We start from the raw sequence: 214,941 nt of genomic DNA, 5'->3' as shown, positions 1-214,941 counted from the left end.
AAACACCTGGCAGTTACTTTAAGGATGGACATTTTAGTTAATGAAATGGTGCATCTTCCACACCTTCTGTAGTCGTGATAAAACTGGCTAGCAGCCCTTGCAACGCCTTTCCCCACGGCAGCTTTGCGATATTTCCCAGGTTTCCCCGGAATGGGCGGATCGCGTTGACACTCCCCTCTGCATTCCAGTCGAATGCAAAACCAGTGCTTTGGTGGCAGGGGTCAGAGTGTGAAGCTGGAAGCCTACGTAGGTACGGAATGGCACGCGGGAGGCCTCAAAGGTTGTGTCACCGGTGTCTCCCGCAGGGACCCGAGAGGGGGCCCCTGGAACTGCTGTCGTCTACCGACGTGCTGAATATTTGAGAGCGTGACGGAAAGGCCGTTCTTGCTCTGCGTCGCTCTCTTTCTCTCGCTCCCTGACACGAGGACAACACACTTTCCTTACATCTGGTTTGCCGCGGGGCCCTCACCGATGTATTATTTATCGGCCTCCACACGCAGAGCTTTTCATTACTAATGTATTGTGCTTCCTTGCTTTGTGTGTGTGTGTGTGTGTAATGCGTATGAATTGTAGACAGCTGATATCACAGGCTGTCAGCCCGACCTGTTTAATCCTGATTCTGTTTTACCCCCTCGTCATAGCTGTTATAGTCTAGCTAGCCTCTCAGTTTAAAGCAACCCTCACTGTTCCTATATAAGACAGCGGTTGACATAACTAGCCTTTTTTAGGAAGCTGTCATGTATTAGAACATGTGGCCTTCTGGAACAGTGCCTGGTTTAGTACATTGTCAAAGGGGCATTGGACATGTAGAAATCGGTGTGTAGAAACGGTATCCTTCAACCAGTCAATTGTCTGCGCTTGCATATTGCCCTGTTAATACCCTGTTTTATTATGCGTCCTTTGTCGTGATCTTATCCTGATCTTTGCCATTTGGACCAACAAGATCTAATCCTAATCGCAACGCGTCTTTATCATCCACAACTTAACATCCACAAAAAAAAAAAATGAATTCAAACACAGGGCGCAGAATATAAAACGTGTGCCATGAAAACGTGTGCTCAGAATGTGCACAAGATCAGGACGCAGCCACCCTGGTGTTAACGGGACTCCAGGCCGTTGGTGGTTCGGTGAGAATCTACTGCTTAATGGGCTTCACACTCAGGGCTTGACTCAAACCACGGCGCTGCAGCTCAGTTGACATGTACAGGTCATTTCGGATTGGGCTGACATTTAACAGGAACCATCATTTACATATGCAGTACTCTGGAACATTGACCTTAATTTAAATTGCGCTATGGCGAAGAAAAGATTGAATCAAGCCGTAAAATCACTGTTGCAATTCATTAATCTACTGATTGTTTGTCGCAAGCGTCCCAAAAAAACTACAAGGATTATAGACATAAATAGTCGAGAATGCTTTGCAAGTGTATACTTTATTCGGATGAATAACGTTTAAAAGTAAACATTTGAATGGTAAATAGGATGACGCAAAGATGTTTAGCAACCATCACATGTCCAAAATTCAGAGAGACAAACACCGGCTTGGCCAAAGCATGACAGTCCCACGTGGTTGACAGTTGTATTCGCTACTAAAACACTTATCTACATTATGAATTAGTCCTTTCTAATCCCGTGAATAAATAACTGTCAAACTAACTACATATCAGAAGCGTCTCCTAGGACATGCTCTTGGACAGCAGGAGTGTGCACATTTAAAGCCAAAGCCCAGACCAGTTTTGTCGTTCTGCACACGTTGGCATGGCTTGAGCCCTAGTCATACGCTTCCCTAACATGGCTCTGAACTTTTGGGACCCGGGCTTGTTTTGGTCAGGGGACCTGTGTACCTGCTGCCAAAAATAGTAATAATTGTGTTGGGGGACCCGTGAAGCCTGGGATCCTAGGGAGCCTGGGCTTTGTGGTAATAAAGCCCCGACTTACACACACGTGTGTAGTGTGAGACGGGAAAGTGCCAATGCTATATGCATATTGATGGACAATTCTGATTGTCGTTAGGGTGAATTGGAAAGGCGCAGAGATTTTCCCTGAAAATGCTACTATTATACTGTTGTTGAATCCTTGCTTACCCACAGTGCTCTGCGAAAGCCCTTAATCTTTAGCGTTTATGCATTTGGACTCGTGGACGGCTTCAGAGGTGAAGTAGCAAAGTAGTTCAAGTGTTCCCGAACAGCTTTCCCGTGTGGGTGTAACGGCTGTTCTGCTTGCTGACAAAATGAAGATAACGGAGATTCCAAATACATGAATTGTGCTTTTACTTGACTTCCATTTTCCCCAAAAAAACAACTACTTTCCATAAAGCATGAAGGACATCAGTACATGAACCACCACACCAAAACCATCTCTAAAGTTTCTTAACCTATGATGCTTTTTTTTTTTCTTCTTTTTTTTATTGATCGAAAACAAACATTTCCTGGAGTTATTTTCAGTCTCACTTTATTTAACGATGATGTGAAAAGTAAAGGCTGTCCATAACATTCAGACAATTTAAAGAATGCTGTTCAAACCCCCCCTCCCCCCCCCCATAACAACCAATGATTCCAAAATGTTATTGTGTTCAGTGATACTTATTTTATACAAGTTCTCATATATATCTCAACTGTACATAACATAGTTACAGATACTGTAAATTAAAACAAAAATTCCAATGAGTTCCAGGTATCATCATGGGGGTCGTGGACGTCAAGGTTTCTATATGGAAGAAAATAAATGTTTTGATAGTTTAGATTGGTATACATCTGGTTCTCTCTACTTCTGGAATAAGAAAACAAGTTATTGCCCATTTCATAAATGTAATATTTAGCATTTAAAATATTCATTTTCTAATTTTATTGAACTTAAATTCTCCAATGTGTGCATGGAATACCACGAATGAAATTGACCAAAACAATAACAGAATGAAGTCCCGGTTTATATATCTATCATATTTTTGGACATAGATTTTCCAGAAACCCTGATGACAATACATACAAATATATGAATATATAAATATATGAATATATATGTGTTTTTTCACCTTTAAACTGAAAAGAACTGGAGAATGGAGGAGGCCTGGCTAATACAGAACACCATTAATCAGCATTAATAAGCAGTTTATTACCAGTTATGAGCCCTTTAACTACCAACATTGCATTTATAGAACTATTTTTGTAGATGTTTAAATAACTGTAGAATTAATAATAGGAAATTAGGGCACATTCAAAATCAAAGTAACAATACCTGAAAAACAGCATCTTGTACTGTAGAAAACAATGAAAAGTGACACTCGGGTTCCATGTGTTTCGGGAAAGGAACTTGTTTTAACAATGTGCTATTTACCTTCAACGGTTCGGTTCAGATACGACTAGCCAATGCAATTATGTGTACCGTTTTATTGCCCTCAGCATATCACAGCAGGTACCGCTGCCTGTATTTGGCATTTGGGGAGACATCTCACTGAGAACTTGGCTTTACCATTGACTGCTGGACGGTGTATAGAATGGGACTGGACCGCTGAATAACAGCTTCACAGAACTAAGCAAAAAAATTAAGGAAACATGTTAAAAAGTTGCCTTTGAGTGAGAAGAAACAACAGAGTGGATTTGTCACGACAGTCGCAAAAACAGAGGTAACTTCTATGTGAATTATACATTTTATTTCATGCCATCTTGAGAAAGCCAAATACCAAATATTCTATACATACATCGACACCATCAGGGTATCAGCAAAATGTACACAGTCACATATATATGTAATATATAAAATTTGTTTTTATTTTTTATATTTATTTTTTTCGAAGGAACAACCAACCCCCTGTTGTCTCACTCAGGAGTCACCCTGTGTTACTGTGGTTGGCAAATATGGAGGAGAAAGAAGCCTTTTTGCCTTAATGGAGGTCTGTGCTGCTGTGTTGCTGCTGGGAACATTGTCTTATCAGCCCCTCCATTGGCTTCAGGCTAGGGGAGGGGTTTAGACAGGAAGTCACACCTCAGGCTAGGGGAGGAGTTTTGACATAGTCACACCAGGCTAGGGGAGGGGTTTCGATAGGAAGTTTCGCCTCAGGCTAGGGGAGGGGTTAGGACAGGAAGTCACACCTCAGGCTAGGGGAGAGGTTTAGACCAGAAGTAACACCTCAGGCTAGGGGAGGAGTCTAGACTGGAAGTCATACCTTAGGCTGGGGGAGAGGTTTAGACAGGAAGCCACGCCTCAGTGTGTCCAATAGCAGTCCTGTCTCTGGCCTGCTCCTCCCCTGCCCGCTACCAGTCTTCCAATGGGCTTCCCTCTTGCGGAGGCTGATATCAGCCCACTCAGTGTGTAGTGGTCCCCACGTTACAGTGTCTATCACACACTGTCCCAGCTGAAGGGGCGTCGAGTGACACGGAACTCATCATCAGCTTGGACAATTTACAGATGCGTCACTGACGCTTGTTTCGTCCAGTTGGTCCAGACCACAACCGCCGCCACCTGTCTGTCTGTTGTACATTGTGGACCGGAGGGCTACAGTATAAAACAACAGGCACAGCGCTCGACGAAATGTCTTAAAAACTAAAAACCAAGACACGGATGGTGAGACAGATGCTTAAACAAATCCAGGTAGACTTCTGAAGACACGCTGCTTATTTGTGGATTTCGTACAGTTGTGTTATTTCCTATTCCTGTGATAAACCGTTGTAATAAGAGAACTGTGCAGAAATACAATTCAGTAGCCAACTATGAGGTATTTTCCACTGTTGCTAAATGCCAGGTGGTGCTTCTTCTTACCCAGCATATGTGGTAGACCGCTGTCGTGGACCTGTGTTGTAGGCCATGGTCTACAGATTCTTCTCACCCCCCCACTGATTCCACGGTTGTTGTGACGGACCAGTGCGGTGGTCTCCATCGGAGCCAGCTCACGACACGCCCAGATAGGGTCTACATACGGTCTCTGGTATCTTACACCTGTCCCTTTGGTCATTGAGACTCAACTGACCCCCCCAAAAGAAGGGCAAACCCGCATCCCTCTTCGCTGTTTTTAAAACGTCTTGGTTGACAAAGGGAGCTCGGCTTCGTCTCGTCGACGCCGTCGGACCAGGCACCCGTTTCATTACGAAACCTGGCGGTGGTCAGAACAGCCAGGGAACGGAGCAGGAGGCCCCGCGGGCTGTGGGCGGAGGTCTGCACTGGGTGTGACTTCATCATCATCATCATCTTCAGTGGCAGGGCAAAGAAGACTGGCTAGATGCCTGCTGGTCTTCAGACTGATTGTCCAGACGTCACTAGGACTTGGTGTGAACATCTGTTTTGTTTAGATGCGCATCGTTATTTGATGAGTGTTGATTTCTCTGTACTGTACATAGTCATGTTACCATTATCATAGGTTCTCAGGTATCCTCCCTGGATTGGTTCTGTTGCCTTCCAAATCCGGGAAGACCTTACACTGTTTGGAGTATTCCGTGCTTGTCTGGAGACAAACTAAGGACGTTGAATCACATAAAAGGTGTATGCGAAGTCAGATGTATAATCTTTAAGGAAATCTAATGGTGCAAAGTGGACAATGAGTAGTGTGCATATTTATCCCAAGTTAAAATAATTGGCTCCGGGTGGCTTTTGACATTTTGCAGGTAACAGAAATATTGCCATGAGCCAATCAATTTAACGTAACCAACACTACAATGATGCTGTAATATTCCACAAACCAATTTCCCCTACATTTTGCTTTGTAAGATGTCACTTTTTAAACATTTTCATTTTTTTCAGGGCCTCTTACCTCAATACAGACCATCACCCCCACACCAGTTCATTCACAGCATACTCAAAGCATACGGTACAGCAAAGTCATAAAGTAGGATATTTACATGTTTGTCCACATCTGTGCGATGAATTCTTCGTCAGTCCAGTCTGGATCTCCTGTAGTTATGTCACCCAGGCATTAAAGTAGCAAAATACTCAAGTTTTGACAAGCTTAAACATAGTCAAGTGTATGAGAGAAGAAAAAAAAAAACACACAAAACCCCTCCGAAGCAGATATGCTACAGGTCAGGACCGGCCCTTTGCTGCTGCGGGTCTGAAACAGGGATTAGACCGAAGGGAGGTTGCTGCTGTGGATTATGGGTCGTTTGTAAAGTCAATCCTGTGCCCTCCCCCTCCCCTTACCCAACTCATGGTTCTAGAGAGGTGGTCTACAGATGGAGGGGTCAGGAGTGGGAAAACGACCCCCACACCCCCACACCCCCACCCCCCCCGGTCCGACAAACATGTCGTTCCACTATCGCTGATTGCCTCAGTCACACACTGCTTGTCTTTTTTTTTTCTTTTTTTTTTTTTTTTCTCCTCTTCTTCAAACACGCGTGTCCTTTCTCGGAGGTGCTCGGGGAGACCGCTTCTCACAGGCCCGAGACCATCACCCGGTAGGACGGGGGCATGTGTCTATGCCGCGGGCTGGAGCCGGGGCTGGCGTTGGGGCTGGTGCAGCTGGCGTCCACCCCCCCTATGGAGGGCAGGTAGGCGTGGTGCAGGATGGGTAGCTGCAGTGACAGCCTTCGTTGTATGCTGTGGACAGACAGGGGAGAGGACGGTGAGAGATCGGCGGCGAAGTCGAGGGAACCGCGGGGCAACGCTGGGCACCAGTAAAACGGCAACATTTTAGGCTGGCTGGATAAAATGGAACGTGGAAGCAGTAAGAGTCCCTTGTGAGTCCCTTGAAGAAACAAAATCTGAATCTCTACCGCGCTACATTCTCTAAATGTCATCTTCTTTGTGTGCTGTGTAGTAACTGATAATAATTCTGACAAGGCGTTTGATTACTGAAGCAATGACTTGTTGTTTCAATAGTAACATGATCACAATGCAATCAGGTACCTCCCTCTTCTCACTGGCAGAGCCGCGGCCGGCCCTTGACACGCCCCCAAAGGTCGGCCCTTGACACGCCCCTAAGGCCTCATGGCCGACCATGACACGCCCCTAAGAACTACACAGACGGCCCTGACACGCCCCCAACATTCACAGTTGGCCCTGACGCCCCCAAGAGCTACCAGCCTTAAGTATCACATTAGTACTCCTCTCCTAACTCCACTCCTCTGCTTTCTCCTCCTGATTATCTAATTCATAAACCTCCCTGTCTTCTCCTCTCTCCACTCCTCTGCTTTCTCCTCCTGATTATCTGATTCATAAACCTCCGTATCCTCTCCTCTCTAACCCATAATCCACAGCACTCCATGCTTTGGGGATTTTCTGACAAAAGAACATTTCATGCTTCCGCCTGGTGTGACAGCTCACACTCCACCTCGCTGCAAGAGACATCCTTTTTTCAAGCCAATTACATAACCAAATGTCAGTTATGTAAAGATAAAAACATGTCCCCCTCATTCACTAGCTAGACCCTCTAAGAACGATTACAATCGAGACAACTTTCAAATGTAACCGTTAAATTGTCTCACAGGTTGCTTAGAAAGTAAAGGTAAGCACAGATCCTTTCCCTCTCAAATCTTAATCCAAACCACTGAAGTAAAACTGACCCCAAATTGTCTAGGGACAACTTCACAGCAGCGTTGTTGTAATGTGTGCCCCCATTTTGTGGTTCTCCTAACATTGTGGTATAAGTTGATGGTATCAGGGCACATTTCCTGGAGATTGGAAAAGCAAGGTGAAATGGTGCGTGCGAAGGTCTTGTCAGGAGAGGTCTGTACACCTGTATGTAATGAGAAGGGGATTTCGGTGACCATTTACCAAGGTCCTCTTTCCGTCTTTCTCATTCTCTCGTTCTCCCCATGGTTTCTGTTTCTCAATCTTGCTGTCCCCCAACCATCTCTCCCCCCCCCCACTCTCCCCTTCACTCTGGGGACTACCTCATGGCCTTTCTCTCCCTATTTCTCCCCATCGCTCCTCCCCGTCTCTCTATCCATGTGGTGTGGGTGTAGTGCCATGCTCTTCTGTCTTGTCTATTTACAGGTCCTGCTGCCACCGCCGCTTCCCACCATCACCGTAAATCACTGGTTACATAAGCTCTTTGACTCTCGCTCTCTCTCTCGCTCTCTCCCCATTGCTCTCTCTCTCGCTCTTGCCCCCTCTCTCTCACTCTCTCTCCTTTTCCTCTCTTCTTTCTCTATCACATGGCTTTCTCTTTCTTTTCAGATCCTCACTTCTGCCCTCTACTTATCATGCTCTTTACATCTCCCAGGTTCTCTATATCAGTTTTCCACATTCTCCCCATTCTGTCTTCCCGGTCTTGGTTCCCCTTTTCTGTTCCCTCTAACATGAATGTAGGAGGAGAAAGAGGGCCGGGCAAGAGGAGAAAGAGGGCCGGGCAAGAGGAGAAAGAGGGCCGGGCAAGAGGAGAAAGAGGGCCGGGCAAGAGGAGAAAGAGGGCCGGGCAAGAGGAGAAAGAGGGCCGGGCAAGAGGAGAAAGAGGGCCGGGCAAGAGGAGAAGGAGGGTTGTGCAGAAGAGAGGAGGGTTGTGCAGAAGAGAGGAGGGTTGTGCAGAAGAGAGGAGGGTTGTGCAGAAGAGAGGAGGGTTGTGCAGAAGAGAGGAGGGTTGTGCAGAAGAGAGGAGGGTTGTGCAGAAGAGAGGAGGGTTGTGCAGAAGAGAGGAGGGTTGTGCAGAAGAGAGAAGGGTTGTGCAGAAGAGAGGAGGGTTGCGCGAGGGAAGAGGCCTGGGGAACAGAGAGCTCTCAATGATGCATGCAGCTCTTTTTTTTTTCTTTTCTCAGATGAAGTTGACATTCCCTGGACGTCTTATGAATAATAAGTGAAGGAAGCTCTTTATTTGTCATCGGAGTGTGTTATGAGTGTTCTGGACCGCCACATGTGGAGAGTCGCGACAACTCACAGTCAGCTGTGCTTTGCCGTGTGTGTGTATGTGTGCGTGCGTGCGTGCAAAAACAGGACTGGGACCTTATACTGGTCAGAGTCCCTGCCAACCTGCTGCTGCCGGTGGTGATGACAATACATCGGTGGGGGGGTGGGGGGGGGCACTCACTGTTCAGGTGAGTTGATGTCTTCCAGGGGGCCTCGGTTTATTCTGGAAGGATCCATGGAGCCCCACTGCGCCTGAGGCTTCTGCTCCAAGTGATTCTTCAGTATGGATTTGTCGCCGTCTGCACGCGTGCGGAGAGAGATGGCGCAGTAAACATGATCAGTTACCATGTGGGTTGACACCAAATGGCACCCTTCAGAGCGCACTACTCTGGGAGGATTCGACATGATAATGGCATCGGGCAATAATGGCGTTGATAATGTTCGGTCACTGGAAAAGAGTAAAGTATAAACAACCCCGTTTCCAAAAACATTGGGACGCAAAGAAAAAATGTAAAGAAAAAAAGAATGCAATGATGTGCAAATCATTTAAACCCTGAAGTCAATAGAAAATAGTACAAAGACAACATAACTAATGTTGCAACTGAGAAATGTTATTCCTTCTTGGAAAACATTTGCCCACTTTGAATGCGTTGCCAGCAACACATTTGAAAAAAGCTGGGACGGGGCAACAAGAGACTGGAAAAGTTGTATAATGCAAAAAAACTACTTATTATTAACTTATCTTACAACTAATTAGGTTAATTGGTCAGTAACATGATTGGGTATAAAAAGAGCATCCCAGTGAGGATGAGTCTTTCAGAAGTGAAGATGGAGAGGGGTTCACCACTCTGAAAGACTGGGCAGGCATAGTGCATCAGTAAAATTGCAAAGAGTTTGGGTATTTCATCATCTACGATACATAATGTCATTAAAAGATTCAGAGAATATGGAGAAATCTGTATGCAAGGGACAAGGCCGCAAACCAGTATTGGATGACCATAATCTTTGGGCCCTCAGGTGGCACTGCATTACAAACAGACACGATTCTGTAATGGACATTATAGCATGGGTTCAGGAACACTTCCAAAAACCATTGTCTGTGAACACAGTATGTTGCTGCATCCACAAATGCAATTTAAAACTACCATGCAAAGAAGGAACCGTATATAAATAAGATGCAGAACCGCTGCCGCCTTCTCTGGGCCGAGCTCATTTAAGATGGTCTGAGGCAAAGTGGAAAACTATCCTGTGGTCGGACAAATCAAAATGTGAATTTTTTGGGGGAATCATGTACTCCTCGTCGTTTGGACTTAAGAAGAGAGGGACCATCCAGCTTCTTATCAGCGCACAGTTCAGCAGCCAACATCCGTGATGGTATGGGGGTGCATTAGTGCACATGGAATGGGTGACTTGCACTTCTGTGAAGGCACCATTAATGCTGTACAATATATACAGGTTTTGGAGCGACATATGCTGCCATTCAGACAATGTCTTTTTCAGGGAAGGCCTTGTTTAGTTCAGCAAGACAATGCCAAACCACATTCTGCACGTATTACAACAGCATGGCTCTGTAGTAAAAGAGGCCGGGTGCTAAACTGGCCAGCCTGCAGTCCAGACCTGTCTCCCACTGAAAACATTTGGCGCATTACGAATCGAAAATACGACAAAGGAGACCCTGAACTGTTGAGTAGCTGCAGTCCTATGACAAGCAAGAATGGGAATACATTTCACTTTCAAAAGTGCTGCAATTGGTCTCCTCAGTTCCCAAACCCTTACTGAGTGTTGTTAAAAGAAGAAGTGATGCAACACAGTGGTAAACATGCCCGTCCATACTTTTTTGAAACATGTTGCTGGCATCAAATTCAAAATGGGCATGTATTTTTCCAAAAACCTTTTACTAAGATTTCTCTGTTTCAGCATTTGATATGTTGTCTTTGTACTACTTTCAATTAGATATAGGGATAAGTAATTTGCACATCATTGCATTCTGTTTTTACTTGCATTTTATGCAGCATCCCAACTTTTTGGGAAACAGTGTTGTAATAGAAAATTGTAAGAGCAAGGACTCTTAAAGCAAAGCTATGAAGTTACAATATAAAATAAATGTCAATTTTCTTTGAAAAACATTACGACAACGACACAAACAGACAAATGAAACGCTTGTGTTTTGTGAGTTGAAGACAACATCCAAAATGGAGAGACAGACCAAGAGGCTTTATGCATGGAGAGACCGGTTAAGCAAGACACACAGGAAGAGAGACGGTGATGGAGAAACATGGAAGGAGGCAGGAGAGAGATTTACAGAGATGGAAAGAGGGTGCTTGATGGAGAAAGGAGCGTGAGAGAGGGAGAATGCTGTGCTTCCTGATGTTTTTGGATAACCTGTATTTCAGGTTATCCAAAATGTTGGGGGGGGGGGGCTGACATTCTGGCGTCATCTAATGCCCATATCAGTTTTGTAAACTGCATCGGAAGGGACCCAATATGAACCCCTTTTGTGTTGATTTCATCCTGTCAAGGTGTCCCATATTTTCACCACTTAGCGTAAAATTGACCTGATTTGAAGATCACATTGTGTCCTCAATGCACACCTGGAGGGGGTGGAGAATGTTTTTCGATGAAAATATATTATGCCCCGCTTCTTTGTATTTTTTCTTGGAGTGTTGATGCTAATGCTATAGGAGCCGATGTGTAAACGTAGCATAATGGATTCACAACAGATTTGGTCGGGACAAGGAAATTATTAACTCCTCAAAAAAGCAATTCACAGTATAATCCTGTTTGGAGATTAAAAGTACATAAACCCACCGTTAACCCAAAGTGTGGATGTGAAGTACAATTTATTGTGAAAAGTATGCATATCTTTTGTCTGTTTTGGTGGTTGAACTGAGACGCTGCTACTCCCAACTTCCCAAATGCAGCCTTTTACCCAATTTGAAAATGTCAGATCAACTTAAAGAGACGTTTTATATTTATAAATTTACTTTGAATGATTTTGCCAACTAGTGTTATCTCAATGCTAGCTGTTCTAGTAATAGTCTGGTCAATGTAAGATTACATCCCTAATAGTAGGAGAGTAGGTAACATCTTCATTGCCACAATCCTGAACTATCACTTTTAGGACTAGGCATATACCAGGAATATACCAGACAATATACTGGTCAATGTAAGTGAAGATGTAACGCTCAGCTTTCAGATAACTGGCCTGACAAATAAAGGGGTTACGAACACGAATGCTGGGACAATTGTGTTATTCAACGCCGCTGAATGTTGTGTTCTACAACGTGGCAGAATTCTTATGACCAACTTAAGGTGCCATTAGCTTTTCTCTTTGTTTAACCTGCATGTGAACTGAATTGTCTCTTTGTTTAACCTGCATGTGAACTGAAGCTCACTGCTGTGAAGTGGACATACTGAGGGTTAGGATACTGTCGTGCTGAACAGAGGAACTAGTTTCACTGTCCTGACGACAGCAGTATTGTATCATAATCAGCAGACAAAAACTGAAGGGACAATTAAAAGCTTGCAGGCTCCCTAGAGGTGAGCACAGCTGTTGTTACCTTGGACAGCTGCGTTAAACTCTTCAGAGAGAAGCTTGTGCAGACAGCAGTATATATGAACAGAGGTGAGTCCGTTTTAAATACTAGATGGGGTTGCAAAACGTCGGCAACTTTACGAAAAGTCCCTGCTTGTCCAGAAATCATAGTTCAACGACTCTGGATTCACCGATTAAAACGTTCCCGATTATGGTAATCTTGGGACGTCAGTGACCCCTAGTGCAGGAGATGATCACGTTTAAGCCAGGAACAACAAAACAGAAGTGGCAAGCAGATGCCGGGTCACCTTTGGCGTCCGTGAAGTTGCGTATGCTGAGGATGTTGTTGACCTCCCCGTAGTGGTTCTGCTTTATGTATGGCGTCTTCTCCGGAGTGTCCTGGAGTTGCATCGTCACCTCCTCAAGCTCCTTATCCAACTGCACACACAAGTACATTTTGCGGGGTTAAAGTTCAATCACAGAGCGCGCACACACACACACACACACACACTTTTGCAGATGTCTGTCGCCTCTGAAACCCTACGGTCACCACCCGGACAACGCAGTCGGATACGAGGCGCGAGGCGACATAACACATTTGAATGGAGTTACATTGTTCACATGAACTCATTGTTCACATGAACCTAAATACTGGAAGGAAAAAAACGGTAGGTGCAGATCAGTTGCCCTTACTGGTCAAAGGAGGACTGAAGGGATAAAATGAGAGGCATGTGAGTTTCCCCGGCACTGGTTTGTTTCCCCAAATGTAATTGTTAGGGATAAAAAAAGGCACGTGATTACATGGGCCCATACAAGGTGTTTATTGCAACGGAGCGTCAATTGCCTCACAAGGCACTCTCCCCGCCCAGCAAAGTTCATCGTAACTTATTTTATCCCGAGCCTAATAAACGGCAATTGACTTGTAATGTGGGAGGACCACTAAATCATTGTGTGACTCTTTTTCACTGCCATTTCTCGCCTGATTAATTTTATAGACACAAAAATATCCCACCGTGTTCGAATGAACAAATTGTCTCTGAATGTTTATAAAATTGTCCCAACACGCTGTATCCTGTTTCCATCAGCACGCTCGTTATTTCTTTCATACGACGGGTGATTAATCCACATGAAAGGGTCGGATGGAACCGTGGTTACCGAGGCCTTTCTGGAAATCCTGGCATGGCAGTTCTTCTTATGTCATTCACTTTCAAAGACATAAAAAAAATTATAGTTCATAAACGTAAGGGAGCTTCCCCGTGAACTGACAAGACAAGACGGCGTTAATGACAGACTATTAGAGATAATACTGGCCCTCATCTGAAGTCGGTGTCACCCGTGGAACGTTGTGTCTCTCACCAGTGGAAAAACAGCATACTTTAAAGCCTCTGTAAATTCACGACCCTATGTTAGACCATACTTTGGAATTCCGATTAATGCATAAAAACGGGTGTCATACGGACACAATGATCTACATTAATATGGCCATAAGGTTGACCAGGAGATCATGCGAGGGCAAGTCATGGTTAACTGGACTGGTGCGAGGACATCTGACACCCCCCTCACAACACACGAGTAAGTACGACAACGAAGCTGTGACATCACCTCTGTTATCTTCATTCGAAGGCGGTGGTTGTCTGTCTGCAGGCCGTCCAGTCTGGACGTGTTGGCCTGGTTTACACTGGTCACAGACGTGGACGTCTTGGAGTCCTCCTTCTTCTGGTTGGTGTTGAACTTTAACCTCCGGTTCTGGGTAGCCGCATCCGGGTTCGTCCTCATTGTGATGAACTGCAAGTCGTCACGACAAAGACAAGTGGCCCGGTTAAGGTGTCTCAAAGTAACGCTCTGAAGTAACGTCTCGGACCAAGAGAAAGCGTTTTGGTGACACTTTTTTCTATGAGAGTCCCTCGGAGATCGTCGCGCGCCCCCTTGCTGCCTTCCTCCTTACCTTCGGCACGAAGACCAGACAGAGGGTGATGGTGCTGCAGAAGATGATGACCAGGGCCACGATGCAGAACTGCACGTTGGGCTGGTCCCTGGTTAGGAAGGACACGGCCGCGCCGATGATGCACATGATACCCACGTTGTACACGCTCATCCCGATGTACTTGCTGTCGTTCAGTGCCGGGATGCTCACGTTCCTCGTCTCCCAGGCGAGGAAACAACCGAACAGCTGGAAGGGAGAATGAAGGGGGGGGGGGGGCAGGAAGAAGCGGACGTACAGGCCTGTTGTTGAGACATAACTCACATGTGTGTTCAATTGTGGCATTACAAAGACGTCTATATGCACTCAATGTGTACTGTGACCCCCCCCCCCCCCACACACACACACACACACTTTTATTCCCCATTCTACCATCTAATGCTACATGTGGCAGCCTTGACAGTAAACTTGGACAGACGTTTGAGTTTGTGGGTCATAAATGGTTTATTTTTCACAGTGCGTTCCGTGTTCTTCACGGAATACTTTGTAGAGTATACCGGAGTAGATTCCCAGTGTGCCTTAACATTCTAATGAATAATGGAAAGGTTCTGTCCCATAGAGTCGGATAGTTGTCTTGAAGTGTTAATGAGTCTATACTAAAGTGTGTGTGTGTGTGTGTGCATCTTTGTGTGTGTATGATTGTGTGTGTGCCATAAGAGAGGATGAGTCAGACCTCAGAAGCTTCTCCTCCTGTCGACATGTCCCAGTTTGGTTTGAGACACAAAAATCCTAGTCTTTCACTTCCTGTTTATCCCTGGGTTCTCCCTGTGGCTCTTCTCTCTTTATTCTTTACTCTATCTCTAACTCCATGTTTCTGTCTTCCTCTCTTTACTTTTCACTTCAACACTTTCTCTTCTCTTCTTTACGCCACACCCCGCCCTCTCACTTTCTTCATGATCCCACCCTTTTCCTTCAACTCTTTTCTCACTCCCTTTAACTCTCTATCCTCTCTTTCTCCAGCTCTTCTCTCTCCCTCCCTTTGTCTGCTTTTGTTTACTTGGATCCCTATTAGCTGATGCCATGGCAACAGTTAATTTGGGCTCTGACAAAAAACATTACAGAAATTTAATTTAACAGAAACGCTAAGATGTAGGCATTAAAGAAGTCATATAAACAGATTAAAAGTAACAGAAATGAATTACAAATAAAAACAATACAACGAAAGAGAAGTACTTTTGTGTGTGTGTGTCTTGCAGTGTAGTCTTGTAGTGCTATTTCTCTCCCTCTCTTTCTCCCTGCCTCTTTTTCTCTCCACCTGCTCTGTTCTTCAGCTCTTTCTCTTTCTTCTCTCATGTCTATAAGTGGACCGAAATGCTGAATTATTTACAGTCCGGGCTAGTTAAGGTATTTAAACACCAGCGGAGAGGAAGAGGAACGCTTTCAAATATGTCATATTTCATTTAGAAACCTCAGGCGTCTGGGGGGGCTCTGTGAACTACGTCACCCGAAGCTCTGCTTGGAGGCATGGTCTAACACACACCTCAAAATGAACACAGCAAAATGGGAGAATGGTCCATTGCTGTGGTGAGGACGGCCAGTAAGCTAACAGAGAACGGTTTTCAGAGGTTTCTTTAGTGCAGCACGGTTCTCCGGTGCTCCGGTTCTCCACGCCCTCCAGTTTTCAGCCTGGGTACTGAACACTCATCCGAACGCACAGTGGGAAGACACGTCTGATTGCCGCGCATCTGTTTGCGTGCCAGGGAACGTCCCTCCCCCAAGACCTCCACCCTCAATCCTACTTTGTGGAGGTAGGCCATTTGCCTACGGGGGGGGGGTTGCATGGACACTCCCATCGTGGCTACCCCACTCCTCCTTCTCACCATGAGCAGGCCCTTGTAGGCGTAGACGATGCCCAACCAAATGGTCATGTGGGTGTTCTCGCAGTGTTCCAGGAACGGCCGAATGGCGATGTCCCGCCCCTGGGGGTCCGCCTGGGGGAACACACAGAGAGAAGGAGGCTATAACGACAACAAAAACAACAACAACATCTTTATTTCTTCCCCCTAAACAAGAAAAGCGAGTTATGCTTAGCATTAGCCTCAAACACCACAATAAATAATTCAGCTACATAGAAAAATGTGACCTATGCCGACAAAAGGATTTTGGTCAAAATCATATCAGTATCCGCTTTTATAAATTTTTTTTACAAATCTAGAGTCTCTAAGGAATATAGGAGATGCACAACGTCGTGAATGGGGGTGTCTTTCACACGCCCATTCATTTCCACACCGTCCTGCGTCGCCCAAAACTGTCACCCTCTTCCCTAAACAGGGGTGTCACTTTTGACTACGGCCCATGGGGGTTTTTGGTGGAACGTAGCGCACTGCATGCCGGGGGAAGAGTTTGACATTGGGGACGCGATCCCGCAGCGTGCCTCGAGGGAACAGACGGCAAACAGTTTGCCCTGGTCGTCGGTTGCCAACAGACACAATGGATGTATGTTGGCAGTGATCAAACACCGAGGTGACTAATCCCACTGAGGAGCCCTGGGGCTCACTTGAACTCCACTACCTTTTGCATTAATCCCAGCCTCCACCGGTAACGGCCTTACGTAGCCTGTCTCTGTTAATAGGGTTGATTTACAGGCCGCCCCCATTCACACTCCACTCAGTATTCTCTCTCTCAACGACCGTGCATTTTACCACACACTCTCCCTCCATATTTCTTCTCCTCCGTCCCCCTGCCTCCCAGCCCTGTGTGTCGCCGGTGACGTACAGGCCAAATTAGCGCTGTTGGTGGCTAATAGCGTTGTGGTGATTTTGCAGGACGAATATTGTTTTTTTTTGTTGAAAATAACAAAGGAAATAAAAACACAATTATGGTTTTGCCTGATCTGGTAATACATCAGATGTCTTCAATGGGCCGTGTGCGTGTGTTTGGGTGTTTTTGCTTACAGTTATCATCTTGTGGTTGAGATATTTATGTGATAGCTAATGATGACATAATGATGATAAAGCCCGGTGATTAAGGCCGTGTTTCTAATATTTCGTCCGAATGGGAGTCAATGGGCTTGTGTTTCATTTCATCAGAGCCGTGCCAGTGACAGAAAGGGAGGGAGGGAAAGATTGGTGGCTGGATGGTTGGGAGAAAGCGACTCAGGGAGGAGGAATGGAAGGGAGATTGAATGATGAAAGGTGAAGGAGTGTTGGGAGTATAGAGGAGAGTTGAGTAAAGGAGTTTTGGGAGGAGGAAGGTGGGAAAAGAGTGTAGCTGGGTTGTATCCTTTAGAAGTCTGTGGTAAACGTGGGATCCAGTTTTAGCTGCCCCACTTAGCAACACCTCCAGTATGCTCGCTGTCATTTTGAAAACACAAAACACACATACACACACTCGGTATGAAGCCAGCTTCATGTAAATTGCAACCATCTATCAGCACACCCCATCTGGCCTGGTTCCTTTTACAGATTGCCTTCCATTCTCCAGTGCCAGGGATCACTTGACATGGGACATTTATGAGCCATTCATCCTTCAATTACCGTTCAACGGAGAGGTCACCACCACTTGTCAATGGAGCCGGCCCAAACCGACCCCTTCCCCTTCATAGAGCTCTAGTCAAAGCGAGTGCCCTAGATAGGGCGCCGTGTTCCACTCGGCAAGTTGCCTACCCTTGGAGGATCACAGGGTGTGGTTCATTCCACTGCCTCCATCATGCAAACTGAATGTCCCCTCCAGACAGCTTGTTCTTTCTTGGATTAGCAACTTGAAATACGATTATGGAGACTCCTTGTCTGTGCTCGTTCTGCGCCACATTCAAAACCCAGAGTCCACGGAGGACTCAAGCAGGTCTGGTGTTAAGGAACAGCGAGGGGGCAAACATGGGACGTGTCAATAAAAGGCACCGTTTCCCTTTGTACTGTGCTACATCTACAAGAGCTCATGTGAGGTGAGGTCTTGGGTGGTTTAGGGGCCGAAGTCCCAGGCTCCAGATCCAATACCTGACTGATTTGTTGACCCACTGCCTCTCAGCACCGTCTTTCCCGTGTCCTTCATCTTCACCTGTCTCTCATAAACTGAAAAAACATGTGCGAAGCGGGACAACCCCAGTTCCCCAGGATAGTGCCCTGCTGTACATGTTCCAGGACTAATGGGTCATTTGGATGTTATCAGAGGAACCGCATCTACTGAGGAACTTTGACCTTCTGATGGCATAAAAGTATGTAATGACTAGCTAAAAAAAAAAGCGTGTCTGACTGGGATATATGACAGCCTAAACACCAAACATCTGTCACATTAAGACTGAACACCACATTCCCTTCTGCCATATTCAGACTGAACACCCAATTCCCATCTGTCGAATTAACAATGAACACCACATTTCCATCTGTCACATTGACTGAACACCATATTTCTGTCTGTCACATTGACTGAACACCACATTTCCATCTGTCACATTGACTGAACACCACATCCCAGTCTCTCACATTAAGACTGGACACCACATCCCAGTCCCTCACATTAAGACTGAACACCACATCCCAGTCTCTCACATTAAGACTGAACACCACATCCCAGTCTCTCACATTAAGACTGAACACCACATCCCAGTCTCTCACATTAAGACTGAACATCAAATCCCTGTCAGTCACATTAAGACTGAACACCACATCCCAGTCTCTCACATTAAGACTGAACATCAAATCCTTGTCAGTCACATTAAGACTGAACATCAAATCCCTGTCAGTCACTTTAAGACTGAACATCAAATCCTCATCTGTCACATTAAGACTGAACACCACATCCCTGTCAGTCACATTAAGACTGAATATCAAATCCTCACCTGTCACATTAAGACTGAACACCACATCCCTGTCTGTCACAAAAAAAAACTTTTCCCAACGCAACACCCTCCTTTTCGACCGGTGCCCTATGAGCTTCTGTCTTAGAGTATTTTGGGATGGCCTAGTGTCCATTAGATATGGTTGGTTGATGTTCAGGGATGGGGATCAGGGGTCAGGTTTTATTTCCCCGACTAAAGCTGACAGGGAAAAAAGTTAAAGTAGCGAGTAGTGAAAAGAGTAAGTAGGGCAGCTGACGAAGGGGTGGGGGGGGGGGCTATTTTTACTGAGATGTTCTCCTGCGTGTACACACAGGGGAAAAGAGTGGAAAATGGGGAGGGAAAAGAGGAAAATGGAGAGAACAGGAGGGTGAGACGGGGAGGAAAATGGAGGGGAATATGGAAAGGAAGATAGAGATGGGAGGAAAGGAGAGGTGAGGACAGACTATAGCTAGGACAGGAAGAAAGGGAGAGCAGGATGGAGAAAGAGGCAATAGAACTCCGATATGATTAATCCTAGATTCAAACTGTGGGCCAAACTGCTGTTTTCAGAACAGATTACAGCATGAACCAGATAAGTACAAACAACTAATGTCCATGCTCTACATTGCCTTTAGAAACGGAGATTCTGCAGTTAAATACCTATTTCACTTCCAACTTAAATTCAGGATTGTGACTTCAATACTCACCACATCAGGTCAAACCACACCACCAAACTGTATGACAGTTATGTTTACATCCCCACTAATAACGCAGTGGTGCACAGATTTTGCTAGCTATGCAACAGACATCCAGACACTTTGCTCAATTTTAATTGGAATAAGGTTCAAAACAAAGCGTTCACGCACTGATTAAAACATCCAGGGCCTGTTTCACAGACACGGATAAAGCCTAGTCTAGGAGTAAAAAATCTAGTTCAATAGAAAACTCCATCAAGCTTGTATTTTTAGTTCTGGACTGGGCTCAGTCCGTTTCGGTGAAACAGGTCCCAGGTTTTCTGACCTATCCTTCCATTGATTAGGACACCTATCCAGGGTTCCAGGTCCAGTCTAGTCTGTGACTGGTGTTCGGACTCTCTCACTCTTGTAGTTGCCCTGACACTGCTGCTCCCATGGTAAATTACATAAACCTCATATTCATAAAAAGCTTGTTAAGGATGGGTTTTTACATTTAGGTAATGTAGCATCTCTTATCCGAAACAACAAAGCAAAAGAAAGTCGACTATTGATTCCTCCCTTCTTATCCCAAAAGGCTTTTCCCCTCATAATTCTTCTTCCCCATATTCCTGTGTTTTTCAGAAAATATCTCTGACCAAGTGATATAAATCTCTGCCACAAACTGCAGACCTCCTTTCCTCTCTGCAGTGGAACCGTGTTGTAATTGCCACTGCAAGTGATGGAGAGTCAATGTCATTCAGCTGATAGCTCACACACACACACTCCTTCACACACACTTCCTCACACACACACACTTCCTCACACACACACACACACACTTCCCCACACACACACTTCCCTACACACACACCCACACCCCCACACACACTTCCCCACACACACTCCCCCACACACACACTTCCCCACACACACCCCCCAACACACACTTCCCCACACACACACTCCCCCACACACACACTCCCCCACGAACACACATACACGCACACATACACACACACACACACATACACACACACACACACACACCTACACACACATACACACACACACCTACACACACATACACACACATACACACACACACACCAGCTGAGGATGACAATGACTGAACTCACCTTTTTCTTACTGAGGAGCGTTCTGCTTCAGGCTCCTCTCTCCTTAAGACTTCTCCCTCCATCCCTCCTTCAGACAGAAAGAACCAAGGCGCTCCTTCCATCCCCTGCTCCTCCTTCCCCTCCCTCCAGTTTCCATCCTTCCCTCTCTCCCTCCATTGCTCCTCGCTCCCCTCCTTTCTTTGCTTTCTTCCTCCCTCCCACCCTTCTCCACTTCTCCTTCCCTGATCCCCCCTCCCCTTTCCTTCTTTTCCTTCCTTCCTTATTTCCTCCCTCCTTCCCTTACTCTCTGTCAGCTCTTTCCAGCCCTCAATGAACAATTACATTAGAAGGTTAATGTGCTGAGAAATGACAGAAGACCCCGCAGCCACCAACACCACCGCCACTACCACCACCATCACTGTCACCACCATCATCACATAACCATTACCGTGACCACGACTACCACCGCCACTACCACCACCACCACTGTCACCACCATCATCACATAACCATTACCGTGACCATGACTACCATCGCCACTACCACCACCACCATCACGTCACCACCACCATTGCCACCACCACCACCGTCACTATGCTACCACCACTACCACCGTTGCTCCCACCACCACCACATCATTACCACTACCACCATCATCACGTTACCACCACCATTGCCACCACCACCACCGTCACTATGCTACCACCACTACCACCGTTGCTCCCACCACCACCACATCATTACCACTACCACCATCATCACGTTACCACCACCATGACCACGACTACCACAGTCACTAACACGACCACCACCGTCGCCACCACCACGTCACTACCAGTACCACCAACACGTCACCATCACGTGACCACCACTACCACCGTCACCAGCACCACCATCGTCATTGTCACCAAAACCATCACTGCTTTGGGCATCTTGGCTCTGCCCCACAACATGCTGTTGCTTGGCAACCCAGAAACTGTTCCCCAGGTAGACAGGGTTCCTGATGTTCCTGCCTGTTCTGATCTATGACTGGATGGATCTCTGAGTCTAGTTGTCCAGGTGTGACAGTGAACTTTGTGTCATGGGTGTGACCCGCAAGACAACGCACAATATTCCAGGCATCCCAAATTGCACACTTCTACCTTTGACCAGGGCCCCCAGGCTGAACAAGGTGCCATTTGGGACACGGGTTACCACAGGTTAACATTGTAACTGGTGCCTCCACTCTCATGCCCATACTGTCACTATCCTCAGTGTGAACTAATGCCAACGTCAAGGGATGTCCCGGCCAGTTGGATTGCAGCCCGAGACCACATTTCAGAACAACAGCCAGAGTCCTGTCAGACGCAGCGATTAGTGAGCATGGTTACATTCACAAAATCACTCTAATGGGACTATGTCGATCCGGGCCCTCGTGTGAATGCCATATGAAGTAGGGCGCCGTTCAGGTATACCGTTGCGGATATGTGAATACGGACCAACACCTGGAGAGAGAGACGTCTAGGTGACCCTTGGCCTTGGAGGTCAAAGGACAGGGAGTGTGTCCTTCATGCAATGAATCCAATGCGTGTGAGATACGGAGGGATGAAGAGGTGAGACGGCCATGGTGGACGATATGAAGGATGAAGACCAACAGCTGGATTGGCAGAACGAAAGAATGAGAGAGAGAGAAGAGAGACGGCGGGCAAACAGGAGCAGGATGGAGGAGGGCTCGTCAGGCTGACCTACATGCACTGTTCCAGGCTGAGGGGAAGCCTCCCCCTGGCCTTTCCTTGGGCCTGCGTGGCTGTGAGAGAGGAGCGCTCCATTCTCGTCCTCCACCGTGATTGGCCCCCGGGTACATTCCACTCCACCGGCTTGTCCTCGTCCTCACAGCCACACACAATGTCCCCACCTCAAGCGACCGGGTCGGGACACGGCACCACCGCAGGCCCATTGGTGTCAGTCCGTACGCACAGTCACATCGCTGAGTGACTCCGAGGAAGGATTCTGCGGTGGTGCCGACCTGGGATCGGCCTTCCATTTCCCCAAATCGGAATCTGCATCGTTTCCCCGGGAAAATGGAAGCCTGACTCTTGACCAGGGGAATATTTTCCCTCTTCAGTCTTCCTTCTACACCGGTTTTCAAAACTCAACCCTTCTGCGACCAAACTGCGACCCCACTGCGACTCTGCTGCGACCAAACTGCGACCCCGCTGCGACCCCGCTGCAACCAAACTGCGACTCCGCTGCGACCAAACTGCGACCCCGCTGCGACCAAACTGCGACTCCGCTGCGACCAAACTGCGACCCCACTGCGACCCCACTGCGACTCCGCTGCGACCAAACTGCGACCCCACTGCGACCAAACTGCGACCCCGCTGCGACCCCGCTGCGACCCCGCTGCGACTCCGCTGCGACCAAACTGCGACCCCGCTGCGACCCCGCTGCGACCCCGCTGCGCCACAGTATTGATTGTTGAAACTGTGCACATGTTGCGTTGTGACTCAGTACCGTTGCTGTTAACCTGGTTTTGGCGAGAGCTTCCATTGATGTATAGAAACAATGATTGACTAAGACACATCAAGACAAGCCATAAGACCTGAGAAAATAATAATCCATGTACGTTGAGCTTTAAGTTACAAATATAATGTTTCAGATTTACATTACAGTTCTGGGGCGTGTCATTGGTCTTCCAAAGCTGATAGTGTTGAGAGACAAGTTACACACCTCATGACATGTTTTAACCTTTTATTATATGTTTTAACCATTTATTATGTTTAAACCTTTTATTACATGTTTTAACTGCTTATGTTTTAATCTATTATTGTCCATAGAATAATAACTATGTTATTACGTTGTTAATACATTCGCAATAGAAGTGTTACTAAAAACTCCTAAATGAAGGATTCCATTTGCAACTCTCCCTGAAGTCAGCAAATTAATCCTAGGCCAGCAATTTAGTGGTTAAAGTAGGAATAAGTTGCTAGCCAAAGAATAAATAGCTAGGAATAAGTAATTGGCCTAGGAATAAGTCATTGGCCTAGGAATAAGACATTGGCATAGGAACAAATCATTGGCCTAGGAATAAGACATTGGCCTAGGAATAAGTCACTGGCCTAGGAATAAGTTGCAGATGGAATCCTTCATCAATGGTCTGACAGGACCACAGTTGCACTTTAGGACCCACTGTATCCCCATTCTCCTGTTAATCCCATTAGTACATAATGGCACTTTGGCCTGACCACTGTCACCCCCCCCCCCCCCCACACACACACACAGACACAGTGAGAAACACACATTAAATTATTGGTAACAGATGGAGGAAACTATAAATAGACTCTTTGTGTACTTCCCTGAGTCCAATGAGTCTGTGACTGATTTAAAAGCAATGAAGTCTTAGAAAAAGGACTGATTTAATCGAAGCCCTGTAGATTCCCCAGGGTAAACCTTAACACAAGTATTAGAAGCTAACTGTATCATTAGACACCGAACATTGTCCACACTTACATACGCAAATTACACAATAGCGCCATGCAACCTCAGATTGCACCATTTGTTATTGAAGCTCAAATTATTTTATTTCAGCCATTCTATAATCAAATGCTCCGTCGTAAACCAGTTTTAATCACAGCCCCCCATCTGTCACATGGACTGGTTAGCTTGCACAAGACACACATATACACACACTCTCACATTCAAACACACATTCTTAAGTACAAGCACATACCCTCCTATAAAAACACACACACACACGTCAGAACAGCTACAATTGGCAGCATACATCTCCGTCACCCTCCTCTCAAACAGCTGGCTTGTCGTCAGGATTTGTGGCTCGCAGACCCATCACGCATCCTGATTGAGCCAAGGACACACACGTCACCAGCAAAACCCAAGACCAAAGACACAACCAATCAGAGGAGTTGCCTCACCTCAGCCTTCTCCCAGGACGAGAGATACAACCAATCAGAGGAGTAGCCTCACCTCAGCCTCTTCTCAGCATTTACATACACACCCCCATATACACATACAGGTTCAGATGGTTCGTGTGTGTGTGTGTGTGTGTGTGTGTGTGTGTGTGTAGTGGTTGAATTATGTATGTGTGGTGAATGTTAAGGTGATTTCCATGAATGACCTTGTTTTAGCTTCCACCTACTCAACCCATTTCCTTAGGTTGTTTTCATATTTACAGTATATCAACACTAAGTCCCTGCTACAGCCTAATGCTAGAAACTAGAGACAGTCTAAAAATAGAGTTCAATAACAAGGACTGTTTCCAGGACACAGAGTAGGCTTAGTCCTGGACTAAATCAAATATTTCAAAGGGGAAATACCCAGTTTAAATAGTGTTTTAGTCTTGGACTAGGCTTGATCTATTTCTAAGACGCTGGCCTAAGATTACAGTCGAAAAACAATAATCTAATCAGTAGTGGCCTGAAGCTGACCTTAGTAGTAGTAGTAGTATCCCAACATTACAAAAAAATCCCCCTCACTGGCAGGTCATATCACTGTATCCTCAACATCATGTATAGCATCCGTCTCACTGGCAGATCATGTCACTGTATCCTCAACATCATGTATAGCATCCGTCTCACTGGCAGATCATGTCACTGTATCCTCAACATTGTGTATAGCATCCGTCTCACTGTCAGATAATATCACTGTAACCTCAACATCGTGTATAGCATCCCTTTCACTGGCAGGTCATGCCACTGTATCCTCCACATCATGTATGCATCCCTCTCACTGGCAGGACATACTACTGTATCCTCAACATCATGTATAGCATCCCTCTCACTGGCAGGTCATGTCACTGTATCCTCAACATCATGTATAGCATCCGTCTCACTGGCAGATCATGTCACTGTATCCTCAACATCATGTATAGCATCCGTCTCACTGGCAGATTATATCACTGTATCCTCAACATCATGTAAAGCATCCCTCTCACTGGCAGGTCATATCACTGTATCCTCAACATCATGTATAGCATCCGTCTCACTGGCAGGTCATGTCACTGTATCCTCAACATCATGTAAAGCATCCGTCTCACTGGCAGATGATATCACTGTATCCTCAACATCATGTATAGCATCCGTCTCACTGGCAGGTCATGTCACTGTATCCTCAACATCATGTAAAGCATCCGTCTCACTGGCAGGTCATGTCACTGTATTGTGCGTGTTTGTGTGTGGTTACCTAAGCTATATTGATTCAACACCAGCTAGGTTTTATAATGTCCCGGATATTATCCTGCTTGTTAACATTAATTGAACAGGAGCCGCTATTTAGCAAAGCCAGTGAAGAGGGTCCAACATGGTGTGTGTCTTTGTGCATTTGCATGTGTGTATATGTGTCTATCCGTTTGTGTGTGCGTATCAATGTACCATTGTGTGTGTGTATTTGTGTGTGTGTGTGTGTGTGTGCCTGACAGTGTTAATTTGCTTGGAGAGATATTGCCATGCTCCAGGACCTAATAACATCAAATGCAACGATGATTCAACAGAATATGAACACAAATGATAATGACCCGTTTAATTTGCCCCACAGAACAGAAGGCAATCTTTTTTTCTTTTCCTCATGGCCTTGCTTGTGTGTGTGTGTGTGTGTGTGTGTGTGTGCTTTTGTGTTTTACTTTTACAAAACTATATAACCTTGAACGGCAATACAGGGCTGAAGACATTCTGGTCATCTACATTCATATTATGGATGAGCTGCCAACCTTGTTTCTGAGGGATGTGTGCCCTTACCAAACACAATCTCTGAACCTAACCATTCAGAATCAATACCTAAACAACATATTCATTTTTTTTACTTTTGCGGGGCAAAAAACAACACATGCCAACATATGGCAGATTTAAAACATCGAGCCCTGGTGAAATGACAGTTATGCATTGACAAAGGCGTCATTAAAATATATCAAGCCATGCTATGATTCTGTGGCTGGACATTTGGCAAGGGGAGTCACTTCATCTGCCTATTGGATTGTGCATTATTAATGATTCAGTGAGGGGAACACCTCCCCACCTCCCTCTGTCCTCCCTATGCCTCTCTGACCCCGTTCCTCTCCTCCCCCTCTTTACTCCTCTCCTCACCTTCCAACCGAGGGAGAACAACCCCCCCCCCCCCCCTCCAGCTGACAGTGTCATAATTAAGTCCTTTGAGGGTGAGTTGCCGTGAGTCCTGCACTGTGCTGTGTTTAATTGGCTGTGTTAAGACACAGCTCTGCTCTCCACACAGTCTCTGGCTCTAAGCCCTCAGCATGTAGACGCCAGGTACCCTTCATCTGGGTTAGAGTCCAGAACCATCCTGTTCCCCATCTTCATCGTCAGATCATTGTTTTCCGTCGTAATTTGCCCATCACTATTCTACCCCTCTCTTTCTCATCTTCCTTTTTTTGCAGGTGTATGTGGCTTCTCATCGGGAAAGGTAATGTGTAGAGGTAATGTGTAGAGGTAATGTGGAGAGGTAATGTGTAGAGGTAATGTGGAGAGGTAATGTGTAGAGGTAATGTGCCCCTGAGCCAGATCACATGATAAGCACCAGCACTCTCCTTCCCTTACCCTCCCACTCTCTCTCACCACGCAGCTAACCTAAGGGTCCCACCTCCCTCTCAGATCTCCGTGAGGAGTCTAATGATGCAGAAATAGAGCCTTGTTCTCCAGGAGGCTTTCTGATGTACTGCTCAGACCCACAGAGACACATGCCACAGTGAAAGCCCTGACACTGACAGAAACGGTGGCTCCACGCTGGGAGGTGGGTATCATGCAGCACTGCACACCAACCACGGAGAGGACGTAAACGTCGATATGATGGAGCCTGGGGGAGCTGACACACAGACTAGAATACAGAGAGCGCCTCACAGTGGCCAGAGACATAGTAGCAGATAAACAACACCCACTCCCTGCACGTGCACGTGCATGAGCAAGACATTTCCAGAGGAGAGCAAGCTGAGAGTGAGTCAGAGCACCCAGATGGACCCTCCGCTCTGCTTCCAGTTGGCCGTGACAAACAAAACACCTTATGGCTGCTTTCTGTTGCCCAGAGATGATCCAGCAAACACAAGAAGAGTGTGCGTGTCTGTGAGCTTGTTTATGTGTGTTGTGCATGCGTGCGTACTTGTGTGTGTGTGATGAGGCTCACGGCTAAAGGACAGCAGCCAACCAGCCGACCAGCCTGGGACTTATTTAGACTCTGGACACCAGGTGGGTGCAATTAATGATGAGGTGGAAGAGAACCAGCAGCCTCCAGACCTCGTTGGGTTAGAGTACCCTTGACCGTGAACATCTGGTTGCCCATTAAAAAGAGATAGCTACCAATTATGGCTGTCTCAGGGAAGACCCGGTAGCTATCGCTAACATCTACCTGATTCTCTTGTAGGGCCTATTGGTCAATGTTAATTTCATATCTCAACATCACACGCCACTACGATGAATCCCTTGATGAAAATGCACATCAACTCAATTGGCTTGACGATGGGCTTGGGTATTCTTACATTTTAGCAAATAGAGAAACATGTAATCAGAACCTCCGAGTGATTATTTTCAACAATATTATCATCAATACATACTGTGTATGTACCGTTTTCAGCAACACACTGCTATACTACACCTGGAGCACCAAGCCATTACAGGGAATAGCTGCACTCCCCACTACAACATTGGTGCAGGGGGACATGTGTTTGTCCAAAAGCATTTGGCTTCCTCCCTGATCCCCTCCTAAAGAGACACTTTCTTGGCATCCTTTAGCCCCTCTAAAGTGGACCGATGGGAGTGAACAAAGACATTATCCATGAAGGGAGGATTGCGTGTGTGCGGGAGGAAGAGGTCAGTCAACCTCAGCGAGTAAAGGTGGAAGCATCTTTGGCAGGTCAACAGAGGAGGAATAATTCAACCTCTTTCCTTCTGTCTGTCAGGTGGGTCAGTGGATTATTTTTGGGGGGGCTCAGCTGCCAGAACCGGAGATGCGTGCCAGGCAGATGGGTATGGTCGGGCAGCAGTGCCAGTCCCGGGCAGATGCCCACCAGAGGGGGGCACAAGAGGGTGGGCACTGCCGGGGGGGGGGGACATCAGTGGTTGGGGGCCAGGTGGTGGCAGAGCTAACTATTGGTACAGTGTCTCAGCGCCGGTCAAATGCAGCGCACTACAGGGAGGTCCTTCAAGAGGCGTAGGGATGGGGGACCGTGACGGAGAAACTCCAGCCAAAATGGACGATACTGTATGCAGAATATACAGTGGCAGCATGTGATTGGACAGAGCAGTCGATGGCTGGCTTCAGCCAGTGACCACGTGTCTGAGTGTGACCACGGTGTAGACAGACAAAAGGGAGGGTATCATGATGACTGAATGAGATTCATTAAAACTGAACCATCTTAATTATATCCAGCCATCTCACACTGATGATATCTCTAGACCCTCCCCACCCCCGCCCATCTCTCTCTCTCTCTCTGCCTTTCCCTCCCCCTTTTTCCCCTCGGTCTAACCTTCTCATCCATTCTGTCCTTCATCCTCTCCACCCTTCTCTCACCCCCCCACCCCCATTTCTCCTCCCTCCCACCTTCCTGTTTTACTGGAAGGGTTCAGTAAGGGCTGATCTCTTGCTCTTCTTAACATGTAGCCAGATTACTAATCTCACCGTGTGAGACACTAGCACGCACACACACACACACACACACACACACACACACCCATATGGAGTGCGTACGGTTGTAACAGAGAGCTGCAGACAGCCAGGGAGCAGTCAGAGACATCAGACCCTGGAGGAACCTTCCATCGCCAGCCCCATCGATCCACCATACATTCAATCAGCCTCGGCCGGCACTCAGCCAGCCGCCCAAACGCCAGCCCATTCCCAGGGCCCAACGTGAGACCCACAGCCAACAGGAGGGCACCACATCGGGGATATTAAGGCGTTTGGGACGCAAGCCCTCGCTAGCCGGATACGTGAACATCATCCCGACTTGGCTTGGCAGCACATTTCATTGGAGACAGAAATCAATAGGACTGTGTTTGAGAAGGGTGCCATAATTCATGCATATGTGTACATACTTCACAGTGTAATGGACACGGCCGAAATGTGAGCTAACAAGTTGAGCATGTATGTGGGACACTCCGGGGTTGCTCACAGTGTGTTTAGAGTGTCTGGGGTGTGTGTATGTGTGCGCACGTGCACCCATGTGTGTGCGTGCACTTCCTGACTCTAGCTTGGAGTAGCTAGACACTGCATTTACATTTTATTCCTAGATGCTCACATCCAGAGAGCCTTAATGTCAATGTAATGTCAGTGCCTTCATCTTAAGATAGCTTGGTGAGGTAATTTCCCAGTCTTAGTAAGTACATTTGTTTAAAACAAAAAAAAAAATGTATGTCAGTACTCTGCCAACTGAATCCGCTCTTATTAAACCTATTGTACCGACGGCGTGCAAACACACACAAAAGCCAGCTGAGCACAATCTGTTGGGGGAGAATGTGCACTTCCACGGAGGATCTACCCTGATATGACGCAGAACAATCCAATCAACTCATAACTCACACAATTATCCGGTTTACCATCAGAAGTAGCTGTATCATCTGGTTCTCTCAGAACTAACTGTATCATCTGCTTCTCTCAGAACTAACTGTATCATCTGCTTCTCTCAGAACTAACTGTATCATCTGCTTCTCTCAGAACTAACTGTATCATCTGGTTCTCTCAGAACTAACTGTATCATCTGGTTCTCTCAGAACTAACTGTATCATCTGGTTCTCTCAGAACTAACTGTATCATCTGGTTCTCTCAGAACTAACTGTATCATCCAGTCCTCTCTCAGAACTAACTGTATCATCTGGTTCTCTCAGAACTAGCTGTATAATCTGGTTCTCTCAGAACTAACTGTATAATCCAGTTCTCTCTCAGAACAAACTGTATAATCCAGTTATCTCTCAGATCTAGTTGTATCATCCGGTTCTCTCTCAGATCTAACTGTATCATCCGGCCAGTCTTTGATACCAGAGGAGCAGAACTGTGGTCCAAGATGTGCCATTTTCTGTGGCAGGGGAAAATCTATGTGTTGGGAAATATTGAAACACTGAAGACTGTCCAGGAGTTCCGTTGTGGTTTTACAGTCTGTAGGGTTGACATGGGTGTTGAAATGGCCCAGTAGCAGAACAGATGGTGAAATGGCACAGAGCTGAGTTAGAAATCCAGATCGTTCAGAAAGAGATTCAGGGTTTGGCTTGGGGGGGGGGGGGGGGGGGGGGGGGGGGGGGGGGGGCGCGATAGATAACAGCAGTGACCAGAGGTTTATGGCCAGCCTAGTTAAATGCAAGGTGCTCAAATGAGGAGTGGATGGGAATGGATATTGTGCTAGTTTTGACGGTTTGACGATGCAAGGTCGCTGTTCAACCACCATGCCCGCCCAGGTGTGGTTTTTCCATGTTGGCGTATCCGACGGGCGCAGTCTTGTTGAGAGAGAAGTATTCCAAGGGATTTTGACAGGTTTTGGTCCGACAGAGAAAGTCAAGTTTATCGTCCGCGATAGATTTACTCAGGACGAGGCCCTCATCATTTAGGGATCGGGCGTTGAAAAGTGGAAATTTGAGATGTGCCTGTTTCTGGTGTGTTTTTTGCTGTGATGACATGGCGCCAGCGGAGCAGTGACCACATGGACAGGTCGAGTGCTCCAACCCAGAGTAAACAAACTTTCGCCTGGAGCCTCTATGGATGTAGTTGGATCTACATAACAGCCCAAGGGGTTTTGATGGCTGATATGCACGGAGGTGGACTGGTTGCTGAGTTTGAGACATTGTGAGGTGGAGTATTTCAGCGTCACGTTAGCCGGCAAGGGCAGCGGACAATTAGCGCGATGGCAACTGCCTTGCTGCTGGCTAACTGAGACAGCGGTCCCAGCCAAGGGCCAATTGCACCAGGGACAACCGGGGAGGCTGTCCGGGATAGAACTGAGCAGGTGCGGAGACATCAGGATCTAGACGTCCCGGTATATGAGGCTGGGGAGTGTGAGCTGAGGAGGATGGCTTTTGTCAGGCGTGGCGGCAGAGTCCAAACACTTGGAGAGGAAGCTGGTGTAGCTGCGACATTAGCTGGTGTCGCACGATTGTGCATGGAGGTTTGTAACTACAAACGTCCGTCAAAGTAGCGATCAGGTAGAGAATGTGTCCAGGCAAAGCACGTCAAAAGCTAAAATACGGTTGAGCCAAAAGCAAGATAAAATTAGCTAGAACGCAGGAACTAGCCCAATGAAATCTCAGGTGGAGAAGCGGCGAACAAACAATGCCAGCGTCCTCTCGCCATAGACTGTAAGCCATTCGAGAGAGACGATTAAATGGATTAAACATGCAGAGGGAAGTGATGTCACTGCCTCTCCACTAGAGCTTGATGTTGCATGAGCACAATCCCAGCACGACGTTTCGGCCCCGCCTTCCCGATCTGAAGAGGACACTCAGTGGAACAAGTTATGTCTCCATTTCCGATTGTGTGAGAAAAGCAAGCATTGCTAGACGTTGTCATGTTACCCAAGATCTGGCATCCCAAGGCTATCTTCTGAGTCACTATTAGAATGAACTTGAGAATCTGGCAACCCAAGGCTATCTCCTGAGTCACTATTAGAATGAACTCGAGAATCTGGCAACCCAAGACTATCATCTCAGTCACTATTAGAACGAACTCGAGAATCTGGGTCTATTTATCTCTACTATCTACCTCTAATATTGTGTTTTTTGCTGTTCCCTTTTTTCTACTCTGCATTTTCTCTTTACTATCCTCCACTACATATCCCCCTTCCTTCTACTACAGACAGCCACCCGGTCATGAGCTTTATCCCAATGACTAATAAATGACCACGAAGGAGGCTGGGAGAATCACAGAGAGACAGGGAAAGGGTGGGAGAGATTACACCAAACATCAAGTAATAGTGTACAAGCACAATCACACACAAACACAGGCGCTCCTTAGAGGATGGACAGGCAGAGAGTTGGCACACACGCACACAGATACACACTCCCTATCTCCCCCATACATTAATACAGACACAACCTCCCTCCCTCTGTGTCCTTCTCCTCTCTAACTCCTTCCTCTGTGCCCACCTCCTCTCTAACTTCTCCCTCTGTGCCCACCTCCTCTCTAACTTCTCCCTCTGTGTCCACCTCCTCTCTAACTCCTTCCTCTGTGTCCCTCTCCTCTCTAACTTCTCCCTCGGTGTCCACCTCCTCTCTAACTCCTCCCTCTATGTGTCTGCTATTTCTCTCTCTCTCTCTGCGTTCACCTGTCCAGAATCTGAGGTGGGAGTGTCTAAGTCCTGCTACGGCGGACGTCTAACCATGAGACGTGCCATGGAGGTTAATTACTGTACAGATGGCTGTCCGGGGTGGGGAGGAGGGGGAGGAGGTGCTTTGGGCGCGGCGGGGAGATAACAGCACCACTCTCGGGGTTTGAGTCCTCCTCGCTCTTTCGCCCTCACACGTTGGTCCGCCCCTCTTCTTTTCCTTCTTCTTCCTTTTCGCACGTTGTCTCCTCATCCGTTCCTCCTTGCGCATCTTTCCGTTTCGTTCCCTCACTCACTCGCCCGCCTGCTGAATCTCATTAGCAGGACTTGCTAGTCTATTTTTAGCACCTACCCTAACCCCCCCCCCCCCCGTGCTCTCTAAACCCAAAACTGTGTCACTTTGTCACATTCCATCCCCTCACACACTGAGCCAGCTTGCAGTGTGCCAGCTGGTCATATGAGATCCGCCACACAGTGAAGATCACTTGATCTAACGGCCAAATGAAAACAAGGTTGACACGTGACGGCTGACACTGACTCATCGGCGCACAGTGAAAGGCACACCGTGTGGTATTTACAGATGTTTCTCAGGGTTTAAAATCGCCGATGTACCCACCGGTTCTTTAATTTTGTCTCTCCGGAACGCATCTAAAAAAAAAAAAAAAAAAAGAAAAAAAAAAGAAAAAGAGGGGTGGGGCTGCCGTTTGGTTGTCTGGGGGTTGGGGGGGGGGGGGGCGTTTAACGCTTCTTTAAGCAGTCGTTACATGTGTGTCTTAATGCCCAAAGGTTTCGCAAGTCTCTTCCCTAGTGAACACGGTCAGGCCCATAATGTGATATGTGAACACAGGGCACTTTAAGGCTGAGACCATGGGTTTAACAGCTGGTTTAGGGTCTGTCTGAAGATACGACCTAAGTGGAAGGGTGAATGATATACATGGCCAGGTGCTGTTTGGGGGCAGCCCAAACATAGAACCACAGAACCACGGAACCACGGAACCCAGTGAAAGGTTTCAGCAGTTGCATACAAATTACACATGTTCCCAAATCTCTCGGCTAGTATTGACCCAGAACATTCATCATTCTTGCCCCTGTGTTTCCAGGTGACAGCGGTGGCTCAGGGGATGGATGTGTGTGTGTATGTATACATGTGTGTGCGTGTGTGTGTGTGTGTGTGTGTGTGTATATGTGTGTGTGTATACATGTGTGTATGTGTGTGTGTGTATATGTGTTGTGTGTGAGTGTTTGTGTGTGTGTGTGTGAACTGGGGGAGGCACATACACAGAGAGACAAAATGTCCACAACTGTCTTTGTTAACTAGCACATGATAAAGGATGGTCAAATGTGTGTGAATATTGATCAACACCTGAAGAAACTGAACGACAGTGAGTTTAATACCGTAACATTGGTATTCTGCCCAAACACATTAGGAGTAAGGCGTAGCCGCGACGGTTTGTAGATTGTATTTCTTACTGATCACAGTAAACATGGGCTCTTTTCCCGAAGAACACAACCCAGAATACTACAGGGCTTTCCATGTCGGTTTGGTGCTCATCTAACCTTCTGGGGCGTGAGTCCTGGCCATGCTTGGGAGGATCCCAATCCTACTTACACCATCTCAGCCTACGGTATGTGCTTCTCAGAAACTGTTGGTTGAGAAAATCACAGTTCCTGCCCCTCTGACTTTCTCCTCCAGTTGGTTTAAAAAGGGACGAGGAGAGAGGACACCAGGAGTGTACGTTTGAGATGTGCCCTATTAGTATTAAGGTATTAAATAAAATGAAGTTAAATAATGAGAAGGGTCAGATAGATAGGCAGGTAGAGAGGCAGGTACAGGGGCAGATAGAAGGGTAGGTACAGGGGTAGGTACAGGGGCAGGTCCAGGAACAGGTACAGTACAGTACAGAGGCAGGTCCAGGGGCAGGTACAGTACATGGGTAGGTCCAGGAACAGGTACAGTACAGGGGCAGGTCCAGGGGCAGGTACAGCACAGGGGTAGGTACAGGGGCAGGTCCAGTACAGGGGTAGGTCCAGGGGCAGGTCCAGGGGCAGGTACAGTACAGGGGTAGGTCCAGGGGCAGGTCCAGGGGCAGGTACAGTACAGGGGTAGGTCCAGGGGCAGGTTCAGGGGCAGGTACAGTACAGGGGCGGGTCCTGTAGACAGGTAGTGTGCCAGACACCCTGGCTGTGGGTTTAATTATCAGACCTTCCCCATTGCCCAGACTGGAGTGTGAAGGTGTCTGGAGCCTCGGCCAACAGCAGACCATCATCAATGTCACCAACGGTGGAGTGATGTTAACCAGCCATGACACCTCCAGCCCCCATCCGTCTCAGCGGGCAGCCGGCCCAGGCCGGGACAGACCTCTCTCCCATTTCTGATCCACAAGCCCATCTATCAAACCCTCCCTCTCCCCTCCCCTCCCCTGCATTCCTCCCAGCCTCCCTCCCATTCTGTCTCCGTCCCTGCCCCTCTCCCAGCCTCCCTCCACCTCCGTCCCTTCCCCTCTCCCAGCCTCCCTCCACCTCCGTCCGTGCCCCTCTCCCAGCCTCCCTCCACCTCCGTCCCAACCTTCCTACTGTCTGTATTGTTGCCTGGGCTTGCTGATGCAGCACTGAAGGTTGAGAAGTAGTAGCAAAGTGTGGGATCCCCACCATCACAGGCTGACCTTGCCCTCCCTGATACCTGATCTCTGATGTGTGTGTGTGTGTGTGTGTGTGTGCATGCGCATTGCCTGCTTAAGGGGGTGGGAAGTCAGTAACGACCTCGTTATAACTGACCTCGGTACCGACCATACGCTGTTAATAACAGTTATTGACACCACATCTCCCTGACCTTGAAAAGCCCACATTCCTTCACACACTGGACTGGTATGTGTGTGTGTGTGTGTGTGAGAGAGAGAGGGAGAGAGTGAGAGAGAGAGAGTGTGTGTGTGTGTGTGTGTGTGTGTGTGTGTGAGATCCAGGTCTAACAATACCTGTGAGTACCAGAAGTAAAAAAATTCAATAAAACCAAAAAAAAAAATATCCTAGCTGTTTTTTTAGCTGGTCCCCACAAGGGCAGAAGTTGTGTCCGGATTCAGTTTAGGATAAATTACACTTTGGGTCAGTGTTAGAATGGGGACACTTCTAGATGAAGTGTACGTTAAGGAATTAGGGATTCGGTTTAAGGTGTGATGGCTAGATTACAGAGGTTAAAGGTCAAGGATAGGTTAAGGTCAGGGTTAGGTTAAGGTAAGGATTAGGTTAAGGTCAGAACTAGTTTCTTTGGGAGATGATAACAATGTAAAAACGCTTTGCTGTGTGTTTCTGTGTGTATGAGTGCGTGCACATGCGCCTGTGTGTGAAAGGTATGTCAGTTCATGGTGACCCAATCCTTCACCAGTTGTCTACGAGAAAACCCAAGGACCTCTTCGCAGCTACATCTCCGAGTCCCCTCATCAACATGACAGCCCAGTCGGGATGACAGCAGCGTTTGGGACACAACCGGTTCTTCTAGACGTGGCGTTCCGCACTTCGCCCTCGACTCGGCGGCTGGCGACACGGAAGGTACAACACGCCGGGTCTGCAGTCGTCGGCTCTCGAAGCGAGAGTGGCGACTTGGGCTTTCGTCATAATGAATGTGATTGCACGGGCGAAACGGGACTGATCTCAGAGGGCCGCTCTTACACCGAGGCACGCTTTCCTGAAACGGTCCGGAAAAGCCAAAAATGGTAACGCGTGGCAACGTGACACGGTGGGCGTGGAAATGCGGAGCAGCGCAGGCGCCAGAGCATGTGACTGAGGCCGGGGCGCGTGTGTCAGAGATGTCCACAGGGCTCCTGCTGTTGACTGACTGTCGGCTGCTGATACAGGGACGCTCATATATCGGCTGAGTATTTGTTCCTGGTTCAGCTTGTTGAGGTCCTCAGTTGGGATGGGACCAGGGACAATATTTACTTTTCGTGCTTCCCCTCTGCTTCCTCCCCACTCTCGTTCTCTTCCTCCCTTTTCCTCCGTCTTGCTTCTGCCTTCCTGCTGTCCTCTTCCTCAATCTACCGACACCCTCCCCGCCACTCTAACTCCCCAAACCTGTTCCTCATCCTCCTCTACTTTCTCTCTGGTCCACAGTTGCTAGGCAACTGCTGATTGAGTATGAGAGGGATGCAATTTACCAATTAGAAGCTTTCCAGATGACAGTGGTGTCAAGAGTCCCACTAGTTACCAGAGACCTGTCCAGCTTAAACACAACTGTGAAAGACACAGACAGTATTGTTCCTCTCAAGTATGGAAAATCGAGGACACACACACAGGCCTGTTGAAATAAAAGTAGTGTCGCTGAAATTTTTTCGTGTTGATGGAATGTAAAACTAAAAATGAGTTGGGAATGACAGGATAGTATTGTCAGTTGAAATATAATGAAATACGAGTCAGGAATATTCTTTCCGGCAGGTGAAGGGATATATCTTTTCCCAGGCTTTCAGGAGGACAGGGAGATGGGAAATGTCAGGCGAGATGGGGTTTATTTGATCTGTTTGGGTGTGGTCAGGTGGGGTTTATTTGATCTGTTTGGGCGTGGCCAGATGGGGTTTATTTGATCTGTTTGGGCGTGGCCAGATGGGGTTTATTTGATCTGTTTGGGCGTGGCCAGATGGGGTTTATTTGATCTGTTTGGGCGTGGCCAGATGGGGTTTATTTGATCTGTTTGGGCGTGGCCAGATGGGGTTTATTTGATCTGTTTGGGTGTGGTCAGGTGGGGTTTATTTGATCTGTTTGGGCGTGGCCAGATGGGGTTTATTTGATCTGTTTGGGTGTGGCCAGATGGGGTTTATTTGATCTGTTTGGGCGTGGCCAGATGGGGTTTATTTGATCTGTTTGGGCGTGGCCAGATGGGGTTTATTTGATCTGTTTGGGCGTGGCCAGATGGGGTTTATTTGATCTGTTTGGGCGTGGCCAGATGGGGTTTATTTGATCTGTTTGGGCGTGGCCAGATGGGGTTTATTTGATCTGTTTGGGCGTAGAGAGATAGGGGAAGTTACTCCCCCCACTCTATATATAGTCATACAATAAACTGTGACACCCCCCCCCCCCCACCCAACCCCGCCACCCCCCCTTTTGTCTGTATTCAATACATCAGCTTTCACCTGCTGAGACAATCTATCTGTTCAATGCAATATATTACTAAGAGGTCTCTGTTTTCAGGTATCTGACTTCAGGTCTCACTCCCTAATCTATTGTTCCTTACTGCTTTTTCTTCTCCTTCTATTCTTCTCCTCATTCCGTCAATACAATGGACCATACACACACACACACACACAGTAATCCTTTAACGACCCGGTCGTCTTTGACTGGCCAACGATTATCGATTCCACAGATAGAGAGCCCAACTCAGCTCCCGCAGAAGGATAGCTTAAAGGGATAGTTCAGGACATTGGCAAAAAGGTCCATTATTTATTTCCCCAGAGTCAGATAAACTTGTGGATGCCATTCTCATGCCTGCTGGTGCAGCAGATTATTGATTCAGGTTTTTGGCCCTGTTGGAATACATGTTTTGAGGTAAGAAGAGATCTATAAGTGATTGGATAGGTGTAAGCAAGCTTTCCAGCCTATGACTTTCACCAATCCAAATGATTCAGACCTGTGATTCCTTCAGGTGACGTAGAAATTATGCCATTCTGCTGTACTTTTGTCATGGAATGGACAGTGTTTGATATATTTTAGCTACTAGCAAACAATTAGCCATTTGAATTGTTCATCATATTCAGACTAATATTGTAATACAGTGTTGCCACTGTATTTGACCACAGCCACGTCAGCCATGTAGACAACATGGGAACTCACGAAGCAGCCGGGCTCATCTGTACATCCCATCTCCTACTCCAAACAGAGGCAGTGAAATACTGAGATGCCCTTCAGATGGCATCCACCGCTATCATCAAAGGTGGATGAGACTGCAGCACTCAACCTGCGAGAGACCAGGGGAGGGACTGGGGAGGGACTGGGGAGGGACTGGGGAGGGACTGGGGAGGGACTGGGGAGGGTGGAGCGAGGTGATCTCCACTGCAGATGTGCGGGCGCTGTGTCCGTGTGTGTGTATTTAACGGGTGTGTGTCTTCGCTTGTGTGTGTGTGTGTGTGTGTGTGTGTATTTAAAGGGTGTGTGTCTTCGATTGTGTGTGTGTGTTAGTGGACAGCATTCACGGTAGTCACGGTATTCACGTGTATTCGCTGCGTGGGTCTGTAGGAAGGCTATTGCACCCACTCTCTCATGTAGCTCTGTGTCCACGCAGACCTTTCCCTGTCTGTCCCGACAGACAGACAGAGGGAGAGAGAGAGATGTTTTATTCGTCAGACAGGGCTCCTGTAGACGGGTTCCAACCAACCCCCCTGCCCGTCAATGACCCCCATCTGACCTCGGAGTCATGCAGTACGTCCACACCTTTCTCCGAAGCGGTCACACATAACTCACCTTTCTGTGGAGGGATGGACGTATGGAGAAGTAGTACATTCTGACATTGTGTATAACTTAATCTGGTGAAAACTGTTCCCAGGATGGAGATGATCGTCTCAGGGGTCTTGGGATGTAGGGACTGAATGTAGGTCAACCTGAATGGGAGCGCCTGCTGTAATGGCCCGTACAATTTCCTGACCCCTGGGGGTCACAGGTGGTGACTTCCAGGTTATTTCAGCAGCTGTTCCAACCCGGGTCTGTCTCATGGGTGAGGATGAAGAAGGATGAATGGGAGAACAGGGGAGGGTGAGGATGAGAGGAGGGACATGATGAGTGAAGGAGGGGATGAGAGGAGGGACATGATGAGTGAAGGAGGGGATGAGAGGAGGGACATGATGAGTGAAGGAGGGGATGAGAGGAGGGACATGATGAGGGAAGGAGGGGATGAGAGGAGGGACATGATGAGTGAAGGAGGGGATGAGAGGAGGGACATGATGAGTGAAGGAGGGGATGAGAGGAGGGACATGATGAGTGAAGGAGGGGATGAGAGGAGGGACAACGGGGAACTGAAACTGGATGTGAGCGTCATATGGAAGTAGTGAAGGATGAAGTTGAAAGGTCACACGCACGCGGAAGGGAACGGACTCCTAAAACGGCAGAAGCATCAGTAGATCTGATCAGTCCGGGAACGTTGTGCTTCCTGTTTGAACCCAGCATTCTGAGGAGGTGCAAACAGTGTTATACCGCAGATAGGAATTTGAGGTTGTCTCCATGGTCGCCTCGCAGTGCTGACCTTTGGGTATACCATCACCCCCACATCTTCTTTCACCGGCCGATAATGAGGCCTTCTGTGCTCAGACCAGTAACTCAAAGTGTTAACGGACCAAATCCGGAATATGCATTTGCACATCAAAGAAGCCAGTGAGTCATGTCTGTGCAATGCTGTGCTGTGCTGTGTGTGTGTGTGTGTGTTTTGCGCGTGCGCGGCAAAACAGGGATATTGCTGAGAGAAGAAAGTGAATGCCGGCACACTGTCAGAGAAGCATGTTTAACACACTCGGTCCTCCTTCCCCAGTGTGGGCGTCAGAAAGAGAACGCAGAGTAGGAGGGAGAGGAAGAACTCCTGTGTAAAGCGTACGTGTGTGTGTGTGCACGTTTGTGAGCGCTTGTGCCAGTGTCTACGTGTGTTTCTGCACATGTATGTCCGAATGTGTGCTCACACGCATTCCAAAGCGTGCAGAAGCATGTTTAAATGTGTTCAAGCGTGTTCAAGCGCCTTCCAGCTTGTTTAAATGTGTCCGAGCGCGCTCAAGCGCGTTTTAAATGTGTTCATGCGTGTGTTTAAGCATGTTCAAATGTGCTCAAGTGTGTGCTTAAGTGTGTTCAAAATGTGTTCAAGCTCGTGTTTAAGTGCGCGTTCATGAATGGTGAATAGCTTGTGTCTGTCTGTCTTTGCCCATTGTGCATGTGTCACCATGTTGAAGTGGCAGCCCAAATTTTCTCTCTCCTCTGTTTCTGTCTGACGGATCAACAGTGCGGTTCTCTCCCTCTATGGGTGTCAGAAACCATGGCCGTTACCATGGTGATGCCACACTGCAATATTCCTGCTTTGCAGCTTGGCTGGGGGGGACGCGGGGGTTGCGGGGGGAACGGGGGGGTTTGGAGGAGGAGGAGAGAGAGAGAGAGAGAGAGAGAGAGAGAGAGGAAAAAAAGAGGGAGGGAGAGAGGGACGGGGGAGAGAGGGAGGGGGAAAGAGAGGGAGGGAGGGAGAGCGGGAGGGAGGAAGGAAGGGAGGAAAGAAGAGTAGGGAGGGATAGGGGGAGGAAGAGAGGGAGGGATAGGGGGAGGAAGAGAGGGAGGGATTGAAGGGGTCTGATGCAAACCCCACCAGAATGCTAATCAGGCCTTCGACAGTTTGTCCTTCATTACACCAGAGACAATATCCAGGCCAGAGGAGAAGGGCTTTTGCAGGTGGGACACACACACACACACACACACGCACACACACAAACTTACAACACACATACACAAAACTCACATGAACAGAGATACACAAGAGAACACACACACACACAGCTTCAGCTGTAACACAGGTGTATTGATACGCCCACACGTGTCGGTCTGTTCCGTGCACAGGGCTTAATCTGTCCGGTTTCTGCTGGAACATCCTCGCCATTAACAAACACTCAATTATTCACGAGACGCAAAACAGACCTAATTGCCTTCCGCAGCAGAACGTCTCCGGCATTTTCCGGCAGGGTTTCCCTACCTTCCTGCAGATACAGTCAGCATGGCCCATGTTAAAGAGGCTTGGGACTGTGTGAAAACACACTGATGCGTGTGTGTCTGTGTTTGTGTGGTTACATGATGATCTAAGAGTGTACACATGTACAAATGTATGCATGTGTGTGTCTGTTTGTATGTCTGTTTGTATGTATATTAAGTGCGTATATATACACGTCTGTATGTATATTAAGTGCGTATATATACACGTCTGTATGTATATTAAGTGCGTATATATACACGTCTGTATGTATATTAAGTGCGTGTATATACACGGCTGTATGTATATTAAGTGTGTATGTATGTCTGTATGTATATTAAGTGTGTATGTATGTCTGTATGTATATTAAGTGTGTATGTATGTCTGTATGTATATTAAGTGTGTATGTATGTCTGTATGTATATTAAGTGTGTATGTATGTCTGTATGTATATTAAGTGTGTATGTATGTATATTAAGTGTGTATGTATGTCTGTATGTATATTAAGTGTGTATGTATGTATATTAAGTGTGTATATATGTCTGTATGTATATTAAGTGTGTATGTATGTATATTAAGTGTGTATGTATGTCTGTATGTATATTAAGTGTGTATGTATGTCTGTATGTATATTAAGTGTGTATGTATGTATATTAAGTGTGTATGTATGTCTGTATGTATATTAAGTGTGTATGTATGTATATTAAGTGTGTATGTATGTCTGTATGTATATTAAGTGTGTATGTATGTATATTAAGTGTGTATGTATGTCTGTATGTATATTAAGTGTGTATGTATGTATATTAAGTGTGTATGTATGTCTGTATGTATATTAAGTGTGTATGTATGTCTGTATGTATATTAAGTGTGTATGTATGTATATTAAGTGTGTATGTATGTCTGTATGTATATTAAGTGTGTATGTATGTATATTAAGTGTGTATGTATGTATATTAAGTGTGTATGTATGTCTGTATGTATATTAAGTGTGTATGTATGTCTGTATGTATATTAAGTGTGTATGTATAGTCTATGTACTGTATGAATGTTTCTGGTCAAAGACAGATCACTACAGAGAACAAGGTGCATTTGGGAATTGGTAGTGCTCTACAGGGGACACACAGGGTCGCAAATACTATCTGGGGCCCTAGTTCGAAGAGTGAATTTTAAAGGCACCTCAATCTGAGGGGTCAAATAGGGCTGGGTGGGTGAAGTTTAGAGGCCTCCCCAAAGCCGTGTTTCGCATATACATGTAATTAAAATGAGGTGTAATTAAAATGAGCTCTGGCTTCAAAGGAGCGACTTCAGCGTTAAGCCCAGCAGACGGCGGGAGCGGCGTGGGGGTTGGGGGAACAGCTTGTGGAGACGCCCGTGCCGCGGAGACGGCCACACTAGCCAGGTAAACAGTCAGACTGTGTTGTTATACAGCCACTCTCTGTCATGTCGGGGACCGAGACCCAGGGAAGTCAAACACGTGCGTGGCAACTGGCCCCCTACGGCGTCCAGTTTCCGTGTGTCTACGCAGTAACGCCGAGTACACATTCAACACCCCAAGCACTCTCTTTCTCTCCACCTCCGATCCCTGTTGTGCCTTCATTCCCCTCAGCCAGTGAACCACATCAACATGCTTTACGAGGCCCCATGAATAAACACCACCGTCTTTCGCTCCGTCATCTTCTTCGCTATGAGACCGGGAATGCCCAACCCTGTTCCAGGATACCCACCGTGCTGCAGGTCGCCTATCCAGACCCGGCGGAGACTAACCTGTTTCGGCTTTCATCCGGCAAATTATTTCAACTGTATTAGACTAGATTAGGCTTGGAAAGAGAGCCTGAGGGATGGTGGATCTCCAGGAACAGGGTTGGACAGCCCCAGAAGCCACAGTAAAGATGTCCCAGTTTCACCGACCGTATGTTGTTTTGTTCCCTGAATTCAGATCCCCCGTTGGACCCATGGAGGGAGGGGAGAGAGACTCCTGACGTGCTCGCTGGGTGCACGCTAACCTAGCAGGGTGAGTAGCACCAGGATCGGAATCCGGGAAATCGTCGACCTCGGGTCTCAAATCAATTCATTCACAGGGGATTTTACCAGACATCGCACTTCACAGAAAACATGATTCATTGAGACCGTTGCTAACGCACACAAACACAATGACTGAATGAATAAATCACACGAGAAGCATGTGACACACATAAACAAAATCACGTGCCAGTATACAGTAGGTCGTCCAACACCATTTTCTAGTAGTAGTGACAACCACCTCTGGCCCAGAATACACACCTGAACCGGCCGGTTCGCCACGTCTCTGTGTTTGTCCTTCGGCGGGGCTTGTGGACACGGACGCCAGCTCGGTGTCATCCTGGTGATCCAACACACCCCTGACCACAGAGCACTGTGCACCGTGAAGGGACTAGGGTGCCACTTATGACGCCCGCTCGGCGTGAATGGTACTCCTCCTTGAACCAATCGATCACGGCTAATCTCCTTGCCGGCGTTCTCCAGAGTGGCCTGCTATCAGCCGTGATCCTGTCTCTCCCTCGCCTCTGCCGCCGCGCAGCACACGGACCGGTCTGCCGGGAGGCACTGACGTCCCACAGTTCTGTCATCCTCCGTAGTCATCCCCTCCTCCCCTCTCTGTAGTCATCCCCTTCTCCCCTCTCTGTAGTCATCCCTTTCTCCCCTCTCTGTAGTCATCCCCTTCTCCCCTCTCTGTAGTCATCCCCTCCTCCCTTCTCTGTAGTCATCCCCTCCTCCCCTCTCTGTAATCATCCCCTCCTCCCCCCTTTTGTAGTATAGTCCAGCATCTCGTCGGCTGCCCACGGGGGACCTGCTAATAAATCACTCAACGGGTGGAATACATTTTTTCTCGAACTGGGGGTCTGCTCGCAGCTCAGAAATATTATTTTGCAGGTCAGAAACGCTTCATATATAAACACAAAACTTGGTTTCTGTGAGAGGAGGGAATCAGCTAAGAAAGAGGAGTAGGATCAATGAGGAAGAGTAGGATCGTTCCCAGGAACTGCCCTCTCCCCCTCTCCCCCTGAGAATAGCATACGTTGCGCGAGAGCCTACCTAGTCACGCTTTCTAGCCTACTTTTTAGCTCATGCAGAAATGTCTAGCGATTCTAATTAGAATGGGAGAAATAAAATGAAGGATTATCATGAGTGAATTCCTGCTTTGGAGTGATTTGGGGTTTCTTGTACTAGAACAGTATGGACCTTTTATACAAAGCCAACAAAAGTGAAGGAGGTCAGAGTGTGGGTGAGATCCGTTTACTAGTAGAGGACCAGGAACACTGCATCAGGACACTCTAGAGCAGAGGTCTCAAACCGGTTCCACGGAGGAACCGGTCTGCAGGTTTTCTCTCTCACCTTGTACTTAATTGACTAATTAGGTCACTAATTGGTTTCGTTTCTACCCCCACCTGGTTGTTTAGGTCTGAACTGGGAACCAATTTAAAGGAAAATCCCAAAACCTGCAGACACATGACCCTCCGTGGAACCGGTTTGAGACCTCTGCTCTAGAGTCTCCTCGCGTTTTCGGTTTAAAGAAGCGGGCCCCCAAAACGACTTAACACAAGACACTGAAGTTTTAGAATATGATTAATTATGTCTGGAGGCATGAATAAATTGGATTTTAAGTTTTTCTGCAGGCAACGGTTCTCTGAGCTATATCATGAGGCTGGGTCGTTTGCAGAGACTAAGTCTGTGGGTTGGGTTTTCGGGTGGCTCTCGGAACAGGTAATGTCCGGGTGAGGCTCTGATCAGCTGACCCATGCGGAACTCTGTAGTCATCCCCTCCTCCCCTCTCTGTAGTCATCCCCTCCTCCATTCTCTCCCCCAATCCCCCATTTCCCTTTTTGTTGTATTCTCTCCATTTCTTCACTCTCTATCCTTTGTCTTCTCTGTCTTTACACTCTCTCCCCCTTTGTATCTGGTACGCTCCCATCGATGTTGCCAGTCCTTGATGCACACGGGACCAATGGAACCGGGCTCTAGCACAAAGCTCCAGACAGAATGACCTCCAGTGGAGCTACGCCCCGGGAAGGGGGGCGATGGCGGGGGTGGGGGGGGATGGGGGGGGGGAGAACTCGACGGGAAGGCCCTGACTGTGGGACAGCTCAGCTCCAGCCCAGGCATGCAGAGAGAGAGCCAGGCCCAGGGGGGTAAGCTCATACTCGATGAGGCTAATACATTCACTCCACTCCACAGGCTTAGGTCTGTGAGAACACTCCCAGGACCCACAGAGTAAACTGACAACATTCTGGAATGAATATGTTAGCAAGGCTATAGTGGGCCCGCCAGGCAGGCTTAAAATGTGAGCGTTATCTTTAAGCAAATGTGCGTTGTCTAAAGCAACAACACAACGAGTACAGTGAAAGACATTTTACATTTGGAGCTTGCCAAGAGGATATGTTTTACGCCGAATTGTGCTTTGGTCTGTAGCAGATTCCTTGGTGACTTGAAAAATAAGTGCTGTTTCTTTTTCTTTGTAAGAAGCATAAATAAATTCTTAAGACTCGGAATGCGTGGTGAATGTCGCTTCAGGGGAGTGTGTAGTCGGCCTAGCACTGCTTCATCGTTTGAGGATCATCTCGTTTAATTGAAGTCACAGAAAAGTCATTGACTCTGAGGTAGAATGTCATCCTACCCAACTCTTCTTCTACCCCTGCACAATCAAACAAATAAAAACAACCAAAAGCTTCACTTGTGTTCAACAGCATCAAAGAACCTTCCCGAAACCCCCTCAAGCCAGCAGGAACACACCAGCGATGGCCTTCAGAACTGAATGTTTTCGTGAGTCCGATTTACATATACTTGTTCCTAATTGTATTTCTATGCTAGTTTCCGTTTTTTAGACAGCTCCCATCTTACTTGTGCAGCAAACAAATAAAAACGATGGCCTGCGGCTACCTGACAGTCTTGTGTTGACTGGCCCATACAGGACTTGCAGTATTTTCAGTTCTTTGCCTTTTCTGCTTGGTCAGATGCCTTGAACCAAGGTCAAATCACCTTGCCCCCCTCGAAAGATACTGCAATGACAGGAGCTTTCCCCTTTAAATTATTTTAAAGATGCACTACACACCGTGACACAAAATGATACTGATGGCATGGAACACTTTGACCCACGGTTGCTTTGGGTTTCATATTGCTTGGTGTGCTGTGGTTTTGGCCAGGTCTCCCTTGTGAATGCGATTGTTAATTTCCACCTGATAAAAGTCAAATAAAATACAGATCACTGTATTCTGTTAAGAAGTTAAACATTAAAGTCAGCACCTTCAACTACCAAACACTCGTGGCAGGTTCTAGTTCAAATATGGTCTTTTCACACACCAAACCAATATCCGCAAAGATACATATAGCCCCAAGTCAATTCCCCACCAATCCTGGCAATCCTGAGTTCCTCCTTCAATCAATCCTGGCAAAACCGAGTACAAAACATTGACCCCTAACCCAGCAGCAGGGAGAGGAGGGCTGCCAAGTGTCCCTTTCCGTCAGGCCTTGCCAAAACCCCACATCGGAGCAGGCTTGGCGAGGAGACAGTCTGGCTAGCGGAGCGACAGTACAGGAGGCGGTAGAGTGGCTAATACCGTCCTGAACCAAAAATAACAACCAGAAACGAAACAGATTCCGGTCTCCATCTGGTCTCACTGGCGGACGTGGTTAGCGCTATAGACATGGAACCATTATCACTTCTAGAGGAGCTGCACGCGTCACCAAGGTGTTAAGAGTGTGTTGAGTAATGGGGGGGGGCTGTACTGAGCGCCCCTTTCACCAACGGCTGCCCGACGTACCTCCAAGCTGTACTCTTCCACAGTCCTCTTCAGCGGGTCCACAATCTGCCAGCAGATTAGGATACACAGGTCAATCAGCAACATCCCACCCACAATGATCAACAGCTTCTGGTCCTTGATAATCTGGACAGGAGAGGAGAGAGGGAGTGACACGGGGGGAGAAAGAGAGTGAGAGACTGGAGAGAGAGTGGAGAGGGAGGTGGTGGCAGGAATTACACTGAACCATAGAAAGGTCTCTATCTACAGTGGCGGAGCAAGAGCCCTTGAATGCGAAATGTTATTGAAGGTAGGTAGGTAGTGTATATATATATATACACACATACATATGTATATGTGTATGTATGTGTGTGCATGGCTGATGTATACATAGCTCCGGAAAAAATTAAGAGACCACTGAGGAACAGAAGCGTTCAATTTGCAGTGGTCTCGTCATTTTTTCCAGTGATGTTTATATTTTATATATATTTTTTTATGTATATATACACGAAGAAGCAACCTTTTCTCAATGAAATGCTCCAGGCACCTTGCTGATCAGATGTCTTTCCCCTGGTTAAGTAGAGAACCATGACTCTCTTCCCACAGACCAGTGAACACCCACTTTCCTTACATGACAGGGAGGGGCTACTAAAAACAAGCGACACTATTAAACACGTTGTCTACCATCTGCACCCTCCTTTAAAAACAAGGACAACAGAAATCACAGGTGAGTAAAAAGTTCACTCACTAAACAGTCTACTACAGTAGGTTGGTTCTGGAGGGACGGAGGTAGGGTTACGGGTGAGGTTCTGAGACAGCAACCAGAGAAGCAGTCGCGGCAATCAACAAAGTCCCTCTTTTGTGATGGTGAACCTTAGAGGATGAAAGCCACCCCCCCACCTACTCCTGGGCCTCTGATCTTTATTTTGAACAGCGTTTGACCCCACAGCCGTCCGCATCAAAGCAAAGGTCAGGAAAACACACACTTTGAGCGACATCAGTGTGTATAAATGACATTTCCATCAACCATCAGTGTGTATAAATGATATTTCTATCAATCTTTCCATTCCAGCTCACATGATGGGGCTCAGAAGGGACTGATGGAAGTTTTCTTTGGCTCTGGGTTTGGATGAATAGCAGCAGGAAGCTGCTATTATGTTGCTGGGATTATTACAGTGTAGGGCACGAGAAGATGACAAGTGGCCAAGTATAAAGGGGGTCAAAGGTCTCCTGTGTTTTACCTTTGATCACGGCCCGTTTCTACCAACAAACGTGTTGGCCTTTAATTGGTCTCTAAGCCCTCCAAAAAATTTAAGGACAAAGGGCTAAAATAGATTCTCTTTTCTGAAAGGCAATTAACATTGACGGATCAACTAATCTTCCCACAGTTCCCGATGACAGGTGAATCGGATCAGAAAGTTGATAGTGGTGTCATGACTGTCCCTTGGGCTGCGACATATTTACCTTTGCATGGCTAGATGAATGGACCCTATTAATCTATTGGTTGCATTGTTAAAGACAAGCCCAAGCTTTTGAGATGGCTTCAAGGTTCAGTTTCGCCTGGCCAAATGCAAAAACCTGGGGCAACCACAAGTCCATTACAACCAACGAAGAATAAAATCTTCGTGGTCGTCCTCGACGCATTGTGAAAGCACAAGGCTTTTAGCTGACGCAACTCGGAACTCAGAGCGAAGTTGTGGCGTGTTGGTCAACTCTTTGGGGTAAAAACAAGCACAGGCAGTTTGAACATCTCTTGAGGGAGTCCTATTTAAAAAATTTTGGAAAGATAGCCCTTCAATGTGTGTACGACAGGGCTCATGTTTACATTTGCATACACTGACTGTCCTAGTTACTGGGGCTGGCACCACCAATTAAGTTGGCAAGCCACAATTCGCTGGACAGCAGCCACAGGCTATTATTGTCCTCCTGACCTCCAACAATGGATTGGTGTTCATATTGTTTCATGCCAGGCTTTTCCAATTAGTGTGGAAGATTCAGTGGAGGATGAAACTCCAGACATATACCATTAAAATCTATACATTACCCGCATTATCACTGAAGGATCAGTCCCACTTACAGAAAACACTTTAAATTAAGAAAAAAACAAGAAACCAGGCAAGCCTAGCTCAGCCGGCCCACGATTAGAAATTAGAAAGAGATTACTGTAGATGGCTAGCTAATAGCTATACAGCACCTACAATGAAAACAATGACTCTGAAATGGTCCTTGTTGGTTCAGTGTGTCCATCTCAGTAAAACCGTAAGCAGTTTTACTTTAGGATTACTATAATGCAGCTACAAAAGTTTTAGCCCATCCTGAGCAAATCCTAACACCTACTTTGTTTGGTCCATGGCGAGGATTGGACCCCAATCAACTGCATGGCACTCCACATCTCTAATCACTACACTATTTAGCAATGGGTTCAGCCAGCCAGCCAGCCAGCCACACAGTCAGTCAGAAAGAGACATTCACTCTTCTTGGCTGGCTCCACCTAAGCGGCCTGGCAAAAATTATTCCTATGGTAGCCCTTCCTGTCTAACCCCCACCTGGTTATGTTGCTGATTTCTATATGATGACAGCTGCTCTCACTGCTGCATAGCACACCTGGTTGTTCCTGTCCTTTTCCACCTGGTCATGTTGCGGATTCAGTGTCTGCCATGTATTTATTCACATAGTGGCCATCCACTTTGGGGTTTTAGTCTATTGTCACAACTGCTAAAGTAAAAAGGGCTTGATTAAATCCATTTGGCTTACCTATACTGCAGATTGCTTTGAGAATACAAAAGGAAACAGAAAGGTGTGTGCCACTAAAATCAGGTGATTGGCACACAACCCCACAAGATAAATTTGAAAGACATTTATACATATATTAACTGAAACAGTCACGAAAAATCACTTTTATTAAACTGAAAATGAACCAACCTCAGAAATCGCAAATCACTACGCAACACTGTTTAATGAAACTCTCCGGTTAGAGACTGCAAACCAGCGTTCAAGCTGAGACACAATTTTGGGAATTACAAATGACACTTCCTCATCCTTAACTAAAAAACTCATCTTAAATGCCAGTGTCTACCGTAAATTGCATGACACTTCATGACACTTTTTGAATTTAAATGTCAATGCAGTCTACATTAGGAAGCCTAGCTTAAGTTATCAGTGTGTGACGCTGAGGTGACGAACAGCCACGTCATCTCCCGCTTTCCCCGGTTGACTTTTCATACACGAACACATCCCGGTCTTGTCTCTGATTATCACCCACACCTGGTCCCAATCCGGTCGTTAGTACGTGTTTAAATGCTGCTCCTCTGCTCCCCTCATTTGTCGGTCATTGTTGCTCGTCTATGTTTGTTTCATGTATGTGGTGAGTGGTCCGTTTTTGGGTTATCCCCTTTTGTTGGCATGGTTTTTGGCACTCAGTGTTATTTTTCATTAAAGAAGACACCTCATCGACTGCCACTCTGCCTGCGTCTGGTTGCTTCCTCTCCACCCCTACGTCCTTCGCGACACAGTGAATCCTTTAACTGGCTGGATATGTTCAAATATCTTCACATCATAATGGACAATTTGTACTTCCTCTCAGGGACTCTCCTTGTACTACTGGACTCATATTTGCATGACTCTCCTTGTACTACCGGACTCATATTTGCATGACTCTCCTTGTACTACTGGACTCTGAAATTGCTTTACAACGTCTGATAAGGATGTTTTTCCGTTGCTACATGTATATATCTACCTCTGGAACATCATTGCTGCTATCCCGGCATTTCAGTTGCACATGCTACCTTCAATTTGCCTTCATTGCACATTTTGAACTGCCATTGGTACTTGCATTTGCCTTCATTGCACATCTATTCCACTAATAGTATTGGAAAAGGATTGGACAGATTAGCATTACGTACAATTAATTAGTCATGTAGAATATCGTTTGCATGCAATGATTGTCTGAAGTCTGTGATCCTTACGGTAGACATCACCAGATACAAGGTATCGTCTCTGGCGTTGCTTTGCTACTCTTTAATGAAGGCTCTCAAACGGTACATCCACTAGGGGCAGACTTTCTGACAGTTCTCATAAATGATGTTGCATTTTTATGCTGTTAAAAAACCGCCCAAAATGTAATACTAGCTCATGGTGGGCTAATCTAGGGTGACGGATGCACTCATGGATCCGAAGCCAGGCCTCATGTTGTTGAGTGCCAGGCTGGTGGCAGTGAGAAAATTATGTGGTGAAAGGCGAGAGGGACCAAATGACGGAGACACAATCTGAGTGGGCACTGAACACCACCTGGCAGGGATTTAATGGCAAATTGATCTGTCCAGTGATCCTCTTGATGATGAAGCCCTCGGTTACGTGAGGTTTTCTTGGACTATTGTGATGCAAACAAAAGCCTGCAAGAAAACTTGCGAACGCAAAGGAAGTCTTGACCTGGACAAATCAGTTGTAGTCGAGGACTTAGATACATTGCCACAGTCTCCAGTATTGCTTCATTCAGGTCCATCAAATACTGAATAGTGACCTATTTAGAGGCCCCAGCAAATAAAGACTTTCCAACAGGGGACTTTGATCCAACAAACCTTTTTCAAGAGGAAGCAGCTTATTCCACTCAGCACTAGCATACTGTGTCAACTATAAATACAGTCTTCCGGTAAGTAAGTAGCAGCTTAGAAAACAGGGTCAGAGTTTTTTTGTAGTATCATTGTTCTTTGCAGATTTGCTCCTCGTTGTTCAGGTTGGTGGGACAACGCTTTGGGACCTCAATTTTGAATTAGTTCCCGCAGATTCTCAGTGTGAAATCAAGACATTAACTGGGCTACTGTAGGACATCTTGGTTCTTGAGCCCTCCAATGACAGTTTGGCCTTGTGCTTGGGATCCCTTTCCTGCTGGGTAAATTTCCTCCCAAACTTATACTCGCAGTATTTCTTTGTAGTTTGCTCTGTCCATTCTTCCTTCAGTTTTGAAACAATGCCCAGTCCCTGCTTGTTTAAGAGTTTTGTTTTGAGGGACGGCCTTTTCTTGGCAGAGCCTGGGTGGTGGGGTGTAGCTTTCACTTCCTGATCATTGATCCAACTGTGCTCACCGTGATATTCAAAAACTTGGATATTATTTTGCACAATTCCTTATCTGAGCAATTCTATTTCATCTACCAACTTCTGTTGGATGCACTTTGGTCTTCATTTTCCATTAAATTCAGAGCCTGAGTAGTGATCCTTCAACATTTGGGTTTTTGTCCAGAAAAAGTGACAGCAACTTTGATGGTTCACAGGTGGAGGCCAACTTTAAGGTAACTCGATAGCTTTCATAGCACAGGAGTTGAATTCTTATGCAATTATTTCCCAACATACTGTACTTATAACATTAAAATAATGTTACCTTACAATAATTAATTTTGAGTGTCAGTGTTTTAAAATAAAATATCAAACGGAACAAAATCTGTAATTCAGTGAAAAAACAAAACCTGAAAAGTTATCAAAGACACTATGTATACTTAATAAATATATACATACAGTGGGGAGAACAAGTATTTGATACACTGCCAATTTTGCAGGTTTTCCTACTTACAAAGCATGTAGAGGCCTGTAATTTTATCATAGGTACACTTCGCCAACAGTTGTTGCCTTCTCACCAAGCTGCTTGCCTATTGTCCTGTAGCCCATCCCAGCCTTGTGCAGGTCCTCAATTTTATCCCTGATCTCCTTACACAGCTCTCTGGTTTTGGCCATTGTAGAGAGGTTGGAGTGTTTGATTGAGTGTGTGGACAGGTGTCTTTTATACAGGTAATGAGTGGAGAACAGGAGGGCAATAAAATGCTAATTCATTATTTAAAAATCATACAATGTGATTTTCTGGATTTATTTGATTCCGTCACTCACAGTTGAAGTGTACCTATGATAAAAATTACAGACTTCTACATGCTTTGTAAGTAGGAAAACCTGCAAAATTGGCAGTGTATCAAATACTTGTTCTCCCCACTGTATGTACGAACCCCTCACTTTAACCAATTTTAGTTAATTCCTCCACTGTCATTACTTTTGTGTTTCGACAGACAGACAAGCAGGCAGGGGAGTGGAGCATGAACATCAACCCTGGGTTTGTTTGACCGTTTCTCTGCTTAAACACCACTGAGCCTGGCCTCTTTAAAGAATGAAGGATGCTGGGAGCAAAACCCTTTTCGAGCACACCCTGACAGTCCTCTGGAGGACGGGACAGAGAGACAGAGCGGAGAAGGCGGGGGGGTGTGATGTGAGGGAGTGAGGGAAGGACAGAGAGAAGCAGAGAGGGCGCGAGGGAGGCCGGGACAGAGACATGAAGAGGGAGGGGTGTGTGTGAGGGAGGGAGGGACAGGGATTAAGGTGGAGTTAGCCCGGCGCCCAACGACGGCAGTACTCAGCCTCTCTACTTGATGAAGAGATAGGCAGACAGCGTTCTGGCTCCATGGCAGGCTCCCAGCTCTACTGTGATAACTGACAACACCTCTTATTCCACACAGCCTAAATACCTGCACTCAGTAAATGTGTTGGGGAAGGAGGTAGGGAGGTAGGGAGAGGCTGGGGAGGGTTAACTGCTGACAGACAGGCCGGTCCATGGCCCTGTTAAATCAACAAGGAATAAGTCATAAGATGACCCGACCTGAGCATTATTCCTCAAGTCTGGTTCCTCCTGGGGAGCATTAGATCCTACCTGCTTGGGCAGTGGCGGTGGAGTAGGAGAAAGAGGAAGAATAGGAGGAACAAGATGACTAGGAGAAGGAGGAATAACTTGTGCAATTGGGCTGTACACTGCTGGCAATACTCTGTCCTCATTCAGGGTGGTTGCGGTTGGTTGGTCTCCCTTTGGTTGATGCTTGGCAATGTGGGACCTCCCCCAGATAGGGCCGCAGTGTCACTGGACACCCCATCTCAGCCCCAAGGTCTTACGCTGCTATATTATTGTGCTGGGGGAGTAGGGTCAGTTCTCCTTCTCCACTATAAATCCTTGTTGATATGAGGAATGCATTTTCAGAATTTTCCCAGTCTCCTCCCATTTTGAACTTAGGAGGGCATGAGGTCCCATACCTGAGGAGCACCTGGCTTGAAAGACCCGTTGCTGTCCCTGTCCAAAGTCCTCCTGGTTGTGTTGCAGATCAAGACGATACCTGACGATTTCAGCTGCCACTGTGCTGACACCTCCCCCTCCCCTGTGTTGTCCCTGTCCTTGTCCATCTGGTCATGCTTCTGACCTGGACTGAAGTTTAAATAGACTCTGGACTCAGCCCACATGCATTTATTAATTATTACAATTGTACTCTTAATATGTTCACCCGGCACAGCCAGAAGAGGACTGGTCACCCCTATGAGCCTGGGTCCTCTCTAGGTTTCTTCCTAAATTTCGGCCTTCTCAAGGAGTTTTTCCTAGCCACTACTGTTGTTTTCTCCTTGGGGTTTAAGGCCGGGTGTGTTGTAAAAGCACTTTGTGACAACTGCTCATGTAAAAAGGGCTTTATAAATAAATTTGATTGATTGATTGATTGATTGAACTGAGTCTGCATGTCTCTGTGGGAGCAGCACAGTCCACGGATCGGCATTGATGTTGTGTGGTTGTTTTATTACTTGAAAATAACCTTTTTATGAACACATCTCAGTTGAAATAAACAGAAAAGGTCATCCCTTTCCAAGCACCTTTAAAGATGTTTGAAATGACTCCAGGTCAGATGTCACACTGTCCCTGTCTCTTTCGATCTTTAAATACTGCTGTCTTTTTTTTTTTTTTTTTTCTCTTCTTTTCTCTTCTTGCCTCCCACGCGCTCTCTCTCTCTCTCCCACTCTCCTTGACAGCTCTCCCACACTCCCTCCTGCAGTCGTCATCATTCCACCCATCTATCCAGGATGAGAGAGGGACTATAAATATCAAAAGGCTGACCGAGGCACTGCCACATAGGCCTGGGAAGTCTTCACACAATCAAACCGGCTCCCAGAGCGTAAGGCGTCGGATAGTGATTGTCGGGGTTCATTTTGTATTTCTATTGAAGAGAAGAATGGAAACACGCGAGAGAGGAACACGTCCATAGGTAGGGTCACCTAACATAACACATACAACACAAGCAAGAAGGCGTGCACACACAAACATGCATACACACGGTACATACAGACAGAAGGACACGCTAACGCAGTTACTGAGTCCTGGGAAGAACATTTAAAAAAAAAAAACGGCAAAGCAGCAGGCTTGAAAAAAATCCACGATGTAAATCCACTCTCTCTGATGAGGCATATCTGCAGTAACTGAAATCCTGCACAGATTTATCACCAGGTTTATGAGTGCGCGCGCGCGCATGTGTTTATGTATTTCCTCCCCAAAAAGTCCACATCAGAATGGAATTAGAAACGTGTTCACACATGCACACTATGCACGTGTGCGTGTGGCAAACTCTGTCACGGTCGAGCCAATCTCTTGCTTGGTTATTTTCACCAGGAGAGGCAGATTCGGTCACCGTACATCCAGGGGATATATACATATATTCTGCAGTCCACCACTTGTACACTGTGTATCACAGACCCATTCATGAACATACGTGCGTAAGAGGAAGCTGGTTTGATTTCGAATGATGATGTGTCCTCTGGCAACAGAACATACGCCAGATATCGCTCGTTGTGGTCGGGGCTGTGGGAGGTTCTATTTTTGGACGTGGGCCTGCTCATTTGACCGCCGCAAGAAGCAGTCCTTTGCTGACAAAGAGTGAAATACCAGCCACCCACGACCCGCCCGGACGCCGCGGTTATCAGTGCAGGCCAGCAGCGCTGCTGTTCAGGAACGTAGGCGACGTCTACAGGCTGCAATCCGAAGGCCTGCGTACGACAGCGGGGCTAATGAGAGAGATCCATGCCACGTGGAGAGGTAGGTGCCGTTTGCCCCTACGAGTGCAGATGTATATTTGTTTATCTGGATTCCCAGGGATTGACCTTTTTAGTTGAACTTCTGCGGTGTGTGAATCCGGTTTGACTGTGTATTGTATTCGGTGTAACACTTTGAGGTGTGCGCGTTCCCCCGGTGCATAGTGTTTCTGTGGCCAGATCGATGCCTCTCCCGCGGGGCTTGGTGGGACTGAGTCGGGCCAACTATCTGCCTCGCCGCTGGGTCTCTCGCTGGGAGAGAAACACCTCCTCTAAGGCCTCCTGCGCCAGCTACTGTACTCACTTACACACATGTTGTTCGGGGGAAATGACGTTTTAGTGTTTGAAAATCCTAGCCTTATTTTTCTTTTATCCTACATACATTGCTGTCGCAGCTAAAAAGAGAATAACTTGACTACTTTGACAACGGAGTGTGTATCTGGACACACTTGTTGGACTCAAGGTCGCTGGTCTGATGGTCGTTACATACTTTAACATGCTCACTGCATCCACAGGTTTTATGTCTGTGAAGATCTACAACCATAGCATAACTGGCTAGTCAGCAAACATGCAAATGCTGTAAACTACACCATACATTGAAACCAGATTTTGATGGATCTGCATTCTCACTTTAAGAGGTAAGTTGTATGTTAATCAAGTACAGAAAAACTGAAAATGTGTTTGGCTACAATAACCTCTTCCTTCATCTTCTCCTTTCACCCCGTCCACCTTTTTCTTTATCTTGCATAATGTGTATTTCGTAAATCAGTGAAGGAATCAGTGAAGGATCTAGTGAAAGAATCAGTGAGGTCAATAGGAGCTGGCTGGTAATGAGACAGGATTTCTCTGACAGTAAATTCTGGTCAGTGATGGTTTCAGGCCCCTTCTGCTCTGCTTAATTCAGCTGAGTAAACGGACTATCGTACTCCATTAATTATAAAAGCAGGTTTCAGACCTGTGGATGTCATCTCTCACTTGTGGTAATAACTTGGCTTTGTCCCAAACAGGACCCTATTTCCTACAACTTCAACAAAGGGGATGAATGTACGTTTGCTGAAAGTAATGGACGCTTGTACACGTTTAAATACAAGCATTCAATCTGGGTTGTTGGCTTAAGGGTTACGGTTTGGAAAATATCACTCTGTCTTTTAGTAGGTATTTTTTTACTGTGTCCCAAATGGCATACTAGTCCCTATTTAGTTACTGCATTTGACGAGGCAATAGGGACACAGATTGGCATCTCTCACCTTTTTCTTCATTTTAACGTTTTTGAAGATGGCATGGACTCTCCAGGTCTTGGCGAACATGGCGCCAAATGCCGTTGTATAACCCACGATGAGGATCCACGTTCGGACCTGCAAAATCAGGATGGAAACAATTGACGAGAAGCTTGACTATAAAAAAGATCTAGACGGACAAGCTATTTGCACTTTTATTTGCTTGGTTGAGAAATCTTCCAAAAGCTGTGAAAATGTGGAGTCCTGCTACAATTTAACGAGTAGGTGAACTTCAGCCACAGTTCTGGAAAGAATTACTGGCAACATATTGAATGTGTGTTGAATAAATGAGACTCAGCAACATCACCAAACACTCCAGAACACACAGCCCCTGTAGGCTATGTGAGTATTTAGAACAAGTTGTAACTAGATAACAACAACAAAGCCACCTTTGAAACACTGGCATAAAAGCCCCCACACTGAATGTTCTTTCGGGAAACATTCCTATGAATACAAAGTATTGTCAAACATGTAGCCTAAAACCATTACGTTCATATGTATATTTGAATGGCTATATGTATATATATATATATTCCACCCCATGACATAATACAACATGAAAGCACCTTTAGTAATTACAGCGGTTAGGGTGTTTGCAAGTTGCATTCCTAAATTGGACAATATTTTTAATGATTATTCTTTGCGAAACCGTTCAGGATTTCCAGTTCTTTGGGGAGTGTCAATGGACAGCAATCATCTTCATGCTACCAATTTTAATTTTATTCCCATGCCACTCGACTGTAGTTACGGCTGTGCTTTGGGTCTTTATCATGTTGAAATGTGAACTTCGCAATTCTGCTTTCTTACAGAGGGCTGCAGGTTTTCCTCAAGGGCTAGCTCTCTGGTGCTACTCAACTGAGGAAACTCGCCGAAACTTCTCAGTGCATCCACAGGTCATGGGAATATCAATTTAGGATGAGGCCAATTAACTTTTCTGGTAACAAGTAATTGTAACGGTAATTGGTCACACCGCCGTGACACCTGGAGTCTTGTCCAACTATGACACTTCAGTTTGCCATTTCCATGATATAGTTTCGTTTCAGAATAATAACAATAATTTAAAACATCCCTTTAAAAGTGTGCAGTATGGTGTGTAGTTGAGTGAAAAATAATTAAAATGTAAAGAATATCCACAGGCAGGGTAGAAGCGAGGCTTCAAACACCGAATAACTGAATAAACTGACTTTAGCGGGTCAATCACCCCACCACGGTTTTGTAAAACCCCTGAGGAGTGGAGCTTGTGAAATGGTACCATTCAAATTCAGACACCAGAAGTGGAAGCCATTTGGGGTTATTGAGATGCACCCCAGGAATACTTAGTAACTGATTCAGAAAACGTGTAATGTACCGTAAGAAATGTATGGTACATACATGTACAACCGGCCACTGTCTTAATTCTCTAAATAATTGTAAAAACATGCCCACATTTCACTATTCAACCTTTTCAAATAATTGTAATGACAAACAACGTTTTAAAATAAAACAATAATTGAGATATTTGATAATGAATGTCAACCCAGATCTGCAACGTGACCAGAAAGAAACATTATGTGCAACAGACCACAGCAGAAGTCCTACTGAAGAAAATAGGAGCATTGTTGAAATCTGAAAAGCCCTGATGGGAAACAGGTGACCAGCAGCCCTGATAAGAAGCTGTGGTACTAGAGGCCCTCCAAGAGGCCCCCAGACAAATGAATAGGTCAGGTCAGTGCGATGACTGTCGCCAGCTCTCCTGTGGGCAACTACCACTCTCTTTCTTCCTCGACCCGAGGAGCACTGATGAAGCAGACTTTTATTGTGAAAATAGGAAGATACTTTGTCAACAGAAAACACAGGCCTATCTGGTGTTTCTGTGTGTAGGAGTGTGTATGTAGGCCAATGGGGGGGCACAGCAAGAGAGGGGATAAAGAAAGAGGTATAGAAAAAACAATTACAGCTGCCATACAAAGAAAACACAGAACATATTGATTGGTTTGATTACAGGCTTTGCCTCAGCACGCCCTCTCTGATTTGACAGCATCCACTTTGGATAGTGCGGTCCGGAGCCGGTCACCCAGGCAGACAAGTAGCCATAGGAAGATCAACATGCTGCCCCTCCCGTCAAGCTGACATTATTTAGGAGATCTCTCTGAGGAAACCCTTGTATCACAAAATGGCATCCTACCGCTCAAGTTGGGCCCCAACTCCCCCAAAAGGCTCTAGTCAAAAGTGCACTATTACTGTAATCACAAATCTTTAATTAAACCAGACGCTCACAAAGACCTGTTCAAGCAGTCACTGGGGGATAAGAGCTTCATGCGCTCCATGTTGGAAGAGACCCAGGGACGGATCCAACCACGTGTTAGCCTAGGGCCTTACGCCTTTCGAAAGCAGGATAAGAAGGGCACTAGCATGCTAGTCCAACATCACCATGGTCCTCACGACTTAGGCAAGGAGGAGCGTAACGCTGGGTAACCTTTTAAAGGAGAAAAAACGGGAGATAATGCCAAAGAGCTTTACAGTGTAAGCCCCAGATCTTGCACGCGATTAGCGTAGCAGATGTGTGTTTCTAGCTACCACGCTTCTGCACTCACCGTGCACAGGGCCTCAAACTCTTTTTCGGACACCAAGGCGCCGTCCAGGCCAAAGAGGAAGATGGATGAGTAGGACAGCATACCCCCCAGGATGATGAGGTTATTCATGTAGGGACTGGACATCTTGATCAGCCTGAGGGTAGAGGAGAGCAGAAAGCGATGCACGTTACAAAACAGGAACAGTTAGATGTCAGAGGAACACAGAGGAGTGATACGTTTCAAGTTTAATATAATAACTTTCAATGACCATATTGACAACGCATGTCACAGTGAAGTCACAGAAGCGGAACCTAAAGAACCAGAGTTTCAGAAGTGAAGATCTTAAGAAGTCTACAGGTAGTTTGAACGGTTCGGACCCTGCAGAACCAGGTATTGTGTCTACAGGTTGTTTTAATGTCCTGACCCTGCAGAACCAGGTATTGTGTCTACAGGTTGTTTGGACGGTCCTGACCCTGCAGAACCAGGTATTGTGTCTACAGGTTGTTTGGACGGTCCTGACCCTGCAGAACCCGATATTGTGTCTACAGGTTGTTTGAACGGTCCTGACCCTGCAGAACCAGGTATTGTGTCTACAGGTTGTTTGAACGGTCCTGACCCTGCAGAACCCGATATTGTGTCTACAGGTCCTCTAATCTTGTGTACTAACCACGTTTGCCCCCCACCAATGCCATTGACCATTCTTGACCACCATCCCGTTGATAGGATCAAGAAACATTTTGCAGGGTTTGGCGGCGCGCTCTTACATAAAGCCTGTGTTTAGGTTTCATAAAGGGTGGTCGCCACACAGGCCATGGATGAGACGAGCCCTGCCTCACATTCCTGATCACTAACACACCTGTCACTCTGATTGGTCAGCCCTGATCAATAACACACCCGTCACTCTGATTGGTCAGCCCTGATCAATAACACACCCGTCACTCTGATTGGTCAGCCCTGATCAATAACACACCCGTCACTCTGATTGGTCAGTCCTGATCACAAACACACCCGTCACTTTGATTGGTCAGCCCTGATCACTAATACACCTGTCACTCTGATTGGTCAGCCTTGATCACTAATACACCCGTCACTCTGATTGGTCAGCCCTGATCACTAATACACCCGCCACTCTGATTAGCCAACCCACTGACCTGTGGTTGCGGTTCTTGATGTTGAAGAACAGGAAGGCCCCGGCCATGAGCATCCCCAGGATGGTGATGACCGACAGGATGCTGTAGAGGGGCACGTTGATGTTGCGTCGCTGCAGGTGTACAATGGTGCGGTCCTTGGGAGGCTCCACCCCTGGAATGGAGGGAAGCCCCACATAAGACCTCACCGGAACCCCAGTTCACAACTTTAAAAACTCCCAAAACACGGGGGAAAGTAAAAAAAATAACAATAACTTCGATATCATAGATGGAAACTGACTGGAAACATTTCTTTCATAATGTTTTCAATCCTCTATTTTTTATTTCAAGGGCCAATCTGGAGTTTATGCATCCATTTTTGGAGCCATTAATTAATTATACTTATCCATTAATTCTTGAAAAATATAACTTATAAATATAAATGCCTGACAAGCATAGTTTTAATCCATCTATGAATTTCAGAGTGGTCGAATATCTCCAGCCCCATCTGTCAGGTTTTTACTGAAACATGGGCAGAAAAAATTCTTTTTTCTCAGTAAAAAAAAAACAAACTTTTTTTATTTCATCTAAATATTTGGTTAAATATTTGCTGGAAAATGAATAAAAAACATTTTAACAACCAACCACATACTGTGAGACCTCCAAATCCATGCTGTCCACTTTCCTTATGAGGCTGTTTGTAACAAGAGGACACGTTACATTTGGCAGCTAATAACTTTATATTGGAATAAGCAAAGGACAAATTGTCCTCATTCTAAACCAACACTCTGGGGAATGTCATTTTAAGAGGAGTCTTGTAATATATACTGGCGTTGCGAAATAAACTAAATAATAAAAAAAAACACTAAATAGTAAAATAAATATATAAATATAATATATATATATATATATATCAGTCTCCCCTGCTTCCTTGTCAGTTGTGTACATTTTGCTCCATACAGAGTCGTTGTGGTCAGAGACTGAGGTGTTTATGCATGCCTTTACCTTTTATCCTACACCTCCGTGCCTTTAACACGGAGCCAAAGGATTTCAAGGGCTCATCTTACTGAGCTCCAGTTGACGGTGGGTCAAGCTATAAGCTATAAGTGTTTTAGAGAAAACTGTCCAAGATTCTGTTTATATGGGTCACCCGGGGGGAGGGGGGGAGGATTTCTTAGTAAACGTCACGGATCTAACTAATTACAAAGAATGTCAGCACATGCAAGCTTGGCATAATAACAAGGAAAACGATTCAACATAGAATTACAACATATAATTACAACATAGATATACAACACAGAATTACAACATAGAATTACAACACAGAAGCTGCACTGGGTGTGTTTGTTTATCATCCATGTCTATATGTACGTATCGACCCGATGTTGCTACAAAATAGTCAAACAATAGTAAAATCAGTCCCCATATTGTTGTTTTTGGCTGGTCCCCACTGATTAAAAGGCCTCTTCTGACTCACTGTGCAGGTATAGGGCAAAACTTATAATTGGGCATAATGTTGGAATTGGGCTTTCAGAATTGGTTCAGGCGATGTCAGTGAGGTTAGGCTACGGAGTTTTATACCAGGGTTAGCACAGAGCTAGGATTAGATTTTTTTGGGGGGGATTAAACCTTTATTTTCAACAAGGAACACAGCCTGAAACCAAGGACTCTTTTACAGCTGGGTCCTGTGTATACGTGTTTACACATACAGTTTATGTACAACGATTAAAAACAAACAGAAAAAACACCAGACACAAAGAACAGACAAAACAAGACGCTCACAGATAACACCAGACACAAAGAACAGACAAAACAAGACGCTCACAGATAACACCAGACAAAGTACATTGCTTTTACGCCCGGGGGGTTAGGGAATGTGAATCTCTGGTTTGAATAGTCCCCATAAGCATGGAAAAATGAATTCATGTGTGTGTGTGTGTGAACACAGGGACACACATTCCAATCCACCTACCTTGAAACCTGAGGGTGTTGTTTATGAGATCCAGGACATCAGCAATGGCGTTGTATTCTCCCACCTTCACCTCCTTGCCCTCTGTCAGGAACACAGACAGAGAGGGACACACTTCAGACGACAAGCCAACCGCAAGTCTGACACACAGCCGGCGTCAAGCACAACTCCAGAGAGAGATCTGACCCAACCAGAATATTTTTAAAAGACAGCAATCCAAAACTAGGAGTGCTGCAGTGTACAAAATCAGTAATGCTCCGTGGGCCAGTCCCTGAGCATTTTTTTATTTTTCTGAAATTCTCAACTGAATGGAAAAGGGACAAGGACAGAAAACCGGTCCCCTGTGTTTTAGTGAACCTGGGAAAACAGAGAATGGATGGAATTTACAGACCAAAGGAGGCAGAGGATAAAAAGCAATGCTGCAGCTTTCGCAAAAAATACTAACCACTTTGAATACTGTGCATGGTGGTTTCTCAAACTGTGGGCCAGGAGGGTGTGCGTTGCGAGGTATAAGAATACAATCTACAATCACTTACTGTATGTCATCTGAATACGGGTCAGTCAAGGTCAATTTGGGGCACGCGCGGTTGGCAAATATCCCTTTGGGGTCTAGAGAGTAACCGGTTTAAAAACCCTGTACACAACCGAACTACCAGAATCCATGAGAAATAGAAACAATTGTACGCCAGCATTTGTAACCCAATATACACTGACATTTCCAGAGCTACAGTAAAATGAGTTTAAATTGCGATACATCCCAAGCCATAATCCATGCATCTCTCTCCCGAGTGCTACTTAAACTAGCAATTTCCTACAGGAGGCTTCTTAAAAGCAGCTATTGGTCCCACATGTGATAGGCTAAAGGCTCTGCAATGACCCCGTTTGTCACACGAAAACACATGATCCCTCACCCTCCTCATAAAAATGGGGAATAGTTACACAGAGAGCGACTTGCACATACAGAGCCCTATTGGCCCCCTGTTAAAAACTAAGAAAAAAAGCCATGGAAAAATTATATTTGTCTTCTAGCCGCTCATTTGTACAATCCAGAGTGGCTCAGTGGGGAAAGAAACACATAGTGACACGCATCATGTCAAACCCCTTTCTGATTGATCAACATGGAGGTCAGAGAACGCACAAGGTCTTGGCAGAAAAACATCAACACCTGGAGTTTGCTGAACATCATTAGAACTTTGAACTGGAACTTGGTTTTTAGATTGTGAAAACTGGGTCGTTGTTGGATCTTCGAACAGGACGATAATCCAAAGCATTCCCACACATGCACTCCCGCATTGCTATAACCACAATATCAAACTTTTGCAGTGGCCATCCCAGTCCTCTGATCCAAACCAAATTAAAAATGTGTGGGGTGAGCTGAAGAGGAGAGTGCACAAGTGAGGACCAAGGACTCTGCAGAACCTGGAGTATTCTGAATGAATGGTCTCCAATCCCTTTCTATGGAAAATATTTTCCTTAATTAAGGAAAAAAAAAATCTTAATTTTTTTTACCCAAGTCAATAGAATTCTCTCAAATGTTGATTGAAAAATTAAGCTGACGAACGACAATAAAAGAATCATAGATGAGTGAAGACATTTTCTCTCTCTTTGTCACTCTATATCTTTCTCAGATTTTCTCTCTTTTTCTCAATTCAACTTTAAGTCCTTTGTTGGCATGGGAGACAGTTGTTTACAGTGCCAAACAAGTAAGATATAATGAAAATAAAAAATAACATAAGTAAAACCATACAAACAAATATTAAAACAAAATTATTATATATTATACTTTTTTTTGTTATGTACAAGGTTTAACAACATGCTAACAGATTTGTTTGAAGGGAAAATAAATAAGGATACATTGTATAAATACACTAAGTTATTTGTGCTTCATCTGTTGCACATTATTCATTGCAACAGGCCTCACATCTTGCGGCAGTGTTTTGATTATTGCTGATATTTTTCAATGTTTGGTTTATTTTAAAATTATTTGTGGGTCTGTATATTCTGAGGGAATGTGTCTCTAATGTAGTAACACATTTGTCATGAAAAGTCCAGCTCCATTTCCACCTTGAACTTTGGGCACGGTACCCACAGCTGGTCTACTTTTGGGATACTAGGTCTGACTATGACTGACTGTCTCCCTCTTCCTGACATTCCATGTCTCTCCATTAAGGGCAACCCCTTCACCCAAATTCTGAAATGACATTTCATGCCTGTTTGTTCAATTACCATCCTTCATTACTGTAAATTTGATTCAGATTTTGAACAGCAAGTAGCCTGATCCATGATCTGCTAAGCATGACAACCAATAGGAGTTGGCCAGACACTAACAGATCCAGGATCAGGCTAATGGTTCACTGTTTCTGCAATCCATGTAAGTTCCATCCATTCCACATTACTGATGTGGTTTGCGAACTTACTACATGTAATATCCCTCCATGCAAAAAAAGACAATAGCCATTAACTGCTTAGCCATCTACTGCATTCGCCTGTATGCGTCACAAAGGACACCCTATTTCTTAGTGTAGTACACTGTGTAGGTAACAGGTCACAATTTAGGACAAGTCCAACCACAGCAAGCTTCTCCCACACTGAACGAAGACCAATTACAGGGTTGAAGAGAGGATCAGACCCTGGTTAAATATTCAGCCTGAGCAATCCCTCCTGTCTCTCCCTCTCTCCATCTCATGTGTCAGCCAGTCATCATACGCTCTCTGAAGAGACAGGGAGGAAGGAGAGACAGGGAGGAAGGAGAGACAGGGAGTGAGGAGAGACAAGGAGGGAGGAGAGACCGGGAGGGAGAAGAATGGAAGACATAATAAGACCATGATCTGGATGGAAGGAGAAAACTGAAAGTGGAAACGTATGATATTGAGGGAGTTGGAGTAGGGAGAAAAAAAAGAGGATGCTAAAGGGGGGCAGGTGTGTGTCATGGGGGGAAAGGGACAGTGTCAGAGTTTTGCCTACGGCTAAGGTACTCATGATGACAGCCAGAGAGCCAGCCCTCTCCAGTTCAACGGAGATAACATTCCTTTGCTTATCCATGACATGACTACCTCCCCACTGAAAAAAAGGTTTCATCACTCCCGCAGCCAAAAAGGTCTTCCAGCCCTGAATGTTTCCTCACCCGTGCACACACTAACACACACGCTTGCACACACCCACACACACACAAACAAAGATGTCACAATTTAAACAGCAGCACCTCTACAGTGGGGTAGAGAGGAAGCAGCAGAGTGGATTAATACAGATCTCCTGGTGGATAGGGAGTGTGGGGTTAGGAGCTGGGGGAATCCCTCTAGCAGAGATCTTATTGGATACCACCAGAGTACTATAACATCATCGTCAGGCAGACAACAACAGCAGGAACCTGCCAGACCCGTTCCACAGAAGATCAAAACGATGCTACGCTCTTGGACCACCTGCTTACCTTGGAACTGGGTGAATTTGATGGTGCCCATTCTCTCTCCGTTCCTGAACATCACTTGACCCTGGAATGAAAAAGAGTACAAATAGGGCTGTCACCAATCGAGTAACTCGAGTAATTTGAATACAACAAAAAAAAATCCTCGATGAGATCACTCCTTCAAGGCTTCTGTTAAAGAAGGATGATGCATGTTGAGGACGGTAATTGCATGGTTCTAGCAAAGACAAGCCAATGTCAAAAGTATGCCAGCATTTCAGTCTAAAAAGTAAAGATAACCTGGTTGTGTGTCGCTACACCACGACTGAACTTGCATTTCACAACAGCACTTCGTCTACACTGCAACATTTGAAGAGGAAGCATCCATTCATTATGAAACCAGAATTTAATATGTGGACGACAGGTTTCCATTTAGCTATGTCAGCAATGTATTTAACTAGATAGCTAGCTGCAGCCTACATCAAGTGCACAGCCTTGGCTATGCATTCTCGAGCAATGAACAGGAGTGCCAGATTTTCCTGACAGCATGCCACGCAATCACAGCAGAAATCCAGAGGATTTAACAAAGGTGAGTGCTTGGCCAAAAACGTGCACCCCTTTGGGTCCCCAGGACCAGGTTTGGGAAACAGTGTAATGTTGAGACACAATTTTATGACAAGCATGTCGCAATCAGTTCCATACTTCACCATCACCTGTGAAGTAAATAAATGCAGTACGTGATTTGAGATTAATACATAGTCTTTTTATGTACGAGTAACTCAATTAACTGACAGAATCATTGATCACCAAATTGTCAATTGTCCTTTGCCATTATCCACCGAACTGAAACAAAACATATTTTATCCCAAGTTTATGTGAATCCCAAACTAAACTCCAACCGTTAAACCATCTAAACTGGTTACCATCTTCAGAGCACAAGTCCCTTAAAGGAATAGTGGCTACAAGCAGGTTAAGAGGGAGTACTAGAGGCAGGTGTGAAAAGATGCTTGACGTTATAGGAATTTCAATGCGCTGTTATCTTGGCATGCCTCTGAGTCTTGGCACATTAAAAGATTTGAGTGGACAAAGAGACAGCCTGGCACAGAGCTTCTTAATGGATTAGAAGTCTGCAAACATTGATCTGTTTGTACGAGGTAAAGTAAATTATTAGTCAGCAGATTTATTTACTAATATCCTTGCAATCACAGTTGGGTATGTGAAGCAGTGACTGATTTTGTAATGTGCCACTTTTAACAAATCTTCAGAGGGGCTTTTAAAAAGCAATTTATTGAGTTGAAATCTCACCTTTGGCAACTGAACAGACATCAATACTAACATTAAAAGGTTGACATGTCTTTGACATCAACCCTAAGTAAAAGGGATGGAACGCTAACGGCACTTCTTTCCAAAAACAACAATCATGCCCAAAAATAATAATAAATGACTGTACAGTCAGATATTTTTAGCAAAACTTCTGTGAACCAACAGTTTTTCCCCCACTTTATCAATTCTCAGCCATCCATCACGTTCAACTAATTCGTCCAGCCATCTGCCCACAGAACTCCCTAATCAAACATTTAGCCGGATCTGGGATTACTGACGGCTAAGAAAAAACAGGTAAACGAGAAAGATGGAAAGAGAGACAGAGAGAATTAACATGGAGCTGATTAAAGCAACACTGACTGGAAGATGGGAAGGGGAGGGGAGGGGGGGGGGGCGACAGAGGAAAGAGCCAATTTCGGCTCAACAAGACGCTGTGGCTTTGAAGTCTGGCTGGCTTTCCACCCCGTTTGATTCCCTGTCTATGTATGGCATCTGTGATGTGACTGAGACTCTCTCCTCTGTCTTTATGAGCTGAGAAGTGAGCTATCTAAAGCTACAGACTTCACAGGTTCCTGCTAATAAAGTAGTACTTGGCTAGAGTTTCCTGTCGTTGGATAACATTACTAAGTCACTTAGTGACCGTGCGAGCGTTAGAGAGCGTTAGCCGAAGCTTTTGTCATTCATTGTCTATGTGATTTGGGAGAGAAAACTTGCTACACGCAAGCTTTTCCCCCCCCACAGAACTCTCTGAGAATTGGGTTACAAATGGGCCACAATGGGGAACTCTCGGTATAACTATTTTGAGTTAACCCATTGTGTGAAGGTTTCCACAAGGAAACTGTCCGATTACATTCTTAATTAGAACCTTCTATCTGAGTTCCATTCGGCCCATGGCCCTTCGTGGCTGGGCTGTGACTGTGAGAGGCCGTGTTGAGAAAGCGTATGTCCCCAAATTCCTAATCTTTTCCCATCTGCAAAGCTCAGGCTACGTGACCGGTGCCAGCAGGAACATGGCGTTTCACTCACTTACGTCACATTCAGTGATGGCTGAAATTCCTAACGCTGAGGCCCATGGTTACGTTAGTGTATGTGGAGTTGGGGCTGTTAAAAATAACTGTAGATGAGCGTGTTCAATTTGAGAGAGCTAGCCGCGGTTCGGCACTTATGCATCTAGCAGTTTAATAACTGATTCAAATACTTGATCTGTTACTTTCACCTGCTTGTACACACAACTTCCTCCTGGTATAAACAATTAAAGGAATAGCCTTAGGCCGCAACCAACGGGCACATAGCCTAGATGTCATCCAGGTCCATGATGTCCACTGCATTCAAAACAGTCACCATTGATCATAACTCTGACATGGTCATGACTATTGATCATAACACTGACATGGTCATGACTATTGACCACAACAATGACATGGTCATGACTATTGTTCATATCACCGACATGGTCATGACTAATGATCACAACACACTGACATGGTCATGACTATTGACCATAACACTGACATGGTCATGTCAATTGACCATAACACTGACACGGTCATGGCTATTGACCATAACACTGACATGGTCATGACTATTGACCATAACACTGACATAGTCATGAATACTGAACATACCAAACAGTCACTAGCCAGTGGGCCCATGTCAAAATTAACGCACAACATGATGGATACGGTTCTATTGAGGACACATGCTATGTATGAATAGATAAGAGTCCCTGTCCCCTGTGACTCCCCTTACCTCCAGGCATACAAAACTGACTTCCACTGTACGTCCGCATCTGTGCCAAGACCCGGAGGCCTCCCTGCGATAATGTTTGACTTCCTCTATTGCTGTGCCACTAGATCAATATCAGGCGGAGCCCAGAGTGGCTGGAGAACAAATCAGGCCGCCATGTGGACGTCCGCAGTCTGCACGCATAAACACAGCTTGGAAGGACCTCTGTGGCGCCAAAATCTGTTTGCGTTACCTATCACTTAACCTTGAAACTACATTTAACATCCATATCCTAATCCTGGATCTAAACCTAACCAGTAGCCCCCAATTCCAACTATGAACCTAACCTTTGCGCGCAGCGTATCTGTGGAGGAAATTACTCTTAACCTTAACATAACCCTAATCTTAAACCCAAATGCTGTGCTTTTTCGAGGACCATAAAGAATTTCTGCCAGATAAACAGTGGGTCACTATACTGGGACTTTTGAACTACATAGTCATACATGTATCGTACACAAACACAGACACACACTCATATACTCAGTTTGTAAACACGCAACACATAAGAGCAAACAAATGGCTGCTGACACAGAGCAGTACCTCTCCAGCATATAATGAACAAATATCACTTGCTTTGCCCTTCTGCCTATTTCAGACAAGCCTGCAATCTGAAGGGCTCCCAGACAACAACAACAACTTCCAGCTAAATTGGTCTACTGGAAAACAAACTATCAATAGCATTCTGAAACACGGACTGGGAGACAGAGTAATCAGCACAGTCCAGAGCAGCGAGTTTCCCAGGCAGCCTGAGGCCAGTCCAGTGATGTCGCTGCTGCATCGGGCTGATATTACGGAGGGAGTTCTTTAATATTGGATGAGACATTCCATCATTAGTGACGGAAGCCTCCAGAACCATACATCGAGTTTCCCCCCGGCAGCCTGAGGCCAGTCCAGTGCGATGGAAGCCTCCAGAACCATACAGACGTCCGCCACGTCACAGGGATCTTCAGGCTGCTGCACAGGTGACTGTGATCTGGACGTATGCAGACACACGCACCAAAGACATACATGGACAATATGGTCTCTGCAATCAGTGGTGACTCAAGGAACCCTAGATATCCTCAAAGAAAACCTGGAATCTGTCATGTTTTAATGGATTAAAGGGTTCTTGGAAGAATTCTGGGTTACAGGCGTGGCTTTCAGATACTTCTTTTGGTCACGTGTTAGTATAAGTGATATTTACTCCTCAGGGATGGCTATATTGGCCCTCTGATCATCTGAACATTTTGAACATTCTGATCAACGACATAGCCACAATCTCATAGTCTCGACCTGGATGACCAGGAAAGGACGGGCCAACCAGTTATGGGTATTTTGACACTTTTTTCAGACAGTATGAAATGAATGATTGGATACAGGTGGAAGGGTTCGAGCTAGGCTGTGTAACCCCGGTCTCCGGACGAAAGAAGAGTTATATGTATCTAAGCCAGGGAGCGTTATTGCCAGGCCAAAGGCTCTGCACCCCTAACCCTCAGTTGGTTAGGTTCCTGTGCCAAAATGAAAAACATTTGATTGTTTGATTGACTTCTATTGTGTAGAACATTGCTATTAAAAAGGTTGAACATTTTCGGCGAATGGCTGATACGTATGTTTTTGACTGAGTTACTACAATGGCAAATGAGGCATTGTGTTGGTGTGGATTTAGAAGAACAAAGACGTAACAACACCAAAAGAAGACAAGAAAAAGACCAACATTACAGAAGAAATGGGACCCAAACAATGGCCGACAAGTTACACCAGGGAGGGAGGAAACCAGCTGAGGGCAACAACAACAAACAGGTGTCCGTGATTCAAACGAGGGAGGGAGGGCGTTGGATCTGCAATGCCAGGGCGTGACACTGTGTGCGCACTACCCATGATCCTCGTGTAGTACAAAAACACAGCCACCATCTCGTGCTACGAAAGCACACATTAACAGACCAATGAGTGTGTTCCAATCTGATACAGCACTTACAAATAATACACAACGGACTGCATCTGCGGGCCAAATGGCATCCTTTTAACTGTGTAGTACACATCTCTAGTCCAAAACGAGTACACGAAACAGGTAGTTAACTGTTATTTGGAACACACCCAATGTCTCTGTTATTACCACAACACACGGCTGATACTATACAGACTGTAAAGAATGTATAAACTAAATGAATGCAATTTGATATTTCATCTATATGGAAGGAGATTTGATATTAATCTGTATGGATGGAGGTATATTTAATATAGTGGTGGAAAAATAAGCAATAAACAGAGTATTCTCCCCCCAGAAAAACGTTATCCAAGAAGAATATCAACGTAGCCTTGAAATTGAACATATGTTATGAAAGAAATCGAATACAATTTCTAGGTTTTATTTTTTCTCAAATTAATATAACTGTAAATCATATTTGCCGTGCAATGCGGTATACTTCCTGTGCTGCTTTCTCAACAGATGGCAATAGTGGTGAGGTTACTGCCCTGGAGAAAAACACACTCTCATACACACAAATACACACACGCACAAACAGACACGCACATGCAGTACATGCAGACCAACATACAAGCACAGACACAAACAAACAAAAGCACGCAGACACCAGTGGCCGAGGTAACCAACCCAGCAGAAGGACTCCAGGGAGAGTCCTTCCCACTATCTGTGCTATCCATGCCTCCATGTCCTCAAGCAGCCCTCTGGGACTGGCCCACTGACAGCCCATTTCACCCCAGAACGGCAGAGGGGACAAATGGATGTCCCAGTTGGGGGTAAATAGGAGGAATATGGTGTTCTGTAATGACCCATGTAAGATCAGATTTTCTCTCCTTTTTAAAACTCTCCCTCCATCCTGGTTACAACACTCCCTCCATCCTGGTTACAATACTCCCTCCATCCTGGTTACAGCACTCCCTCCATCCTGGTTACAACACTCCCTCCATCCTGGTTACAACACTCCCTCCATCCTGGTTACAACATTCCCTCCATCCTGGTTACAACACTCCCTCCATCCTGGTTACAATACCATTTTTCTGTTCTCTCCTTTGCTTTTCTCTCTCTCTCTCATATTCATTCTCTTTCCTTTTTCTTTCTTTCCCATCGCTGTTTCTCCTCACTCCATTCCTCTATCATCCCCATTTCTCTATGCCATTCATTCCTTCCATCCTTCCTTTCCTCTTTTCTCTCCACTTATATCTCATTACATCCTTAATCAGCAGCCATATCCTAAAAATGCACACACACACACACACAGATCGACACATAAACACACACTCACAAACATACAAACAGGCATGAACATATGCACAAACTAGCGCAAACATAGACACACACACGCGCGCAGATGCCTGAGGGCGGAACAATTCCTGCATCCACAATAAGGCTGAAACCCAAAGCAGCTCTTCCTGAGCTCCTAAAGACCTCTGCACTGTGCTTTTCTATTAGCACACTGGCTTTTGTTTACAATCAAATGCAGGCACACACACATACACACACACACACACACACACACATACACACACATACATACGCACACACAAACACACACATACATTCTCTTCTCTCTAATGGTTGTAACAGGCCAGACTGCGGTTTGATCTGTTGGATCTATATTATTTCTTCATGATTTAAAGCTTTAAACTTTGATAGAAAGCTACATTCTTTATAGCTCCTATTGGTTAAAAGGTCAATAATGGTGGTTTCGTAACAATTCACTACTACCCTTTCTTATTTCAAAGAAGCCACAATGGAGATGAGGTTGGGTTGTAAGTGTATGATAAAGCAGCCCTGGACAGGACAGGCTTGCCTTTGTCATCATATGCCCGTTGGCTTTATGTCTGCCTCGTTTTTAATGCCCTGAAAGGTGTCCTCCAAATAAAACGTGGTTTGAATATTATCCAAATTATTACTGACTCACCGTGACGCCATAGAAGTTGGTCTCGTTCATGACATCCAACACCAGCTTCCCCACTTCCCGGTCGTCCACGGTGAAGTTGTGGTACATGTCCTGACTCTCCTTTTGCTTCAATAAATCCATGACGCGTGTCAGTGTCTTGGCGATCACCCAGATCCCGTCGTAGGCAAAGCCATGATACTTGGAGGGCTCCACACCTTTCTGCTGCAGCACTTCGCTGTACTCCATCTCATACTCCCTTGGGGTCTGGGTAAAAAGGACCGACAGGACAAGGGAAATGTTGAATGACCTCCTAATGGCATCCTAGTCCTCATATATTCAACGACCAGGTGCTACAGGCCTCAGGTAAAAAACAAATGAATACTTATATATACACACACATCTCTCTCTCTCAGAGAAAGTATATATATATATATATATATAGAGATAGAGAGATAGATATATTCAATTCAGCTTTATTAGCATGACAGTTATTACAACCGTATTGCCAAATACGTATATATATATATATATATATATATATATATATATATATATATATATATATATATATATATATATATATATATATATGTATGTAAAGAGAGAGAGAGAGAGGTATGAGGATACCAACAGGACGCCATTGTGGTGTTAGCCGCTACAGATTTGAACCTTTGAGGATACAGAGTGGAAATCAGGAGACGCTCACCCTTCCAGAGATGCCTTTGACCTGTTTGGCACTGAGCGGTTCGAAGTCCACGGCGATGTATCCCTCCATGGCGGTCAGCAGCTTCTTGGCGGTGCAGTTGGTGGAGTTGGCCTGCTCCCACCAGCTCCCCTGGTACCAGCCCGGGATGATCCACTGGTACTTACTGCCGAACATGTTGAGGTTGTACGCCTGAGGGGGGTTCGGGGGGGGGGCACGACCAGTTAATATAAAACACATACAGACGCGGAGCGAAGACGCAAGCAAACGTCACATCAGATACGCACGTATTGCGTGTAGATGCAGCGTTCGCATGCATGTGTGTTTGTGTGTGTGCGCGCGCGCACGAACGCAGATAGTACTCACACAGCAGAAGACTTTGGAGGCCAGGTTCTCGTCAAACTGTCCGATGATGATCCTGACATCATTGTCCTAAAGAGAGGACACAGCAGGTAGGAGAGTTAAGAGGTAGGAGAGTTACATCTCCGGCTAGCAGCAGCAGCTAATCATTAGCGGTAATTACGCTGCGGCAGGGCACTTTTGCAACGGCTGTATTCCAGGTGCTGTCTGCGGATTTACTACCGCACTGCCTCTGCTGTGCTATGCAAATACCACAGTATTTTACACAAGTATTCCTCAATACATAGCTGGTTTTATAGCAGAAATGTCAACATGTTGGTGCCGCCTAGCTCGGTACGGCACACTGCTAGCAACGCCGTGACAGCAGGTTTGTGTTCCCAAAAATAAAGTTTGTCAAATGCATCCACTAATGACTGAGTTACTTTGGAGATAAGTGCCTGCTAAACACGCTCCATTTTCCGGGTTTCTCACGATATAATAAACGGGTGATATCGGCACATTAGCTGTTGATATCCGAATCTGCTGTGGGCCTGGATGTTTATTAGCTGGCTACAGGGTGGAGGGGAAAGGGAAAAGTAACATTAAGCCACAAAGTGACAATCCATTAAACCCCAACCATTAGTGTCAGACACTGGAATGGTCATCTGTCCACAGGGCCAGACAGGAGGGCTCTGCACTGGAACTGAGGCCGAGAGCAAACGCCAGCGCTTAGGGACGGAAACAGCGCCAACGAGGCATTTAATACACGTCTACAGGCAATTCAATATGGGTGTCACAACACGTCCCAGCTCACGCTATGCAACATTCAGCTCATGCCACGCAACAGCTCGTAGTGAAGAAATAACAGACGCATCAACGGCAAAACCACTGGAAATAAATGCTTCTGATGGGTCACATTTCGGAGGAGAAACAGCCAGGCTAAGGAAGGCGCAGAGGCTACCCACGTTTCAACCACCCGCACCTATTCCTCCCAAACGCTCAGGGTCAGGCCACTATGAGGACAGAGTAGTCACCCCAGGAGTGCAGTTCATCTTTTGGTCTGGATTTTCCCCCTCCTCCATTCCCTGTGTCCCACCCCCGTCACTGTATTTATTACATGGGTGATTTGAATCCTGAATGCTGGTGGCCGTGGTTTAGGTAAGCAATAAGGCACGGGTCAGTGTGTTATGTGGCCAATGGCACTCTTCTCTATAGGACCAACAGTAACGGCCTGTGTAAGGATTATATGCTGTCCAATTCAAAAGCATTCGTAAAAATGCCAAATTATCAAACACAACAAAAAAGCCAATTCGGGACTCTTCAGAGTACATGGTCTTTGCCAATAGGTAGTGTAGCCTTAACATTAATTTAGTGAAAGGGCATAGATTATCCAGTAACCACCGTCAATATCAGCCCTGTAATTCAATGAACAGTTATAGATTTTCACAGAACTACAGAACATTGATAAATGATCCATAGGCCTGTTCTCGTGCCGACGAGCTGTTCTGGGTATTTTATTACATTAATATAGATCGCTTTCCTATAAAGGTCAAAGTTTCCAGTGCAGCTTGCTACTTGTGTGAAATGTAGCTGCCTGGATTCTAGATAATATTCTAGAGATTTATCTATTCCACCAAAAGCCTTTTACTTTCTGATGCACCTCGATTACAATTTCTACCGGAAAGTCCATAATACCACAAAACCTTTTTGTTTATTTGAGCATTTTGACATCGCTAAAGTCAATTTACAGTTTTTTTTTGACGCTTTGGTACAATTCCTAATAGTACGTTGTGGTCTTTCTACAAAACTCCAAACTTGATCACACTTGTGAACCATTCAATCTTAACTGATAGTATTGCCTCATTTGGTTTGACTGTTTCTATTTTCATGTCTAAGTTTCAGTTTTGTTAAATCATTAATAAAAGTCCTCTGTCTTTAATAAAATCTTTAATAAAAGTCCTGTGTTCTCCCAGCGACTGTGTCCTGCCTCCTACCTGCAACATTGCAACGGCACATTCACCACATGGGTGACTGATGATAAAATAGCGTTGATAAACATAGTGAGAGCAAAATATATTTTAACAAGTTATGCATGTACTTAGTATGAACCTAATGTATTTCAATGTGAAACATGTCTTTATAGATGTTTGTTCTTATTTGTTGTCCTCAGTCAATGTCAGATGTGCTTACAGCATTAAAAAAGCGCCAAAAATATGCAATTGCAATAATAGATTTTTTAAAATACTCTTGAAACACAGATTAATTTGTCATCATTAACAATGGCATTGTCTTGGCTTGTCTGTCCTCTTTATCATAATAATCAGATGTTAACCATTCACAGTGCCAACCCAGCAGCTGGGTCTCCCAGACCCTAGAGTTTTATCCTTCCTACTGAACAGTGAGTATAGTTCAATGAATGTTTCCCCAGCCAAGATGAGACACACACAGAAACACACTCACACACAGAAATACACACAGTGACCCGGACGCAAACAGACGCACATTTACACATACACATGCATACTGATCACGTAATGATTGACGCTCAATGCACCATTACCCAATACAATGTTACACAAGGTATCCCAGCCCACACGTTACACATATATTGAAGGTATGGGATCACTAACACCACACAAGGCAACACGCTAAGAACACTGCTCCAACCAAACACAAAGGACCATGGCCAACCACATGGCATCCGGAATCCCAAGGCTGGGCGGATTCGGAAAGCTAGGCAGGGTCAGGACACACTTTTCTCTCCGGTATGAGAATGTAATCCCAATGCCCTGGGGCACTGAACGGGACACTGCCCTTCGTAAGTTGCCATCTGTCAGATGGGACATTGAACAGTTGGCCCGACTCTCAGAGGTCACTATTGCGTTCTGGCTAAATCTTATCACAGGCACCTCGGTTATTCTCCCCCCCATCTTACAAACAATATATGAAAACAGCATTTAAGTATCCAAATGGTTGCAATGGCTACTGTAAGTCGCTCTAGATAAGAGCATTGTGGGAAATTAAATGTAAACACATAGATGCGATGACAAACCACTGGAGAAAATCTGTCCATTTCTTGGTCGCATAAAAGTAAAGCAGGTGTGTCCAATGCCCTCCTAACCAACAGCACTTCCTTATGTAATTAACATACAAACCCTTTTATACATTTCTTCAACTGGTCCACAGTTGCGATAAGCTTTTATCCAATCGTCACAGAAACCCCAATCAAAAGGCCATTCTGCCCCACATTTTCCACAAACACCACACTGGGCAATGCTCATCAGAGCCAGAGTGCATGCTGGGAGCAAACAGAGTAGCTGTGGCTTTTGTGTGTATCACCCTGCTTTGCAGCCACTTTTCCTTTTCAGATGCCTTTGGCTCAGCTTGAAACTGGCTCTCGCCGGGCTCTCGTCCTTCTGGGCTGAATGGTGGCCCTTTTCCCTGGAGGAAGGCACTTAACCTAAATGACTCCAGCTGCTGAGGAACTGGAGATGGACAATACCGCCCCAGAAAGACCTGGCACCACCCGAAATCCTCTGCCCTGCACCTAGGGAGGAATTCTATGAGGTTTGAAAAATTTCCCTGGACAAGAAGTCTCAGAGTTTTATAGGCTAAAGTGGTTGCCTATCTATTTAATTTGGTATGCATGAGATACAACGTTAATCCAGGTAAATTAAAGGATTCCGATATAAACCTTACAGAGACATGTCACAACATAAACTGTACCAAGTCCACTAGGAGTTGCTGCGATGAAGCAGCGCTTCAATCGAAATCGGTATATATTAAGAAATCAGTGAGAAAAACAGCAGCACCATTCTGGCTACAGGAATCCCAAACCCTTCTACAGATGTTACCAGTCTATATCTGTGGCTGAACACACCTCATCAGGCAACGGCAACACCTGACGTCCCAGAATGACTGACAGAAAAAAAAACGGGAACCTCACACAAACACACGTCGACGTTTCTTATCTCCGTACATGGGTGCAGGGGAACAGCCAATCAGGTGTCAGAGCATTCACAGCCCGCCACGTCCTAGAAAGAGAGCTTTAAAGGACTTGCGAGCTGAGGGATAATTTGCATTTCTAACCCTGATCAAGGAACCCGGGTGTCGGCTTAAAATGTGAGCTTCATATGAACACGCAAAGGAAGGCTTGTCGCTCTCGTTATCTCTCCGTGTCTGTGAGTGGTTACATACATGGCTGCGGGTGTGTGGTGTGTGTGACATTAGTTGGTCTATCTGTCAGAGTAAATAATACATCGGTATGAAGACACGCCACAGTGTGGATCAGCACTGACCACATGGAATACTCATCTCTGTAAAATACAACATAAGGATGTATATGCCATCAGTATATGCCCCTCGGGCACAGGGTAGACGTGCCGTCTACGCCACCAACCGTGAAACAACTCCAGTGAACACAAGAAGATAAACTACAACGGATTCTGGAGATCAGGCACTTCTTGTATACTGTGTCTCCATAAATCCGCAGCTCCTGGGCGTTCTGGACTGGTTCAGTCAGTCAGCACGGTATGTACAGATGCAATCCCATAAATTGCAGACGTCGCACATTACAATGGGGAGCAACAGAGCAGAATGGTCGCGTTTTTTCTTTTAAAAAGCCACATGTAAGTGGGTCTTTCCTGTGCTGTTCAGTAACGATTACAGTCCCTACCTCAGTATTGTAACTAGCAGTACAGCCGTCTGGGTTGTTACCTTGAGCTTCTTGACATTCACACATGGGTCGTTGGAGAAGCTCTCTGTGTCAGCGATCTGGATATCCGCCTTCTCCAGCTCATTGGTCAGGTCATTCCTCACCTGAGAAAGAGGGAACGGGTACAGGGCGAGGGGTGGGCGAGGGAGAGAGAGAGACAGAAGGAAATAAGTCAAGTTTTTTTCATACAAAATCCTCCCAAAAAAATAGACCTTTCTAACAAAGTGCTCTCTGACAGGAAACCATTCACAATTGTAAGCAACCTGGAAAGGATTGAGACCGATGATGCCCACCCATGTATAGAGTCAGGTTAGTTCAGGCCTAAATAAGTTGTGTCCTGGGGTGGACACACTCCCACTGGACCCTGTCACCCATCTTCACTGAACCCTGTCACCCATCTTCACTGGACCCTGTCACCCATCTTCACTGAACCCTGTCACCCATCTTCACTGGACCCTGTCACCCATCTTCACTGAACCCTGTCACCCATCTTCACTGAACCCTGTCACCCATTTTCACTGGACCCTGTCACTCAGCTCCACTGGACCCTGTCACTCAGCTCCACTGGACCCTGTCACTTAGCTCCACTGGACCCTGTCACTCAGCTCCACTTGGACCCTGTCATCCATCTTCACTAGACCCTGTTATTCATGTCCACTGGACACTGTCACTCATCTCCACTGGTAATTCTCATTTACTGTGGCTATTTTGTAGATTAATAACATAATTTAACCATTTCAAATGTACCAATAAATTCGGTGGTTACTAAAAAACAGTATTTAACAACAGCCCAACAGTAATCAACAGTTTCAAAAACTGCCTTCAAACTATCCTGATTAATCCAAGTAATCAATTCGGAAAAACCAGGAACTGCCGTATCTGTGCAACAGAGAGATTACTTAGGAGGCAATGCACTGAAAAGTGTGTCTCATGCTGTGTGGAGCCCAGGGGGAGGGACCTATAAATGTGAAAACCGAAAGCAGAAAGGCTGTAGGCCTTCTGGGTCGCAGGGAGGAAGGGCTGTGGCAGAAGGCGGGCCGGCTGTAGCGGTGCAAGGGGAACTCCAGAGGATTAGCGTGTCAGTAACCACACTGCCTCCAACCCTGGAGGCAGGATGACCACGCTACTGAGTGATGTGATGGAATACATAATGCACTTATCTCTGCAGTGACCTGTCACATGAACCCCCGAATGGACACACAAACAGGAAGCAATGTCAGTGAAATTCAGGAAGTGCTGCAGCATAGTCAGACATTGCTGAATTGAAAATAAGATAATAAGTGTTCTCAGTCATACTTGCTAAAATAACAAAAAATCCTTTCCTTGTACCGTTTGTTGTTACATAGAGGTGATTTGGAATGAAAAAATATTTATTTTCAGAAGTCCCTGATAGATAGCTAGTAGCTAAAGACAGGTGAAATTTGTTAAGGCTGAAAACTTATTCAAGGATTACATTTTCTCTGGAATGGAAGACTACTTTCATGTTCAGAAACCATTGAACATGAAATGCAGTCTGTTTTAAACCTTTATGTGTGCCTAAACCTTTACCTGGTCCACTGTTACATTTAGGTATTAAATCCAACTGATTAAGAGTTAATGTACTATAAAAATAGCTCATAAAAATACTAAAACCAGGCTACAGACATGAGGAATTGTCTGACTTGGATTAAAAGTTGCTAACACGCCCATTTGCACTCACAAAGCCCTGGAAAACTGCGAGCCTACTTCAACACAGTTACTGTCACCGTTGCCCCTCGAGTCCGTTCCCAAGGCAAACATCACTGTGTTGGGCCCCTGATGCTTCTGTGTGTTCACGCGTGTGTGTTCATGACAGTGTGCGTGTGCACGAGAGACATATAAGCCCCGGACAACATTTACTGGCAGGTTAAATGTATTCGATGCACTGATTCGCCACAGTTGCAGAGGAAGTGGGAGGACAGGGTCCTGGTGACCATTGGCGGGGGCTCCCCACTGTGAGACTCCTGTTGTTCATTCCGCACCTCCCAAACAGCTACTCCTCATGTCACACCGCTACATCTCACCAGAGCACACCCCCCCCCCCCACCCCACCCCCCCAACCATCACGGTCTTCCATTCCTAGTGTTTATCGCAGGGTCGACAAACTAGTGTAACTACGGCAAGTCAAGAAACACACACACGTTCATCGGGGCCGCGGCTGAACTCGTCCACTAGAAGGAACAAGAAAATCTAACAAACAGAAAAGCCCATCAGAGAGAAGTCTGTTCAGTGTTCTAAGAAAGCGTGTATCACTGTGTTTTATTGTCTCCTCATACATGATTGTTTATATCCTGAGTGTCAGCAGCGCAGGACGTCCTCCTTGATCCCGTCTCGCTTGTCTTCACTTAATGTTCCTCAAGAGAAAAACCAGGTTGTATTGATCCAGTAACGCTGTCCCGCTGTTTTCTAGACAAAGTTACCAAAAAATGCCAGACAACACACACACACGTACGTTCAGAGAGTGTGTGTGTGTTTGTGTGTGTGTGCGTTTTGGCAGAATGGCTTTGTAAAAAAAAAATCATTGCTTTTTAATGTGCGTTGTCAGAGGAAAAACAGCTACTTTATATTCACAAAATCACATTCAAACAACGCAAACACATCTTCCGTCACGAAGAGACCAATTCAAATTCGTTTTCTCTTCAACCGATGAAAACAAAACTCCACCTCAGTCATCGAACAGAGACAAAGTGTTCTCGCATATAATGCTGAGTCATTACCCAACACCAGTCTTTAGGATTGAGCTGTGAAGAGCACAATGTATGTGTGTGTGTGTGTGTGTGGGTCTGTGTGTGTGAGAGAAAGAGAGAGGGAGAGAGTGTGTGTGTGTGTGTGTGTGAGAGAGAGGGAGAGGGAGAGAGTGTGTGTGTGTGTGTGTGTGTGTGTGAGAGAGAGAGAGAGAGAGAGAGAGGGAGAGAGAGTGTGTGTGTGCGTGTTTCCCTGCATGCCTGTCCAAGTGCCTGCTTGTCTGCCCGACAGCCTGACTGACCGTCGTTCAGATGAACGCACACACGGTGCATTCGGCAGGGCCGCAGTAATCCAGGTGGCATCTGACAGCGACCCAAATGGCAAACAGCGGCATTAGGCAGGTGTCTGTTTCCTGTCACGGTCGATCTCTAACGCCAGGCCGGCAGGACACACCTCCTGGGATGCTGCCCAAATGCCACACCGGGCACTTCTCCTGACCAGGGCTTCGTGCTGCAGAGCACCAACGGAATAGTGTCCCGTTTGGGGCCTCAGGTTGTGATGTCACTACCTGCCACCTCGCCACCTCACAACCCCGTGTCTAGACAGCACAGGGCCAGAGGGGATTAGGGAATTACACACAGGAACGATGGACGCTAAAGGGCATAGGAGACAGGAAAGATGTGGTGATGGAGGAAGGAGGTGTGTGTGTGTGTGTGTGTGGAAAGAGAGAGAGAGGGGGGAGGGAAGGACAAGCTATGGGACGTTCTTTCCTGGGATTCCCCAACTTCCCACAGCACTCAATATCATCAAGAGAGGAATCTAATCCACACTCACACACAGAACGGAGGAGGGTGGTTGCAGGCTGGCAGAAATGACAGTGTCAGTGTATTGAGTTAAAGAGTGTTTAATGCACCAGTGTTGGAGGAGGACATTAGCACAATGTGATTCTATTCATAGGGCGGCCGTTACCAAGCCCCGGCACACACATAACAGACAGTCATATCGGAACACACACGCGCGCGTGCACGTGCACAAATGTACACATACATGCACGCTCAAACACCCACAACCATTTACATGTGCACGAGTGCACTGACATGGTGTGTTCCAAGACCTACACATTATACCCATGGAACGGTACACACACACACACACACTGTGTGAACTCTCATGGAAACATTCACAGACCCGAACACCAGATGAGCATGATGACGTATCAGAGGGAATGTGATTTGGTTCATTCTGGTCTACGTTGGTCTGTGTGTCTGTTTGTTTGTGTGTCTGTTTGTGTGTGTGTGTTTCTGTGTGTCTGTTTGTGTGGGTGTGTGTGTCTGTGTGTTTGTGTGTCTGTTTGTGTATGTGTGTGTGTCTGTGTGTGTTTGTGTGTCTGTTTGTGTGTGTGTCTGTGTGTGTGTGTGTGTGTGTGTCTGTGTCTGTGTGTGTTTGCTGAACATCTGTTTGCCAGCTTGTGCGTCATATTGTGGGGCTAATCCTTTAGTTCAGCCTCTAAGGCCAGTCATAGTCTCATAGTCTCATGCTAACTAAAACCACGACAAACGTTTGAGCTGCCAGGACTGGTGTTTTGCCATGGCTGCAGATGACAAACGATTAGGCGGTCTTACCCATCCAGAATCCTAAACAGGCCGCAGTACAAAGGCAATAGATGGTCCTAACAAATAAAATCAATCTGCATGGTAAGTCACATTCACATTTACAGAAAACAAATGAATAACTTTTAATAAATAAATGTGTATTTCTCCTTAGGCGCTACCCTGGTAGAGAAAGCACACACAGACATGCGCGCGCACGCACACACACAATCCACCACCAAAGGAGTTGGGGCCTTGACAAATCGTTTTAATTCATCATCATCCGTAGTCATGTAATCTTTAAAAGGAAATTCTGGCTTAATTTGCAAGAGTGCATGGTGGTGTGATTCAAAACAGGCCTAAATCCACATTATTAATAGACCACAGTGTGCTGAGGAAAAAACGTCATGGGCTCCTGTGTCGCATGTCAACAGTGAGGACAGGACAGGCAGGGGGAGATGCTGTGGAGCCCAATCTAAAGAGATGAAATCCATACATCTTGTGTCAGCCAGACGATGACAGGCTTATTGATGGGCCTTGAGGGAAGAACTGATCTATAATACTGTCAGCTCCTGGATATGTGGCAGATACTAGCTTGACGGTGACAGAGAAACCACATGAAATCCCTTTCACATCTGGATAAATCCTTTCAAAACAGCCATCGTTTGTTCCAAAGATGTATCCAAAGATGTTGTGGGGATACAGCCATGTAGTGTAAACAGCTGTTCTGCACCCCCCAATATCTATTATGAAAGGACAATTGGACCACTTAGCCACCGTCAAGATGCAGAACATGTAAATCTGCCCCCGTTCTGTATACAAAATGATTCACTTCCGTCGTTCCTAATTTCCCCGCCAAATCAGCTAGACTGACCACAATGCGACAATCTCGGCGGAGAACAGAAGAAAGCGGGAGAAAACCCTGCTTCCTCCCTTGCATATATTTGTAAATCGGGATTAAGGACAAGTGTGTAGCAGGTTGATTGAATCGGGCCGCCTCTGCGTCTTTCTTCTCGCTCTGAGCCTCAGGGCAGCATAGGGAAGGGGCCGATAAAGGGATTTGGCTCTTCCACAGATTCGCAGCGAGTCTTCCTGTCCCTTAGCACCACCGCCGCACAGATTGTATTCAGCCAGCCCGGCAACACCACACTCTCCAGTCACAAGTGATAGAATGCAAAATTCACACTTTGATATCTCCCGATACCACTTTGATATACTAGTGCAAACAGCGTATGGAACAGCGCTCCGCAGTGTTACTGCTGATAGGGGGTGTTGTGCTGTTTTCACAGGTTTAAATTCCTATCTGGATCAGAGGCGCAGTGGTACTGTAAAAGAATACAGCATTTGCTTTTTGCATTTATCCCTCACTAAACCACTGGGCCAGATGGTAAATCACCTGGGTCCAATTGGCCCCTCGCGGACACCGTGGCGGTATGAAAGAGTGGAAAGGCTGGCCTTGATTTCTGCTAGCTAGTGCTAGGTATCAACAGCCAATTCTGTAGGGGCTGGAAGCTAATGTGACATTTGATTGGTATCCAGCAACACAATGATGCCCCCTATTTGCATAAAGTTAACTTTCCTGTCTGAGTGCTCAATCTCACGTGCCGTCTTTGCGTCGCCCAACGGTCTCCACACACACCTGACTCTGTTGAAATGAATGGTGCTCTATTGTTTCATGTCCCTCAACTGGAGATGTTAAGGGGCCCGTCAGACAAAAAAAGCATTAAAAAAATACAGTAGTTATTTACACCACTGCCTCGAAACCACTACATTTGTTAAGGGAACCACCTGATGGTTAATAACTGCTGTTTTTGCTGAGAATCTGTATAGGCGGAAACAGAACAATCTGGTTCTGTAACAGTAATCTGGTTCTGTTCCAGGCTTGAGTTCCTCACTGGTGTTCCACAGGAGTCCTGTGAGGTGTGGGTTCTAATAGCCGGCATTCAGTGACGATGCATTCTCCAGATGGGATAATGTACCTCATCTTGCTCAGAAGGACTCCACTAAAACTAGCCCGGCGAGTCATTTGTGTGGAGTGATGAAGCTAAATTGGAAAAAAGGTGTGTGTCTTTTTAAAAGGAAATTAAAGGTGTGCCTGTTGAGGCGGCAATCCCCGAACCCGGTGGTGGACACCGGAAGTAAGGGATGCTGTCAAGCTGAAGAAGGAGTCCTATCAGGCCTGGTTGGCTTGTGGGACTCCTGAGGCAGCTGACGGGTACCGGCAGGCCAAGTGGACTGCAGCCCGGGTGGTTGTGGAGGCAAAAACTCGGGCCATGGAGAAGGACTATCGGCTGTCCTCGAAGAGATTCTGGCAAACCATCCGGCGCCTCAGGAGAGGGAAACAGTGCCCTACCAACGCTGTTTACAGTGGAGGTGGGCAGCTGTTGACCTCAACTGGGGATGTCGTCGGGCGGTGGAAGGAGTACTTCGAGGATCTCCTCAATCCCGCCATCACATCTTCCATTGAGGAAGCAGAGGATGAGGGCTCAGAGGTGGACTTGTCCATCACCCGGGCTGAAGTCATTGAGGTAGTCAAGAAACTCCTCTGTGGCAAGGCACCGGGGTGGATGAGATCCGCCCTGAGTACCTCAAGTCTCTGGATGTTGTGGGGCTGTCTTGGTTGACACGCCTCTGCAGCATCGCGTGGTGGTTGGGGGCAGTGCCTCTGGGATGGCAGACCGGGGTGGTGGTCCCTCTTTTTAAGAAGTGGTACCGGAGGGTGTGTTCCAACTACAGGGGGATCACACTTCTCAGCCTCCCCGGGAAAGTCTATGCCAGGGTACTGGAGAGGAGAATACGGCTGATAGTAGAACCTCTGATTCAGGAGGAACAGTGTGGTTTTCGTCCGGGGCGTGGAACACTGGACCAGCTCTATACCCTCTACAGGTTTGGGAACCACACGACTTCGTCTCTGCTCTTTGCAAATTTTCTGAATTTTTTGCAAATTCAGAAAGACTTGCTAGCTAGTGAACTCCCGAGAATCTGCAAGAACTGGAACTGCCGCCATTTTGAAAAGCCGTCTTTACAACGCCAGAGAAAAAAGAGTCAACCTGGACAACCTGCTGTGCTGTGGCCGACTGGAACGTTGTTGAAGGAACAAGGACAACCATGTTTACCCACCACCGGAGTGATCGAGCGGTTTGCAATAATCGTTTAATAGTCCAAATATTTTGAAAACATTAACTTGGATTGGCCATTTTACATTTTATGATCACATTTGCTTTGTAGTCCTAACAGGACGGATGTTGCTCTCCGATTTTGTGACAAAATAAATGTTTGGTTGAAGTTAATCTGCCACTCCGTGACTGTTGCTTTCTTGTAGTTTTGACCATATTTTATGACGCCGTACTGTAACATTTCAGAACAAATTGCACTATCTTCAAAACGCATACTTTAGGCGTAGGTTGTAATATGGCTTTTTTCCTAGTTTGGCTTCCCTTGTACTTTAAACCCCCGCAGCACAACTGGATAAAAATAGAGATGTCCTCAGAAAGTCATGAAACAACTGAAACATTTAACAGAACCTGTCTGCCAATTTCAGTCTACTTACGGTGTTAAAATTGCATTAGGACCTCTTTTACCACCATAACATAATATCTCTATATTATATGTAATAATATCCAAAATAAATCACCAATAAATGTCACAATATCACATTATTTCCTTGATTCTTCATGATACCACAAATAAATTCCTAACAAATCCTCCTCACCTCCGAGAACCTCTGGACGTCCTGCGTGAGGGTTCCCACGCGGCTCCACTTGTAGGAGTTGAGGAACTTGACCACGGCTGGGTTCACCGCGTTGTCCGACGGAACTGTCCGGAAAAAGTTGGGGTACTTCTTTTTATCTGCCAGGACCGGGGTTGTGGCCGCAAAGGAAAGCTGGAGTGAAAAAACAACCAAAAACAGACATAGCACGGTAAATGCCTGACGCATAACTATTTGCTGATTTCGACTGATTCTAATGTGCTGATAATAGGAGATCTGAGCTTCGGATAGGACACAGTGTGTCAGTCACAAACAGACAGTCACACACAGTACATATATTGTTGAATGTATCCTAGTCCAGTGTGTGTGTGTGTGTGTATGTGTGTGAGATAGAGAGATGGATAGATCTCTCTCTATCTATCTCTCTATTTTATTTTTTTAAACAGGGAATTTACTGAAAGTTCCTGGAGTTTTGCAATACAGACTATGGGAGTCCAGTTTCTAGGTGTGAACAAATCAACACCCTCACACCCTCTGTGGAAACGTTAGGGAAGCTTACACTTTCAGAAAGCGCCCACAGTGACAGGAGCTGGACATGTCTGGTGGGTGTGACAGCTGGCGTAGACAACCTTAACTGACTGACTGACAGTGGGTATGTGTGTGTGTGTGTGTGTGTGTGTGCGTGCACTTGTGTCAAAGAGTCAGAAAAACACTGAGACCAAGGTTAAAAGCATTGCTCACTAAATGGTTCACATGGACTCCAGTTCCTTTGACTCATTTTGTTTACCCAGACAATGTGCTAAAATTTTGCTGAAACTCAAGCATTACTTAAAATAACTGATGTCCTTTTTCTAAATAAAACCTTGCATATCCATGTCATATATTGCACCATTGGCGAGTTTAAATAAATCTATGTTCAAGAATTTCAACAGCAGGTTTTACATTTTATTTAGCATGCAAACACATTAGGCAGAACTTTCATCTTTCTAAACTTTTTACTCAGGTTTCCATTGAGAACCAAATGATTAGAATAATTCATTGACTGCTAGAATGTAAGCAATCAAAAGTCCCAGAGAAAAAAAGAAGGAACATACAGAGCAGAATAAAGGCTTTAAAATACATATGGGCCAAGCTGTGACATCAGGGTCAAAATGGTTTCATACACATTTAAATATGATTTTTTCTACTTTCTGAAATCAGAGGTGGAGACAATGTTCTAGGAGACCAGATATGAAGGAAACAAGGGTAAAATCTCAATTCCATTTTCTTTATTCTTCACATCCTCGCTCTGATATTTCGCAAAAGCAATTGGATAAGAAGGTGACAGGGGCAGGACCTCTGACATTCTCTTCCAATCGGTTTTGAGGAGACGATGAGAGATGATTCAACAGAGCAAGGAAATTCATTTGAGATTCTCCCAAGGAGAGAGGAACCAAGCATTTGACAGCTATTACATTTTTGCCTGACTTTGTAAGTCGAAACCGGCTAAGAAGAGCAAATGTCTCTTACTGAGTGAGTGAGTGAGTGCCTGGCTGACTGACTGACAGCCCATTGTTAAATAGCATAGTGGTTAGAGATGCGGTCTGTCACATAGGCGACTGGTGTCCAATCCTTGCCAAAGACCAAACAAATTAGGAATTAATATTTGTTCATGATAGACTAAAACTTCACTGGCTACAAGCTTTCGTAGCTACATTACAGTAAACCTAAAGTAAAACTGTTGACGATTATGTACGAACAGCACAAACAACGAACATATTGCTCTCGATTTACATCGAGTTGTTCACATAGCGTAGTGGTTGGCAATTCAACTGTCATTGTTTTCTAAAGGAATGAACCAGCCATGGAGTGACTGGAGTCATTGTTTTCATTATAGGTACTGTATTAGCTAGCCATCAGTAATCCATTTCAACATGCGTTGACTGTAGTGTAGCAATCCTGTTATGCCTGTTGTTGGTTTGGATGTTAGCTAATGTAAGGAACTAGTTATAAAAAACATGGATTTTTGAGTAATTGGTTTAGCAATGCAGAAGTAAATAGATCACACCACATCGCTACACATGTATCAAGTGAAACAAAACCTGCTGTTTAAATAGCCTAATTGGTTAAAGGCACAGTTTGTCACACAGGAAACCACGGATGGACAAATAAACGATTTTTTGAAATGTATTTGTATACATAGAAAAAAGGGCACATTTTTAACCAATATTATGTGTACTTCCTGTATCCTATATATTTACTATTTCTTGGATTCTAATGATACAAGATGTAAAACCCAGACAAACGCAGAAGGATCAACAATGTTTACATTGAAAAGATTTAGAAGGTTGAATTCCTACTTTGAAAGGATAGACAGTTGGCTGTGCACTTTAATTTAATAAATATCTGTAAAAAATAATATTAATTTTCAAAAAGTACATGGACCATAAACTTGACTCAGAAATCTGGACAATGATATCCTGACTGCAGCACTGCACTCTGATGGAATCTTACCACCACACTGTAACTGACTGCAGCACTGCACACTGATGGAATCTTATCACCACACTGTAACTGACTGCAGCACTGCACACTGATGGAATCGTATCACCACACTGTAACTGACTGCAGCACTGCACACTGATGGAATCTCATCACCACACTGTAACCGACTGAAGCACTGCACACTGATGGAATTTCATCACCACACTGACCCTGACTGAAGCACTGCACACTGATGGAATCTTATCACCACACTGACCCTGACTGAAGCACTGCACACTGATGGAATCTCATCACCACACTGACCCTGACTGAAGCACTGCACACTGATGGAATCTTATTACCACACTGTAACTGACTGCAGCACTGCACACTGATGGAATTTCATCACCACACTGACCCTGACTGAAGCACTGCACACTGATGGAATTTCATCACCACACTGACCCTGACTGAAGCACTGCACACTGATGGAATCTCATCACCACACTGACCCTGACTGAAGCACTGCACACTGATGGAATCTTATTACCACACTGTAACTGACTGCAGCACTGCACACTGATGGAATCTCATCACCACACTGTAACCGACTGAAGCACTGCACACTGATGGAATTTCATCACCACACTGACCCTGACTGAAGCACTGCACACTGATGGAATTTCATCACCACACTGACCCTGACTGAAGCACTGCACACTGATGGAATCTTATTACCACACTGTAACTGACTGCAGCACTGCACACTGATGGAATTTCATCACCACACTGACCCTGACTGAAGCACTGCACACTGATGGAATCTTATCACCACACTGACCCTGACTGAAGCACTGCACACTGATGGAATTTCATCACCACACTGACCCTGACTGAAGCACTGCACACTGATGGAATCTTATTACCACACTGTAACTGACTGCAGCACTGCACACTGATGGAATCTTATCACCACACTGTAACAGACTGCAGCACTGCACACTGATGGAATCTTACCACCACACTGTAACAGACTGCAGCACTGCACACTGATGGAATCTTATCACCACACTGTAACTGACTGCAGCACTGCACAATGATGGAATCTTATTACCACAATCTGACTGACTGCAGTAGGCATATGAAAGATTAGATTTTTCATTTAAAGCTACAAAGAGAAAGACAACCAAACACAGAGAGAGAGACAGACAGACAGAATGAGACAGATAGACAGAGACAGACAGACAGAATGAGAAAGACAAACAGAGACAGAAAGAGACAGACAGACAGAATGAGACAGACAGACAAACAGAGACAGAATAAGACAGAGAGACAGACAGATGGACAGAATAAAACAGACAGACAGAATGAGACAGACACGATGTCCCCACTCCCCTTTGATACCCTCCAAGCGTTGAGCAGTCCCAGAAACACACACATTTAATTTCTCTATCAACTCTCCCTCTCTCCGTTGATCTCCCCCTCTCACTCTCCCTCTCTCTTTCTCCCTCTCTCTAGCACATCAACCACAATAGACAGTCATGATCTCCTTTGGGAAATCTCTGTAATTAAGTTCTGCTTTCAGATCGTGACTTGCAGGTGTGTACATAGACTGACAGGCAGTGAATACCAGAATAGAATGACAAGGGTATTGCTGCATTGTCTCATGCATATGAAAAGGTGGTGAGATCTTGACAAAGACATAGTGGCAAAGTTACAACCAGAACTCAGATAAGATTTAGTGGCTGTTATAGAGGCATTGTGAAGCCATAACGTATATGAAGGGGGCAATGGTGAATTATCAGTAGTCATACCACAGGAGGATGATGTTGAAATTGGAGTCAATGTTGGCTTTGCCGATATTCAGCCTAGTTCAGTCAGATCCAAAATGGCTGCTCCTTCTTCACTGGCATGTTTAGCATAAATGAGAGAAGATAACTTGTTGCACTTCAATTTCAATATGTCCCATCTCTCGTTAAATTAATGACTGATGTGAATCAATGCAGGGTTAATTACTGAGCAGAGAGAGATTAAGGAGACCCACTGATTCATGATAGCAATCGAAAGGAGGATATTATAGATCAGATTGAAGCTGTGTGTGTGGGGGCGTGTGTGTGTGTGTGTGTATATGTGTTCTATCCTTGGAAATGCGTTTAAGATTAGATAAGCCAACCATAGCACCTCCACTCCAGGGCAAAGTGGGATTTAAAAAAGCTAGTCAAGATCAGTCAAGAAGAATGTTTATTCTGAAACACAGGCAGTTTTTCCTATCTCCAAAATCCAAATGACTTCATACATTATGCTGATTATATGTTTTTGTGGAAAATGTGCTTCATACATTTGATTATCATAGCTACTGTATCAAGTACATTACTTCCTTAATGCTTAGAATACAGTATACCATGTATTGATTATAATAAACCCTTTTTAAAAGATCCACCTAATAGGGTAGAATCATTCAATATAGATCTGGTCATTTTGATTGATCTGTTTATGTGTTAATCTTCTTGGAGAGTTATGCTAAAACATTAAGTTTAACCAATGAGAAAGGGAAGTATTCCGGAGGAAGATTTCTGGGAGGGTTTTCTGTCATCCTCTTTTTTTTTTGCCGTATAGGATTAGATGCTGTCTGTCTCTTTTTGAGACGTTTTCACTCTAGAAAATAACAGGATCATTTTGATTCAGGCTGACCTGCCAGAATTTCAAGTATTATCTGTGCTTTAAACAGGCCTGCAGAGAACAGGTTCTATTAATACTTGTAGTACTACTTCTATAGGTTATAGTAATACTTATAGTAATACCTATAGTAATACTTCTACGGGTTCTAGTAAAACCAGTAAAGTAGATTGATTAAGGCACATGAACAGTATCAGTACAGTGGCTGTCAGAAAATGTCCCCCTTGGACATTTCCACATTTTATTGTAATAAAATGGATTTAATGGGCTTTTGGCCACTGATCAACACAAAGAAGTCCATAATGTCAAAGTGAAAAATAAAATGTGCAAATGTTTTGATATGACCTGAATGAGCTGTGGTGCAACCAGTTGTCTATAGAAGTCACACACCTAGTTTAATTGAGACTAACTGTGAGCAATGATGGTTTTTCACATTATTTCAGGTATAATACAACTGTTTCTGGTAGGTCCCACAGTTGGTTAGCAAAAAAAATTAAAATTAAAATTGAATAATGAACGAACAAACATTCAAAAGATATCCAGAATAAAGTTCTTCAAAAACACCATTATATACTGTAAATCAATTGATTTCATGTTTGTCAATATAAAAACACATACCTATATTACAGTTAATTTTAAGATATTTAAGTTTTGTTTTTTTAGATAGAAACTACTTGTTGATTAATTTTACCTTTTCAAATCCACTATGAATCCATTTTCTAGATCCAGATTGTTGGACTCAAAACTATACTCAATCAGGGTTGTTCGGATCAAAACCATCAATCCCTGTGCAAACCAACCTACAATCCCTAATCCTGACATGCCTTCAAATGACAAAGTTGTTATCTGATCAAACAGGGACTTCCCCAATTCTTACCCCTATCCAGAGAATCAGAATCCAATTTTTCAGTTTTGAAACATCTAAATTGAATTTTTAATCCTATCCCACTGGGATAATCCAATCTGATAACTTTAGAGAAAACAGCCCCATACCACAGTATTCCCACTCTCTGGAACCCATTAAATCCTGGTGCCCTATTGTTTCCCGGACTTTGGAACAACTAATGGATTACAACAGTCAATTAAAGAGAGAAAAAAACCCTGTGTATCTCTACCGCTGCTAAATCCGAAATCACCCACCAGTCTTAAAAGGGCTTTACAGGGTCTTTCCACTGTAGTTTTAATCTCCATTTAGTAACGGCTGTTTGCTACACCCACACTGGGAGAAGCTCCCATGGATCTCCAATGAGAGAAAGTGATTCTTTTTGGGCCCAAACACATTGATTCGGTTGGAGGACTCCTGTGACAGCCCGGGGAAAGCGTTGGGGAGGAAGAGGGTCAGAAGAGCTGGTTTGGTAATAATAATGTGCATTAAATGACATACGTAAAACTAAAAGCCCTTGATTTGTACCTGCGTTGTGCTGTCAGGGAAGTTGACCACAGGGGGGAAAAAAGGCAGTTCTGCAGTAACTGCAGTCAGCTGTGATATTTAACACAGTGTTATTGGAAAACAATTGCAGTTAATAAAACTGCGTTGTATTGGACACATCATTTCAATTTTGTTTATTGGCTTGACCTTAAACTCAAAACATGTCACAATTATTGGCACCCTTTGAATTCCTTTTTATTTAATTTTCACTTTCTTTAATACATAAAAGTCAGTCTGAGACCTAGGGATCCATTACAGCTAAGCCCTGTGTTCCAACAAATAAACGGAGAGAAATATGACCAACACAATTATGACCGTCACAGTGAACAATAAATAGGTGATTCGTCAAGCAAGTGAACAGCTTTATAGTTGGGATATTCTACTCTCACACTACAAGCTCCGAACCCCTGCTGTTTTTCTGTTCTCTCTCATCATTTTTGCTCTCACCTGGTGTCCCAGGTCTAAATAAGTCCCTAATTGAAGACTTGTGATGAAAAACTGGAAATGAAGTGGAACTGGCTTCAAGATTCAGATCTGAAAAGCCCTGCCCTATAGACACCAAAACATCCAGCTTGAAGTTCATCAGCACAATAAAACATTCCATCAGTAAGGCACATGGTAGACCAAAGCATTGGTAAGACAGTCAGGACATTTTTGCAGTAAATCTTGATACACATCAACCAGTGACTGGTCCACCAAAGCTAGAGACTCTCAGCCAACTGTTGAAAATAAAAGAAAATGATGAGTGCATGAGTTTGTACTAGTAATTTGTACTATTGGTTAGGCATGCGTACATAGCACATCACCATATTCCAAGGCAGAAAGTGGCTTGTACAATTATGCGCTGAGATTTTAAATTTTTTTTATTTCAACCAATTCTAATCCTTAGCTTCTTCACCCACTCTGTAATTTTGTCACGCCCTGATTGGCTTCACCTGTCTCGCTATTGTCTCCACCCCCCCCCCCCCCACCTGGTGTCTCCTGTGTCCCCGTTACCTCTTGTCTATCCATGCCTGTGTTTTCTGTTCACCCGCTGCCAGATCCTATTGTCTTTTCATGCGTTTCCAGCGTTTATTCCCGAGTTACCTGTTTCCCGTTACCCGTTCTCTGTTCTCTGTTCAGCCTTCCCAGTTACCGGACCCCTTCTGTTCCTGAGCCTGCCTGCCCCATGTGCTCCTGCCTTGTGGACCACCTCGTTACGACCTTTGCCTGCCCCCGACCTCGAACCAGCCAATTCCTCTGTTCCTCCAGGATTCTGATTCATCGTCTGACCTCTGCCTGCCTGCCGACCGCGAGACTGCCTACTCCTACTCTAAACATCTGTGCACGACACCTCCTCTCTGCCTCTGTGTCCACACCCCGGCCGTGTCACATTTATGAAAGAAATGTTCATCTAAACAAATCCCACGGCATGTGTAGGAGAGAATATGTTCTATAACAGAACTGTCTAGGGCAATAATGTTAATCATTTAAATATTGATTTTGGGACTCTGAGAATAGTATACATTTTGTTTTCATTACATTTAGCACCAGCCTAGGATCAAGGGAATTTTGAATTTGTTAGAAATCAAACTGAACTATACACATTCCTGAGGAAGATTCAGGGTGGCAGAGTATAGTATTGTCCTAAAAAAGAATGAAAATGAGTTACAGAGAATTAACATACAGAGTGAACCACCAAGGACCTAAAATCAGACCCCGGGGAACTCCTCTGTGAAATTCTATTAGAAAATTAGATTCAACCCCATCTGTCACAATAGCCTGTTCTCTATCACTAAGATAATTCTGAAACCATAAGCAGGTGTCCTCAGCAAAGCCAAAACGAGTTCGGTCTTAATTAAAATAGAATGATTTACCATATCAAAAGCCTTTGACCTCCAAGACCAAAGGTTGTTGACCCGAATAAATTAGGCAAACGAAAAGAAAGTAAAATGGCTGAAAATATTTCCACTATTATGACAATTATTAAGAGGTTTAAAGGATTGAGATAAAGTAGTCACCACAGATCGCTTTTAATGATTTGAAAAAAAGTTGCCTGAATCTTACGGTCACAGCTTTTCCAAAACTAAAATAAGACGTGTTATGGAATTTTTCTGAACTGATGTACTGATGTATAAAATGTATATTTCTAGTTAGGTATTGATCTGATTGGAAAATACTGACAAGAGGAATGTCAGATGTGCTGATGGTGTTGTAAATGTGGGAGAGGAAGAACATGAGGGGTAGATGTTGTTGTGAACCATTTGTCAGTGTGGGGGCTAAGACTGATCGATGTGTTTAATTGCAGGATGGGGGAAAGAAACATAACAGGGGGTAGGAATGGATAGGACTTAAGTAAAAATGCTTTGTTGATACCAAGACAGTTGTGCAGTGTCTAACCACACCCTGACTCCTATAAGTACTGACAAGTTTCTGACCCACGTCAGAGATTTGTCACTGTTACCTTGTTACTTTGATTCCTCTCTCCTTGCAAGTTTAATAAAACTTTTGCCTTTGTACCTACTTCTATGGGTCCTATTTGGTGGAATTTCCATCAGTCTCACATCTCACATCTCAATGCCTATCTGAGCATCTTGCCAGAAAACTTCTATTCTCATCAACTCATGCAGTAAACATCTGTACATTGACTTGCCAAACATCATTAGAACTTGATTGGAACCAAACAATATGATATATCAAGTGAGACAAAAATACAGCTTTTTGGCTATAAAAACACCAGAGGAGGGTTTGCAATAAAAACAAGGATGATTATGCAGAAAACCTACTCCCTACCCTGGAGGATGACAGTGGATATCAGAGGTCGTTGCTGCTGTTTGCCTTCCAACAGCCCTGGCAACCATGTTAGAACAATGGCATTATTGGCTAGGAGATTTTCGACTAAAACCTGTATGCCCCTGCCAGGAGGCTAAAACTGGGTCGTCGTTGTATCGTCAAAAGAACAGTGATCCAAAGCATTCCCCCAGGGCCACACAAAAATGTCTCACGGACAACAGAATCAAGCTTTTGCAATGGCCACCAGTGCCCTGACGTAAACCCAATTTGAAACCCTGTGGGGTGAGCAGAAGAGGAGAATCCACAAGAAAGGACCGAGTACTGAAAGACCTGGAAAGAATCTTCATCAAACATTATAGAAGTCGACTCCGTATGAATATCTCAGGAGGGGCAGGGTGCAAAAATCAATGTGCAACCCCATCGATCTTTGTATTTAAACGGAATATAAAGGTGGTTTATGGACCCCTATTTTAATCCTTTTTCAATTTGACTTCACACTCTGACAGACAGATTAATGCAGACAGATAGACCCATGTAGTCAGACAGTTCATTCTCAGGACTCTCACTGAGTGAGATCTGCTGTATCAGATTCTTTGTCACTTGAATGAGCTGACTGAGCAGGTATACAAATCAATACGAAGATAGTTTCTCTCTCATTAAAGTCTCTAAGCCAATTCCACTGACTGACACTTGGCAGGGTGAGGTGTTCACAATCTTGTCTTCGTAGACCTGGAGCAAAGCAGAGTTTTCTGTTCGTTCCTCCAATTGGAATACTTTTGAAGTGCACTTTGGTGGAAGACCTTTTGAATTAACATTATTTTAGCATTCTGTCATTATGAGCATACATTGAACTATATTAAAAATAACAATATAAAATGTCTCCACCCCCAAGATTGAAGAGCCGAGGATGAAATGTTAGGTGGAATAAAATAAAATGAAAATGACATCTTTAATGGCAGTGAAATTAGATGAGAAATGAGGTGAAAATCCAAACATTTGGATTAACTGTGATAACATTTCCTAAAAGTAACACGGGGGGGCAGAGGAAGATACCAATTCAACATGCTGAATTGTGGGACATCTGCAAGCCTCTATTCACACTAAAAACTGAATTCAGTGGATTATCCATGTGGTCGAAATTTAAGAATACTTAATTTTACAAAAAAGGCTTTTGAAATTTTACTAAAACTATTGACGCACGAGGCCCACTTCACAGAGTGCCCAGTTCTACTAACAACAAGCTGTCTTTGTGACACGTGCAATAGCTTTACAGAATGGGCGGAGATAAAGGCAACCTTTTCATAGATGGCATTAATGCTAAGACAGGTGTAATGTCGATAGAAACAAACAGACAAGGCCAGTATTAATTACTGGTCCCTGCAAGGTCACTCCCTTGTGCAGGACTGTATGTACATTTGCTAGCAGCTGATGACCTCTGAGAAGTACCTGGCTGAATGTGGATGATATCAGGTTTGGGAATCGATCCTGCGTAAATTAAGAGGTGATGGACTATGCAACCTTTGCTAACAATGTAAAAGGAGTGCACAGACACAGGAGTCCGGAGCTAGCATGGATCAATGCTAAAAGGCATGATGTGCTAGTCACTGCTAATGCGCTGTGTGTGTGTTTGAGCAAATGCACTCACAACCTTTAATATTTAGAAATAGTGTTCAGCAAACAAAGATTAATGTAATTTCAGGGACATTTACTATTTCTTCGATAGTTGGTATTATTCAGGAGGAAATATGTATAGAATACATGGTCAATACTACAGACGATTTAATATTTTTAAACAAAGTTAAAGCGAAAGATGTCAGAAATACCATACATAATGTGATTTTAAAAAGTGTTTCACACCCTGAATGGTGATTGACTGAAAGCTATGGTATATAAGACTGTAAATCATGGGTAGGACAAAGTTACTTATTATTTTCTAATTGTCTAAGTAAAATTTGTATTATAATAATTGTTGTTTATTCAGAAAATATAGCATAGTACTTCCCTAGATGTTCACCCTTCATTCCATCTATCTCTGTCTTCTTGTTCTTTTCAAATGTCTTTGTGTTGGTCTTAAACAGCATATTTATATTAGACCAAAACTCCAGCTCTTCTACCTTTCCCCTGCACAGTCTGGACGTCTTCCAACCATATATGTGTATTCTATATCCTAACCTTGTATGGTCTGGTACTGTGTCCCCTCTTGTGTTCTTGGCTCCACAAACAAACGTATCAGGTTGTATGGGGCCCCATCAATAATCAATACCAGTTGTTTGTTATACGGTACCTCACATAGCTCATAGTAGAAAAGCACCATTCCTCTGTGTTGTGTTCATTAACTTTCTCACATATGTTTATAACAGCAGTATGGCAACACTGAACAGGCCTTGGACATGTTATGACAACCACATATCACCCATGTGCCTAACTGCTTAAATAACCACAAGTAACAATTCCTTATTCGATCATTGGATCTCATTGAACATGATTGGATCTCAGTGAGTCTGATCCTATTGGCCGGCCACCAGGGAGGCGGGAAGCACCTATAGTTGATGGGATATCGATAGGACATGATTAGCGGGTCAGCCTGTGGTCAGGTTTATTGATGAACAAGCCATGAGAATTCCCAAAACACTCCTCCCCAGTCCACCCGAGCCCTAACATTAGGCCAGCATAAAAGCAAACCGGTAACTGTGGGGTTTTATTAGGAATGTAAGTAAGTGAGGCCGTGATTGGACACATATCTGGGCCAGTACGCACGGCCGTCACTGGTGGGGTGTCTATCCGTGCACAATGCAGTTTATATGCAATTGGGTCTATTCAATATTCAGCGGGGGCATTTCATAGCCAGCAGGAGGACACAGCTTGAATCTGGTGAAGAACGGAGGGATGTGAACACATTCGGTACACAGATACGGGCTTGATGAAAATAACACGGGTTCATCCTGCTGTAAAGGGCCCCTGTCGGCCTTAGACCGAGGACGACAGAGGCCTAGCCATAGACAGACCGTCATACCACTAGAGGACATGTGGGATGCCTAGGAGATGATGGGAGGGAGAGAGAGAGAGGAGGTGATGGGAGGGAGGTTTGGGGTGAGAGAGGAGAGACTAGCGGGGAGAGAGGGGCTGGGGAGAAAGAGGAGGGGGAGATATAGGAGATGGGGAAAGTTAGAGGGGAGAGGACAGGAAAAAAAGAGGTGGGGGAGAAGTTGGTGGAGTGATACATATGGCATGTCTGGCTGTGATTGGTCAATAATTATACTCAGATATTTGACTTTGGCAACAATACATAATTAAATTGCTAGAGCTTTAAAACAACTATAGTAAACAGGTAATTAAATTCATTCATGTATAAATGATATCAATATAACGTCTCTCTTCTGTCCCCTATTTAGTAGTACTTCAGAATGTCGTGATCCGAAACAAGGGATGTGTGTGAACGTGTTTGTGTGTGTTGCAAGAGCGATGCATCCATGCATCCAAGCAATTTGGCAAAATACTCTCCAATTACATCTCCAGAAAACAAACTGTTAGTCATCTCATTTTAAACATTAATAACTCTAAAATTATGAAATCTGTTTGTCTCCGATGTAATTCATCTCTGTGATGTGAAAGTAATAGAGTGCAATTATTGCTGCCTGAACTGTTGGGAAAAGGGGAATCAGGTGCTAGAACAACAGATCCTACAACACACTGAATGATCAGGGAATCTCCATTCACACACACTGACACACACACACACACACACACACACACACACACACCCAGACACATGCGGGTGGATACACGCATGCACACACGAACCTACTCACCAGCACGTGTGCACACACACACACACACACACACACAGGGCCGCTAGGGGGCCCCCGACTATTAGGGAGCCCCTGACCGATGGGGGAGACGGGGCCCAAAATCAAATTTCCTTTGGGCCCCCCGAGTAAGGCTTGAGCCGGGCACTGCACACACATCTATTAGGAGTCTCTGTGGAGAAGATACACCCACATGCAGGTATGGCGATCGATTTGACGAGGTGTCTGCCTCCCATTTCTCCACATCGCCGTGAGAGGCACGGATGAGAGGCACGGATGAGAGGCACGGATGAGAGGCACGGATGAGGACGTGTGGGGAGGTGAGTGTCTACCGCTTCGCTGGCAGGAAGGAGGGAACGGGACTTGGAGAAAGGAGAGTGAAATGTGAAAGAGGGACGGGGGCCGGAAACAGAAGGGTGGGGCCGGGTCCCAGAGACACGGGAAACCAACTGGGGTTATTTAAATCCAGTTACAGATACCTGCCTGGCAGCTTATTTGAAGGAGGTCCTTTGAAATACGACCAAAAAGATTTTTCTGTATGCCCACTAATAGATCAGTGGCAAACAATGGACTTTCAGCCAGGGCTCCCTGACTCTGGGGACCAGGAGTACGGCTGGTTTTCTATTCCACCTGGTATTTATTACATTCACCTGGTGTCCCTGACCAGAGGGCTAGAATGGGTACCCTGGATTCCAAGGCTCAGAGAACCACTTCTTGAAGGCGACCAGTGCGCAGATTCATGACAATACAACAAAAACATTTTAAATCTGTATTTGAGGTGAACCTAGATCAGGAACCTTAACGTGGCTGTGCCTCCATTTCAGTTGCACATTTACATTTTACACGCTAAGAATTGCCATTGTACTTGCATTTGTACGGTTGTTGTTACACACACGTCTACCTCGAGGACCTTAGTGTTGCAATGTCTGCATCCCGGTTGCTCATGCTACCCAACTACATTAGTCCTTCATTTGCCTCGTTTGCACATCTAGAACGCCATTTAGACATTGCCATTTGTACCCAAACAACTATTATCCCACTTGTAACATTCACTATGTCTAAAACTTGTGAACTTTCTGCCCTCCTCTATTTGCTTTAATTGCACATTGAGTATTGCCATTTGTATTGTATTTGCCTGCATTGCACATCTACACATTCCACTTGTAATGTACATATACTTAATACTTTTCTATTTTCTGCCCTCTATTTGCACTTCTGGTTAGACGTTAACTCATTTCGTTGTACTGTACTTGTCCTGTTCAATGACAATAAAAGTTGAATCTAATCTAATATTTGCTTGAAATAAGTGACACAATCTGCTAATGGAACAAGACAAATTATTTGATATTCAAGGCATATTTTTTAAAACCAAGCGGTATTATCTGATACAACCGAGGACGGTTCGAATTTTAACCTAAAAACAAGATAAATATATTTGATAAGATGTACATTTGTTGCTGTGCACCACACAACCCTGCACAGTGCACCTTGGCGCGTTTCCACTGGAGGTCCATGAGATGAACTTACCAGCACCGGGGCTGATGTGCAGTGTGTGACTGGCAACGCGTGGGTCAGTGATGTGGTCGGGACCGTTCTTAATAATGCCTGCCCGGTGCGACTTGTCGATCATAATTCACATCAGTGCGCTCTGAGTAGGTCCGAGATTGATGGGCTGTTTATAAAAGGTGCCCTTGCCATACACCCACCACATCACTCTTCACCGGTCACAATAACTCTGCTTTATCCAGCAGTCACGGGCCCGTCTTCGTACCGCCCTTCTTTCACACTGTCGCCCATCATCTCTCTCCAGCTCCATGTTTCTCCATCCTCCTTCACTTTGCATCCATCCCTTTCCATCTCTCTGTTCTTACTATATGAACACGCACGAGTACACACAGACACACACACACACACACACACACACACACAGATGATTATGTTGCCTTATACTCACTCTATAACACATAGCCTAACATTACCACCCCACCTAATTCCGTTATGGTGAAAACCGGTCTTGATTTTGACAACACCGCAATATGGAAATGTGTCTAAGAATGTCATAAAAATTATTCATTACTTGCTCACAGCCATTTTTCTACATCGTGCTAGTAATCTCTCGCAAGAAGTCAAGCTAACAGTCTCTTCTGTGGGGGATGAAAATACAGACAAATGTGAAAGTGTGAGAACTGCCCCTTTAAGACAATAAACAGAAAAACTGTGTGGGGACATTAACGACATGTTGGAATCGGAGGGGCTTGGGATCAGAGGGGTTTGGGATCGGAGGGGTTTGGAATCGGAGGGGCTTGGGATCGGAGGGGTTTGGGATTGGAGGGGCTTGGGATTGGAGGGGCTTGGGATCGGGTTTGGGTAACAGTGAGTCTCTCTGTACTGAGTCACCGCAGCCAGGCCTTTACTGTCCTTGCTCGCAGGCATTACTTTACATACACAGGGAACCACGGACCACTCACTCTATGGTCTTTATGCACTCAGGTGTAGATAAACTGTAAGACTCATCCCAGTGGCACCCTATGACATACACATATGGGGTGCCGAATGTAAAAGTTTGGTTACATTTTTTTTGCTGATACATTTTCAACATTTAGCTCACTTTCCTCACATTTAGTGCATTTTCCTCACATTTGAGACAAAAATTATATATATATATATATATATATATATATATATATATATATATATTATAGATATATTATATCTAAATGTTAAAGCTAAATCTAAATGTTAAATATATCTCTAAATGTTAAATGTTAAATCTAAATGTTATATCGAAATGTTAAATCTAAATCTAAATGTTAAATGTTAAATCTAAATTTTATATCTAAATGTTAAATCTAAATCTAAATGTTAAATGTTAAATCTAAATGTTATATCTAAATCTAAATGTTAAATTTATATCTAAATGTTAAATGTTAAATCTAAATATTATATCAAAATCTTAAATATATATCGAAATATTATATCGAAATCGAAATCTTAAATATATATCGAAATGTTAAATCTAAATGTTATATCTAAATGTGTCGCCAAGTGTAAAGCTAAATATTTAGAAAATATTCAAATCCTCAAGGAAACCACGCCACTGCAGTGGCTTTAACATTTAACATTTATATTTATATTTAAGATTTAGATATAATATTTCGATAAATATTTAAGATTTAGATATAAAATGTTGATTTAACATTTAACATTTAGATGTAACATTTAGATATAACATTTAGATTTAGATATAACATTTAGATTTAACATTTAACATTTAGATGTAACATTTAGATATATATTTAACATTTAGATTTAACATTTAGATTTAGATATAACATTTCGAATTAAAACTTAACATTTAGATATAATTAAAAAATTGTAATCAAACATTTACATTCGGCACCCCATATACACAACCTATTTGCCCTGGTCCAAAGTAGCATGTAGGGAATTTGATGCTGTTTTGCTACCGAGGTCCTGATTAATGTATAACAGCATAATGTCCGTGTGGACACTGAAAGCTATTAACCACGCCGAATCTAGAAACGCCATTGTGTTTCGACTCTACGTTAACATATCGGGGGGGGGGGGGGCAGAGAAATAAACAGCTATACAGTATATATGATGGTCTTTTCAAGTGATCAAGTGTGTGTGTATGTGTGTGTGTGTCTATATTCTATGCACCTGGAATGGCCAATAAGAAAGGAATGGATCATTAATCAACAGATGGTGTCTCAGGATGACAGGAAGGATGAGAGGATAAAGGAGGAGAGCACTACAACATTGCCTGGTGAACCACTGAAGAACCCTGCCTATGATCATGAGCTGATGCTTGTCCTTGAAGCAGGCGGTGGCAGAGGTGGCGGTCTCTGGGCGGGGATAGCTGGGAAGAATGTTTCTTTTCATTAAGATATTGGCTTGTGTCCCCGTAGTGGCGCTAGACACCAGGCATGACGAGTTGTGGAGTCCCTCCCTCCTATACCCCCCAGTCTATGCCACAGCACAACTCACACTCTACGCCACAGCACAACTCACACTCTACGCCACAGCACAACTCACACTCTTCGCCACAGCACAACCCCCAGTCTATAAAACAGCACAACCCCCATGTCTCAGTCCCAAGGTCTTACGCTGCTATATTATTGTGCTGGGGGAGTAGAGTCAGTTCTCCTTCTCCACTATAAATCCTTGTTGATATGAGGAATGGATTTTCAGAATTTTCCCAGTCTCCTCCCGTTTTGAACTTTGTCCCTGTCCAAAGTCCTCCTGGTTGTGTTGCAGATCAAGACGATACCTGACGATTTCAGCTGCCACGGTGCTGGCACCTCCCCCTCCCCCGTGTTGTCCCTTTCCTTGTCCATCTGGTCATGCTTCCGACCTGGACTAAGTTAAAATACACTCTGGACTCACTTGCATTTATTCATTATTACAATTTTACTCTTAATATGTTCACCCAGGACAGCCAGAAGAGGACTGGTCACCCCTCTGAGCCTGGGTCCTCTCTAGTCACTGATATTCAACACTACTGTTGTTTGCTCCTTGGGGTTTAAGGCCGGGTGTTTTGTAAAAGCACTTCATGACAACTGCTGATGTAAAAAGGAATAAATATGATTGATTGACAACCCCCAGTCTATACAACAGCACTACCCCCAGTCTATACCACAGCACATCTCAGCCTATACCACAGCATAACTCACAGTCTATAGCACAGCACATCTCAGTCTATACCACAGCATAACTCACAGTCTATAGCACAGCACATCCCAGTCTACACCACAGCATAATTCACAGCACAACAGTTTGCATGTGATTGGCATTTTTGGTGTTCAGGCTAATCCAGTGGACTGGAAGGTTTGACAGATGAGCTTGAGGGTTGGCAATAGGAGATATATCATGGTAGTTTAATAAAATACAAAAACAACCTGGGACAGTAGCCCACTTGATACTGTGAAGCAGAGGTCTCAAACCGGTTCCACGGAGGGCCATGTGTCTGCAGGTTTTTGGGTTTTCCTTTAAATTAGTTCCCAGTTCAGACCTAAACAACCAGGTGGGGGTAGAAACTAACCAATAAGTGACCTAATTAGTCAATTAAGTACAAGGTGAGAGCGAAAACCTGCAGACACTCGGTCCTCCGTGGAACCGGTTTGAGACCTCTGATGTAAAGCTAGCCTCCTCGACGCTGTACAGCTAGCCTCCTCGACGCTGTACAGCTAGCCTCCTCGACGCTGTACAGCTAGCCTTCTTGATAATGTACAGTTAGCTTTCTCAATGCAGTGTATAATAGGTAGCCTATTCAATGCTGTACAGCTAGCTTTCTCGATGCTGTATAGCTAGCCTTCTCGATTCTGTATAGGTAGCCTACTAGATTGAGTACAGGAAGCCTTCATGATGCTGTTCAGCTAGCCTTCATGATGCTGTTCAGCTAGCATTCTTGATGCTGTTCAGCTAGCCTTCATGATGCTGTACAGCTAGCCTTCATGATGCTGTTCAGCTAGCCTTCATGATGCTGTACAGCTAGCCTTCATGATGCTGTTCAGCTAGCCTTCATGATGCTGTTCAGCTAGCCTTCATGATGCTGTTCAGCTAGCCTTCATGATGCTGTACAGCTAGCCTTCATGATGCTGTTCAGCTAGCCTTCATGATGCTGTTCAGCTAGCCTTCATGATGCTGTTCAGCTAGCCTTCATGATGCTGTTCAGCTAGCCTTCATGATGCTGTACAGCTAGCCTTCTCTACGCTGTACATCTAGGCTGTCCAACCTGAAATTCTAGTCAGATGCTGATAGAATAAATACTAGATACTAGAAAAGATCTACAACTGATTGTCATTGTGTGAATTATTTTCTCCTGTCCTTGTCATCTCTCATCTGACATATTCATATGTCAGCGTCTTTCCCCCAGTGGTTGACGAAGAATGAAAGAGGGAGAATGAGTAAGAAGGAGGAAGGCAGATGGAGAAAGAGGAGATAGAGAATAACCCTGAAATGCAATTCGATCTTATGCAGGTCCAACCCCGCATTGTGCGAGTTACTTTTTTCTATCCAAATCAAATTAGATAGCATCTCTGCATACTGCACAGACACACACTCACAATCACCCTTTGACAAATGTAAAGATTGATGTCTGGCTGATGCTCAAAAGGAAATTAATGATTGTGTTTCACTCAATTCAACCCATAACCCAACCCCCCCCAACCCCCACCACCCTCTCTCTCTCTCTGACAGTGTTCCAAATGGCACCATTGTCCCGGTGTAGTGTCCTTCTTGGACCAGGGTTCTGGGTGAGAGCAGGGCACTAAATATGTTATGGGGTGCCATTTGGGATGAATGCCCTCTATTTATAAAGTGATCTGCGATAGCGTAACCTGAAATCTCTGCTCTCCTGCTGCTGGCAATGTGCCCTGGATAAATGATTAATGAGCAGATGCTGAACTGTCACCATTATTGTTCTCTATATATCTTTATCTTTCTCTCTCTCTCCATCCCTCTCTCTCTCTTTCCCCCTAACTCTCTATCAGTTCCTTTATCTCTATCTATCCCTCTGTCTATCTCTCTCTCTATCTATCCCTCTATTGACTACATCCATCGTGTTTTCTTTCTATCAAAATATTTTCTTTTGGAAAGAGAGTGAGAGAGTGATAACATTGTATGAGCTGTTATTTCTCCTTGCTTACTTAGTCATTGCCTCATGGACACCCTGACACAAACATGCATGAATACACCCTGACACACCAGCATGAACACACCCTGACACACCCGCATGAACACACCCTGACACACCCACATGAACACACCCTGACACAAACATGCATGAACACTGATGCATACACTGATGCATACACGCAGGGACACACACGCCGGTAAAGCACACAGGAAAAATGTGGTTGTCTACATGATTCTATACAGAGACGGAGATAGTCCATGTCTACAGTCCATCATTCTATAGAGACAGAGATAGTCAAGGTCTACATGATTCTATGCAGGGACTAGGATAGTCCGTGTCTAAAAGGTCCTTAAAAACAGATTAAGATAGTCCATGTCTACATGATTCTACACAGGGACTAAGATAGCTCATAGTTGTGTTTACATGTTCTCTCTATAGACAACCAGATCCCGACAGAGAGGTCAGCCTTGAGTGTTCTCGACACTGACAGCTTCTACTGAAAAGCCTCCCACTGTTTGTGGGAGTCTTCATTGCTTTTTTTTTTCCTTCATCCATTTGCTGGGAAAACCATTTGCAGCCCATACTTAAGAGACCTCTCCCTTTCAGCCATGACATTCAATGTGCCTAGTTGCAAGCTTTCCCACTCCTTTTCAATTAAATTGTTGATGAGGGGCAAATAAATAAGAAATGAGTACATACCAAAGGCACACAACTAGTGGAGGACTACTATCATGGCTTCGCTGCTAGAGGAAGCAGACTATATTGGGAACACATGGAATACATGGACACACTGTACATACTGAATGCACACAGACACACACACAGACACACACACACACACATTTTATTTGATCTTTGCAAGGACTCATAGAAACCATGCCCATTCAAAATCGTAATGTCTCTACGCATAACTATAAATTTCACCTTAACCAAACTCCAAACTCTCTCTCAAAATTCGACTTCATGGACATGACGTGACAATATACATATTGCCGAAGCATATCCTCAACATTGTAGGGATTTATTAATTGACAACAGAAGATTTCTAAAGCAATACAACAAGCCAGATAGGACATAGAAGTGGATTAGACAGAAGGGATGCTTCCAACTGAGCTGCAGAGATCTCATTGAAGCTGAAATAAAAATAATCTAGAGCATCAGCCCTTTGAACAGAGAACAGACAGACATTTCTATTTCACTGTAGGTTTTTTTCCTGCATTTTTATTTTAGTTTTGCAAGCAGGATGCGTTGGCCACTGAGGCAAGGCATTCTATTACCGGGCAGCAAGGCTATGCAGCATTAAGCCACGGTGCTGTTGGAGAAGTTACAGTGACTCGCTCAAAGTCTTGAGGCTGGTCGGCCCATAATTGGTTATACATCCGTGAAAGTGCTCCCTTGAAATCAATATTACTGGCAGGCCCATTTCCGTTCTCCCTCACACTTCCCCTCTCACACACACACACACACACACACACACTCACTTTCTTTCGCCCTCTCTCGCACCCCTCCCACTTTCTAATCCTCTCATTCACAAAACAATAAACAATAAACCAACCCCTCCATATTCATTTACAGTGTCCTGGAGACCGGGACAGCTCTCTCCACACATTAGACCACCACGTCCCCACCCTCCCCTCTGTCCCAGTAGGACTAATTCAATTTGCACCCCGCCAGTGGTTCTGTCCGCTCACACAGAGTGCTGCTCAGATAGCCCGATCAGATCACCAGCGCCGCATGTCCCTTCGCATGTGCGTGCCTACGTGGCTTGGTGTGTACATACATGCTGTGGTGGTGTGCCAAACGGCTCCCTGTACCCCGTCTAGGCACCTATGCGCCAAGGAGGGCGCAGTTTGGGATGCACACTGTGAAGGGTGTTGCTAAGGGAGGCAGGATGTATCTGACACGTTTTTTCCATCAGGGGTGTTCAACTCTGCTGGTTTTCTGTTCTACCACACCCTTAATTGCACCATCTGGGGTCCCAGGTCTAAATAACCTGATTAGAGGGACCTATTAAGACACCAGAATATAGAACAGTGTTGAATATTCCTGGTCTATATTGCGGGAATTCTACATCAGTCATGTTCTTCAAATTTCATTTCAGTTGATTAAATGTTGTTGATGCTTCAGTAGCCGACTGTGACTGTAGGTACTTTGTGTGGATCCTAGGCCAGCGAATGTGTCTCGGTCGCAGTCTGAGATTGACTATGCTATGGAGAACTTGTGTACAGTAAGTAGGGTGCTTGAATTGAAGCCCTGTGTGTCCTAGGAGAGAGTAGCGTTTGAGTGAGAATGAAACAAAAACAAGAATGAAAACTCATGAAAGGATTTTGAGTCACAGCAGAAGACACATATACAGGCTCTTTGAAGTGCTAAAACAAAAAGGAGACGCTTGTGACTTCAGACCAACCAATAACAGCTTCTTGAAAATAATTCAGTCAGCATCTGAAACAATTTTTGTCAGCTTTAGGAACTATTTCAGTCAGTCAGCTTCTAGAACTATTTCAGTCAGCTTCCAGAACTATTTCAGTCAGCTTCCAGAACTATTTCAGTCAGCTACCAGAACTATTTCAGTCAGCTCCCAGAGCTATTTCAGTCAGCTTCCAGAACTATTTCAGTCAGCTTCCAGAACTATTTCAGTCAGCTTCGAGAGCTATTTCAGTCAGCTTCGAAAACTATTTCAGTCAGCTTCCAGAACTATTTCAGCCAGCTTCTAGAACTATATCAGTCAGCTTGTAGAATTATTTCAGTCCGCTTCTAGAACTATTTCAAACAGACAACAGAATTCTTTCAGACAACTTCTTACCCACTCTGATGAAGTTTGGGGCGTGTGTAGCTGTTGCTTGAAAGAAACAGGATCTCAGTCATCAGTTGAATGAAATGGTGACAGTTTTATGTTTTCAGTAAGTACTATCAAATAGATTTTTCAGTTATGTAAAATCTTATAGTAACTATGTTATAATTTGGTTGTAAGTATATTTATCCATCTTCTCGAATTATCAGTCAAGTACTGTTTCTAGTACTGTTACAGTTTTTGAACAATCTCATATTCTAAAACCTTTTCACTTTTGCTTTTCAGGGTATGGGTCTATTGAACTTTCTGATACATAGGACAGCAAAGCTTGGCACTGAACAAAAAAAAAGAAGAATAATGTATACATTCAGGGGTGTTTTTATATGTAAAAAATTGGTGGGGCACAAATTATTTAAAAATATAGGATTCATACCAGTAAAGCTACAAAACTCCCTCTTGCTACTGAAGTGTTTATTTAACACATCAACAAACAGCGTGGCTCCACAAAACACTTTTAATGACAGAGCGGTTTGCTTCTACCAGGTGTTCTAGTACACATACTGGAGAGAGATAGAGACCTTCTTGTGTAATTGACCTCCTTCTCACTCACATACATGTAAAATTACCACTGTCACATTTACAAACCTAAATTAGAAATACAACCAAGCTCAGAACCAATGTGCCTACAGGGCCATACGCAAACAGATCCATTCTATGACAACAACCTTAAAAGATAAGCATGGACACACTGACACTCGTCACCATCTATATCAATCGATCCAGCACAAAAACATGACCAATGCACGGACCAGCACCACAAAGGCAGGATGATAAAATATGCTTTCACTCACCAAGGCTGAGGGCCCACTTGAAGAGGAAGGTGGCACAGCGGTTTTTCCTCTGGGCAAACTTTTCGATGACTTTGGGAATGAAGTCATGTAGCTGCTGAATCAGCTGGCTTTCGATGGACAACATGGCCAATGCGTTGAGTCGCGGCTGTCCCATGGTATTGCTAGTGAAGGTTTTTACCCTCTTCAATGTGGAAAAGTTCCTCTCTGCCTCGGATGTTGTCATAGGTGTTGTTGTGATAATTTTCAGCAGAGTGACAGTCTCAGCAAAAGCCTCCTCTAGGTTGTTCTCATGGATGGATCTTAACAGAGACAGGGCCGTCTTACCAGTGTGAAGCTCAGCTCAGACTTTTCCTCGTTTCCTAGAGGTCATAGTTTCACTGCACGGTCAAGCTCAGATGTAGGGAATGACAGGACAAATTGTGGGAAGAGCGAGCTGTCAACCAGCTTGGCAGCGATCAGGTGGTCACTTTGTGAAAATCTCTGCTCCACCTGGGAGATGACTGTGTCGCATGCCTCCTTCATCACCGGCACAGTGTTGGTTACCCGTCGGCCTGGCTCGTCTGCTCCATCGTGAACGGTGGCACCCCATTCATTTAGTTTGCCTCCGCATATTCTGGACATTCTCCTTGCAGTGAGCACACTGCTAATCCCAGATGCATAGATGCTCCGTTTTTGCAGAGTGTTGTACAAAACATAAACTTCTGGCAAAGGGAAGAAGAAAAATTTCAGCAGCTGCAGAAAAACAGAGTTTTTTTTGACAGGCCGTATGCCTCACTTATAGTGGCCTCATCCCATTCTGGTTGTGTGCGTATGTCCTCCATACACAGGAGCAGCGCAGCGCGGTTTTCCCAAACTGTATTGACAGTTCTACTTTTAAAGTTCCACCGTACAGCGGGTGGCCTTGGAATGTGTCTCTGTGTTGCCTCATCAAGTGCCACAACACGTTTTGGAGCACCAGAGAAAAAGGTGGCAAGAGCAGTTAAATCTGCAAAAAACACCTTCAGGATGCTCATCCTTGCGGAACAAATCTGTTGCAAGTTCAGGTTCAGCTGGTGAGCATAGCAGTGAACAAACTGGGTATGTAGGTATGTCTCTTTAATTAGCGTCTGTACCCCTCTGACATTTCCACTCATTACAGCCACACCATCGTAAGTCTGAGCGATCAGCTTTTCTCCCAGCTTCAGTGGTTCCAGCACACCCATGATGCTATTAGAGAGGCCGGGTTTTCTTTGACTTCCACAAACTCCAAAAACCTCTCTGTCACTGTATTGTCAGGCAACATGTATCGCAACACAACCACCATTTGTGATTTACGGGAGACATCAGTTGTCTCATCTGCCTGTATGGCAACAAATTATGTCTTGTCCACTTACTTGGCTATCTCCTCCCTGTACACTTCATACATACATAAAAGTTTGTTTTATACAGTGCTACATGTCCCTTTGAAGATGGGCTGAGCGTCATAGTGCCTCTGAAGTCTCCAATCACCCTCACAAATGCATCTGAATATTCCAGGATTCAGGGAGTCCACCGACTCGTTGTGCCCCCACAGTGCGGTTTCACATTTTCCACACAGTTTAATACATGTTATGATCCGACTGAGAACGTACCTGTTTTCCTCCACCTGTTTGTTATGCTGCTCAATGGAGCGCCTGTATGCACTGTCAACTTGGGCTGTGACATTTACCCTTCCAAGTAAGCCCAATTTCACAGCATTGTCCAGATGACTCCCACTGCTTTCATGTTTTACAATCCTCTCAGAAAGATGTTTCAAATCTTTGTAACCCGTCCTCGACCAAGTACCATCTCCACCAAATAGCAGACATGGAAAACAGAAGAGTGCCTTCTTTTGTATGTTAGCTACTTTTTCCACGTTAAACCAGCGATTACTTTTACCAGCAGTTTGAGTGATGACAATATCCCGTGGCTGATGGGCACCAAGTCGCTTTACTTCAAGATTCTCCTCCAAATTAAGGGTTTAGAACTGGTGCTCGAGTATGAAATCCACTTTATTCATTTTCTCAAGTTATCTGGCGCTTGTGAAGCTAACAAGCTAGCTAAGACAATCTACCCTCCTCGCTCTACTTGCCGACTAATGTTGGCGCCACCCAATCAGGTCTGAAATATCAAATTAGTGTGATCTACATTGATCACACTATCATTCTGAGCATGCATATTCATATTTCCACACGTAAAATGTACATTACATTGTGAGAGAGGGGCCAGCCCCACATTCACGCTTAGCCTATGGCCTACTACTGCGAACTCGATTCGGCAGAACGCAGTCTGAAGCAGCAAGGCAGGGACCAATGAACATGAAATAAAATCCTAACACAAATGATATGCAATTTAGGAAGACGCTATATTCATAGATAATAAATTATAGGAAGTAATCTTCGAGAAATAGAAATAACAATTTTGTTGTAGTTCTTTCTGTTGACAACAGGTGGGGCTGTGCCCCAGCTGCCCCTAATGACCAGTCGCCCCTGTATACATTTAATATCCAACTCTGTCACTTAGTCAGCCTTAAATTCCAAACATGTGACCAGCCTTGAACACAGAGGATTACAATCACCAGATTATTTCAACCAGAGGGGCTTTGCTCTTTGCCTCTCTGATCCCAACACAGAGCACTGCCTCTGCTGTAAGATGTGTTTGGAAAGTGGGCATTACTTAGTATGTCCGTAGACGTTAACGGCTACACAGTCACATCACAGACTTGAACTCACACTACATTTCTTTCTTAGTGGTCATCGGTAAGACATACACTCCAGGAGGTAAAATGGAAACAACAACTAGCTTGCCTTTAGCCTCAAAATCGGAATAACTTCACTTGCAGTTGTAACGCGACCAAGCAAACTGGCAAATGCTAGCAGGGAGCTAGCCGCACTCTCACAAGCGTGTCACGGCGGAGGTTGAGGAAGCAAGGAGGAACCGGAGAAGGCGTGGCGGATGAAGGTTTTTATATAGAACTGGAACAAAATATACAGCACGAGCGTCTTACATAGACGCATACATAAACACAGTGGCAGAGCACAATCACACACAAAGACAGGGGGAGCAGAGGGAACATATATACCGGGGGAAACAGTGATGATGAACAGGTGCACTAAACGAGACACAGGTGAAATGCATGATGAGACGGTGGTGTCAGAAAGCCGGTGACGTCGACCGCCGGGGCCCGCCCGCTGCAGGGGGAGGTGAACCAGCAGAGGTCGTAGTCGTCACAGTACCCCCCCCCTGACGCGCGGCCCCAGCCGCGCGACGGCACCGGCCTCGGGGCCGACCCGGGGGGCGCGGAGCAGGGCGATCCGGCCGACGCTGGTGGAATTCGCGGACAAGGACGGGAGCCAGGACGTCCTTCACCGGAACCCAGCTCCGCTCCTCCGGGCCGTACCCCTCCCACTCCACGAGGTATTGGAGGCCCCCCGCCCGGCGCCTCGAGTCGATGATGGAGCGGACCGAGTACGCCGGGGCCCCCTCGATGTCCAGAGGGGGAGGGGGAACCTCCCGCACCTCACACCCCTGGAGGGGACCATCCACCACCGGCCTGAGGAGAGACACATGAAACGAGGGGTTAATACGGTAGTCGGGGGGAAGGCGTAACCGATATGTTACCTCGTTGACTCTCCTCAGGACTTTAAAAGGCCCCACAAACCGCGGGGCCAGCTTCCGGCAGGGCAGGCGGAGGGGCAGGTCCCTGGACGAGAGCCAGACCCGGTCGCCCGGCCGATACACCGGGGCCTCCCCGCGGTGGCGGTCTGCATTGGTCTTTTGACGGCGGACAGCGAGCCGGAGGCGGGATTGTACTGCCTCCCATGTGCCCGCTGCCCGCCGGAACCAGTCGTCCACCGCAGGGGTACCGGTCTGGCTCGGCGTCCACGGCGCCAGGACCGGCTGGTAGCCCAGGACGCACTGGAAAGGTGTCACGCCCGTGGAGGAGTGGTGCAGAGAATTCAGTGCGTATTCTGCCCACGGCAGAAACTCTGCCCACTCCCCCGGCCGGTCCTGGCAGTAGGACCGGAGGAACCTACCCACTTCTTGGTTTACCCGTTCCACCTGCCCGTTGGACTGGGGATGGTAGCCCGAGGTCAGGCTGACCGAGATCCCCAGGTGCTGCATAAAGGCTTTCCACACCCTAGACGTGAATTGGGGACCCCGGTCAGACACGATGTCCTCGGGCACCCCATAGTGCCGGAAGACGTGTGTAAACAGGGCCTCCGCGGTCTGTAGGGCAGTAGGAAGGCCGGGCAGAGGCAAGAGGCGGCAGGACTTCGAGAACCGATCCACAACGACCAGGATGGTGGTATGGCCCTGGGAAGGGGGGAGATCAGTCAAAAAATCAACAGAAAGGTGGGACCATGGTCGTTGTGGAATGGGCAAGGGGTGCAACTTGCCCACAGGTAGGTGCCGGGGTGCCTTACTCTGGGCGCACACCGAGCAGGAAGAGACGTATACCCTCACGTCCTTGGCTAAAGTGGGCCACCAGTACTTACCGGCCAGGGCGCGCACTGTTGGCCCGATGCCAGGATGACCGGAGGAGGGAGATGTATGCGCCCAGTAGATGAGGCGGTCGCGGACAGACGCCGGCACATACGTACGGCCCTCAGGGCATGTGGGCGGAGAGGGCTCGTCACGCTGCGCTCGGGCGATGTCCGCGTCCAGTTCCCATACCACCGGTGCCACGATGCATGACTCCGGGAGCACGGGAGCATCATCCACCGGCCTCTCCTCCGTGTCATGCTGGCGGGACAGCGCGTCAGCCCCGACGTTCTTACTCCCCGGCCTGTAGGTGAGAGTAAACACAAACCGGGTGAAGAACATAGCCCACCTTGCCTGGCGAGGGGTCAGCCTCCTCGCTGCCCGCATGTACTCCAGGTTCCGGTGGTCAGTCCAGACGAGGAAAGGGTGTTTAGCCCCCTCTAACCAGTGCCTCCACGCCGACAGAGCTCGAACCACGGCCAGCAGCTCACGATCACCTATGTCGTAGTTCCGCTCCGCCGCACTGAGCCTCTGGGAGAAGAAGGCACAGGGACGGAGCGTGTTACGACACCCCGTCCGTTGGGAGAGGATGGCACCGAGCCCACAATCGGACGCGTCCACCTCCACAATGAACTGGAGCGACGGGTCGGGATGGGCCAGGACCGGAGCGGTGGTGAAACGGTGTTTCAGTTCCACAAACGCCCGCTCCGCGTCCACGGTCCACCGCAACCGGGTCGCCCCCCCCTTCAGAAGGGAGGTGATCGGAGCCGCGACCTGGCTAAAGCCCCGGATAAACCTCCTGTAATAGTTAGAGAAGCCTAAGAAACGTTGCACGTCCTTAACCGTGGTCGGGGTCGGCCAATTACGCACGGCATCAATGTGAGGCTCCTCCATAGCCACACCTGCGCTGGAAAAGTGATATCCCAGGAAGGACACAGACGACTGGAAAAACAGACACTTCTCGGCTTTCACGTACAGGTCATGCTCCAGCAGTCGAGCCAGCACTCTGCGCACTAACGAGACATGTTTCGCGCGGGTGGCAGTGAATATCAGGATGTCATCAATATACACTACCACTCCCTCGCACAACAAGTCCCGGAATACGTCGTTTACGAAGGACTGGAAGACGGAAGGAGCATTCATCAACCCGTACGGCATCACTAAATACTCGTAATGGCCAGACGTGGTACTAAAAGCAGTTTTCCACTCGTCTCCTTCCCGGATACGCACCAGGTTATAGGCACTCCTGAGGTCTAATTTGGTGAAAAGGCGGGCCCCGTGCATCCTCTCCACCTCCGCAGAGATCAAAGGGAGAGGGTAGCGGAACGGAATGGTGATCTTGTTCAGCGCCCGGTAATCGATGCACGGGCGCAAACCACCGTCCTTCTTTTTCACAAAAAAGAAACTCGAGGAGACCTGTGACTTGGAGGGCCTAATGTATCCCTGTTCCAACGCTTCCGCAACGTAGGCGTTCATAGTCTCCGTTTCGGTGCGGGACAGTGGATACACGTGACCCTTCGGGAGTGCGGCTCCATCAATGAGGTCTATCGCACAATCCCCCAGCCGGTGTGGTGGCAACACAGCAGCCTTGGCCTTGGAGAAAACCGTAGCCAAGTCCCTGTATTCGGGGGGAATGGGCACGGCAGGCGCACTGTCTGGACTCTCCACCGAGGTCGAGCCAACGGAAACACCCAAACACCTACCCTGACACTTCCGCGACCACCCCGACAGACGTCGACTAGACCAAGAGATGACAGGGTCATGTAGGGACAACCAGGGGAAACCTAAAACGACGGGGAACGTGGGTGAGTCGATCACGTGAAATGAAATGGTTTCACTGTGTCGGTTGTCGGTGACCAGGAGGAGGGGAACAGTGCAACTAGTGACCAGCCCTGACCCTAGCGGCCGGCTGTCTAGAGCTCTCACGGGCAGGGGGGTGTCGAGGGCCTGGAGGGGTATGTGTGACCGTAGGGCAAAGGACCTATCCATGAAATTCCCGGCTGCGCCTGAGTCTACCAGCGCCTTACACCGGGCAAGCAGCGAAAATCCGGGGAACCTAACAGGGACAGTGCACATAGAGAGGGAAGAGGTTAGTGGCGAATGTGCATGTGCTACCTGGGGTGATGCGGAAGTGCCCTGCCTGTCGCCTCTTGATTCAGGGAGGGAGGTGCGGTGTGGTGCAGTAAGACGGCCTCGTTGCCTCCTGGAGGCACTCCGCACCTGTCCTCCCCGACGTCTGCCCGGCAGTGCAGCCGCTCCCAATTCCATGGGGACGGCGGTGTCGGGTTGGTATGGTTGGTAGGGTGGAACGGACGGGCCTCTTCCGGGACGTCCTCGGGCAGCCAGCAGGTTGTCGAGACGGATGGACATGTCAACCAGCTGATCGAGGGAGAGGGACACGTCTCGACAAGCCAGCTCCCTCCGGACGTCCTCGCGAAGGCTACAGCGGTAGTGGTCGATCAGAGCCCGTTCGTTCCACCCCGATCCCGCTGCCAGGGTCCGGAACTCCAGTGCGAACTCCTGCGCCGACCTCGTCCCCTGCCGAAGGTGGAACAGCCGTTCACCCGCCTCTCTTCCTTCGTGCGGGTGGTCAAACACGGCTCGGAAGCGGCGGGTGAACTCGGCGTAGCTGCCCTGGGTGGGCTGCTCGGTGTTCCAGACGGCGGTGGCCCACTCCAGGGCTTTTCCGGAAAGGCAGGAGACGAGCGAGGTGATCTTCTGTGCCTCGGTCGGCGCAGGGTGCATCGCCTGGAGCGCGATGTCCAGTTGCAATAGGAATCCCTGGCAGCGGTCCGCCGCCCCGTTGTAATCCCTAGGCAAAGGGAGATGCAACGGCCCCATGGCTGGTGGCGAGGCTGGGGCCGGCGGAGAGACGGCCGGTGTTGCGGGGTGCTGCTGGCTCAGCTCTAGGCGCTGCACCGCTTTCAGAACATTGTCCATCGCGGCGCCTAGGCTGGCCAGCATTGTTGAATGCACCTTGACCGCCTCCGCAACACCGACCTCGCCTGTAGCTCCTTCGGGCTCCATATCCTTGCTGCTTTTCTTGATAGGTGTGTGATTCTGTCACGGCGGAGGTTGAGGAAGCAAGGAGGAACCGGAGAAGGCGTGGCGGATGAAGGTTTTTATATAGAACTGGAACAAAATATACAGCACGAGCGTCTTACATAGACGCATACATAAACACAGTGGCAGAGCACAATCACACACAAAGACAGGGGGAGCAGAGGGAACATATATACCGGGGGAAACAGTGATGATGAACAGGTGCACTAAACGAGACACAGGTGAAATGCATGATGAGACGGTGGTGTCAGAAAGCCGGTGACGTCGACCGCCGGGGCCCGCCCGCTGCAGGGGGAGGTGAACCAGCAGAGGTCGTAGTCGTCACAAAGCGTCTCACAAGCCTTACATAAGACTGTATTGGGTGATAAGTATGCTGTGCTGCAGAGCTCACCAAGACGGCCACTGACATCAACTAGAATGGACATTATAGACTGGGTGATTCAAAGCCTTATTGTTGATTGGCTGATAGCTTTGGCATATGAGATCATACGCAAAGGGTATTACATCACAGCACTTTCTTCTTGCTGTAATTACTTTGGTAACCGGTTTATATTACCAGGGCGGCACAACCCAGGGGGTTGTGATATATTGCCAATATTCCACGGCTTATGGCTGCGTCCAAGCATTTTTTGCAATGTGACGTGCACAAGAGATGATCTTAGCCATGGTACACTGGCCACATACACCCCTCGTGCTTTATTGTTAAATGATATGAGGAAGAAGAAAAGGGACCGCGTCACTGAAAACTCAATTGGGTGGTGTTCCCTGGACAGGGTCAAAGAGAGTGGGTGGTGTCCCTGTCCTGGTTCTAATCAAGACCATGGGGATGGGCTGGTACAGTTATGTGGATCAGGGTCACTGTGGGTGAGTCAGAGGGATTAATCTCAATAGTGTATAGTACCTTTCTTTCCACCATGGTGGCATCAATTCCTCACATGGCATCAGCCATAATACTGCTTTTTTTGTGCTGCACCTCAGTCTGACACTCTTTCCCTTGCAGTCATTTAGGTGATGTTGAAATGAGGGGCTTTATACGAAAACAATGTAATTTGCAAATGGATAATCTTTAACCAATAAGAGATTCAAAAGCCCAATGACCAGCTTCTAGAATCAACCAAATGGATCCCTTCTGTTTCTAGAAAGCAATCAGATTGTTCAGTAATTTTGTTGACCACCAGTACAGACCCAGTGACTAAAAGGATAGAACTGGTGACTATTGGCATAGAACAGGTGACTATTAGGATATAACCAGTGACTATTAGGACAGAGCTGATGACTATTAGGATATAACTGGTGACTACAATTATATAACTGGTGACTTTTAGGATGGAACCGGTGACTATAAGGATAGAGCCGGCGACTATTAGGATATAACCAGTGACTATTTGGTTACAGTGGGTGACTTTTAGGATAGAACCGGTGACTATTAGGCTAGAACAGCTGACTATTATAACAGAATGGGTAACCATTAGGATAGACTCGCAGAGTATTTCAATGGAAACAGTGACACACTCCACAGGGGTCCAGGGAAGGAGACAAGAGCTACACAAGGAGACAAGTAAGGAGACAAGGAGACAAGACAAAAACCCAATGAGATTACTAAGGAGATAAGAAAGAATGAAAGGCGATGAAGACAAAGCCAGCCAATCTAGACTATTGGGACTGACCCTGGTGGTGAGTCAGAGAGACAGCCGGCGAACCAGAACAGATCAGTGGGGCACGGAGAAGCCATGCTAGCTGTCAGTCAGTATAAACAACCGGCAGAGTGACTGGTGAAGAAAACGACCGTCCGCAGGGCAAGTTGCTATATGTAAAAACCTGCTGAGATTAACATGGTTTCTCCCTTGCACTCAGCTCGGCCAACACATGGAACGACACGGCGAAATATTTAGGGAATGGAGAGAAGGAAGAGGGAGGGAGGTGAGATGACTGATAGGGAGAGAGAGAGAGACGAGGAAATTAGAGAAAAGAGAACGAGTGCAACAGAGATCGGTAGCATTATAGCGCATGAGCACCTCTGACAGCCTGAGTTCAGTCAGGGAGAAAGAAAAGAAAAAGAATCACAGGTGTGAAGCATGCTCCCCGCATAAACCATTTGATTTGGAGCGGGCCACCTCGACTGGCCTCGATGCAGCATTGACCGCACCGATCTGAATCTGCAGACACATTGTGATTGCGCTTTGCAGAGGTATTGACTTTGTGTTAAATCCCAGGCCATCACATATACTCCCGACCTACCACCCCCTCCCACCCTACCTCCTTCCAACCAACCTGTCCCCTCAGCTCTTACATAGATATTAACTTGCTATTGCATTGAAGTACAATTGCACTATTTTCCAAACTTCATGCTAGATGGATGTCGTCTAGAGGGAAAAAGAGAAACTGTATCCCAGGGCTGAGTTTTCCTTGAAACTTTAACGTAGCTAACTTTCGCTATTGCTAGCCACAACTCAGTGGAGGCAAAGGGGGCTTGTGAGAATGCTTGATTATATTTCTGTGGCCAAATGTGTGTGTATGCGCACGTGTGTGTGTGTGTGTGTGTGTATCCATCTTGACAGTTAAACAATGGACTGCCTGGTCTTGGCAACCCCACTCCACACAGGCTGCTGTCAGAGAGACCTCTTTGCCATGCAAATGGCTTCTTGTTTTTGATGTGTTTTCTTTCCAAGCGTCGCCCCAGAGTGCAGCAAGGAATGAGAAGAGGACTGGGGGGGAACAGCTGAGCCCAAAGGACTCATGGCTGAGAAGTCGGAGCGCAACTCCATCCAATTGGATAATGCAACTGATCACAATTAAGTTGACCGTTAGGTCCCAAGCAATGGGAATACCAACATAATGTCAGAATAATGCATCTGGACACCATAAGCAGCCTGCTTTCAACCTGCTTCGGCAAGTACATACAGCTCTGGAACAAATTAAAAGACCACTGCACCTTTTTTTTTCCTTTCCAAAACATTTTTTCGAGGAGCTTTATAACGCCACTGGTGCAATGACGCAAAATTATTCCACAAGAGATTCCATAGTTCAGTGTTTTCCCTACACAGGGGCAAAAAATACTATATCAGGCACCCCTCCAGAGCTTCCAAAATGTGTTCAATCGAGTTGAAATCAAGTAGCTAAGAAGGCCACGGGCATGTTGTGAAACAACGGCAAGTTAATTTCCAGCCAAACATGCTGCAACAAACATCCATCTTTCTATGTACCAGAGATATATTCATGTTGGGCCTGACCAGCATTTCCAGTGTGACGCATGTTTATTTTAAACCTGAGAGAAATCACTGGCTATCAGTATTTTGCATCGCTCATTTAGGTGTTTCCGTTATTCAGATACCTGAATATCACCAGTTCCCTGTAATGGCACACATTTCCCTTTTACTGTGTTTTTAGGCGTGTAAATGTGTTCAACCTGTGTGAATGTGTTCAATCTGTGTGAATGTGTTCAATCTGTGTGAAAGAGTTCAACCTGTGTGAATGTGTTCAAACGGTGTGAATGTGTTCAATCTGTGTGGATGTGTTCAATCTGTGTGAATGAGTTCGAACTGTGTGGATGTGTGAACGTGTCTATGTGTTGTGTGTGTTCTGTGGAAGTCGTAGCAGTGGTCCCTTGTGGTCCCTCATCCCTTGTAAACACACTAGCGGCTATGCTAGGTCCCCAGGTGACTGATGAGTTGCCCCAATTTTTTTTTTAACTTTTTGAGACTTTTTATCGTCTCCAGAAAACTGGACACGATATAGTTGCCATCTGCAGCTCGAACCGAAGACATTCAAATGTGTCCTTAAAAGGCAAGTCGTTTTGAATCACAATGCTGAATAGCATTTAGCCCATGATTAGTAAGTGAGGTCAGGAGCTCATTTCTGTTTACTTGAAGCATCACGTTCAGTTAACATGACATCTTCAGTTCACTAATTGCGGACATTTAATTTAATTCAAAACGCCAATGGATCAGTGTTTGCAAAGTACACTTCTCACATGCTTTGATGTGCTCTAAGTTCATCTTGCCGGGAGGTTTGTCAGCACTGAAACCTAGTAGAGGAATATATGACAGTACTGCATGGTGGTAGATAGAACACGGTAACACTGATTCAGCGGCGACGTTTATCAGGAAATATTCACCCGTCTTGGTAGCCTCGTCTTCTAGCTCACCAATAATCACATCCTACCTCTTTCTTGCCATGTTGTCTTTGTAATGGCATTTTACTGCATTGCTGTTTCCACTGCTCTCTCTGCCCATATCTCTCTCTCTCTTCTGTTAACTTTCCCATCTTTTTCCCATGACTCTCTCTCTCTCTCTTCAGCGCTCCTCCTTCTCACTCCGTTCCTGGATGATTGATGGAGCTTTCAACTGCCGAGCGGCAGGTGGATACAGGACTCACCGCCCTGGAGCATGACTCCCGGCCAGGCAGCAGCCTCCACTCTGCTCCCCTTCACACTCCAGATGAACCAGGAGCCAAACAATGGCTCCACTAACCAACCAGATGAAGCAAACACACAGACGTCCCCTCAGCCAAGCCAGGGGGCAGACAAAGGTGAGCTCTGCCGTGAAAAGGAGTTTTTATCCATGAATAGACTTGTTATTGTTGCCACAGACAAAGAAATAGAGATATGAGAAAAGGGAATAGGCAGAAAGACCGTCTCACTCCATAAACGAGTAATAATAATAATAAATTCTATTTGTATTGCACTTTACATTTTATCAATCTCAAAGTGCTACAGAGCATATAAAAATACAAAAGAAATCAAGGGCCATACATTTAATAAAAGGCTTTTTTTTAACATAAGTTTCTTTTAAAAACATCTGTAGTCTGAGGGGCCCTCAGGTGGTCAGGGAGGGGGTTCCACAGCCTCAGAGCGGCAGATGAAAAAGCCCTATCACCCATGCTGCAGAGCTTGGTTCTGGGGGTTTGGAGGGTGTTTGTGGTTGCAGATGGGAGGGTACGTAAGGAAGTCTGGGGGGTGAGGAGTTCCTGTAGGTAAAGGGGGGCATGTCTGTGAAGGCACTGGTGGGTGAGGAGGGAGACCTTATATTCAATTCTGAGTGGGACAGGGAGCCAGTGAAGAGATTTCAAGATGGGGGTGATGTGGTCATGCTTGCGCATCCTCATCAAGATCCTGGCAGCGCTGTTCTGGATTTATTGTAGTTTCTGGATGCTCTCGCCAGAGATCCCGATGAGGAGTGCATTACAGTAGTCCAGCCTGGACGAGACAAAGGCGTGGACAAGCTTCTCTGCATCTACCAGGGTGAGTGTTGGATGGAGTTTTGGCGATGTTCTTGAGGTGATAGAATGAGGTCTTACATAGGTGATAGAATGAGGTCTTACAGAGCTGTGGTCTCGCTGTCATTCGCTCCGTAAGTAACCTCTTGTCCTCACAATGATGAAAACTGAAGTAGTTGGAGTTTTACTGGATTCTAATAAACAAGTCCAGGGTTGTTACTACAGAGATCGGAAAAGTACTGAGGGCAAGATAAAAGAATAGAGCGAGGTGTGCAAAAAGTCCTTATTTAAATGACAGTTTGAGGGAGACATGACGGAGAGAGGTAGAGGAAGAGATGAAGGATGAGTAGAGGGAGAGATAAAGGGAGAGGTAGATTTAGAGATGGAGGGAGAGGTAGAGTTGGAGATGGAGGGAGAGGTAGAGTTGGAGATGGAGGGAGAGGTAGAGTTGGAGATGGAGGGAGAGGTAGAGTTGGAGATGGAGGGAGAGGTAGAGTTGGAGATGGAGGGAGAGGTAGAGTTGGAGATGGAGGGAGAGGTAGAGTTGGAGATGGAGGGAGAGAGGGATGAAGGAGTGAGGTAGAGAGATGGGTGAAGGAGAAGTAGATGGAGGCATGAAAGGAGAGAGAGAGGAAGACATGAATGAGAGAGGAAAAGGGAGATATGAAGGCGAGAGGAGGTGAAGGGAGGTATTTACCAGCCAACCTCCCTCCAAGCCTTCATGGGGCTGCTGACCCACTTGCAAAGTCATCCTCTATCCTCCCCACTTCCCTTCTGGGAACTGAGGGGTTCTGCCTGCCGAGTCGCTGAGACACAGCGGGCCCACGTGATAAGGGGCACGCCGCCAGACACATCTCCTCCCCACGAGGGACACGGCCGCTCCGCCTGTCAACCAGTGTTCCTCTCCCGCTCCACTTCCCAGCGTTCACCAAGCCCATGCAGCCAGCCAGCCTCTTTCCAAATCCAAAAGAGTGTTTTCAAATGAGGTAAAAAAAAAAACAACGGGGCTCTTTTCTTCGCCATCAAAGCACCGACCCGTGGCCACCTCAAGTTCACTATAAGAAAAGAGCTTTGACGAATCACTACGGTCAGCCGGGGGCCTGATTATGTGAAATGTTCAAATTACACTGTGACAATGTTTTTAACAATAAATATGAATTAACCTTTCAGTGTGGCATGAACGCTATCAGCCATCATCCGATTGTAAAACAAATGTCTTAATATAGTAGGCTGCCCGTCCAAATTTGTCCCCTACAAATTAATAACAGCACCTAAAAAGAAACATTATGCAAGGACAGAACATAAACCTTGTTCCAAAAACTCTGATTCAAAACTTCAAAAAGCATTACTATTTGAAATTTTAGTTGTTTGTTTAATCAGCTGGGTCTGTCGGGTGCCTGCAGGAAAAAAAATATGTATTCAATTCAATTTATCTGTCTGTCTCTTTGTTTGTCTGTTGGTATGTTGGTCTGTCTGTCAGTCTACAGTATATGTCTGTCTGTCAGTATCTGTCTGTCTGTCAGTCTACAGTATCTGTCTGTCTGTCAGTATCTGTCTGTCTGTCAGTCAACAGTATCTGTCTGTCTGTCAGTATCTGTCTGTCTGTCAGTTGTCAGTATCTGTCTGTCTATCAGTATCTGTCTGTCTGTTTACAGTATCTGTCTGTCTGTCAGTCTACAGTATTTGTTTTCTCCGTATGTCTATGCCTGTCCATCTGTTTGTCTGGCTGCTGGAATATCTGTCAGTCTACAGAATTTTCTGGTCTACAGTAAATTGTCTTCTCCATCTGTCTGCCTTTTCTGCCTGTTTGTCTCTCTGTTGGTCTGTTAATCTACAGTATATGTCTGTGTGTCTGTCTGGCTACAATATCTGTCTGTCTGTTGGTCTGTCAGTCAAAAGTATCTATCTTCCTGTCTGTCTGTCGGTCTTTCTGTCAGTCTACAGTCTACAGTCAGTCTATAGTATCTACAGTATTTATCTGTCTGTTGGTCTGTTTGTCAGTCTACAGTATCTGTCTGTCTGTCTGTCTGTTGGTCTTTCTGTCAGTCTACGGTATCCGTCTGTCAGTCTGTCTGCCTATCTGCCTGTCCGTCTGACTGTCTGTCTGTCTGTCAGCCTTCCCTGCCTGTCTCTCTGAAGCTGAGCAGCAGACACCTGCTGTATTTCCTTTATGGGCCTCTGCGTCTGGCTGTGGTTACAGTGTGTTACAGTGTGTTAGACGGCCCCAGACGTGACCAGAGAGGCAACAGCCCCAAGGCATTCTGGGTATCAGCGGCTCATCTGGGAGACACAAGGCTCCCAAGGTCTTTCAATGTGGGACATGTCATTACCCTCCATTTATAGTATGCCTTTCAATCATCAGCCTCCGCCCAGCCCACCTGGAGTCTACACGCTGTCTCTGGAGAGGAAGCAGTCTGCAATGGCCGTTTCATTGGGGTTCGTTGGGCCCCAAGTCACTCGATTCTGTAAAAAACACTACCCATCTATGAGACCGACCTGCTAATCTCCCCGTTGCCGTTTCTTCATTGCCACTGATGGATGCAAGGACCGGATGGGTTTACCGAACATTCAACCGGTTGCAACCCATTAGAACATAGCCTATGTGAAGGAACCACTACAAGGATAGATCTGGGGTCAGAGTTGAGTCAACAGAACTGAAGAACACGTATTAACCTAAAAGCTAGTCAAAAGTACAGTAGGGGATGGGATTTCAATTGTTCTTCAAACGGTTGCCATGAAACCGCCACAACTGTAGAATATATGGTGCTGACTGCCAGGTCATCTGTCTGTCTGTCTGTTTTTATATGGTGCTGACTGCCAGGTCATCTGTCTGTCTGTCTGTTTTTATATGGTGCTGACTGCCAGGTCATCTGTCTGTCTGTCTGTTTTTATATGGTGCTGACTGCCAGGTCATCTATCTGTCTGTTTGTTTTTATATGGTGCTAACTGCCAGGTCATCTGTCTGTCTGTCTGTCTGTTTTTATATGGTGCTGACTGCCAGGTAATCTGTCTGTCTGTCTGTTTTTATATGGGGTTGACTGCCAGGTAATCTGTCTGTCTGTTTTTATATGGGGTTGACTGCCAGGTAATCTGTCTGTCTGTCTGTTTTTATATGGGGTTGACTGCCAGGTAATCTGTCTGTTAAGAGAGGCCTGTAATTTTCATCATAGGTACACTTCAACTATGAAGTGAAGATGCCAGGTCATCTGTCTGTCTGCCAGGTCATGAATCCATGGTGAACTGCAGCGGTTGGGGACTGACACTCTGTCCTTTTCATTGTCTGTTATCTTTCAACAGTGGTTTGTTTCAGGAAGCCTCTTTACTCTGGCCAAGGCTGTCACCCATCGAGAGCAGAGATAACTGACAGTCCTGTTTGACAAATTTATGACAAACATTTGTGTGTTCGGTGTAGGATAAGGATGAGTCTGGGATAAGGATGAGTCTAGGATAAGGATTAGTCTGGGATAAGGATGAGTTTAGGATAAGGATGAGTCTTGGATAAGGATGAGTCTGGGATAAGGATGAGTCTAGGATAAGGATTAGTCTGGGATAAGGATGAGTTTAGGATAAGGATGAGTCTTGGATAAGGATGAGTCTGGAATAAGGATGAGTTTAGGATAAGGATGAGTCTTGGATAAGGATGAGTCTGGGATAAGGATGAGTCTGGGATAAGGATGAGTCTGGTACAAGGATGAGCCTGGGATAAGGATGAGTCTAGGAGAAGGATGATCCTGGGATAAGGATGAGCCTGGGATAAGGATGAGCCTGGGATTAGGATGAGCCTGGGATAAGGATGAGTCTAGGATAAGGATGAGTCTGGGATAGGGAAGAGTCAAACATATTTGCTCTCTTTGTCTCTCTTTGCCTCCAAAACTGTGAGTTTACTGGATAGTTCTGAGCAGAGGAGATGGCAGTGTATTTGGAGGAGGACGTCTCACTCAGGAGTGAGGTGGCCCGGCATCTCCTTACACCGCGGTCTGAGGTGTGCCCCCCCGAGGCCCGTCAATAGAGGATGTCTAGCAGTGAATGAGCAGGTGGGTCATGGCAGGATTGTTTCAGCAACTCGGACGAACAAAGCTGTTGTGTTGCTGGATGAGGAAGGTTTCAGGAGGTTTGTTCCAATAGCACCGCTTTCTTCTTTTTTTTACCCACAGTCAAAATGACCACGTTGATTGTTCACCCATTTGCTGAACTGGATTTTCTGAACACGTTCAAGTCCAAGTCACGCTCTTTGCAGTTAGCGGTTCATGTGGCACAAACAGGACCCGACACTCCACACGTTCACCCGAAGGATTGCATCCACAGTGGGACGACTCCGGACCAGGAGGGATCTGGGATTACTAGAACTTTTGTTCCACAGTATGATACAGAGTTTTTCTCTGTATGTGGCAAGGAGCTGCGAAATGGAAAAGGAGTGCAATTCACCAGACTGATGGGGGAACAAAGAGTAGAGGAACAGGCCCGGAGAAGAGGGCCATGGTACCAGCTGGGTCATATAGCCAGTGTTATGTGTTGGGGTGTTATGGGTGTGTATTTGGTGTGGATAGAAGTGGGGGAAAGGTGCTGCATGTTTAACAATGCAATTAATGTATTTATTGTTGGTTACGTATTTGTCTGTTGCAACATGGTTTTCATTGTTTTTGTAGTACTAGCATAAACAAGGTGCACGACTGTGCCAATAAAGACATTTCAAAAGAAATCTAATTATCGCTCTCACGCTGCCTGTTTCTCTCCGTCTCTCTCAATTTCCAGAGACCTGCGAGGGCCACAGGCTTGCTCAAAGGGCCTTAAATGTTTAAAATGACATCACCATGGCTGGGAGGGAGACACGGCCGAGGTCCAGGGTGTCGGGGGAGTGAGACATCAGGCAACATGAAAAGAGTGGGACTAAATTAAGGCGTGACGCACTGGACCTCTCAACTGAGTATGTATAGGAAATATTTAAAAGGGGAAAAAAAGCCCCCTGTGATACATAATTATATATTTTTAATGCAATTCAATGGTAATGAAATGTCCAGTACCTTGTACCTCGCTTGAAATTCATATAAAACGGCCCGTGTCTGGGGGTCAAGAAAGACTACAGTAGATTAGCTGAGTGCCTCCCCCCTGGCGGCCCTCAGTAGCGTAAAACATCCCTCATTACTAAATGACCCCTGGCGTTCCGCTGAAGGCCAAGTGTTTGATGAAGGGGACTCGGTGCCTGTTGAACCTGTGCCCAATGGGGCCATTGTTTCCCAGTCTGCTCTCCAGCACAGCAGAATGAGGTGTTGGCAAATGAGGCACTTTGTTGCATGTATTAACACGACAACAGCCGGCCTGTGTCCCGAATGGCACCCCAGGTCCCAATGCGGTGGTACACTACCTCTGACAAGAGCCCTGTTTAAGAGATAGGGCACCATTTGTGACGCCCCATAAGGGGGTCAAGAGGGTTTAACGGCCGCGTCTCTCTTGTGTGAAGTAGGAAGCAACGCCGTCCGGTGGGCCCTTTTCTCCTCTCACGGTGCCAGGTTCATCCAGTTCAGTTCACGTCCCAAACTGACTGAAATCAAATGGAACCGACTCTGAGCCGGAGGGTGCGAGGACGGCACAGGAGGATTTCGAGGAGGAAAAGAGTGAGGCTTGGAATGAAAACACTATCCTTATACGTAAAACAAAGATACCACACAGCCAAGTAGCCCAGTGGGGACACAGAGAAAGGAGCCAGAGAAAGGACAAACAGACAAATTAAAGTTGCCTGGATCGGGAACTAATAATGTCCAGAGAAGTTCTCTGCCTTTACATACGAGCCTGAAGAACAGAGGAACCTATTGGATCGTTCAGTATTCAGTATATGTCCAATATGTTCCACCAGCCGTCCTAAGGGGGGAAAAAAACGCAAATCCAGAAATCAATGTTTGTGTTCAGCAGATAAATGGGTTAGTAAAAATATTTTGCTCCTCGCCACCCGTGATTTCAGTGTTCTCCCTCAGCCTCCCAGAAGGAGAATGGAAGGAGGGGGGCGTGAAGGAGTGAGGGCAGGTACAGAAGGTCGAGGCCGGAGGTTTGGTTTCATCAAAATAAAAATGTCAAAGCAGCCGTCTGTCTGTTAGTTTGATATAATTCTCCAGTAACACCTCATAACATTCGTCTTCTACTATTTGTCTTCTCCCATAAAAACACACCGACATGGGTCCGCTGATTGACCTCAACATCAGTAAGAATGGCTCTAGTGATAGCCAATATAACTGCATGCAGAAAATACAGCTTAGGGATCTTAATTTGATTTACTTGTTGTTGCATGAAAGGCTCTGCACACCAGAAAATACAAACATGTAGTGTGTACAAATCTTTTAAAATGTGCAATGCTGGCAATTTCCATTGAAAATGTGAGATTCCCTGACAGAAAAGAAAACATTTATTCAAATGTCCCGATGCTCCAGGATTATATTCCTGTTATGAGAACAGGTCAAATTAAGATCCCACATCTGTACCGCATTCACACACCTTTAGTTAACATTTCACCAGTGAAGTCTGACAACGTCCATGATATTTGCAATCTGTCATTTATCAGGGGTAGAAAGCTAAATGTCAACACTATTATAGCCCGGGTAAGTCATCTGTTTGTTTGGCTACGGGTTCTGATCTTCCAAAGGGGAGAGTGTTGGTTACTTTCAATTATATTCCTATTCATATTTAATTGTGTTTATTGCTTGCTAAAGGTCAACTGTGGTGTTTGTGTGCACTTTCCGACACCATGGCGTCGGTGTCTTGCTGGTAAGTCAGCATGGCCGTTTAAAAATGCACTGAGTCCACGCCAGGAAGCCGTGACCTGGGAAAGCTAACCTATCGAACAATAAATATCAGGCAACACAACCAATCAAATCTCACCACGGACCCCCGATCGCCTCCCTCTACAATCCTTGACTGGACGTAACTAAAGCTCGCATCGGTTTCATCAAAACATTCCAGAATACAGATATAAATAGTGACAAGGTTGTAATTGTACATCAAATCGTCTGGGGTCTGTGAACCCTGGGAAATGGTTTACTATCAATCTACAGGGGAGGTTGTTGTTAAGAGGCTGTATGTCGCCTGCGAGACAGATGTCATCCCGTTCTGTTATATATCGCTGTGTGTGTGTTTATGGAGGAGACATTATGTCTTTTACTGCATCCGTCATGCTCTTCTGAATACACTAATCTAAAGTAATTGGATTTTATTGGGTTTGTCGAATGCACTGTTTGATAAGAGTAAAGGAATCCAGGAAAGACATAAGTCATGAAAACCTCTGTTCGACACCAAACATTTGAGCTAGAGGAGAGTAAGTTACATCAACAGAAAGTATATATTCTAGGTTTTCAGATGTAACTTTTACAGCTAACGTTTCACAGCAATTAATAATGAGTTGCCAACGTCTTTTTTGCCTTAAACTACATACAGTTGTTGCAAAATCAGCTAATCATTTAAATGGAAAACACTTTGAAATCATATGAAACTCAAACATCACTCTTAACTGTCCCAGAAGCATCAATACATTTCAAATATTTTGGAGATCAATTCAGAAGTGGGGGTTTAAAAAAGCTAAACGCAGATTTGCCAAACTTATTGGTATCTAATGTGAACCAGCTTTGGTCTGTATGCCCGGTAGTTCATGTCTTTGTAGGTCAACAGAGAAGGTATGATGGTAGTTTACAGTATGTCTCTGTAGGTCAACAGAGAAGGTATGATGGTAGTTTACAGTATGTCTCTGTAGGTCAACAGAGAAGGTATGATGGTAGTTTACAGTATGTCTCCGTAGGTCAACAGAGAAGGTGTGATGGTAGTTTACAGTATGTCTCTGTAGGTCAACAGAGAAGGTATGATGGTAGTTTACAGTATGTCTCTGTAGGTCAACAGAGAAGGTGTGATGGTAGTTTACAGTTTGTCTTTTTGTAGGTAAATAGAGAAGGTATGATGGTAGTTTACAGTATGTCTTTGTAGGTCAACAGAGAAGGTATGATGGTAGTTTACAGTATGTCAATGTAGGTCAACAGAGAAGGTATGGTATAGGTAGAAAAGGTTAACAGCTCTGGTTGGGCCATTCCAAAATGTTCATCTTATTCTGGTGAAGCCATGCTTTTGTGGATTTGGAGGTGTGCTTAGTGTCGCTGTTGTGCTGAAAGGTGAACTTCTTCTTCATCTTCAGCTTTCTAACGGACGGTTGAAGGTTTTGTGCCAAAATTGCCTGGTATTTGGAACTGTTCATAAATCCCTCCACCCTGACTAAGGCCCTGGTTCCAGCTGAAGAAAAAAAGCCCCAAAGCATGATGCTGCCAACACTATGGTGTTCGTTGGGTGATGTGCAATGTTGTTTTTGCGCTAAACATACCTTTTGGAATGATGGCCAAAAAGTTTTCCCACATGCCTTTGGAGGACTTCATGTTTGTTTTTGCCAACTTTAGCCGGGCTTGGATGTTTTTCTTTGTAAGAAAAGGCTTCCGTCTTGCCACCCTACCCCATAGCCCATTCATATAAAGAATACGGTAGATTGTTGTCACATGTAGCACACAGCCAGTACTTGCCAGAAATTCCTGCCTTTCCTTTAATGTTGCTGTAGGCCTCTTGGAAGCCTCCCTGACCAGTTTTTTTCGTTTTTTCATCAATATTGGAGGGATTTCCAGTTCTTGGTAATGTCTCTGTTGTGCCATATTTTCACCACTTGATGCTGACTGTCTTCCCTGTGTTCCATGGTATATCTAAATGCTTTGGAAATTCTTTTGTACCCTTCTCCTGACTGATATCTTTCAACAATGAGATCCCTCTGATGCTTTGGAAGCTCTCTGCGGACCATAGCTTTTGCTCTGAGAGAACAGCTGAACTTTATTTGTGATTAATCAGAGTCACTTTAAATGATGGCAGGTGTGTAATTACTTCTATTTAACAAGAGTTTGTATGTGATTGGTTAATTCTGAAAACAGCCACATCCCCAGTTATAAGAGGGTGTGCAGACTTATGCAACCAATTTATTGTAAGGTTTTTTATTTTATTTTCCTTGTCACAAATGTCACAGTAGAGTCACAGTCAATTTAACGTGGTTATATTACATGTACTAAGTCTTTATCCCCCAAAAAGATTCATTCATTGTGTTGCGGAAATTACTGTGGCAAAACCACTTTGTACAGCAGAAAACACTGCCTCCGGGACCTCAGGTTATTCAATTACTTTCAATTAATGGCTCAATCAATGTTGGTTTTTAAGCCAAACTTACACAATGTATTGAGTGGTACAGTATAGCTGACTTTGCTCAAAATAGGCTATGAGATTCATAGCCAGATTACAGAAACTGAGTTTGTTTCACTATGCTTTACATAGTAAGCAGTGCTTAATCTGCTCAGTTTTTTAGCACCTGTATTCCACAGATCCGGCATCTGTTGCACGTTATTTGTCTTTTTCCATCAGTGTGCACATTGTATTGTAAACATTCTACTAAAAGCGATCAGAGTTCATAAAGTTGTCTAATTCTGTAGCCCCTTGTTAAAGCCACAGCACCCCCTGACAGGATTGTGAAAGTATTATTATTTTTTGCTTTTTGTTGTTCGCTTGTTCGATGTGATTCACTCACATTGATTTGCTCCCTTTGCTATGTCAAGCTGCCGAAGCCAGTAGGTGAAAAGACATGCTCAACCAACCCCCCCATGCTCAACCCCCTCTGGTACCTCTATGCCCACTGGATCCAAACCTCTGGCGCACCCCAATCAGCTCTCTAAACTTCACGAATTACAAAATAAGCAGTGATAGTCAGTATTATTTCTTTGCTGCCTTGCCACAGTTCATCTCTTAAAAGTGGCAGTCTGGAGACACTCCAGAAATACCCAACACAACATATTCACATATATAACTAGCAGACGCTCTTTTCCAGGGTGACCTACAGGTTGCACTTCAACATCCTGTGAAAATATACAGGCATTGTTCCTCTCATCATTTTAACCATCGGGTCGGATGTCAGGCGGTTTCGGATGCACACTCGGAAAACAAACCGCTGCTACTTTCTCTCAGTCAGAGCAGCTACACAGATTTCAAAGGCAATTATATAAACAGATGCCTCTACTTAGTGGCTGGTGCATTTGTGACAATGTTTCATGTTGGGTGGCTATGAGCTGCAGTCCTTGTGCTGGGGTTTGTGTGCGCACTTGAGCACAGTCATGTAAAAAAGTTTGTACAACCCCTGCAAACTTATGGGGATTTTTTAAAATATTTTGATTTGTGATCATCACTATTGACAGATAATAGTGATGTCATTTTCTCCATTTGTAGATCCGCATGACAGTGAAATGGTGTACTTCAAAGATTTGAAACACTAATGGGCATCAGTTGTCTTGGTGTGATGTGTAACCACACCCCCATATGGTGAAAACCAAACCAGAACAAGTTTCTAATCTTCATGAAGGGCTGGACCCTCCCAAGATCCAAAGATCATCTGCATTTGTTACATATGGCTGCACCTAATTTTAGCCATTTTGTGTGAGGGTAACGGTAGGGGTGTACTAACATTTTGCAGAAAGAGATTGCCAATGGTTTCAAAGAAAAAAAAGTTTTGGGGTGTGTTTTATTATACTGGGTTACCAATGAATGTGGTTGGAATGTAGTTCAAATATAATGTGTCCAAAAAAACTTCCAGGGGGTGTACTACCTTTCTCACATGAATGTCAGTGTGTAAGTGTGCAAGGTTTTCGTGTGTGGGGGCGTGTGTGCGTGGCTGAATCCGATGTGCGTGAGGTTCAACCTTAGAAACAACGTTCCCCAAATGAGCCTGTCCAGTCCGTCTTTATGTCCCAGGCCTTTTATACCACCACACGCACCTCCTGCTCACAGCCACTAAAAGGTTTTCATTAAAATTTTAAACAGAGCTGCGCCATGCTCCGACTTAGGACGTTTCTATTTAAACCCAGTTTGTAGCTGGCTTGGGTTTAATTGATTCCAGGGCTATTTAGCTTTAAATGCATTTGATAGTTGGCTTGGGTTTAATTGATTCCAAGTCTAGTTAGCTTTAAACCCAGTTGATAGTTGGCTTGGGTTTAATTTATTCCAGATCTAGTCAGCTGTAATAACTCCTGGCTGAGTTTGAAGTTTGAATCATCTCCCATGGGACGGATTGTCATTTGTAGTAGACGAAGCGCACAGCCCAGAGAGCACACAAGAACCTAAAGCAAGGATGCTTGATGACGGCATACACGAAAGATTGAGAATAATATTTTGTATCATGGAATTTATCAACACACAGACAAGTCCCCCTGGGGGCCTGCACTCGAGGGTAGAGGGGAAACTGTAATGTACAAGGAACTTAAATCCACTCAAATCCACTGAGACAAACTCTGGTGCCTATTAGAGCAGCCATTTTACTGGCTGTCAAGCCATTGTATTTCTGTGGGAGAGAGAGACTGCTCCTTTTTCCATAACGCCTGGACTGTGAAAACATGGACTCCCTTGGCGCTGATGACAGCCAAAGCAACACATACAGCACTGCATCTGTATGTATGGCCGTATTGTACATTTGTAACAAACTATTGTTCTCGGATGAGCATAAACAGTACAGTATGTTGGCCTGGCGGTCAATACAAATAAAATGGTTATATCCACCTCATGGAAATGCAGCTGGATTCTATTCTACAAACAGTGTGTGCATACAGTGCAGTAGAAATGTATTGCATATTGATTATATATCGATTGTATTAGTACATTGCCTCTCCCAGCTTCGAGTCGCAAAATACTAACACTCATATCTGCCCAACCTTTATTAGAAACTGGGAGTTTATTCCTTGAGAAGCTGTGCAATTCTCTGCCAATCATCTGACTTCTTGTTTGATTCCCCGGAGGGGGTTTTAAAATCAAGTAGCGAGGGCGGCAGAGGAGAATAACACGTGGATGTCTTAGTCTATTCCAGCGTTTTTCAAACGTTTCGATGTCAACGACCCCCAAATACTACGCGACCCTAGAAGAAAACCCCATTATAATAAAATATATATTAAATCGCAAGCCCCCAATTACATTCCCTGGAAGTCGCATGCAGCGTGCAAAGCTCCACAACCATTGCGAGTACTAATCCTACACCTGAGAGAACATTTAGCCATTTTAAAGCACATTTCCTGCTATTCTCCCCCTTTTGAAATAGCTTTTAACATGTTCCTATCTGAGCAGTCCCAGCTTTCCCACCTGCTGCGGGAAATAATCATAATAACAGGGTTTGGGGCGTACCGGAGGTACGTCTATTTTTTTTCATCTAAATTGTCTATGGACCTTCCTGGCACCCAGAGCTGTGGGACACTGTTTGAAAAACGCCTGGTCCATTCAACCATGTGTCTGTTTGTCCGTCTGAGTCTTCGCATCAAGCACAGCTGTGCAAAGAGGACACCGACTGTCAGAGAGCTATTTGATTGGCTAGGAGGAGGCGCGCTGTTTGCCAATCATCCTCTATCTTCCTGCAAAGGAAAATAACGGCTGTTTGGAAATCAAGTCACATGCAGTAGCTCTTTAAACGGAACCACTGGCAACGGCTCAAGAAGTAGCACAGAGTGACGGAGAAACACTGAGAGTAAGAGAGAGGGAACGAGGAAAGTGAAATATTAAAGAGTTGCACCTCCATTTTGTTCCTGTACTGTAAGACAAACTAGTAGTATTTAAACAAAAAGGGGAAATAAAATGAATGTAAACCAAATAATAAAAACAGGTGCACGGGTTTCGAGCAGTTTAGGGACATCACTGCGCTCACTCACACACCCACACACAGGCATACATGCCCACACACACACACACATGCACTCGGACAAACACACACATCACAGTTGTCTCATAAAATATTGTTTATTATCATCACACACTGTGGTATTGTCAGCCTCCTCCTATTTGTACATTGTGACACACTATATAATACATTAGCTCTGATTGTGTCATCGTTAATCAACAAACAGAAAAACCAAAAGACATAGAAAACAGGAGACTATGAACAGCAGAACAGCATATTCTGCCTCAAGCTGGTTCTACCTCAAAGCTTCCGCTTTTTGATTTCCAATAAGGGGAAACAGGGCAGAGTTCAGAGTGGAAAGAAAACAAAAACACACACGAGGAAGGAAACCGGAGAAAATGAAGGATAAAATGTCCTACCGGCTCTGTATCCTGATCAGTTACATACAGCAAGTAGACCTGTTGTTTGAGTGGTGTTGCATCGCCCTAGTAAATTCTGACAGTGTGACAATGACCGACCCCTGACCAGACAGTTCCTCCACACATGCATGCACTCTGCTGGTTACATGGACCATGGAAATCCTGTCAGAAAATCACAGTGTGTACAGTAAGATGGAGGCTGAAGGGAAGGCAGGGAGAAACAGAGGGTGGGTGGATATGGAAGGACACAGACGCACTGCTCATTTCTGATACAACCGAGCTCCATCCCTTTTTCCTCTGCTGTTTCTTAGCTGAATAGGGCTTTATGGTACAGATATTAGTGAGCTGTGTCAAGACACTTTGACTGGCTTTCATCGATCCCTGGCTTCAATGGCCAAAAGCAGTTTATTTTAATAGGCCATAATGGACCCTCTGTTCCGTGTCTGACCACTCTCAAAACACACCCTGATATATTTCTTCTTAATAGTAACAAAGTATTTATGTCTTCCAGCAAGGCTGCATCCAGTGACAGCCACGTTAATGTTTTTTAGCTTTTATCTTGAAAGGGGATTTTTTACAGGCCGAGATGGGATGAAATTAAGCTGTACAGTGCTTTTCATAGAGCGTAGTTGCTTGCATTCAAATCAAAATAACGTGTATGTAGTTTTTACATAATGTATCTAACAAAAATGCTCCCATAAACTGATAGTCAATCAATCAACAACATGGATTACAAAACTGGTGGTGATATGCTTCCTAATGCCATGGAAACCTGAGGAATCCAATGGAGATTTATACACATTTTGTGGTTTTAAGGGGTTTTCTTAGATACCTTTTAAAAGTGTTTGTGAGGTAAAACATCTGGTTGTCTTGACCCACAGTGTCTCAGTGTTTGTGTCAGAGATGGGAACTCGAGTCTGAGACTCGGACTCCAGTCACACTTACGTCGCACAAACAGCTGACTTCAAATTGACTTGCGACTCGACCCACGAGACTTAAGACTCGAGCTTCGAGACTTGTCAACAACCTGTTTTCATGCAATTATTGCTTTTTAAATCTGAATTCATTCATGTATTTCTATCTTCTTCTATTGGTGCTTATATATGTTGGGGAAGCGTATGATGAGCTGCATGTCCCCTGTCCTTTGCCATACTGTGCAACGTAACGCATGCGCTATGCCTATGTGCGCGCGCCCCACATACCAAAATATGCATTGACGATGGCGACACCTGGTCCTCCCGGAGTTGTGCCTTTTCTTCATTAGTTTTGGTTTCAATAACTTCATAAACAGTGGCGGTAAGCGAACAGCTACAAGCAAGGTGTGTGGCACCAAGATAAATGATGCCGGATCAACAACGTCGATCTTCATCAGGCACCTCAAAACGCACCCAGATAGGTCAGTCACTCGCTAATGTGAAAAAGACGTTACATTTAGCATATATCGTCACAGGTAACAAGCTAACCATCGCAAAGTGTTGTGCTAATGCTGGGAACAGGCAAATTGTATCTTTATATTTGTATCCATATGATCTGATTGCAGATTGCATTGCAGTAGACCCCATAGTTATCCTACAACTGATTTTGGTACTGTATGGATGGTAGCTACAGGACATGCTTTTATTCATAAGATTTAACAATACAGTGTTAGGGACAGATCAGATGGCAATAGAGACTTGAGACTTGACTTGAACTTGCCCCTTAAAGACTTGAGACTCAACTTCCAAAAAATGACTTAGGAACATCTCTGGTTTGTGTCCAGAATGTGGATTGCGATGTGAGGTCTCTGTCCAGAATGTGGATTGCGGTGTGAAGTCTCTGTCCAGAATGTGGAATGCGGTGTGAGGTCTCTGTCCAGAACGTGGACTGCGGTGTGAGGTCTCTGTCCAGAAAGTGGATTGCGGTGTGAGGTCTCTGTCCAGAATGTGGATTGCGGTGTGAGGTCTGTGTTCAGAATGTGGACTGCGGTATGAGGTCTCTGTGTCCAGAATATGGACTGCTGTGTGAAGTCTCTTTGTCCAGAATATGGACTGCTGTGTCCAGGGATTCAGGGGTTTGACAGAATACAGCTCGTGTCACATGTTGACTGTACCACTGATGGTGGAGGTCTTTCAGGTGACGAAACTACTGAGGTCTACTGAGGTCTTTCAGTTGATGAAACTGCTGATGGTGGAGGTCTTTCAGGTGATGAAACTGCTGATGGTGGAGGTCTTTCAGGCGATGAACACAGCGTTCAGACGTTAAAGCAGCAGACAGGTGGGTGAGACAATTCCACTGGTTCATGATCCGGACAACTTAGAGGACAAAGATGGTGAAGGAGCCTCTAAAGAGTTCTGGGCCTGTCAATCGGACTGATGCTTCTCCCTCCCGGTGCCGTGGACCCCCCCCCTTCGTTTCTACTGCCTTCCTGAAAAGCTTGGACACCCTGTCAGCAGTGGGAGACATCGCAACGCAGGCAAGGCCTGCCACAGGCAGATCCCCGCATTTTATTTTGTTTTCAGAGCGTCTTTGTGATACACTTGGTAATGGAAAGTACTGTTTAAAATAGATACATTATTATCTATTTTTATCTAACCACAAGTTCTGAACATACATTACCTGTTCTCAAAAGTTAGAGAGAATCCAAAACGGGGTCGTGACCCTGCCTTGTAGTGTTTGCAGAACAGAGCGGAGCCCCCGCTTTGCTCAAGCAGTGTGGAATTAATCATTACCCTGAAATCGTCCAATTTGTGCTCCTTGGTAATGTAGCACACACACACACACACACACCCTACACACATATACAGAAACACTGCTAATGTGTTGTGGAAACAGTGGTAATTCTCAGGCTCACTCAGGGTGTTTTATCTACACTGCCTGGGTTGGGAAAACAAATCTCCCCCTCCTCTCTGTCTCAGCCTCTCTCTCCTCTCTGTCTCTGGCTGTCTCTCTCCTCTCTGTCTCAGTCTGTCTCTCTCCTCTCTGTCTCAGTCTGTCTCTCTCTCCTCTTTGTCTCTGGCTGTCTCTCTCCTCTCTGTCTCAGTCTGTCTCTCTCCTCTCTGTCTCTGGCTGTCTCTCTCCTCTATGTCTCAGTCTGTCTCTCTCTCCTCTCTGTCTCAGTCTGTCTCTCTCTCCTCTCTTTCTCTGGCTGTCTCTCTCCTCTCTGTCTCTGGCTGTCTCTCTCCTCTCTGTCTCTGGGTGTCTCTCTCCTCTCTGTCTCTGGCTGTCTCTCTCCTTTCTGTCTCAGTCTGTCTCTCTCTCCTCTCTGTCTCAGTCTGTCTCTCTCTCCTCTCTGTCTCTGGCTGTCTCTCTCCTCTCTGTCTCTGGCTGTCTCTCTCCTCTCGGTCTCAGTCTGTCTCTTTCTCCTCTCTGTCTCAGTCTGTCTCTCTCTCTTCTCTGTCTCAGTCTGTCTCTCTCTCCTCTCTGTCTCAGTCTGTCTCTCTCTCCTCTCTGTCTCAGTCTGTCTCTCTCTCCTCTCTGTCTCTGGCTGTCTCTCTCCTCTCTGTCTCAGTCTGTCTCTCTCTCCTCTCTGTCTCAGTCTGTCTCTCTCTCCTCTCTGTCTCAGTCTGTTTCTCTCTCCTCTCTGTCTCAGTCTGTCTCTCTCTCCTCTCTGTCTCTGGCTGTCTCTCTCCTCTCTGTCTCTGGCTGTCTCTCTCCTCTCGGTCTCAGTCTGTCTCTTTCTCCTCTCGGTCTCAGTCTGTCTCTCTCTCCTCTCTGTCTCAGTCTGTCTCTCTCTCCTCTCTGTCTCTGGCTGTCTCTCTCTCCTCTCTGTCTCTGGCTGTCTCTCTCCTCTCTGTCTCTGGCTGTCTCTCTCCTCTCTGTCTCAGTCTTTCGGTCTCTCCCCTTCCTCTCTGACTCTATCCCCCTCTTTCCCTGTCCCTCTCTGGCTGTGTGTCACAGTGTCATGGTGTATCATGGCAGAAGAAGACAATTAGCTGTGACTACTCCACGTCTTCCCTTGCTACTGGCGTGTTGCATCATCGAAAAGCTCAGTAGGATATTTTAAACGTTTCACATTCTGGTGGGCCCTTTGAGCCTTTGTCAAAGGAGTGCAATGCATAGAGTGGAGGGTCTTTTGGGATCACCTACGGTGACCGGATCACCTATTGTGGAGAACGAATACATTTGCAGATCACCATTTAGTGACTATGACCCAGCCTCATTGCTACAATTCAAGCACACTGTCAAGATACTGCATGTGTCCTCTGAAGCACATCGGATGTTGTTCTGGGTCTTAACACGGTGCTCGTTCAACTGGTCAGTAACCCTGACGCGCAGGAGGGAACACACTTTCCAGCTCTTCTAACTTGATTGAGCTCACAGCAGCCCAAGCTGTAACAAGGAGTTGCTGGAGCATGACACATGTCAACCCTATTGGATTACAAACCCTTACACCCGGACAGTACGGGCCAATTGCGCCATCCTCCTCTGGGCTGATCCGGAAAGACGGTGTTAGATCAACAAAGGCAATCTCAGGGTTACACTCTTAGCACAAGACCACAGAGCATTAGTGAAAAAAAATTGCTGACTCAGACATATGTAAAATAAATCATGATCTAGGCCTACTCAGTTATGAAAAATTCAAATAAATGTTTCCTGATTCGACTACTGTCTTTGAGGCACTGCAGTAGAAATATTCTTGCCATGATTGAGAAGACAACTCCTGATGGGATCTGAATGCATCAGAGATTGATTCATTAAAGGAAATACATTTTGGATGGGAATTAATTAAACATTCTATTTATCATCGGATTTCCTTGTTTCAAAGCAAAAAAAAATCCCAGTAGTAAATGATTCATACTCAGGCTAGGTCTTCAAAGTGGTGAGGAGTCAGAGTGTGACCTAAATAAGGATTTTCAAAGGGATAACCCTATAAGAGACAGTGAAAATTAGAATTTAGGAGGGAAAAGTCCTACAGACTTTACAAGTTGTACTTCTAAAGCACTCATCGAAAAACATCAATACAAGTACAACGATTAGAATTCTTTGTAATATTAAACTTGATGCATTGCTATTAATGTACGGCATTCAGTTTTTCTGGGCGAGGGGGGGGCCAATATCTTTGTGATGAATTCTCACTGTTAATTCATCTTCTTTTCTGTTTGAATCCAGCTTTCAGAGCAGAGAATGTCAAGGGGGAATGTCGACGAAACACAGGAGGCATTCCTTTTTGTTGTTATCAAGAGAGAAAAATGCCTAGAAAATTCCCTTTTTTATTTATACGGAGGGTGTAGCTACAACGCTAGCGTTGGCGGTGTCCTATTTAGCAGCATTTTTGCAAAACGTTGCTAATGAGCTCATTATGGCATTTCCTGTAAATTCGGAACTTCTTGCCGGGAGAGCGAGATGGATACACAACAGACACACAGTGGGTCTGTAGACGATGCCAAATTCACAGGGAACAGAAGTTCGCCTTTAAGAAACTGTAACCAGAGTTAACATTCTTACTATGCCACTTTCAGCCTAAGAGAAGTGGCATGTGTGTGTGTGTGACAGTATAGGGCACAGCCAAATACACCCGTTGCTTTTCTTTTCTCCCCTTGGTTGTCCAGTTCTGACTCATGGACACTATCCCCGGCCCACTATCTGGCCTCTCCCTGGACCCCACCCTGCCACAGCCCCACAGCCAATCACGGCTCCCGGTCCACCTTCTCTCTTTTTGGCTAACTAACGGATGTGGAGGGAAAGAACGGCGTCCGCCGTGCTCGTAAGCTGGTGAGATAGACGGCCAACAGTAAAATCCACAGCTCACAGACTCGTGGGCTTGTTCTGATGACAGCCACTCTGTGAAGGAAGTACTTAAGTTCACCTCCTGCAGCCAAAATTGAATCTAACCCTGCTGCCCGCTCGGCTCCCCGCCACAGCAGCCAGGCATTTACACCTAAACTTTGGAATCGTGAAATTCGGGGATATGGAACCACAAAGGATTGGACGTAAAACCACCAGAATATTTCAGAACACAGCAGCGGTGCATGTTTTATTATAGCAGTTAGTATAGCAGAGACACACACACTCAAAGATGATCTGTAAAGTGTGGATTCCTTCCAAAAAGAGAAGAGTAGCAGTAACCAATTCTATTGTGTGTTTCCATTCTCATCATCTGTTGCTGTCATTACTCAGTCTATAGTATCCTGGTTAGGATAAAAGTACAGTGGCACCCAATTCCATACCCATTTCACCCTATACATGTCACCCTATTCCATACCCATTTCACCCTATACATTCCACCCAATTCCATACCCATTTCACCCTATACATGTCACCCTATTCCATACCCATTTCACCCTATACATTCCACCCAATTCCATACCCATTTCACCCTATACATTCCACCCAATTCGATACCCATTTCACCCTATACATTTCACCCTATTCCATATCCATTTCACCCTACACACCCTACACTACGCAGGAACAACACTAGTAAAGGAATACCTTCATATATACATATCACTTCCTTGACACACTCGCCGGTTACCCAGAATGCCTTGTGGCTGATTCTGCTGTGGGTTTCTCCATTCGGTTGCTGTCACTATTCAGCACTGCCACATCAAAGCCGGGACACAAGTACAAATAGCAATCTATCCCATACATGATGGCTATTTCTGACCAGAGCCTTGTTCCCTATATAGTGGTGCGCTACACAGGGAACAGCGTACCATTGGGTATTGATCCTACAGGCATAACAGTGTAAGTCGGTTAGCAGACACTCTTATTCAGAGCCACTTAGAGCATTTTAATACTTTTACATGGTGGCCCTCAGTAGATTTACCGTACAGTTCCAGTCGTGTATAATGACGACCCTTTACAGTAATAAACAATGTATAATTAAAAAACAGTGTTCCCATCCACCTTTCCCCCGTCCAAATTACAAGGAGAAAATGAACGGGGAATGTAATTTCTCTCTGCACACCCGAAGCGGCTGAAGATGAACAGCACCTCCTCCACAGATATATCTAATTGCTGACTGAGAGGGCGCCAGATTCTGCAAGGGCATTTCCTGGCACTTAATGAGCCATTTACAGCAGAATAGAAGGCACACTTGGAGACAATGAACTACCATTCTCAGCCGTTCGGTGGAGGAGAAACAATTAATCAGTGGATCAGGCAGAAGGAAAAGCCTGTTCTTGGAGTCTTGGAGGCTGCCCACGGCTAAGATTATTTGTGCCATATGTGTTTTAAGGGCAAGCAAATGTTGTTCTGAAATTGAATGCAGGGTATTGACAGGAGCTGTCCGGCTTAATGCTTCCCAAGACAGTTGCCAAGAAACGATTACAAAGCATGGCGATCAGTTAATTGTGAGAGCGGGCCAATAAAGACAGCTTCATCTCTCTCTCTCCAATGCCTGCCCCCTCTCTCTATCTGGCCCTCTCTGTCCCCCTTCCAGTGCTCTCTGTCCAGCCCTAGATTCCTCATACACCATCTGTACATTCATCCTCGTAGAATTCTTATTCAATTTGCTTATGCAGTTTTTCTCATTTCGGGCACCTACACCGCTGTGGCCATTACACAACGCGGCTACAGAGAGTACTGTGAGCTTAACGGAGACTGAGCAGGGAAATGATGAGCCTGGATCTCCAGCAACACCCGGGGAAGTGAGTCACAATCAGCATGTGAGCCAGAGAGCTGCTTGTGGATCAGTCGTTATGTAAATCCAAAGGCAGATGGAGCCTGCAAACTGATCATAGTGCCGCAATGTGCATGTGTGTGTGTGTGTGTGTGTGTGTGTGGCTGTTGGTTTCGAGGGGACTGATCTGATTAGAACACCTCAAAGCATGTACTGCTGTTCATTTAGAAACATTTGCCTAATTAAAAATCAATTTTTTAAATATTTTTTTTACAAATATGTAAATGAATATACTGTATAAAGAAACAGATCCCAGGAACCACTGTGTGGTGTAGCCAGTGAAGTTGCTAGGATACACGTTTAAATAATGCCTAAATGCCTATGTTTCCGTATATGAAATGCATTGAATTGCATGTATTTTGTGATCCAGAACCGCACATTGAAACCGCAGAATATCCTGCATATCCCCTCACAAAACAGCTCACTTAAAAAAATCTGAACAAGCACAAGGACAAAAGTTATTCTCTCAATCTTGAATCCCCCCAGCCCCCCCCCCCCTCACGTTCAGTGATTCCCCGTAACCATGGTAACAGCGATCAACACATTTCCATCCCCTCGCTACTATATCATGAAGCTAGAACCTCCCACACACTTTATTCCCCCTGACCTGTCCTCTCACAGAAGGCAACACACCTCCAAATGGCTGCTGACCTCAGGGCCCTACGTCTGCATCCCGGATCCCCGCAGCCTGCAGCCCGCAGAGGGAGATGGAGCGAAGCAGCTTACCTGCGTTTAAATAATTTAACTCTTTAAAGACACCCGACGCTGAACGCAGTTTACGAAGCTCAGGGTTTGTTGAAAATCGGGGACAAAACCCTATTTTTCTTAGTTTTAACAGAGATGGATACTCTGCCTGACCATTGAGATGAGAACAAAACATGTAGGGGCAATATCATATTTATTTATTTTAAAATGCATCTAACAGGGTTTAATGTATTTATGTATTTATGGTGACAGTTTTTTCAATTACAGGTGCATCTACAAAAAATTGAATAACGTGGAAAAGTTAATTTTTTACTATAATTCAAATCAAAAAGTGCCACCTTCACATATTCTAGATTCATTACACACAAAGTGAAACTTGTAAAGTCTTTTTTGTTTCAATCTTGATGATAACAACTCATGGAAATCAAAAATCCAGTAACTGAAAATATTATAAAAAACGTGTAATACAGAAATGTCAACCTGAAAGTCTAAGAGTACTATTGTAAAAAACAAGAAAATGAACCGGGCAAGCCTAGTTCAGCTAGCCCACCATTAGAAGGGAGGAATGTCTGTGCCCCCCCTTGCTGGATTCAAACCGTTGTCTCCTATGTGAGAGGCTGTGTCTTTGACCACTACGCCACATGTTAGCGAAGTGTTCTGCATTGTTAAAAAAATGTGTCCTCAAAACTAGCTCTCTACATTAGCTAACATCCAAAACAGCAACAGGTTTAACAGGGTTGATGCACAACATTCAACGCGTAAAATTAGAAAGAGATTACTGTAGGGACCGATTGGGACATACAACCTCAACATAAAGTCTCGACATTGGATTTTTTTGTCATGCATTAACATCACGCCAAGTTTGAATATTTAGCGAGAAACAATTAAGCATTGTGTTAAACGGACTAAATCCTGAACACACCCCAATGCATAATTAGTTTTGTCCGTGTGGAAGATCAGACACCAGTCACCCACATGACAGCATCTCTAACCACTACGGTATTTAACAACAGGCAGCCCCGCAGTCATTCAGTCAGTAGGAGACATTCGTTCTTCTTGGCCGGCTCCGCTTATGCAGTCTGGCAAAAAAATCTATTTCAGTGATTATAATTTTTTATATTCCGGGCAAAAAAATCTATTTCCAGAAATAGAACCAACATTGAATAAACTCAGGGTTTATTATTATTCTCCTTGTCCAGCAATGTAGCTGTAGCTATTCAAGCATTATTCAAGAAAACAATATTTAAAGGGGAATAGCAAATGAGCAAAGTAGTTTTGGGTTTCCAGGGTGCAGATTTTACAGATTTAAGATAAGCACCTTCAACATTCTTTTGGGGATTTTTTTTTTTTAACTGACCGCCAGAACGGGTGTTAGCAGCAACTTCAGCCTGCTCCGTTCAACGTATCGTCTCCCGGCGGCAATCGACAATCGAAAACATGGCCGCCTCACACGGGAACGTCTCTGCAGTCCCAAGTGTGTACCAACAATTTTAAAGGGAGACGCGTTAGCATGTGCATTACGCGGACAACGCAGAGGAAATCTGTTTTCCTGCGGTGTCGTTAATAGTTAATTTGCTCTCAGCCGGTAATTAGAGAAAATGCTCCTCCGCTCAGTCTGTGAAAACACAGCCACATCTGGTCGCCTGTGGCAACAGAGCACGCTGCCCACGAGGGCCTGGTGTGTCCCTCAGGGTCTGAGGTGGTGCCCAAAGAAGGGAACAGGGCGAATTAGGCGAGATGTCCCCGGGTTACTGGCACCATGAATGTGACGGTAAACGCAAACAAATGGTGTTCCTCAGCCTTTCTCAAAAAACACTTAAACACTTAAAACGATATAACTTGTGTGACTTGGACGTTCAGTCGTAGCGTTCGTAGCTTTTTTTGAGATGCTGTGTTTACACTGCCCCATCCCTTTAGCTTTTTTTTTGGTTTATCGAAAATGAAGCGTCAACGCCTCTTTTGTTATTGTCAAAACTGCGAATTGCCCCTTTTAAGCGCTCCTCTTAGGGTGCCATCGCTGCGATTTGGCAGCCCGTTCTCTCTCCTCCCTCATTCCTCCTCTGTCACAGTCTATGGTATCATGCAATCTGGGGCCTCTTGAATGGGGTTTTCCGATGTGAAGTCACGCTGTGGGGTCAGGGAGTGGGTCCGTTGCCCCACAGCCACGCTGCTCCAGGCACGGAGACGCTGGCCCAAATGGCACCCTATTTTCTACAGAGTGCACTACATTCGGGGTCATATTTCACTCTGAAATGTATAGCAGCCTCATGAATAATAAATGACAATGTGTTTGGATCCAAAAAACTGGATGAGGGGCCGGATAAGAAGCCTTCAGGGGCTGAATGCAGTGCAAGGAAATAATCATACAGCAACAAGAAAGGTGAATTGTTGCTATCAAAGTGGAAATGACAACCTTCAGAAACCCTAAATGCTATAGGTGTCTAAATGTATATAAATGCAAAGTTGTCCACATCTGTGCGGTGAGCTGAATAAACATATGGCACTTGATCCAGACAGGTGAGCTACAGACCGACTAGGGTCCCATTTGGGATCTGTCCATACTTAACACCTGAGGCATCTGTTCTGGAGGAGGATATCGCCCGCCACTCCAACACACATCTAATGCTAACCTAACAACTGATGAACAAAATACACCGGGGAGAAAAACAGCAGGAGGGAGAGGGGGGGGTGAGCATATTACTACACATCAAAAACAGAAAAAATCCTCAATTTCAAATGTGCTGATTTTTCACCCGGTTAGTGGAAGTACACAGAATTTTCCCCAAAAAAAGAGCTGAAACGCAAGCAAAATTCAGTTAAAATATATGATATGTCCCATTTCGGTTTCTGCCAGTGCAGCCTTCCTTACCTAACACCTCATAGGATCCAATATAGTAATAACTCTACCGGTTAGGTTTAGGGTAACTGACTCTAACCCTAACCAGTCTCATGAGATGTAAAATGCAATCGCTTCAGTTGTGGAACCTGTGCCGCATAGCCCAAGTACTGCTAGCTTCTGTGGAATATTACGGGCATCAAATGGAAATTTCCATTACAGCACTACACAGTGGCCATGCCGTACCTCGAGGAAAGAAAGAGGGCGTACGCAACAATGTCCGAGGCTTACAGCATGTGCACGAGGCAACCTCTTGCTCATGTTTGTGTCAGAGCCTGTCGCAACTTTTCACATTCACACTTCAGTAATATAGCCGACGCTGTCATCCAGCGACCAACATACATCATTAATTGACTGATTTAGCGCCCATAGTCCCTTGCACGTCCTGTTGCACGTCCTGTTGCAAGGACGGGGGCAGGGGATGGTTCACGCGGCCGTGATGACATGGGAGTGATTACACGGCCGTGATGACATGAGGGCCAACTGGAACTGTGACCAAGGCGCGGTGTCATGTGATCTTTAGCAACCTTACAGGGTGTGAGTACCATCCAAAACCACCCCCTTGTGCATTTCAATGTCCCCGTTTTTGCCCTGGGGCATCAGGGATTTTATATTTTTGACCAGCGGGAGGAGGGCCCCCAACTGCCCCCCCCGCCCTACATCACATCCATCTGGTCTCCAATCCAAGGTTTGACCACTACGACCGTGCTCAGATACAGTGGCCAACCAGCAGCCAGCAACAACTCTTGTCTTAAATAACCATTGTTCTGTCATTGTATGTCCTATCATTGAATGGCATTCTATATTAAGATGACCTCAAACCGGAGACAAAGGGGCCTTCTCCTGTTTCAACGTACATCTCCGAATAACACAGTTGGAGTTTCAATGAAATCCAATGGCCATGACGTATCAAAGAGTGTTTTCCCCTCTCTTTAATCGACAGTGCATCACACATTCAACTGATGCATATAGCCAACTGATACTGGGGAATGAAGAGAAGAAGACAGTCCTTTGATACATTCAAGCTAAACCCATCTCGCTATTTCAGTGAGCTGTTACACGTCCCAAACTGCCCTCTATTGCAAATGTAGTGTGCTTCTTCACCCAGACTCCATAGGTCAAACGCAGTGTGCTTAGGCCGCCCGGGGGTTCCATTTGGGATGCAGGCTAATGTTTCCTCCATTTTCCTCCCATATATGTAAAAGGATTCACCCGGATTAAAGCCATGTAAAATACACATTTACCCTTGTGAGGTTAATGAAGGATTACACTGTTAGGACGTTTCTGATTCCCCCCCCCCCCCCCACCCCAACATTTACAACACAGCAAGGGCTCAGCCAATCACCAATGGAGAAATTAATCAATTAGCAAATGTGATTGTCCTATCATCACTGTCCTGCACATGGGCACATGCACAGACATTTGCAGGGCGTCGTGCAGAAAGCACACACACACACACACAAACACACACCAGCACGCACAGCACACACACTCACGCATCAGGTCCCACCTCACAATCATGTCAACACAGCGACGACGTATCTTGACCCCATAATGAGGTGAAATGTAACAGGAACAGAGCGAGCCTCCTCCGGGTAGCAGCCAGGCTATAGCTCCTACCTGCACCAGGTTCCATCCCTCCAGGGACTCTGCGATTATGGACGTCACAGACGGACACACCCCTCCGAAGATCATCAGATGTTTGGGTCCGAAGCAGATGGCATCAAAGAAGGATCTCAGTCCCTTAGCGTTATCACACTGTAGAGGGATAGACGGGATGGTTGATGGGGGGGGGTGAGAGGTAGATGAAGAAGGTAGGATGTAGAAAGTGGGAGAGAGAGAGGGAGAGGGAGAGAGAGAGAACAAAGTTTAAAAGCTGAGTTACATTTTGCTGGGCTATTTTGGGCATGGTTAGAAGTGGCTGGCATGCAACAATGAAAGCACAGATTTAATTGTGCTCAGTACTGCAGACTTCTTGCTGAAGCGCCATGTCCCAAATGTCACCCTACTCCTTTTGTAGCGGCCTGTGTTTCACCAGGTCTAACATGGCTCTGCTTGAAAGTGGAGCACTGTAAAGGGAACAGGGTGTCATTTGGGCCCTACCCTGAGAGTTCAGAGAAAGCTTTCTCTTGTGACAGGACAGAATCCTGTGAGGGACACACAGACAGACTACTGTACATTATCATTTAAGATAATGTACTGAACACACACACAACACAAACCAGCGCCGTGTTCTTTCGTTACACAATATGTGACGACGACCTGTCAATGCAAAGGTAAGATCCATACATGACGTCATGCCATGATCTCCTGGAATGTTGCGCGGGAGCGCGAGAAAAAACTACGCGTGAGGGACAAAAGAGAGAGAGGAGAGAGTGAAAGGGAAAAGAGAGAGGAGGGAGAAAGACAGAAACGACCACCCAACTGCTGGTACCGCAGAATGCAGCCATCTCACATCACTATAGCAACGCTCTTGGCTCTGTAGAACTGCAGGAGGGAGAGCGAGAAACAAAGATGGAGTTGGTCTATTGATTGCTATATGAGCTCCCTAAACTGGTTTCTCTGTGATTCTCAGAGTTGGTAATGACATTCCTGCGGTAAACAGTTCTCTGCCCTTTTATTGCCACTCAATTCAGGATGTTCTCCTGTGTGTAGAGTGAGAGGCTATGTCCACCTCGACGCAGTGAAGCTCCGCTTGTGAGGTGGCTTGATCTTGTTAAGAGCATCTATGTCTGAATTAGATTTACTTTCAAGATGGCATTCCGCGACTTCGTGGCAGTGATGAAAAATCAAAAGAGGACCTCAGTGGAAATAGGCTCTTGGATTGCCTTGTGTCTATTTTTCGATAATGTCTAATGTTGTCTTTGGCAGAAGCAAATCACTTCTTCAATGAAATATATTGAATCAGTCAATCGGTCCCTTAACAACATGGATATAGAGGGTTTAACCTCCCAGTGTGCCAGTGTCCACTGTATTACCCACACTCCTGTAGTTGCAGTGAAGTCTTTTATTTTCAAAAAAAGCGTTCTTACATGCTTACTGTTACGCTGCACATCGACTGTTGTTAATTGATTAGCGCCAGGGCTGCATAAGACCTGTGTGTGTTCATACACGGGCACAACTTCTACATTCTGTAAGCTGGAACCAAAATAGCAGTGCATGGGACCATAGACGGCCTAGTGTGAAATGAGAGAGTTGGTGATTATGAGCAACGTGGGGTACCATATCTTGTCCACATAGTTGAAAAAAACAGCGGGGCTTTTGAAAAGATATCTCATTTGCATATTCTCTCTCTCTCTCTTTTTCAATCTCTTTCTTTCTCGGTTACCACCAGCAGCCAAAGGAAAACTAGAGTGGAACTACAGCTCCCCGTTTTTCATTGAACAACAGGGAATTGTGGGTTCTTTGCGGTGCACACCCTGTTTCTGTTAATCTGTGGCATAACAGATAAATGTTCTGACGCTGATAAATTCCATTAGGCATCCATGACAAACATCCAGGGTAAGGCAAACTACAGTGTACTGAGTTTCCTTCAATCCTTGTGCAAATATCTGTATACATCATTGACATTATCTAAATGTGACTGTTTGATTTGCCCAATCATCATGGATCCACACGTCGTGAGGGAAGGCATGAGAATCAGTTGTCACATACTAGAGAAAAGAAAACAGATAGATCCATACAGAATATCTAGTTTTACTGGTTCTATCTACCCATTAAAGCGCAGCTTACAGTTGATATTCCAATAACAACCTTTCTCTTTATAACTGTGAGTGTGTGTGTGTGCGTGTGAATCATTTAGAAACCAGACAGATTAAGGTGCCGATTCATTTTGTTTCCCTTCAAAGGCTACAGGGCCGGTGAAGCAGATTAAAAATATATACGTGAATCACATTCCAAGGGACCGTGATGAAAATTGTTTTGTGGCTCCGGGAAAAGGCACACGTCCTCACCCCACACTCCAGCCATTATCACTCAGCGCCGGCACAATCACGGCCAAAAGCCTTCCATTCAATGGTTACACAAGTGGCACCTAACCAGTCTCAAGCCAGGCCACGAGAGAAAGAAGGAAAGAGAAAGATAGTTTTGGGGGGCCTTGAGCAGTGTCCAACACATTTGTGCCAGTCCGCTTTGCCTCCCGCGCTCTCTCCCCCTCTTCTCTTACTCCTAGTTCTGTCAAACACACGGCCACGCAATCTGTCTCACTGGTGGTTCTTTGAAAGCCGCCGTGTTGCCACGGCAACCCACGCAGCAACGTATCTGGGCGGTAAATGAAGGAGAAGGCCGGGCCCGAGAGCTTGGCGCTTGACAGCTATATTTAGTGTGTGATTGGGTGGCACAATCACAAAGGCATTAATCAGAAACTATTCAGACAGCTGAGTCGATTAGGTGTTAATGGTGGACGGACTGATGGAGAGATGGAGAGAAGACTAGAACAGATGACAGAATGGAAGAAAAGTAAGAGGCGTTGCGAGAACGAGCACTCACGAAGCCAACCAACTGTTTCACTGCAACCTTAAAACCAGGAAATCAAGTATTATTGAAGAAGGTCCATGTCATATTATTAAGAAGGTCTGTGTCTTATGTGTTTCTTATGAGTGGTCATCACATGCTTTAAGACTGAGTAAGTTCCATGAAACAAAGGAACTGCACTGGCCCCGTTACGGGTCCAATCTGTAGTTTTTGGCTCTCATTTGTCTTAAAGAAGTAATGTAACATCCCTCATCTCATCTACAGCTTCCATTCCTGCAAAGGCTACAGGCTCTGTTTTTAAATGGTGCCCTAAAAGGTAACCTAATCAATAAGACCGCTGGAATGGGAATACTTTCCCTAGTGGTTGAAGACAACTGGCAGTGGCACGGGGTACAGCTCAGATTTACTACAGAACCTTGGCTCCAACGCATACACATCTTTTAAGGGCCTTGTGGGTTCACTGCTATATCCGTACTATATCCGTACTATATCCGTACCATATCCGTACCATATCCGTACTCCTGAAACAGAAACAAGAACCCTGAGATGGAACAGCGTCCCTAGACTCAGTACTGGTATGAAGAAGCTTTATTTTGGAATCTAATTCCCTAGCATTCCCGAGAACATTCAAAATAGATCGATTGGCTGGGAGTCTGTGTTGATCCGTTTGACCGGGCGAAGAAGAGAAAAGGAGAGAAGAGAAAGAAGAGATGAGAAAATAAGGCAGTAGACTCTCCCCCCATCTGGGGGGCGAACCCAGATGTATTCCCCCCGACCGCACCCAGAGGTTGACACTGACCCCAGTGCCGAGGTCCATAGCAAATCGGCTAACCGCTTCCAATTAGCGGCCTCGGCCAACCCCAGGGCACGTGGCGGCTCGTGCGGGGCAGAGGAGAATGAGGAGAGGACGTGGGCGTCGTCCATACACACGTCGGAATCACCTTTGATCGTTATGTACACGTTCTCAGAGTTCCAACGGGCGCAAAGCCACGGACAGTGGAGTATCCTAGTGGAGTATCCTAGTGGAGTATCCGAGTGGAGTATCCTAGTGGAGTATCTGAGTGGAGTATAGTGGAGACATTTAGCTGAGACTTCGGAGGCAGCTTGACGCGGTGGGCACAGTCTTATCAGTCCATGGGGCAGACGTTCTCACCGCGCACGGAAACACAGAGGAAAGCCGGCGAGTTAAAGGACTGGGGCTACATCTGAAACAAGCCACAGCGTATTAGTCAAAATACGTGCACTACGGGGTCCCTCATTAGGTTTGGCCTTGGGCAAAACGGGTCTCAGGCTAATAGTCGTTGGGCCAGAAGATAATTAACATAACAGTAGAGCAACTCGTAGGTCATATGTGGAAAAAAAATTGTTTAACGACAGCAACATAATAATTGAAATCTGATCACACATTTATTATTCTCTCTTTTTTCCATAAAATCACACTTTTTTGATTGGTCTCTGCATTGATTGGGGAGGAAAAACCAGTGTAACTCAGCCATTGAAGTAATTTTATTTTTGCTGAAAGAGGCCCTTCACCCTGCAGGGGCAATACATGGTATGTATCATGTTTGAGAGATTTCACATAACTGGCCAAACAACACACACCAATATGTCACAGTGTGTATTGCAGGATCAACAAAATTTTACCATTTTTTGTCATGTTTTGTTTAATTTGGCAAAGCCTCCAAGTCATTTGTCCTTGGGTTAAAGAGCTATCGGATTTTCCCATCAGCAGCAAACATTTGATTGGGCAGTACTTCCTGTGCTGACATAGTCCCTCCCCCTCCACTAGACTAGCTAGCTAACTAACTACAGTATACTGAGCCATACATGTTAGAACCGGAGCAGTCAACTGTACCAAGGAGTTGAAAAACAGCGGTTGCTGAATATTTCGGAATCTATTAACTCCTTCCAGGTTAAACATTTTCAAATAGAGATTGAAAGATATATTTCCTTCCTTATTTTGGTTAGGTTAAGAATCTAACTATTGGGATCTGTGTAATTTATAAATAAACACAAATTAAGATACTTTGCTGTTATTCAAGCTGGGCATTAGAACAAGCAATGGCTTCCTTCAAACGGTAAATATAAACACAGTCATTCATTCAAACATGATTCAGCTAACAGAGCACTAGGTAGTATGCTTTACTTGACAAAGGTAGGCTACGCTAATGATTTGCCTGGGTGCTTGTTGGAGCACAAGATCACGTCCTACTTATATTTACATATGTCTGTCATTTACTTGCAATTAATTTAGCAGACATTCTTATCCAGATCAACTTACAGTAGTGAGTCCATACCTTTTTGTTCTTTCATAGGTATAGAATGGCTTACAGTATACTATGTGTTTGAAGAGCCAATGTCACTACAAGAACCATGTAAGACATACAAAGCAATGATGACGGTAACAGAACATATGAAATGGTGATGTTAACACAATATATTAAATAGAGATAGGAACACTATATTTCTTCATGACATCTCTCAGTGACAACACAATTTCCACACAGAATTATTAAACACAACGGCACACAAAGAACGATAAAACGAAACCAACCCAAATCTCAGAGCTCGAGCCGTAAAAGTGTTGGGCATGTGTGCGTCAGTGTGTGTGTCTGTGTTTGTGTGTGTGTGTGACACTGTAATGTCGCGATAGCAACGAGATACGATCGCCAGGTGCTAACTGTGATGAAATCCCTCGTTAGCCCAGGAAACCACAGCCGTTTCACCTGTCGACAGTTAATAGCAAATTACCACACTCCAGTAGGCAACCTGAGGCCCCCCATCGGCGCACAACACAGCTTGTGTGTCGAGACCTGACGGAGCGCACCGTGTCACAGACAATCTGCTCTCGACACACAGTCAGTCAGCTAATGACGTGCACAGCTTCACAGCCCTCACAGGGCTGCAGCGCAGGACATGTCGACAGGAGGCAGCGATCGGCTCGTACAGGCGTGGACATGGACTGAAACGTCAGAAAAAGAGAGACTTAAGAGACGAGGACAGAGGTGGAGAGAGAGAGAGAGAGAGAGAGAGACGGGTAGAGCAAGAGAGGAAGAGATTTCATAAGGCCTGGCTTGAATGGAGATTTGCCAAGGTTCACACTGGAAAAGGCAGAGAAATATAATGACTTGAAAGAATTGAATGACGAAATGGCGTGTAACTCGGGGACTGTAGGGCCTGCAACAGAACAACTCCAAATCATGGACATTTCAAATAAATGTTGAAGCAATGTTTAAGGAAGAAACTGTGTCAAAATGGAAAAATATAGAGAAATATGAAATAGAATGCAATGTTGTTTTTTTCTAGGCAAAACCACTACAGGAGACTTCTAATGCTGCTTACTAAAAGCCAATTGGTCAATAGAATCCATACTTTTCCTTTTTGTCCTACAGATTAACAGCAAACCTCTCCGTACTGACAAGAAGGAAGGAAAACTCACTGCCCTCCATAAATCTGAGTACAGTCAACTGAGACAAAAAGGCAAGCTTAACTTGGTGTAGCATAAGATTAATCAGCTCAATGTCCATACCGGAACATGGATTATAAAAAATAAAAAATGTTTAATCAATTTTAAATAGAACATGGACTACTGTTCTAAACAGAAAACTCCCATACAGAAACAGGTTAACCCTGGAATAAGTTTCTTTTAAGACATTGGACTGTAGGTTGTAAATGTTGAGTTTCATGAAGATGAAAATTTGTACAATCGGAGAAGCATTTGAAGCATTTGACTGCATCATCATGGACTTGTTATGTCTTAAAATGTGTACCAAGAACTACAATACAATTAAAGATGTTGGGTTGGTATGTATTTATGCACCAGACTGTGCCAGTGTAAATGTTTATTTGACATTTCTTTTGTGAATACGCATTGATTTGGTGAATACATTTAAAGATTTATTGGTATACATGAAGATTTGCTGCAGTGATGCAGGGCCTTTAGAAAACAAGAAACCAGGCAAGCCTACAGTAGTTCAGCCAGCCCGCAATAAAATGTGTCAAACGGGGCTGCCCACGTGAAAGGCATTGTCCTTAACGCACACCTGCTGGGCATTAGTATAGCCTCTTCAGATTATATTATTTTCACTCAATAACATCAAGCCAAGTTTGAATATTTTGTTAGACACCATTAACTAGCATTACACTGAGTAACATTTCTTATTAAGTTTACGTCCACCACAAATAATATCTATGAACTTTATGGCTTTTGCCACTGGCCGTTTTAAAAGCTTATTAGCAAGTAATATGTCACTAGACGCCATTATATTGTGTTAAACTGTGTAACGTTTCTTATTAAGTTTACCTCCACTACAAATAGCATGAACTTTATGGCTTTTGACACTGGCCGTTTTAACAGCTTGTTAGCCATTCGTGAATGACATTGATACAATACTGTATCAATATAGGTGACGATAACGGACTTTTTCGTCAAGTGAAAAGGCGAGAGAATCGTATAGCCAGTGAAGTGTTTGTCTATCCAGAACAAATCTGGAGACATTGTTTGAATATCCACCAGAAATAGTTACAACACAGTAAACAGTTTCATTTTAGGTTTCCCATAACGTATCTACTCAAGGTTGTAGCCAGGAAGGTTTTTGTCTATCCTGAACAAATCTTCTTTTGCCACTGGCGGTTTTAACAGCTAATTAGCCATTTGTGAATGACATAGATACAGTATATATCAATATAGGTGACCATAAGTACTGATGGTCATTCAAGGCTTCATTAGTGCTATTTTAGCAGCAGGATAGTATGCTGGCAGCACTCAGATTTTTTTTATCACAATAAAAGCCATAATTGAAATGTATAAGGCAATATAGTTAACAATCTAGTCTGTGAAAAAGAACATACAAGAATAACATTGGAATGGACATTAAACATATAATGTAAAGACAAGATAGTTAACTATATTAACTTATATAGTTCAATGATTACTTTTATTTTGAAAAATAAAATCTGAATTAGCACTGCTAGCATAATATCCTGCTGCTAGAAGAACGGTAATTAAGCCTCGAATGGCCATCACTAACGATAACTTGTCAAGTGAAAAGACGAGAGAATCGTGAAGCCAGCGAATTGTTTGTCTTTCCTGAAGAAATCCTTAATATCCTCCAGAAGCATTTTATTTTAGGCTTCCTATTACATAGCTATGTAAAGTTGTAGCCAGCGAAGTTTTTTCTGTCCTGAACCTCAGGACTGTTACGGTAGGCAAATGCGGGACCTGTTGTTCCGGATCCCGCGTCTCTAACCACTACGCTATTTAACAATGGGTAGTCAGTCAGTCACTCACTCAATAACTCACTCACTCCGTCAGTAAGAGACATTTGCTCTTCTTAACCGGCTCCGCTTACGCGGTTCGGCAAAAAAACATGCAGGGGACCATGAAAAAACATACTGGGGATGTCCTAACGACTTTGCCTACACTGCATTTGGATATATAACTGCACAGGGTTTCCCAGAGGGGCTTGGAGGGGTTTCAAGCTTCGATTAAGGTCAAGCGGTCCCAAGAGTTATGTATCGACAAACCGACAACAGACAGTGATCCCTCTACTACACAGAAATTCACATCTAGATCTATGGGTACTACAAGTAATGATACAGGACTGAACAATGAGAATGGATGATGTGAGTGTGTGTGTGTGTGTGTGTTTGTGCGTGTGAGCATTTCGACTTTGTGTTTGTTCCCCCTCACTGAGCCCTATGGGACAATTGACTGGTCCACTCAGGTGTAGAATATTACCTCCTTTTTTTATTACCTCAAAGACATTCAGCACTGGAAATTCAGAGAGCTGGGAATGATACTAGAAGTGTGGAGCAGATTTCCTTCAAGAGCTTAGGAAATGAAAGGATACAGAGTGGGATGAGGGGAGGTGAGGAGAGATGGGCAAAGGGAGGTGAGGAGAGAAGAGATGGAGAGAGGGGAGTGTGGAGGTTGGGTTGAGTGTAAGCACTGATCATCCCAGATTCCCTTGAGGTAACATTTCTACAACAAACCCTAGAGTAGGAAGTAATAGTCCAACATGAACTGACTATAAGTGAAAAGAATGGGTGGATGTATGGGTGGATGGATGGGTGGATGGATGGATGGGTGGGTGGGTGGATGGGTGGGTGGATGGGTGGATGAATGGGTGGGTGGATGAATGGGTGGATGTATGGGTGGATGTATGGGTGGGTGGGTGGATGGGTGGGTGGATGGGTGGGTGGATGGGTGGGTGGATGAATGGGTGGGTGGATGTATGGGTGGGTGGATGTATGGGTGGATGGATGGATGGGTGGATGGATGGGTGGATGGGTGGATGGATGGGTGGGTGGATGAATGGGTGGATGGATGGATGTATGGGTGGGTGGATGGGTGGGTGGATGAATGGGTGGATGTATGGGTGGATGGATGGGTGGGTGGGTGGATGAATGGGTGGATGTATGGGTGGATGGATGGGTGGGTGGATGGGTGGGTGGATGGGTGGATGAATGGGTGGGTGGATGTATGGGTGGGTGGATGAATGGGTGGATGTATGGGTGGATGGATGTATGGGTGGTTGGATGGGTGGGTGGGGAGGGAGGTAAAGCCTCACACAATCTGTTCCTTGAACATCACTTTCCTTCTTTCCACCAAAAAGGCAATTTAATAAAAACACTTCTCCAGTTAAGTGCAAAGTAGAAATGGAGGACTCAGTTTGCCTCTACAAACAGACTGAAGCCTCTACCCGAACAGACTGAAGCCTCTACCCGAACAGACTGAAACATCTACCCTAACAGACTGAAGCCTCTACCCTAACAGACTGAAACCTCTACCCTAACAGACTGAAACCTCTACCCAACAGACTGAAGCCTCTACCATAACAGACTAAAACCTCTACCATAACAGACTGAAACCTCTACGCTAACAGACTAAAACCTCTACCATAACAGACTGAAACCTCTACCCTAACAGACTGAAGCCTCTACCCTAACAGACTGAAACCTCTACCCAACAGACTGAAGCCTCTACCCGAACAGACTAAAACCTCTACCATAACAGACTGAAGCCTCTACCCTAACAGACTAAAACCTCTACCCTAACAGACTGAAACCTCTACCATAACAGACTGAAACCTTTACCCTAACAGACTGAAACCTCTACCCTAACAGACTGAAGCCTCTACCCTAACAGACTGAAACCTCTACCCAACAGACTGAAGCCTCTACCCGAACAGACTAAAACCTCTACCATAACAGACTGAAGCCTCTACCCTAACAGACTAAAACCTCTACCCTAACAGACTGAAACCTCTACCATAACAGACTGAAACCTTTACCCTAACAGACTGAAACCTCTACCCTAACAGACTGAAACCTCTACCCTAACAGACTGAAACCTCTACCCGAACAGACTGAAGCCTCTACCCTAACAGACTGAAACCTCTACCCAACAGACTGAAACCTCTACCCGAACAGACTGAAGCCTCTACCCTAACAGACTGAAACCTCTACCCAACAGACTGAAACCTCTACCCGAACAGACTGAAGCCTCTACCCTAACAGACTGAAACCTCTACTCTAACAGACTGAAACCTCTACCCGAACAGACTGAAGCCTCTACCCTAACAGACTGAAACCTCTACCCGAACAGACTGAAGCCTCTACCCTAACAGACTGAAACCTCTACCCTAACAGACTGAAACCTCTACCCGAACAGACTGAAGCTTCTACTTTAACAGACAAAGCCTGAAAGCCTCTCATCACATCTGGTCCTTGAGAAGTAATTTTAGAAGCTTTAGAGGCTCTTTTTTTATATTATTGAAATTGTTGTAATATCATCATACACACTGAATTGACTGACTGATTGAAATTGGGCTCAGTCAAGTTGAACGGTAATTTATGGAGAGTTAAACAACAGAGTTACTCATGTTCTGACAACAACGCCATTTTCATTCTGCTATTCTTTAAGTATGTCACATGAAAATACTGCCCAATCGATAATAAACCCAACAGTCTTTCTTTCAAAAAAAGCTATTAGAAAGAAACTGGTTCCCTCCAATCAGCCTACACAGTATATCTGCCTAATTGGTAGAAGAGGAGAAATCAGACAGAACGAGAGGAATAGGCTATGGAAGAAAGGCCATTATCAAGTTAATTATTTCTTGGCCCGAGGTCTTCCACTCTTCCCAGGATGCCGTGGTGGAACTCAAGGCGGGGGGTGGGGGTGTGGGGGGGGGTGGTAATTACTAATTGTGGTAACTCAGAGTGCAGTGGAGCATCAGGACGGAGCTAAAGCCTGATCCAGTATATCAAGTCAAAGGGCCGGCAGTGCAAAAAAGGGGTTAGGAAGAGTGTAGCGTTGGCATGTGTGTGTAAACATGTGTGTGTAAACATGTGTGCGTGTGTGCGTGTGTGTGCGTGTGTGCCCTGCCAGCAGTTTAACAACTACTGTGAGTGCAGTGTGAGTGTCTGGCCCCCTCGCTCTCGCTCGCTCTTCGTTTATGCGTTTGGTCTGCATTTCTCTCTGTCTACATGTTTACATATACACACAAACACACACACACTCACACTCACAAACACACAGTTGATTGTAGGAATCCCTCCTCACACCACGTTCACGTGTACGCAGGAACACTCCTGCTGCTTATTCATACGAGCTGGCGAAACCCCCCCGGAAACAACCTCTTTACTGTCCCACTGCAAAACCAAAACACGCTTTGGTTTGTAGACCCACCACTGACAGTTATCTTGTCCTTGATACGTGGCTTTAGTTAGGACGGGTTATTTCAGGGTTCTACTCAGGAATCCCATTTTCAAACCTAGGAGAGCGTCTTAAATGGCGCCCCACTTTTTGAGCATGAGCCCTGGTTAAACCGAGTGCGCTATGAGGGAATAGGTTGTGGTTTAGGGCGCTGATCTATCCTCTGTCTGCTTTTTAAGATGCCTGTGCCTCTCCTGCTAGCTCATTATACTGTCTGCTAGGACTGGGCCTGTTAAGTGTCCAAGGTCACGGGCGTACGTTGGAATACATAAAACAGACGTGATCCCGTTCGACGCCACACAGACTCTGCCGTGCATCTCAGCCAAGCGTTCATCCTCCTAAATGCACTGTTGCCAGGGACAACACACACTATACATTCCACCGTATGCTTTCACAGCCAGTGTGGGCACCTCCTCTGAAACCCGGCGCTGTCCCCCTCAGTTCCCCGAGCTGCCATGGAGAATGTCTGGAGGAACGGCTGTCATTCGTCACCTCTGCTTCTCTCAGACAAAGAGGGCCCAGCGAGGGCCGTTCGCGGGGCAGTGAGGGCCGGGAGGGCGGGCAGCTCAGTGGCGTGAGCACATTTAACAGCCACACACACTTCCTGAACGCAGCCCAGGGACATTCAACGACACACCCCCGTGGAACTCAGGTCTCATCACTAATGCATTATGTCAACACAACCTGAGGGGGAAAACTCAGCTTGGCTCCTGATTAGCGCGGGTCAGTCACAGACACACAAACAACCAAAGTCAGACCACAGAGAGGAGACAGGACATAAAAAATAAAAAAAGATGTCTCCTTAGCATCAGGTAAATGGTTGATGGACTATTCATTGTCTCCACCGGAGCCTTAATGGAGATGGTTTCTTCACACAAAATAAGTGCGAAACGTGATATTTGGGGTGCAGTTATTTATTTGTTTTCAAACGATGAGTGGTCATCGTCAATGAACCCAAAGCCTGCCTAGAAAAGCAACCCGTGACTGTCCCGCTTGCGCTTGAGTCCTGATGCCGGTGCCATCGTTGTCCATTTCAGCTTTTGACCGGCATACCAGTTGGGACGGAGAGAGACAGAGCCGTGAGACCGAGACAGAGACTTGAGACCGAGACAGAGCCGTGAGACTGAGACAGAGCCGTGAGACCGAGCCAGAGACAGACTGGGGTTCTGGGGATGTGGTGTCAGACACTCCCGACAGGCTCTGGCCGGCACAGGGAGGCTATGAGCCCACAAAGAGAGAAAGAACAGAAAAAGGAGAGGAGAGAGGGAGAGGAACGATGAGAGGGAGAGGAGAGGGAGAGTGTTTACTGTCCATTCACATCAATCCATATTGACGACAACAGCCTCCCAGGATTACCGCTGCCCGGATCTCTGGTCCGTTGTAGCTCCCCTGCAAGTATCTCTTCATCTCACCCTACTGTCATCTCTCCTCTCCCTGACATGACCCCTTTCCTGTCCTCTCCTCATTTATTTATTTCACTCCGGGCCTATGGGCCCTGGTCAGAAAGGAGTGTTCTACAGAGGCAATAGGGTGTCATTGCGGACATCTATATGGTTTGATGTTCTGTAGGCAACCAAATGAGGTGTTGTGTGAAGCCATAAAACCACCCAGCAGCCAACAGCGGGCGATGTGTTGGTGGCGGTACGTTCCTCCCTCCCCAGTGATTGATGATTGTGGGCTAGTCATTGCTAGCTTCCCCGCTCTGGTTTAAATATGCAGCAAGCTGGTTTGATTAATCTGTGTCCCGGTCGGTGCCTTCGCGCCCGCTCGCTTTCAATGTGGAGCAGCCACACGCCAAAAACCCTCCATGTGACCAGGCCCTCCAAGGGGGGAGAACCACAAGGCCCCCCCCCCCCCAAAAAAAACTCAAAAATAACCTCCACTTCACTACTTCGGCTGTCTCCTGTGGTGTTGTGGCTGGCCAGTCAGGCAACATTTAAATTTTTTGGGGATTCTCAACCCGGGTGTCTAGCACGACGTCACAGTCGAACGACTCGCTCACGGACTGAATTGCCTAAGATGGCCTGGAAAACTCGTGACACCCAAAGGCCTGCGTTACTTTTTCTCTTTCTCAGCCTGCGCATTACCCCTGCAATGCACGAAGGGATGAGATTGGAGGCGGCTGGAGCACAAGGCTGTTGGACAACACCGTCTCGTTGGAGGACCTGACGTCTGACTCCATGTTGCCATAGCTACCAGAAAGAGAGAGGGAGAGGGGGAGTTAGAGACGGAGACGAGACGGAGAAAGAAGAGAGCTACTAGACTGCAAAGGTAATTTATTTGTGTACAGGACCGAGCAAGCTGGCAAAGAAAAAACTAATTTTTCCTTAAAAGAGAAGAGGAGAGACTTAGAGAGAAAGAGTGCGAGAAAGAGAGAGAGAGGGAGAGAGAGAGAAAGAGAGAGAGAGGGAGGGAGAGAGAGAGAAGTGGCTCCCAGGGTGTCTAAGAGTTTATTTGAAGACTGTCTGGCTGATGGAATCTTGTCGAGAAGCGTTGGTGTAATTGTGAAGCAGGATGTCATAAGGCACTTCATCAGAAAAGCTTTTAAATAAAACAGACCAGGGCCTAAAAATAAGACAAGCCTCATTACACAAGAAGCAAACGTCTACGTTCACGCCAACTATCCAGACACTGAGATAAAAGTGAAGCGATAAGGAGGAAAAAGATGAAAGTAACCCAGCATATGCTTTTTCCCCCTCTCAACTTGTCGATCTTCAAACTAAAACAAAATGGCTGCTACTAGAGCCAAGTTTTTTATTTTTTTCATTGTCCCACCGCCATGTTTGTGTAAGCCAAATATTTAATTCACACAGTATACAGTTTTTTTTGTGGCATCTCAAGTCATTAGAATTCTATGGCAGCTTTAAGTAGGTCACTGAAGCCTTTTAAAGCAACTCCTCACAGTAGCGCATCAAAAATGCATAAATACACTGCATATTCAATCGTCTGTATGTTGGGGTGGCCAAAGTATGCGTTTCATTATTCTGAGCCCTTAAACTGCAGTGTCACTGTAGCTGTTTGTACAGATGGTTGAGAACTGCTTCCTGTTGTGAAAGGTATTGCATTTAAACTCTGTTTTTGATCTTAATCCTAATAGTGTGAATTGGGTAAAATGCAGGGGAAAACATTATAGTAAGGTGAAGCAATAAAAATGGAGGAAGAAAGGAGCTAAATGCATCCACAATCTCCAGGAAGTTGAGAGGACGTTGGTATCTACAAAGAACCTGGAACGTCTGATCGTTAGAATAGGAAAGAGCAGAAACTGAAAGGACATGAAGGTCTCGCAATCAAAAAAAGGCTATGCGTCTATTGGTGTCCGTGGGTCTGAATGTAGTCCACTTTCAAACCGTACAATACGTTCCTGAATTCATCCTGAAAACCTGACGGTCGGTATTACACTGCATGTAGGAGGCAGGACCCAGGCAGAGGGAGAACGGAGGAGAAGAACTATCAAAAACAGAAAATTGGTCACATGGGTACAGAAACCAAATAATGGCCGCCAAAGATTCTCTAGGGAAGAAGGAACTTAAACAGGACCAATGATCAGGTACACAGGTGTGGGCAACCACAAGGAACAGGTGTCCATGCTCCAAATGAGAATGAGTTTGCATGTGTTCCAGGCACCGTAGATCGCACATTTACAGTGGGGTTTTATTGCCTAGGCTAAAACTAATGTAATTCCAAAAACAAAAAAGGTAATAGAGATTCTACGTTGATTTTAACAAGTCTTTGGGAACTCTTAAGTGGTCAACCATGACATGCTGTTTCACTGGGATAAGTAAAAGGTGACACACGGACAAAAATCCCCTTATTCACTGACCATTAAATCATGCTTTTGAAATGGCCATCACAGCTCCCTGAACTAAACCTATTGAAACCCTGTGGGGTGAACCAAAAAGGAGAGTCCACAAGCGAGGACCAAGGACTCTGAAAGATCTGGAGAAGTTGTGTATGGAGGACTGGTCTCAAGTCTCTTCCTATGTGTCCTCCCACCTCATCAAACATTATAGGAGGTGTTATCTCAGAAGTGCTAATATGGTTGCACAAAGTGCTAAATGCACAGTTTCTAATAAGTCGCAGGTTTTTCATGAAAGTAATTCACTCTGGATCACAAAATGTTCTTCCTTTGCACAATTTTCTCTATTAAAGGCTCGATTGATATATATATATTTTTGTGTAACATCAAGCTGACAAACAAAAGTGACCTAATTCAAAAGCCCACTCTGTCCTATTTATCTGAGGTACCAATAGTTATGGAAGGAACTTTACATGAGATTTCAGATTTGGGTATTGTGTATTGTGTGTAGCAGATTGATTGCAACAATATATAAATTATCCTACCACAGAGAAACTTAAGGGGTGCAAATAATTTCCAAATGCACCGTATATAAACTGGGTATTTATTTAAGATTATATTTCAATGTTTCAAATTTTCTGTGTAAATTTTTCATCTGTGTTGTGTGTTGAGGCTTGTTTAAAAGCCCTTTAAACTAAACATGAATTGATTTTGAATGAATCTCAGAATTACTGAAGCACATCCCATGAAATATCCAATACAACTTTCACCCCAGTGTCTTTTCTGCTGTGTTGTGCAATGGCATCATACCAGACCACGCTATCATATCGGTGGAGGGTTTGGTCCTCAACCTGAGTGCTGTTATTATCCCTGGATATAATTCATGATCAAATGTGCATTTTCTCCACTTTTGTGTTAATCTCTTAGAGGGGGCGAAGGTGCATTTGTCATGTGACCTGGGCTTGATACTTATAGCTGCCTGACAGCCTGCCCGATCAAAAAGATGCAAATCCCAGCTCAGGGCCCCGCGGCTGCAGCCAGCCGGGCGCTAAATCTGTCCCCCGAATCTCAACCACGTCGTGGTGCCGCCCGCCGTTCTTTGCGAAGCGTGTGCACGCACACGCCTCAACACAGGACACAGCCACCGGAGTAGCGCACAAGGTTTTGCCGGCTGAGATTGTCACTGAGTCCGCCCATGGTTAAGTGACTGGGACACGCCTTGGCCGTCAGTGATCCGAAAGTCCAGGGCGTGTGGGAGCCCTACCGACGAGCGCTACCGAAAAACATGACCGTGCTGTGTGTTGTAATGTGGAGTTACAGAGGAAATGGTCCAACCTGTGGCGTACAGAGGAAATGGTCCAACCTGTGGCCCGGTTAATGCAGTTAATGTGGACTTACAGTAATAATGCCCCGACAAACAGAGATGAAGAAAAAGGAGCCAAATCCAACTGCCCTCCCTGGTCACAGAGGCAGCAGGTCTGATGGAAGGGTGTGTGATCACAGCTCAGATCTAGTGACGGCAGCACACAGGGGAAGTAAGGGGCTTTGTCTGTAGAGTAGGGTGTGTGTGTGTGTGTGTGTGTGTGTGTGTGCGCGCGCGCCCCACACACACACCACTGTCATGTGCAGAGGTGAAAATATAATAGACTTGCCAACATATCAAGTCCTATCACACATCCCCAATGTACCAGTTACTTGTGAAGGTAATTGAATTTGCACCAGACAGGGATCATTTATGCAGGGAGAATGTATTCAGGGTAACGCTAAATATTTCTGTAAGGTCAATTCCAGGGCAGAAAGGGCCTAGGGTTTTGGTTAACACCTCAGGCATGGCCGTACTCATACTTGGCTGGCCCTTTGAAGAAACACACGCCTGCATTATGCTGAACTATTCTGTTTTCTAAGCAAGACAAATTCATTTTTTTCTCCAGCCTCAATGCAGATGTATCATAAGCCATCTTGAGGTCTTTGAAAAAAGGCTAACCATCGAGATGTTCTCTCATTCTGAGTTATTTTGCCTCCGGGAGGATATTCAGTGTCTTTTTCAATCTGAATCTCTTCAAGTGTCGCTGAGCTATGTTGAGTTTCTGCTCTTCCAAAATACCAGCAGACATTAAAACATAAAGCACCATTGGTTTAAAACATTGATTTACACAAAGAAAAAAGCATGAGATTAATTGTTTTAGCGGTATAGAGCAAAGAAGAAAGAAATAAGAAGATAATGGAGAAAATTACTGTATGTGCGAGGTTTTGTATCAAAGTCTACAGAGCGCTATTTAAATTTTTTTTTGTAAAGGCTGAAATACATACTTTGTTTTACCTTTAATAAGAGGTATTATAACACGCAATATTAAAGTGAAAAACAAGTGGATGATTTAAGTTATAAAAAAAAATATTAAATGCCTCTACTACAAATGTGTGAACATCCAAAAACGAAAACTTTGAGGAAGCACCTTTTATTCGGATTACGCAATGTCTCTTTGGATTGGTCTCTACCAACCTAGCACACCTGGATTTTTCTATTTTTCAAAAGATTTTAAGCTCAGTCTAATCGTCAGATCTTCTGCGTAGGATTTGGGCCTTGGTAAACTCTCTGATGAGAGGTAGCTGAGATGAACTTCCTTTCTCCATCCCCTGACAGGCATTTTGGAGGGACTTACTGATATTTGTTTTGGTGGCGCCCTCTTGCCTCTGCCTCTTAATAATTATCTTCAAATGTATATATTTTATTAATCCAAAATACATTTAACTAACGGAAGGTGAGATAAACAGCACAGCCTGCCAGTTGTTAAGTAACATGTCATGAGCAGTGAGAAACACTAGACAAAGAATGTGGGAAATGGTGTTTGCGTGTGGGTATGTTTGTATGTGTGAGGGTGGGTGTTACTGGTTATATTATACTGACGGGGACTAGGAGAGCAAAGCAAGGACAACGTAAAAGCATGGTGACATGCATGGCCCCTAGGAGGAAAAGGGTTTGTTCTGCTCAGCAATTAGATGTTAGGTGAAAGTTAAAATACAAACAAAAGGAGGGTAAAACAAAATGTGTGTGTGTGTTTTCTATTCATTGAATTTGGGCCAGAGGTCCTCACGAGGATAGCCAAATATGAAAAATCTGCACTTGTTAGGACCTTTTGCCGGTCCCTATAATAACCAAGTGAATTTCCGGTTCGGGTGATAATATTTCTAGGTCAGGTGACAATATTTAGGTGTCAATGTTGGACTATTGAGGTTAAGTTTTGGGTTACGGTTAATGTTTGGGTCTGGGAACATGGATTTTTTTTTATGTCTGGTCCCCACAAGGATACAAATGTAAGACTGTGTGTGTGTGTGTGTGTGCATATGTGTGTGTGTGTATTTGTGAGAGAAAGAAAGAAAGGGTGGGAGAGGAGAGTGAGGTCTACAGCAGAGAGCTAAGCGGCTCCCATCACCACAGCCAGTTAATGAATAAAATAGCAGATGAGATGAACTACTTTCATCAGCCTGGCGTCAACACGCACCACTAACTCTGGGACCGCCCGCCTGCCATCGCCCCATTCCACCTCCACCCGAGGCACCACTGGAAATATTCACCACGCCAAGAAGAGGGGATGGAATAGAAAAACACTAGAACTAGGGGGAGACGTATGGGCTTGCAGAACGGGAGCGGACACGTTCGGCATCCGTCCGAGGATCATGGGAGATGTCGGACTGAGAGACTGGTCGTGTTTCGGGAATCCCGGGCTCCTCTGTCATCCGTGCTCCAGTCCCTGAAGAGCCCAGTGGTAAATAATAAATGGACATTTTCAACAATCCTAGACATGGATCTGTCTACTGACGTCGGGACAACATCAAACTGAAATACATGCAGGCAGACGGCTAACCGTCAATCCATTTTCATCCCGTGACCCCTCCCTTTTTAAAAATACTGTATGCGTTCAGGGATCAATGCTCATTAATATTTAGTTGGTGGGGGGGTGGTTCAAATGTAGCAAGGCAACTTAATCGTTAGATCTAGACAGTTCCACATCCCTCCTGATACATTTGTTTGTTAGAAAAGTCTATCGGCAAATTCAGCAAGGCTTCGAGGATGCTGATTCTGGTTTGAGTGTGTGAAGCTGGGATGCAGCTTGACAGTCTACTGTCACTCACGTCTCGCCACTACAGCCTATTTTGACAAACCTTTATCCCTATCTAGCCAACTCTGGTGTCGTTATTAGCGAGCAGTTGTGGGATCTTTGAGGAAAACGTGCAAAAGAGTGTCCGTCAACAGCTCAGTTTGAAGAAAAAAAGAAGTAGAAAAGGACTAAGTATCATTTTAGCTTGTTCGTCAATGTAACACTCCATCTCCCACAGCCATGTTTTAGCATTGTTAGCTGCTGTCATATTGACTATTAATTAGAAGACAGAAGTGGGACATACGTATTTTGCTAACTGGGAGTAAGATTTGTGCTAAACCACATTAAAATGGATTGAAAAGATTCTTCAAATGATGTAACCCCCTCACCTCAGCGTATAGTTTAGTTTAATAAAAATACTGTTTCACCGCTCACCACCCATGTTGTTTTCAACATCGAATTGTCTCCTGGTGCTCACCGTAGTTTCCAAAAGTCTCATATCTCTGTGGGAAGGATGGGAGGAGCATTGCTTCTCTAGCTTTGGCACAGCTGGAGCGTACATTAAGGGGACTCTGAAGCAAAATAATTCAGTGTTTCCACTGTCAGGGGAGGAGGGAGGGAGGGAGGAGGAGAGGGAGGGAACAAGCAAAGGGAATAGAAGGAGAAGTTCCATCACGCTGGCGATGATGTGGGCGGAGGGAGCGTAGGCATTCAGATTCGAGGGAGAATACACTGGTGTACCTCCCATAAAACACTGGTGTACCTCCCATAATACACTGGTGTACCTCCCATAATACACTGGTGTACCTCCCATAATACACTGGTGTACCGCCTATAATACACTGGCGTACCACCCATAATACACTGGCGTACCTCCCATAATACACTGGCGTACCTCCCATAATACACTGGCGTACCTCCCATAATACACTGGCGTACCTCCCATAATACACTGGCGTACCTCCCCTAATACACTGGCGTACCACCCCTAATACACTGGCGTACCTCCCATAATACACTGGCGTACCTCCCATAATACACTGGCGTACCTCCCATAATACACTGGCGTACCTCCCATAATACACTGGCGTACCTCCCATAATACACTGGCGTACCTCCCATAATACACTGGCGTACCTCCCATAATACACTGGCGTACCTCCCATAATACACTGGCGTACCTCCCATAATACACTGGCGTACCTCCCATAATACACTGTTGTACCACCCATAATACACTGGTGTACCACCCATAATACACTGGTGTACCTCCCATTCCTCTGTTTCTCCATTACTCTGTCTTATCTAAGGATATGTAGGAATGTCTCTCACTTTTCCCTTCTCTCTCTCTCTCTCTCTCTCTCTCTCTATTTCTCTTTTAGTCCCTCCCCCTGTATCTCTCTATTTCCCTCTCATTTCGATATCAATTTAAATGGCTCGATTGGCATGGGAAATAATTGTTTGCATTGTCAAAGCAAGTGGAAAATACAAAAAAATATATTACAGTAACATAGCAGGAATGTAAAATCTTAAATATAAAGTAAACATCACACCAAGTTACAAAAGGTAAAGCTGTTTATACTCCCTGGTTGCCCTTTACTCGTGGCAAAGTGTCACAAATGGTTTGAAATTCCTAGCAGATACAGGAATTTATTAATGTTAGATTTGATTTCAAATTATTCATGGGTGTGTTAGATCCTAGGGAAATATTAGTCTCCAATGTGGGCATACCTTTTGCAGATGGTTTGAGAAGTGCAGCTCCATTTCCACATTTTGTTTGGCATTGTGTGCATAGTTATCTTCTCTCAAGAGTACCTATGGTGTCAATTATTGATAGAAAGACCATACTGACTTAGTCTGTGTATAGCCCAGATTGTTCTTAATTACAGGTCTGTCTCAGTGGTCAAGTATTGAGTCACTGTGTCTGTTCAGGTCAAGGTAGCATTTTTCTTAAGATTAGGTTGGGTCCTATGTAGCTCACCTGGAACTATATTGCTCACCTGGGATTATGTGCGGGTCTTTTCAAGGCTTGTGAACAGAACCCCAAAACAAGTTAGTCTAGAAAACTCTTCTTTAATTTTCTGCAGATGAGGGCTTTGTTATGGACGTTGTGTGGACAGCTTTCTTTTAGGTTGGTGTGAAATTTAACAGCTCTGGGTTTTGATACTTAGTTGGTATTATCCAAATTAACAAAGTACTCTGAGAATACGTATGTACAATTCTGCATGCAGTCTCAGTTTGGTGTTTGTCTCTGCTGAGGGTTTCTGGTTCTGTCCTGTTCTGGTGTTTTAGGTCACAACAAGCTGGTACATGGGTCTGGAAATGATTCTCCTCTCTCTCTCTCTCTCTCTCTCTCTCAATCTCCCTTTATCTGTTGCCTTCTCTCTTTCCCGCCTTCTCTCTCTCTCTCTCTCTCTCTCTCTGTCACCAAAGCAAACAGGAGCCTCAGTCTGATAAAGCAGTAGGCAGGCAGCATTAAGAAGTTAGCTAGCTAGGGTGTGTGTTTGTGTGTGTGTGTGTGTGTGTGTTTGTGTGTGTGTGTGTGTGTGTTTGTGTGTGTATGTGTGTGTGTGTGTGTGTGTGTGTGAACCAGCCAGCCAAACACTGCACCGATGGTAAAGTCCTGAGAGTTTCTTCTCAGAGAAACAAGGAGTGACACACCTCATGGATGGACCCACGCCCCCCCTGTCACCGATTACACCCTGTTTCATCACAGAGGCCCTGAGCGAGGGCCGCGGGCGCGTTAAGGCCTCGGCGCAACAATAGGTGTGCGGCTCGCTGCGTATCCCAGTTGTTCGCGCCGTTGAGTTGCTATGGCGACATGAAACCTGTCGGGGGGGGGGGGGCGGGGGTTGAGGAATCGTCCGTGTGAGACGCCAGCCAGCAGAATTCCTGTAATGGCATTTGTCTACTTGCATTGGTTCACCGCCCAAATATGGATAATGTGCGTGTGTGTGTGTGTGTGTGTGTGTGTTTGAGAGAGCGAGAAATACAAAGGGAAAAAGAGAGAGGGGGAGAATGAAGGAGAACGAGAGCTACTGTACGCCTGTCATTGTCGTTTCCATGGCTGCAAACTGTCTGCTTTTTAGAAAGAACGACGTGTTAATGGACCAAATCCTGAAGTTAATGTTCTATTGTCATGCCTTCGGAGAGTGTGCGCTTAACTCTAAACATGCACAGCTTCCCCCAACAATCCAGTCACAAACACTTAGAGGTCTTGGTGCAGCCAACCTCGGCTTCGGAGCAATTAAACGCATGTCCACCGTTACGCAGGGATCCCACACGCACGCACACACGCATGCACGCACGCACGCACGCACACATGCACACACCTCACACAACATCCTGACAGCGAATGTCTAAAAATAACTAATCTGGGCACGTAGCGATGTGGGAGTCCTCTGTGCTGATCAGCCCATGTCTATCTGTGTTAGACGACCGTCCACAGTTCATGTTTCTTAGTAAACATAAGTCATACGATGCAACAGTTATTTCTAGCTCCCGTTCGGCTGTTTTGGCTCTATAATTAAAAAAAAGACTGATGAGCTTTCTAACTCCATGTGACTCACTGTCATGGACAGTACAGCAACAGTAAAACAACGTAACCAATCGAAACCCCAGGAAGAGAAAATGGTCAATTATCACAGTGGTTGTGTGGTTGTGGTCCTTTCAATGCACGAATACACAACTTTCGAACAGTCCGTATTAAATGCATTCATCCCTCGCTCTCTGTTGGTTGTTTTCCTTGGCTCACTATTCTTTTGGGTGGTGTGTCATTGTATTCATGGTGTGTGAATCATCAGTGCAGCTTAAAGGAACTCTCTCTTTCTGGCTCCCCCTCACGCGGCCCACAAAGGATCGTGGTTCCTTCCTCACCTACTGTGCCTCTCGCTACATTCATTACAGTTGGGATTTGATATTTGATTCCTAGGAACCTGTCTTTCTAAAGTTTCGGAACAGTGACTCATTCAAGGGGGACACTCAGGAGTTCCTCAGCTGAACAGGCAATGGTTAATGATGGGAGCGCCTGATTGTTCCTGCTTTGCTTTTAAGAGTCATCCCCTGAAATCCTCGACATCTACTACCTTTGGACCCATTTTGTCCACTTATCTGAACTTAATACTGTGTTTTACCTCAGTCCAGGGCCCCGGCAGCTTTTACTCTCCTAACCGTTGATTTGTGTTGGAGACTTGGACAGGCACGCTGGTCCACTAATGGGCATCTGGGTGGACATTAGAACAGTCTGAGACAGTCACCGGTTAAACATAATGAGAACAATTCCCCTATTCCCCCGATGACAGACAGAGCAGAGCCGAGGGGTACTCTAGAAACTGGAGAACTATTAGCCACTAGCCACAGAAAGACCGAGCGAGGGAACGAGGTAGAGTTGGATGGAGGGAGAGAGAGAGAGAGATAAGACCAAGCGAGAGATTGAAGTGTTAACAGAACACACGAAGCGTCTTCCATTCACCATTCTAACTTCATCCTTCATTATTTCTCCCACAAAAGACCAAGACAGCCCGTAATCTTCGTTGGACAAGGTCCAAGCGAAATGTAAAGAAAATGTTTTTGACCCCTCTGGCTCAGGGATTAGACCTAGCAACCTTTTCGCCTACTTATCAGACAGTCCAACCGCCAGGTTCCCAGCAGTCCTCATCTGACCCTCTCAAACCCCAAAGGGACCCGGAGGAGAAAGCGTCTTCCCGTTGAGTGTCGGTTAGCTGTGATGAATAAATCAGTTGGTGAGATCTAGCTGGGGAGAGGCATTAATGGCAGGGTGTATGAAATGTTAACGTCCTATGGTACACAGGCTTGGGACAGGGAGTCAGGAGGCTGCTTGGGGCGGAGCTTGTGACTTTCTTCCATTCTCTGCAAAAGTGTCAGTTGAGTTCTCGTGTCTTTTTATGCACTGGTGTGGAATTGGGCTCGGAGGAAAGACCAGGCAATAATCCTAATTCATCATTAATGTTTTTAAATGTCAGAAAGAATAGATTTCTCAGAATGCATTATATCGTACACTGATGCATTACATCACCATACGTGCCAAGGCAAATATCCTTTGAAGTATTCTTTCTAGTCAAACTGTGTATTCTTTGCATATTCTTTTGTGTATTCTTGGCATTGGTAAGTGGTCTATCCTTTCAACAATATATTTGTCAAATCGATGATTTCATCTCAGATTAATTGGTTTGCGTAGCTTTTAATGCACATTTTTGGAATTTGTTTAATGAATGATTTTTGCTGAATGTAATTCTTCAATTCACTTGACCCTAACTGTCGTATTAGTCGGTTGTTGGCTGTTAACCTAGCAGTTAGCGGCTAGATCAGACCAGAGCTCAAAGTGGCAGCTCCCTGGGCCTTTCCGGCTGGGACAGGTTGGGTCAAATGGGTGGACCCGGATCTCTATGCGCCCTGCGCCCATTTCAGATGGAGCCACTGTAGCCTAGCGCAGGTGCCTCACTGATCCGGCACATTTTGTTGGTTCTCAGCCCAGTTTGGTAAATGTGTAGCAGGGTGCTGTATTTGGGACCCAACCGTGCGTTGACTCACAGAGCTACTTTGGTCTGGCTCTTGGGAAGTACACTGCTACTTCTTTGTGCTTTGTGACCCTATGGGGCATTTCGTGAGAGGAAAAACTCCCACAAGCTCAGCCCAAATATTTACACACACCCAAACGTTTTCTCATTCTGCAGGTCAACTGCAAAATCGTGAGGGGAATAAAACTGAATGAAAAATGACTGTATGGTAACATGGCCTTAACATATTTATGTTATTCCTGTTTTCATATGACTAATTACATGAAGTCAATTGTATATTCAGCATTGTTCAAGGAGGCAAGGAACTGTATGCAATGTGCAATACAGTATCTACATATTCAGAGGATGTTAAATAAAAGTGAAAGTCAAAGCATGGGCGCCATTAACACACATTCATATATAAAAAAATAATAAAGAAGAAAACAGGGACAGCCCAGCACTTCTACTGGACACAGATAAAGGAAGCCAGAGAATGGGGGGGTATTTCAAATAGCTCCTTTTAATCTTTCTCAAAGGACAGTTTGATTTATCTATCGCCTAAATATAAACCCCAAATGGTCTTTCAAAAGATGAGGTACAATTATGAAGGGGTTCTTTGAATAACTTATAGGAGTTCCTTTACAGTTTGTTTTGCATTCATAACAGTACAGGATAGTTCTTAGTACAGGAATTAGTGTAGTTCATAGCACATTTTATAATGTAGTTTTTAGTACCCTGTATAATGTAGTTTTTAGTACAGTGTATAGCAGTTCTTAGCACAGTGCATAGTGTAGTTCTTAGTACAGTGTATAATGTAGTTATCAGTACAGTGTATAACATAGTTCTTAGTACAACATAGAACATAGATCGTAGTACAGAGTATAACATAGTTCTAGGTAAAGTACATAATGTAGTTCTTAGTGCAGTGTATAATTTCATTCTTAGTACAGTATATAATGTATTGTTAGTACAGTGTATAATGTACATTTTAGTACAGTATATAATGTATTTTTAGTACAGTGTATAATGTCATTCTTAGTACAGTATATAATGTATTTTTAGTACAGTATACAATGTAGTTTTTAGTACAGTAATCCAGGCTGGCACAGCATCAGAGGAAGATGACCCAAAAACACTCACTCTAATGTAGATAGGCAAATTAGTTGAACACTGTCCGACTAAGATGTGAGAAGTCAAAGAGGACCCCTTAGAGAGAGGATCTGAAGACAAAGACAAATTGAGGGAACGAGAGAGAATATAGGGGTGAACTGAGTGAAACTATAATTATCGCTCAGAGCTCTGAGACGCCAAAATAGAAGGTAAAATATGGGTTGTTAGATACAGTAGCATGTCCTTGATGTTGGTTCTAGGCATGTTGTGTATAAAGGATAGTGGTTTGTATTTTGACGTGGTTTGTTGCTAAACATCAAAAATGTAAAAAGCCTCATTCAGTATGCATTCAGGCTGGCAACTATTATCGACAGAGAGAGAGCAGCTACCTTATCCCTAATACGTTTTCATTTTTATTTTTAAACAATCTAAAAATGCACGTTTTCAAAAAGTAAGATAGAGGTTTTTGCCCAAGCCTAAAACTTGGATTTTTCCCTATTACTAACTGCGCCCAAGTGTCTTTTAAGCCATCTTAAATAAGACTGAAACTATAAAACAGGTGACAGCTGAGCTCTGGAAAATTCAAGCATACTATATTTGGTACCTGTTTTTATAACAACATGGCATAAACAGCTATGACACATTAAGGTGTAACACTTTGCCCTTTGTCATTGACCAAGACCCTGTAACCATTGTGTTCTAGTTACAATATCCTAAATTGAGGTAAAACAGGTTATAGGGAAATTAATTTCCCTCTCTTTCTCTTTGCCCCTCTCCCATTCTCTCTCTCTCTATGTACCTCTGCTTTTCTGAACACTTCTCTCTCTCCTTTTCTTTTCCTCATCCATTTCTCCTCTCTTTCTTACCCTCCATCATCCTACCATCTCCTTATATCTCTCTTCTCTTCTCTTCGTCTCTTCAAAGTGGAACAGTTAATCTGGCTACGAGCTATATCAGCAGATTAGATAGAGTCCCAGCTCTCCTTCTCCAGCTCCCTTGATTTATCACATTGTCCAGAAAGAGTTAGAGAGCATATTAAAATCCTAACATTTTCTCTTTTTTGATTTGTGGCACCAACATTGGATTATACACTTAAACAACAACAGCTTGTGATATTCCAGGGAGTTTGATAACTGATTGGAAAACCTTTTTAAAAACAAACATCTGAAAATGTGGCGTTGCATTCTGGGGAATCCAAACTGAATTCAGATCCGTATTACTTTAATAAGTACATTGATATAATACATTGGGAAACGGGCGAGAGCTTGGTTTGGATTTCCAAGCTAGATCTCTGTCGCCATTCAAACTTTAACTAACTGCAAATACTTACGTATTTTTAACAAATAATTTCTACGGCTAATTGTTCGAGCCCGGCCTGAGACAAAATCTGTTCACGTTCTCGGGTTTTGGATAAATGAATACACTTCCATCACATTGTGTGCAGTTATCTATTATCTGTCTGATGTCTGACACTGTCATTCATGTGTGTCCAATAACAGGACGGTTGTTCTTGTCTCACTGGGGTTCCCCAACCTCGCTCTGAGTCTCAATAGATGTAAGAGATAAACAGCAATGACTTTAATATGGGATTGATTAAATGCCCTTGAATGGGTTCATATTCTCAGAAATAGGTCATAAATCATATGTCATCTCTCATGCACTTTTTCAAATTAATTTCACCCTGGTGTGAGTAAACTGCACATTGCTAAGATTTGAGTAAAACTTGCATTATATATATATATATATATTGATTCGAAGGCACTGCCGGAGATAATCAATGCACAACACGTTCATATGCTGCATACACCTCAGATCAACTGGGAAAACATACCCAGCGTTTACAAATGGGCCCATGAGAGCGGAGTGACATCGTGACGGACAGGATGCTTCCACTGCGAGGGTTAATCTGCTACAGACCAATCAGGAGACGCGACAGCGGCACGGTTCCTGGCAAAACGAGGAGCAGCCTTGGCCGGGTAATGATGACGCGTGACAGGAGATTTCCCTGAGGTTACACCGTCCCCATTGCGATTCGTCACGGCACTAGTAAACACAACACAAGCTGCTCGAGAGACCGGCGACGGAGGGACAGGAAGAATGAGCTGCTGCAGTGAAACAGGAGGATAAAAAAAAAAAAACACAAAAAACAAAGTTGGAACCCTAACCTGGGCTACGTCCCCAATGACACCCTATTCCATCCTATAGACCCTGGTCAAAGGTAGTGTACAGCAGGTTGCACTGGGATCCGTTTGGGAAACGGAGTAAGGGACACCTATACAGCCTCCTGCAGACGTGTGCAGCCCACAATGTATCCTCCCTGTCCTCCCTCACTCCCTCCCTCCACCTTCACACCCTCCTCCCCCTCCAACCACCCTCCTCCACCTTCACACTCTCCTCCCCCTCCCTCCACCCACCCTCCTCCACCTTCACACCCTCCTCCCCCTCCACCCACCCTCCTCCACCTTCACACCCTCCTCCCCCTCCACCCACCCTCCTCCACCTTCACACCCTCCTCCCCCTCCACCCACCCTCCTCCACCTTCACACCCTTCTCTCCCCCTTCCTCACTCCCTCCTCCACCTTCACACCCTTCTCTCCACCTTCTCTCCCACCCTCCACCTTCACACCCTTCTCTCCCTCCTCCTCCCACCCTCCTCCACCTTCACACCCTTCTCTCCCCCTTCTCTCCCACCCTCCTCCACCTTCACACCATTCTCTCCCTCCTCCTCCCACCATCCTCCACCTTCACAGCCAACTGAGGACCAGGCCCAGTTAGCACCACTGTAACTGTGATTGCTAGTGGCAGCTCCATCCCCCTTTCTTTTCATTCCTTTCATAAAGCCCGAGGGGAGAAAGAGGGAGAGAGCGAGGGAGAGAGAAGGAGGGAAAGGGGGGGGCTACAGTACTCCCTATCGAGTGTGGGTTTTCTTGCCTCCTCGGTTGCTGCTGCTGCCGTGCAAACAACAACATGTGACCTACCCCCGAAACGGTTCTCCGAGAAAGGCCTGGAACAACCGCAGTGGTTCAACACCTCCATCACGTCCACTCCAAACTACACACACACGCACACACGCACTTCCCTATCTCCATCTCTGTAGGTTTTCTGAGCCATTTTCACCTGTCTCAAACCTGCGCGGAATGTCAGAGAAGAGACGGAGATCCGTTAGCAGATTCTTCCTACACACTCTGTATACGCCGCCATACGCGCGTCAGTCACATCTCCCTTCATTAAAACTGTCACTTCATTAGCGGGTGATGAACATTCTAGCGTAGTGCCACGTTTCGTTCACACAATACTAAGATAAACCTTGCCCCCCCCAACCCCCCCCCCCCCCCCCAACACACACACACACTCTCAGCTTTCTCTAGAGGGCTGAGAATTTAACATCTATTAAGGCAGGTTGAATTGCGCAGTAAAACGGCACTACACAGACACAAAGGACAAACAGGGCGACGGTAAACAAACCCCGCGTGGATCTACGGTTGTGAATCATTGTTATCCCTCTGCTCTGACGAGGGCCGGGACGATCCCTTGAAGTGAATGAATACGTTAACCTTAAGAGAAAGAGAGGAGAGGGTAGGAGGGGGGAGGGATGGAGTGAGAGGGAGGGAGGGAGGGATTCAGTATGAAGGGGGACAGAGTGTAGCGCGTGTGAATAAAATATTCCGCCTCTGTATGGAGTGGCACATGGGAACAGGTTCTGGGCCTGGACACTGCACAGCTCGCTGTTCCTTCTATGACAACTGAGTTAATATTTCAATTATTCCCTTGAATAAATGAATGAACCCGGTGTTAACATCACCCCACTTCGGTCCACGTAAGTAATGCGGGGGTCCTAGCATTCCGCAAGACACCGCGCTTCTGCTTTGTCCTGTAGGATACCTGCAATGTAATTATTCCGATGTGGCTTGAGAGTTGGGACAGATAGTATCACTTCCCAGGCACAAAGGTTTCATTTACACGTGTGATATATCACTGCACGTCTTTTCAGACCCAGTCACTGTGTTTTGCGGTCAAAACCGCGGTCTCCGCATTTATAAAGTCTGAGGGTTACCAAAGGAAAGTTGCTTGCTAGACATATAGCTGAGGCAGCCAGGCAAACTATACAGTAGGCTATAAAGGGAATAGCAGCCTATAGATCTAATCTGCATACAAAACTGACCGCCGTCAGGATCTATCTCGCCCACAACACGTGCCTTAACAAATTTGAAGATGCGTCCTCCTGCCACCTGCGCAATGGTACAGGTGGCAATTTGCGCAGCCGACCAAAAGGAGCTATTAGAGAGAAAACAGGCAAGCAGGCAGATTGATATCCGATCATTTCCAGGGCAGTGTGTTAACAGCTTTAACGCACCGCGAGTCAGCCAGCTAGCGGAGATGTTTAGAAAAGACGTCTAAAACGCTTCTAAACTTGGTTGCTGATCATTGTAATGTCGATTCACATGCGACGACACAGTGCATTCACACACTGACTTTTTTTTTTTTTTAAGTCGGCTGGGCTACAATCGACGTAAATCTTTAAAAAAGTTTTTTGGGCTTATTATTGAATAGGTCCTGAGAGGAAACACTCGGAGGAATTGCAAACTTGCCTCTGGAAATCAGAATGCCCCCAATATATCAAACTGCTGCTAATCTAAGAAAGGGATGACATATCTACAAGTTAGCCAGTTGACACTATGGTCAATATAACCAATTATACTGAAGACACATTCATTTTTATACTGACACTGCTAAGCTAGCTACATCTTTTCTGTATAATGATTAATGAGTTCCACAAAGCCCAGCAAAGCAATACAAATGTATTAATCCACTTGCTCTGCCCTCACATTTAGCCTCACATTAAAATATTTCACCGATTTCTTTCCAGGAATACCAAGGTCATCTAGAAAGAAAATAAAGCAATTTGACATACAATAATTTGCAGTGTACGCTGAGGTGCACCAAAATGTAAGCTCACATGAAATCAGGATGCTACAGAAGCTGTTCAGTGACCCCATTTCACTTAGCAGAAGAGCTGGACAATTCCAGTGGCAAAACCAGAAGCCTGTAGCACGTACACACACTGTTTTAAAGGGGTTTGAACGTTATGACAAGCCTCCAGTGTGTGTGTGTGTGTGTGTCTGTGTGTGTGTGGATGCTATAGCCATGCCTTTTTCTTTCTGTTCTCAGTCTGTTCCTCTTTGCTCTGTCACAGCTCATTTAGTGTACAAATACTGGCAGACAGACCTTTCGTAGCCAGACTTCTCTGACATTTTCATTTGCCCCCATGACAGAAGAAGCCATGGTCCTGACCTCCGCTGGGCACATTCCCCGTCATACTCAAAGCGCCCCATTGGAATGTGTAAACCAAGACAGGCTTCAACCCCTCCTGTTCCCTACAGAACATCATGCACTTCTTTTAAACAGCACCCTGTGGCTTTCCCTAAAATCTATGCACTAGAAAGGGAATAGGGTGTCATTTGGGAAACTGAGCTGTGGTTCCATAACACCACATGACTGGCACTGTAAGGATGGAGTATAAATGTGTAGTAGTATAGATTAACACATCTTTTAAACGGTCATGAAAAATATACATCATAGAACAAATTTGGCATTCAAGGGTTAAGGGCATGATTCCATCAAACCCCAAAGCATTTTAATTCAAATTCTGTTCTGTCATTTTCACTTTCTTGTTTTCACCAAGTTCTTGCCAATATTCCCTTGTATGCAAAGGGACAATGATACTTAAGTTATTAAGCAGACAACTGCAGAAAATGAGAGTGGAAACTGAATTGCAATGGCATTTGTTTCACCTTACAAAAATAGCGTGTCAGCTTTTATTGAAGTTTTATAAATAAATTGTTGCTTCTCCTTGGAGACAGGATGAAAGGAGAGTGTGGAGAAAACAGAGAGAGGGAACGAGAGACAAAATGAGCGTGGAGATGCAAATATATACAGTTCAAAATGCATCCATGAAGGACAGAAATAAATCAATAGTGTTCCCCTATGTAAGACTACGGAGCCGCCCTGAATGGCGCTGAGAGAACAGCGCTGATAGATAATATTTATTCAGACCGAGTCGACGCCAGCCAGCGCCAAAAAAACCACGAGGGACCATGTTTAATTCTGATTCATACATCTTAAAAGCAATGATCTGGTAAATATCAGACATGATCATTTATTCAATGAGAATATGTAACCTGACGGGTCAGCGCTGCAGATTGTTTTGGATGTTGATGTGTTTTAAATATTCATGCCCACATCCCAGGAATCGTGTGGGCCTCATTTTCTGTTTTTAGGTTCAGATTGAGCTCTTAGGGTAATGGTGTCTGCATGTGTGTGCGTGCACGCATGCGTGTGCATTTGTTTATTTCAGTGTATGTGATTAGCTGCGCTCTGTCCAGGCAGCAGGGATGCATTTATGATGGATGCCACAAAAATCAGCATCTTTACCCCTCATTAGTACATCAGCAGAGTGAGCAGGTCATCCACTGCAACTGTCCGCCCATCAACACGCTCTCTACACACATTGTAACTCAGTGGAAACATTGAGATTGAGACCAAGAACCAGACTCCACTTGACAGAGAGGTCTATATAATAATGAAATAGAGGTTATGTCTGAGAGGTCTATATAATAATGAAATAGAGGTAATGACAGAGAGGTCTATATGATAATGAAATAGCGGTAATGATAGAGAGGTCTATATGATAATGAAATAGCGGTAATGATAGAGAGGTCTATATGATAATGAAATAGAGGTAATGACAGAGGTCTGTATTCTAATGAAATAGAGGTAATGACAGAGAGGTCTATTAGATAATGACAGAGAGGATGTTATGATAATGTCAGAAAGTTCTATATGATAAAAACAGAGGGGTAATGACGAGGCACATATTAAAATGACAGAGAAGTCTATATGATAATGACAAAGAGGCACTGACACAGAGGCCCATATGATAATGACAGAGAGGTCTATATAATTAAAACAGAATGGTCTAGATGATAATGACAGAGAGGTACTTACAAATATGCCCATATGATAATAATAAAGAGGTCTATATGATAATGACAGAGATGCCTATATGGTTATGACAGAGAGGTCCATATGATAATGACGGAAAGGTCAACAGTGAAAGGAGAAAACAGGTGGAGGGAATATCATCCACTGCTCCTGCGTTTTGTTTTAATACTTTTAACTGTCCTGCGGGGCTCATTCTCATTCAAAGTAGTGCACCAAATAGGGAGCAGGGCGCCATTTCAGACGCATTGGAATATTTAATTATGTACAAAATCTCCTCTTGCTGTCTTCTCCCACTCGGAGGTAATGCGTGTAACTTGCCGATCGACAAACCTAATGCAATTCCGAGTAGCCTTTTACTGGCCATTACGCTTCATGTCAAATGGAGGTTGTAAGGATGTTCTGGCAGAACGGAAATATAGATGTGATAATATGAAGGACTCCCCAAATCGCGCCTGAAGAGCAACTTGAGCCCCAATCTCTTCCGGATGGACCCCCACATGAACGGCAGTGCCTGGAGAAATGACGTAACATTTACCGGCGGCCAGGGTCGTGTGGAATCACGGCATCCAACCCTGCCCCTCCACTCTCCACTACAGCCACCACTGGCAAGGCACGCGTCCCCACTTTCGCCAGAATTTATCTATCATATTCATTTGAGGCAATAAAACATGCTAGAGCCCAATAACCGTGGTAGCGGGTGAGTAGGAGGGTATAAATGATGTATGGAGGGGTCACTGTTGCATCTGTGATGGGATGCGAAGTGGGAAACCCTCCAAAACACACTCAGCCATTTTCAACCGTGCTGCAGATAAATTGCCCCTCTCGCTGTCTTTCTCTCCCTCTCTCTCTGACACTAGGTTGCACTGCCACCAATTATATAACCCAGGCTATATAATTATCTGATGCCTGTCATGGTTTTCTACATACAGGAGCGAGAGGCTACAGTGTGACATGCAGTCCCTCCGAACCCAGTAAAATATTTTAGTAGAAGGTGCCGTGTGAAAACACGGAAACTGTTCCTTTTTTGGCCGTTTCAGGGACATTCCTTGGAGCTCCTTCTCAAAGCATCCTTAAGTCCCAGTCGAACTTCCCATAATGACAAGCTTTTGGCAGGACAACAGGGGACTGAACCGGTGCTATAAGAAATCCACAGAAAACAGGATATAGCGATATCAATTATATTGTGTTTCTTGATGAGCCCATCCTAGTTTAATAAAAAGTGAATCAAAAAAGAGAGGGCGGAGGTTTTCACTGGTGGTCAGATCTGGTTTCAGATGGTGACCTATCTTTTTTTGAAACCCTGTGTCCATTTCGAGTTTGGAGAAGAAAACAAGTGATATACAGAATGTGTGGTAGTGGAATTCTTTGTCCTTGGACATTTCCCAAAATGAAAAGCAAAAAAAAAAACATCAGGCACTCTGCCATTCCTCAGACTGTAGTCATAAAATCGATATATGTGTACAGTTGCTTTCTGGTGGAGGACCGTATACAAGCCGAGCCCAAATTTGCACAGAAGGAACCAGAATGGTGATGCCCCATTAGTTGATAGAATAAGGGCTTGGAGGTCTCAAATATCCTGCCCCATCAATGTCCTATAGAACATTCTGCATTTTCAAATGTCATTATTCTTATCACAGTTTATTATTGTTCACTGCTTCACTCAAAACCAGTTGAGAAAAGCTTTGGACAATCCCCCCGTGTATGCAATAATTCAGACTAGTCCACATTGCTGCATAGTGTTCAGTCCCTACTGTGAACTCGCCGGCCCAAACATCAGACCCAGAAAACAAGCCACTGTCTTCACCCTAATTATTCAGAATCAGTCTTTCTCCTCACACCACACCCTCACCGTGAGAGGGCCATCCAAAAGTGCAACCATTTCCTTATGAGGCACGACTGTTATCCAGAGCCCATTGAGCTGTGGTGTAATGGAGTGCACTTTTTAGGGAATAGGGCGTCATTCAGGGTTCACCCTAAGCCTCTCGGTGAAACCACTAACCTTGTCCTCTTATTGATTTTGACCACCGTTATCACAGTTATTGGAAGGTATGAGACGAGTCAACCAATCAATGCTGGGTACTTGTCAGAGCACACACACAAGTACACAAGTAGTGCAGTACAAAGGAGCAAAGGGTGCCATTTGGGAAACATACCACAAGTTAAACATACAAGCTACAGTGGAGAAGTATAATGGGATAGTTCTTCATGTGTATATGCAGTATTATGCTGATAATGTAAATGTAGAGAAGTATAATGGGATAGTCCTTCATGTGTATATGCAGTATTATACTGATACTGTAAATGTAGAGAAGTATAATGGGATAGTCCTTCATGTGTATATGCAGTATTATACTGATACTGTAAATGTAGAGAAGTATAATGGGATAGTCCTTCATGTGTATATGCAGTATTATACTGATACTGTAAATGTAGAGAAGTATAATGGGATAGTCCTTCATGTGTATATGCAGTATTATACTGATACTGTAAATGTAGAGAAGTATAATGGCATAGTCCTTCATGTGTATATGCAGTATTATACTGATACTGTAAATGTAGAGAAGTATAATGGGATAGTCCTTCATGTGTATATGCAGTATTATACTGATACTGTAAATGTAGAGAAGTATAATGGGATAGTCCTTCATGTGTATATGCAGTATTATACTGATACTGTAAATGTAGAGAAGTATAATGGGATAGTCCTTCATGTGTATATGCAGTATTATACTGATACTGTAAATGTAGAGAAGTATAATGGGATAGTCCTTCATGTGTATATGCAGTATTATACTGATACTGTAAATGTAGAGAAGTATAATGGGATAGTCCTTCATGTGTATATGCAGTATTATACTGATACTGTAAATGTAGAGAAGTATAATGGGATAGTCCTTCATGTGTATATGCAGTATTATACTGATTGTGCTTATCTGGCCCCTTCAGTGGCCCACCCAGGGAGGGGCAGAGGTGCCAGTGGGGCAGAAGGGTGGGGTTTACGGAGAAGAGTGTGTGTCATTGCAAAACTTGATAACATGTAAATAACACTACATGGAATTATATGTTGTCCCCAGCTTCCCATCAGTGCTATGCCATTCCGCTTCGTTCCATATTCCACGGCAACCAGGAAGTCAGTCAGATTGGTGTGTGAGGATCGGCCCTCTGTCTTATGGTGGTCACAACGAGGTAATAAGACAAGGAAATCCCTGCCGACGATGCCACTGGAGACCCTGGGCGACGCTTGGCCAACACGCCCATCTCCTTCTGGTCACACGTCAGCTACCAGCGCAATGATTCACTCAAAGAAAATGTGTTTTGCTTTTGAATGGACCCGAGACAGAAAGAGAGAGAGAGAGAGAGAGAGAGAGAGAGAGAGAGAGAGAGAGAAAGCAAGATCATAACGAGAGGAAGATTGTAGCGAGAGAGAGCATCATTGTAGAGAGGAAGGCGAGAGAGGAAGATCGTAGGAAGAGAAAAGGAGAGCAAGAATGCCCTCACTGCAGCACCTGCCAAAGAATCTGTGCACATCCCAGCTGTGACCAGGACAACCCTATTACCTTCCTCCCTGGAGAGGCCTGTGATACACACACACGCACACACGTGCACACACGCGCACTCACACGCGCACACACGCACTGCCACATACACAAACATGTTTACTTTAACACGATTACACACATGCAGTACACACACATTCCCTCACCTTTGTACACATGCAGAGTACACACACACAGTGCACGCGCACGCACGCACGCACACACACACACACACACACTCCCTCACAAGTAGCCGGCTTCTCCATCTTTTCCTTCTAGGAATTACACAGGCTTTATGTAATTAAAGGAGCACTGACAAGGGCAGACTTTCCGCTTATTACTCTGTGGTCGCCCCTGGAGAAAGATGGCAGCGTTTACTTGGCAATTGTCCAATCTTTAATGACAACACCCCACCACTCCCTCATTATCATTTAATGTTAGCCAACTCAGCGTATGGGCCAATAGAAGGGATGGGGAGATTGAGAGGGTGGCAGTTAACATGTTAATGCAGTTGTTTAAACCAATCACCGCTCGCCAAACAGTTTGAACAATAAGTAAACTCTTCACACAAATGAATATAGGCGCAAAAAAAAAATAAACATTGTGAAACACTTATTAAACAAAAATATACATATTTCTATCTAAAACAGTCCATCAGCATGCTGAATCACCAGATTAATTCTGGGGAATCAATAGTGAAGTGTAATTACAAAAAGTTCACCCGTTGTGTTTGTGCTAGCCGCAACATTTAGTTTTACTGAACTCAGCAGAACTTGACGAATCAGCCAATTTCAGCCATTACGTTAAATGCATTACAAGGATGCGGTCATTAGCCGTCTTTTTGCCGAGGTTGAGTGTCCGGAAGATACAGAAATCTGGTATACATCTGTAAATATCACACTGCTTGTGGAGGAAAGGTTTTGTATACATCCATCGAAAGGGGAGGGTTTTCGATCGGACACCCAGAACCATACTGTAGATTTGTCAGTAGCGGTTGCGTTGTCACATAAACTTTTGCCATGAACTAACAGTGGGAGCTACAAGGTACCCGGGTTAGAATCAGGAGAGTCTCTGGAAGACGTATATTCTTGTAGTTTTGCGGTAAGATGCCCAAACATCAGAATATAAATATTTTACTTTGCAGATTTGGGATACCAACTAAGCTAAGCCTAACATACTTCAAAAAACTTTGATTTTTCTGTTGTTTCTATTGTTACAGTTTTTTTCCACATATTTTGGAAAACTTGGTAAATTTAGTCTAATCAAACACTATAGGCTCTTTCATTGTAATCTCTAATTACATTAGAGGTCCTAAAACTCCAGATCAAACTTCAACATGAATCATGGAAAGTCGTCTTAAAACCAAAACGTGTTAATTGTGTAACAACCAGAACTGTGAGTTTCAAACTTACGCTTTACTACATTTCAGCTCTATATTTTACGTGTTTTCTTTGTTTTAAGCCTGTAGTCATAATATTTGTCAAAGACTACTGAAAAACACCCGGTGGGACTCTGATTTCACCCGCTGTAGTGACAGGTTGAGTGTGGAGGGCACAGACAAGGGAGCCATTTGAGTTTGACTAATGATATGGCATGAGAGTGAGTATGTGTGTGTGTGTGTGCGTGCGTACGTGTGTGTTGCATGAAATCAAAATGACACCAGGAGGAATTACTGACGAGGACACTTTCCAATCCCCTTGACAACATTAGACATTAACCAATCAACATTAAAACATAATAAAGCCTCTGTTGTCGGGACAACAGCATTGATCCGGGCTTAGAGTCAGAGGTTAGAAGTCGTTGGTCTTACTGGCCAGGATCAGAACGTACCAAACCATCAATAGGATCTCCTCCCATGGAGCGTTCTAGATAATTCCCCCTTAAGAGGCATCAGAATGCAGGGATTTCATGTCAACTGTGAAACCTGATACGCAGTCTCCGGTTTTACTCCAGGATGAAGATTCCCCTTGGTACATATCTGGGATCAGTATCTCCTTACCCAACGATAACGTTGATTATTAGTGGGGAGAAATGAAACACGGATTCAAAATCCTAATTTCACTGTAGACCCTGAGTGATCAGTGATTTGGAAGCACCTCTAACGTATGTGAAACTGGGCTGTGATGATATCTGAGATGTGGCTGTTTTTCCATTCGCAGAAAACAGAGATGAAGATATTTCGGTGGTCCCTTAAAGTCAAAACCAGCTTACCAAAGTAAACAAAAATAGTTTAGCACAGTAAATTGTGTTAATTGAGTGTGTGTAAACAGCCGGGGACACCATTGCAGAAAGCCTCTGTAATGCACAAATACAAATGAGACCCGGGCCGTCAACAGCAATTTATTATTTTTACTCCTAGCATTTGAGAGGGTGGTGAATACAGAAGTACAAACACCTCTGACAGAATGTTATAGGGAGGATTCTACACCCTTTTGCTCTCTCTCTTTTTCTCTCTCTCGCTCGCCCTCTCTTTTTCTCTCTCTCGCTCGCCCTCTCTTTTTCTCTCTCTCGCTCGCCCTCTCTTTCTCGCTCGCCCTCTCTCTCTTTCTCGCCCTCTGTCTCTTTCTCGCTCGCCCTGTCTCTATTTCTCGCTCTTGCCCTCGCCCTCTCTCTCTCTCTTTCTCTCTCTCTCGCCCTCTCCCTCTCTCTCTCTCTCTCTCTCTCTCGCCTGCTGGGTAAGTGTATTAAGTGTATTACCCAGCAGGCAATGACAGAAAGGGATTTTTCTCATTTGGGTCCAACCCAAATCCTCCCTCTTCTGTCCTCTCTCTTCGGTGACCCGAAAAGGGTTTGCGTATTAGTTCATTTAGTGAGTGTCCTCTTCACCCTCAGTAGCGGCCTTTTGTCATGGATACTGATGTGTGTGCTACGCTAACTCGGCCACACCCCCTTCTGGATTGGTTTGGTTGAAGGAGAAAAGCCTGCACACGTCAAAAAAAACAATATGCTACTTATTGTTTTCCCTATAATTTTATAAATGTTTCCCCCCATAGTTTTTATTGCCTCACTCATTAATCCTGGAATCCAATCCCTATGGAGGTTATTTGCTTGGTGAGGTGCGGAGGAACGCCGTCATACACAAAGACGTTTCCAAAGACGTGCATTCTCCCTCCTCACCGGCCTCACACATTTGAAATTCATTCAGAATATGTAACCAGAGGGACGACAGAGGAGAGAGAGGGGCAGGGGGACGTTGAATTGAGAATCCCCCCCCCCTCCCCCGTAGTGAGGTTTTACTCCCCCCTCTTTAAAGGGCATTCCCCAGCAGGCGTCCTTCCTAAAGCCCCCCCTTCTAGTATCTGTGAGCGGCATCAGAGAGCAAATGTTTGTTCAACGTTAATGGCAGCCAGCTGTTCGGTCCAGCTCCAACACCTATCACAATGATTCCTATTTGTAGGCTAATCTAAGACACAGATACACAACGTCCACATCCTGAACGGCACACTATTCTGTTTAGAGTGTACTACTTTTAACATGACTGTGCAAGATGAAAGTATGCCATTTGGGCTGCATAGAAAAGCTTCTGAAATGCTTCAGCAACAAATGCCACCAGTACCAAAAAAAATTTTTTAAATAAAAAATTACAATAACTATATGAACGTATAAAAATGGGAAGCCAATGTAAAATCACAAGGCTAGTGACGACATTCAACATTCATCTCGTTTTAGGCACATTTTCTACTACAATTTCTCAACGCCATTACATCACAAGTGTCACTATTTTTCGTGACAAAACATCTCGCCAATGACATGGTGGCCAACATGTTGGTGTCATTTGTGTGAGTCACTGACGTCCTAGCGACATGTACGCAATATACAGTTTCGGGCATTTCGAGTGTTGACTTGATATTCAGAGAGCGGCTGTGCGGTATAAGCCGCGGGAGATAGGCCTATCAGCGTTTTGAGTAGTTCAGATAAGGACTATCGGAGAGCTATAATGTCACCAGTGGATAATTAGCACTCGATACAGGATCTGCTTCTTTCCAGGCTCCTCAGCAGGACCTGTGATATATCTACGCAGCCCATAAGGAAGTCTGTTTTTTGACCGGAGAGGCACTGCCACAGGTCAGAAGTATTTTCCTAGCCAATCGGGTGCCGTTTGGGACAGATGGAGAAGATGCCAAAACCCTTGCCAAGTTCGGGACAGTTAACAGTCCTCCGTAGAATGGCACTCGGCCACGTCGGGGCTATGGGTTCGATAGCCCCATGGCAAACAGCAAGCTAGTTTATTCTGAATGGATCCGTTAATGAGTTTGCCCAAACTGCCCGTCCGCTATGCCGTGTGGTGGAGAACTGCTCAATGCTGAGCTGAGTCATTACGTTGATCTGATAGGCTAACACACATCGGTGAAGTTCCCAATCACATCACTGTATTTTTTCACCCGTTCTTAAGCAGCCAATCGCTTGCAGCATTACCATACAGGCCCAATGAGCTACAACAAACAAACACATACCGAGCTACAACAAACAGAGGCACTATCTGGAAGTGAGTGTCCCAAATAACAGCCCATTCCCGGGATGTTGCACTCCTTTGTCCGGTGCCTGGGTAACAAGTAACACATTACATAATCCACACGATTAGCCTATGACTTGGTCTGCGCAACGGGCGCCATGGCCCAGGGGTTGGCAGCCGTGGAGTCCGATAACGGCCGAGGAACCCTGGTCTCCGTGGCGATAGCTCACTGACACGCCACTCTGACACGGTTCGCACCATGGCGACACGGCCAAGCTCATTCCAAATGGCGCAGTCATAGTTGTGAAGCACGACGCTGCGGATCGAGGATGCCGTTCAGAATGTGAAAAGAGACGACAGGAGCTGTGCTCAAATATATGGGATTTTTATTTTTGAAAACCTTTTGGACGTTCAACTGTACAATGCTGTTGTCAGTGCTGTGCTACGATGTTGTACTGGACAGGAGGAGGGATGAAATGCAGGGAACGGCAGAAGCCAATCAGCTAGCAGGACGACTGGCTTCAGGGCCCTACCATGAGTCGTGTGTGCGTGTGCGCGTGAGTGCGTGTTTGTGTGTGTGTGTGCAAAGCAACCTCGGGATCCTTTGATCCAAACGAGGCCAGTGGCTATGGCCAGGGGTCTTAACACGAACGATAGCCAATGTCTAATTGCCTGGCTGACACCCACAGACACGCAGCCACAGCCGTGACCCCAGGCCAGACGGGGGGCGTAGTAGGCCCAGCACCGTAGGTAATAATCTCATCTGTCCAAAACAGCCATGAGGTGGCAACCCCCGGAGCCTCTCTGCTGCCCGGAATGGGCTTCAAAAACACCCAGAAGGGATTTTTCAAATGCTTGCTTGATTTCACCTGATCACAATTGAAATGGAGCCACTCAAATTGTTTGATGATGATAGCTTGATGATTTAGATTGAGTCCCAAATGGCGCTCCCAATGTAGTGCACTGGTTTTAGGATCAACCTCAGTGTCCAACCCTCAACATTCATACTCATATAAAACAGGTCAACCTCAGTGTCCAACCCTCAACATTCATACTCATATAAAACAGGTCAACCTCAGTGTCCAACCCTCAAAATTCATACTCATATAAAACAGGTCAACCCCAGGGTTAACCCTCAACATTCATACTCATATAAAACAGGTCAACCTCAGGGTTAACCCTCAACATTCATACTCATATAAAACAGGTCAACCTCAGTGTCCAACCCTCAAAATTCATACTCATATAAAACAGGTCAACCTCAGGGTTAACCCTCAACATTCATACTCATATAAAACAGGTCAACCTCAGTGTCCAACCCTCAAAATTCATACTCATATAAAACAGGTCAACCTCAGGGTTAACCCTCAACATTCATACTCATATAAAACAGGTCAACCTCAGGGTTAACCCTCAACATTCATACTCATATAAAACAGGTCAACCTCAGGGTTAACCCTCAACATTCATACTCATATAAAACAGGTCAACCTCAGGGTTAACCCTCAACATTCATACTCATATAAAACAGGTCAACCTCAGGGTTAACCCTCAACATTCATACTCATATAAAACAGGTCAACCTCAGGGTTAACCCTCAACATTCATACTCATATAAAACAGGTCAACCTCAGGGTTAACCCTCAACATTCATACTCATATAAAACAGGTCAACCTCAGTGTCCAACCCTCAACATTCATACTCATATAAAACAGGTCAACCTCAGGGTTAACCCTCAACATTCATACTCATATAAAACAGGTCAACCTCAGGGTTAACCCTCAACATTCATACTCATATAAAACAGGTCAACCTCAGGGTTAACCCTCAACATTCATACTCACATAAAACAGGTCAACCTCAGGGTTAACCCTCAACATTCATACTCATATAAAACAGGTCAACCTCAGGGTTAACCCTCAACATTCATACTCATATAAAACAGATCATCATCGGTGTATTCAAGTACGTCTAACTCAGAAAATACTTGTCTACTCCTAAAAAAAACAGTTGTACTTTTATATTCCTGTCCTAATATTCATACAAACCAGGTCGACACCTATAATTCAGTTCCAAATTACACATCTATAAAGACAGCAACTGTGATTGAACGCCATTAGTCAGCTAAGACAGGTCTAAATGTGCTAAAGCTTGAATAACTGAATAACTCAAGGCGTGTAAACCTAAGCTACCACCACACCTCAGTTTCAATAATCCTTTCCTACGCTTAAACAAGGTCAACACATCTTTCAGAGTGCTAATACTAATGTAATGCAGATCTATGCCTTCACATTTCAGCCCAAACACCCACATGAACCAAGATAAAACCTCTGGCTATGTCCCAGCACTCTGATGAACAAGGTCTGCCCTTGTGACGACTCACAGAAACTATGTCTTGGCCAACCTACTGACATCGTCTATTGGCGTTAAATACACATTTACTGCACTTATTGTGTTTACACATACAGTAAACTGGATTGTTGGAAAAACGTATTTTCAAAGAAAACCTTCGGAAATTTCAACAATGTATTTTTAAGCCGTTGTGGAAGTACATTGTGTATCTATTCACTGGTTGTGTTCCCAATTATGAGGAATGAAAAAATAAGCATTCTAGACACCTTTACAGTGCAAAATATGTGACTCGTTTGTTGATAAGTACAACTTTAATTTCTCTAGAGCCTGTAGTATACAACCATTTTTACAATCTATTTTGACGAATAGAATAAAAGGGGTTTTAAAAGAGGGAATTCTTCATCATGTAAACAAACTGTTTGAGGAAATAGATTGGCCACCGCAGTTTTTATAAGGTTAACGGTTGTTATTGTCTCTTCATGATCGAGTTACGACATCTTACCAGTGCTCTCCTTTACAACTAGTATTCATAAAGTGGTATACTGATCCGGGATCAGATACTATTTTAATATTCTAATGAAGACGATTGTATGGACAAGGAAGATCTGATCCTAGATCAGCGCTATTACTCCAAGAGGCTCCGCAATCCTCAACCTTGCCTGTCTGGATTTCCAGTTGAGCAGATTTGAGCAGATTATCCTATGAGAAAACAGTGTGCTATGATCCCCTGTGTCTGTGTCGGGTCACTGGTTACAGTACATCTTCCTACATATTGCAGTTCACTTCTTTTGACGGGAACCCAATGGGTCATGTTCAAACCTGGTCAAAAGTAGTGCCCTACAAACAGCAGGGATCAGTGTTCCATTTGGGATGTGGTCCCAGCAAGTGTCAGGATCATCCAGTACATTCTACTCCGTCGGTTCCTCTCTCTCCTCAGTGTCTCAGCGTCTCATCCGTTGTGACAATGGTGACTAGCTGGATGTTCTCTCCAAAGGCTGTTGCCACAGCGTCAAATGGACGACGGATGTGTAAATCATACGTGGCGTTCGTGGCATGTACATATAAAAGCCCTTTGGTTCTCATATGCAGGTTTAAATGGCTCCAGACGAGAAAGATGATTGGATGTGCAAGCAAACATCCAAAACGTTCTGTTGCTGCCCAGCAGATGAGTGCTGCTTGGGATTCAGTGAGACCACGAAGTGTAACAGTGAGGGGCTTCTTCTGTGAACTTGAAACTTACCAGGCCCTAAATAGCCATGGCCGTCACTTCCTCATGGAAAACATCAGTTGTCACCGAAGTACATCTCACGCCTTTAGGCCTGGAGGTGTGTTTTCTTGCGAGAACACCCGCCGACCACAACGAGCTAACTTGATGTCGCTCCATGCTGGCTCCTGTGCCCGAATTGGCATCAAACCACGTCAAAAATAGACACATGCTTATCCAGTTTACACAAGTAGGATGAAAATCTGACTAAGTGTCTTTGTGGTGAAATTCACTGGGTTATAAAAATACTGCATCACTTCGGCATCCTCTAAATACTCTGTACACAATAGCACAGATAAAAGGTACTTTTTGTACATTGATACAGTAGTTTAAATCTTTTCTGTGGCTTTTTATCCCAGACTGTGTGGCCTTACAATTCGGGAGATGTGGGATTACTTATACTTAAATTGAGCTTTTCAAGAGCGGCAACGTAGAACAGCTGGCTTGTTGCACAGGCATTCAAATGAAATATCCCTTTATTCTCCCACATTCATCCTCTCTTGAATCCATCCACAGGCATGACAACACAAGAGGGTTGAATGGTGGTTAGAGGCACAGGGCTGTGGTTTAAACATCACAGGGGGGAGTCCCTAATGGCAGCCTACTGTCTCCGGGGGGGGGGGGGGGGTGGGGGGGGTTGGGACGGACGGACGGACGGACGGACGAGAGAATCTAAATGGCATTCCTCCCCCCAATCTGTAACCTCTTCTCCGGTTTTATTGTTTCCCGAGTTTGAACGGGTCATCGTCTCCAGGGGCAGACGTGTGGCGAAAAACTCCACGTCTTCGTCAAGCTTTTTTTCAACCCAGGGGGTACGGGTTTCGCATCACTAGTGATCATTCACACTCCGGGAAGAGATCACTGTGTGATTTGGGTTCCACCGTAACATGAGAGGCACAAATGAATCTAACATCCACCCCCCCACCCCCCCCACGACACACCCCAGCTAACTTGCACAATATTTACAGTTGGATCAGCATTGCTGCTATTTCCACATAGGAACCGGGCTATGCACCCAAGGGAAAAAGAAATCGCAATCAGCGCTCTGCTCACTAGCCTCTTTTTTGGTTGGCTAAATACTTAAGACTGTGGATTACTTGCAAAAAAAAATATCAGAAAGAAATGAGGTGTATTATCCCTACTTCCAACCACTGAGGTTGAATACTTAGTATCGTGGCCATACACTCTGGTATAAATGAAGAAATAGAATAATGTCTGTACATAGTTATAAATGCTGAACACAGAGATTAATGTTTTTACCTACTTAGTTGCAAATGGTAACATTTGTACACACAATACAGTTCAAATATTTGTGATCACTTAGAAATATCATTGTTTTTGAGAGAAAAGCAAAGGTTTTGTCCATTAAAATAATTTCAAATTGATCAGAAATACAGTGTAGACATTCTTAATGTTGTAAATGACTACTGGAGCTGGAAACGGCTGATTTTTTTAATGGAATATCTACATTGGTTTACAGAGGCCCATTATCAGCAACCATCACTCCTGTGCTCCAATGGCATGTTGGGTTTGATAATCCAAGTTTTTAATTTTAAAAGGCTGATTGATCATTAGAAAACCCTTTTGCAATAATATCCCTTTTTGTGATAAAAAAAGTTGCTTTTCTTTCCAAAACAAGGACATTTCTATGCGACACCAAACTTTTGAACGGGAGTGTACTTAGTTATAAATGGTGAATAGATAGATTGATGTTTGATAAGTACTTAGTTATAAATGGTGAATAGATAGATTGATGTTTGATAAGTACTTAATTATAAATGGTAAATAGATAGATTGATGTTTGATAAATACTTAGTTATAAATGGTGAATAGATAGGTTGATGTTTTTACATACTTAGTAATAAATGGTGAATAGATAGATTGATGTTTGATAAATACTTAGTTATAAATGGTGAATAGATAGATTGATGTTTGATAAATACTTAATTATAAATGGTGAATAGATAGATTGATGTTTGATAAATACTTAGTTTTAAATGGTAAATAGATAGATTGATGTTTGATAAATACTTAGTTGTAAATGGTGAATAGATAGATTGATGTTTGATAAATACTTAGTTATAAATGGTGAATAGATAGATTGATGTTTGATAAATACTTAGTTATAAATGGTGAATAGATAGGTTGATGTTTTTACATACTTAGTAATAAATGGTGAATAGATAGATTGATGTTTGATAAATACTTAGTTATAAATGGTGAATAGATAGATTGATGTTTGATAAATACTTAGTTATAAATGGTGAATAGATAGATAGATGTTTGTACATAATTAGTTATAAATGGTGAATAGATAGATTGATGTTTGTACATACTTAGTTATAAATGGTGAATAGATAGATAATGTTTGTACATACTTAGTTATAAATGGTGAATAGATAGATTGATGTTTGTACATACTTAGTTATAAATGGTGAATAGATAACACAGGGACAGGGGCATCACTAGACATAACATTACCAAGTAAACAGGAAGCTCTGAATGCTAATGTCCCTATAGTAAGTTTCCCTGCTCTGGGTTTAACCCCAAGGGTCTGATTATATTTCTTAGGGAGAATCTCAATTACTCTGTGTTGATTTTCTGCATCGTGTCTCTCCTTGCGTCATCTCCCCGCGCCTTTCCTCCAAACCCATTTGATGAGATAGTCCAGTGGGAGGGACCTCTCACGTTCTCGTCCAATGATTTGAAGAAACAAGGAGGACTCTCCTTCCGGGAGCAGCGCAACCACAGGGTGTTACAAATAGCGACCTATTCTCTTAAATGTACAACTACTTCTCATCAGTATAATATGGGATCTGGCCAAAAGCAGTGCAGTAAACGTGAAACAACCAACTGGAAGGTGGCGGCTCAGTGCACAGAGTCCACTGCACTTCAAATCAGACGAGGGGACCCCCAATCAGGTTGACGATTCATTTCCTCGTCTCAGCTGACACTTTTAAAACACAAACCACAGACGTGCATCTTCTCAATGTACTAGTGGAAAACAGAGCCTGGCATCCTATAGCAACAGGAACACTTCATTCACCTAATAGGTGTTATGGGGAGGCTGGACATCTCCACGTCCCCAACTCAAAACGTGTCCTAGATGCCCACTGAACTGTCAGTCGATTCCCTTTGCTTGAGTGGGACGTCCAGGATCCTAGCCACGGCAGTGCTTGGCCCCATCTGCAGTATATAAGTCTAGCCCCAACCCTAAACCTCACCCTCCTCCCCCAACCCAGAGCCTCCGAGCCCTTAGCCCCTGGCATCGCCAGCGCTAAGTCCTAGTGCCGCACAACAGTGCCGGCACCACCGCTACAGCTGTATGAATTGTCTGGTTTTTCAGCACAACCTGTTTATCCACTGGGGGGAGAGGGAGGGATGCAGCAGTGGGGAGATACAGAGGGTAGGAAAGAAAATCGGGGGGGGGGGGGAGACAAAGAGAGAGGAACCGTGCAGGTGCTTCCGTGCACACAAGTGTCTGAGCGTGTTGAGGGAGAAACCAAGAAGGAGACGATTGCATAATGACCACTTTCACCGGAACAAGCCACTGCCGTACCGTACACAGACCTTTCCAGAGGCATGTGCCAAAACCGAAAGGATGGGCGGAGTTGTCGGCTCACACGGACGGACGATGTGTCCGAGTGCGTGATGAGGGTAAAAACACGTTGGTTTGTGTGACGCACCGCACAGAGACGGACGCCACATGTCAACTGGAAAGGGCACTATACAGGAAGGGGGCGTTTGCTCTGCACAGGGTGACCCTTAACCTGCCCAAGTGCCTGAGCCAGTGAACCTGTAAAAGACCAAAACCCTGTGTGCAGCAAGCATCTCAGTCACCACAAGGCCCGGGCTGACATCTTCTTGGAAGTCTGAAGTTGTTGTTCCATTGTTTCTCTATTTTCTGTTCTGAAAAATCTCTAATTGCCATTTAAGACCACGGAAGTAATTTGCATCTGTGAAACTAGCACTGTTGTGTTTCTTTTGGCAGGATTTGAGGAAAATGCTTGCTAATGGCCGTCCTTGGCAGGAACCTTCAACCCAAGAGCTCTTAATAACACTAGTAAAGACGCTTCATTTTGGCTTTATTTGAGATTCTCACCATTCTTCACTTATATAAAATAAGCCATTAGCCTGTTAATGGTCCCATCGCAACACATCTACCCAGATATTATTTCATGAGGAATGAAAATGTACCATACTGGTTATGTATTGATAAGTGCATTCTAAATACAAAACCATTACATTAGAACCCAATGGGTGATTTTGCCATTATTGCGGAATATTCCTAGTGACCTATCCATCCATCAAACCATTAATTAATCCAAACATTCACCAGTTAATTCATTAATTCATACATTAGATTATTCAACTACAATTTATATTCATATTTTAGTCCTTCAGCTGAGGGTGACTATAGTTCTTAAACCATCTTCTTTTAATGGGGAGGAGAGTCAGATGAGGGCCAGATTGGATATTTAGTCAGGATAAGCACCCCTACTCTTACAGTGGGTGCCATGGGATCTTTTTGGCCCCAATCAGGACAACTGTTTGATATGCCATCCAAAGGGCATCCTATGAAGGCATGGTCCCCTTCACTGCCCTGGGGCATTGGGATTTCCTGTTTCAATTAGACGGAATAGTGCCCCCTACTGGCCCTTCAACACCACTTCCAGTAGCATCTGGTCTTCCACTCAGGGACCAACCCGAAGTGATCCTGTTTACATTAAGTCAAGCCAGCAGTGGGAGCAATGTATTTGTTCATTCATTCATTTATATATGAACTCATTTATTTATGCATACATTAATGCTTCAATGCATTCATTAATTCCTTCATCTCTCTGTCCATCTCTAGAGGGCTAATGTCCAGCTAACCCACTGACCTCCCTTTAACAGATAATCTTCCACCAAGCAAAATTATGGCTCTAGTATATTGAATCCCATGATCAGAGTGGACTCTAGGACACGCACTCTGTCTGCCCCTGATGAACAGTTATCAATGTCCTGTTACTCTCTGACGGGTGTACTTATATTTTACGTTCACAGCGACTTGATAACACGGGTGACTTTCGGCATTTGAGCCCTGCACACATGGCTGCAGTCATTTCTCAAACATGCAGGTCAGTGGTCGCGAAAATAAATACATTTACGATGTTCAGTTGGGTTGTTCAAATCGAGAAACCATGGCAAAGCACCGAGCGGCTTAAGAAACTTTGAAAGTTAGTGCTAAAACCCGTAGCAGAATTTATAGAAAAAGGCCTCAGAATAATTTAGTTGAACCCGCCACGAGAAACCACGCACTGATTTCAGACCAGTTCCGCGTCAGTCATGATCTCATGATGTCCAGGTATGCTAATGCACAGCGTGGAAAATATGGCGCCAGTTGGCATGCAATTCCATGTTTGGTGTTCCGTAACGGCTTTCCTCCACACACTTCAACCTGAATGGAGTGCTAATCATCGACATGGGTCTTCTAAGTACTTTTATAGCTAAATAAATAGAGCAATAAATGCCTAAATGCTGGGAGCTAAAATGCAGACTGACAGCTCATTTCAAAAACAGATAATGAGGCTTCTTCAACGCCTAAATTCACACCTGGATAATGTTAACAGCATTGTTCACAGCGGAATTGGTTAAATCGATCGTTTTTCAAACGTGTTTGACCATAACCACAACAATTCAATCAGCTCAAGTCCAGTCATGGCAATTTTGGGCTCCAACTTTTAACATGCGTTCATGTTGACACGGCAACGTGTTGTTTAAAATAGCCTAGATTTGACCTCTTGCACGCCTCCTCAATAACTGATATGCTCATGCACTACAACGGAGCAGAGCATCATTGAAGCAAAAATCCAGCGCTGATGTCAGCAAACTCAACCCACAATATGTTTTGAAAATCGATTATGTCCTGTTTTTTTATTATTATTCGACGTGATTTCCACGCAGGTGGTAGCCTTCAGGCAAGGCAAACTGCGTTGTTGAGACTGACCAATGAAATGTAATCAGCAAGGTGGTCATAACTGCAGAATGTCACAGCCGTTCTCGTCGTGTGCTTATATTGATTAGTAAAGTGGTCTTAATGTTGTGCAATATATTACGTTACCCTGCCTCGCTGGGATTCCAATCGCATGTTTACTGTGTAGATAAAAAAGCAGCCGCACTTCAAATTACTGCCATGTTCAGGTTCGTGGAAAACCGACCTCTCCTCTCACGAAATACAATGAGATTCGTGACTGAAATATCTGCGGGGATTCGGTGGTGCACAGTAGGCCTACGTATTGCTTTGCATAATGTCATAGCTGTTTTTAACATAGCCTCCCGTCTCCAGGGACGATAGCGGTGGTTAGCCGTCAGCTATGAATCAATCTATGCTCTATGCCTAATTGTGACATCAACTACCAACTGCATCACTGCTATAATGACTGGCTTCATCCGTTTACGTCGGAAAAGCATATAGACCTGTGAGTCGTCTGGCATAAGATTCGTTTTCATTTGATCACGAGATTGTTGCACGTGCGAGACAACTATTTAACAATTCCACGAGACAAATTAGATTAAGGGCCTGGGCATGTAAAGCGAGATTCCGATACTGTATGCACCAGCAGACAATATCCAGGCATTGTGGGAAAATAAAACCTAGTTGTCCAACACGGCGCAGAGACATTATACGGAAATAAAAACAAATTGTCCAACACTGCACAGACGATGTACCAACCATGACAGAATCCCGCTTTCCACATGGGCGCGCACTGTGCGAGCATTGCCTGCAGCCTGCAGAGCTTAGTACACGCACACACACACACATAAACACGCACACACACATATAAACACGCACACACAGTAAGGTTTTATACACCCCAGAAACCCAAAGCAAAAAGAAAATATATGATATGGCTACCGGGACCACTGGGGGAAGTAAGATCATGCGTTTACCTCAGTGTCGTATATCTTGGTGACGAGTGAAAACTTGTAATTCCGTGACTCATTTAAGTGCTGGATGGCCAGTTCAACAGCAGGCTCGATGCCTAGACTAATGCTACTCATCAGGGCGGACTCGTTCATCGGCATGAGCACCATAATGGGCAACCTGTCGTCTTTGCTCGAGAACCAGCCGTTGTCCTCACCCTCCTTCGTATAGTCATGGCAGACCTTCGTCAGCGCAGGTTGAAACACCAAAATGGACAGGAGCAGGCATCCCGATAGAGGCGTCATCTCCCATCCGCGGTCCCTTCGGGACGGGGCCATGCTACCGTGCTGGACGACCAAATCGGACCCCACCGAGCTCTCACTGCCCGGTCATTTCGAATTCGGAGTCTCCGGGGGTGGTAAGACGATCCACCCGAGAAGGAAAGAAAGAAACCTATCAAGACCGTACGAACTGTAAAACCGCAAGCGTAGCCTCCTCGACCCAACTGTATCACAACGGATTTCAAAACAAATGTATTGTCGACGACAGGTTTTCTTTAAGATTATTCCAAAGGTTCCTGTTGTATGTTGCAAGATGTATGGAAGAAACCGAGAAGCGTTCTGTAGCAGATGGTGTTATTGGCGCGGACGGTTCTCTCTACCCTCGTCACAACCACTCCGCGTTAAAATCTCTCCAATTCAAACCCTCTCCTCACCTTGCGGAACCAACATGGCACAAGCAAATCACAATTCACAGTCCGAAGGATGCTCAAAAAGATCCAATAAGACAACTTCAAGACGACAGAGGACGACCAGATTCAGCAACTCTCGTTGACCGTAGTTATGGATACAAATTCACCTCCTGAGGATTTTCCCGAGTTTAGAGAGACAGCAGAGCAGCTTATAGAGCATCCGTGCCAGCGCAGTAGCCTACAATATGTAGTCTAGGTTATGCAGGGCAAATAGAATACGCAAATTCTGATGAAGAAAGAAAATCTTCAAAGCAATCTTGATTACACCTTGTCCTGAGCGCGCGAGATCAGATGCGTCGCGTCCCTGACAGTCCGCGCGACGGTGTTGTGTGCTCGACGCCGACGATTCTGCGGCTGCCTGAGTGCCACGGAAAAAGCCTTCACTTATTAAGTGTTGTAGCTGCTCGGAGCGCGCCCGAGCTGGAGCAGTGAAAGAGATGTGGAAAAAGGAAGAGAGAGAGGGAGAGAGAGAGAGATGGAGGGGGAGGAGGAATCGGAGGAAGGATGGATGGTTGGTGCAATCTCTTGTGCGAGCATCAGCCGCCTGACAGGCAAAGGTGATTTATTAGGCTTTGGTGTTTAGCAGACGGACCGAGTTTCATTGCACGAGGGGTTGTGAAGTGTTGTATGCTGTGTCAAGCAATGTCTTAATGAGCTAGCATACATTTTAAAACAAATAACTTCACCAATCCAGACATAAAAAAAAAACTATTGGCTACCTTTAGTAGGCCTATGGCAATAATATTTGAGTGTATTTTGTTGGCTACCATATATTAACCGGGTTAACACAGTTATGTAATTGTGGGATTCCTTTACATAAGCACTTTCATAAGCTCAGCAATATATAAAATGGCCTATATATTGTCGATTTTCTAGAAAACTACATTTTAGGGACTCGAATGTATTTTCTGGATCTATGTGTCAGTATGCAAGGGGCAGGTAAGGCTAGTATTTTACCCATGTTTAACACTGCCACCTAGTATGATCAACGAGTTTCTTCCCTCATTCCTTCTAATCATTAGTAATTATGCATATTAGATGTTGACATGTCAGGCTCGTTGAATTAAAAACATATAAAGAATTTGATTAGTTATATGTATACATGTTGTATTTCTCTTTAAGGTACACTGACAAAAAAAGATTTTTAAGTCAGTTTAGCTCCAGTTTCAGAGCGATAGAGGCTCAGGATGCAAAAGCGCTCTCCGAGGTTCTGAACCCAGGCGCTCCGCCCGATGCTCTCCGTGGTCCTGAAATCTAACAGGGTAAGGGGTTGTGCACAAAGCGGGGGGGGGGGGGGGGGGGGGGGGGTATCTGGTGTACATTTCAGTTTCTGTAGAAATCCTTTAAATCCGTCTTCAGTATTGATGGTATGTTGCCCAGGGCATTCTACATTTCAAACCACTAACTACTCAAGCAAAACAGCATTTTGGGAAGTGGTGACATAGTTTGCTGTATACCTCATGATGTGGAATCAGCCATGCCAGGACCTACTTTTTTATTTCATGGACATGGAAGTCTTTCCTAAAGTGTTGTTTTTGACTAATTGCCTGTGAGCTATGACAGATCACAAATGTTTATCAAAATGGTTGATTTCTGCTTTTTCTGGATTGTTTTTGTCCTGAACATAAGACATGGCAAATTATTATTTTAGTTTTAAAAAGTTCAATCAAAGCTGGCCTCCAAAGTGTATCCCTGCAGCAAATCCAGGGTTAGGGAGATGGATGGTCAGTGACCGTTGCCTGGTCACTTAATGCATTAGCGACACCTTGTGGCGGGTTGGGTGCCTACAAGCTGACTAAGGTCATTAGTCAGAGGAGGGTTCTCATTGGGAGAACGTTGGTCCAGCTGGCTTCCTGGTTAAGCAAGTAATGCGGTAAAAAGGAGAATGCTTTCCAGGCATGTTTTGTCCCAAACTTTGATTCTCCCAAGACTTATGGAAGTTGCTGAGATTAGGTCCCATCTACTAATTGGATGTTGCTCAACAAGAGATGATCGTTAGTACACCTGGCAATAATGACATTGGGTAGAGAAGGGAATGAACAGGTACAACATTTGTTTTGGAAGTTATATTGCTACACAGCTTGGCAATAGCTCCATGTTGCTTATTCACAGCTGAAAGAAAGAAAGACATAGAAACCACGGGTGCCAATAGGTGTGCCCTGAACACTGTTGTGTATGCTAACTGGGGAGGAAGTGGGGTCATAGTTCACACAGTCTGTGCATGTTGGTGGTTTGTCTGAGAACCCAGTGTGTGAGGAAGGTAAAGTTAATGCCAGCTGTGAAATGTGTTCATTGTGTAAGCCACATTGTAGAAAACCACCATGAACCCTACCTATAAACAACAGCGCATTCAAGAAGGTCGTATGAAATGTATGACTGTGATCAAACAAATCAAATCAGAGGATGAAGCAAATTATATTTCACCGGTAGAATAGTTAGCATTAAAAATTGTGGTGTGGTTTCAGTCTTCCAGTAGAGTAGCCCAACGGTATTCTGAGACACTATATTCAGCTTAGTTATGTAAAATACTGTGATCATTATCTGGTCTTGCAGGCATTGATTCTGCCTTGATGTAACTGTATTTAATGAGCGCTATTCGCCAGACTAGCCTGTTCTCAGGAGCAGCGTAAACACTTGCACCATTATAAAGCGTTCAGTTAGGGCATGCTAATAAAACCATGCATTTTACCTTTTCACCTTCTTCAAGTGAATGATTTTTTTTTAAATCACACTATAGACAGTGTAATTTATGTGATTTAATTAGCCTGATCTGTTGAGCCTGAACTGTGTAACAATGTGTTACATAAACTAGTAAATTCTGATGCAGGTGTGTCTTACTTATTGAACCAGACAATTTGCACTGTGCAGTATTTGTGTCAGCTCACTGAACTAAAGCCTGTATTTTGTAATCGACACAAGCTTATTCATCATGAATATTGGTGGATGAACACCCTCTACTGGCATATTTTCCATATATTACTGTCGAAATATGCAGGTTACATTTTGATAAACATGTATGGTGACCTTTAAAGGCAGCCCCGTTAGAACACCTAGCTTACTTCAGTTCTTTGTAGCCTATGGCCAAAGCTACGAGTAACAGTGCCCTTCAGAATTATGGACAGAATTACAGTGGGCCTAGAATTACATTACCGTCCTGAATTTAAGTCAGGATCTGCAGTACCCTCCGGAATTAGTCAGAATCACAGTAACCTGCAGAATTAGTCAGAATTACAGTACCGTTTAGATTTATATTCAGAATTTCATTGCCATTTAAAATTACAGTCGGAATTATGTCACCCTCCAGAAATACAGTAACTTTCAGAATTATTGTCAAAATTACAGTACTCTTCAGAATTACTCTCAGATTTAGATTACCCTCCAAAATTAATTTCAGAATTACTTTCAGTATTACAGTACCCTCCAGAATTACTGTACACTCCAGAATAATTTAACCCCTTAATAATCACTAGGAAGGTTATGACAATGTATGTTATTGTTGTTAATCAGCTTACACTAAGAGAATTCTGACCTTTGATTAAGGTAAAATATGAAGGTGATACACATCACATTTTTCCTCAACACAAGAAGGTCAGAAAAGAAACAAATGGAGTGAGATACTGAGATATCTACCTTTGAAAACACCTGAACATACCCCTCCCTAGCATCAAAGCAACAATTAGGTAGTTGAAATCAGCTGAAGCTGTGATGAACCTACCTGGAATAGCATGCACATTAATTTTATCCCCATGCAAAGTGAAAGTTTCACAGGTGGAGAATTTCAGAATTAGTTGAATCTCGGAATCACCAAGTCTCTGTCACGGTTGTGGGTAGGCAGGACAGAAGGCGCAGAGCTGAAGAGAATCATTCCTTTTATTCAGACTTGTACACGAACAAAAACAACAAAAGGCCAGGAAATCTGCAACTGAAGCACATAGCACAAACAATGATCCACACCAGGTGTGGAAACTGCTGAACTTAAATAGTGTCCCCAATTAGAGGCAATGCAGGACAATTGCCTCTATTTGGGGACAATCAGAAATGGCCTAAAGGCACCTCTGCGGTCAGACCCTGACTGTGGCCCCCAAGCGCATAGAGATGCCTAGAGGCTCCCAGCCAGAACCCAGCCAGTCTCCATTTAACTAGACGCCACTTCCATGTTTTGGATGACTTGCCAGAATAAATTAATCTCTTCTCATCAGAGCCTGAAGTTTGTTAAATATCCCTGGAACTTTTTGTTTGGTTTTAAGTTCCAGGGAGACAAAAATAGAATGTTTTGGCCGCAAACAACCAAGGTGAGTTTGGCATCCAAAAAGAAGGATGGTCATACAGAAAATAACCCGATTGTGAGGTATGATGGTGGATATGTGAGGTTGGGGATGTTTTGTTTCCAAAAGCCCTGTAAACCCTGTTAGGAAACATGGAATCATAGAGTCTGTTAAGGGCCAGGGGATTTAAGAGAAAAATCTATCTGCCTCTGCTTGGACACTCAAACTGTCGTTGTGTATGGATCTTCCAGCAGTACAATGGTCCAAAGCCTACATCAAAATCCACACAAAAGTGGCTCACTGACCACAGAATCAAGCTTTACAGGAGAGTCTCAATGCAAGGACCAAGGACTGAAAGATCTGGAGATACTCTGCATGGACGAATGGTCTTAGATCCAGTATTATGTGTTATTCCACCTCGTTAAAAATGACAATAAAAAAAGGAATTCAATTTAACAATACTTCAGTTAAAGGATAACATTTAAGATCAAGCTGATAAACAGCATGTAATGTTTTCATTTTGTTTCATCATTTTCACCATTAATTCTGGAGGGCACAGTACATCACCCTGTTCTCTTTGTACAGTACATCAGAGGGCACAGTATAGTATTTGGAACACACACGTGATGTCATTGCCATCCATATTTGTTTAACAAAAAGGCATTATGGTTGGTGTGGTGAGGTATACCACATATCTACCTGGCTTTACCAAGCACTGGTCATTTACAGTCATGTGAAAAGTTGGTACACCCCTTGGAAGGTCTGTTTTGTTAAATATTTGAGCACATGAAATCTGAGCTAAATTCCAGCCACAGTCATTGATAAAAGTAACCCAATATAAAAAATTACACAAATAGAAGTTAACTTAAGAAGTTAGAGACACATCATACCATGATCAAGACCTATCAGAGGTCCTCAAAGAATGATTGTTTATGCCCATGAGTCTGGGAGTGTTTACAAAGTCGTTAGCTCTTTAAAGACCATCATTTTACTGACAGAAAATTTACAAATTGAAAAAAAATCCAGACCATTGGCAATCAACAAAGCACAGGTCATCCCACCAAATTCAGCCAAAGAGCTGACCAGCAGATGCTGATAGAAGTCTAACAAGGTAACATCTAGGGATCTACAGGTTTGCACAATCATTGTTGAACTTCATGAGTGAACTCAAATACTGCACAAATCTACATGGGGGGGTCAGGAAGGAAGAAACCTGTTCTCTTAAAAACAGGTTGAAATGGGTACAGATCAAAACCGCTGGAACCGTTTGCTCTGGACAGATAAGTCAAAGGTGGAGTTTTTTTTATGCAATGCCAAATGCTATGTTTTGTGAAAATGAACCACTGTCTTAGAACAGAAGAACCTGATACCAACAGTAGAACATGGAGGCGGTGGCATTAGGGTTTGGGACTGCTTTGCTGCCTCAGGACCAGGCAAATTCTTAATGTTTGGGTCAACAATGAATTCAATATTGTACCAGAGAAATAATGAGAAGACTATGGGGCCATTGCTCAAAATGTTAGATGAAACAAGAAGTTATTTCAACAAAACAGGGCAAGACCATCTATTATAATCAGGGGGCGTAATTATATTTTTTGTGCTATGTGATATTTCTGTTGTTTTTTCATGAATAAATGATTGCGAAGTAATCTTTCAGTGTCATTTGTTAAATTATCTGTCTATAGTGTTGAAGTGAAGATTACAGATCTGTGTGTACAAACACGTACAACAGAAAAACAACTTTCTAGTTGGTTTATACACATTTTCACATTGATGAATCTATTTGTTATTGTACTTTATTTTCTTCTTTATTCATGCAGGACACCCAGGACTCATGTTTCGATGAATTGTACTTGTTAACACTTATTCCAATCTGACAGGTGACATTTAAGCAGATTACTGTGTCACCTGTCATACTGCAGAGGACCAACCTCTCCTCATAGTTTTGTTGCTGGAACCATATGTGTTACAGTTGGGCTAATGAAACCAGGCTCTAGTGCAAAGGGTTGCACACAGAGCTCCTGCAGAGACCCGGTCTCTGTTCCTGATGTTCTCTTCCTTTAATCAGCCAAGTCTGTGACTCCCAAATGGCACCCTATTCTTCATTTAGTGCACTACTTTGCACTACTACCAGGGCCTGTTTAAGTAATCCAATTAATAGGAAATAGGGCGCAGTTTAAGACAAAGCTGTGTCTGGTTTAAAAATGAGAGACCAGGTGTTTTCCCATCCCTAATCAATCACAGATGTCAGGACCTGTTAAGTGTGAGATTAAAAAAAATTTAATAGATAAAGACACCACTGTGTTCAAGGGCAGGCGTTTGCCAATGGTCTGCATTGATTTCTGGTGGTATTGTGGTATTTTTTGACAGATTTAGGAGCCTCTTGCTTAACTGGTATTGTCATTCATTGCTGTTCATTATGATGCTTTCACTGGGATCAAGAGTTGAAAAGGTATATAGACCACCTGCATACAGCACTAAAAATGTCTGCTGTTAAACTGTTTATAACTGTTAAAACCAGGAAAAAGGCTCCTCTCTGCAGTTTATAACTGTTCAGACCAGGAGAAAGGCTCCTCTCTGCAGTTCATAACTGTTTAAACCAGGAGAAACCCTCCCACCAGTGTCTGACTGAGTAATGCCAGATTTCATTTTCTGTTCTGTGGTATCCAGATGAAGAACTAGGTCAAGATGACTTTAGTTCCGTCTGTTAATTCCCTGATAAGACACCTTACTCACTGTTTCAAATGCAGAAGAGAAAGAGGGAGAATGAGAGGGTAAACATCAGCTAGGGTAAACATTTCAGAATAATTGACTTATACAATAATAAAAATGAAAATACAATTAAATGGGAGTGACAGATGAAATGTGTGAACGCCATGGGGTCAATAGGAATGTGAAGTGTTGTGTTTAGACTGCCTCTTCCATACGGCACCCTGTCTTCATGTTCATATTCATATTGTTGAGTATCGCTTAACATTGATCAACAGGCAAGAGCCATGTTTTATTTAATGCTGCACATCTGTGTAAAGTAAAGTGAATAAATTACAAATTTAAATAAACATTAATAATTTGATGAAGTTGTAGTGACATTACTAAACATGTTGCAATCATTATTTCATCCAAGACACAAAATATTCACAGCTTAATATATATATATATATATATATATATATATATATATATATATATATATATATATATAATATATATATATTTTTTTTTTTTAAATCATCATGACTTTGGGGTGATGATGATTTCATTCTCCCTCAGTGAAATGCCAAAACGAATCACTAAACAGTCCACAGTATGTTTTGCAAATCAGACCACAATGGCAAGACACAATATCATGGGTACATCCAGATCCTCAGTACATGTATGTTGATACCGTGTCAGGAAGAGAGGAAAGCAGTCATAGATGAAATGAAGGTGATTAGACTCTATCATCTTCACTGAAGTGGATTATGCTGTTCTCCGACAAGGGAGCGGTCCATTAGCAGCAGCAATGGCCTATCCAACATGAGTTTGTATATACATGACATCTTTAACTCTGAGAAACCGTTGTTTTCTCTTGTATGCTGATGACACAGTGCTGCACGTGGCCACACCCTTTCTGGCACCAGCATTTTTGCACCTGCGGTCTAATTTCCAATTTCTACAAAATGTTCTTATTCAGTAGAACTTACTGCTAAATCCAAAAAAAAAAAACTATATATGGTATTCCCTGGGTACCTAAATCTAATTGTTGAACATTTTTTAATACCTCCCTGGACAATTCTGTCATAGAATGTCTAACTTCTTACAAACACCTTGGAATCTGTCTTGATGATAACCTGTCTTTCAAAACCCACATTGCTGAGTTGGTTGAAATAAACTGAAGACTAAAAAGTATTTATTTCATATGCTGAACAAAATTATAAACGAAACACTTTTGTTTTTCCCCCATTTATCATGAGCTGAACTCAAAGATCTAAGACATTCTCTATGTACACAAAAGGCCTATTTCTCTCAAATATTGTCCACAAATCTGTCTAAATCTGTGTAAGTGAGCACTTCTCCTTTGCCGAGATAATCCATCCACCTCATAGGTGTGGCATATCAAGTTGCTGATTAGACAGCATGATTATTGCACAGGTGTGCCTTAGGCTGGCCACAATAAAATGCCACAATAAAATATGCAGTTTCACTGTATTGGGGGGTCCGGGGGGGTCCGAAAACCAGTCAGTATCTGGTGTGACCACCATTTGCCTCACGAAGTGAAACACATCTCCTTCACATAGAGTTGATCAGGTTGTTGATTGTGGTCTGTGGATTGTAGGTCCACTCCTTTTCAATGGCTGTGCGAAGTTGCTGGATATTGGCAGGACCTGGAACTCTCTGTCGTACACGCTGATCCAGAGCTTCCCAAACATGCTCAATGGGTGACATGTCCGGTGAGTATGCTGGCCATGCAAGAACTGGGATGTTTTCAGCTTCCAGGAATTATGTACAGATCCTTGCAACATGGGGCCATGCATTATCATGCTGCAACATGAGGTGATGGTCGTGGATGAATGGCACAACAATGGGCCTCAGTATCTCATCACGGTATCTCTGTGCATTCAAAATGCCATCAATAAAATGCATCTGTGTTCGTTGTCCATAACACCCTCCTGCCCATACCATAACCCCACCGCCACCATGGGCCACTTGATCCACAACATTGACATCAGCAAACCGCTCACCCACACAACGCCATATACATTGTCTGCCATCTGCCCTGTACAGTGATAACCGGGATTCATCCGTGAAGAGAGCACCTCTCCAATGTGCCAGACGCCATCGAATGTGAACATTTGCCCAGTCAAGTCGGTAACGATGAACTGCAGTCAGGTCGAGACCCCGATAAGGACGACAAGCATGCAGATGAGCTTTGCCTGAGACGGTTTCTGACAGTTGGTGCAGAAATTCTTTGGTTATGCAAACCGATTGTTGCAGCAGCTGTCCAGGTGGCTGGTCTCAGACGATCTACGAGGTGAAGATGCTGGATGTGGAGGTCCTGGGCTGGTGTGGTTACACGTGATCTGTGGTTGTGAGGCCGGTTGGATGTACTGCCAAATTCTCTGAAACGCCTTTGGCTTATGGTAGAGAAATTAACATTCAATTCACAGGCAACAGCTCTGGTGGACATACCTGCAGTCAGCATGCCCATTGCACGCTCCCTCAAAACTTGCGACATCTGTGGCATTGTGCTGTGTGATGGAACTGCACATTTTAGAGTGCTATTTTATTGTGGCCAGTCTAAGGCACACCTGTGCAATAATCATGCTCTCTAATCAGCATCTTGATATGCCACAACTGTGAGGTGGATGGATTATCTCGGCAAAGGAGAAGTGCTCACAAACACAGATACAGACAGATTTGTGAACAATATTTGAGAGAAATAGGCCTTTTGTGTACATAGAGAAAGTCTTAGATCTTTGAGTTCAGCTCATGATAAATGGGGGCCAAAACAGGCGCTGCGTATATAATTTTGTTCAGTGTAGAAACAAAGCATGTCTGTCATATTGTGGCGTACTGTATATGCATGCTTCATCTTCTGTTTTGAACACACTGGACTGTTTTATTATTGTTGCAAGCGTTTGCACACATCCTTGCCTTTTACACACTTGAGTTGACTGGGATTCCCTTACTTCCAGAAGGGCCAACCATTGGTTAACAGCCAAGGCTGTCCTGCAGAAACTATCTCTCCTCAAAAATGTATTGGAGAAATGGCAGTTATCAAACACCCTCACAGGACTGGCTAGTGCTAAAGACACCACAGGCTTATTCAGAGATAGATTGAACTTATTTTAACTACTATGCTCCCCACTCTTGGAATGTTCCACAGAACCACATTAAGTTAAAAACAGAACATTTTATGGTGAAATGTTATTGCTATGCTTAATATGATTGTGTTTTAGGCATGTGTATTTTGTGTATGTTGTTTATTGCTGTAATGCAAGATTCAACTGTAAAAGAGACCCTGGTTTCAGTTTGATTCTCCCTCTATTAATAAATAAATATATATATACACACAGTGAATATAAAAAGTCTACACACCCCTGTTAAAGGGCCCCGGTTCCAGCTGAAGAAAAACAGCCCCAAAGCATGATGCTGCCACCACCATGCTTCACTGTGGGTATGGTGTTCTTTGGGTGATGGGCAGTGTTGTTTTTGCGCCATACCTTTTGGAATTATGGCCAAAAAGTTCGACCTTGGTTTCATCAGACCATAAAATATATTCCAATGTGCTTTTGGGGGACTTGATGTTTGTTTTTGCAAACTTCAGCCTGCCTTGGATGTTTTTCTTTGTAAGAAAAGGCTTCCATCTTGCCACCCTACCCCATAGCCTATTCATATGAAGAATGCAGGAGATTGTTGTCACATGTAGCACACAGCCAGTACTTGCAGTTCCTTTAATGTTGCTGTGGGCCTCCCTGACCAATTTTCTTCTTTTCATACATTTTGGAGGGACGTCCAGTTCTTGGCAATGTCTCTGTTGTGCCATATTTTCTCCACTGGATGATAACTGTCTTCACTGTGTTCCATGGTATATCTAATGCTTTGGAAATTATTTTGTACCCTTCTCCTGACTGATATCTTTCAACAATGAGATCCCTCTGATGTTTTGGAAACTCTCTGCAGACCATGGCTTTTGGTGTGAGATGCAACCAAGAAAATGTCAGGAAAATCCTAATAGAACAGCTGAACTTTATTTCTGATGAATCAGTTACTTTAAATGATGGCAGGTGTGTAATTACTTCTATTTAACATGAGTTTGAATGTGATTAATCCTGAACACAGCCACATCCCCAGTTATAAGAGGGTGTGCACACTTATGCAACCAGGTTATTGTAAGGTTTTTATTTTTCATTTTTCCCCCTCAAAGATTTCAATTGAATTGTTCACATTATAGGTCACATTAAAAGTGGAAAAAGTTCTGACATGATTAATCTTTGTCTCATTCTTTTACATCACACAAACCTGCGATTTTAGCAGGGGTGTGTAGACTTTTTATATCCACTGTACACTCACCTAAAGGATTATTAGGAACACCATACTAATACTGTGTTTGACCCCCTTTCGCCTTCAGAACTGCCTTAATTCTACGTGGCATTGATTCAACAAGGTGCTGAAAGCATTCTTTAGAAATGTTGGCCCATATTGATAGGACAGCATCTTGCAGTTGATGGAGATTTGTGGGATGCACATCCAGGGCACAAAGCTCCCATTCCACCACATCCCAAAGATGCTCTATTGGGTTGAGATCTGGTGACTGTGGGGGCCATTTCAGTACAGTGAACTCATTGTCATGATCAAGAAACCAATTTGAAATGATTTGAGCTTTGTGACATGGTGCATTATCCTGCTGGGAGTAGCCATCAGAGGATGGGTACATGGTGATCATAAAGGGATGGACATGGTCAGAAACAATGCTCAGGTAGGCTGTGGCATTTAAACGATGCCCAGTTGGCACTAAGGGGCCTAAAGTGTGCCAAGAAAACATCCCCCACACCATTACACCACCACCCCCAGCCTGCACAGTGGTAACAAGGCATGATGGATCCATGTTCTCATTCTGTTTACGCCAAATTCTGACTCTACCATCTGAATGTCTCAACAGAAATCGAGACTCATCAGACCAGGCAACATTCTTCAACTGTCCAATTTTGGTGAGCTCGTGCAAATTGTATCCTCTTTTTCCTATTTGTAGTGGAGATGAGTGGTACCCGGTGTGGTCTTCTGCTGTTGTAGCCCATCCGCCTCAAGGTTGTGCGTGTTGTGGGTTCACAAATGCTTTGTTGCATACCTCGGTTGTAACGAGTGGTTATTTCAGTCAAAGTTGCTCTTCTATCAGCTTGAATCAGTCGGCCCATTCTCCTCTGACCTCTAGCATCAACAAAGCATTTTCGCCCACAGGACTGCCACATACTGGATGTTTTTCCCTTTTCACACCATTCTTTGTAAACCCTAGAAATGGTTGTGCGTGAAAATCCCAGTAACTGGTAGTAGACCGGCCCGTCTGGCACCAACAACCATGCCACACTCTAAATTGTTTAAATCACCTTTCTTTCCCATTCTGACATTCAGTTTGGAGTTCAGGAGATTGTCTTGACCAGGACCACACCCCTAAATGCATTGAAGCAACTGCCATGTGATTGGTTGATTAGATAATTGCATTAATGAGAAATTGAACAGGTGTTCCTAATAATCCTTTAGGTGAGTGTATATCAGTCTCCCCTCTAAACAAAATCACCATCCTGGCCAAATGTTTCAAGTGCCTTAGGGTAGGACTATTGCCTTTGCCTTTTAGATTGATTGATTGATAGATGATTAAGGTTGCATGGACACGTTAGTTTCTAAATCAACATTTTACCGGAAAGGCTCGCTACATAGTACAGTTTTTAGCCAAGCCGACTCCGAAATAATTGTAAGAGCAGGTTATAAAGTTCACAGTAGTATTAAGATTGGATAAAGAATAGAGTTTGATGAGCTTTGACACTTTTGCAAACACCAAGGAAGGCCACTCACGTAAAGTAGAAAGAGACTAAACCTGAAGACGTCTTTTTATGCAGGCACACTCAAGGGTAAATATAGCACCTTCTTCTCCACACTGCCAGACTGCCAGCGACCTCTAACATAGAGCAATACCATTCTCCGATGTCCGTGGGTTAATTTCAAGTCCATACGCTGCCCATCTGTGAACGCGTGGTCA

At 44.8% G+C, this 214,941-nt stretch overlaps 1 protein-coding gene across 1 annotated transcript; it reads right to left on the bottom strand.

The window, feature by feature from the left end:
- Positions 1–6,284: 6,284 nt before the first annotated feature.
- Positions 6,285–202,299, bottom strand: gabbr2 (gamma-aminobutyric acid (GABA) B receptor, 2). Its single transcript, XM_010891535.5, has 19 exons — positions 201,218–202,299; positions 149,586–149,723; positions 87,444–87,614; positions 79,442–79,543; positions 74,753–74,818; positions 74,390–74,578; positions 73,705–73,947; positions 66,743–66,803; positions 63,319–63,399; positions 61,371–61,521; positions 60,241–60,373; positions 57,638–57,745; positions 47,547–47,669; positions 16,103–16,213; positions 14,247–14,471; positions 13,904–14,086; positions 12,610–12,739; positions 8,948–9,065; positions 6,285–6,522 (listed from the first exon to the last, which is right to left on the bottom strand). The coding sequence occupies exons 1-19, from the start codon at positions 201,527–201,529 to the stop codon at positions 6,357–6,359; spliced, it is 2,811 nt and encodes a 936-aa protein (XP_010889837.1). The 5' UTR covers positions 201,530–202,299; the 3' UTR covers positions 6,285–6,356.
- Between the last annotated feature and the right edge of the window lie 12,642 nt (positions 202,300–214,941).

This window comes from Esox lucius, chromosome 10 (assembly GCF_011004845.1).
Source record: "Esox lucius isolate fEsoLuc1 chromosome 10, fEsoLuc1.pri, whole genome shotgun sequence".
Classification (NCBI taxonomy): Eukaryota; Metazoa; Chordata; class Actinopteri; order Esociformes; family Esocidae; genus Esox; species Esox lucius.
Note: the sequence above shows the minus strand (reverse complement) of the source record. Positions and strands in the feature narration are given on the sequence as shown.

Coding starts and splice junctions, on each gene's coding strand:
- gabbr2 (XM_010891535.5), bottom strand. CDS start 201,529: ATGGCCCCGTCCCGAAGGGACCGCGGATGGGAGATGACGCCTCTATCG. Junction 74,579..74,752: donor CCTCCAAAGTCTTCTGCTGT/GTGAGTACTATC, acceptor AACCCCCCTCAG/GCGTACAACCTCAACATGTT. Junction 14,472..16,102: donor CCTACAAGGGCCTGCTCATG/GTGAGAAGGAGG, acceptor TCTCCCTTCCAG/CTGTTCGGTTGTTTCCTCGC.